Here is a 258105-nt window from a genome sequence, read left to right as displayed (position 1 = left end):
CCAGATACACATCTAGTCTTCTGAGAGTCCGTCAGAATGAATAGGACATTTTCATGTACCTCCTCAGTAAGTAGAATGATTTTAAATGTCTTAACCGATTCCAAAGAAATCTGTGAGAAGTAACTGCAAAATCCTGGCAACATTTCTGCCTTAGACAGAGTTTCTAAAGGAACCAGCCCTCCAGGAGCTTAAGGTTAAACAGGTTATTATGAATTAAATGTTTGCTACAATTTGCATACATATGATATAGTTGAGTGGTAGTTTTCTTTCATTTATGTATATTTGGGGGAACTTTATATAAATAATGCTAATTTCTAGAGCTCAAAGTATAATTTTCAGATTCTGAGTTGTTATATGTGTTTATACATTGACATGTTTTTCTTCTGTCCAGCTGGCATTTAATGCTCAATTGTATTCTAAGGACCAGTGACTGTGCTGTAGTTGTTGTTCAATACATTTAACAACACCCACGATTAATGTATAATGTATTTGCGTTAGAGTTCTTTATCCAGGGCCAATTTCAAACAACAAAATTGTTTCTACGTGAAAATATAATCAACTTTTTATAATGTATTGATCTATGACATGCTATCTGACAAGGCATTGTGGCTAAAGTGGCTATGGCCTGGCACAGTGGCTCACACCTATAATCCCAGCACCCTGGGAGGTTGAGGTAAAAGGATCAGTTACGACCAGGAATTTGAGACTAGCCTGGACAACACAGTCAGACCCCATCTCTACAAAAAAATTAGCCAGATGTAGTTGTGCGTGCCTGTAGTCCCAGCTTCTTCGGAGGCTCAGGTGGGAGGATCACTTGAGCCCAGGAGTTTGAGGCTAAAGTGAGGTGTAATCATACCACTGCATTCCAGACTGGGTGCCAGAGCAAGACCCTAACTCTAAAAGAAAAGAGAAAAAGAAAATATGGATGCGATAATAGTAATCATAGCAACAAGTAATATTATGGAGCATTTATGATACGTTGGATACTGTGTAAATATTTTACACACTGTATTATTTCATCTTCATTCTGAAGTTTGGTTTTTAGCCCCTCATTTTTAGATGTAGAGAATGCATCTTAGAAAAGTTAATTTGGGCCAGGCACGGTGGCTCATGCCTGTAATCCCAGCACTTTGGGAGGCCGAGGTGGGCGGATCATGAGGTCAGATCGAGACCATCCTGGCTAACACGGTGAAACCCTGTCTCTACTAAAAATACAAACAAATTAGCCGGGTGTGGTAGTGGGCACCTGTCGTCCCAGCTACTCGGGAGGCTGAGGCAGGAGAATGGCGTGAACCTGGGAGGCAGAGCTTGCAGTGAGCCGAGATTGTGCCACTGTACTCCAGCCTAGGCGACAGAGCGAGACTCCATCTCCAAAAAAAAACAAAAAGAAATAATTCAACAAATGATATAAGATGTACACTACGATGCTATTATCAATCAAGGAAAATGACTGAGGCAAGTGTCAAATTATTTTAGCAGGTTTATTTGCCCAAGTTAAGGACGTGTGCGCAGGAGACAGGTCTATGCCTTTCTCCAAAGATGATTTTGAGGGCTTCGGTATTTAAAAGGGAAAGAGCAGTGTATTAGTCTGTTTTCACACTGCTATAAAGAACTACCTGAGACTGGGTAATTTATAAAGAAAAGAGGTTTAATTGACTCACAGTTCCACACAGCAGGGGAGGCCTCAGGAAACTTACAATCATGGTGGAAGGCGAAGCGGAATCAAGGCACATCTTACATAGTGGTAGGAGAGAGAGAGAGAGGCAGACAGGAGAGAGAGAGAGGAGAGAGAGAGAGAGACAGACAGGAGAGAGAGAGGAGAGGGGAGGAGAGGGGAGGGGAGGGGAGGGGAGGGGAGGGGAGGGGAGGGGAGGGGAGGGGAGGGGAGGGGAGGGGAGGGGAGGGGAGAGGAGAGAGCAAAAGGGGAAGTGCCATACTTTTAAACCATCAGGTCTTGTGAGAACTCACTCACTATCACAAGAGCAGCAAGGGGGAAATTCGACCCCATGATCCAATCACCTCCCACCAGGCCCCTCCCCTAACATGTGTTACAATTTGACATAAAATTTGGGTGTGGACACAGAGCCAAACCATATCAGGTGGGATATTCAGAAATACACAATTTTCATGTGAGGGGGGACAGCAGAAAATAGTCATTCATGCCTTCGTCTGGCTCAGTGGAACTGTGTTTTTACATAAGATAATGTAGACAACAGGTCAGAGGAGACAACCAGATAGGCATTTGTCTCAGGTAGGCACAGGGATGATTTGAGTTCTGTCCTATGTCTCCCATCTGTGAAGATAAGCTATCAATTTACATTGCCATGGTGAACTTTAACAGAAACGCTTTAGGGTAAAGACCTTGGGAACCATAAGGAATTTCCTTGTGGGCAGAGTGTTAAGGAGGTATGTAGCTGTTCATATTTGTAGCTATCTTATTTAGGAACCAAAATGGGAGGCAGTTCCCAGCTTGACTTTTCCCTTTGGCTTAGTGAGTTTGGGGTCCCAAGATTTATTTTCCTTTCACACCATCAATACTAATTTAAGAAATCTGTGAACAATCTAAGTTCTAATAACTGGGTAACAGTTTGCATAATTATACTAAACCAATATTAGGAAAAACCAACTATGAAAATGATAATTATGAAAACTATGTAGAACTATCAGAAACGTTAATAACATTTTAGAAGAAATCAGTATGCAAAAACTTCTGGGCTGAGCATGGTGGCTTACACCTGTAATTTCAGCAATTTGTGAGACTGAGGCAGGCAAATTCCTTGAGCCCAGGAGTTTAAGACCAGTCTGAGCAACATAGTGAGACCCTGTCTCTAATTTAAAAAAAAAAGAAAGAAAAGAAAAAATGTCTATATACTATAAATACAACTGTGTAAAATATGCATGTATAAGGACAATATCTGGGAGACAATACATAAAAATAAAAATAAATGTGTTAGTATATTGAGGCAATATGCTTAGTGGTATGGGCTCTCAAACTAAGCAGACTACATTCAAATCTTATCTCCAACACTTTCTTCTTTGGGCAAGTTAATTAACTTTTGTTTGTTGACAGGGTCTCACTCTGTCACCCAGGGTGGAGTGTTACAGTGTGATCTCGGCGCACTGCAGCCTCAACCTCCCGGGCTCAGGTGATTCTCCCTCTCAAGTGGCTGAGACTACAGGCACATACCACCACACTCAGCTAGCTAGCTATTTATTTATTTATTTATCTATTGTAGTTTTTAGTAGAGACAGGGTCTTACCATGTTGACCAGCCTGCTCTCAAACTCCTGGGCTCAAGCCGTCCGCCCAAGTCAGCCTCCCAAAGTGCTGGGATTACAGGTGTGAGCCACTGAGCCCGGCCTATTTAACTTCGATTGCCTCAAAAACTTCATATGAAGAATGAAAACAAAAAATAGTATCTTCCTCATGGGATCGCTGTGCTCACTAAATATGATAATGCATGCAAAATCCTTAGTAGAGTATCTGGCACATAAAAGTTACTCATAAATGTTAGCTGTCATAACAATAATAATAATAATGAGAATTGTTATTTTCTCAAACTCCTGAGATCAAATGATCCCAAATTCCAAAGTGCTGGGATTATAGGCGTGAGCCACCACTCCTGGCCTGAAAATTGTTAGATGCGATTGCAGGAGTATTTTTCTTTTTCTCTCTCTCTCTTTTTTTTTTGTTTTTTTGTTTTGTTTTTTTAGAGATGGGGGCTCACTATCTCGGGCAAGCTGGTCTTGAACTCCTGGCCTCATGTGATCCTCCCATCTCAGCCTGCCAAAGTGCTGGTATTCTAGATGTGAGCCATTGTGCCTAGCCCTACCTCCTTTTTTAAAGAGATATAGGCCGGGCGCGGTGGCTCACGCTTGTAATCCCAGCACTTTGGGAGACCGAGGCGGGCAGATCACAAGGTCAGGAGATCGAGACCACGGTGAAACCCCGTCTCTACTAAAAATACAAAAAATTAGCCGGGTGTGGTGGCGGGCGCCTGTAGTCCCAGCTACTCGGAGAGGCTGAGGCAGGAGAATGGCGTGAACCCGGGAGGTGGAGCGTGCAGCGAGCCAAGATTGCGCCACTGCACTCCAGCCGGGTGACAGAGCGAGACTCCGTCTCAAAAAAAAAAAAAAAAAAAAAAAAGAGATATAATCTCACTCTGTCGCCCAGGCTGGAGTGCAGTGGCATAACCGTAGCTTACTGCAACCTTGAGCTCCTGGGCTCAAGCAATCCTCCCACCTTAGCCTCCCGAGTAGCTGGGATACAGGTGCGTGGCACCATACCCAGCTAATTTTTAAAATGTTTTGTAGAGAAAAGGTCTTGCTATGTCACCCAGGCTGGTCTTGAACTCCTGGGGTCAAGCAATCCTCTCATGTCAGCCTCTCAAAGTTCTGAAATTATAGGAGCGAGTCACTGTGCTTGGCCTAAATATTTAAAACAGAGGAAACTCAATCCAGGGAATTGGCATAAAGGAGATGGAAACACTGAGAGGCCACACCAGGGCAGCAAGTCAACCTGGTGATTATTAGCAGCACACAGTGGCTACCACCTCCCAGTGGAGGCACAAAAGGAGGAGTTGGCATCCTTGGAGCTCAGGGGCTGGTTTACCTGACAAGAGCTGGAACCAAAGCCGGTCTGTCCTGAAGGAGCTGGAGCTGCAGGGGACATACAGCCTAGGGGGAGATGCTAGCCCTGGCCTCCTCTCTCCTCCACTCCCCACTCTGTTGCCATTGCCTCCCTTTGGCTGATTCTACCAGAAGACAGCTGTTAAAGAATTGTGGGAAGTCCAGCCTGCAGCAGCCTAAAACTGTTGAATAAATAGGGCCCATGACAGACAGGAGAGAAATGGTTCTCAGGTCAAGCACAGAGAAAAATGGATCATCCCTGAGGGAGAAGGCATTACCCAAGAGGTCAGATTCTCGGGCAGGTGAGATGCTGCAGGACCTAGGGCACAGGTGGAGATTCTCCCAACCAGGAGAAGGTACACTTTTTCAGTTGCAACTAGAGGAAAAAAGGAGAATATGGGTGTAGAGGCAGCTAGACCTATAGATAAAATGTTGAAGAGGAGAGAGTTCCTTGGTGATGCCTCTATTTTTTTTTTTTTGAGACAGAGTCTTGCTCTGTTGCCCAGGTTGGAGTGCAGTGGCACAATCTCGGCTCACTGCAACCTTTGCCTCCCAGGTTCAAGCGATTTTCCTGCCTCAGCCTCCTGAGTAGCTAGGATTACAGGCGTGCGCCACCACACCCAGCCAATTTTTGTATTTTTAGTAGAGACGGGGTTCCACCATGTTGGCTAGGCTGGGCTCGAAATCCTGATATCAGGTGATCCATCCTCCTCGGCCTTCCAAAGTGCTGGGATTACAGGCATGTGCCACTGCACCCGGCCTATTTTTTAAAAATCCTTTATGATTCAATGGCTCTGAGAGTGGAAGTGCATAATGGGGGGTTAGTAGGAGAAATAAGGAGTCTCCGAGAGTAGAAAAGTGAGCAAAATCGAGGAACTAACCGAGCCGATCAAGACACTAGTCAAGGTCTGCAGGTATAAATGTAAAGGGAAGCTGGTCTAATTCTTGTGAGAATTTCTCTAGAAGTGCTCATTTTCTGAGCACAAACACAGAGAAGACAGGTGGTTGAATTCTTCCAGGGTTGGAGTATATGCCAGGCAAATACGATGGAGGGAGAGGGGGACAGTGTGTTTTCCAGGGACTGACTATAATCATGAGCTATGTGAAGGGTGCTTTGCTTTTTGTTTCTTTTTGTTTGTTGTGAGGCATTGTCTTGCTCTGTCTCCCAGGCTGGAGTGCAGTGGCGCCATCAAGACTCGCTGCAGCCTCAGCAGATCCTTTGTCCTGGGCTCAAGGGATCCAAGCAGCTGGGACTACAGGCACTCACCACCACATCCAGCTAATTTTTGTGTGTGTGTGTGGAGACAAGGGCTCATTATGTTGCCCAGGCTGCTCTCAAACTCATGGACTCAAGCTATTCTCCCACCTCGGCCTCCCAAACTGCTGGGATTACAGGCATGAGCCACTGCGCCCAGCCTAGACTACAGCTTTGATACCCTTTGTCCAGCCAATTAAGCCTTTTTGCCCCGTAGGGCAAGTAGGAGAGACGACTCTGCCTGGAATCAGGGGAGCTCCAGCAGTGGCCACTCTTCTTCCCCAGCAAGCACCATGGCAAGCCTCTCAAGGTTGTCCCTGATCGTCCCTGCAGGAGTCTGGTAGTGCGCCCAGAGGAAAGGGCTGCGAGAGGAGATAAGCCTCTTCTGTTTCCTTAGGTTTGCTCGCCCGCCTAGGACTTCACATATTCTTGCCAGCCCTCACTTGGCCATTAGCAATTCATGAAACATTTCTAGTTGAATCACCTTATACTGTGCAAGAGTGCTATATGTCCCAGGCCAGAATGTGTTCCAGCCCTGTGTCACCTGTCTTTCCTAGCTTTCAGGTAACACCTTTCCCTGAACCCTCAGTTCTCTGATGAATTCAAGAAAAGTTAATTTACTGTGGAGGTGTTTTTTTTTTTCTTGTATGGGTAGAGCAATGCTTTTCTAGCGTTTTACTTCTCCAAGCTAAAACTGGAAGTCCTCAAATTATATTTATTGTAATACTCATAAATATTAAAGGTTTTCTGCTTGAGCTGGGTGCAGTGGCTCATGCCTGTAATCCCAACACTCTGTGAGGTTGAGGTGGGAGGATAGCCTGATGCCAGGAGTTTGAGACCAGCCTCAGCAATATAGTGAGACACTATCTCTAGAAATAAAAATAAAAAATTAGCCAGGTGTGGTGGCGCATGCTTATAGTCCCAGCTACTCAGGAGGCTGAGGTGGGAGCATGGCTTGAGGCCAGGAGGTCAGGGCCACAATGAATCATGAATGCACCACTGCAGCAGGGGGCAGCAGAGCAAGACCCCATCCCAAAAGACAAAAGAAAACAAAGTTTTCTGCCCATGGAAAGAATATTTTATCCGAATGTAATAGTAGTTTCAATGAGAAGGTCATTCAGCCATTCCTTGTGCATGGGAGCAGAAGTCTTCCCATTCATTCTTCATCCCACTGCAGCCCAGCTCTGCCCTCGTTCTATTGACATGGCTCCTGCTAAGGATGTGAACACCACCTCCTTGGCCAAATCCACATCTATGGTCCAAGAACCCAACTGACAACTCTTCTTCCTTGGCTTCTGAGTCTCCCCAGTGTCCTTCCCACTGCTGGGGCTGGTCTTTCCTAGGCTGCTCAGAGGGCCCCTTCATCTACCTGGCAGCGATATCCTGTCCCTCCTGCTCTCCTGCGGTGTGGACACCATCTACCCATCAAGAGGAGAGACCTTACTCCTCTCACTGTGAATTTGCGTTGGCTGTTGGGAGTTGCTTGCAATGAATAGACTGTGGCCATTCATTCTGAGGTTTGATAGGCAGAAGCTTTGCAGCCTCTGCCTCGCTCTCTAGATGTCCCCCAGGAGGCTCCCTCCCGGGTTCCAGGCGCCAAGCCATGAGGTGGGCAGGCCATAACGATGCTCCGGTTGATGCTCCCAGCTGACCTCAGCTTTGGGGTCATCTCCGCTCAGAAGCCAGACTTGTAAGTGAAGAAGCCTCAGCGGGATTCCAGCCCTTAGCCATTTGAATCCACGCAGCTGTTCAGGGTGGAAAAAATTGGATGTCTGCCGAGGCCCTAGGCTTAGTGGATCAGGGAAAAGCCATTTTCACTGTACCCCGTTCAGATTCCTGACCCACAGAACTTATAAGGATGAAAAATGCTGGTTGCTTTACATCACAGAGTTTGGGGAGGTTTGTCACATAACAAGAGATACTTGGAAGGCTCTCCCATGTCTCCTCACTCTTTATGGAGAAACTTGTGAATTTATATGTATACATTTAAAATACATTTATTTAGCTTGGTGCAGTGGCTCACGCCTGTAATCCCAGCACTTTGGGAGGCCGAGGCATGCAGACCATTTGAGTCCTGGGGTTCGAGACCAGCCTGGGCAATATGGTGAAACCTTGCCTCTACTAAAAATACAAAAATTTGCTGGGCGTGGTGCCTATAGTCCCAGCTACTCGAGAGTCTGAGGTGGGAGGATCACCTGAGGCATGATGGTGCCACTACACTCCAGCCATGGTGACCCTGTCTCAAAAATAAAATAAAATTTATGTAACATATATTTGTATATCATATATTTATATTATTATAGTTATTAATATATAATACATATGATACATAATTATATTAAATATTATAAATTGTGAATTTATGCTGTAACATATTATGTATTTATGTAAATATATCTATTTTTAAGTATATTTACTTCTCTCTCTCACACCTGCGTCCCTGTAATTCTGGTGCTTTTCAAGGAAGCAATGCCCTCCACACCCCAGTGTGTCAGCGTGAAGTGCGTGGATGGGTTGCATAATTGCATAGTGGGTTGTTCCTATTTATGTAAGCCAGATTCTCCCATAGATCTCTACAATTTATATGTCAATAGATACTACTAGATTCCTTTCCAAAAATGTTATAGTATCTGTGCTCCCTCAGGTAAGGCATGAGGGGCTGTTTATCCATGCCTCTAAGAACACTAAGTTATTTTAAACTTTGCATTTCAGTGAATGAACAATAGCATCTAATATTGGTATGTGGCTCAGATGAATAAAATAAAGTAAGAGTTTGATCTGTTACCATCTGTCAATGAGATAAAAATGTAAAGATTAAGAAATGTGAGGTCGGGCATAGTGGCTCACAGCTGTAATCCCAGTTCTTTGGGAGGCCGTGGTAGGAAGCTTGTTTGAGCCCAGGAGTTCAAGACCAGCCTAGGCAACATAGTGAGACTCAATCTCAACTTAAAAAAAAAAGAAATGAGGCAAAATATCGAGTCAATAGTTACCAGGAAAGGTTTCAACAACTTGATTAGTTAGACATATATTCCAGGAATATGCAGCACTATGTTATAGCTGTTTAAAGATGTCAGAAAGCAGGGCAGGCATGGTGGCTCATGCCTGTAATCCCTGCACTTTGGGAGGCCAAGGCAGCAGGATTGCTTGAGCTCTGGAGTTCAAGAGCAGCCTGGGCAACATAGTAAGACCCCATTTCTACAAAAATTACAAAAATTAGCCAGGTGTGCTGGCACTTGCCTTTAGTCCCAGCTACTCGGGAGGCTGAGGCAGGAGGATTGCTTGAGCCCAAGACTGTGAAACCAGCCTGGTCAATATAGCAAGACCCTGTTTCCTAAATAAATAAATAAATACATAACAAAAAAATAATTAAAGATCTCAGAAAGCTATTTAGTATTTTAGCAGTTATTCCATTTACTAAGGTATTATTTATTGAATTGTTTCCCCCTGAAAAAAATGTTGGCACCCTAACCCCCAATATCTGTGAATGTGAACCTATTTGGAAACAGGATCTTTACAGAGGTCAGGTTGAAATGAGGTCACAGGTGGGCCCTAAGCCAATATGACTGTCCTTATAAAAAGGGGACATTTGGGCACAGAGACAGACATGCACACGGGGAGAATGTCACATTAACATGAAGGCAGAGCTCAGGGTGATGCACCTACAAGCCAAGGAACTCCAAAAATTGCCAGAAAGCCACCAGGAGCTAAGGCAGAGGTACGGAACAGATTCTCCCTCACGGCTCTCAGAAGGAACCAACCCTGCCAACTTCCAGCCTCCCAAGCTGTGAGACAATCAAGTTCTGTTGTTCTGAGCCACTAAATTTTTGTTCCTTGGTTATGGCAGCCCTAGGGAACTAATAGAGAAGGAAAACTAAAATATCAATGAATGTCTCTTTTCTCTGTTATTTTCTAAAATAGAAAGGTTAGTGGAAGGAAGAGCTGAATTATCTGTTCCCATTACAGGCTAGTAAGGAGTGGTAACAAGAATTTTATGGAAAGTTTGGAAACCAATTTTTTCAGTTACCCAAATTGGAAGTTTTAGACCAACAATTTTCCCCCTTTTCAGAGCAATCCAGCCCAGTGGCCTCCATCTCCAGTTTTAAAATTAATGTTAAAGGTCATGCATACCCAATATAATCAACTTGTTTTTCAAAGAGGGAGGTTGTAGAAGGAGAGCTTGGTTACTTCTTCTTTTTTTATTTCTTTTTCTTTTTTTGTAAACTCAGTGGTAAGAATTGGTTGCTTCTTCAGTAAACAAACGTACCTTGATCTTAGGTGAGAGAGACCAAAACTCACTTCTCTTGTAGCACTAAATAGACTGCATTGTATTTAATTAATGATTCATAAATATGCTTTGAAAGAATTTAGTTTCTACTTTTCCAGGACTTGCAATTTTATAATTTTAAGTGGTTTGGAGGAGACTTTCAGACTGTCCTAAATTTTTTTTTATTGTGTGTTACTTGATACATATAAAGGAATATATGTAACACATCTAAATTTTGAAGCATAATAACAAAAGGAATTATTTGTGAGCCTATTATCCAACTGAATAACTAAAACATGGCTGGTACCATTGTAGCTCCCTGTGCGTGACACCCCTGATTTGATCCTCCCTCCTCTCCATCCCCCTAGTGCCCAGGCTGTCATTGAAAGCACAGTGATTTTTGTCTAGTCATTGTCTTCTGTTGTGGCCACGGTGCCACTGCATCCTGTGTGTCATGGGAAACTACACCCCAAGCATGACTGCTCCAGCTCCCTCAACCCTGAGACCTCTGGGTAACGACTCTTATTTCAAAGGTTCTCAGATTGTTTTTATCTCAATTAGATTCACAGCATTAACTTGCAGGATACTCAGGGTCTGTTTCTGATGTTCATCTCAGTGGAGCTACCAGAGCATCTGTTGTCATATAATTAAACAAACAAACAAACAAACAATTATATATGTTTTGTTCATAGTTTGTGGGAGCTTCTAAACCCTTGGAATTTCCTGAGTGTTAGAAGTGCCATTGGTAGGCCGGGTGCAGTGGCTCACATCTGTAATCCCTGCACTTTGAGAGGCCAAGGCAGGTGGATCACTTGAGGCCAGGAGTTTGAGACCAGACTGGCCAACATGGTGAAACCCTGTCTCTACTAAAAATACAAAATTTGCTGGGCATGGTGGCAGATGCCTGTAATCCCAGCTACTTGGGAGGCTGAGGCAGGAGAATCACTTGAACCTGGGAGGTGGAGGTTGCAGTGAGCGAGACTCCATCTCAAAAATAAAAAAGTGTCTTTGGAACACAGCGGATCCCTGGGTTCACACCTGAGTATGCGCCAATGAGATGATTCAGGTGGGCTCTAGGATAGTTTTAAGATGGGGGCCAGCCATGCCAGAAAGACCAGCCATATGTTTAGAGGGTTGGGGCTTTGAGCCAAGTGATATCAGCCTGAACTCTCAACCTCCATGGAGGAGAGGAGGCTGGAGACTGAGTTCATGAGTTCAATGACATGGCCAATGATTCAATCAATCATGCCCATGTTATGAGACCCTAGTAAAAACTCTGGACACTGAGGCTCAGGTGAGCTTCCTGGCTGCTGAACACATTGGTGTGCCAGGGGGGTAACACATTATGTTTGAGAGCCTCCCAGACCTTACCTTATGGGATTCTCTATTTGTATCCTTTATAGGATAAAACTGTAAGTATAGCAACTTCCTGAGTTCTATGAATTGTTCTAGCAAATTATCATACCTGAAAGGGTCATGGGAAACTCTGAATTTTTTTTTAGTCAGTTGATAAGAAATATGGGTGACCTTGGGACCCTTGAATTTGCAGCTGGCATCTGAGGTGAGGGTAGTCTTGTTGGGGACTGTGTCCTTGATCTATGGAGTCTATGCTAACTTTGAGTAGTTAGTATCAGAATTGCATTGCAGTATGGTAGCATCTAGTCAGTTGCTTAGTGTAGAACAGACACTGTTGAATTAGTTAATCAACAATTTTTGCTAAATATTCAGGTGCCAAAGAAAATTAACCTGTATTTTGATTTGAAACATACCATATCTTTCCTGGGCATCGTCAATAATTGGAATATGTCCTCTGCCAAGGGATTTATCACCCTGATCAATCAGAGCTTCCTTCACTGCTTCACATCCATGGACGACCACGGTGGGCCAGGATCAAAAGTACAGGGTGTAAACAGAGCCGTACTCTTTGGCCAACTGGAAAGAAATGCAAGCCCCTGTGTAAGTGCTAGTGTGAAATCTGTTGAAGGTTTGGGGAGAAATTAAGTAATAATTTTACATGTGGCTTAGCCTTTGCTCCATCAATTCCATTTTAGGAATTCAACCTGAGGCATCGACCTGCATTCATTCTTTCCTTCATTTATATATGCAATCACTCAGCAAATATTTACTAAGCATCCATGCTATGTCAGACAGTGTGCACAGCCCAGGATTCCTCATGGAAAACCTGGTGAAAATGACACGAAATAAACAGCCAAACAAACTACATTTGCAATACAAATTGAGCATAGTTCTATAATGTGATAAAGAGTATACTGTGTTGGATGACAAAGGGAGAACTTAATAAAATAGAGAGGTAAGAGAAGGCATTTATGAGGAGGTAGTATTTAAGTTAAAACTAAAGGTGAGGAGGAAGCAGCCAGGATAAGGGCTTCAGGGAGAGCTCACTATGCAGGTATAAACTCTTTTGAGGATGATATCCATATATTGGCCAGGCGCAGTGGCTCACGCCTGTAAACCCAGCACTTTGAGAGGCCAAGGTGGGGGGATAGCTTGAGCCCAGGAGTTCAAGACCAGCCTGGGTAACATGGTGAGATCTCATCTCTTAAAAAAAAAGAAAAAAACCAACATATATTTATGGTGGTGGTGTTCAAGGAGGAAAATGTGGTACTAAAGTATCCAACAACTAGGGGTTGGTTTTCAAACTTATTTTACATTCATGAAATTAAATTCAAAGCAACCACTTGAAATTAGTTACAGGAGGTTATATAATGTTATGGAAACATGCCCTCCAGCCCAGGTGACAGAGTGAGTCTCTGTCTCAAAAATAAAACATAAAAATGGGCAAAAGATCTGAAGAGACATGTCACCAACAAAAGATCTATAGATGGTACTATAGCTTGAATGTCCCCTCCAAAACTCAGGCTGAAATTTCATTGCCATGGTAACAGTGCTGAGAGACAGGACCTTTAAGACTTGTGATTAGGTCATGAAGGCATTGCCCTCCTGAAGGAATTAGTGTTATTGTGGGCTTGGTTAGTTATCACAGGACTGTGCTCCTGATAAAAGGGTGAAGTTCGGTCCTCTTTTGCTGTGTCTCTCATGCGTGCTTCCTGGCTGTGTGTTATGATACAGCAAGAGGCCCTCACCAGATGTGGCCCCTCAGTCTTGGATTTCCCAGCCTCCACAGCCATGAGCCAAAAAAATGCTTCATTTCTTTCTAAATTACCCAGTCTGTGGTATTCTATTACTGCAGCAGAAAATAGAATAAGACAGATGGCAAATGAGCATATGAAAATATGTTCTACATCATATATCATTACGAAATTGCAAATTAAAACAGCAACGAGATACCACTACACATCTATTAGAATGGCCAAAATCCAAAACATGGACAACTCCAAATGGTGATGAGGATGTGGGGCAACAGGAACTTTCCTTCATTGCTAGGAAGGAATACAAAAAATGAAACTGCCATTTTGGAAGACAATTTGGCAGTTTTTTTGTTTGTTTGTTTGTTTTTAAGACAAGGTCTTGCTCTGTTGCCTGTGTTGGAGTGCAGTGACTTGATCATAGCTCACTGCAGCTTCTAACTCCTGGGCACAAGTGATCCTCCTGCCTCAGCCTTCCAAGTAGCTGGGACCACACCTGGCTAATTTTTAGATTTTTTTGTAGTGATGGGGTTTTACTATATTGCCCAGGCTTTTCTTGAACCTACGGCCTCAAGCAATCCTCCCAACCTTGGCCTCCCAAAGTGTTGGGATTACAGGTATAATGGACCACACCTGGCCCAGTTTGGCGTTTCTTACAAAGTAAGCATACTCTCACCATGTGATCTGCAATCACATTCCTTGGTATTTACCCAAAAGAGTTGAAAACTTGTGTCTGCACAAAAACCTGCACGTGGATGTTTGTAGCAGCGTTTTTACAATTGAAGCAACTTAAGATATTCTTCACTAAGTACATGAATAACTAAACTATGGTACATCCAGATAATGGAATATTATTCAGTGCTAAAAAGAAGCGTGCTATCAAATCAAGAAAAGACACGGAGGAAACTTAAATGCACATTATTAGGTGAAAGAAGCCAATCTGAAAGGGTGATAGATGGTATGCTTCCAACTATATGACATTTTGGAAAAGGCCAAAGTATGGAGACAGCAAAAAAGATTGGTGTTTGCCAGGGCTTGGCGGGAGGGAGGGATAAACAGGCAGAGCATAGGGGATTTTCAAGGCAGGAAACTATTCTGTTTGACACTATAATGGTGGGTACCTGGTCATACACATTTGTCCAAACCCACAGAATATACATCATGAGAGAACCTAAGTAAACTATTGTATCTGGATGACAATGACATGTCAATGCAAGTTCATCAATTGTAACAAATGGACCCTCTGGTGTGAGAGGTCAGTAGTGGGGGACATTGTACATGTGTAGGGGCAGGAGGTATATGAGGACTCTCTGTATTTTCCACTCAGTTTGGGTGTGAACCTAAAACTGTTCTAAAAAGTAAAATCTATTTTTTAAAAAATTACCTCTGTTCCCCTTCTCTGCATTATTTTTCTCTACGGCATTTATAATACTACAATGCTACATATATATACATATATTACAGTATTACAGGTTGAGTATCCCTAATCCAAAAATCTGAAATCTGAAAAGCTCCAAAATTCAAAACTTTTTGTGTGCCTACATGACGCCACAAGTGGAAATTTCCACACTTTACCTCACGTAATGGGTTGCAGCCAAAACGCAATCAAAACTTTGTTTTATGCACAAAATTATTAAAAACAGTATATAAAGTTTACCTTCAGGCCCATTAAGATGCATATGAAACATAGATTAATTTCATGTTTAGACCTTGGGCCCATCTCCAAGATATCTTATTATGTATATGCAAATATTCCAAAATCATGGCCAAGTGGGGTGGCTCACACCTGTAAACTCAGCACTTTGGGAGGCTGAGGCAGGTGGATCACCTGAGGTCAGGAGTTCAAGACCAGCCTGGGCAACATGGCGAAACCCCATCTCTACTAAAAATACAAAAATTAGCCAGATGTGGTGGTGCACCTCTGTAATCCCAGCTACTTGAGAGGCTGAGGCAGGAGAATCTCTTCAACCCAGGAGGCAGAGGTTGCAGTGAGCCAAGATTACATCACTGCACTCCAGCCTGGGTGACAGTGAGACTCCGACACACACACACACACACACACACACACACACACGATATATATATATATATCGTGTGTGTGTGTATATATATGTATGTGTATATATATATATACACACTATATATATATGTATGTATATATACACACACACACACACACACATATATATAAATATATATATATATATTTTCCAAAATCTGAAAAAATCTGAACTCTGAAACACTTCTGGTCCCAAACATTTTGATAAAGAATACTTAACATGTGTTGACTTGTTTTGGTTTTGTCTCACTCTCCTTATTAGAATTGTTTAAGTTATACAAGGGCAGGGTTTTTTCCTTCTCTTTTGTTCATGGCAATGCTCCCAGACTCTAAAGGGCACCCTGTCCAAAAGTATGGCTCATGGAATGTTTATCTAAGAAATTAGTGCTAAGGCTTACCATCAGATAAATGTCCTGTACTGCTTCTTCTGTCCTAGAGAATATGTTTTTGCAATGAATTTATGGAGATAATGTCTTTCCCCCAAACAGCATTTCCAAAGGTACGAATATCAGCCAGGGTAGCCAAGCTGGGCTGCATTAGAGCTGGGTGTTGTGGAGAGGAGTGGAGATCACTCTCTAGAAAGAGGATCACAAAGCCTCCCATGGATCACTTAGTGTAAAATAACAGTAATAATATCCAAGGGCATTTATTACTTTTTTTTTTTTTTTAAGCAGAGTCTTGCTCTGTCACCCAGGCTAGAGTGCAGTGGTGCAATCTCGACTCACTACAACCTCCACCTCCCAGGTTCAAGCAATTCTCCTGCCTCAGCCTCCTGAGTAGCTGGGACTACAGGCATGTGCCACCACACCCAGCTGATTTTTGTATTTTTAGTAGAGACTGGGTCTTGCCATGCTGGCCAGGCTGGTCTCGAACTCCTGACCTCAGGTGATCCAATTTATTACATTTTTACATTTCCACGGCTTGCTTTTTGGTGTTATATGATGGGGGCATTGGAAGCCTTCCAATTAAAATATGTTCTGACCCCAGGATTTTCTCATTCACTAGAATTCAACCAATAACTCAAGTTAGGTCAACACCCTCACTACCTGCTCTGCAGTGCTCCAGTCCTAAAGCCAGAGGATATCTGTCTTGTACGACAGTAATAAACAACCAAAAGTAGCTCCGTGATGTGAAGAACTAAGAAAGGCTGAGGTAAGACTGCTGGCCCGCAGTGTTCTGAGACGCAGAACCTGGCCTAGAGATGACCAGCCTCGGAATCAAAGCCCCTTATCTCGGAGAGAGATGCAAGGGCATCCTTGCGGTTTCGTTGCAGCCTATTCCCAATCATGGGAAGGGGAGTTGGGCCGAGAGAAGCCTTCCCCTGTGTGACTTTTCTTCCACACCAAACAGAAAATCAGGCAAGTGACGAACAGCGCAAGAGTCGAGCAGTGGGATCCAGCAACTCTATTTCACCCCTGGGTGTTAGCAGCCATCTGGGTCACTAGTCAGAAAGCAAAAGCTTATAGAGGAGCAGCACAGCTGGCTACCCTGGCTGATATTCATACCTTTGGAAATGCTGCTTGGGGGAAAGATATTATCTCCCTAAATTCATTGCAAAAACATATTCTCTAGGACAGAAGAAGCAGTACAGGACATTTATCTGGAACCAGTCTGTCCCTGCTGGACAAAGGCTGCTCTGGGTTCTTGGACTTGGAAAAAAAATGGAAAGAGGTTTTGAGTTTGTTGACTTTGCTGAAGCTTGAGATTAAGAAGGGTTCATCCTTCCCTACCTCTTATTCAGAAAATCTGCAACTTTTCTCTTTGAATTTCTAAGCATCCCCATTATATGTACTTTTTCTTTTTCAGCATGATTCATTACACATAAAACTTCATTTTATTTTTCATAGCTTTCTGAAACTGTTCAAATAATTAACTTCACAAATTATAAAAAACAGGTCATATATTCTGAGATCTGATTTGGAAAAACACAGCTGTCAAAGTCGTCCTCCTCAAACATCATTTTTCTCATTTCTCTCATCAGTTAGAAGTCTACTGTGTTCTTGACAGTGAATTGAGGTATTCGGAAAAAAAGTCCACGTGTCCATCCACAGATGAATGGATAAATACAATGTAGTTATATGTACAGTGGAATATTATTCAACCTTAAGGAGGGATGACATTCTAACACATGCTATCCGCGGATGAACCTTGAAAACACTATGCTAAGTGAAATACGCCAGACAAAAAAGGACAAATATTGTATGATTTTGCTTATATGAGGTATCTTCAACAGGCAAATTCACAGAGACAGAAAGTAGAATAGAGGTAGGTTACTAGGGGCTGGGAGGAGGAGGAAGGCAGGGAGCTATTTTTTAATAGTCACAAGAGTTTCTGTTTGGGATGTTTAAAAAATTCTGAAAATTGATAATGGTGATGGTATTTATTGCCACTACTTGTACAATTTAAACATGGTTGAAATGGTAAATTTTTTGTTGTTTACATTTTGCCACAATAAAGACAAAGAAAACATCTACTAACTTGGTAGTTGAAAAATGTTATCTCATTATTTGCATTTAAAATAATGCTGTTATTGATTTATTCTTTGATTTTTAATAATAGCAAATTCTCCAAGATCCTGAGATTTATTCTTTGAGATAAATCTTACTATTAATGTCTCATGGTCTATACCTTATTTTATAGGGAATTAAATTGTTATTGTAATACATCTTTTAAAAAATCTAAAAAAAAATCCACTATGGTTTTCCTACTACTTATTTTAGCAAGCATTGAAAATTTCTGCAGCACTAAAATTCTTAAATGGTTTCAAGTCTGATATTTTTCTCTTATTTCAGAGCCATCCCTCTGTATTTCCCACAGCAGACTATTTACATCCATTAAGCAAACTTGCTAATTAGCCTGCATTCACGTACCCACTAGCACAAGGACCAGGAGGATTTTTATGTAAAGGGCTTTAGGGCCCATGAGGTGAGGCCAGGGCTGAGGATGGGCTTGTGCATGGAGAAAAACCGAAGTAGAGAGAATCAGCTGGGGGACCTCACATATATTTGTTTTTCTTTTGGTACTGTCTGTGCAACCAGCATCCACTGGTGTTTTTGCTGTTTCTGCGAGTATACACTTGCAGACATTTCAGGGAAGTAAATTATTGACTTTGAAATACTGTGAAAAGTTAGAACTTTAGTGTTGATTTGGATGTGGAAAGCAAGTGAATAAATAGAGGGAACTGGTAAACACGTTGGGTAAAGGATACTTTGACAATGACAGAATCATGTCTGTCTTCTGCTTAAAACTCTTGAAAGGTTTTTTTTTTTTTTTCCCCACATCTTCTTTCCTTTTATTGAAAAACATCTTAGAAAATGTCAGTTAATAAAAAGTAGCAATGAATCAACAGGGATATACTAGTGGAAAACACAATATAAAACTAAAAATGCCATTGGCTTCTTCAATTGATTAAGAGCACAAAATGTAACAGAAGGTCTGTTTTAAACCAATTTTCTAAAGCTATGTATTTTTAAAATTCTCCCCATCAGCTATGTACACACTCACAAAAACAATGTGTGAAGGAAACCTGTCATACACAAGAAGTTGTATCCTGAATTCTTCAGGGAAACAGATGTTGAAATAGGAATTAAAAAGAGTCAGCAACAGGTTAATTTTATGTATATATATATATACGTATACACATACACACACACATACACACATATATATATATATATTTTTTTTTTTTTGAGATGGAGTCTCGCTCTGTCACCCAGGCTGGAGTGCAGTGGTGTGATCTTGGCTCTGAAACCTCCGCCTCCCGGGTTCAAGCGATTCTCCTGCCTCAGCCTCCCAAGTAGCTTGGATTACAGGCACCTGCCACCACACCCAGCTAATTTTTGTATTTTTAGTAGAGACGGGGTTTCACCATGTTGGCCAGGCTGGTCTCGAACTCCTGACCTTGTGATCTGCCCACCTCGGCCTCCCAAAGTGCTGGGATTACAGGCATGAGCCACCACGCCTGGCCTAATAATATTTTTAAATTGAGTCTTCAAGCGCTGCATGGCACAAAGCTATACTATATAAAGTACTGCTAGGTACAAAGGAAAAAATCTGTACCGCTTTTAGCAAAAGTGTTTTTCCAGAAAAGCAAATCAAAACAATGTAATCAGCAGACCAAGGAGGTTACAGCCAGACATCAGGGCTACACCTTCTCATATCTTGCTAGAAGATCCTATTTATCCAGAATAAAATTTCAGGACAAAACAGGGACATTTTAAACATTTCTTACTTTACCCATTTAAAATTTTCTATATTTTTAGCATGATCCAGCAGAAAGACAGCTGCTGTGAGAACTGCCTATTTTATTTTCTTTCTATGGTGAGACTGTCATGGAGCCTGGATATTTTAGGCTCTTATGCATCCCTGACCAGTGTCCCACCGTGGTCAAAAAACTTAGCAATGAACTTGGTGAACTCGGCTTCCCGCAGCTGCCTTCTTCTCCCATTGATGAAGGCCAGCTGCCAAATATCAGGATCCACTCCTGCAGGATCCTTCCTGTGGGCCACAAGAAAGATGCTCTTCTTATGTGAGCTATATAAATGGTCGTGGCTGGGCGCCTGGCTCACACCTGTAATCCCAGCACTTTGGGAGGCCAAGGAGGGCAGATCACTCGAGGCCAGGAGTTCGAGACCAGCCTGGCCAACATGGCGAAACTCCATCTCTACTAAAAACACAAAAATCAGCCAGGCATGGTGACATGTGCCTATAATCCCAGCTACTGGGGAGGCTGAGGCACAAGAATCACTTGAACCCAGGAGACAGAGGTTGCAATGAACCAAGATTGTGGCACTGTACTCCAGCCTGGGTGGTACAGAGAGACTCTGACTCAAAATATAAAAAAATAAATAAATGGTCAGAATCCCCATCATCATAAAACAGGATAGGATGCACATGGCCAAAACGGGCTTGGACTCTGCAAAGGGGTGCACAGAATCCCAAATCAAAGCTACTATGTAAGGAAACAGGAGTGCAATCAGATGGTGAGGCAAATGTCAATGAGACCAAAACTCTCCCACTACTGGTATTTTTCCAGAAGTACCTTTCTGGCAGAATCATCCAGAGTTTTTCATAGCGGATCCATCCCACTTGTCAGTTTTTTCATGCTTCTCATCCGTCTTCCACTTAGCCAACAAGCCACTAAGGCTACTGCCTGTCGCGCAGCTGAGACCACCGCTGGCCCCAATGCTGCCTCCGCCACCACCACTTCTCCTGCCCTGGGCAGCTGCCGCCATCTTGTCACAAAAAGCTTTGTTTGAAAGGTTTGTTTCCAACCTTTGGGAAAAGCCACCAATGGATAGTAAGACTTAGAAGGCCCACCATGCTCTACCTTGCCCTTCCTCTCTTCTCACACCCACCTCTTCAGCCTCCTGTTTTGGTGCTCCCATTCTCACTAATAATGTTGTGTCTATATTGAATATTTTTTACCATTTCTGGAAGGTTCTTGAACTGAGGTCTTCACACTATTACTCAATCCTTTAAAAAAATAACAGCTTGAGATATAATTCATATGCCATACAATTTATAATTTAAAGTATACAGTTCAGTAGTTTTTATTTTTTGTTTTTTTAATTTTTAATTTTTTTTTTTTTTTTGAGATGGAGTCTCAGTCTGTCCCCCAGGCTGGAGTGCAGTGGCACGATCTTAGCTCACTGCAAGCTCCGCCTCCTGGGTTCAGCCATTCTCCTGCCTCAGCCTCCCGAGTAGCTGGGACTACAGGCACCCACCACCACACCCGGCTAATTTTTTGTATTTTTAGTAGAGACGGGGTTTCACCGTGTTAGCCAGGATGGTCTCGATCTCCTGACCTCGTGATCCACCCATCTCAGCCTCCCAAAGTGCTGGGATTACAGGTGTGAACCACTGTGCCCAGCCTTAATTTTTATTTTTTGGGATGGAGTCTTGCTCTGTCACCCAGGCTGGAGTGCAGTGGCATGATCTTGGCTCACTGCAACCTCCGTCTCCTGGGTTCAAGTGATTCTCCTGCCTCAGCCTCCCCCAGTAGCTGGGATTACAGGCGGACACCACCATGCCCAGCTACTTTTTTTGTATTTTTAGTAGAGACAGGATTTCACCATGTTGGTCGGGCTAGTCTCAAACTCCTGACCTCAAATGATCTGCCCACCTCAGCCTCCCAAAGTGCTGGGATAACAGGTGTGAGCCACCATGCCCAGCCTCAATAGTTTTTAGTATATACAGAATTATGCAACTACCACCAAAATCAAATTTTAAAATCTCTTCATTACCCCAAGAAGAAACGCTGTGCCCATTAGCAGCTACTCAATTCCCTCTCCTCCCAGCCTCAGGCAACCACCAGTCTTTTCGTCCATAGGGATGTGTCTATGATGAACATTTAATATAACTAGAACCTGGCTTCTTCCTCTTAGCCTAATGTTTTCAAGGCTTATTCGTGTTGTAGCATGCATCAGTACTTCATTCATTTTTTATAGAATATTCCATTGTATGGATAGACCACATTTGATTTATCCATTCATCAGGTGATGGACACTCTGGGGTTGTGTCCACCTTCTGGCTACTATGCATAATGCTGCTATGAACATTCTTGTGTAAGTCTTCGTGTGGACATGTTCCCATTCTTTTGGGTAGATACCCAGAAGTGAGATTGCTGGATCGTATGTTAACTGTTTAACATTTTGAGAAACTGTAAAATGTTTTCTAAGAAAGTTCCCTCATTTTACATTCCTACCAGCAAATTATGCAGATTCCAGTTGCTTCACTTCCTTGCCCACACTAGTTACTGCCTTTCTTATTATAGCCATCCTAGTGGATGTGAAGTGGCTATCTTGTTGCATTCGTCTAATGACTAAAGATGTCGACCATCTTTTTCATGTTTTTTTGTTTTTTTTTTTTGTTTTTTTTTTGAGACGGAGTATCGCTCTGTCACCCAGGCTGGAGTGGCACGATCTTGGCTCACTGCAAGCTCTGCCTCCCGGGTTCACACCATTCTCCTGCCTCAGCCTCCCAAGTAGCTGGGACTACAGGCACCCGCCACCATGCCCGGCTAATTTTTTGTATTTTTAGTAGAGACGGGGTTTCACCGTGTTAGCCAGGATGGTCTCGATCTCCTGACCTCGTGATCCGCCCGCCTCGGCCTCCCAAAGTGCTGGGATTACAGGTTTGAGCCACCGCGCCCGGCCCTTTTTCATGTTTTTATTGGCCATTTGTATATCTTGTCGAAGAAATGTCTGTTGAGATCCTTTGCCCATTTTAAAATTGGGTTGTCTTTTTATTGAGTTGTTATTCCCCGATCTTTAACTGGCTGATGCTCTTTTTCATTATCTTCTCGCTCTTTTTTTAGACCCTCCTAGCACTGCATTCCTCCCACTTTGATAAGTCTCTCAAGTGCTTTGGTTATGGTCTACTTTCCCACCAGACTGTTCTTTTTTTTTTTGAGATGGAGTCTCACTGTGTCCCCCAGGCTGGAGTGCAGTGGCGTGATCTCAGCTCACTGCAACCTCTGCCTCCTGGCTTCAAACGATTCTCCTGCCTCAGCCTGCCGAGTAGCTGGGACTACAGGCACATGCCACCACAGCTGGCTAATTTTTGTATTTTTAGTAGAGACGGGGTTTCACCATATTGGCCAGGCTGGTCTCAAACTCCTGACCTTGTGATCTGCCTGCCTCTGCCTCCGAAAGTTCTGGGATTACAGGTATGAGCCACCACGCCCAGCCCGAGACTGTTGATTCTAACAGAGCAGAGACTATGTCTGTCTTACTCACTGTTGTTCATTACTGGCCCATTACTTCATACATTTTAGGTTTCCTGGCACATATCAGGTACTCAACAAACATCTGTAGAATTGTATTTAATGTGATTTTCACAGTTTCTCTTGCGTCAGGAAGGTTGCTGTCTCCATTGAAAAGGTTTTTTTGGGCCACCTCTCTAACCATTTGTGGTCCTGTCTCCTACCAGTTGGAGGTTGTCCCAGAGGCTATTAAGTCTTGTGCCCGAGTTGAGCATATGTTTGGACTGACTGCAGCCTCCATAGTGTTGGAGGATCCCTAGGGTGAAAAGCAGTAAGTGCAGCTCATGTATGAGGTGAGATGCAGTCAGAGGAAAGTGAATTGATGCCTCATGGAACTGTCTGCCATGGCCACAGCTGGAATAAGAGGTGGGGTGGAGCGGAATTGTGATGGGGCGCCAGAAGCATCAGACACACCCAGTTTGTCAGAACCTGCCTTATGTGTCTGAAATCCAGTTATAGTTATTGTGCTTATTAAGATGCACACCCTGACAGACTTGCATATGGAGAAAACCAATGCAATTTTGTTTTGGACAAATTGCCTTTCTACCCCTGCATCAACCACTTATGGAGTGTGCTGTTCCCAGGAAGGGGATGCCATCTTGGCCCCGGGCAGGGGTCTTTAGCTGAGGAAAATTTCTGCAGAGCGACTCTGCTAAAAGCTGTCACCACGAACACTCCCAGCAACTGGGAGAATGAGTGATTCACATCTGCAAACAGGATCTGGGTGTTGTGCCATCAGCCCTGCACTGTTCACCTCCACTTGCTTTGTAACCCAAATAAGGGGAGCTGCTTCCCCAGGCTCCAAAGGGCTGATCTTTCTGGAATCAGCTGTCATACCACTCAGTTTACTGAGAGCACCTCTGCCAAGCTCTGCAGAGGGCAGAGAAGTCACCCGTAAGTCACCACTTCACACATGAACCATCTGATTATCCTTTTTCCTGACCTCGATTGCAGGGCTTACAAATCTCTAAACATCCTCTAAAATCTCCCCTCAATTTAGAGCTTCCATCACCCTCAACCTAATGGCTTCAAAGGCAAATATAAAGGGCTGTGGTAAACTTGGATCTGGAATATGACAGGTTCAAATCCTTACTTTGCCACTCATATTCATGGGATCTTGAGTAATGTAATCTCTCTAAATCTCAGCTATGAAATGAATAGTAGAGCCTCGTAAGGTCTGCAGTGGACGGCCTCTCATGCCTCCTGGCACTGCATTTTGAAATGCAATAGCAAGTGCTTCTCCCACTGCCTGGAACACACTCCACCATCACCACTGCTCTCTTCAGCTGGCTGTCTGCCTCCTGTCCATCCTTACAAATTTGGCTCAGATCAGACATTGCTTCCTAGAAACCACAAGGCTGGGCTGATCTTTACTGGTGCCCCACAGCACCCAGTGAACACCCTGCTTACTTACCACACTATCACACTTGCCTACTTACTGCTGTATTGCCCCATCCTACACACACACACAAGGCTATATGGCTTTTTGTTGCCTCAGCAACTAGCCCACAGTAGATACTCAATAAATATTTATAGGAGGAAAGGAGACTTTTTTTTTTGTATTTTTAGTAGAAACAGGGTTTCACCACGTTAGCCAGGCTGGTCTCAAACTCCTGACCTCAGTTGATCTGCCCTCCTCAGCCTTCCAAAATGCTGGGATTACAGGTGTGAGCCACCGAGCCCCGCCGGAAGAAGACATTTTTTTAAATTAAAAAAAAAAAAGTAGAAAAATTGATTGAAAGAAATAAGAAAAATTGGAAAGACAGGTAATAATTCAGAAGAAATATGGTAAGGGAAACAAGTAAAACGTCATTCTGAATTACGGTCTATGTCAAAATAGACACTAGGAGTGAGCAATGAATTAACAGTAATTTTTTTTTTTTTTTTTTTTTTTGAGACAGAGTCTTGCTCTGTCGCCCAGCCTGGAGTGCAGTGGCTCGATCTCGGCTCACTACAACCTCCACCTCCCAGGTTCAAGTGATTCTCCTGCCTCAGCCTCCTAAGTAGCTGGGATTATAGGCACGTGCCACCACACCCAGCTAATTTTTGTATTTTTAGTAGGATGAGGTTTCACCATGTTGATCAGGCTGGTCTTGAGCTCCTGACCTCATGATCTGCCCACCTCAGCCTCCCAAAGTGCTGGGATTACAGGCATGAGCCACTGTGCCTCGCCTAGTAAATTCGTTTTAAGTGCTTATACCAGGGCAGAGACTAGGAGAAAGATGAGAAGCTGGCCCAGCTTGTAGGGATGCTCCTGGAGGGCTGTGGTTGGGGTTTAACATCCAGCTAGCTTAGCTCATAGCTGCTGAAGACATTAATCAATGTGTTCTAGTATGCAATTGCAGGTAGCAGGCACTGTGCTCACTCTCTCCACTATGGGAACTTATAGCTACTCAGAGACAGACACATACATTGACTCCTGTAGACAACTGACTCCTGCAGACAAGGTGAACTAATGCATCCCAGCAATTACCATGTGCAAATCTCTACGCTAGATGCATCAACATATCCTCCTGAACCCACTGAAGAGTCGCCCTGCAACGATGAGTAAACAGGTTCAGAGATGTTAGGTAACTTCCCATGGTTACACATAAAGTCCTGACATGGACACTGTAGGCTCACTTCTAAGTTCTTTTTTCCATGACTCTCTTGCCTGATATACCTGCATGTCATATTCAACCTTTTGTTCTTTCATACAACAAAGCCATCTTATATGGGCCAGATGCCATCTTAGGCATTAGCAACAGAAACAATCCCCAGGGAACAGCACAGCCACAGCCCCTGCCCTCAGAGAGATTAGCATTTGTGAAAACAGACATTGAGCACATAATGAGAGACATGAAGTGTACATGACGTGTGACGGGGGGAAAATACAGGATGCTAACCCAGGCCAAGCAGTTCAAAGTGAACTGAAGCTTTTACATCTGAACAAGTGATAAAGACTCAGGAGCTGGCTGAGGAAAGTCAGCACTACGAGGGAAGGAAAGTGAACCAGACAGATGGAACAATGTATGAGAAGGGACAGACAGAAGGTGCATTCAGGGACCTTAGAGAAGGGTGGCTGGAGAGGACAGCAGGGGCCAGATCACGAACTTCGTGTGCACACATTTGAGACTTAATCCTAAAGCGATTAGAAGCCACAGCTTCTAATTCACAAATTCTTTTGCCACAGAACAGGCAGAAATCACTTCATTTTAATACCTACCAATAGCCTATAGGATGGTCAAATTATTCTCAGGTCCACAACAACTGACCTAGGATACTATAGAGTTGATCCCATAAGAACAGGAGGAAAGAGCTGCTTTCCCCAAAACTCCCATTACCACTCCCTGCTGACCCAAGATCACCAGGAAATTGACCCCAGGAGGAAATACAGAACGTTTGGGAAGAGCAGGTCCAACTCTGGCTCTTGGGCCGCTAACATCTTAACAGTGAAGTTGGTTATATTGTGCCATTACATTACCAGTTATAATTTACACAAATTGTCCTTCTCTGGCTTGGTCTGTCTCCTCCTCTCCTCAGTGTAGATGTACTTTTGCTCTCAGGGATGGATCCCAGTGGCCTGATGCTCCATCCTCCCTCCTTGCCCCTCTGCTGCAGGCTCTGTCCCACAAAGAATTAGAAGAACACCCCTTGTTAAATTCCAGGAGTCAGCAAAGAGTGGACACCTTGTTTTAAACATTCTTATACCAGGTAGGCAGTATTCTGGCAAGAGTATAACAAAAGCCTCTACAGTTAAGTTAAACCCGCAAATAAACTGGCTCCCTAGTTGAAATGTGCAAGACAGCCTTAGGAGCATGTTAAGATGACAGAAAAATGAAGACGTGGGAAAAAAAACACAAATCACTGATAGTAAAATAATTTTATTTAGTTTCTTATTTTAAAAAAGGTAGCATTTCAACATATAAATTTAGACTCAAGATTACAGTGTATATTTGCAAAAAGGAACACCCCGAAAGACGGCCAGCCTAAGAGCTGAGAGGGCACAGGGAGGCACACTCCTCACACGTGGAGTTTAAGCAGAAGTGCTTTAAGACTTCACAGCGGCATTTCCCTGTTCCTCAGCCCCGCCTCCAGGGCCATCACTTTGGGGCAACAGCTTTTGCTCATGTAACTATAAAACATCTCTAGGAATGAAAGCACAGAGGTCAATGATCCAGATTTTCCACAACAATCATCTGCAGCAACAATTCGACAGGTAAAGATTTTATTTTTATAATTCAAAAGTTCTTTTAAGGAGAACTAAAGAACACAAAATTCATTTATAAAGAGAATTTATAGAATTAAATGAGCAAAAATGAAAAATTATTTTCTCCATATTACAAATGCCTCTATAGGATAAGGCCCAGGGGAAAGACCCATTCAAATCTGGGCTTTCCTTTCCCAAATAAAGTGTTTGGCACAACCAACGAACTGTCATGAGACTGACAGGCCTGACAGCTGAAAGATTTCTAGAAGTGGTCCCATGACTTTTTTATTGAGCTTCAACATAGTGTACACAAGAGGTGTCTTAAAAAGTTGCACAAACTCAGGCCGAACTATGCGGCACACTGCTCCAGAAAAGTTAAACTGAAGGAAAAAAAAGGTCCACATGAAGTAGGTCTCCTATTGCCACAGGTTAACTCTGTTGTTTCTCATGGAAAATTAAATTCACTGGCTGCCCAGGATGTCAGTGGAATCCTGATCTCCCGGGGGAGGTGAGAGCTGGAGAAACAACTTGGATTTAAGCATCTCTGAGCCAGGTGGGAAGGAGACAATGACCACCAAGGATGCTTTCTAGGTGACTTTTTGTTCCACACTATGTGGGCTCCAGATAAACAATCTTAAGGAGCATCAGTGTGCTTGTGACCATGGCAGCCCTAGGACTTGGGCCTTTAGACAGAGGTGATGGGGCAAATAAATATACCCCAGATCCAGTTTTAAAAATAAAATCTTCCTGCAATTATGATACAATACTGTGCAGCAAGTCACTAGGAATTGCATGCTGCTCCTATTTGTGGTTAAAGCCCTGTCCCACTCTTGGCCAGTCAGGGCTGAAAGGTAACATACAAGGAGGTGGCTGTGGCTAAAACCAGGCACCTTAGTCAAGCATGGCCTGCGGCAGTGATGCTGACAGTCATCACCCAATGGAGGGAATGCAGGGCCCCAGAGCTTTGGCTCAGAGCAAAGGTTTCATCTCACCCCAAACTTCAAACCAAGCCCTCTCTATCTCTGAGCTTATGAATACAAGAAACTAGTGATTAGGAATCTCTGAGGAATCTGGTTGGGTAGCAAAGCTCAGGTCCCTGCAGGCCACCACCCTGACTGTAGGAAAACAGAAAGGTGCAAATCATATCAAGTAAAAGGTTGCTCAAGTGGAAGATCATTTCCTGGGGAACTTCAGCGACCTGGATCTTAATCACATGGATGAAGGCTGGGACTGGATCCCAAAGAAAGGGCCTGGGTCCCAGGTGCAACCAGTCTTCTTGATCTTACCATCTTCTCAGTCATCTCTTGAATGGCTGAGCATACATTTCCCCGGGGGACCAATGTAAACATTATTCAACAGATCTCAGCTTAGGAAAACACAGCTTGTTATACATTTAGTGTTTAACATTCCAGTGCAGGCAGTATCTTAGCATCAGACTTTCCTCATTCATGAGTAGTTTAGAAAGGAACACATATAGGATACTTGATAAGACTGTGGCTGAAAAGACCATTTGTGTGTCAGACAGCTGGCTCTATCCTCCAATCAGTGGAGTACCCAGGACTTTCGCAGGACAGGTGGAACAGATGAAGTGTAAGTTCTCTGTAAATCCGAAGAGTCTGTATAACCATTGTTCCCACTTAACCCCTTGGGCCACATCTTGATATGGAGAACATTTCCACCTCTTGCATCAACCTGTGCTCTCTTTGTTTTGGATGAGGTTCTCTCCAGAGGGTTCAAGAGCCTCCTTAGAGGGGAGTGAGCTTTCTCTTCCAGTCCTAATATCTGAATATTTCAAAGCACATGAGGAGTCCACGAACATGTTAGGGATGTTGCTGCCAAAATAGATCTTACTGTTAGAAGCAATGGCCTGGTACTTTTTGAGCTCCAGATATTCCGGGGTCAACTTGTGCTGTGTGGGAGCAAACAAGAGCAAAGGCATCAGGATACTCTGGTGCAACAGTCTTCTCTCTCCCTATATACATTTCACCTATTGCTCTCCTGAGTATCACGAGTCAAGTCCGAATAACTGCCAATGATCCTCTCTCACTTTGGAGAGTGGCTATCACACTAACAGTTGTGTTCCTGACTTAAAATTCCTTCAATAAGCTCCTGACTTAATGCAAGAGAAGCTGTTCACTTTTTAATAAAAGGATGGGAGAATTGGAAAACAATTTGTGATAACTAATGATAATAACTAATATTTCTATAGTGACTTTCATTTCATCTAGTTGAAATCAACTTGGAATTGGTCTGGAGTTTCTGTTGATTCTCTTTTCTAAAAAAATTATTTTTATTTTTGTAGAGATGGGGTCTATGTTGCCAGGCTGGTCTCAAACTCCTGGCCTCAAGCAATCCTCCTACCTTGGCCTCCCAAAGTGTCGGAATCAAAGATGTGAGCCACTGAACCCAGCCTTTTTTTTTTTTTGGAGATGAGATCTCACTCTGTTGCCCAGGCTGGAATGTAGTGGTTCAATTATAGCTCGCTGCTGCAGCCTCAAACTTCTGGGCTCAAGAGATACTCTCATCTTAGCCTCCAGGGAGTCTACAAGAATGAGCCATCACGCCTGGTTCTCTGTTGATTCTCTTGAGAGAGATACACAGGTCAATGGATGAGAGCAGAACTTCAAAAGAAGGGCTGGTGCTCATTATCTTATCATTAGCTGTGATTCTGCTTTTCTTGAACAAATTCTAGAACTAGAATAAAATCTCAAGATGTCACCTGATCTGGCCTTCTGCCTTTCCCCAGAAGCTGGATGTTTAAGCTGTTTGTGACAGACAGATATTTGTCGACCACCAGATCTCCCTATGTCATAGTTTTTGTTTTGTTTAAATCAGGATGCCAAGATGTATCTAACCAGAACCTATCTGGGTTTAATTAAAACTCGTTGACCACCAGATCTCCCTCTGTCATACTGTTTTGTTTTGTCTAAATCAGGATGCCAAGATGTATCTAACCAGAATCTATCTGGATTTGATTAAAACCCATTTCCACTGTTCCCTGGAACATATGCCTTTCAAAGCCCCTCAGACCCTGCTCTGTGATCCTCTCCTTGAGTCCTGGCCTGTCCCCCAGGCAAAAGTCCAGCTTGTCCTTCACAGTCCTACAGCATTTATTTTCTACACTTCGACATCTTTCACTCCTTGGATCTCTATCTTCTCCAGGTGATTCATATCCTCTGTCGAAACACTCCAATCAAATCTGGTCATAGTGCACAACCACATTTCTTCCTCAAGCCTTTTTAATATAGGTTAGTATCTGAGTCACATTTTTCAAAATAGCATAAAACTACTGCCCCTTTCTGAATAAGGTAGACCTCAATGGCAAGGTCTTGAAACTTGTGCCTGACAAGCTTCTCCCATTAGATTTGGACTCCTAGTTTCCTCAACTGGAGTTTCCTGTCATGCCTTTCTCTTGGCCAAATTCCATTCTGTGTCTATAGAAATGTGTCTTTCAATGTTATGTTCATTTTAAAATTTATATTGGTTTTCAAAGTACTGACAACTCTGATTCTATCATATCTTATCATTTCTTCTAAATACGGATTATGTTGTTCTCTTTCTAAATTGAAAGCTCTGTCTATATCTTAAAACTTGACTGTAATCCTTCAAACTGCATCATCTACTTTAGTAATCGCTTTCTCAACCCTTTATCTGTTCCAATCTGCTCCACAATAATCTTATAAATCTTGGACATATCCTTCCCTTCTCAGAATACTATCAGAGTTCTAGCTGCCTCTTAAATAGCCCCTGCTCACTAGCCCTGTACCCTCTAGCCAGCTTACCCCAGTCCTTACACCAAATTATCACCTATATATCACCCAACCTGCCTTCTCAAGTTATCCCACACGAAATTCCTCATGACTGGGATAGTTTTTTAAATCCAATAAACAAGGAGTACTCAACAAGGGGCATATGGAAATAAGTGCATGTGTGTGTGGCAGTTAAAACAATTGGTGACCACTACTGACATTTAGTAGACAAGGGCCAGGGATACAAAATATCCTACAATGCATGAGATGGTCTTCAACAATGAAAAAGTATCTCAACCCCAAATGCCAGGAATGCCTTTGATGAGAAATACTGCTCTAATCAAGCTAAGTATCTACCAAAAAAACTACCTTATTTGGAAAGCAATTCTAAATAGACTTTACCCTTCTGTCACTCTTATTTCAGAAGACTTTCAACTTTATTAATTATTCAGCCTTATATAGCAGTAGAAATGAATGGATTTATGGCTTTTGGCCTGTGTCCCTACCCAATGAATGTGAAATATTTCTTGCTAACTGACTAATTCTGGAGGATGTCTTGGTCACTACACTTTCTTGATAATGGATAAAATCACTTCTGTCATATCAGAGCTCCTGAAAAGAGAAAGCAAAACCCCGAAATGCATCATTAGGAAAGTGGCCGGGGAGTCAGTCACCTTGTTTGAGGTGGCATATTTGTGTGCAGCATAATATTCAGCATCTGCTTTCGCCTTCTCTCGGGCCAGAAATGCAGCATCTAGCAAATAAACAAAGGAAAAGTGTCAATCCATTTCCTCAGCTAGTTAAGAGTCCCTTTCCCCACTGCTTAATATTGTGACTGCTTATTTCACATTGAAAGTTTTAAAAACCTATTAGCAGTTTTCAAGTCCCAGTCCCCAGACAGCAACTTCTCAAAGAGGAATACTCTTTTCACTGTCAAATAACTCTCAGCCCATCTGAGCCCACTTGTTTTCTACTCTAAGTTGTTCCTTCTTTCCTCCACCCACTCTCCCACCTCCTATCACCTTCAAAGCCTTACACTCCACCCAGGCACTAAGCTTCAAGTAAAATAAGTCCACATAAAAACTCTATTTACTGCATCATCTCCAGCCCCTCCAAATTTGATCCAGAATCAGTCAACAGAGACAGACAGGAAGCAGCAATATATAAACAAGTGACTTCAAGACCGAGCTAAGAACATCAACATCTCACTATGTGAAATCAAGTAGTGTGAGGCCCTCCATGAAAACTGTTTTTCCCCCCAATTAATTTTGTTTTTTTTGGACAGGTGGAAAAGAAACTGGTGGTGATGGGGTTTATTATCTTGTATATTCTTTACATTGATTATGGGTAATTTTCATACCTTGTCTGCCTGAAAATAAAGTGGAAGCTAATAAGTCCCAATTTAAGGAAGAAAAGGAAAGCTGAGCTACCCACAGTCACAAACAAACCCAAAAGCTGGATATGTGATAGCAATTAAAAAAAATTTATTTAGACTATCAGGCCATCTACTTCTTCCAGACCAGATTATTCTGTCTATGGCCTTCTCACCCACCACAATCAAAGGCCTGATCCCTGGAGCAGAGAGGAGGCAGTTCAGGACAGTCAGAGCTTCATCCTCTCCCCACAATGTACCTTCGATTTCAGAAATGCGCTTTTCAGTTTCTTTTTCCATCACTTTCTGCTGAAACCGAATTTTTGCCACTTGTGCAATCTTCTCTGCTTCTATAATCATACAACATAAGAAGACACATTCAAAACCATTTCTACAGTACCTGAGGCACTTTGAACCAGCAGCACACAGTCTAACATTTAATTACAGAAAGTTTTATGTGCTAATTGTTTCACTAAGTTTTATCTAGTCAGACTGTAAACTACTCAAAGGAAAAAAGGGAATTTATTTTCTAATTTACTGTTCTATTTTGACAGTGCTAGTTTTGTGGGAAGAAGGAGTAAAAAAGGTTAAAGTGCCAGTCCTTCATGCAACTCTGTAGCAACGGTCCACAAGCTAATGGGAAAAAAAGATACTTTATGAAAGTACCACAGAATAAAAACAGAGCAACATAAATGCATGGCAACACAGGACAATTAATGTGGCAGGACAAAGAAAGAATGAGTGACATAAGTTAAACCAAGGAAGACCTTCTGGAAGTAATCTTAAAGGAAATAATGGATATGACCTAAGAAGACATGCCAGGAAGCACAGAGAAAGACAAGAAGGGCCAGGCATGGTGATTCACGCCTGTAATCCCAGCACTTTGGGAGGCTGAGGCAGGAGGATCTCTTAAGCCCAAGAGTTCAAGACCAGCTTAAGCAACACAGTGAGACCTCCATCTCTACAAAAAACTTAAAAAATCAGCCAAGCATGATAGTGCGTGCCTATAGTCCCAGCTACACAGGAGGCTGAGGCAAGAGGATCTCTTGAGCCTGGGAGGTCAAGGCTACGGTGAGCCATGATCATGCCACTGCACTCCAGCCAGGGTGACAGAGTGAGGCCCTGCCTCAAAAACAAAAACAAAAACAAAAAAAAGAAAGACAAGAAAGCACAAATGAACAAGTCACAATGGAGAGGTGATATGGAACCAGCCAACAAGAGAAGACAACAAAAAATAAGAAGAGAAAGAGGGCTAGGAGACCTCTGTCTTGAGTGACAGGCTAAGGAGCTTAGTTTTACTATACTCAAGATCTACTGTTAAGTTACCATTAGGGAAATGACATGATGAAAATGGTACCAGAAGAGGAGTATTCCAACTGCTGTAGGGAAATAAAGCAGAAAGCAGTGTGATTCATTTGGGAAGGTGAAAACAAGCATTGGGAGTGAACATGTTGGTATGGCAAGCAAGTACACGCAGAGGAAACTAAACACCCTTAATAAACCTCTGGCCTACCCAAATGACCCAGGACAAGGAAGAAAGACTTGAATTACACTTGACATTCAATCACTGCTATTCTTAAAGAACATTCTCAATTCTCCTTTTCAGTCAAAGAAGATGGGTATTTTAAGACATCTTATCTCTGACCCCTAGAGAAAGTACATAATGGAAAGAAAACTTCCAAGTGATTTTTTTCTTTCCATAAAACAGTATGCTTTACGAACTACTCCAGGAGATAATTCTCTCTTTCTCCACCAATGTAAAATCAATCTATATTACACCATCCAAAAACTAAACTACTATGTTCAATGGGGCTAGAAATTGAACTGTAAGCAGAAACTCAAGATAAAGCATGAATAAAAGGTGAGGAATCTGAAGCCTGCAGCTAGAACCCAGAGGATGTTGCCTCAACATAGGGGGACTGTTGTGGTAATCTCATTCAACAAAGCTCTCTGTCATGTGGGAATAAATCAATAAAAAGCACGACCAGACTTCTAGAAAAATGGTGCAAAAGGCCAAAAGGCCAGAGAGAAAACCCTTTAGCTAACAACCTCTTAAAACGCTAGATGAAATTTAGTAATTTGTTTTTTAATGCATGGCTGAGTTGTAAGAAAGAATGAGAGATCCTCAAGTAACTTAAGCCAAGGGAGAGCCGAAAGCCTGTATGGTGGCGTCCCTGGGGTGGTTATTAGACAAGAAGGGAGTGGGACCTGGGTTACTACCCATGCAAGACCAGGAGATGAGGCCTTGTGATATTAGGACTAAGACCCTTGCATAAAACTGAGACCTCTAGAGGGCTGCAACTCTAATGAAAGGGGAAGTAAAACACTCTACCAACCAGCCCAGTTAAGAAGTAACCTCTTCTCTACCTAGCCACATCACAGTGAAACTGAAGAACACCCAAATACAGACTGAAACATGTTAAAAGCAAAAAGAGAAGAAAGGCTGATTACTCAAAAGGAACAACTGGACTAACAGCATACTTGTAAATAGGTGCAAGAAGCCAAACAAAATTGAAATAATACTGCCATATTGATAAGGAAAAATTAGCTTGGTTTAGAATTGTAGGCTAAATTACCATTCAAGAATGAAATAAAAGCATTTTCAGACCAAGGAGGACTGAAGATAACTTTCACTCCTTAGTCTTCACTGAAAAAAAAATTACTAGAAAAAAAAAAATCACCAGAAACAATGGAGACGAAAAAACATTACTCAACACATGTCAATCAAAATAAATGTTTACTGTAAGGATTAATCATAATGATCATAATCGATGGGAGAATAAAGACAACATGAAACTAAAATACTATGCAATAATAAAATGTAAGACTGGAGGACAGTGATAAGAGTTAAAGCATTCTAAGGTACTGTTCAAGAAGAGGATAGAATGATTAACAACTAGTTATACATTCCAGAAATGGAATGTAAAACTTCCAATCAAGTAAAAGGAAGAAAAGAAAAGAAAATTCAATCAATTCAATACCAATCAGAAAAGGGAAAAAGAAGCAGAGAAAAATGCATGGTAAATAGCACATAATCAAATGATACAAATACATCCAAATATAGCAGTAACCACAATAAATATAAAAAGACTAAACTCACCAGTTAAAAGACAGATTCTCACATTGGATAAGATAACAAAATCCAGCTATATGCTGTTTACAAGAGACACACCTAAAACATAACAACATAGAAAAGTTGAAAGTAAAAGAATGGGAAAAGGTACACCAAGAAAATAACCGAGAAAAATCTGGTATAGCTATATTATCAGGCAAAATAGCTCTTAAGTTAAAAACATATCTAGGGATAAAGGTTATTACAAAACAGAAGCAATTCTCCAGGGAGATATAACAATCCTGAACCTGAATGTTCTTAATGATATAGTCCCAAAATATATAAAGAAAAAAATTACTCATGGTCATAGTGGGAAATTTTAACACATCTTTCTCAGTAATTGATAGGTCAAGAAGGCAAAAATTAGAAGAATACAGAAGATGTGAACAACACAATTCATAAGCCTGACCAAATGGGTATATAAAGAAACCTGCATCCAACAACCAGAGAACACAGATTCAATTTTTTCAAGCACACAGACATTTACGAAAAAGGACCATGTACAGGTAGGCCACAAAGCAATTTTCAATAAATATTTAAGAATCCCTATAACAGGTCTTATTTTCTGACTACAATGTAGTAACATTGGAAATCAACAATAAAAAGGTAGCCCCTCAAAACCCACTAAACCAGAAATTGAAACACATACTTTTAATAATTCATGAGCCAAAGAAGAAATTAGAAGGAAAAGGTTTTTAAAAGAATTAAAACTGAACACCAATATACAAAGTACATTTCAAAACCTGTGAAACATAGCTAAAGCAATCCTTAGAAGAAAATTTATAATCTTCCATGTTTCCACTAGAAAAGACTGAAACTTAACTATCCAACTCAAGAAGTTAAAAAAGAACAAATGAATAAACTAAAAAAAAAAAAAAAAAGATGGAAGGAAATAATTTTTAAAAAGTGTAAATAATATAATTAAAACAAAGTAACAAACAACAAAACCAAAACAAAAGCCAATTCTCTGAAAAGATAAATAAAATAAAACAGACCTCTGGCAAAATTGATACAGCAAAAGAAAAGGCACAAGCAAAGAGTATTAGCAATGAAAAGGGGCACAGAGATTTGGTAGAGGTTTTAAAAGTCATGAGAGAATTCTACAAATTTATGCCCCCAAGTTTGAAATATCAGATGAAATGAACAATTTTCTAATTAAATATAATTACCAAAACTGGCTTAAAAAGAAACATGTATCTGAATAGACCTATACTCAATACAGGAATTAAATCAATAGGTTAAATGTTACCACAAAAAGCAAATGAAAAAAAGCAGCAACCCCACAAGACTAAGATGGCTTTTACGAGTTCCACCAGACCTACAAAGATGAAATTATACAGATCTGATACATAATGATGTGATATACAATAGAACACAGAAAAGGAAGCCATGCTCTTCAACTCATCTTGGGGATAGTATAACCATGATACAAAAAAACCTAACACTAAAAGTATAAGAAAATTATAAGCTGATCTCATTTATGAAAATAAAGGTAAAAATTCTAAAGAAATTATCAGCAAACTATATAAAAATGTATATAATGACCTATATGATGACCAAGTGGACTGTTTATCCCAGGAACGCAAAGATAAATCTGTTAATATAATTTACCATATTAACAGCTTTAAAAACATCTCAATATATGTAAAAAAAATTTTCAGACTGGGCACAGTGGCTCACACCTGTAATCCTAGCACTTTGGAAGACTGAGGCAGGTGGATCACTTGGGCTCAGGAATTCAAGACCAGCCTAGGCAACATGGTGAAACCCTGTCTCTACAGAAAATACAAAAATTACCTGGGTGTGGTGGCGTGCACTTGTAGTCTCAGCTACTCAAGAGGCTGAGGTGGGAAGATAACTGAAGCCCAGGAAGCTGAGGCTGCAGTGAACTGTGATTACACCATTGTACTGCAGCCTGGGTGACAAAGCGAGACTCTCTCTCAAAAAAATTCTGAAAGTTTTAACAGCCATTCAAAATAAAAGCTCTCAGCAAGCAAAGTACAGATTGAAACTTCATTAACCAGTGTTAAGTACAGCAAATGTCACTGGGACTATTTAAAGTTAAGGACAAGAATGCTTGTCACTTTCTTTTCTGCACTGTACTAGAAGTCATATCCTAAAGCAGTAAGATAGGAAGAAATAAAAAGTATGTGACTTAGAAGAAAAATAAAATTGTCCTTATGTGAAGATAAGGACCTATTGTCTGAAGACCATATGATTGTTCATGGGAAATCTAAGCGACTATTAGAAATAAGAGCATCTTCAGCAATATTGCTAAATAAAAAAATCAACAGCATACTTATACAAAACCAATTAGAAAATGTGCCTTTAAAAAAGTCAATAAAAAAGGTATATAAGAACAAATCTTTAATAAATGTGCAAGAACTTTAGAAGAAAATTATGACACTTCTTAAAAGACAACTCTCCTAAATGGAGAAATAGATTTATAAGACTCAACATCATAATTTTCTCCAAATTGATGCATACATTCAATGCAATTCCAATCAAAATCCCAACACAATATTTCACAAAACTAAGGAGCTGGTTCTAAAATTCATGTGGATGAATAAAGGGCCTAGAATAGTCCAGGATAATTTTAAATATAGTTAGGAATAGTTAACAGGTAAGAGAAATAGTTACACAACTCACTCTCCACATAGCAAGACTTAACATAAAAGCTACAATAATTAAAAAAAAGTAATATTGGGGAAGGAGAGACCAAAAAATTGGAAAATAAAACAGATTCTGGCATCAGAACAAATTATGTATAGTATCTTATTATATGATGGATATGGCATTAGAAATAAGTAGAGGAAACAATAAACTATTCAATAAACAGTCTGAGACAATTGGCTTGCCACTTGAAAAAATTAAACTGAATCCTTATGTCATACTCAACACCAAAATAAATTCCAGATGGGTTAAAGACTTAAATATGAAAAGCAAAACTTTAAAACTTTTAGAATGAAAGTATTACTTTGGACTAGGGAAAGAATTCTTAAGATAGGAAAAGCACAAAACATAAAGGAAAAGACTAACGAATTTGACTACACAAAAACTACACATTATGTATATTGAAGACACTGTAAAGTTCAAAGACAAGCCACAAATTGAAAGAAGATGTTGGAAATGTATAAATCTGAAAAAGGATCAGAATCCAGGAGATAGAAAGGACTCTTACAAATCAACTCAAAAAAGCAATCAAATAATGGGCTACGGATATTAATAGGCAATTCATATAACAACAACAAAAAAGGAAACTTGAATGACCGATAAGCAATATTCAACTTTACTAACAATCAGGGAAATTCAAATTGAAATTATGTGATACCATGTCTTCCATTAAACTGGCATAAATTTTTAAGTCTGATAACTCCAAGGACCGAGAAGGATGTGTGGAAATGGGAATTCAAATATGGCAGCATAGAAACTGGAAATCAAATATTGTTGAAGAGACGGTAAAATCAAAGAAGTACTTGAGAGAGCAATTTGTCAATATGTTGAATGTGAAGACATGCTACCCTATGACCCATCAATTCTACTTTGAGATAGCTATTCTAGAGCAGTACTTCTCAAACTACCTGTGGAAAAGTACCTTACCTTTTTGTGTGTGTATTTCAATTTATGAGGAACCAATAAATTGTAAACTATAACAAAAATTGTAGTACTAGAAAAAAGAAATTAAAAAACAAAAACATAAATATATAAGCTCTGATTTTTAATTTTTGATTCAACAGACATAAAACTGCTGTATTAAAATGCTATAAAAACTTCTAAACACTCGTTCTCAATTTCTGTATTCATCTCATTGAGGCTCAGAAACAAAAAGCTGGTGATAGGGCACTGGCCCACACCATACACTGAGTAATGCTACTCTATGGAAACCTGCACATGTACACTGTATCCAGGAGGCACTGGATAAGAACGTTATTGTGGCAGTGTTTGTAATAAGGAAAAACTAGAAACTACCTAACTCTTCATTGGTAATTCATTACAATAAAACTAGGCCCGCTCATAGAACGAAAAATATAGCAGCTAAAAATAAACGATCTACCATCTCACAGAGAATAAGGATAAAATGCCAAAAAAAAGAAAAAAACCCTAGATCTACATGTATCAATATGAATAAAACTCAAATAATGTTAGTGAAAATAAGGCAAGTTGTAAAATAAGAGTTTGGTATCATTTTTGTAGTTTCAAACAGGTAAAACAATTTTATAAACTGTTACACACTTACAGTAAAAGTATAAAAATATGGACAGAAAGGATATAAATCAACTTCAGAAGTTAATCTGAGAAGAAAAGTCAAGGAGTAGGACCAGCGAACATACAAAGGAAGCTTCAAACAGATATTTAACTTTTTTCTTAAAAAAAAAAAAAAGATCTGAAGGGAATAAGGCAAAATCTTAAGCTTTCATTATATTGTTCTCTTTACATTCCTGTATAATTGAATTATTTAATTAAAGATGTCTTAAACTTTCAGCATCAACCGAAGGCCAAATAGGGCAATCTAATACACAGTGACCTAGAGTATAAGGGAAGCCACTGTAATCCAAAATGAACTGCAAACAATCCTGCCATGCTTTCATAAACGGCACTATCCAGGTAAAACTAAGTGCATGTCAACAACAAGGATGCATACTACGATCTGAAACTTTGGTCAAAAAACTTACCTATTCTTAATCTGTACAAATGAAAATGCTATCCACAGACTCAAGCTGCCTATAAACCCTTTCCATTCTCCCTGTTCTTGAAAGAGACAACAGTAGCATCTAACAACATGATGGACAGCCACAGCACATCATTAAGTACTGGTCTCACCTACTTTTAAAAGCTTTAGAACATCTGAATGTACAGTAGAGAGTCCAGAATTCCCCACTACCTATGATGCAATCTTACTGAGTCCCACGATACCCAAAATGAGACTGACAAAGAACAGGACAAACAACAAATGTACTTAGAGACAATCATTTCAGAGAGAAATCCAAGTACCTATAACTGCCTTTTTCCTCTCTGTCTCAGCTTCTTTTTCCACAACCTTTTGTTTCTGTGCAGCTATAAGGAGTTTTGTCTTCTCAGCCTCCCTGTGAAGCAAAATGTTATAAAAATTAGAAATGATTCTCTTATGTGCAGTCACAGTCAGTAATTCTGACCCTATAGTAAGTCAGAGAACCGTTTTTTCAACACGAGCTTTTGGACCCATTACGGGAGGTGTTACTTTATTTACTTATAATAAATCTGAGGTTGAAAGATTCAATGATTTGCCCAAAGTCACCCAGAGATAGGAAAAAAATTTAGTACATTTGAATTTTAGTTTGGCTTTCTTCTCCTAGTTGTATTGTGTAAAGCCTGTGATTTGGAAGGGAATATATCAATACTTCCTTTGCTGTTAGACCTCCAGCTAGTCCATACAGCAGCTCTGTGCCAATTAGAAAATGGCACCAGCCTCTGGGCAGATGCAGCCCCACAGGTGCATGGTTTGACATGCAGAATGAAGCTGGGTTTCAGCCTCTGCCCTCCTCAGGTGGGCACCCATGTGCAGTGACCATATTTGTTGCACAGAAGATATAACTAGGTGGTAGTTATTAGGTAGTAAACTGGGGCTTACAGTAAGGAGAATTTTCTAAGGCTTCCAGTGTCTAACACAGGTTGAGCATTTCTGATCTGAAAATTTGAAATCCAAAATGCTCCAAAATCTGAAACTTTTTGAGAGCCCACATTATGATACAAGTGGAAAATTCCACACATAAGCACTTACGGTAAACTTTGTTTCATGCACAAAATTACTTAAAATATTCTATAAAGTTACCTTCGGGCTAAAGGTATACATGGGACATAAATAAATACCTTTAAAAAAAAAAAAAAAACTAACCACTATACCAACAAGGAAGAACATAAATAAATTTTATATTTAGACCTGGGTCCCATCTCCGAGATATCTCATTATGTCTATGCAAATATTCCAAAATCTTTACAAATCCAAAATTTAAAATACTTCTGGTCCCAAGCATTTCGGATAAGGGATACTAAACCTGTAATGGAAATGGCTGGCATATTACTAAGCATGTACAAGTAGCTACTGGGTAACCAAACATGGCAGAAATGGTATAAGAAAACACTACTATCAGGTGCAAGGTTATACTGGATCATCCCAAGGTAGCTTTTAATTCTGGAATTCCAATAGTCTATAAAATTAAGAAAGATCCAGAATTATCTGAAAAGTAACTCCAATAGTTTCCCCAAAACACTTCCCCTCAAAGTTTCCCCTCTTTCCTCTGATAACATTGATAAAGACATCAAATGACAGTCTGAATACTATGATTTATTTGAGAGCAGAAAACATACAATATTTATTTTTCCATCACCAGAAGCAACCTTTTTTTTTTTTTTTTTTGAGATGGAGTCTCACTCTGTTGCCCAGGCTGGAGTGCAGTGGCACTATCTCGACTCACTGCAAGCTCCGCCTCCTGAGTTCACGTCACTCTCCTGCCTCAGCCTCCCGAGTAGCTGGGACTACAGGCGCCTGCCATCATGCCTGGCTAATTTTTTGTATTTTTAGTAGAGACGGGGTTTCATCGTGTTAGCTAGGATGGTCTTGATCTCCTGACCTCGTGATCCGCCCACCTCGGCCTCCCAAAGTGCTGGGATTACAGGCATGAGCCACCGCGCCCAGCCTAAGCAATCATATTTAAAGCCTAAGACATGCTGAGTCTTTAATAAAATTTTTTTTGAGACGGAGTTTCGTTCTTGTTGCCCAGGTTGGAGTGCAATGGCGTGGTCTCGGCTCACTGCAACCTCTACCTCCCTGGTTGAAGCAACTCTCCTGCTTCAGTCTCCCAAGTAGCTGGGATTATACGAGCCTGCCACCATGTCCAGCTAATTTTTCTATTTTTACTAGAGACAGGGTTTCACCATGTTGGCCAGGCTGGTCTCAAACTCTTGACCTCAGGTGATCTGCTGGCCTCAGCCTCCTGAAGTGCTATGATTATAGGCATAAGCCACCACGGCCCGCCTATAAATATTTTTTAAATAAGTGGATCACATCCATAATCTATCCAGCCTGGCACTCTACACTACACTTTTAAAAGAAGAGTTCCTTGTCTACAATGAAAAAGAGAAAACAGGCAGGGTGTGGTGACTCAAGCCTGTAATCCCAGTACTTTGGGAGGCCAAGGCAGGAGGACTGCTTGAGCCCAGGAGTTTGAGACCAGGCTGGGCAACAGGGCAAAACTCCGTCTCTATGAAAAATACAAAATTTAACCAGGTATGGTGGCATGCACTGGTAGTCCCAACTACTCAGAAGGCTGAGGTGGGAGGATCGCTTAATCACTTGAGCCTAGGAGGTTGAGACTGCAGTGAGCCGTGATTGTGCCACTGCACTGCAGCCTGGGCAACAGAGCAAGACCTTGTCTCAAAAAAAAAAAATTAAGAAAAAGAGAAATAAAACTCTGTATGAGCTCAGAGAAGGTATGAGGGAAAAGGAAAATATAAAAGAAGAAAAAACAATAAAATCTGCATGGTAACAAAAAGGACTCAGAAGTAAATAACCTCATAAAGTAGTAGTACTGCTCCTTGGACTTCCAGTATTTATACATCTGTGGTATCCTTGACTTGTGCAAATTTGTTTTTCCAGCGTCTTATACTTTCCCTTTTAACATATCAGCCAAATTTCCTAAAGACTTTTATTTCTTCTTTTCAGTACCAGTCATACGAAAACAATATTGCCATTTCAAACACAGTAAGTATTCCTCTAAAAGGGATCCTCTTAGAAACTAATTTCATGTCTTCTCATTCCCAGCCAGCCCTGGATACATAAAAGAGAAGACCACCAGGAGTCAACAGAAGCAAGGCTTCCCTAGAGGCACATTATAAAGAACCAGGTCTAATTTTACATATACAATCACATACGATGGAAAACCAAACTTTATACCAACAAGGTATCTATTCCTACCATTACAACACAGAAACAAAATATGAGCACTCTCTTCAACCCTAACAGCTTCAGGACTCTTTCCTCTATTAAATATTTAATTCAAGGTACTATTCATATAAAATTATAGCTCCTTACGCTTCCAGCAATAGTTTTACAGCAAACTGTATCTTTAGCCACTGCAACTGCTCCTGAAATGTCCATACATAAAGAGAACACTAATAAGAGTCTAGTGGGAATTAAGACACAAGAATAGGCAATATTACTATAGTAAGAGTAAAGAAGATAGACACATACTCCACCCCAGAGTGTATTATCTCACATGTTTCCTCTAGACTGGAGTATTAATATGCAGACAGCCCTAAACAGAAATATTGGGATCCCATGCATATTACTCACATTAACTCAAAATTTCTTCTTATGGCTTCTGGGATTTTGGGTTTTGTAACACGCACAGCCTAAAAAATAAAAGTGAAAAAGCCAAAGTATATTTGAAAGATAAATCTTCAAATTAAATCTTCTACAGAAAAGCCCCTCAAATGATACTAATCTAATAAACAACAGCTATAATATAGCAGCCTACTAACACGTTTGGGGATCCCACCAGAACATTTACTTTTCATGCCATCACACCAAGAATCAAAGACAAGCTGCTTCTTATTTCCTTACACAATGCCAGATTACAGGAACAACCACTCTACCCACTGAGGAAACAACTGCCTTATGAAAAAGGTTCCCCCTTAAAAGATGTTTTACAAAGGCCGTTAGACACTTTTGCTTTCTTTTTCAACCCTGTAAGCCAAAGAAGCCGGGAAGGCAAAGTTCCAACACTGAAATTGTAAAGTCAGAAACAATTAGTCAAATACAAAATCAAGCAAAAAAACCCAGGTTGGTGTATACAATTTAATACAGTGAGTAGTGAGTAAATTAATCTATCACTTCCAACCCCTGCAATCACTTGGTATTTGCTGTAAGTAAACAGCCCAGTGGCTGAAGGAAAACAAATATCAATTAAAAGCTTATATTCTTTCTTCCTGAACTCTCACTTAGAACAAAGTCTGTCTTTGTAAAGGCTGTTTACTAGACACTTTGTTTCCCTAATCATAGTGTTCTTTGACATAATTAAGATTATCTACCTGGACAGTACTGTTTTTTGAGGGCTGACTTTTCTACATCAAGGACTTGATCTCTCAAAAGCTTTTGATTTTACTAAACATACGATACCCCGCCGCCCCACCTATACTGCAAACACACACAAAAAACACTTTGCTGGTGTGAAGAAGTTTTCCTTCTGAAAACTGGCTAACCTTTTAAGTATTATAACAAAGTCTTCAAGCACTTAGTCTTCTTTAAAGGCTTTTAAAACTTTTAAGCAATATAGCATTCCCTATATGAAATAGATGAGTCAAATTTGTAGGTAATTTTGAGGACTATCATAACTAAATATAAGGATTACAGTGGAATGGAATAAGCAACTGAAGGCTGTGTGGAAAGAACTCACAACACGCTGGCAGTGACACATGTGAGGCCTCATAACTCAGCGGAGACATCCAGAAGACAAATAAAAATTCAGGACTAGATTTTGTGAGATGTCAGATTTCACTATGTGACTAGCAGACATAAGATCACTTCCAATGTGGATTAATATGATTCAAGGGAACCACTGTCATACTGCATTTAATTAAGAGACTGGCTACATATCTTTTTAGCCTTATTAAAAGAAGCATAAAGTAGGACTTTATTTTTTATTTTTTTGAGATGGAGTTTTGCTCTTGTTACCCAGGCTGGAGTGCGGTGGTGCAATCTCAGTTCACTGCAACCTCTGCCTCCCAGGTTCAAGCAATTCTTCTGCCTCAGCCTCCCTAGTTGCTGGGATTACAGACATGCGCCACCAAGCCCGACTAATTTTTGTATTGTTTTTTAGTAGAGACAGGGTTTCACTATGTTGGTCAGGCTGGTCTCGAACTCCTGACCGCAGGTGATCCACCCACTTCGGCCTCCCAAAGTGCTGGGATTACAGGCAATGAGCCATCACACCCAGCCAGGACTGTCTTTTGAAGACTTCTATTTTGCTGAATGAGGCTGAAGAACATATTACATGTTTGCCAATCTTGGGAAATCTCACAGATTTTCAAATATGTGAAAACATAAACACTGTACAGATACCATGAGTAAGTTGCATCATAAGAGATTTTAAAAGTAAAATGACAGGGAAGTCCCACTCAGGCATCCCTCTCCCTCACAGGAGATACAGCTATTCTCCTTTCTGTTTCTTTTGCCTATTAAACCTCTGCTCTTAACCTCAAATAATAAAATAAATAAAATAAAATAATGCCCCCACCCCACTCACATACATAGAGTTAATAGAGGAAAAAAATGGCTAATGAAATGAATATATGTATTGAAACTGGCCCTGGGTTTTAAGCATATATTATAAATCAAAAGCCAGTCTATACTATAGTCACTCCCTTAAATAACATAGGAAAAAAAAAATCAAAGACGACCATTTTCATCATTCTAATTTGCCAGAGTAGTTTTTCAAGAAGAAAAATGGGATATAAATATATGGAAAGGAAAAAAATAAAATAGTGACTGTAAAAATAGTAACCCAAAAATTACTAGAAGGCAGTGAATTCAAGTTGTAGATATATGATAAATCTACCAAGAATCAATCACATTCTTCAATGATTAAAAAAAAAGACTACATATTGAACAGCATTAAAATTCATTAAATCCATCGGTATTAATTTAACTTAGGATATGAGTTTCTCCCCCAAATCAGAAATTCTAAAAACCAAAAAGGCTGATATGATAAAGTAAAGCCATAAACTATGTTTCTATTTTTAACTTACATTGGAGGATTGCGTGAGGCCAGGAGTTTGAGACCAGCCTGGGCAATACAGCGAAGGCCCATCTCTACAAAAAATAAAAAAATTAGCCAGACGTGGTGGTGTGTAACTGTACTCCTAGCTACTTGGGAGGCTAAGGCAGGAGGATCACTTGAGCCCAGGAGTTCAAGGCTGCAGTGACCTATGATCGTGCCACTGCACTCCAGCCTGGGCAACAGAGGGAGGCCCCGTCTCAAAACAAAACAAAACAACATTTTTATGACTACTTAGATGCCTGATATAGCTTGAAAATATTGATAATGAAAACTCATCTGGAAGATTAAGCTGGCAGAAACAGCAAAGGCCATTATTTTTTAAAAGATGATGTCTCTTGCCAGATTTTAAAATAAAAAGTTGAATTATCACAACCATATGGTAATGTGTTAAAAATAACAAAGCTCAAAAACAGACTTGAACTTCTTAAAATGCATTCCAACTATTGTAAAAAAATTTTTATAACAAGACAAAGGCAACCAAAGCAAAGGAGCTCTTCTCTTCTCAGGGTATGCTTAAGTTATTGTAAAATATAAAAATTATTTAAAAATTTTTTTAAACCCTAAAACAATGGAGATCTCTACCACTTTAAGAACGTATAACAAAACTACATTTTTTCATTCAATAACTTTTTATAAAAACAACAAATAAATATAAGTAAATTCAAAAGATCCTCTGGCTGTTGTGCAGAAAATGAAGTAGACAAAGGTAAAAGTGAAAGTGGGGAAAGAAGACAGGTGGCTACTGCTACTGCACATGTCAAGGTTAGAGTTGGTAGCTTGGCTTGAGATGACAGTGAAGATGGAGGTGTGGTCAGTTTTATTAATACATGGATTTTGGTGGTAGAATCTGCAGGACTTAGGGACTGATTAGATGCTGAGGGTGAGGTGATTGTCAAAGATGCCTCCTACACTTCTAGATTGGCTTGAGGGCAAGGAGTTACCATTAACTGACAAGATGAAAAAAAAACAGGAGAAAATTCGATTTGACGAGAAAAGACCAAGGACTCAATAACTAATGAAAGAGTAGGAATGGAAAGATCAATGGAACAGAACTAAGTTCAGAAAAAGACTCTAGTATATAATGGAATGCAGTATGTAACATAAGAACTATTTCAAAGAAGGAGGAAGATGGAAAAATAAACTATTCAGTAATTACTGCTGTTACCCAATTTGGGGTTGAGGGGATGGAGCTGAAGGCCTACCTTGCAACTGAGATCAAAATGGGTTCCAGATGAATTAAAAGATTTAAATCTAAGAATACAACTGTAAAAGCAGATACAATTTTTGTAATTTCTAATTTTAATTCCTATACTTGTAAGGTGTTGAAAAGCTCTTAAAACATGCCAGCTCAGCAACACACCATAAAGACAAAATCACTGAAATTACTACGTAAAACATGAACACTTCAAAGTTACCAGCAAGGAAAAAACAAAGTTAAACAACAAAGAAAAAACTGGAAGAAAATGTTTCCTATAAATATAAAAAAGAACTACAATAACTAACATATGAAAAATAGTTTATTTTTAAAAACAAATTCTACCCCTCTCAAAGGGTAAGGTTCAAAAACAAGTTCTCTATATACAAATGCTATTTATTTATCTATTTATTTATAGACAGGGTTTTGCTCTGTTGCCCAGACAAGAGTACAGCATGAACATAGTTCACTGCAGCCTCAACCTGCTGTGTTCAAGTCATCCTCCCACCTCAGCCTCCCAAGTAGCTGGGACTACAGGCACATGCCACCACACCTACCTAATTTTTTAAAAAAATTTTTTGCGGAGAAGGGGTCTCATTATGTTGCCCAGGCTGACCTCAAACTCCTGGGCTCAAGGGAGCTTCCCACCTCAGCCCCCCAAAGTGGTGGGATTACAGATGTGAGCCACTATGCCCAGCCAAAAATAGCTTATTAAAATCAGTTAGAAAAACCATTAACTAAAAAAATGAACAAAACCAACAATTTATAAATGAAATAAAAACGGCTAACCTAGGGTATTCAACTTCAATAATTAATAGAAAATAACAGACTAATTTTCTCCAAAAGGATTAAGAAAGAAAGGGAAAGTTTGCATCTGCTAATTATTTGGGTACAGTCATGCAATCAAATGTGTAAGAACTACAGCTTACCAACACTGCTAATGAGAGGGAGGGAGCTGCTAAAATTTTTCTAAAAGGTGATTCGGTAGTATGTATCAATAAGCCCCCAAACAGGGCATACACTTTGATCATCAATCCCACTTCAAGAATTTATTGTAAGAGAGGGATTTAAAAAGATGTACAGAATATATAAGCTTGGTCATTCCAACATGTATATAGTAGTAAAAAATATGAAACCACAGAGATTCACTAAACTTAACCATTAAAAGTAATCATTTACCAAACGTATATTTTTGTTTTGGAAAGATGTTCATAGACAATGTTAGTGAAAAAAGCAAGTATGGTACGATTCTGCTTTAGTTGAGCATGTATGCATTTATATCTACAAACATTTGTTCATATACATTAAGAACAGTCAGGAAAGATACAACAAATGATGTTATCCCTGCATAATAAGATTACTGGTGAATTTCATTTTATTCTTCATCATTTTCCTAGTATCTAACTTTTTTCTACAACATAAATAACGTGTGTGTATAAAAATTCCAAATTTATACAGAACGAATCAGTAAGAAAGAAAACAATCCAATAGAAAAATGGGCAAAAGATATGAATAGGCGATCAACAGAAGACAGTATAAATGACCAATAAATATATCAAAAGATGTTCAACCTCATTAATAACCAAAGGAATGCAAATCAAAGGGAGATATAATTGCCTACCCATCCATATGGTAACAATCAGTATGTCTGATTGCTTCCAATGTTGGTGAGTTCATGGGTCACAATTATTTGCACATACTGCTGTTAATAATGTACATTTGTACAGTCAGTTTGAAAGATAATTTGTACATACAAGAACATGTATCATGAATGTTCATTACACTATTGTTTAATAGCAAAAAACTGGGAACAGAAAAATGGCTAAGTAATATAAGGCAAGGAATTCTAAACAACCGTTGAATGAGCTAGATCTCTGAGTAACACCCTGGGCAGAATCTAAGAGCTGACCTTCACATTCACTATCTTTAAAAATAAAAAGCTACTCCAGCTACAACTGATTTGAACAACTCAGAGGATTTTACAAAGTTATCTCTGGACATTTCAAACGACCCCTTAACTCTGGTGGCTCACCCTCAGGCGCCTGTCTGAGATAATGACATTGCATGAATGAGGCCATGAGGAAAACCGCACCTATCTTTCAGTCTTGTTTATGAGAAGCACGAACACATACAATCACAGTGAGCGCACACTCTCAGTAGCAGTGGTGCTGAGTGTAAAGAATTGAGAGACATGTGATAAGTTTTAGTTGCAGTAATGTTCATCACAACAATCAACAATCAACTGGTCTCCTAGAGCTCCTGAGAAAGGACACCAGAGAAGCCTCAATACAACTTCTTAGGTCATCTGGATCCAGAGCAGTGGCTTTCGAATGTTACTGACTGTGGACACAGTAAGAAACACATTTTGCACTGACGCCCAATATAAACACCTACCCCGCCACACTGTGAAACACAAGTGTCACAGAATATTTAAACTTATTACATGCCATTTCTTTTCCTATTCTATTCCATTTTATTTAAAATGCTGTTCGTGACTCACTAAAGTTGATTTTACAACCCACAATCTGGAAAACACAGTGACCCAAAAAAAAGCAGGGGTAAAACCTCTCACCATTCTATTTCCCAACGTCACCATCACCACTACCACTAAATTCATCTGCTACCTTGCTTTTACTAGGGCTCTCTCTCCCACTTGAAATACCTTTCTCATTCTTCCCCCATTTAAATCCAATTAATTTTTCCAAACCTACTTAAAATCTCAACTCAATCACAGCCCTCTCCTAGACATGCTGTCTTCCAATGTTCTCTTACTCTTACAGCAATAATCATTCAATAGATTCATCTGTCAATTAATACTTTGTGATAACTATTTTGTCTAGAATTGTTCAAATCTTACACTTGAACTCCCTTTTCATAATCTTACTGAGGGAAAGGATTATGCTTACACTGATTTGTAACCATTACTGTATCTTAATGCTTCATACATGGCAGAAATATGAATTTTACTTCCTTGTAAGAGCCTCAGCTTATCAGTTCCCTCTAGGAGTTCACAAATACAATACTAGAGTATTTTATTTTGGCAGACATCTAAAGCCAACTTGAGAAAGGTATTCTATAAATCACCATAGCATCTCAAATAATTCCTCAATAAACAATCCAATGAAAGAAGGAACAAACTCAAAGCTCTCAAAATCCCCAGAGAACTTCCCTAGGAAAAGAACTTACCTGTATAGTGAGACCTGGGGCCATGAGGTTTAAGTCTTTCTGCAGAGCTTGCTTCAGGTTTTCATCTATTTGATCTGTTTAAGCCAAGAACAACAGATCTCATGATAGTCAATTTTTTTTTACATTGTATTCATAATGAAACAAAACTAATCATTATTAGACCTAAAGTTTCCACAGTACTATTCTTTTACAGAGCTTAAACTGTCTTTACTTCCCTTTTGTGTGGGAAAAAAATTGTGAGGAATTATCTAATAAAGAAATTAAGGAATGAAGATGACAAGCAGATAGTCTGTTTATCCAATAAGTTCACCCACTAAATGTATTACTTAACTATGGATAAGCTTTTTTACTGGGTAACTTATTAGACTTATTTACTAGATAAACAACTACTGGGTAAAATATGTTGATCTAATAAATGGAGAATCTGGATCTCTAGTATCTTAATTCAGGGCTCTTACTCAATATGTATCCTGTTTCTCAAAGAAAAGCAAATTTCTATCTTCAGTAAATCTTTACTCAAATTCCCAAATAACTAAACTTCATTTCCATGGATCTCAGCCTTACTGTTATTTTGGATTTAAAGAGAGAGAGAGAGAGAGAGAGAAAAGCTCATAGAAAAGTATTTGAAGTACACACAGCATGAACACTTGGGCTTGTAACTATGCACTTTCTATTCACCTCAATGGTACTTTTACTATTTAAATGACTGGTGGTGAGACAAAGCAGGACCCATCAGTTTCCTCATATGCCACTTCAGTGGTTGACAATCACCAAAGAGGACTCAATTCGTAGATTTTAAATTGATTATTCTTGCTTATTCCTTCATCTTAGAAATTCACTAAAAATTTCAGGAGGGAAAAGTGAGCTACCAACAGCAACAACTCATTCCCTGGTCAGAACTTCCACTATCATAAATGAAAAGCAAGTCGTACAGAAGTGAGTTAAGAAAGCAGGGCTGATACTGCGATCCTTAGAAAGGCCTTTTGTAAACTCGTCCTTGGTTGGCACTTAGGAACTTGGATTTGTAGAAGGGTCCCACCATCCCCAGAGCTAATACAATTGACTTGCTGTGAACTGTTTATACAATGTGGTTTATGCCAAACACCTGCATTCCTTCCAGGAGTCTGGAATTTTGATATGTGGTAGGCAGAGGGTGCCTACATAATCAGCCCCCAGTGAAAACCCTGGGCAATGAGTCTCCAATGTGTTTCCCTAGTAGACAACATTTCACATGTGCTGTCACAGCTTGTTGCTGTGGGAATTACGCACATGTTTGACTCTTGGAAGCCTGCACTTGCTTTCCTCTGCACTTTGCTGTTGTGCCTTTTTCTCTCACTGATTTTGCTTTGTACCCTTTGGCTGTAATAAATCTTAGCTGTGAACACAACTATATGCTGAGTCCTGTCAGTCTCCTACCAAATCATCAAAAATGGGAGCCTCAAGACACAGGTTTCTAAGTTTTTCAAATTATCTATTAAAACACCAACAAAGCTAATTTTCAATAAGTTATTACAGTAAAAACAGAATACAGTCTGTGAGTAGTTTTTCCAATCTCTACCGAGTTATATAAAAAATTTTAAACTTAAGATAAAAAATATTTTAAAGACAATTGCTCTATGATAAATTCAGAAGAAATGCTTAAATAGCACCAAGGTTTACCAATATAACCTCAATAAGTAAGTTGAACTAGATTTCCAATTGGCTATTTACATATATAAGAATTAAGACACTTACCAAACAGTTCAATGTAAACTTCCTGAAGTGTGTGGGCACTGCAGAACTGGTTCAGCTCATGGTGGATTTTATTGAAGATTAAGGTCTTATCATAATCTGCAGTATAGTTCCTCACGATATCAAACACTGAAGGAGAGGTACAACCCATGTTTGTTTTACCCAACAATGACATAGGTACCTTCAAATTCAGCCAGGGTAAAAGTCAGGGTGATATATAACACATGAGGAAAAGTGCCAACAAAATAGTGAAACCAAACACCACAACTAACAAATCTTGATGTGTTGCTTGTGCTCAATTTTCCAAATTCCCTTGCATTTGTAATACGAATGCCAAACACCTGCTGTTTAGCCCGTCAAACGGGCTAACTTTAAAGTCCACACTAAAGTATCCATTATTTTGGAGGTAAGAGGGAACTATTAAAGTTTTCAAGCAAAGGCATGACAGTCAGATTTACGCTTTGGCCAGCAGTGTGAAGATGAACTGAGAGGCACAGAGATCAGAGGCAGGGAAAGCATAAGGCAATTACTGTAAACGTTTAGCTAAGAGGTAAACAGAGACTAGGCAAACTGAGGAACAGTAGAAATAGAAGAAGAAAGCAGTTGCAAAAGACCATTTTTAAAAAGGCAATTTTTTAAAGTTGTTAAAACATTAACTGAGCTGGGCTTTGTATCAGGTAATTTACACAAATTAGCACTGAATTCTCCTAAATTTGCATATTAGGAAACTAAGAACCAGAGAATTTTAGACATGCCCAAAAGGTACATACTAGACCATGTCAGAACCTGCTCTTTATCTACAAAAACATGCTGCTTTCTACTTCTGTCTTCAGATCCAAGAATTTGCTCCACTGGCCTTCCCATGTGGGATATTAGATGCAACTGGATTTCAAATCACGACTGGGCGCGGTGGCTCATGCCTGTAATCCCAGCACTTTGGGAGGCTGAGGCGGGTGGATCATTTGAATCAGGAGTTCAAGACCAGCCTGGCCAACATGGTGAAACACTGTCTCTACTAAAAATACAAAAATTAGCCTGGTGTGGAGGCATACACCTGTAGTCCCAGCTACTAGGGAGGCTGAGGCAGGAGAATTGCATGAACCCAAAAGGCAGAGGTTGCACTGAGCTGAGATCGTGCCACTGCACTCCAGCCTGGGTGACAGAGCAAGACTCCACCTCAAAAAAGAAAAAAAATTAATGGACAGGCCATTAATAATACTTAATGACTAAATCATTTGCTTGATTATTTCCCAAATGAATTATATCTAAATAGTTTCCTATTTAATCTCTGGCTGAAGAATCATCAGTCCCTTCCCTTTTTCAATCATAATCCATTCCAATGATTTGTGATCAAGGAAAGGAGATGAAAAAAAGACAAGGAATATGTTTAATCTATGAAAAATATAATCCAAATGCCCTTGACAGTAATACGCCTGCTCTCTACTCTGAAATCTTTTCACTATTTGTGCCTGTACCGGTGATGTGAAATTTATTACGACCTTACATCCCAACATATCCTTTTTTAGGTCTGTATTATGTCTTCTCAAGTAAAATTAAAACTCCTGAAGGCAAAGGCTATAATTTCATCTTTTCAACTTATTCTTGCCAAACACAATATTCTGTACATACTAGACATGCCAGTTTTATTAAGAAGCATGCATATAAAATGGCATATCTTTCTTCAGGGCTTCTAATTAAGTTTTTGATTACAACAGTACCTACCCACCCCATTATCTGTAGGTTTTCATCTTTTATCAAGAAAATGCTTTCCCCACACTGAAGGCTTTCAGACTGCTTTGCAAATTATAGCAAATCTTAACTAGAAAATACTTCTCTTTGATGGCAAATCAGTGTGGGCCAAGGAATTGATCAATTACAGATTTCTAACACCCAAGGAAATTATCTCTCATCCTGACTGGATACAATACTACTTTCCTATTCTAGAAATAACCAATGACCAGTTTGCTCTTGGAAACACTAAGCTCAGAGAAGAGTAACTTGTACAGTTGCAGAAAGTCAACTCTGTCCAGAACTTCTGACCTATTTTTGCCTCTATTCCCCAGAAATTTATTAATCAGTGATCAATGAAGTCATAAAACTTTCAAAGTACCCTTCTATTCCTCAAAGAATCTCTCAGCTATAAATCCTCTGGCTATAACTATAAAAACCACAGGTAGATGGGTAACATACCTGCATAAGGAGCCAACATATTAACCACTTCTATTCGGTCAATATAGATCATGACCCCACCACTAAAAACAAAGAAAAAAAGTGTGAACTACTAAAGGCAATCCATAAAACACAGTTACAGACAGACCTGGGGAGAAGCTGATAATCAAACATACTAATATTCACTTAAAACACAGACAGAGTTCGCTTCCTTTTTCATAGCATTTCTGTCCCTCTATAGATGTCAATGTCTTTTGTACACTTGTAATAGTCATTTAAAATAAGTAATTTAAAAAATACCTTGAACTTTACATTCTTCTTTTGGTACAATTCAATGCAGTGATTATACCCTAGAAATAATTTGGGCCCTGCTTGCCTTTCTTTCCCTAAACCTCTTTAGGACAGCAACTCTCAAAATGAGGTCTTCAGACCAGCAGTATCAGCATCACCCAGGAACTTCTGTTAGAAATACAAATTCTCGGGCCTCACTCCAGACCTATTGAATCAGAAACTCTAAATTAGATGGCATTTAACACTACAGATGAGAAGAAGGTGGGATGATTAATTTTAAACTATGTTTTATTAAGCACCTATTCTAGGCCAAGTACTGGTTAGGCACTTCATATACAGTAATTCTAATCCTTAAAACAACTCTGCAAGGTGGATTTTACTGCCTTTTATAAATGAGAAAACTAAGTTTTAAAGTGTCAATAAAGGAATTTGCTGGGGAAAGAGGTATATAAAAACTGTCTGTACTTTTTGCTCAATTTCACTATGAACCTAAAACTGCTGTAAAAATAAAGTCTTTAAAAAATAGTCAATAAAGCAGATGAAGCAGTGCTAATACACAGTTAGGTCTACTTGCTCTAAAACTCCAGTTTTTTCCAATAATACCATAAGAACAATAATGGTTCTTAAGATGGAAAAGCTCCTATTTGGAGATAGGCCTTTGCTCAAACAATGCTCAGATCAGAAATCCCCTTGGGTTAACTATCATGCCTATCTGAGAGATGTCTAAGTGATGATCATAGCTGTAGGAACAGAAACTCTATCTGAGCTAAAGGGAGGCTGGTAGGCAAAGAGAAAGCTTACCTTGTTCCACAAGGCACATTTTTAACTTCATCAGTTTGTAGTGTTGTCTAGGGAGGAAAAGATATCTCATCAACACTCAAGACACACATTGTCAAAAAACTACTGGTACCAGAGGCAATCTCTGGAGAGCTGCTGACAGTAAGTACAGCAGAGCTCCATCACAATTTCAGTTCCCAAATATTAGCTCTCAGAATAGTCATTTCTTTTTGTATTCTAGTAGAAATTAAAGACTTGAGACAAAAAATATTTTACAGCAATTTTTTTTTTTTTTTGGAGACAGTCTTGCTTTGTCACCCAGGCTGGAATGCAGTGGTGCAATCTTGGCTCACTGCAACCTCTGCCTCCTGGGTTCAGGTGGTTCTTGTGCCCCAGCCTCCCAAGCAGCTGGGATTACAGGTATGCACCACCACGCTCAGCTAATTTTTGTATTTTTAGTAAAGATGAGGTTTCACCATGTTGGCCAGGCTGGTCTTGAACTCCTGGCCTCAAGTGATCCACCCACCTTGGCCTCCCAAAGTGCTGGGATTACAGGCGTGAGCCACTGTGCCTGGCCTACAGCAAATGTTTGAATCAAGATTCACTGGGAAAGGTTCAATGTTCAGTCTGCTAACAAGTAGAAAACTCTTCCAGAGTCCCTTACCTGCCTGGAGCTGGCCAGGGGTTGTAAACAACACAGCTTGCTCACACAGATACTCTGGCTAGGACTTGCACTCTGAACTTTGATTCCACTGCTAATATTACTATTTATGTTGAAGATAAAAGAGATTCTATGCACACAAGTACTCTAGGACTCAAAGCTGCCCTTGAATCCAACAGCAACCTTTCTTCTCTAAAGCTGTGGTCAACATTTTAGTTTAGTACCTAGTGATCTCTCACATGTCCTATTCAGTTTCCTTTTTAATAGAAGTGCTACCACCAGTACTGCTTCCTCCTGGTGAACCAACAATCTGGTACTTAATTGCTTTGCCCTTGTCACACCTTTGTTCAGATCCAGAATGAATGACTTCCTGCTGTACTCTAAGGCCTCAAATAGGTCAGCACCTAATGAGTACATTCTAGACACACTGCATCTTATCAAGCACAAAGCAAAGGAAAAAGGAATCACAGTCCCTGTTTCCAAAGAGTTCACAATCCAGCACAGGAGACAAAACCTTACAATGCAATCCATCAACAGGTACAAACAAAACAAAACAAAACAAAAAAACAAAACCAAAAACACAAATTATAAACTGAACTGTTAAGTGGTAAATTACAGAAAGTGAAAAAAATAGTAGTTTGAAAAGCTCTCTGAGGTGAAGGATTTATAAGCTAGGTCTGCAGTGCGAGAAATAAGAACAGATGAGGCAGAGGAACATCTTAAGCTCAATAAATATCCTACTGAAATACACACAGTTGAAGACAATATGTGTATAGGCGAACGAAAGTAGATAGGCTTGCCTGGAGCAGAAGGGACAATTTGGATGAAAGATGAAATTCTGACAAGAGACCATGGTGATACTAGATAGAGGGCCCGAAATGCTGGCTGGGGAGTTTGGGCTCTCTCTAGTTCACCTTATATACAGTCGCAAAACGAACCACTCAAAAATATGTTTACTTAATTCCTTTTCTCATATGTGGTGTAGTTCTCATTCTCCATCTTATATGGAGGTAAGAAAATCAGCTGGGAGGCTAAATAATTAATTTAGATTAATTCAGTAAAGGCCATGAAAGCTGTCAATCCAGACACAATAGAGGAGGTATCTGATACTTAGTTGATATAAAATTCCAGGAGGGGAAAGAATAAAAAATAACTCTTAGGTTGAGACATTAGAATGATAGTAAACATTGGTGGCAGTTCTAGGTTAAGAGGATTGATGAAGAGACAAATTCTATTTATTTCCTTTAAAACATTAATTCAGTTTCCATATTCCACACCAACTTTAAATACACACTCCTATTTAAACCAAAAGGATATTCTCTAGCCAATTTTCAAACTGAGAAGAACTAGGAAAGAGTTTAAATGTTAAATCTTCCATTTAACACCCTATCTTTATGTACTTTTATATTTTTTTTATGTCCTCTTAAAAATTACTTTCCCAGTATGACAGAAAATTTATTTAAAAAGTGAATCTATGGTTACTTTATGAAGGCTGAAAGTTTTCATATAATTTGTCTATTGCTTTTTCTTTTTACATCATATATGGAATTTCACATTTATATACATTCCTTTCAATTGCCAAGTTTGTTAAACCATTTGTTTATCTGGACTATGTCTTCTAATACGTTCCAAAAATTCCTAAAAGTAAATTTATGTCTTACTCTGCTAAGAACACTTTTTTTTTTTTTGAGACGGAGTCTTGCTCTGTCGCCCAGGCTGGAGTGCAAGGGTACGATCTCGGCTCACTGCAACCTCGGTCTCCCAGGTTCAAGCGATTCTCCTGCCTCAGCCTCCCAAACAGCTGGGATTACAGGCACGCACCACCAGCTAATTTTTGTAGAGAGAGAGTTTGACCAAGTTGGCCAGGCTGGTCTTGAACTCCTGACCTCAAGTGATCTGCCTGCCTCGGCCTCCCAAAGTGCTGAGATTACAGGCGTGAGCTGCCACGCCTGGCCAACAACACTTTTTAAATACGTTTTTATTAATATAATTATTTCCTAGAATGTTACCGTTTTACACATAAAGAACATTCCTATTTAGTCACACTGGCTGGCTCTAGCCCATGTAAAACTTTTTTGTAGATGCAAAGTACTTTAGTTTACACTGAAGTCTCTGCACTAATTTCATTTACATCTCTTATGATAGTTTATTATTAAATATATACACACACTATATTTGTTATATATATATACACAATTAAACTCCAAAATCTGTTTACTATTATCTATATCTCCTTTATTTATATTTTTGCATCAGTATGACTTAACATACTAAGCATGAAGGCAGAGACAGATCTACCTGGCTTTGAACAAGATCTATTTGTTAGAGCCTTGATTTTTTTTTTTTTTTTTTTTAAAGAGACAGAGTTTCCCCATGTTGCCTAGGCTGGTCTCAAACTCCTAGGCTCAAGCGATCCACCTTCTTCAGCCTCCCAAAGTGCTGTCAGGCGTGAGCCACTGCACCCGGCCTTAGAGTCTTGATTTTTAAGGGCCTAATGCTGCCATTGCTAACATTATTATAGATTGTTTCGGCTGTTGATTAGGTCATGTAATTAAAATTCTTCCTTTCACAGAAGACTAACTGAAGTCTATGACAGTTAAACAATTTTTCCAAAGTCATGCCACCAACTGGCGGCAACGCCAGGTCCCCATGTTCATTACACCACATTGCTTCCTGAGAAATCAGCTCAATTTAACAACTTCCACCATAGATAGAAAGCCAGAAATATAAATGTGTTACAACTCCTGTCTTTAAGAAAACTGGAGCCTTTCTGGAAAGAAAACACACAAAAAACTTAGCAGACAATGCAAGACAACAATATTAAAGAAAATAAGACAAGGGCCAAAATTTACAATATAGACTTTAAGAGCTATAGATCAGAAGAGGAAGAATCTGGGACAAGCCTTTAAAAGCCTGGCAAGATTTAGACAGGAGAGAAGGAATGGAGAGTGAGATGGCAGATAAAGAAGTGATGGCATGAACTAAGGAAAGAATGGGTAAAATAAATATGGAACAACATATGGAAATCAGTCTGATTAGGGGAAGAATACATTTCACTTCAGTAGACACAGTTCTTTCCCTAAGCCATCTAAAAGGGGACAGGAAGAAAACCTAGGGGATTTAAGAATTTATAATTAAACTCTCACTTAGCAGGAAGCCTAGACATAAGATTACAAGATTAAGTAACATAGAATTTTCCTGAGTCCTGAAAAATTAGCAGCAGATGGCAAACTTCTGAATCCAAAGATTTATGATCACACTGGGCTTGCAAAAGTGGTCACAGCCTAATCCTGGTTTTGTCATCTTGTTACACTGAAAGATACTTATTTTATTGTCTCCCATGGCCAAGACACTTTTCAACGATTAGACACTTATTTCAAATATCCTGGGATGCCATCAAAATATAACATTCACTAAGGTTCCACATAAAATTGTGCTTAATATACCAGGAAAAAAAACATGAGACAGAAAGGCTGTGTATAAAAATTTTGATCCTCCATGTTAACAGTAGCCCAGGAGCCTGCCTCTATGGAAACCAAACACTGTTCTAAACCACATAATCACTGGTTTGTATGTCTAGTTGTGTTTCTAATTCTTACTTTTATTGTGACAGCAGCAACAGAAAATTTGCTATATACCACGATATAGATGGTAGAAGTCAGTCCTTCCAAGCTTCCTGGTTCATACCTTTAATTCATTTCAAGTAAGTGAGGTGGTTTAACATCGTAACTTGTGTTGTAACAACTGTACTCTGAACGTTAACTCCTGCATTTAAGTAAATACCACCATCTGCTTAAGCAATAAGGAAATCTATCTCCACCCACAAGTGTGGTAACTCCTGTCACACCTGTCTATCTGGTACGGGGGCTTCCCTAGGAATCACTCACCTGCACAGATCTGAACGTAGTAATGAAAGGCAACATGATATGATAGCCTGGTCCACTGGGGCTAGTTAGTAAAGCTCCTCCCCTGCAAAAAGATGTTTCAATTTGACAAAATTATAAAAAGAAAAATTATCTTTCCAAATCTAAAATGCTATAATACTCACTCTTGCTCATGCTGCTGACCTACTAAAGCCTCACTAATATGAATTACTCATAATGAACAACTGCTTAAAATACCTCCACACCTAAAAAGGGAAAAAGATCAAATTAAACTGTCAATGTTCATTACACCTTGTTTCATAAGCTCAACCAACCGTACCTCTGGGTCTCCAGCACTGCTCTCAGGTTCGAAGGATTCTCCTCGGTCTTTAACCTTCTGAGAAATATTTGTTTAAAAAATTCTAATGGCTTTCAGTAGAGGTACATTAATTGTACATAACAAGAGCCAAATCAAAATATATAATACATTTAATCACCAGGTTGAAAAAAGACAACGCAAACTTTGAAGTAAAGAGAAAATTTCTGAGGCTTATAATTCTTTCAATCTATCTGCAAGGTAATTAAAATACTGGGAACATAAAACTTCTATATAAAAACAAAAAATTAGCATGAAAAGATGAAGGGTGACAAGACTATACAAATAAATAGGATAAGGGCTTGTTCACCAAATCCTGGAATGTGAAAACTATGAAAGCAAGCCCTGGAAATTATAAAAAGGAGGCATTTGGGGAGCAAAGAAAATAAAGTCCTATTTTGCACCCTGTAAATTCGTAGAACTTAGCTTCCCGTCTTGAAAATATAAACACGTTTGCAAAGTCAAAATAACAAGAAAAGATGAACTGTTTAAGGTTCATCACTAATTCTTTGAGTCATTCCTTGAAATGTCCTTTCTCTGGTTTTACTGTCAGAAAGACAATGCTAAACTGGAAGGAAATCTGGACTAATCTGTAATTTCTTATGCTAGAGCTCCATCTGCTAAGATATACCATTAAAATTGCTCTTTTTCTAGGATTCAGGATGGATTTGAAAGTAGAAATATCAGTTTTGAGGGATAGTGGAAACAAGCAAAAAGTTGACGCTCTTTTTGAATACACCATTAATTCCAATTTCTCCACAAACTGGCCTCTCTCTTACTAGTCTGTATGTATCAAAAGGAACTTGTGGTAATTAGGCTGAAGGAAAAGCTAAGCGAGCTCAACAAGAGAGCAACAGCTCCCACATCACTCCTGTCCCCAACTTGAACAGAAAACAGTAAGGAGGGAGGAGGATGGCCCATCAGTGTTGTGCTTATGTCCCTGGAAGTCCAGGGACATAAGCACCTTCATAGTCATCACGGTGTTACAAGACGTAACCAGACACTGGAAGCTTTTAAATGAAAAAGTCTAAGAAACAACCATAAACATACAGCATCTATAGCGGCAAACTAAAGCCTGTACAGTTGGACGAACTATAATTTATCCATCTCTTCAGTTAGAGGTAGAGTGACTACTTCCCTTCTTCCTTCATTTTTCTACAAATAATTGAGTTTGCTGTGTATAGGAATAACCGTAGGGAGACTTAATCTCTGCAACAAAACGAACATAGCACTAAAACTGTCCAACATCTGGAGGGCGCTCCGCAAAAGCCCGCTTCGACCCCCGTGCTTTCCCTAGAGATGGGACATGCGCCCCCGAACGTTGCAGAGGGAACAACTTCCCAGACTCCACTATGGAGTACCCTTTTTTATCTGCTCTAGAGCCCTGACTGCACATGCCGCTCACCTGTAGTACACAGCCAGGTGGCCCTCCTCAATCTTGTGGATGGAGGCGTAGAGCAGGACAGCCACCAACCCCACCACTGCAGCCACCAGAACCCGGGCTTGAGTCATATTCATTCTCGTTCCTCCTGGGAGCGGAAGAAAAGGACCCTCAGTCCCGTGAGTGACAGGTCCACCCCCTCCAGTTTCTACCCTCTCCCTCCGGAAACTTGGCGCTCTCTCACAGGCTGAGCCGGGGAGTCCAGTACCCCCGTCCCCTCATTCTTCCCTTCTGGCGGAGCCCGCTGACCCCTTGCCAACTCCTCCGCCCCCGGAGGCCAGTGGGCCGCCCCTGCTCGGTGAGCTTCCTGAAATCCCCTCTCCCAAGGGTCGCTCCCGGGTGGAAGGCACTAACTGAGAAGAAGCCCAGCCGCAGGCTCGCGAGGAAAACCGACCCCTCGGCCGCGCCTCACCGATCAGTGACGCATCGCACCCGCCCGCACGTGCACCCGACTCCCGCGCCGAGCCAACCGCCGCCAACAGCCGGCCCCGCCCACTCGCCCAGCACTGCGGCTGCGCGGGGACGCACACGGCGTAGCCCCGGCCCGAGGCTAGTGAGACGGGGAGCGCATGGGACAAAATTCTTCTAGCCGCGGGCCGCGCAGGCTCCTTTGGAGGCAAGTCGCTCTTTTTCTGTACACTGCTGGTTAACTGCTCCGGAAGAGGACAGCCGGGGGTCTGGAGTGAGCAGCGAAGCACAGAAAAGGAGAGGGCCTTTCGGACAAGGGACTGGTTGGTTTGTTCTTGTGCAGAGAACCCACTTGCTCACTCTCAAACGGTAGCTGTTCGGTTTATTTGTCCTTTTGCAGTGTATGCGGAGCGCCACTGTGTGGCACGCACTTGCTTCCGGCACATATCCTGCACTTCAGGAGCAACTAAACTTGTTGCAAATCAAGTGCTGTGAAAGTTCAGAAGAGGAAGATATTAGATATAACGGCATCGTTCTCTCGTTTTTTAAGTGTTCCTATTATGTGCCAGAATGCTGGTCCAGTGAGGGCTTTATGAAGGCCATCCTGACTACAGGAACAGAATTGCTAAGCACATGGGGCGGGAGGCGGAGGGAATCCTCCAGGGAGACCAAAGTAAGTACTTCAGTTTCCTTGAAGGCTTGTGTGATGGGAAGGAGTGCTATGGTAGGCGTCACTACGTATTCTGTTCGTTTTAAATTCTAAACCATGTGCACATATTGCCAAAAATAAAAAAGGGAAGGAAAAAGGTATAGTTGGGAGGTAGATGAATACAAGAGAAATTAACGGCATTAATGGTTTAAGCCTTGAAAGGCTAGAGGTGGAGCTATAACTGGACAAGGTGGACTAGGGTTGTAAAGTCCTCTAACCCAACGGACGGGGTGGGGGTGTGTGTGGGTTGGGGATGAAACTGTTCCACCTCAGATCATCAGGCATTAGATTCTCACAGGGAGCCGGCAAACCTCACACGTGCAGTTCACAGTAGGGTTCGCGTGCCTATGAGAATCTGATGCCACTCGCTTATTTGACAGCAGGCAGAGCTCAAGGCGATAATGCTCACTCGCCCGCTGCTCACCTGCTATCGGGCTGGGTTCCTAACAGGCCACTGTCTGGTACTGGTCCGCGGCCCAGGGCTTGGGGACCCCTGCCCTCTTGGGTAGGGAAGTATGGGAAAGCAGTGCTTTAGGGCCAATGAATCTATAAAACGGCTGAAAGTGGAGACAGACTGTTGGCAAGGAAGTCAAGTGGTTAGGAAACTGCAGGCCCAGGGTTACTTAGTAGTGGAAGTAAGAAGAGGTAAATAGAATCAATTCGGCTTCATTAAAGGAAGCCTTCCCAGACCACTCTACCGACACCCTTCAATAAATACACTTACCTGTATCATTCATTTGATTTTTATTATCTAGGAATGTCTGGGACGTTATCTGTTCTAAATAAATGATATTTGCAGAGCTTAGCTATTTTAACTTCCAAAAAACAAAAAGAATGGAAAATAACTTGCTCCACACCCTGTTTTCTGTAGACATTCTCTGAAGTTTTTCATAATATTGCTCAAAGAATGAAATGTATACAATTCACAACTGCCATTCCCCTCTGTAAAGTTGTTACCACCAAAAAATAGTGGTCCAACTCATGCATCAAAAGCAAGTTTGGGGGTCCCACTATAATAGTCTGTTCTGACTCACACCATCTGCCCAAATTATATAGATCAGGCTGCCCTGACATAACCCCAGCCACACACCAGCAGCGGCCCCCACTCTATAGCAAATCTTTCACCAATTATTAAAATATTTAGAAAATGCATGACCATTGAAAAATAATCCTTAACAGTAATTGCAATGCTTGGATGGCTTGTAATGTTCAGACTCCCAGATAAGCAGTTTTACTATACTGCCTATGTTGTTTCTGATCTTGCCATCTAGCTTAATATCCTCCAAGTAACAGGTACCCAATAAATGTTTATTATTAAAATCTTCTAAAACTAGGGAAACGAGAGAGACTGCCTATTATAACAGATGACAAACAGTGGTATGTGATGACTAAAAAATTTGGTTGACTAGGAAAATGATACTACTAGCAAAAATGGGGATGGTGGGGCTGTGACATCAGTTTATAGGGCAAGAATTGAGCATGTTTTTTAGATGTAGATAGTGGTGATAGGACATCTCAGAGGAAAACACTCTTAAAGAAGTTGCCCAATACTACCTTTACCATAAGTCCTGTTATTCCTAAGGAAAGTACAGTTATTCTGTGCTGTTAATTCCACTTCATGGAACCTCCATATTTTCCTATGCTATATTCAACTGTTTTATTATAATCTGATTTTTATAATGAATAGAGATCAAAAAAGTAATTTAAAAACCATTTAATACACAAAGTGAAAAACTGTTAGAATATAAAAGCATTTCACATTTTTTAAGACAAATAATATCTTCTAAATTACTTAACAGATGACAGAGGTCCACAGTCCTTTATCTGAAACGCTTGGGGCAAGATGTTTCAGAATTATGAAATTTTAGATTTTAGAAAAGTAATTTTGTGCATATACCATACTACATTAACCAGCCCTCACCAGAGTCTGTGGCAGCAGCCCTCCCTCTCATCATCAAGCAGCAAAATAAAGGAATATTCACACTAAATGGGATAAAAAGATTCAAGGTCAGTTCAGATTAGATTGCAAGCAAATAAGTTTTGTCACCAAGCTTATGGAAACCTTGTTTTCAGAGCTTTTTGGATTTTCGAATTACAATTACAGATAAAGGAGTGCAGACCTTTATAAATTTGTGTGACAAGACACAAAAGATTGTTTAAACAAATGACTCATTTTTACAAATGAAAAAACATGTAATTTTCAAATACAATATAAATTAACAGGCATCTTCTCTTTGATATTATTAAATGTACATCTTAAATACATATACACATAACAACATGATTTATGAAAGCCAACTAATATTAGAAGCACAGATACACAATCCCTTCAGTGAGAAGGGGATACTGTTAAATTTTCAGTCGGATTTAAAAATGATTACACCAACTCCTTATGCCAGGAAGAGCACCTGTTCAGTGCAACACAAGGAGGTAGAATTTATTCTTCAAGAAACAGAACTTGTGAGCAGCCTTTTTAGAAAAAAACACAGGTAGACAACTTTTACTTAAAATACCTGTTAGTTGAGGTTTTCTTCTCTGTATACAAAACTACATTTGGCCTTACACCCAAAAGTTAAAAGTTGAAACTAACACATAGAAGGTATTTTTAATCAGTTAAATAAGTAATGTTTTACCAAGACTGAAGGCAAATGTGTCATGATGATGCTTCTAAATAGTTGTGGTATTAAAACAAATATTCAAACAAGTACGAGGCTTGAATTACTCAAAAATGTTATACTTGTAAAATCATGTTCTTCTGATCGTAGTAGAAATGTAGTTTCTGTTCATAGCCATTTCTTCCATTGACTGATGTCTGAAGAATGGTTTCAGGGGGAAAAACACATTTCCAACATGTATAGCACTTCCATAGGTTTGGGGACAGTGAACAAGTGACAACTCATTCTGTTAACCAACTCCAATCAAGATTCTAAAACCAGGCATGAAAAAGTTACAATTAGATGTTGAATATAAGTGATAAGTATATGGGTGTTCATTTTTTGCAAGTTTTTTGTCTGTTTGGACATTTTATAATCAAAAGTTCAAAAATCATTTCATTTACCTTATTTCCTGATTTAAAAAAAATTTCAGAGTTTTTTTCATAAATATTTGAAGCAAACAATTATTCTTTCCTTTTCTTTTTCTTTTTTTTTTTCTTAAGAGAGCAGGATCTTGCTATGTTGCCAAGCTGGAGTACAGTGGCTATTCGCAAGTCCAATCATAATGCACTGCAGCCTTGAACTCCTGGACTCATGCAATCCTTCTGCCTCAGCCTCCCTAGTAACTCGGACTACAGATACCTGTCACTATGGCTGGCCACCATTATCCTTTTTTTTTTTTTTTTTTTTTGAGACAAGGTCTCACTCTGTCACAGGCTGGAGTGCAATGGCAGGATTACGGCTCACTGCAGCCTGAAACTCTTGAACTCAAGCGATCTTCCTGCCTCAGCCTCCCAAGTAGCTGGGACCACAGCTGTGTGCCACCACGCCCAGCCAATTTTTATATTTTTTATAAAGACAGGGTTTCGCATGTTGGCCAGGCTAGTCTCAAACTCCTGGGCTCAAGCAATCCACCTGCCTTGGTCTCCCAAAGTGCTAGGATTACAGGCGTAAGCCACCATGCCTGGCCGCTGCTATTTTTCTTAATGAAAGAGGAAATATACAGAATTGATATTAAGACTAAATGCAGCAAAAGTTGATTCAGTAAACATTTTATTGTAATTTCCCCAAGTTTTAACAAATCAGTAGTTTATAGTAACCAAATCTTAACACACACTTTTATTATTACAACTATATTAACGTAATTTATTTTCTATTCGGGAGGTACCATATCTGAATTAAAGTACAAGTCCCATCTTAATGGAGAAAACTGATTGCTGAAGCAAAAAGGTACAGAACAAACCATTCAATTTCAATGGTCACATTGTGAAGAAAGCTTACCACTCATTTAATTTGACCAAAAATGCTATTATTGAAGATAATTGATGACATAATCCTAGTATATCCCTGAGTAACAGCAGATAAGGATTTAAGGTTGAGGATATTCCCCAAATGCTCTTTCCTCTTGAGTTCTTCTATTTCCCATAAGCATCCCAAATGCCAGATAAGGCTAGCATGGAAAGTTAAACCTTTTGCACCCAACATAGCCAAAGCAGGCACCCATATCCACACAAAACTTACCATCATACTACTGCCCTGTTCCTCATTTGCCTCATGAATAATAGTGCTTAAATGGCCAAGGCAGTTCAAATTTTCTTCTATCATTTGTGCTGAAGTCTCCCTGTGAGATGAAAGAACAAAGCCTTTTCAAACTCAGCAAAAGGGCATATGAATTTCCTCTACTTTCTAGTCTTCTAGGTTAGCATGATCACTAGCCTTCCTGTAACCCAGTACCCCAGTGCAATTGACTCCTGTAGTCTTTAGTTTCCTCATCCCTCCCTACAGAGGCAGAGTCCTGTTAAGACCAGGCTGCTGCCTCTACCTCTACCTAACTCTAATGATAAGAAGTCCACTATAACTCAGCAATCTGACTTTCCTCTGAAACGTAAGAGGCACTTATGTACAACTTGTTTTTCCCCTGAAAATGTAACTGGGGAGGAAAAAATCCTTGTGGCAAAGACAGATGAAATACCTCTTTTTGTTTCTAAATACTTCTCTTTCCTTAAAAGTAGTAAAAACACCAGCATGCATACTTCACAGACACAAATGTAGGGGAGAAGAGAGAAAAGTAAAATCTGTTCTGTAGAGATCACAGAAAGTGAAAAACTCATTAGAAACTACAGATGATAGCAATGAAACAAAACAAGCAAGCTGATTCCTGAGGACAGCAAAAGAAAACAGTGTGGTGGGGGAGCTACCCAGAACCAAGAAGTATCCCTGGAAGTTCATATTTGAAGGCAGTCCTGATTGTGGTTTCTACCTTCATGCTGTCCTCTTCTATATGGCCTCTATATTCTCCCTTTGCCAATCCTCAGTCCCCTAACAAGAGTCAGTTTTAGGTCATGGATGATAGCCACTATTAGCTTAGAATGACATTCTGATTCAGCTCTTATCCAACAGATGGAAAAATTGTCAAACAGTTCCCAATCCTTGGTAGTTAAGTACCACAGGTACATAATCGAAATCAATTTTCTTATACAATGTATTCTGGCTGGACATGGTGGCTCATGCCTGTAATTCCAGCACTTTTGGAGGCTGAGGCAGGTGGATTACTTGAGATCAGGAGTTCGAGACCAGCCTGGCCAACATGGTGAAACCCCGTCTTTACTAAAATACAAAAATTAGCCAGGTATGGTGGCACGTGCCTGTAATCTCAGCTACTCGGGAAGCTGAGGCAGGAGAACTGCTTGAATCTGGGAGGCGGAGGTTGCAATGAGCCAAGACTGTGCCACTGCACTCCAGCCTGGGTGACAGAGTGAGACTCCGTCTCAAAACAAAATATAATGTGTTCCTTCTAGAAAATACATTGAAAATATCTGTCAGGTATACTTTTGCAAACAACCACACTTCAAATTGGAAATTACCTGTATTGTGGTGACATTTGTAAACATTAACAACCGCTAAAAAACTTAAATGCCTTTAATAAAGGCAAAAAAGTAAGTAAAGTATTAAATTTTACTTCCTTCAACTCTGATTACTGGAGTATTTTGTAAAGTCTATATATTTAATTATAGCCTGTGCTACAGTTGTAGGTGTACTGCATTGGGCCACATGTATAATGACCCCAAGATATATACCCTGGAACTTGCTTTCTTTAAAAAAATAAAATACCTGATATCAGCTTGCCTTCCTGCCATGTGCTTTTCTCTCATAAAAGTGGAGTACAGAATGTGCAACTGCATGACCTCCTGAGCAGTGATGTAACATGGCTGCACTTCTGCAAAACTAATTATGGGCAGAGCTTCCAGGAAATGCTGGTGCTGTAGAGGTCTCCATGAGTTGTGAGAAAAGCGACAATACACAAGCTAGCAAAGAGCCACTGGCTTTGGATACGGCACATCTTAAGCTGAGAAAATAACAGAAATGGATAGTCATTCAGCTTTTAGCAAAGAGCAGGAATTAATAAAATATAGGGCTTGGAATTTGAGTTCTTGCAAAACTGATTTAAAACACTGAAAAAAGTCTAATCTTAGAAATACAAAGTTATAAAATAGATCTCAAAAATTTATTAGAAGGGTAATCAAGGATCCCAAAAATGATAAATGCAAAATGATAGCATAATTTCTCATAAACTGTTAATGAAGGAGTAAGGTTTGAGTAAAATAAAGCAATAAGCCAATAAAAGAAAGGACTTGGAACTTGGACTGAGCTAATAATAGGCAACATTTGCTGAACATTTATTTCCCAAGCACTTTATATACATTGTCTAATCAAATTTCCACAGCAGTTCTATGAGACATTCCTGTTTTACAGGTGAGGAAATATGAACATCAAAAAAGTCAAGTAAGTTGCCTAAGATTATTACAAAGGGATAGTCAGGACTCAACCCTGGTCTGAAGACACAGAAGACTACCTTAACTACTGCCTCATTCCTATACCACTGCTATGAAAACACAGCTATCTATTGTTACAAAGTAAACCCACCCATCTTGAGGAGTTACCACACATGACAGAGAATGATCATGTTCTGCTGAAGTCGGGGGCAGCCATGCTGATGTCTGAGGGGTTACTGCACCTTCTAGACTGGATCCTACAAGGGACCGGGCAGAACTCTGTGTCTGAAGGAAAAGAAAAAAAACATCAAAAGATTACAGGCAAGCATCTCTGTTGATTCACACAATTTCTTACCATATTCCTAAGACTTACATTTCCATTACTACTTATATGCACAACCAGAGTATTTCAGTACAAAACTATTCCCACCTTTATACGCCATTAGTAACCTGTCCTTGGACCCTTTCTTCATTGACTAAAACCAAATATATCCACTCATCTTATACCATTTTAGTTGAAGAAAGAAAAAAAAAAAACAGTTGAATAGATGGTCAATTTCATTATCTAGGCAGGTACATCTATCCCCAAGTTGGGTTGGAATACCACAGTGGTCAAGGGCTAAGAGGAGTATAACAACAGAGAAATTGGAAAGGAGAGATCTCAATTGCTAGTCTGGACACCAAGCAAGGAACATGGATGTCATCCCAATGCAAAATATACATGTCTTCAAGAGGGCCCACCTCATGCTGATAAAAATCCCCTTTGCAAGGAATAACAGCAACTCAATGTCACATTAAATAATTCATTAATAATTACTTACACAGGCAATTTTAAGGAGATGCCATATTTCTTTCTGCCTTTTTCCCTGCATGAACATGACAGTATTGTCAGCTTCTTTGATATTACTGAGGGCCACTTCCACCTTAGGGAGTAGATCAATAATCTTCTGCTTACAGCCCAACAACTTGCTGGAGAGATTAAATCAGTGTCAGACACTTACACATGCCCCAAGACTGTACACCATATTCCCAAAACCCAGCTGAGGAAATGAACCACAATCAGTATCAGATCTAATGACTTATCTCCAAAGTAATGCATACATAAGGACACATAAATGCAGATAGCTATGGCCAAGCTACCCAAGGTATTTTCAGAATTCTTCCTGGGTAAGTATACTTTACCAAAGAGGGCTTTTGTACTTTGAGAGGAATCAGATAAACGTATCCTTGTTTTTCAGTAGGAAATGAAGCAATTTTCCTACCTCAAATGACCAAACAGCTCCTTGAGCACACGGTCCTGACTCTGCACAGTGTGCACAATGATTTTCACCATCTCTGTGCTGTCACTGTAGGAATGATCTATAAAAGACATCAGTTAGTGGATATAACCTTTCTTCTGTAACATATCAGCCTCCAAACAAAAAATTCCTCAAAAATCCCTGAAACTCTAAAACTAATTTTAATTAATAAACATCTCCATTTAAATTAAAAATTGGGTTAAGATAAAAGATACAAAGATTACCTATAAATAAAATCTAGTTATATATAAAAAATAAAGTTTGCATATGTATAATGTATACATAAATTTATCAGTAAGAGACCTTAGTTGCCTGTGCTTAAGAAGAATAGTCTTGGCTATCTTTAACCCATACTAACCCAAGCCCCAGACACAAATGCAGCCTCTGGCCAAGGGAACAATTTTTCTTGGATGATTAACCACATATTTAGAAACAGTAGGACAATTCATCAAACTCTCATTGCCTAAAGGAAGGAGGCCCTTGAACTAGGTTGCTTGGAATTTCATGTTTATCCATCTGTTTACAGCCCAGAAAAACTTTGAAAAAAGCTCACTGAAACCAACTAGTAAAGGGACCTGTAGACATCCTAAAAGTTCCATTTGAGGGCAGTATGACATCTTAAAGCCAACTGGCAGCAGCCAGATACCCTCAAATGGGATAGCCGTTGGTCACAATGAGTTCTACAGTTTAAAATGTGACCTCAATTTCAAAAAAAAAAAAAATTCATTAATTGTTATATTTCAGAAAATGGCTAAAGGAGTTGAAAGTTGTTCATGCATCATGCTGGTATTTTCTTTGGACGATAATTAAGCCTAAATGCAATAATAGTAATATTTGCTACTCTCTGCTTATAATTTTCCCATTTAATCCTCACAGCAGTCCTGTGAGAAGATTACTTTTGTTACCCCCATTTTACCAAAAAGGAAATGATGAAAGGAGCATCAAAGGAGGTTTAAAAAACGTTGTGTCCTTTGTTATCACTGCAAATACTTCCCCCATAGCCCAACTTTATTCCCCACACATCTCTGTTGTCTCCTCCTCACCAACAATCAAATGCAAGGCTCCAAAAAGGTTCTTCTTCAAACAGCATTCCTTCCTAAATACCATGGACCAAGCCAAGAGCTTTCTCATATAACTAGCTCTTTAAGATAGTGAAAGCCCTGAGAACTTTAGCCTTCTCCAGCATAGAGGATGAAGAAAGCTAGTTTTAACTATTTCAGATGAACAAGAGATTCAAGTCAACTCTAAGCTAGAAAAGACAATAGAGGCCACAAATCAAGTGTGATTATATAATAGGCCCCAATGACAGACATAATCTTGTTACAGTTTGTCACTCAAGGTGACACTCAAGCTACCTGGGTAGCAATTTATTTCTGAGCTTCATGATATGTTGACAGGGCTACCTCAAAGTTTTAAAAAATATAACCTAAACAAATGCTATCACTGTGTATCTGTGGTATCTGATTCATTAGCCAGAAGACTGGGAGTCAGAATTTTTTTTTTTTTTTTTTTTTTTTGAGATGGAGTCTAGCTCTGTCACTCAGGCTGGAGTACAGTGGCACAATCTCGGTTCACTGCAACCTCCGCCTCCCTGGTTCAAGCAATTCTCCTGCCTCAGCCTCCAGAGTGGCTGAGATTACAGGCGTGTGCTACCACGCCTGGCCCAGAAATAATTGATTAAAGAAAAAGAATTGGACTTGCCCTATTTGAAATCTTAGATTTTAATATTTTACTCTAGCTACAACTTCTATCACTTAAATCACTATTTTGTTAACATCTTCGACCTTTTTATCCTCTTATTCCATCAGCAAAATCCTAACCTTAGATTAATCCAACCATCTGCTCTATCAGTTCCTGTATCCAAGCTACTAAATTATCAACAAAAAATTAATATTACTGTTCACTACTTGTCACTGCTAATTCATGGGTTTTTCATTTCTGCTCTGGGTACTTTTTTTTTTTTTTTTTTTTTTTAAGAGAAAAAGTCTTGCTCTGTCAACCCAGGTTGAAGTGCAGCAGTGTAATCTTGGCTCACTGCAGCCTCAACCTCCTGGGCCTCAAGCGATCCTGCTACTTCAGCATCCTGAGTAGCTGGGACTACAGGCATACACTGCCATACCCAGCTTTTTAAAAATTTTATTGATTTATTTTTTTGTAGAGACGGGGTCTCACTATGTTGCCCAGATTGGTCTCAAACTGTTGGTCTCAAACGATCCTCCTGCCTCAGCCTCCCAAAGCACTAGTATCACAGGTATGAGCCACCTGGCCTGGATTCTTAATGTATGTTTTGGGTCAGCAACATCTTCCACTGCACACAGTGGCTTTTAGAAGTCTTTAGCACCCTATTCAAATCTATGAGGTCATCACCTCTTCCATTTCAGTTAACCTCACTTACCACTGCAAGGTAAGACGCCATAAGGCAGTAAGACCCTGATCTTCCAACCTCTACTCCCAAAAAAGTATCTGTATCCACACTCATTCTCTTTCCAATATTAGTAGTATCAAGGCTAATCCCTCCTACTGTTCTTTGGAGCCAATCTCTCAACTTGTTCAGGGACCTCCCTCTCCACAGGCTTTTTTGGCCCTGAATATGTTCTGAGAAGTGCATCATTGGGCACTTTCGTCACTGTGTGAATACTTATACAAACCCTGATGGTACAGCCTGCTATACACTTAAGCTGTATGGTATAGCCTTTTGACAATAGGCTACATACCTGTTCAGCAAGTGACTGTACTGAATACTGTAGGCAACTGTAACACAATGGTAAGTATTTGTGCATGTAAACATAAAAAATACATAGTAAAAATACAGTAGTATAATCTTATGGGACTACCATAGTATACACAATTTGTTGTTAACCAAAACGTCATCATGTGGCACCTCATGTTTAAGTCTTCCTTCTGAGAAGTGACCTCCCTTGACTCTACATCTCCTTTTAGCTACTCACCCACCTCTCTTCTTTCCTGAGCAGCCAAGCTTCTGAGAATAGTCTAGATAAGCAGTTCTCAAACTTTTTGGTCTCAGGACACCTTTACACTAGAAAATTCTTGAGAACCCCCAAGGGTTTTTCAGGAATTAAACAGAAATTTAAAAATACTCGTGTCTTAATTCATTTAAAAATAACAAACCTATTGCCCACTAACATGTTTTTATTAAAAACAAACAAACAAAAAAACCTATATTTAGGTTTTCTCTCTCTCCTATATTTAGGTTTTCTCTCTCCTGAAACTCTACACTCCAGTCATACTGCATTTCCTCAGACATGCTAAGTGCTATACATACATGTCTTTACGCAGTATACTCATATCTACGAGAGCCACCTCCTTTCACTGGTTACTGCTACTTGAGATACTTTGAAGCCTGAAGTGGAAGGATCACTTGAACCCAGGGAGTCCAAGGCCAGCCTGGTCAACATAGCGAGAGCCCACCTCTAAAAACAAAAACCAAAAAAATGATATTTTCTAAAACAAAAAAATTTTAGTGAGAACACTTGCACTGTTTTACATTTTTGCAAACCTTTCTAATATCACCACTGATCTCATCAGAAAAGTTTTTAAGTACTGAGAAGCTGTCAAATTCCAGCTGGTAAATACAAGTTTTCTAAAATTCTTTTTGCTTGAAACATGGAATTTTATCATTGACAACAAATATTGTTTTTTTTCCCTTAAAGTAATAAGTGTGCTATACTTTTTATTTTCATTTAATTTCTTAGAAATTATCTCACGTATGCAAATCTGAATAATCATAGTTTGCCTGACAGTTGCTCTTCCAAGTAAAAATGGTGTCTTCCCTGAAAGAGGCCAGACAACTAGCAATGTAAACAATTACTGAAGTGGTTTTCCTTAAGACAACCATCATACTTCACTGTATAGAAGAAACACTTTATGAGTACTTCTCATTTCATCACACAAAATATTAAAAACCCATACTCACGGGTTGCGACTTAAATAAAATAATATTTTTATTGCTTTATCAAGGACATTTGTAAGTGAAACTGTCATTTTTTAAAAACTGTGAATGCATGGTGGTAAAAAATATAACGGCTACTAGCATAGTTTGGCGCTAGTGCCTTGATTCATACTAAAGTGCAAGCCATTTTATGTTGCACCATCAGTGAAAATCTCAACATGGTGAAAAATGCAAATAACATCTTACTATGAAAATGGTTCTAACCTCACAGACTCTCTGACAAAGTTTCAAGGATTCTCACAGGTCCATATGCCACATTTTGAGAACTGCTGGTCAGACTAAACTGAATACATTTCAGTAAAATAAAAGCAGTATAAGAGGAGATAATATTCTTTTTTAAATGTGAAAATAGTATATGAAATACAATTTCACATGTATATTAATTTGCATGTGTTGCTATGTGTCTACAAATTTTAAAGTGTAAAAGTATATTTTTTTTTAACATATGCATTTAAGTATAATGCACATTAGGGCACAGACTTTATTTCTTCTGTTACCCTTCAAAACAGATTTTTAACTAAATGATAATATCTTGCAGGTACATAATAGTTTATAGTTTTCAAAGCATTTTCACAAACATCCTCTTAAATACACTGTCACAATATACTCACTGAGTAGGAAAGCTAGGTTTCAACCCCATTTTGCAGAAGAAGGAAATGGGAAATGGAGATTTGCCTGAGGTAACGGTCAGTAAATTACTCAATCTAGAATTCAAGCCTTCTGATTCCCCATCCAGTACTCTTTCCAGCAGACCTTGCTCAGTATTTAGCACATGTTCAACTGGAATTGTTTTACCAACAAAACAAGTCATCAGTGACCAGTGCAGATGAAGGCATTATTTTCAAAGCAATCTGCTTTGGCCTAGAACAGCACAGGCCTTCCCTCTAACCATTCCATACCTGAACCTACTGCCTCAAATTCTTTCCAACCTCTCTAATATTTTTTTGTTTTGTTTTGAGACAGAATCTCGTCTGTCACCCAGGCTGGAGTGCAGTGGTGCGATCTTGGCTCGCTGCAACCTCTTCTTCCCAGGTTCAAGCGATTCTCCTGCCTCATCCTCCCAAGTAGCTGGGATTACAGGCACGTGCTACCATGCCCAGCTAACTTTTCTATTTTTAGTAGAGATGGGGTTTCACCATGTTGGCCAAGCTGGTTTTGAACTCCTGACCTCAGGTGATCCACCCACCTTGGCCTCTCAAAGTGCTGGGATTACAGGCATGAGCCACCACAATCGGCCCAACCTCTCTAATCTTAAGCAACACTTATTTTTTCCATCTTTCTAAACATTTTCTTGCTGCTTCTTCCTCTCTGAGTTCCTTTTTTCTGTCTTCCATTCTTTCTTTTCTACCTCACTAAAAATTTTTCTACCTCACTCTCTGTTACTTTCTCCTTTTAATCTCCTAAATTTTCACAATCTTAAAGCTTATTATACCATGTCTCAATGGCAATACCAAAACTGGAATTTATTCTGCAGCTTTAAGAAAATTTTTAACTTAAAAATATTAAATCCCCCACATTTGTTAGGCTAGTGATAGTTACCTAAAATGCCTTCAAGCACTGTGATAGAAGTGTCTTACCTGAAGGTCTGTGTTTTAACTGCTTATATAGATCAATGGCACGCTGTTCCCTATAAAAGAGAAAACATGCTCTGATAAGTGAAGGTAATTTAATGACTTCAAAAATCTACAACTTGAAACTATTTTATTTGAATAATGAACCCATTTTAAAGCAAGTTCATATTGCCAACAAGTATTTCACAGAGCACTGTATTGAGTAATAAGAACTATACAAGTTCTTGGTGTGGAGCCAAGATGGCCGAATAGGAACAGCTCCAGTCTACAGCTCCCAGCCTGAGCGACGCAGAAGACCGGTGATTTCTGCATTTCCATCTGAGGTACCAGGTTCATCTCACTAGGGAGTGCCAGACAGTGGGCGCAGGACAGTGGGTGCAGAGCACCATGCGCGAGCCAAAGCAGGGCGAGGCATTGCCTCACTTGGGAAGCGCAAGGGGTCAGTGAGTTCCCTTTCCTAGTCAAAGAAAGGGGTGACAGAAGGCACCTGGAAAATCGGGTCACTCCCACCCTAATACTGCACTTTTCTGACGGGCTTAAAAAACGGCACATCAGGAGATTATATCCCGCATCTGCCTCGGAGGGTCCTATACCCACGGAGTCTCACTGATTGCTAGCACAGCAGTCTGAGATTAAACTGCAAGGTGGCAGTGAGGCTGGGGGAGGGGCGCCCGCCATTGCCCAGGCTTGATTAGGTAAACAAAGCAGCCTGGAAGCTCGAACTGGGTGGAGCCCACCACAGCTCAAGGAGGCCTGCCTGCCTCTGTAGGCTCCACCTCTGGGGGCAGGGCACGGACAAACAAAAAGACAGCAGTAACCTCTGCAGACTTAAATGTCCCTGTCTGACAGCTTTGAAGAGAGAAGTGGTTCTCCCAGCACGCAGCTGGAGATCTGAGAATGGACAGACTGCCTCTTCAAGTGGGTCCCTGACCCCCGAGCAGCCTAACTGGGAGGCACCCCCCAGTAGGGGCAGACTGACACCTCACACGGCCGGGTACTCCTCTGAGACAAAACTTCCAGAGGAATGATCAGGCAGCAGCATTTGCGGTTCACGAAAATCCTCTGTTCTGCAGCCACCACTGCTGACACCCAGGCAAACAGGGTCTGGAGTGGACCTCTAGTAAGCTCCAACAGACCTGCAGCTGAGGGTCCTGTCTGTTAGAAAGAAAACTAACAGAAAGGACATCCACACCAAAAACCCATCTGTACATCACCATCATCAAAGACCAAAAGTAGATAAAACCACAAAGATGGGGAAAAAACAGAGCAGAAAAACTGGAAACTCTAAAAAGCATAGCGCCTCTCCTCCTCCAAAGGAACGCAGTTCCTCACCAGCAACGGAACAAAGCTGGACGGAGAATGACTTTGACGAGTTGAGAGAAGAAGGCTTCAGACGATCAAACTACTCTGAGCTACAGGAGGAAATTCAAGCCAAAGGCAAAGAAGTTAAAAACTTTGAAAAAGAATTAGACGAATGTATAACTAGAATAACCAATACAGAGAAGTGCTTAAAGGAGCTGATGGAGCTGAAAGCCAAGGCTTGAGAACTACGTGAAGAATGGAGAAGCCTCAGGAGCCGATGTGATCAACTGGAAGAAAGGGTATCAGCGATGGAAGATGAAATGAATGAAATGAAGCGAGAAGGGAAGTCTAAAGAAAAAAGAATAAAAAGAAACGAACAAAGCCTCCAAGAAATATGGGACTATGTGAAAAGACATAGTCTGATTGGTGTACCTGAAAGTGACGGGGAGAATGGAACCAAGTTGAAAAACACTCTGCAGGATATTATCCAGGAGAACTTCCCCAATATATCAAGGCAGGCCAACATTCAGATTCAGGACATACAGAGAACGCCACAAAGATACTCCTCGAGAAGAGCAACTCCAAGACACATAATTGTCAGACTCACCAAAGTTGAAATGAAGGAAAAAATGTTAAGAGCAACCAGAGAGAAAGGTCGGGTTACCCACAAAGGGAAGCCCATCAGACTAACAGCGGATCTCTCGGCAGAAACTCTACAAGCCAGAAGAGAGTGGGGGCCAATATTCAACATTCTTAAAGAAAAGAATTTTCAACCCAGAATTTCATATCCAGCCAAACTAAGCTTCATAAGTGAAGGAGAAATAAAATACTTTACAGACAAGCAAATGCTGAGATTTTGTCACCACCAGGCCTGCCCTAAAAGAGCTCCTGAAGGAAGCACTAAACATGGAAAGGAACAACTAGTACCAGCCACTGCAAAATCATGCCAAATTGTAAAGACCATCGAGGCTAGGAAGAAACTGCATCAACTAACGAGCAAAATAACCAGCTAACATCATAATGACAGGATCAAATTCACACATAACAATATTAACTTTAAATGTAAATGGACTAAATGCTCCAATTAAAAGACACAGACTGGCAAATTGGATAAAGAGTCAAGACCCATCAGTGTGCTGTATTCAGGAAACCCATCTCACGTGCAGAGACACACATAGGCTCAAAATAAAAGGATGGAGGAAGATCTACCAAGCAAATGGAAAACAAAAAAAGGCAGGGGTTGCAATCCTAGTCTCTGATAAAACAGACTTTAAACCAACAAAGATCAAAAGAGACAAAGAAGGCCATTACATAATGGTAAAGGGATCAATTCAACAAGAAGAGCTAACTATCCTAAATATATATGCACCCAATACAGGAGCACCCAGATTCATAAAGCAAGTCCTGAGTGACCTACAAAGAGACTTAGACTCCCACACAATAATAATGGGAGACTTTAACACCCCACTGTCAACATTAGACAGATCAATGAGACAGAAAGTTAACAAGGATACCCAGGAATTGAACTCAGCTTTACACCAGCGGACCTAATAGACATCTACAGAACTCTCCACCCCAAATCAACAGAATATACATTTTTTTCAGCACCACACCACACCTATTCCAAAATTGACCACATAGTTGGAAGTAAAGCTCTCCCCAGCAAATGTAAAAGAACAGAAATTATAACTGTCTCTCAGACCACAGTGCAATCAAACTAGAACTCAGGATTAAGAAACTCACTCAAAACCACTCAACTACATGGAAACTGAACAACCTGCTCCTGAATGACTACTGGGTACATAACGAAATGAAGGCGGAAATAAAGATGTTCTTTGAAACCAACGAGAACAAAGACACAACATACCAGAATCTCTGGGACACATTCAAAGCAGTGTGTAGAGGGAAATTTATAGCACTAAATGCCCACAAGAGAAAGCAGGAAAGATTCAAAATTGACACCCTAACATCACAATTAAAAGAACTAGAAAAGCAAGAGCAAACACATTCAAAAGCTAGCAGAAGGCAAGAAATAACTAAAATCAGAGCAGAGCTGAAGGAAATAGAAACACAAAAAACCCTTCAAAAAATTAATGAATCCAGGAGCTGGTTTTTTGAAAAGATCAACAAAATTGATAGACTGCTAGCAAGACTAATAAAGAAGAAAAGAGAGAAGAATCAAATAGATGCAATAAAAAATGATAAAGCGGATATCACCACCGATCCCACAGAAATACAATCTACCATCAGAGAATACTACAAACACCTCTACGCAAATAAACTAGAAAATCTAGAAGAAATGGATAAATTCCTCGACACATACACCCTCCCAAGACTAAACCAGGAAGAAGTTGAATCTCTGAATAGACCAATAACAGGCTCTGAAATTGTGGCAATAATCAATAGCTTACCAACCAAAAACAGTCCAGGACCAGATGGATTCACAGCCAAATTCTACCAGAGGTACAAGGAGGAACTGGTACCATTCCTTCTGAAACTATTCCAATCAATAGAAAAAGAGGGAATCCTCCCTAACTCATTTTAAGAGGCCAGCATCATCCTGATACCAAAGCCGGGCAGAGACACAACCAAAAAAGAGAATTTTAGACCAATATCCTTGATGAACATTGATGGAAAAATCCTCAATAAAATATTGGCAAACCGAATCCAGCAGCACATCAAAAAGCTTATCCACCATGAGCAATTTGGCTTCATCCCTGGGATGCAAGGCTGGTTCAACATACGCAAATCAATAAATGTAATACAGCATATAAACAGAACCAAAGACAAAAACCACATGATTATCTCAATAGATGCAGAAAAGGCCTTTGACAATACTCAACAACCCTTCATGCTAAAAACTCTCAATAAATTAGGTATTGATGGGATGTATCTCAAAATAATAAGAGCTATCTATGACAAACCCACAGCCAATATCATACTGAATGGGCAAAAACTGGAAGCATTCCCTTTGAAAACTGGCACAAGACAGGGATGCCGTCTCTCACCACTCCTATTCAACATAGTGTTGGAAGTTCTGGTCAGGGCAATTTGGCGGGAGAAGGAAACAAAGGGTATTCAATTAGGAAAAGAGGAAGTCAAATTGTCCCTATTTGCAGATGACATGATTGTATATCTAGAAAACCCCATTGTCTCAGCCCAAAATCTCCTTAAGCTGATAAGCAACTTCAGCAAAGTCTCAGGATACAAAATCAATGTACAAAAATCACAAGCATTCTTATACACCAATAACAGACAGAGAGCCAAATCATGAGTGAACTACCATTCACAATTGCTTCAAAGAGAATAAAATACCTAGGAATCCAACTTACAAGGGACGTGAAGGACCTCTTCAAGGAGAACTACAAACCACTGCTCAATGAAATAAAAGAGGATACAAATAAATGGAAGAACATTCCATGCTCATGGGTTGGAAGAATCAATATCGTGAAAATGGCCATACTGCCCAAGGTAATTTATAGATTCAATGCCATCCCCAGCAAGCCACCAATGACTTTCTTCACAGAATTCGAAAAAACTACTTTAAAGTTCATATGGAACCAAAAAAGAGCCCGCATCGCCAAGTCAATCCTAACTCAAAAAGAACAAAGCTGGAGGCATCATGCTACCTGACTTCAAACTATACTACAAGGCTACAGTAACCAAAACAGCATGGTACTGGGACCAAAACAGAGATATAGATCAATGGAACAGAACAGAGCCCTCAGAAATAACGTCGCATATCTACTACTATCTGATCTTTGACAAACCTGACAAAAACAAGCAATGGGGAAAGGATTCCCTATTTAATAAATGGTGCTGGGAAAACTGGCTAGCCATATGTATAAAGGTGAAACTGGATCCCTTCCTTACACCTTATACAAAAATTAAGACAGATTAAAGACTTACATGTTAGACCTAAAACCATAAAAACCCTAGAAGAAAACCTAGGCAATACCATTCAGGACATAGGCATGGGCAAGGACTTCATGTCTAAAACACCAAAAGCAATGGCAACAAAAGCCAAAATTGACAAATGGGATCTAATTAAACTAAAGAGCTTCAGCACGGCAAAAGAAACTGCCATCAGAGTGAACAGGCAACCTACAAAATGGGAGAAAATTTTTGCAACCTACTCATCTGACAAAGGGCTAATATCCAGAATCTACAATGAACTCAAACAAATTTACAAGAAAAAAACAAACAACCCCATCAAAAAGTGGGCGAAGGATATGAACAGACACTTCTCAAAAGAAGACATTTATGCAGCCAAAAAACACATGAAAAAATGCTCATCATCACTAGCCTCAGAGAAAGGCAAATCAAAACCACAATGAGATACCATCTCACACCAGTTAGAATGGCAGTCATTAAAAGATCAGGAAACAACAGGTGCTGGAGAGGATGTGGAGAAATAGGAACACTTTTATACTGTTGGTGGGACTGTAAACTAGTTCAACCATTGTGGAAGTCAGTGTGGCGATTCCTCAGGGATCTAGAACTAGAAATACCATTTGACCCAGCCATCCCATTACTGGGTATATACCCAAAGGACTATAAATCATGCTGCTATAAAGACACATGCACATGTATGTTTATTGCGGCACTATTCACAATAGCAAAGACTTGGAACCAACCCAAATGTCCAACAACGATAGACTGGATTAAGAAAATGTGGCACATATACACCATGGAATACTATGCAGCCATAAAAAATGATGAGTTCATGTCCTTTGTAGGGGCATGGATGAAACTGGAAATCATCATTCTCAGTAAACTATCACAAGGACAAAAAACCCAAACACCGCATGTTCTCACTCATAGGTGGGAATTGAACAATGAGAACTCATGGACACAGGAAGGGGAACATCACACTCCAGGGACTGTTGTGGGGTGGGGGGAGCGGGGAGGGATAGCATTAGGAGATACACCTAGTGCTAAATGACACCAACATGGCACATGGATACATATGTAACAAACCTGCACATTGTGCACATGTACCCTAAAACTTAAAGTACAATAATAATAAAAAAAGAAAAAAAAAAAAGAACTATACAAGTTCTTAAAATGCAAAGTTTAATATAGTTCATATCTATTGTGATCTACCATGAGGACATCTCTGCACCACAGACACTTAAACAGACAAAAATTATGACCTATAATTCAAGAAAATATCTGAAGTTTTTAATCCAGAACTTTAATTCGGAAAAAATTTCAAGTTTTAGGGCATTTAAGAGTCAATACCTTGGACCAGAGGTACAATGAGCAGGGAAATAGTTTGTAACTTAGTTATACTTGGAAAATTCTTAACACTCATATGAAATAAATGCTTTTATTAAAAACCAAAAAAGGCCAACCCAAAGAATTATTTCCGAAGTTTCCTGTGACTAAGGAAAAGCTTCCATTTTAAATATAATGCCAATATATTTGGGGAAAGGAAAACTATAGAAAAGAACAACATAGAGGTTTAATTTGCCAGATGTAAGCAGAAAGAATACAAAATATTACAGATGTCAAGACCCAACACAAGTGCATCCTTACAGAGATTCCATCAAGTCTCCCTGACGTCTTCCATAGGGGCTCTTCTGTAGCTCCATGATTTCGGCATGCAAAGACATAATCTGATCCTCCAGGTATCCAATGACACCAACCTAAAATATGATGAAAATACAAAGGAAATGAAAGGCTTACCACTACATCATGGGAAACAAAATTCAGATCTTAAGGATACAGAATGACTTGCTGCTTCATTAGAGAACTAAATAATATAATATGAAACACTGATTTTGTTAAAGCCTTTCTATTCTTCAGATTCTGACACTTAATCTTTCACATAAGAACATACTTATTCTTAGTCTTCTCTCTTTTCTCTCCTGACAACAGTAAACTACTAGTATTTGCTTTTACTTCCGGAGAAGCAAAAAGCTACAACAGGTATCAACTAACAAGAAAGAAAAAGGACCACCAAAACCATTGGTATTACTTGTATCTCGGCTCTATGATTTTGATTGCCTCCTGGTCCCCACTGCCTTGAATAGGGACACAAAAAGATAAAGAACTTGGATTTCCCACCCCAGGATACCATGAGTATCCCCACCCACATCCTCAGGGTAAGTACTGATATTAAGGAGTGTAATAACTTAGGACCATGGACAAATGTACAGGATAAGGGGAAAAAATCTGCCACCTAGAGAATGATCTATACCTAGGGACACCATATAATTTATTGTCCAAACCAGCATAATTTTGAGAGTGAAAGGGACTACTACTGATAATTATGGCAAGATATTAAGTATAAACTGGGACAGTCCCAGGTAAACCAGAATGTGCAGCCATCCTATCTAAACCAGTCACAAAAGTAATAGTGACAACTACCATTACTGACTCCCATTTAATCTTCATAACCCTACTAGAAAAGCAATTGTCCCCATAATACGGAAACTAGCTGGATGTGGTGGCTCACGCCTATAATCCCAGCTCTATGGGAGGCTGAGATGGGAGGATTGCTTAAGCCCAGGAGTTTGATACAAGCCTGGGCAACATAGTGAGACCCCATCTCTACAAAAAATGTAAAAGTTAGCCAGGCATGGTGGTGCACCTCTTGTCCCAGCTACACAGGAGGCTAAGATGACAGGACTGCTTGAGCCTGGGAAGTCGAGGCTGTGGTGAGCTTTGATCGTACCACTACACTCCAACCTGGGCAAGAAAATGAGACCCTGTTTCAAAAAATAATAAATAAAGGAAACTGAAGCTCAGTGAGGCACTAGGTAATTTTCCCAAAGCCCTTGTTTTTAATCACTATGCTACCTCCCTCTTTATATACAAAGCATCTACTAGAATTTTGTCTCAATTTCAGGAATGACATGAAAAATGCTCTTTATATACCAAAACCAAAGATAGTTTCTAATGGAGACATCAAGAATTAATAAGTATACAGAATGACGTCAATGATTTTACCTCAGCATAGTGGATGGCCTTTTCTTCCATTTCTTTCCATGCTTTTAGCATTTTTTCTGAAGCTAAAAGAAAAGTCTAAATTGGTTATCTCAGAAATAGCCATATCTTTAATTACTGGCTGCCTGCCTCCTTGCCATATCAACATCAAAGATGTGTTATGAGTTGAATTGTGGCCCCCCAAAAGATACGTGGAATTCCTAACCCCTAATACCTCAGAATGTGACCTATTTGGAAATAAGGTCATTATAGAAGTAATTAGATAAATTAATACTCATACTGGAATGGTCTGGGCCCTTAATCCAGTACGACCAGTGTACTTAGAAGAGACACAGGATACAGATACACAGGGGAGAATGCTCTGTGACAATGGAGACAGATTGAGGTGCTGCAACTGTAAGCCAAGGAATGCCAATGATGGCTAGCAGACCATAAGAAGCTAGAGGGAAACAAGGAAAGATTCTTCTCTACAGATTACAGAGAAAACATGGCCCTGCTAACACCTCGATTTTGGACTTTTAGCCTCCAGGGCTGTGAGACAGTAAGTTTCTATTGCTTAAGCCACTCAGTTTATGGGATTTTGTTATGGAACCCTTAGGAAATGACTACAGATGACTGTTTTCTTAAATATATATATATATTTATACCAGTGTGCAGATGGGTGGATAAAGGAAAAAACAAAAAAAAAATTTTTTTTTTTTTGAGGTAGAGTCTCACTCTGTCACCCAGGCTGGAGTGCAGTGGCACGATCTCGGCTCACCGCAACCTCTATCTCTGGGGCTCAAGCGATCCGCTCACCTTAGCCTCCTGAATAGCTGAGGTGTGCACCACCATGCCCAGCTAATTTTTGCATTTTTTGTAGAGATGGGGTTCTACCCCATGTTGCCCAGGTTAGTCTTGAATTCCTGAGCTCAAGGGATCCACCTGCTTTGGCCTCCCAAAGTGTTGGGATTACAGGCGTGAGCCACCACACCTGGCCAGAAAAGAAATTTAATACTTGAATATGATTTTTAAAAATTAAATACTATAAAAGGATATAAAGAGAAAAGACTCTCTCTTCCTCCCCTCTACCATCCACCTCAAGGGACCTTACTATGATTATTTGTTACATAGACACATAGCCTGCTCCCTTACAAGTGAAAACATCTGTATACTCTTTATTTTTTCCCACAATTTAAAACTGTCAACTAAAGACTTAGGTGATCTTTTAATAAAAGCACATATAGATCTATCTCATTTTTAACAATTGTATAATAAGCCTTTGACAAGTCTAAGATATTTTAATGAAATAATTATGTTTTATCACTCACCAGAATGTCAATAATATACAAATAGAAATAAAATATCAATAATATAATAATAGAAATAAAATATCAATAATATTAATAAAACCAGTTCTGGAGAGTAAATTCATTCACCCAACTGGACACTATTATTGTTTACTCTGAGATACACATAGCTTGCTCAGGACAAGTGTACAAACAATATTTGTTTCCTAAAAAGGATTTGTTTTATAAAAGAACAGAAATGCTGGTAGTATGACTCCTTCAATTTACTCATATTTTAACTCCGTTTTTTTACACTTCTTTAGTACATCTGAAGGAGATAAGCTTGGAGTCAAATATTGAAAATTTGGAGACTGTGTGCACTAAAAAATAGTAGGACTCCACAGTAGATGGTTTGAAAAAAACATAGCCTTAGAATATTTGTGTCATTATTTACAGAAAAGTAAGTAGTTTAGGACTCCCCTGATTGTCTTAGTCCATTTGGACTACTATAACAAAATACCATAGACTAAGTGCCATAAAACAACAGAAATTTATTTCTTATAGTTCTAGAGGCTGGGAAGTCCAAGAACAAGGCAGATTTGAGGGCCTGCTTTCTGGTTCCTAGATGACCATCTTCTTGCTGTGTCCTCACATGCAGAAGAGATGAGGGATCTCATTCAGGTCTCTCTTTTGTAAGAGCATTAATCTCAAACACGAAGGCTCCACACTCATGACCTAATCACTTCCCAAAAGCTCCACCTACCAACACCTTCACCTTCAGGGTCAGAATTTCAATATATATATTTTGGGGGGGGCACTGGCTAAGAAGTCCAGATTTTGTATTTATTTTAAAATCAGGTTTGAAATTCAAGATTATTAAATCGCCCCTGTATCTTTTTAGAGCTAAATAATTTTAGCCCAATTGTGAAACTAAATTGCTCAACTAAGCAGATTTAAAAAAAGAGGTAACATTCAAAACAAACATGGTTTATGGTAATTTAAGTTGTCCTGTCTCTTGTTCTAATGTGAAGGTAGGTAAAACAACCGGCTGAAAAAAAAAAAAAAAAAAAAAAAAACTGGCTGAGTTAAGAAGGCAAAATAACAGATGCCTTCAAGAAACCAGATGCTCCTTTCAAATACATTACACAGACACTTACATATCCCATACGTCATCTGCTCACTGTATCTCTCCAAGTCAAGCTGAATGCTTTTGTGAAAAAACTCCAATTTAGCTTTCAGTTGTTGTGATGCTGAGATCAAAGTGTTCTTCATTTTTGTTAAATTAGCATTATATCTAAGAAGACTTAACCTAAACACAGCAAGAAAAAAAAGAAAAAGAAAAAAGATATTATCAGCATTCAGAAACATTGAACAATAATGTAAAAACATAAACTGCCACAAGACCAAAGCCTAAGTTTCTATTACCAATCTATGAGAAATAACTGATCTCTAGAATCTGATATCTAAAGACTTCCTGCCTATAATATTCTGTGATAAACAATCTTTTTATACTAGGACCATATGGGAATTATTACCCTCAAGCCATTACAATAGAATGGTCTCAGTCCATTAGTAAGAATTCTACAAGTTTATCAGAACATTACACTTCAAATTGGCCCAGTATGTTACTATTACATGAAATATTGATTAGTGAAAACTGGTAAGATTAATTCTTGAGTATATGATGCACATTGCATTGTGCTTATAAACAACAGAATCCGCTTACATTGCTGCCCTTTGTCCCTGAAAGAGCCTGCTATAGTCTTCTTTTAGTCCAGACACATAGTGCACTGCTTCAGCCCACACTTTACGCAGCTGTATAATTGGAAGCTGTATTTTGCTGTCCTGTACTATATACAAGAAGATGAGAAAAAGGGCATGGGAGTTAGTTACTTTTGAGGATTTTAGAGTTGATTTATCATTCTCTGTGATTTCCTGTCCACACAAACAGGATTCCCATAGATGCTAGAAACTGATGCTAAAAGAACCACTTGTTTCCATTTAACTCAGTTCAATATACATTTACAGAGCACCTGCAATACTTGAGCCCTGCTCCAGATACAAGAGGGAAAAAAATGAATGACACAATCACTACACTCACAGAGCTTGAGATTATTCCTGTGTCTGTCTTTTTTGCTTGCTTTTCTGCAACCTGGAATACTCTTTTTCTCTCTGCTAATCCAAATTATTTCTTTCAAGTTCTAAATCAAGTCCCATCTCCTCTGAGTATTTCCTACCTCTGAATAATAAATTTCATATCCTGGACCAACAATCCAGGTTTAAGAATACACACAAGAGCCAGGTGTGATGGCTCACACCTGTAATCCCAGCACTTTGGGAGGCCAAGGCGGGCAGATCCCTTGAGGTCAGGAGTTCAAGACCAGCCTGGCCAACACGGCAAAACTCTGCCTCTACTGAAAATGCAAAAATTAGCTGGGCGTGGTGGTGTGCGCCTATAATCCCAGCTACTCGGGAGGCTGAGACAGGAGAATCGCTTGTACCCGGGAGGTGGAGGTTGCAGTGAGCCAAGATTGTGCCATTGCACTCCAGCCTGGGAGACAAGAGTGAAACTCCATCTCAAAAAAAACAGACAAATTTCAGCAGAGGGACATCTTACAAAATACTTGACTAGTATTCCTCAGAACTGTCAAGGTCATCAAAAACAAGGACTATTTGAAGTCTGAGAAAATGTCACAGCAAAGAGGAGCTAAAGAGACATGACAACTAAATGTAATGTGTTCTAAGATGAGATCTTAGAACAGAAAAAGGATATTAGGTAAAAATGAAGGAAATGTGAATAAAGTATGGGCTTCAATTAATAATATATGGGTTCATTAAATGTAACAAATATATCATACTAATGTAAAATAGATTTTTTTAACTTTTTAATATTTTTAAATATTTTATGTTTTTTATTTATTTTTTTGAGAAAGGGTCTCACTCTGTTGCCCAGGCTGAAGTGCAGTGGTGTGACATTGGCTCATTGCAACCTCCACCTCCCAGGTAAAATGTTAACAATAGGAAAAACTACATGCGTGAGTGAGGGGAGTTATATAAGAACTCCGTACTATCTGCCTAATTTTTTGGCAAATCTAAAACCATTCTTAAAAAAAAAAAAAAAGTCCATTAGTAAAATAATAATAATAAAGTCTGGGGCAAGGGGAGTTGACTGAAAAGAGACATGAAGGAACTTTCTGAGGTAAAGGAAATGTTCTATATCATGACTGTGGTGTGGATTACACAAGTATCTAAATTTGTCAAAAGTTATCAAACTATATGATCTGTGAATTTCACTCTATGTAAACTGCCTCAATTTAAAAGAAAAATTCAAAAGAAAACTAATAAAAAAGACTTAAAAAAAAAAGTAAGATAACATATATTTTAGCCGTTCTGCTCAATTTTGTTCTTGATTTTACAATTTTGTGCTTTATTTTATTTGGACAGACATACAGTGATCAAACACTTGTTCAAAAGAAAAGAATAATTTTCACAGGATAAATTAAAACATTTGAACATCAAGCAGTATTCACAGGAAAAATGAAATAAATACTTGAACATGCTTAGACTATGAAGAGACAATTAAAAAGTAGGTTCAACTAATAGTGAAGTTTCATTTTCCTGTGAGAGCCCTATCCTCAAGAAAGTAAATCTTCTCTTAAATGAATGGTCTCATGGAGATTTAATATCTACCTTTTCACTTTCCAAACTATATAAATCCATTTTTCAGAATTCTTATATAACTCCATATAGAAACTTCAAGTATGAGATACAGAACACAACACCAAAAGTCCATTTCTACTAATCATACTGAGAGTCAAAGTTATATTAATTCATGTTTAAAGCTCAGCCACTAAATGGACTGGACTTACCAATATAATTTACACAATCAGATAAACTTCTGGAAGCAAATGGCCCTTCATATACAGTTTTACTTTTGTCAAACAAATAAACCATATAGCTATCACAGCCTCTCTGAAAAAGAAACAAACAATTAAAATCCTGTTCAAGGATCTTTGAAAATCCTAGGTTTTCTAAATACTTGTGCACTAGATTTCCTACTTTGAAATGCAAATGAACAAAATCAATATATATTAGCATATCTCTTACAGATAACAGAGTCCGAACTTTTGCTGAGGAAAAAGACCCAAACTTTTGTATGGGCTAAAGTGAACAATCACCAAAACCCAAAGAACAAACGCAAAAAGATATACACAGTGAAAAAACTAATCAGTAATCAAAACGAATGAAGTACTGATACATGCTACAACATGCACGGACTTCAAAAATATAAGGCAAGTAAAAAAAGTCAGACACAAGACTATATATTACATAATTCCATTTATATGGAACGTTCAGAAAAGGCAAACTTGTGGAGATAAAAAATAGATTCCTGGTTGCCTGGGGTGGACAGCATGGAGATTAACAGTTAATGGACTGTTAATGGAAATGTTTTTAAGCTGATTTATGGTGACAGCTGCAAAATTTGGTAAATTTACTTTTAAAAAAAATCACTGTAATTGAGCATCAAGTCAGTGACGAGTTACTAAAAAAGAAATTAAAAATCACTATATTGTATACCTTAAATGGGAACTAACATGATAATATGCCTCAATAAAGTCATAAAAAGAAAAATGGGGAAAAAAGTCATGACCACAGTCATATTTTACCACCCATTTATCCTTTGGCAGGACCTATGAGACTGCTGTTCTCACAGTAGTTTCAGAGTACTGGGCTTCAAATACAAAAAGAAATTTTTTTCTTGAGACAGGGTCTTGCTCTGTCACCCATGCTGGAGTGCAGCGGCATAATCATGGCTCATTGCAGCCTCAACCTCCCTGGACTCAAGTGATTCTCCCACCTCAGCCTCCCAAGTAGCTAGCACTACAGGGGTGCACCACCAAACTCCGCTAATTTTTGTAGTTTTTGTAGAGACAGGGCTTCAACATGTTGCTCAGGCAGGTCTCGAACTCTTGAACTCAAGCAATCCACCCACCTTGGGTTCCCAAAGTCCTGGGATTACAGGCATGGGCCACTGCACCAAGCCAAGAAGGAATATTAATTGGGAGTGTGGCAGACCAGGTCTCACTAACGCAGGCCTAAATAACAACTGTTTCAGCACTGACTGAGTGGTGAAGTTAAATATTAAAAGCTGAAAGAGTGGCCGGGTGCAGTGGCTCACGCCTGTAATCCCAGCACTTTAGGAAGCCGAGGCAGGCAGATCGCCTGAGGTCAGTCAGGAGTGGCGAAACCTCGTCTCTACTAAAGATACAAAAAATTAGCTAGGCATGGTGGTGGGCACCTATAATCCCAGCTACTTGGAAGGCTGTGGCAGGGAGAATCACTTGAACCCAGGAGATGGAGGTTGCAGTGAGCTGAGATTGTGCCATTGCACTTCAGCCTGGGCAACAGAGCAATACTGTCAAAAAACAAAACAAAAAAAAAAACAAAAAACTGGAAGAACCAGTGCCCTTACACAAAGGCTGAAATGTAGCCAAAGCCTACCAAGAGTTCTGCCCAGGCCTTTCCTGGGCCTAAAAGCAAAATAACGAAGGAATTCTTAACAGGACCTGTTCAGAATTAAGTAAGTTTTATTAGGGGTCTGAAGAAACTCCAGGCCTCCACAAACAAGTTTATTGGGGGTCTGAAGGAACTCCTTAAACCTCTGTGATTTAATAGGAGACAAGATAAGGGTAATCACCCCAGCACCTGGACCCATTTAGAGTAAGTAAATTTACTGAGGTTCCAGAGGAATGTCTTCAAGACTCAGACCTTAGTTACAGATGAAAAGAAGTTAATCACTTATGTCTTTAGATGAATGCAAACTTACACGTAGACATATAGCTTAGAAGATATATAAACTATGGAAAATCTTTGTAATTTTGAGTTGGTCTGGCGATCATTTCCAGGCCTTCTACCTGTAACTGGTTACAGAAATAACTCCCATCTCTCCCAGTTCATCTGCATCTCGTTATTGGACCGCAAGAGTAAGCAGCCTGACCCTCAGTTTGGTCTGGGAACAGGAGCAGAAAACTGGCACCAAAGAAAAAGTCTTGCAAAGTTCAAAACAACAAATATTTCATTTCTATCCTGTTCACCTTGCAAAGCAATGATAAGAGTTGAAAGTAGGACAAAACCAAAACAAAATGTGCGGCCCCCCAAGGAATTCCAAGTATGCACAAAAATTGCAGGGCATGCAATCCCTCTAGATTTCACATACTCTAGAGATATTATAATTAATTTTCTTACAACTCCATCTAGAACACATTGAGAGGCTGGTTTCCGAGGATCCAGAGAAATTCCTGTCTCTGAAAGAAGTTCTTGAGAACCAGTATTTATTCCAGTTTCACGCTCAATACGAGACTGTAGTGAATGAAGACTTTCATCAGGTGGTAACAGAAAAGAAATTATCTTTGCAGAAGTCATATTTAGGATGTGTACTATCTGTATAAATAAGAAAAAAAGGTAGTTATTGATCATTTGTTACATAAAAGATTCGCTGCCAGATACTAAAAGGTGAATATGGACAAAAGGCATTATTTCTACATTAAACAAGGCTCACTCATTCTCCAAAGTGAGATCTCCTTTTATAATTATAAAATGACATTCTGAAACTGAACAATCTCCTTTTCTACAATAGATGTTTGTCCCAACAATAAAATTCCAAAGTTATAGGGATGCACAAAATTAAGAAAAATCCCAATTTGAAAGAATAAGTTATTTATTTTGAAAAAAACATTATCATAGACCGAAAAGGAAACATTCCAATTCATGAAGTGCCTAACACAAGACAACCACAGGCATAAACCACTTTCACATAACATCCCCAATAATTAGATCTTTTAATCTCCATTTTAAACAGAGAAAGAAACCAGAGTTCTATGTTAAATAACTTGTTAGGGATCACACAGCTAATAACTGGTAGAGCTTGAATCTTAACTCTTTTTGTGTCTGGCTACTTCATGCTGCCTTAAGAAATCATCTGACAGAAGAACTAGGTCTTTCTTTAAACAGGAAAAAGCATTGTTATGTGTGGTGAGTTACCTTTTTATAAGACAACCTAATCCCAGAGCAGCAACCTGCCTAAGGGCCCCAAATCAAGTAAAAGAACAATTTTATTACTCTCACCTAAAGCCCCAGTAAAAGTAGCCTGATACAGGCCAAGTGAGTGTGAGGCTGAGTCAGGTGGGGCTCTGTCCCTACCTGTCAGCGCAGGCAGCCACAGAGTTGGACTTCAGTCTTTTGAAAAGAACATGATTTTAAATTCTCTTCCTTCCAGTATCCTTAGAAAAGCCATACGAAATTAATGCCTACATTTCTCCATGCCTTACATTGACTAGTATATGCAAATGATTAAAATTCGCTCTGCTGAAAATCCTTACTACAAAGGTAAAGCATTAATCCAAGGCCACTATTATTTTTTTCCCTTTAAAACACAAATCTGAATTGATGTTTTCAAAGAAACAAAACTACAGACAAGGCCGGGCGCGGTGGCTCACGCTTGTAATCCCAGCACTTTGGGAGGCTGAGGCGGGTGGATCACGAGGTCAGGAGATCGAGACCACGGTGAAACCCCATCTCTACTAAAAATGGGCGTGGTGGCAGGCGCCTGTAGTCCCAGCTACTCGGAGAGGCTGAGGCAGGAGAATGGCGGGAACCCGGGAGGCGGAGCTTGCAGTGAGCCGAGATTGCGCCACTGCACTCCAGCCTGGGCGACAGAGCAAGACTCTGTCTCAAAAAAACAAAACAAAACAAAACAAAAAAAAACTACAGACAACAGTACAATAAGCCCCCCAACCCTGTGAATGCCTCACCTAGTTTCAACCATCATTTACATACAGCCTATCTTGTTTCATCTGTCATAGCCCCCTCTCCTGATTTATTGCTTTATCTTTTACATATTTTATTTTGTGACAATTCTTTTGACATATAAAAATGTTATATATTTGAGTTATACAACTTGATGTTTTGATATACATTGTGAAATTATCACATTTCAGCTAATTAATGTATCTGTCACCTCTTCATAGTTGTCATTTTTGTACCTTTTTTTTCTTTTGCTGCCATAATTTTTGGACCTTTTGATCAACATCTCTACATACACCCCCCCAACCCCGTCCGTGCAGCCCCTGACAACTATGATGCTACTGTCTGCTTCTATTAAGTTTAACTATTATAGATTCCACATGTAAGTGAGATCATGCAGTATTTCTCTTTCTGTGTCTTGCTTATTTTACTTAGCATGTCCTCCAGGTTCATCCACATTGTCCTAAATGGCAGAATTTCCTTCTTTTTCTTAACGTTGAATACTATTCCACTGTGTATATATACCACTTTTTCCCTATCCATTCATCTGTCAAAGGACATTTAGGCTATTTCCAGATCTTGACTATTGTGAATAATGCTGCAATGAACATGGGAGTGCAAATATCTCTTCACAAGCCTGCTTTAAAATCCTTTGGATATATACCGAGAAATGAGATTGTTGAATCTTACAGTTCTATTTTTTTTTTCTTTTGAGACAGAGTCTTGCTGTGTCACGCAGGCTGATGACAGCAGGCTGATGTGCAGTGGCATGATCTCAGCTCACTACAACTTCCACCTCCTGGGTTCAAGCAATTATCCTGCCTCAGCCTACGGAGTAGCTGGGATTACAGATGTGCACCACCATGCCCAGCTAATTTTTGTAATTTTAGTTGAGACGGGGTTTCTGCATGTTGCCCAGTCTGGTCTCGAACTCCTGGCCTCATGTGATCCACCTGTCTCAACCTCCCAAAGTGCTGGGATTACAGGTGTGAGCCACCATGCCCGGCCAGTAGTTTTATTTTTAATTTTGAGGAACTTTTGTACTGTTTCCCACAATAGCTGTAATAATTCACATTCCCACCAACAGTGTACAAGGGATTTCTTTTCTCCCACATCCTCACTAACACTTATCTTTTTTCTTTTGGATAATAGCCATCCCAACAGGTGGGGGGTGATATCTTAGTGTGGTTTTGATTTGCATCGCCCTCATGCTAAGAGTTGTTGAGCACCTTTTCATATGTTTGTTGGCCATCTGAATTTCTTCTTTTGAGAAGCGTCTAATTCAGTTCCTTTGCACATTTTTAAATTGGGTTATTTACATTTTTGGTATTGAGTTGCGTGAGTTTCTTATAAATTTAGGATATTAATTTCTTATTGGATGTATGGTATGCAAATATCTTTTCCCAATCCATGGGTTGCTTTTTCATTTTGTTGATTATTTCCTTTACTGTACACTTTTTAGTTTGAAGGCCCACTATTATTTCTACTTACAAATCCTAACACAGACGCCCAAATAAATGGTGCTACAGAAATACTAAACTGAGGCTGGGCGTGGTGGCTCACGCCTGTAATCCCAGCACTTTGGGATTACGAGACAGGTAGATCACTAAAGGTCAGGACTTCAAGACCAGCCTGGCCAACATGGTGAAACTTTGTCTCTACTAAAAATACAAAAATTAGCTGGGCTTGGTGGCACAATGCCTATAATCCCAGCTACTCGGAAGGCTGAGGCAGGAGAATCGCCTGAACCTGGGAGATCAAGGCTGCAGTGAGCCAAGATTGCGCCACTACACTCCAGAAAGAAAAAAGAAAGGGATACTGAATATTCCCAACACAAAGAAATTATGTTTTAGATGATGGATATGCTAATTACCCTAATCTGATCACTACACAGTATATATATTGAAACATCACTATTTACCCCATTAATATGTACAATTATTTGTCAATTTAAAAAATTAGGCCAGGCGCGGTGGCTCACACCTATAATCCCAGCCCTTTGGGAGGCCAAGACAGGTAGATTACTTGAGGACAGGAGTTCGAGACCATCCTGGCCAACATGGCGAAACTCTGTCTCTACTAAAAACACACAAAAAATTAGTCAGCCATGATGGCGCACACCTGTAATTCCAACTATGTGGGAGGCTGAGGCACGAGAGAATCACTTGAGTCTGGGAGGTGAAAGTTGTAGTGAGCGGAGACTGCACCATGGTACTCTAGCCTGGGTGATAGAACAAGACTCTATCTCAAAAGAAAAAAAAAAACAAACTTAAAAGCATATTAACAATTTTGTTTGTTTGTTTTTGAGACAGAGTCTCTGTCACCCAGGCTGGAGTGCAATGGTGCAATCTCCGCTCAATGCAGCCTCCACCTCCCAGGTTCAAGCAACTCTCCTGTCTCAGCCTCTCGAGTAGTTGGGACTACAGGCATGCACCACCATCCCTGGCTAATTTTTGTATTTTTAGTAGTGATGGGGTTTCACCATGTTGGCCAGGCTGGTCTCGAACTCCAGACCTCAAGTGATCCGCCTGCCTCCACCTCCCAAAGTGCTGGGATTACAGGCATGAGACACTACACCTGTATTAACAAAATTATAAAAAAGAAATACCAAACTGTTTTTATAACCTGAAGCTTATCCTTTTCATGTGAATTCCGAATGTCATAACACGACTGCCAGTATTTCTCTTATTAAGAGACTTTTCTTTAATATAAATCTTTATGTTTAAAAGGGGAGTAGGGAAATCTTCAAAACTGATACGGATTTGCAATACAATTATACTACCTGAGACTTTCCATGCCTTCCCAATTTAGGCAGATTTCACACTATGACAGCTGCCACTTACAGCAGTAGCAGAAAATCCTATAATGGACATCTACTTTTACACAGGATATTAGGGTATGTCATCATGGCAACCCACTACCAAAGCTCCAGGCCAGAAGGAAGCAAAAGAAAGAAGAAGAAATACAACCTAAATTTATCTTTTTGCTCACTATAATATTTAATGAGTACCTACTATTGGTAGGTACATACTATTGGTACATACTATTAAGTGTGTTGTGGTGGTAGTAGTGGGTATACAAACTGAGTACCTTATGATCCTTGCCCTCCATACAGTTATAGTCAAACAGAAGATATTAAGATATACTAAGAGAACTAAAGTACCAGGCAAAATGTGATAGGTGTTATAATCAGCGTAAAGTATCATACACTTGGCAGTAGGAAGCGGGCACTTCATAAAGGAGGCACTACTTGAGCTAAACTTTGAAATGAAAGAAAGACTGAAATGGGAAAAGACTGAAAAAAGAGTTCCTTTAGGCAGAAAACAAGGTGAGCAGAAGCAGAAAAGTAGAAAGGGATGGGTATAATCAGAGAATACAATTAATCCAGTTCAAATGTACCTAAAATGATGGCCTCTCAGGGCATTAGTAAGAGATAAGTCCAGGAGTGTAAGTTGATATGAAACCAAGATAGGTTTTGAGTACCAATGAAAGGGTCTGGACTTTATTCAATAGTGAAAGAGAACTATGCAAGCCTTTCTAAATTGAGAACCTGGCAAGCTCAAAATTGTTAAGATATTCAAAAGATAAATTTGATAAAATAATTGGATATATCGATTGAAGAGAAAGGAAGAGTCAACACAGCCAAAGTTTCCCACCTGGGTAACTGGAGAGGTGACAGTGCAAATAAGAAGTGTAGGAAATCTATAGAGGTAGATTTAATGGGGTCGGGTGCGGTGGCTCACGCCTGTAATCCCAGCACTTTGGAAGGCCGAGGTGGGCAGATCACCTGAGGTCAGGGTGTCAAGACCAGCCTGGCCAATATGGTGAAACCCCATCTCTACTAAAAATATAAAAATTAGCCAGACATGGTGGCAGGCATCTGTAATCCCAGCTACTCGGGAGGCTGAGGCACGAGAATCACTTGAACCCAGGAGGTGTAGGATGCAGTGAGTTGAGATCGTGAGACAGAGTGAGGCTCCATATCAAAAACAAAAAAAAAGAAGTAGATTTAATGGATAGAACAAATATGTTCAGTTTTTAATAAATTAAGTCGTAAGTGCCAGTGGAACAGCCAGGTAGTTATATAATTATACAGCAGTTATAAGTCCTTGGCAGAAAAGTCACAGCTACAGAGATAAATAACTTTAGGAGTTAGCCATATGTAGTTTATAGGTAAAGCTATACAGTTGAAGAGACTGCCTAATAAAAGAAAGGAAATGTAATGGAAAAACAGAGAACCAAGAAGAGACTCAGAATATAGTTACATTTAGGGGCATGAAAGAGGAGGCAAAAAAAAAAATAATTAAATGCTACTGTTTCATCATTATTTTTAATGGTAGGTTCAGTACACTTTTTTCAACTCTTCTACATATCTAAAGATTTTCATAATAAACAGTTGGAAAATATGCATACAATCAGACTTGCTAAGCTGTTTTTTCAAAAGGGAAATATTTCAGTAACTGTTTTGTTGCTTCCTTTTTTAAGTGAAAATCAAACAGACATCATTCCTTTCTTGTACAATATATATAAACATTTTAGGAAAATATCCTACAGTAACACCAAGCTGTTTTGCAGTTCATGCTTCTGTACTTTTGCTCATGACGCTCTGCTGCCTATAAATCTCTCCCACCCTCACCCTTTCTCTAAAAACTCTCATTCTTCAAAATTCAGTCCTATTATCATGTCTAACAAGCATCCTTGAAGCTTCTCGAACTACTATAACTAGTACCTTATACATACCTTATTCTGCATAACCTCATAATAATATTGATGCTTTGAGGAAGATATTATTGTCCTTGAGATAGACATTTGCTCAGGTTCACAGATAGGTAAATAGTGGTGCTGCAAACTGAATTAAAGTCTGTAAACTATAAACTCCATAATGTGGACTATAACAAGAGGCCCCAGGCCCTGTAACAAGAGGCTCACAGATGTCCTTCAAAGCAGAAATGATGCTATGATTCCTATGACAAGTATGAAACAAATGCGAGATGTGGTTCATTCACAACCGAAATGTTTCAGAGGCAACATAGAACTAAAGCCCTGCTTTCCCAACACACTGAGGGATAATTTATTCTTTGGCACAGTAGAAGGAAACCAAATCAAGAAGAAGCCAGGTATCTTTTCAGTGTTAGCCAAGAATGACATCCACATGGCCTCAAGTTTCTATTTAATAAAGTATGCCAAGTTCGGGCACGGTGGCCCACATCTGTAATCTCAGCACTTTGGTGGCCCATATCTGTAATCTCAGATTTATAGGCAGCAGAGCATCATGAGCAAAAGTACAGAAGCATGAACTGCAAAACAGCTTGGTGTTACTGTAGGACATTTTCCTAAAATGTTTATATATATTGTACAAGAAAGGAATGACGTCTGTTTGATTTTCACTTAAAAAAAGGAAGCAACAAAACAGTTACTGGAATATTTCCCTTTTGAAAAAACAGCTTAGCAAGTCTGATTGTATGCATATTTTCCAACTGTTTATTATGAAAATCTTTAGATATGTAGAAGAGTTGAAAAAAGTGTACTGAACCTACCTACGACTTTTGGGAAGTCGAGGTAGGAGGATTACTTGAGGCCAGGAGTTCAAAACCAGCCTGGTCAACACAGTGAGACCCCATTTCTACCAAAAATTTAAAAATTAGGCAGGAGAGGTGGCGCATACCTATAGTTCCATTTACTCTGGAGGCTGAAGCAGGAGAATCACCTGAGCTCAGGAGTTCCAGACTAAAGTGAGCTATCTCGCCATGTACTCCAACATTACATGATTATAATTTCTCATTTCAATTTTAGAAACCTGTACACTACAAACAATCAACACAAATGTAAAGACTATTGATGAGAGTGGTTTCTGGGTACACTGCATAATAGAACTATCTATAGCTCTCATTCATATCAATAAATAATTTACTAAGAACCTGATACATGCCCTGCTCTGTACAGAATGCCATGGTTAGGAAGGGTAGGGTGGGTGACTGTTAATAAAAGAAGTAAAACAATCCCAACATTGAAGAAGATAACAATCTATATGAAGATGCATGAATGGAAGATGAGAAAGAGAATATAGCCTTTAAATGGCAAATTGTGTGGCAGAGACCATTTAAAGAAAAGCTCTTGAAGATATGCCAGTGTAGGTGAGGAGATACACAGAAATGGATATCATACCAGGCAGAAGGATAGCATCTGTCAAAGCACAAAGGTAGATAATGGGTTTGAGCCATAAGGAGCAGTGACAAGCTGGTCTTGTATGAGGTAAAGGTTAAGAGAAGCAGGTACAAGGCAAAACTTGGTTAGGGAAAGCCCCCCAAAAAAGCCAAGCAGATCAGTTTACACTTGACTTGTTTAAAAAAAAAAAAAAAAAAAAAGAACTATGTTAGTTTCTTGGGCAGAAGAATAAAAAAGCATTTTCAGAAGATGAGACAGGTAGTACATATTGAATGAACTATAGGTTAGGGAGTAAGTGCAGAGCCATGAAAGGCAGATAGGAACCTTCCTTACCAAATCAAATCCAGTATGACTAGACATAAATGAATCGAGGATAATGGCAACAACATGGGAAAAGGTAAATAAAAAAGTTGCTTCAAAGGAGTAATTAACAAAGACCACAGAGAAGCAAACTGAGACAGCTTGCTAAATAAATTTTTTAAAAAATCAGCTCTAAGAATGCAATTTTCTTTTTCAAATAAGCATCAGGGATGGACGCAATGGCTTACGTCTGTAAATCCCACTTTGGGAGGTGGAGGCGGGTGGATCACCTGAGGTCAGGAGTTCAAGACCAGCCTGGACAACATAGTGAAACCCTATCTCTACTAAAAATACAAAAATTAGCTGGGCATGATGGTGCGCACCTGTAGTCCCAACTACTCAGGAGAGGCAAGAGAATCGCTTGAACCTAGGAGGCGCAGGTTGCAATGAGCCAAAAATGTGCCACTGCACTCCAGCCTAGGTGACAGAGACAGACCCTGTCTCAAAATAAATAAATAAATAAATAAGCAACAGGAAAAGATTATTAAACTGTATTTATGCTAATTTTCCAAATAAACTTGTTACTTTCAATGCTGGTCTTATGCAGTAGACCCATTAAGACTAACCTTCAAATTCAAAATGTGATCCATTAATACAAAACATCTTGGCTGCTTCAAAGTAAGGTCAACAGGTCCTCCTCTTTGCTGAGGGTCCCAATTTAACATCAACTGTAGCCAGTTTTCCATGGGTTCTACTATTAAACTAGAAAACATACAAAATAGGGTGAAAATCAAATCATTATGTTCCAATTTCCCTTTATACTGTTAGAAAGGTAATTTTGCAGGTTGTCCATTTTCTTTCCCACATCACTTGTCTGTACCATTTCATAACTTACTTTCAAATTCATGAAATGACAGGGGACAAACTTTTCTCCATCATAAACTACTCAAAACTCCACATATGTTAGTTACTGACAACTCTGACGGATGAGTCCAAATCCATTCTGCAATTAACCCATTTACTTCATTATCCTAACAGCCTTCTTAGGACATATGTCAATCAGTTAAATGGCAGTTCTTCTTTCCACTAGACCTGTGCTGTCCAAAATGGTAGCCACTAGTCCCAAGTGGCTATTTATATTTACTATTTATTCAAAATTCAGTTCTCTAGCCAAACTAGCTACCTGTCAAGTAGTCAATAACCTCATGTGGCCAACAGAGATATAGAAGGTTTCTACATCATCACAGAAAGTTCTACTGGATAATGCAACTTGAAACAGACAACTACTCTCCTGTTCCTTTACAACCCTGGAGAAACTGTGGCAAACTTCCTTAACTAAAATATACTTACCTACAAAGGCTATTTGGTTGAGGTAAATGGCTACTAAACCGAACTTCTCCTGACATCTCTTCACATGCAAATATACACTTTGGATCCTTCTTCTTAATCTTCTCATGCCTATAAAATCAAAAGCTACCTCAGCTGACAAAGTGATTCTCACAAATTAAGATTTCTTGCCATTTAATTATATTTAATTGTATATTTCAAAGGCAATTAAACAATTAAAGAAAGAATAAAAGACAAATGAAAAAATTTCCATTCCCATTAAGCATGCCCAAGTTCTCATCCATTTCTTACCAGGTAAATGGCTGCAGATGATGCAAAAAAGGCCTATATCCAGCAATACATTCAAATACCATGGTCCCAAAGCTCCAATAATCAACAGTGGCTGTGTAAGGCTTATTCTCAAAGAGCTCTGGGGCCTTCAAAAGAGAAAATGCTTTAAACACCAACACTGTATGGGAAAAGCTACTTTATTTTTGACCTACTCTATTCATGATCTTCAGAAATAAGAGAATCCTATACACACTTAAATTCAAAGAAACAATACAGGTCTCACCAGATACTGCAGTGTTCCCACAAAAGATGTACACAGACTTCCTTGATCAACATCTTTGGCATATCCCAGATCAATTATTTTATGTATTATCTGCAAAATAATAAGACAAATTAAGTATTAAATGGTAGAGAAATTTAAAAAGGAAAGACAACAATATCCTTATAAGGCTGTAGAGAGGGCAGTGGTGAGGAGCTTGAGCTCTGTAATAACACGAAAATATTTCAAGCCTGAGTGCCACCACTTAACTAGGCGTGTGATCTACCAAGTTATTTAACCTCTCTCAGTAATCTAATTGGATGACTAACAGTCCCTGCTTCACAGAATTGTTATTAGGATCCAATGAAATAACGAAAGTAAAGAAGGTAACACAGTGCTTGGTACATGGTAAAAATTAAATACAGGTGGGCTATTAATTTTTATTTTGCTATATTCAAAATAAGCTCAATCCATTAAACTGGAAAGTAAAGGCAAGGGTGACTTCCAAACTTGAAGAAGCATCATACTCTCTTAGAGTAGATTAAATGTGAATAAATACTTAGATCTAACTTCAAGAATGTCCTGAAGTCTTTGGATAAAAAAAAAAAAAGCAGAGATATTTGGTGCCAAGCATATGTGAAAGGTTCCTAAGAGAAGAAGCATCACCAAAGTTCCAACACCTCCAAGAGGCCAACAACTATCTTCACTAACTAAAGAGACGGCACACACAACTCAACACAAGGTTCAGACTCTTGGCCTTGAAGTCTTTATTGGAATGAAATTTGGATGCTGGAAACAAGAAAACTGCTTAAGTTACTAATGAAATGAACATTTTAAGAGTCAATTCACAATTTCTGGTTCTTCTCCAGATGACTCATTTAAATTGGGGGAAGGAAAATAAGTTTTAAAAATATATATTTTCTTTTTTTTCTTAAAGTGGACCCAGGATGTGTATGTATGTGTTTTGGATGTGCTTCGTAAGAATAAAATAATAAGTGTTAACATATTATGTATTCAAGGCCTGTATCTTTGCTAGATACGATGCTGGAAAAACAGACTTGAATGAGACAGGTGAAGTCTAGGAGCTGGGTTAAGCATGAAAAATGGAAAAAAAAGAAAAAGAAAAAAAAAACAGGTGCTGTTTCTTCTCTGATGGAACCACTGTTTAGCAGAAGGGACAAAAAAACTAAACACAAAACTACAGTTCAGTGTGGTGAGGTCTGAAATGGAAAAAGTAAGAGTGTTATGGGCATATAGCAAAGACACCAAAGCTCAAGGACTAACTATATCAGAGAGACTATATTCAACAGGCATGAAACATTACTTCAGGTTTCACCTACCTTTCCACCAACATCCTGAAGAACTATGTTTTCAGGTTTTAGATCTCGATGTATAATTTTGTTTTCATGCAAATATCGAATCCCAGACCCTAAATAAAGTTTAAAATATACTTTGAAGTAACAGAAAGCATTGAGTTAAAATAAAAATTCACCTCACATTTTGTACAAATCTGCTCTGATGCTCAAGCTTATATGGATCATCATAACTACACAACTAATACTATAGTAGTTCAGGTTTTCTTCACAGAAAAAAAGTAACATTAAACAAATACTACAAAATTATACTATATGTTCATTTAACTCATTAGAATTAACAACAAATAGAAATGCAACAAGCAATTGGGAAAATCCCTGTAACTCTTATAAGCCTCTTTCTCCCACCTAAATCACCCATTTCAATTGGACTTTAGCCCTCATGACCTTGGAAAAGAGGCAAAACCAAAATCTATGGGGAACCAAATTTTTGGTTTTTGAGGTTCCTCCAAAAGGTTAGGTACTGGTTATTTTAGGAATTTTTCTGGAGTCATTCTGATTAAGCAGAGATTTTTCACCCTGAAGAGTTGACTTGCCCGGGCGTGGTGGCTCATGCTTGTAATCCTAGCACTTTGGGAGGCCGAGGCGGGCGGATCACAAGGTCAGGAGTTTGAGACCAGCCTGGTCAACACAGTGAAACCCCGTCTCTATTAAAAATACAAAAATTAGCCAGGTGTGGTGGCGGGCGCCTGTAATCCCAGCTACTCGGGAGGCTGAGGCAAGAGAATCGCTTGAACCTGGGAGGCAGAGGTTGCAGTAAGCTGAGATCGCACCACTGCACTTCAGCCTGGGCGACAGAGCTAGACTCCATCTCAAAACAAACAAACAAACAAAAAAGAGTTGACTTGAGGATCCATCCCTCAAGGAGATGCAATTCCACTGTAAACAAAATTACTATGTCAATGGTGGGGGGGTGTGAAATTGAGTAAGGTCATTTCACATGATTTTTTTGTCAGCTATTGGAACATCTATTAGACAAAAAAAGGCCTCTTAGCCACAAATAAATAATAAAATATCCTAGTTTCTTTTTGTGAGTGTGTGACAAAGTCTCACTCTGTTGCCCAAGCTGGAGTGCAGTGGTGCAATCTTGGCTCACTGCAACCTCTACCTCCTGGGTTCAAGCGATTCTCCTGCCTCAGCCTCCTGAGTAGCTGGGACTACAGGCATGTGGCATTGTGCCCAGCTAATTTTTGTATTTTTAGTAGAGATGGGGTTTCACTATGTTGGCCAGGCTGGTCTTGAACTCCTGACCTCGTGATCTGCCTACCTCGGCCTCCCAAAGTGCTGGGATTACAGGTGTGAGCCACCGCACCTAGCCAAAATATCCTAGTTTTAATTTAGCATCAACAGTAATAGATTTTTATAACTTCTTATAGATGTTGAAATTCTATAGACTTTGTACAGTGTATCAACAATTCTCCTGAATTCCCGAAAAGATAGAGAATCTTTTATGGACCAAAGGGACATTACATTACAATGGTATTTTAATACTGATACATACCTATATCACTTAGTAAAGAAAGTATCTGGCTTTCTTTAAGTCCACAACAATTTTCTGGTTTGTTGAGCAGCTAAAAAAAGAAAGAAATCTAAAAATCTGTTCTGCAAATTGCTGGGCTGCAATAGTGACCACACATTAATTACTATACTCTAAAAGAATATTCAAATGAGAAAAATAAGTCATAATAAAATACAAGGGAATAAAATTACCAAATCCATACTGAGGGCATGTAAATTTCATGATAAGGCTCATAAAAGTAAAAAGAGGCAAAAAGCATTTGAAACTGGAAAAGGCTGACAAATCTCACAGATATATATAAAAATGGTCATATGGGCACATTTAAAATTAGGTAGAAAAAAAGATTGCAATACAGAAAACAACTTTTTATAAGCACCTTAACCACTGAAATTTTCATCTAACACCATTGCTATAGTCCCATCAAACAGCAACAACAAAAATGCACTTTCTAAATCAGGAGTCAACAAACATTTTCTGTAAGGAACCATATGGTAAATACTTTAGGTTTTGCAAGTCACATAGTCTCTGTTAAAACCACTCAATTCTGCAGCCATAAGAAAGCAGCCATAGACAATGTGTAAAGAAATGAATGTGGCTGTGTTCCAGTAAAACTTTATTTACAAAACAAGAAGCAGCCCATAGCTTTTCCGATTCTTATTCTAGTTTATTATATTTAATATGATTCAAACATTGCTAAAGTTTGTGATTTACTATCTCTCATCTCAAAACATCCACACTACCTTTCGGAGATCTCCTCCAGAACAGTATTCCATTGCTAGAAGAGGCACATCATGAATCAAAATATTCAATTCTTCAGGAACATCACAGGCCTTTACAACATTGGCATGGTTCAACCTAATAAGAAAGAAAAACATTACAATAAAATAAATTATTTCCTACAAAAAATTAGCCGGGCGTGGTGGCGGGCGCCTGTAGTCCCAGCTACTCGGAGAGGCTGAGGCAGGAGAATGGCGTGAACCTGGGAGGCGGAGCTTGCAGTGAGCCGAGATCGTGCCACTGCACTCCAGCCTGGGTGACAGAGCGAGACTCCGTCTCAAAAAAAAAAAAAAAATAAATAAATAAATTATTTCCAATAAAAAGGGACTGGATTTGAAATGCTACTTAATTGTGGGTGGATGAACAGAAGGGGAAAGATCAGTATTATTTATAATATTCTAAATTCTGATTTGTATAATTAAAAATTAGTAATTTTTTAAAAGAAAACACACATAAAAATACCATCACTATTACTACTGTTACATTTCTAACTGCCAAGAAGTAAGCATTTTAAATATATTAACTCAGTTACTTGTCACAATAATCCTATTATAGGTAGATTTATTAATACTTTCTCCACACAGGAGAAAATTGAAGCACAAATTGGCTAAGTAACAAGATCACACAGTGAGTAGGTAGTCAAGTAAGGATTCAAATCTGGCGTTCTAGGCTGGGTGCAGTTGCAACTGTAATCCCAACAATTTGGGAGGCTGAGGTGGGAGGATTGCTTGAAGCCAGGAGTTCGAGATCAGCATGGGTAACACAGTGAGACCTCATCTCTACAAAAAATTAAAAATTAGCCGGGTGTGGTGGCGCATGCCTATAGTCCCAGCTACTCCAGAGGCAGAGGTGGGAGGACTGCTTGAGCCCAGGAGTTCAAGTCAAGCCTGGGTAACATAGCAAGACCACATCTCTTTTAAAAAAAAAAAGAAAAAAAGAAAAAGAAGCAAACAGAATTTCCATGTACATGTAGGGCCTGATAATTTACACTGTTAAGCTTTCCTGGTGATTCTGCCACATAACAAAGTTTGAGAATCAAAATGGAATTAAGCACAGATATTAGAGTCAGAAAGTATTTATTTCAAATCCACACTTTACCAACCACCAGCTATGTGACTCTATAAGCTTCAACTTCCTCATTTACAAAATAATACCTAAATATAAGATTGCTGTGATAACTGGAAGAATGATCTGTAAAGTACTCAGCATATTACCTGTGGAAGTTTTAAAATATGTCTACTTCTCTTTTTAAGAGCTTAACTCTCCTCCCCTTGAATGTAGGCTGTACTTAGTGATTCACTGTAACAAACACAATGTGGTAGAAAAGGATAGAGTCTCACTTCCGAGGAAAGATCATCAAAGATATGTCAGTTTTCATCTTGCTCGCTCGTTCGCTCTCTCTCTCTCTCTCTCTCTCAGATCACTCACTCTTTCTAGGGAAAAGATCTTTCTGGGGAAAGCTAGCTTCCATGTCATGAAGACATTCAAGCTTCCCCATGAAGAGGCCCACAGGGCGAAGAATGCTTTTGGCCAACAGTCATATACGTGAGCATAGAAGCAGATACTTCAGCCCTAGTCAAGCCTTTGGATTACTGCAGCTCCAACCAATATCTTGAGATGTCTCAGGAAAGACTCTAAGCTAGAATTACCCAGCTAAGCCACTCCCAAATTCCTAAGTCACAGAAACTATAAGATACTAAATGTTTGCTATTTTAAGCCACTAAATGTTGGGGTAATTTATTTTTTTAATTATTTATTTATTTATTTATTTATTTATTTATTTATTTATTTATCTAGAGATGGAGTCGCCCAGGCTGGAGTGCAGTGGTGTGATCTCAGCTCACCGCAACCTCTGCCTCCCGGGTTCAAGCAATTCTCCTCCCTCGGCCTCCCAAGTAGCTGGGATTACAGGCACCCGCCACCACACCCAGCTAGTTTTTGTATTTTTAGTAGAGATGGGGTTTTGCCATGTTGACCAGGCTGGTCTCAAACTCCTGACCTCAGGTGATCCATCCGCCTTAGCCTCCCAAAGTGCTGGGATTATAGGTGTGAGCCACCATGCCCGGCCCTAGCTGACTTTTGTTAACTGAAATGAAATACTTTTTTGATTGTGGTAAAATACACATAGCATAAAATTTACCACCTTAACCATTTTTAAGTGTACAGTTTAGTGGCATCAGATGCTTTCCTTTTTTTCAGACAGGGTCTTGCTCTTGTCACCCAGGCTGGCGTACAGTGGTATGATCTCAGCTCACTGTAGCCTTGACCTCCTGGGCTCAAGCAATCTTCCCACCTCCACCTCCCAAGTAACTGGGAATACAGGCATGCACCACCACACCTGGCTAGTTTTTATATTTTTTGTAGAGATGGGGTTTTGCCATGTTGCCCAGGCTGGTCTCGAACTCCTGAGCTCAAGCAATCCACCCACCTCAGCCTCCCAAAGTGTTGGAATTACAGTGTGAGCCAACGTGCCCAGCCTGGCATCAAATACTTTCACAATGTTTTGCTACTATCACTATACTGCACAAAACTGTTTAATTCCGCAAAGCTGAAACTCTGCATCTATTAAAAATTATTCTCTATTTGCTGGTCCCTTCACCCTCTGGCAAACACCATTCTACTTTCTTTCACTGTGAGTTTGACTACTCTAGGTACCACATATAAGTGGAATGACACAGTATTTATCGTTTTGTGACTGGCTTATTTCATTTAGCATAATGTCCACAAGATTCATCCATGCTGTGGCATGTGTCAGAGTTTCCTTCCTTTTTAAGGCTGCATAATATTCCATTTCATGAATATATCACATTTTGTTTATACATGTCTCTGTTGGTAGATACTGGGTTGCTTTTACCTTTCAGCTATTGTGAATAATAATGTTATGAATATGAGTGTACAAATTACTCTTTAAGTCCCTGCTTTCAATTCTTTTTTGTATATACCCAGAAATGGAATTGCTGGATCATATGGTAATTCTATTTTTAATTTTTTAGGAATCACCATACTGTTTTCCATAACAGCTGCACAATTTTACATTCCCACCAACAGTGTGTAAGTGTCCTAGCTGATTTGAACTAAACCTTCTTAATCCTAATGTGATATTATTATTTGAAATAGAATATATTTAATGAGAGAAAAAAATATATGTTCCCAAAAAGATTCTGAGAAGAGTGGATTCCTGGCCTCTTTCCCCATGATGACATCTGGTTGGGCTGTAGAACCAGGGAAATGTAAGTCAAGGAGTACACTTACTTCTTCATAATCTGGATTTCATGGCACCATCGTTCTCTGTTTTTGGTACTTAGCTCTAGGCGACAAGACTTAATTGCTATTTTGAGATCAAGTTCCTGCCAAAATAGAAAATCAACAGAAAAAAAAAATTAGGTTCTTGTGCAGATTTATTTGCTACCAAAGAAATAACCTAAGAAAACAAAACTTTTTAGCTTTACTAATTAAATATATTTATCCACAGCTTTCTTGAGGCAATGCTTTTTTAAAAGATAAACCATGAGACTATTACACCAATGCTTTAAAACTGACCTTCAAACACACAACAGCATACAAGGGAAAAGTGACTGAAACTGATTTTATAACAGGTCTTTTCGGAACTCTCTGTCATATATAATGTTAGAAAAAAAAAGATCCTGTCTCCTCAGCAAACCCCTTTCAGAGCTTAATCAAGACAACTAATATGGGCCCCAGCTTCTAGCATAACTAAAATGAAGAAGGTAATTCAGGGCTTCCTGGACTCCAAACAGCAAGAGAAAGTTTTAATATAACCAAGCCTAAAGCAAAAAACTCCAATCCTAATGTTTGCATTTCAAATGACATGAAGGAAAAAAATCCTACCAATGAGTGTACTTCTGCTTCCATAGCTACATAATGAACCTAACATCTCTTGCCTGTGACTAGTAATTTAGTCAATTCTGACTGAAATTAAACCCATTCTGATGCACATTACAGGAAATAGCCAGACCCCATCATATTCTGGCAACATTAACAATGCAGCTCAGAAACAGCAGTCAGGGCTAAACAGGTTACACTATGTTTCTGATATCATGAGGAGAGTTCAAAAGAATTTCCAACATATGTAATCTCTGACATAAACCAGAGTTATAATAAAGGCTGTGTATGAATACAGAGAGAAGAGCCCAGGGGCCAGGACAGAAAAAATATAGGTGGGGAAGCAAGACATAGCTTGGATAGGGTAGTGTGAATTGGAAGGTGAGCGGAAAAAAGAAGCTAGAGATAAGATGATACTTGGTGCACAGAGAAGAAGGAAACTAGGATAGACTACATGCTAGCCTACCCACAGTTCTCACTCCCTTCAATCTTCCTTTTGTTATGAGCAGGTGACCAGTTATATCTATGTCCCATGCAGGCCTTTACCACCATGGAGATGAGAATCAGGCACAACCATGAACAACATGAGCCCTGAATGCTCATGTTAATGGAGCAGTAAGTTATCTATTTCAAAAATCCCACTCTGTAAGATCCTTCAACTCCTTAATTTATATTTCATCCATTCTATGAAATTCTACCTTTTCACAAAGAATGTTCTATAGGAAGTTTATAGATGTACAACAACAACAAAAAAGTTATGTGTTTAAAAAGTCGGAATATTCTGGAGATAGGGTGATGGCTGTACAACGACGTCAATGTACTTAATGCCACCTAACTGTACACTTAAAAATAAAGTGATAAATGTTGTGTTATGTATACTTTACCATAATAAAACAAAAAGTGATTAATTCATCCATCTCCACCCAGGGACCAAGAAAAGAAGTCACAAAAGCTGCCAGCATGCATCCTTTTTCCTTATGACCAGGCTGACAGGCAGGCTTAGGTAACACAGGCAACATGCCACTAGAAGCACTTGGTTCCCACTTTTTTTTTTTTTTTTTTTTTTAGTGTGTTATGTTCCCTCTGACGGTGAGAATTACTAAATTTACTACTTATCCTGCTATCACAGGACTTAATGCCTTAGTCCTTCACCTTCCATTCTCTTTCTCCAAGATTTTCTCCCATGCCCTATCTAGAAACCTGGTTCACAAAACTTCCTCAGTTCTATCAGTTTCAGTTGTCATTCTAATTACCCTAAACATGCCTATTTCCCCAAGGTAGACTCCTATCTCCCCTTTCTCCCACCCCAAATTATGAGCTTTCTCACTACACCCATGTTCCTTTAGATAACAAATTATTACTTTTCCTCTTGAATTCACTCCTCTATTCACAAGCCAAGCCCAGGCATTTTAGTAAAATCTTAACTGTTCATCTTGTCCCATATGTTGTTCCGCTCAAATTTATCCTTTACAAAACCATTTTCCTAGAACAACACTTTTGATCTTGACACTTCCTTAAGGCCAATTAATGAGGAGCATTATGATCATAGCAGATTATGATCATAGCAGCAACAACAAAGTAGCAGCAGGTGCTAACAGTTGAGGGCTTTCATGGGTCAGGTACTGTATTTAGCTTTACATACATTATTATTTTATTTAACTCTCAAACCCATGATGCATGTAATTATTATACTATACTTACTTTACAGGCCTTATAAAACAAAGCCTATATTACAGGAATTATTAGTCCGGGGTCTATTTACCTAAAATGTCCTTTAGGAAAGCACGAACCTCTCAAATGGCAATGCATGGTTGTGTGGATGTGCACCTGTGCATTTTTTCTGGGGAAAGGGTTCGTAGCTTTTGTTGGTATATCAAAAAATATATGTCCCAGGCCTGGTGCGGTGGCTCACGCCTATAATCTCTGCACTTTGGGAGCCTGAGACAGGTGGATCACCTGAGGTCAGGAGTTCGAGACCAGCCTGGCCAACATGGCGAAACCCCATCTCTACTAAAAATACAAAAAAATTAGCCGGGCACGGTGGCGGGCGCCTGTAATCCCAGCTACTCAGGAGACTGAGGCAGGAGAATCGCTTGAACCCGGGAGGAGGAGGCTGCAGTGAGCCGACATCGCGCCCTGCATTTCAGCCTGGGCGACAGAGTCAGACTCCGTCACAAAAACAAAAACAAACAAACAAGACCCAAATATGTTTTTTTAACTGCTGCTACAATGGTTAAACATTCTCTATTAAATCAAAGTAAAATTCTTGAGTCTGATGTTAACTGTCCTCTACCTACTAGAGCACCCCCTATCTCCATCTACTAATATCGCCTTCCGTTTGAAGCCATGATCTGCATCAACTTACCCTCATACTGTCTCGACCTGGAATACATCCCCAATTCCAAAGCCCATCCATGCTTCCAAAGGCTTAACTCTGGACCCATCATTCCTTGTCTACTCCAGTCCCCACTGATATCACACGGTCTCCAAGCGCGCGCGCGCGCACACACACACACACACACACACACACGGACGCACACATTCCAACAGGCAGTCCCCTTCAGCCTTCTCACACATTCGTACTCCTACATACACACTGTGACGTGCATCTGCCTCACACACCCTGACACTCTACATTCACAGAGACACACACGCACTGTCACACTCACTAAACACCTGGTCACAGCCTGACAGTCATACCCAAGTTCCCCGCAACAGCTCTATCTATATGCCCAGTACCTCAGATACAACTTTGGACACACGGGCATAGTATCTTTCTCTCTAACACACACACACAAGCCCACTGGCCCACAAATACTGCCCAAGGTCCCACCAACCATCTATCCCACACTGTCAGCCCTGTGTTCCACAGACGCTCAATCCCACCGCCGCTCCCTCTCACGCCCCGCCTCACCCGATGCTGGTACAGACAGACGTTCCCGAAGCCGCCGGTGCCCAACCGCTCCCGCATCTCCCAGGGCCCGCCCGCGCCCGGCCGCAGCCCCGGGGGCCGCTCCATGGGGCGGGAGGGGAAGCGGCCTCAGGCTCCACCGTTGTTCCAAGGCCGGTTCCGGGCCGCCGATGCTCGCGCGTCTTTGTTCTCGCGAGAATGAATGCGTCACTTCCGGTAACTGCTGCGAGAAGGGCCTTTCCCTAAGTTCTCCCAGGGCGCTGCCGGAGCCCTGCCGGCTAAGGGATGGGGAAACAAACAGGTACTCGGTCCGCTCTTTAAGTCCCCTACGTATTTTCCGGGAGGGCTGAACGGAATCACAATGTTTTTCTAGTCTTGGAAAACATAAGATCTCTCCAAACCCCACATTCCCGTCAAATCCACTTTTCAAAGCAGTCCAGTCTCTCCTGTATTAACTTTTTTTTTTTTTTTTAATTAAGATGGGGTCTCGCTGCGTTGCCCAGGCTGGAGTGCAGTGGCACGATCACGGCTCACTGCAGCCTCGACCTCCCGGAATTAAGCGATCTTCTCACCTCCCGAGTAGTTGGGATTGCAGGCGCGCACCACCTCGCTTGGCTAATTTTTTATTTGTATTTTCTGTAGAGACATGGTCTTGCTACGTTGCCCAGGCTGTTCCCGAACTCCTGGCCTCAAGTAGTCCTCCCACCTCGGCATCCCAAAGTGCTGGGATTATAGACGTGAGCCACCGCGCCCGGCAATTAGTCTTTTCTAAACTTCATATTGTCTCCACTCCTGTCTACACTTCATCTTTCTTCAGACTCCTACCATCTATCCTCCAACTCCACCACCCGCTGATCCGGCACGCTAAAGACCACCAATGATTTAAAGGCTGCGAAATCGGAAAAATACTACGCTAGCAGGCCCACTAATGAATTCGCCTTCTTGTTCACTGACTTCCCAATACACCTGCTCCAGGATATCCCCCGTCATCCCAAATGACTCAAGGATGTGACGCTATTCCGGAGTGAAGAGTGTTTCTCGGGATTTCGCGAGCTTTTTTCCTAGATGCCTCACAGAGCTTGCTGTCCGGCAGTCCAGTTACAGGTTTGCCAGCACAGTAGTTCATTGTGAGAAGTGTTTCTAATGGGTGCTGCAAGGCTGCAGGGGCAAGCTTTGGGAATGCTGTTGGTGCAGCAAGTGCTTCCGGGTGGCGGACTGCCATAGCATAGGGGAAACAGCTCCTGGTCTTCCATTTAAAGAGGGTCATACCTTCACTGTACCTGGGGGATCTCAATACTCCAAGTAAAGGAATCAGCATGGAAACAAATTCTTGAGAAATGTGATGCTGCAACCAGAATGTTGAGCACTGCATGATACAGACGAAGTCGATGTTGTAGGTCATTAGTAACGTGGTATGGGAGGTTCTGGTTTCTGTTAAATGCATGGTTTCCATGGACTTGGAGATGATGGTGCCTCTGAGGACGTCATTTAGAGCTGGGCAGACCACACAGAGAATTGTGGTACAGATTGTTCTAACAGTATGAAGCCCTCTCATTTGCTGTATGTACAGCATGGCCAGTGCTAATGTGCTCAATTTCCATAGGTGGGGCTGTAATCTCATAATTCCCAGTCAAAAGAGGTAGGAAGGGATGCTGTGGACCGAAAGGGATACTGATGATTGGGCTGACCCAGAAGTGGCCATCTTTGTGGAAACCAGGTTGGTTCCCTTGGTTAACTTTTTAAATGCCCCCATTCCCAGGGCCATGAGTAATTTGAGTTGTTTTTTTGTTGTTGTTGTTATTGTTTGAGATGGAGTTTCACTCTTGTCACCCAGGCTGGAGTGCAATGGTGTGATCTCAGCTCACTGCAACCTCCACCTCCAGGGTTCAAGCAATTCTACTGCCTCAGCCTCCCGAGTAGCTGGCATTACAGGCGCGTGCCACCACGCCCAGCTAATTTTTTGTATTTTTAGTAGAGACGGGGTTTCACCGTGTTGGCTAGGCTGGTCTCAAACTCTTGATCTCAGGTCATCTGCCCACTTCAGCCTCCCAAAGTGCTGCAATCACAGGCGTGAGCCACCTCACCTGTTTTTTAAAAAGCCTAAGCCTGTTGACCCCAGGCTCCACAATCTTCAATTTTCCGAGTCTCAGGTTTTTTTTTTTTATGAGTAAAATAGAGGTAATACCTACCTCACAGAGATTTTGTTAAGATTAAATGAAACAGTGTCTGGACCACAAGTGCCCAATATAAAGGTAAAAATATTTTTCTGTTTGCACCTAGTATGTAGCATTCTCTTTGCTCCTTCTCTATGTAAATGTTAGATCACTATTTTCAAGCACTCCTTAAATACTGGTATTTCTCAGGTAATCATCTTCGGCTCAGGACTGTATTTACCCTATTTTAATTTCACCTATGGCCTATACCCTGATGATCCCCAAAGCCCTGTAACCAACCCAGGTACTGATGAGTTTAGAACTGCCCAGCAGTACAACAGACACACATTAGATATATCAAGCACCTAAAACAATATCCAAAGGAGAATTATCCTTCTTTTCTTAAATCTGTCCCTTCTATTCCCCATTAAACTGTAATCTCTGGGACAACAGGGACCATATTGGGACATGACTATGGTCCTGGAGCTTAGAAAAATGCCTGGCACATAGGAGTTAAATATCTGAAGGACTAAATGGGCTCTTATCTATGAATAAGATGAATGCTTTAAGAGAAAAATAGCAAAAGCCTTGGATCCCTTTTCCACTTTGGGTTGCTCAGGGAGAAACCGCCCTGTGTGATTTTGGAATAACAGCTGGGCCTAAAGCTCTAGCCCCTCCTATTACACATACTACTTCATTTCAACAGTCATAGGCAACATGAACACCAGACACTTCTCAACCATGGAAAAACATCTGGATTTCATTTGGTAGTTTAAAGGTTTTTGAAAATGTTGATATACACAAGCTGTACTTGGAGCTGGATGACAGACATACTTTTATTCTTTTATTTTTGAGATGGAGTTTCACTGTCACCCAGGCTGGAGTGCAATGGAGCGATCTTGGCTCACTGCAACCTCCACCTCCCAGGTTCAAGCGATTCTCCTGCCTCAGCCTCCCGAGTAGCTGGGATTACAAGTGCCTGGCACCACGCCCAGCTAATTTTTGTAGCTTTAGTAAAGATGGGGTTTCACCATGTTGGCCAGGCTGGTCTCAAACTCCTGACCTCAGGTGATCCACCTGCCTTGGCCTCCCAAAGTGCTGGGATTACAGGCGTGAGCCACTGCGCCCGGCCTCAACATAGGATTTTCATCCTAGAATGACTTTCCCCCAAAAAGATTCAATCTTAGGCCTCTTGCTGCAGGCAAGTTCCATGGCACTGCACAAAAGAGGCAGGGAAACAGTCCACATGGGAGATTGTAGTTTCTTTAAAAATAGGCTTCTAGGCCAGGAATAGTGGCTCATGCTTGTAATCCCAGCAGGTTAAGAAGCCAAGGCAGAGGATCCCTTGAGCCTAGGTGTTATAGACCAGCCTGGGCAACACAGGGAGACCCCTCCCACCCCCCCGCCGTCTCTACAAAAAATAAAAAAAGTTTGCCAGGCATGGTAGCATGCGCCTGTGGTCCCAGCTGCTCATGAGGCTGAGGTGGCAGGAACTCTAGAGCCCAGGAGGTTGAGGCTACAGTGAGCCATAATTGTGCCACTGCAATCCTGCTTGGGTGACAGAGCGAGACCTTGTCCCAAAAAAAATTCTTTTAATTAAAAAAAAAAAGAAGGCTTTACTACTTCCTATGGAGTTCAAAAAAAGTTCTTCCCTTTGTTTAGTCATCCAGAGTAAAGTCATAGGGCTCAAAGTCTTTCCGGAAGCGGCGAGCCAGGGTCTCCTCGTCTTCCTTGCTGATCTGACACTGCCTCCAGTCAGACTTATCAGGAACATTAAGGATGGCTTCACTGGCCAGGACCTCCCTGCAGAAATAGCACAAAGAAGTCAAAATGGAAACTATCAGCCTCAGCTCTCCTCAACATCACCTAAAGAAGGTATACAAATTTCTCTGACTTTGCTCTCCTGCCCTGAGTGCCATCTCTGCCATACTATTGATCAAAATCATACCCGTTTTAAATGACCAGCTCAGGTACTATATATTTCCTGATCCTTCAAACCCCACTGGCTTCTCCCTCTCTTAAAAAACTTGGAACTATATTATTGGTACTTAGAGAAGCAACACCACATAGAAAAAGGGCAGGCCCTGGTGTGAGAAAGATCAGAGACTGGATTCCATTTCCAGCCTTGCCACTTGTTATCTATGATTTAGACAGATGATTTCATCTCTGAGTCTTGATTTCCTCACCTATGAAATGCAAATAAGAACACCCACCATATAGAGATAACACAGTCAAAGTGCCATACTAGCTGTGATTACAACCTGCCTCAAACTGTAGTTTTGTCACCTCAACTAGACATGAGTTTGCAGAGTCAGGAGCCTGGTCATACCCACTCTGATTTAAAATTCCTCTGCCTCTCCTTCTAGGGGACTCAGGCCCACATAACACCAGCACAAGCCCAATGTCAACAAAACAACTTATCTTGGCTCTTAGGACTAAAGAATAACTACATACAGACACACACACAAGCTGCCTTCTAATTGCCATTGCTTTATATTTTTATTTTTACTTATTTTGATATATTAGAAATAATTCTATTACACATTTACATGGTTCATTTTCCACTTTGAAGTTGCAGTAAATAGAAGAGTTAGAAACAAATCACGAATTCTCTAAAAATCAAAGAACCTAAGCTCCCTGGGCAAACTTTGAGCCTATTTCAAATATAAAAGGAAAATAGAACTACCTTTCTTGTACAGCTGGAAAAAAAATGCCATTTCAAATATTTTGTTAACTATAAAATGCTATATAACTATAAATTAGTATCTGATAATTACTCAATATTGAAAATACATAAGCACAAAACCATTCAGAGAATCTTCTTTTTGTGTGCTTTATACGCCTATGTGTATCTGCAATTGTGTGCTTATGTTGTCAATGTTCATAACCCCATCTGTTGCTGAGGCAACAATGAAAAGATCATGTCAGATGTCTGAAGCTCGTAACACACTTGTTCCCATTTATCTTTTTGAAAAATGTAGACAACTACATTTACTGGACTTATCTAAGGGGGCAATCTCTTGGAGGCTTTCTGAATGAGTCCAAGACAGGTTCAAGGCTCACTCAAAGCCCATTTTTAACTAGGGGAGAAAAAACAGCTGCAAATCACAGACACCAGCATCAGATACTCTGTTCTACACATTTTCCACTCGCCTTCAAACTATATCTTCTTGCCAGCAACTTCCCATCTTTAATCTTTGCTTAAGTTATGTTACTCCCTCTCTGGTTTTGCAGTCATGTTTTGCCCGACACGAGGAACAGAACTGAAGCCTCCTCCAGGCCTTTACCATACTGTAGAATACTGAGGTTAAGACCTCAAGTTTTGAGGTCCAACAGGCCTGGGTTTGAACCTACCACTGTGTGACTAGGACAAGCTACCTAACCTCTCTACAGCCTGCTATCCAGTAGGGTAACCATTAGCCAGGTATGGCTATTTAAATTTAAATTCTAATTAATTAAATAAAATCAAAAATTTAGTTCCTCAGTCACATTAGCCACATTTCAGCACTCAGTGGCCACAAGTGGCTAGTCACTACTGTATTGGACAGTGCAGATATTTGAGCATTTCCATCATTGTGAAAAGTCTACCGGGCACTGCTCTAGAGCCCCATTTTCCACCCTGGTAAATCGGGATGACAGTACCTACCTTACAGAGTTATGAAGATTAAATGAGTCATGTATGTGTAAAGTTCTTGGTACAGTTCTTGGCACAGAGTACGTGCTCAATTAAAGTTCCCTAGCACTTCTGGCTGGAATGCCCTCACCCCAATCTTTGCCCTCTAAATATGCCTCTCAGGTTCAACTTTGCCATTTTCATGAAGGCTTTCACCAAGTAGAAATGAGCTGTCCCTTTTATGAATTTCTACAGCACATTGTTCTCCAAAACTCTGTCATGGTACTCTTCACATTCTACATTACATTACTGTCATATATGTAAACATCTGCCCTAAGACCATGGGTCCTTTGGGGCAAGGACTGTTTACAATTTAGCTTTTTATCAATTGTCCCATGTAGCCCACCACTTTGTTCATAGCAGGTCTAGTGAAAATACATTGAAAAGAAGAAAAACATACCTTCCAAACTGCAAAGGAAAATTCTTTTTAATTCTGTGGAAAAGCTTTTCTCCTGTGTCAAGTTCAACATAAAAATATGCTGCTCCTGGCTGTGCAATCTAAAGTAAACAGAGCTGTATGAGGATGTCCAATAATGCTTTAAAAATCTATAATCCGAGTTCATCTGTAGGCAAATAATTCAGTCTAAATGCACAAGAAAAAAAGATGTGTATGTTGCTATAGATCCCAAGCCACTTAGTGGAACTAGGGCTTAAAAAGCCTAACTGGAAGATACTACCAATATCCTCCCAGTGGCATCTATCCTTCTAAGTTCCTACCTTAGGAAATTCTAATTTCTTGCTCTTCCCAGGAAAGCACTAAACTTTGGAGTAATGCCCTATTCATCTCCAGTCTAGTCAATACCCAGTGCTCTAGTTCCAAATTGTCCACTGCCTCTTTTTTTTTTTTAGAGACAGGGTCTTGCTATGTTGCCAGGCTGAAGTACAGTGGTGCAATCATACCTCACTGCATCCTCAAACACCTAGGCTTAAGTGATCCTCCTCTCAGCCTCCCGAGTAGCTAAGACTACAGGCACATGCCACCATGCCAAGCTTATTTTTTTATTTTTTGTAGAGACAAGGTGTCTCACTTTGTTGCCCAGGCTGGTATCAAACTCCTGGCTTCAAGGGCTCCTCCCGCCTCAGCCTCCCAAAGTGTTGGATTACAGGTGTGAGCCACCATGCCCGACCCATTGCCTATTTAATAACATTTTTGGAATGCCTTGATAGCTCAACATGTCAAAAACCTTAGGCTCAACATGTCAAAAACCAGATCTTGCCAGGCGCAGGTGGCTCATGCCTGTAATACCTTTGGGAGGCCGAGGTGGGCAGATCACAAGGTCAGGAGTTTGAGACCAGCCTGGCCAATATGGTGAAACCCCGTCTCGACTAAAAATACAAAAAGTAGCCAGGTATGGTGGTGCATGCCTGTAGTCCCAGCTACTGGGGAGGCTGAGGCAGGAGAATCACTTGAACCCGGAAGGCGGAGGTTGCAGTGCGCCAAGATCATGTCACTGCACTCCAACCTGGGCAACAGAACGAGACTCTGTCTCAAACAAACAAACAAACAACAAACAACAACAACAAAAAACAGATCTTTACTCTTCCCTGAATATCACCATCCCCTGTTTCACCTGCTTGATGTCAGAGTGCTCTGGGATTTCCAGCAGCTCTATCTGCTGCTCCTGTGCCTGGGTAATGAAGGCATCTTTAATGTCATCAGTAGCACAGCAGCTGACTGGGACAGGAATGACCTAGGGGTTGGGGAGACAGGAGAAATTCTTTGTGCAGGTCCCAGAGAAGTTGTGCCTGCACGGTCTCTGAGAAGTAGCAAATCCATCACAGGGGTGGAGAAACACCCCTCAGCACAGAATATCCTCAGGCCAGACAAGCCTGTGTCAGCCTGTCTGTAAGGACTTAAACTTATGAGATAGCCTGCCACATGTGGGAGCCATTCTCTGATGCAGGAAAGGCTTAAGAGAGATATCTCTGTCACAAGCCTTTGCCATCTCCAATATTATATATGTGGCAGAGTTAGGCCCATTTGAAAACTTAACAAATGTGCCAAAAAGAAAACCACCACAACTACAAATGATTTACAATCTGATTTTCTGAGCTGCTAGCCCCATGCAGGCTTTGAGACTATTTCCTACCACTAAGCTTTCCCTCACGCTGGGCCTCCATACAAAATACTCACTTTCTTCCAAATTCTTATCCAGCAAGCCCCACATCTTCCTTGGAACTTCCTCAACTACCCATTCGTTTTCTAAACAAGGAACTTACTATCTATGCTGTTTACATGTACTGACCACACACTTCCCTGTGAAGTCTCTGGGGTTACCACCAGATACTCTTTAAAAACTTTTTAAATGAACGTTATTTAAATATTAATATAAAATATTAAATATTTTACATATTAAAGCTAAACTTTATACAATTTTTTTTTTTCAAAGATGGAGTCTCACTCTGTTGCCCAGGCTGGAGTGCAGTGGCACAATCTCGGCTCACTGCAACCTCTCCCTCCCAGGTTCAAGCTGTTCTCCTGTCTCAGCCTCCCGAGTAGCTGGGATTACAGGCATGCACCACCACGCCCAGCTAATTTTTTTGTATTTTTAATAGAGACGGGGTTTCATCGTGTTGCCCAGGCTGGTCTTGAACTCCTGAGCTCAGGCAATCCAACCGCCTCGGCCTCCCAAAGTGCTAGGATTACAGGCATGAGCCACCTCACCCAGCCTATTTAAATACTTATTTACCAATATCAAGGTCCCCATAGCGCCCTTCCAAGTTTCTATGAACAGACCACCTACCTGTAGCTGGAGGTGATGGCTCTTATAATTTCTCTCAAATACAACACACCGTTTCCCTCGACTCTTAAAGAACCGTCTCAGTGTGGCCTTATACTTCTCCACCTCTTCTACCACCTCTGCTGAAAGCTCCACCACTGACTGGTAGTGTCCAATGGGCAGGATGAGGACATGGTCATCAGACAAGCCTCCTTTGGCCAGGGCAAGATAGCACTGAAGAAGCAGCACACAGAATTGAGACATCAATACAGCACATAGGATTCTCCAGGGAGAAAAGCCTGTCCAAAGAGTGAGCATGAGGGTGTAGGCGAAAGTACTTGAGGTTGTTAATAAAAATTCTTTCTTTAAAAAATCTGATTTTAGAGATTGTAGCAACAATGTTCTCAGGTATCCGCTGAAGAATGAGATTAGGCATAAAAAATTTCTATGCAAGTAGCAAATGAACTAGGAGCAAATGAATTGGGAGAGGCACACAAGCAGGCTTTTGACTTCAAACACACTGAGCTGAGGGAGACCAGAACAAATCGCTGGGTTTTCCCTCCTATGCTCCAAACTTGAAAACAGTTTTTCAGTTTTTATCACCCTCAACCACAAAAAGATATAACTTCTGATTTCAAAATGACCACTTTCGGCTGGGGTAGTGGCTCACGCCTGTAATCCCAACACTTTGAGAGGCCGAGGCAGGTGGACCGCCTGAGGTCAGAAGTTCCAGACCAGGCTCACCAATATGGTGAAACCCCATTTCTACTAAAAATACAAAAATTAGCCAGGCCCATGATGGCATGTGCCTGTAGTCCCAGCTACTCGGGAGGCTGAGACAGGAGAACTGCTTGAACCCGGGAGGCAGAGGTTGCAGTGAACCGAGATCGTGCCACTACACTCCAGCCTGGGTGACAGAGCAAGACTCCGTCTCAAAAAAAAAAAAAAAAAAAAAAAAAGACCCCTTTCTGCCTCCCCAGTAACTGTCATTCCCACCCCCACCCCCAAATATACTACTTGGGCTCACAAAAAAAGCTAAGATGGCATGATTAGCATCTAATGTTCCTAAGCCTTAAGCTGCTGACTAAATTCTACAAAACAAAAGCAAACATACCATCTAATGGGGTAGAAGGAAAGTAAAACCTCAAACTCAGATGCATCCAAAGAGGCAGAAAAGAATGATTTCCAACAATGGATGTCAGCCTTTAATGGCAACTAAAAATATTTCTGTAAAAACCAAAACATGCAAGAATGGTCTACCACTCAGATATTCTCTGATGGGAAGATGCCATGAGTGAGCACAGAAGGGCCCAATGAGTACCAGTACAGGCAAATATAGATACGTTAGAAAACAATTATCCAGACCGGGCGCATTGGCTCATGAGTGTAATCCCAGCACTTTGGGAGGCCAAGGGGAGTAGATCGCGAGGTCAGGAGTTCAAGACCAGCCTGGCCAACAAGGTGAAACCCCATCTCTACTAAAAATACAAAAATTAGCTGGGCATGGTGGCACGTGCCTATAATCCCAGCTACTTGGGAGGCTGAAGCAGGTGAATTGCTTGAACCTGGAAGGCGGAGGTTACAGTGAGCCGAGATCGTGCCATTGCACTCCAGCCTGGGTGACAGAACAAGACTGTCTCGGGAAAAAAAATAAAAAATTATTCCAACTATACTCTTAGTGTGGTGGGCTCAAAGTTAAGGCTGAAGGAAGGAATCACTTCTCATCTATAATAAGAAAGTCCGCCGGGCGCGGTGGCTCACGCTTGTAATCCCAGCACTTTGGGAGGCCGAGGCGGGCGGATCACGAGGTCAGGAGATCGAGACCACGGTGAAACCCCGTCTCTACTAAAAATACAAAAAAATTAGCCGGGCGTGGTGGCGGGCGCCTGCAGTCCCAGCTACTCAGAGAGGCTGAGGCAGGAGAATGGCGTGAACCCAGGAGGCGGAGCTTGCAGTGAGCCGAGATTGTGCCACTGCACTCCAGCCTGGGTGACAGAGCGAGACTCCGTCTCAAAAAAAAAAAAAAAAAAAAAAAAAAAAGAAAGTCCAATCGAATGACAGGATATGTATTGGAAAGATACTAAAGCATGATTGTCCTTGATTTGTTTGGCAGAGAGGACTGAGCATATTGACAAAGTTAATTTTCCAGATGACTAAAGTTGATGAAAACCTCACAGGCACTAAAACTTTTTTTTATTTGTATAATAACCACTTTATATTGTATTTGTTTAAAAGGTTACTCTAGAAGCCTGAGTCTTCTAGCTATTTTTGTCAGAAGGTCACTGCCATAAACATCAGCTTTTCTATTATGATGCACATTCTTTAGGTAATTATGTCTAAACTAAAGAGCTCCTCCGCACCATCTCTAATCCTGTACTTGCAATTTCTGTGAATAGTTTCACACTTGCCTAATCTCCTCTCTTTCAAACTCTCACCTTCTAATCTGTTCTATATTAGAATTATCTCTAACCATGTATAAATAGGACCTGAATAAATGGTTCTCCCCATAAGTAAAATGCATTGATTTTGCAATAATTATTTTAGACTCTCAGCAGCCCTTCCCCCTTTTTACTAATCTGTGGCTATTGACCATCTGCACAATTCTATGTACTACCTTTGAGGAAGGCACGGCAAAGAGAAAGCCAGGGAAAAAATTATATATAAAAAAAAAAAAAAAAAGGCAATCAAAAAGAATAGCTGCAGGGAGGAGATCCCAAACCCTTCCACAGACACCCAAAGGTCATTACAGGTTTGTAAGAGGTTTCTACCTAAGGACAGTGTAGACTCTATGCTGAAATACTCATGTGGCCTACTTGGGATGTTGGGTTGGGCCACAAACAAGACCTTTTTCCCCTCTAGTTTCAGGCCTAGATGAGAAGAAAACAGGTTTCCTTGATTGTTGCCCAGGCCCACACCCTGAGTTAGAGTAACCTGGACAATAGAAAGATGAATGGAAAAGAAAAGTCACTTCTCACTGAGGCCTAGAGCAGCACTGAGCTATGTCACACTTTCCAAATCTCTTCTCTCCTGCATGTGATCTTGAACCTATTGAAGCTTCCCAAACAGAAGGCAATTCAAAGCCTAACTTACTATACAAATTGTGTGGGAGAGAAAAATGGCATAAACTAATCCAAAGAGGAAAAAAGATGCAAAAGAGATCATCCAAAAAGGGCACTGCTATAAAAGCTAGAGCTTCTCAAGATTGCTCTTATTCCACTGAAGACTTCATCCACAGGTTCTATGGCTCAGTTGTGTCACCGGCCTTGACTCCATTAGTGCTCCCCCTAGAGATAGGAGTGTGCAACTAATTAAGACTTTTTTTTTTTTTTTTTTGTGACAGAGTCTCGCCCTGTCCCCCAGGCTGGAGTGTGGTGGCGCGATCTTGGCCTGCAACCTCTGCTTCCCAGGTTCAAACAATTCTCTGCCTCAGCCTCCTGAGTAGCTGGGATTACAGGCGCCCACCATCACGCCCAGCTAATTTTTGAATTTTCAGTAGAGACGGGGTTTCACCTTCTTGGCCAGGCTGGTCTTGAACTCCTGACCTCGTGATCCACCTGCCTCAGCTTCCCAAAGTGCTGGCATTACAGGCGTGAGCAGGCGTGAGCCACTGCACCCGGCCAAGACATTTTTTTAAACGTAAAAGACAGACTCTTCAGGTGGAAACAACACAGGCAGAAGTGTAACTCCTTAAAGTGTAAGATGAAATTGAGACTCTAGTCAGTCTACAGGAAGGAAGACACAAAAAAGCGTCCTCAGATTGTTAAGATAAGTTGAAAGGATCAACCCCAGAAACCAAAAGTAGAACAAATCAATGAGAAATGGATGAAGGTACCTGTCTTCAGAAGCACTACGCACTTAAGAAAGTGTCTTAGTCCATCTTGTGTTGCTGTAATAGAATACCACAGACTATAATTTATATGAATAGAAATCTATTTGGCTTGTGATTCTGTAGACTGGGAAGTCGAAGTGCACAGCACTGGCACCTGGTAATGGCCTTCGTGCTGCGTCATCCCATGGCAGAAGGGCAAGTGAGGGTGAGAGTAAAGGAGCAAAAGGGGACCTGAACTCGCTTTAACAAAGCCACTCTCATGATAACCCACTACTGTGATAACAATCCATTCATGAGGGCAGAGTCTTTATGACCAAATCACCTCTTATTAGGCCCCACCTCCCAAAACTGTCACAAAACAAAAATGACTTATAAATATTTTCCTCAGGAATCTTGGGGAACATCCAATTCTAGTCACTGGTGACTATCGTGTTAAAAATTAAGTTTTCTTCATTCTAAATGAATGAAAAAGAACAATGGTCTATAGAAAACCCAGGGAAATCAGAGTCAAAGACTGGTATTATTTAATGTCTAATCCAGCCCTACCCAAGCAAAGGTATCTGGGGAAATGTGAAATAGAATGACTTTCCCATGAGACACACACATTCAAGCTTTCCACCACCTGAATAAAATCATACTCAGGACCATCCCGTTCTCATAGTCTGATTCAATGCTTACCAAACAACCTTATCATCATTATCTTGGGTTCCCAGATACTCACACCAGGAGTGTGAATATGGGTATTCCTGTCATTAGTAAGCTACACCCTCCACTACTAAGCAAAACTGAAATTTTATCTTTGATGTGATCAGTTAGTGTGAATCAGCTTCCAGCATTACATAATTCCAGATAAAAATTCATAGGCTGGGCGTGGTGGCTCACGCCTGTAATCCCAGCACTTTGGGAGGCTGAGGCAGGCGGATCACCTGAGGTCGGGAGTTCGAGACCAGCCTGGCCAGCAGGGTGAAACCCTGTCTCTACTAAAAATACAAAAATTAGCCGGATGTGATGGCAGGTGCCTATAATCCCAGCTACTTGGGAAGCTGAGGCAGGAGAATCACTTGAACCCAGGAGGCAGAGGTTGCAGTGAACTGAGATCATGCCATTGCATTCCAACCTGGGCAACAGAGCAAGACTCCATCTAAAAAAAAAAAAATTCATAAGGCTCTAGTTTCTGAATCTGAAGCTATAAAAAGAGTATCAACATTTTTAACCCAATATGGGTATATAAGCAACAGAAGACTGCCTTTTTAGGACAAAGAAAATAACTTTAAATGGTAATTAGCAAAAGGAACTCATCACTCTCAACTAGATGGGCTAAAAAATACAGAGTCCAAGAAGTATATAAAAGCATTACCCCTAGAGAACCATACCTATTTATGAGAGAGGAAAAGAGAGAGCTATCTTGTAAAACTGGCTATTGCTATAACAAATGTTGACAGGGATGTGGAAAAGCAGAAACCTTCATACATTGCTGGTGGGAATATAAGATGGTGCAGTCATTTTGGAAAACAGTTTAGCAGTTTCTTAAAAAGTTAAACATAAATTTACCATATAACCTAGCAAATCCATTCCTAGGTCTATCCAAAATAAAAACATATCCACACAAAGACTTGCATGCAGATATTTTATGGGAGCATTATTTCTAATAGCCATAAAGTAGAAACAACCCAAATGTCCATCAACTGATGAACAGATATAGACGAAATGTGGTACATCTATACACTGGAATATGATTTGGCAATAAAAAGGAATGAAATACTTATACATGCTGCAACATAGATGGACCTCAAGAATATTATGCTAAGTAAAAGAAGCTAGACACAAAAGACCACATGTTGTATGATTCCATTTATAAGAAATGTCCAAAAAAGGCAAACTATGGAGATAGTAAGTAGACTAGTTGCTGCCTGAGGCTAAAGTTGGGAACAGGGATTAACTGTAAATGGGCATAAGAGATCTTACTGCAATGATAAAAATGTTCTAAAACTATACCATGTGATGGTGGCATAACTCAGTAACCTGACAAAAATCACTGAATCATACACTTAAACATGGGTAAATGTTATATGTAGATTATACCTCAATAAAGTTAATAAAAAAACAAATAGGTATCTCCTTCTCTATAAAGTCCGAGGAAGTAACTCACATGTGTGCCGATGTTGACCACCAAATGCTTTTCCACTTCAGGGCTAGCAAGGCAAAACCAGCAGGGTCCTGGAGGCTGAGCTTCATGTAAAAGAAAGCCAGGTGTTACTATGGTCCAAGCACTACAGCATATAATCACCCCACAGAACTCAGCTTCGTCTGATTTTTATATCCTGAAAAGACTAGTATACAACACTGCCACAATGGGCTGAGCCTGTGCTCCTCACTATGACCCCCTATGAACATTTTCAATGAAATTAAACTTCCATTAGAATTTGTAACCAATCCACAGGTAGGCAATCCACAAGTGCAAAATCACACACTGACTAAAGTAGCACATAACTGGCAATAGGCTACAACAAAAGAACACTGAACTGGGTGTCAAGAGCCCCAATTAAAGCCCCAGCTATGCCATTAGCGATGACACTGGAAAATTTACCCTCCCAAGGTCAGCTTCTTCTGTGAAACAAAAAGATGAAGAAAGAGAATCTCAATGAAACACCCTTAAAGTCCTTCCTTCGAGTTTGATCATTCTATTATTTTATGAACCTATATTGGTTTTGGAAACTCTTTACCTCATTATGTTTTACAGACACAAAGGAAAGGTGCTTTTTCCGTAGTTCTTACAGGAAGCGCCTCAGAACAGCCTCAAAGTCAGGCCATTCTTATTTTATTTTATTTTTTGAGACGGAGTCTCGCTCTGTCGCCCAGGCTGGAGTACAGTGGTGCGATCTCGGCTCACTGCAAGCTCCGCCTCCCAGGTTCATGCCATTCTCCTGCCTCAGCCTCCTAAGTAGCTGGGACTACAGGCACCTGCCACCACGTCTGGTTAATTTTTTGTATTTTTAGTAGAGACGGGGTTTCACCATGTTAGCCAGGATGGTCTCAATCTCCTGACCTCATGATCCACCCACCTCTGCCTCCCAAAGTGCTGGGATTACAGGCGTGAGCCACCGCGCCCGGCCCATTATTTTATTTTTTTGAGACAGGGCCTTGCTCTGTCACCCAGGTTGGAGTGCAGTGGCACGATCCTGGCTCACTGCAATCTCTGCCTCCTGGGTTCAAGCGATTCTCATGCCTCAGCCTCCCGAGGAGCTGGGACTACAGGTGGGTGCCACCATGCCTTGCTAATTTTTTGTATTTTTAGTAGAGACAGGGTTTCACCATGTTGGCCAGGCTGGTCTCGAACTCCTGGCCTCAAGTGATCCACCTGCTTCGGCCACCCAAAGTGCTGGGATTACAGTTAGTGTGAATCAGTTTCCAGCATTACATAATTCTAGATAAAAATTCATAAAGCTCTAGTTTCTGAATCTGAAGCTATAAAAAGAATATCAACTTTCTTTTTTTTTTTGAGATGCAGTCTCACTCTGTCACCCAGGCTGGAGTGCAATGGCATCATCTCGACTCACTGCAACCTCCGCCTCCTGGGTTCAAGCAATTCTCCCACCTCAGCCTCCTGAGTAGCTGGGACTACAGGTACGTGCCACCACACCTGGCTAATTTTTGTATTTTTAGTAGAGAAGGGGTTTCACTATGTTGGCCAGGTTGGTCTCAAAATTCTGAACTCATGATCTGCCTGGCTCAGCCTCCCAAAGTGCTGGATTACAGGCATGAGCCCCTGCACCAGACCAAGAATATCAACACTTTTATCCCAATATAAGTATATAAGCAACAGAAGACTGCCTTTTTAGGACAAAGAAAATCGCTTTAAATGGAATTAGCAAAAGGAACTCATCACTCTCAAGTAGATGGGCTAAAAATACAGACAGTCCAAGAAGTATATAAAAGCATCACCCCTGGAGAACCATACCTATTTATGAGACAGGAAAAGAGGGAGCTATCTTATAAAACTGGCTATTGCTATAACAAATGTTGACAGGGATGTGGAAAAGCAGAAACCTTCATACATTGCCGGTGGGAATATAAGATGGTGCAGTCACCCTCACCTGGCCAAGGCCATGTTTATATTTTATTTTTACTGTTGGTCCTAATGACTCATTGCACAATTCTCCCCTGCCAGAAGAGGCTCTCTTAGCAATGCTGCTTTCCAAAGAAAAGCCAAAATAACAGTTACTGTTCATAGAGGAGACCTCTGGAATAAAGGTACTTACGAGGTTTGCGAGGCAGCTTTGGATGAGGAGAAGATTTGCTATCTCTACCTGTGGATGAACGCTTCCTTCCCTGCTTTTCATTTAAATCAAAGAAAAACTGACAGGCTGATTCTTCCTGGAATGGCCAAAAGCAGAAGATTAAATGTTATTCAACTAACCTTTAGATAAGTAGCCGACCATTCACATACAAGGGAACATTCCTTCCATGCCATATCTATCTTTCTTCTCAGTCCTTTCTGCACACTCTAGGGAAGCAAAATATCTTCCCAATTCTGATGCCTGAACTCTTCAGTCATACATCAACACTTATCCAAACTACTGCCAAATTCATCTCTTTGGAAAAACAAGTTAAAATGCAAGTTATAAAGTAATTCTTGCCTAAAGCAGAACAACATGAACCCACCTAAATTCTCTTTTCCTCTCAACAAGGACATAGTGTAGTCATACAATTTCACAGGTCAAACAAGCCTAATTCAGCCTTAATTAAGAGATAAGAAGGCTGCTCGGAAAGAAAGGTCTGAGAAAGCAGACCGTGCATGCTAGTAAGGGAACCTGACATTCCTTGCTTTAGTGGGGAAAAAATTAATTTGAGAAAACTCTGCTATTAAGAAAATTTCTTCAGAGTGAATCTTATTTTCCTAATAGCAGTCATCATAAAATCACAAATTACATTGCTATGAAGCTGCTAGAGCCTTGCCTAAAGAGCTAAGAACAGATAATCAACTTTAGACAAAGACTTTACAAATAAAACTGTAACCCCAAATGTCTGAATCCAGTTTGGACAAAGAAAGACCTAATGTATGAAACTGTTAACCCCAAACTACAATAAAAAACCCTAAGCTTAGTTGAAATCTACTAAGATTTTCTAAACACCATCATGATTTCCCAAGGGGAAAAAAAAGATTTAGATTCTAACGATTAAACTTGTCTTATGTACTAAACTATATAACTAGGAAAAGAACACATATAATGGGCAACCCTGCCCAGAAAATGCCAACGCTCAATCAGAACATACCACAGGGGCAAGAATTTGCTTTCCTATGGATGCTTCCTGCCCAGATTTTCTGTAAGGGTTTTCAGTGACATCCGGAGGCTGTTTTACCAGTTCTGCTGCATCCATTAGCTTCATGGGAACAATACTGAATGCGTAAAGATACTTTAGAGAAAAAGAACATAATGACGTTAGGGGAAATACTATTGACCCAACTGTAATCAACCTATTTTACTGTGAAGATTTCACAGAAAACATGTGAAACTCAGTAAAATTAAAAGAACAGCAACCAGCCCCTCCATAGCTCAGAGAATAAACAGTAAAGCAAATGCCAATTCAGTGGCCTCTGCAGGGGCTCACCAAGGGCTGACAAAGAAATGAACAAGAAATCAAAGCCCCCACCCTCACAAACCAGGAGTTCTCACTTGGATAATAGAATAGTGACAACTGTGACTACAAGGCCCAGAGGGACTTGCTGTATAACCCTTGAAGACAAACTGCTTCTGTCTCTGAGTCCCTTATCTTTGTGTACTTTGTCCACAGAATTGTGGCACTGCCATTCATTTTTCCTAATGAAAATTACAAACGAACTTAGTGTTTCTCTCTCTGATATTATACAAATTCTGCTATATATGCTAATAAAATTTTCATAAGAGACTAGCAGCAAAGAAATAAATATTCATATAAATATTTGGAATCTTGCACTAATGCCACAGATATCGAAAACTTTAGATAAGATATAAATAGATGTTTAAACTTACTACTGATTAGGGAAATGCAACTAAGTAACAATTATATATGATTTATCACATTGGCAAAAACTTTAATAAAACTTTGAAGTGGGCCGGGGGTGGTGGCTCATGCCTGCAATCCCAGCACTTTGGGAGGCTGAGGCGGGCAGATCACCTGAGGTCAGGAGATAGAGACCAGCCCGACCAACATGGAGAAATCCCGTCTCTACTAAAAATACAAAAGATTAGCCAGGTGTGGTGGCACACACCTATAGTCCCAGCTACTCAGGAGGCTGAGGCAGGAGAATTGCTTGAACACGGGAGGTGGAGGTTGCAGTAAGCCGAGATCGCGCCACTACACTCCAGCCTGGGCAATAGACAGAGACTCTATCTTAAAACAAACAAACAAACAAACAAAAACTCTGACTTGATCCAGTGAGAAATATGGAGAGGGAAAAAAAAAAACACTGCTGGGGCAGGGGTATAAATTGGAACAAAGTTTTTAGATCAATAATGCTTGCCAAATTTTATAATGTGCACACCTTTTGACGAAAGTGTAAGTTGCTTATGGCTGAGGCTAACATGTCCCTGAGAATAAAACAGACTGAAAATACTAAGTGTTATTCAGTTTGAAAGGGCAATTAAAAGAAAAATTACAAATCTAAACTTGCTAAGAATTGGGGAAAAAAGCTGAAAACAGGCTGGGGAATTTATGTGGAGGTCAGAGTGGAAGCAGGTATGAAAGGGTCCAGCAGAAGAAAATATGGCTGCCAAAGTGTTTTGAGTCTGTTGGCAAGTTTGGCCTGGCCTCGGCTGTTGCAGGAGACGTGGTGAACTCTGCCCTATATAATGTGGATGCTGGGCAAAGAGCTGTCATCTTTGACCGATTCCATGGAGTACAGAACACTGTGGTAGGGAAAGGGACTCACTTTCTCATTCCATGGGTACAGAAACCTATTATCTTTGACTGCCGTTCTTGACCATGTAATGTGCCAGTCATCACTGATAGCAAAGATTTACAGGATGTCAACATTACAGTGCACATGGGGGCCTGTCGCTAGCCAGCTTCCTCGCATCTTGACCAGCATTGAAGAGGATTATGATAAGCGTGTGCTGTTGTCCATCACTGCCGAGATCCTCAAGTCAGTGGTGGCTCACTTTGATGCTGGAGAACTAATCACCTAAAGAGAAGTGGTCTCCAGGCAGATGAGCAACGACCTTACGGAGCGAGCAGCCACCTTTGGGCTCATCCTGGATGACGTGTCCTTGACGCATCTGACCTTCGGGAAGGAGTTCACAGAAGCAGTGGAAGCCAAACAGGTGGCTCAGCGGGAAGCAGAGAGCACCAGATTTGTGGCAGAAAAGGCTGAGCAGCAGAAAAAGGTAGCCATCATCTCTGCTGAGGGCGATTCCAAGGCAGCTGAGCTGATTGCCAACTCACTGGCCACCGCAGGGAACGGCCTGATGGAGCTGCGCAAGCTGGAAGCTGCAGAGGACATCACATACCAGCTCTCATACTCTGGGAACATCAGCTCTCTGCCAGCGGGGCAGCCCATGCTCCTCCAGCTGCCCCTGAGAGGCCACCCTGCCTGCACCTCCACAGGCCAACTGGGCCTCAGCCCTGATGATTCTTAACACTGTCTTCCTTCTGCCCCAACCCTAGAAATCACTGTGAAATTTCATGGTTGGCTTAAAGTGAAGGAAATAAAGGTAAAATCACTTCAGATCCGCCCCCCCAAAAAAAACGGTTAAAATATTATGGAAAAAAAACAAAATATCAATGTGCTTATCTTTTGTATGCATTGTCTATGGGATGTGACAGTGGAATAATCTTCAGAATCTTTATCTGCCTATTTTCCCACTTCACTAACTGTTCTTATTTTAGCTGTCTCAATCCATAATAGGTTAGTTTTGGCCCTGGGAAATCAGAAATGCTCTCAGAGAAGTGAGAAAAACAACCTATTTTTCTGGTATATTCTCTTTCATCAACTTCACTGTTTTCCAATACAAAGATAGATTCCAGGTATCACTAAGATTTCCCTCAGGAAATCTTAGCCCTAAGGAGGGCTTAGGTAAGTCCTCTGGGTTTTTTTTGTTTGTTTGTTTCCCGAGACAGAGTCTCACTTTGTCACCCAGGCTGGAGTGCAGTGGCCCAATCTCAGCTCACTACAGTCTCCACCTCCCACATTCAAGCAATTCTCCTGCCTCAGCCTCCTGAGTAGCTGGGATTACAGGTGCCCCCCACCACACCTGGCTAATTTTTTTTTATTTTTTATAGAGATGGGGTTTCACCATGTTGGCCAGGCTGGTCTCAAACTCCTGGCCTCAAGTGATCTGCCCACCTCAGGCTCCCAAAGTGCTGGGATTACAGGCGTGGGCCACCATGCCCAACTCTTTGGGGTTTTCTTATTTCAGCTAAATGAAGTTGCTAAAGAAGTAAGCAAGCATCTGAGGGCAAATTCACAAATACCCATAGAGACAACCACATAGATGTGGAAGTAAAGGAACACTGTTCATTTGGTATTTTGCCTTTATTCCTCTGGGCCTATTTTCCCAAACCCTTCTTTAAACTCTCCTACAAAAAGACCCAAAAAGACTTGACCTTTCATTACCATATCTTTACAAAGGAGTCTCCGAAACTGCTGGGACCTTGCAGTCAGGGAGAAGAGAAGATCTGAATGCTAAACTGGACAAGAGATACATTTATCAGGCAGACCATGAATATCAACCTTCCACCAAATAGATAAATCTTTACCTTTTTCTTTTCTGGATTTCCAACATTTGCCAGAGCTATAAACCGGGTGACATGCTGTGCATTTTCCTGTAGAACGATATGGTTTCTACAACATATTTGAGAGACAAAAAATTACAAACAATTTTACTTTTGGTTTGCAATGACAAAATATGTGGACTCTATGGGGCCATAAAAAGAGCAGAGGTCCTCAGTTCATCATCACAAGTCAAATGATTTCAGATAAGTTACTATCTATCCGTCTAATAGGGCAACAATCCCTACCTCGCAAGGCTGTTTTAGGAAGAGATGAGATTAGGTCTTCAGAAACCATCAAAACTCCAACTTTTGGCTTTAAAAGAGTTGTAAAATTGGCAAAATGTTGACAATAGTTCAAGCTAAGTGATGGACACATGAGGGTTCACTTTACTATTGCCTCTTCTTTTGTGTAATAAAAAGCTAAAATAGGCCAGGCATTTTGGGAGGCTGAGACAGGAGGATTGCTTGAGCCCAGGAGTTTGAGACCACCCTGGGCAACACAGTGAGACTCTGTCTCCACAAAAAAATTTTTAAATTAACTGGGCATGGTGGTGCATACCTATAGTCCCAGCTACTCAGGAGGCTAAGGTAGGAGAATCACTTGAGCCCACAAGGTTGAGGCTGCAGTGAGCCTTCATAGTACCTCAGCACTCCAGCCTGGGAGACAGAATGAGATCTTGTCTCAAAAAAAAATTAAAAAAAAAAAATGTAGTCCTTTGTGTCTGGCTTCATTCACTTAACATAAAGTTTTCAAGGTTCAACCATGTTGTAGCATATATCAGTACTTCATTGCTTTTCCTTGCCAAATAACATTTCATCATGTATTTACCACTTTTAGTTTACCCATTCATCAGGTGATGGACATTTGGGTTGTTTGCACTTGTGAGCTATTATGAATAACGCTATTATCATAATTTGTGTACAAGTTTTTGTGTGGACATATGTTTTCCCTTATCTTGGGACAGGAATAAAATTGCCATTACCATGCTGCTGACTCTTATGTTTAACCTTTCAAGAACTGCTAAACAGTTTTCCAAAGTGGCTGCACCATTTTACACTCTCACCAACAATGTGTGAGGGTTCCAATTCCTCCACATCCTTGCCAACACTTGTTATTATGTATTTGCCTTTTTGACTACTGCCATCCTAGTGGGTATGAAGTGGTATATCATTGTGCTTTTGATTTGCATTACCATAATGGCTAATGATACAAGCATCTTTTTATATGTCTATTGGCCATTTTTTTTTTTTTTTTTTTTTTTTTTTGAGATGGAGTCTCACTCTGTTGCCCAGGCTGGAGTGCAGTGGCACGATCTCTGCTCACTGCAAGCTCCGCCTCCCAGGTTCATGCCATTCTCCTGCCTCAGCCTTCCAAGTAGCAGGGACTACAGGCGCCTGCCACCATGCCCAGCTAATTTTTAGTATTTTTAGTAGAGACAGGGTTTCACCATGTTAGCCAGGATGGTCTCGATCTCCTGACCTCATGATCCGCCTGCCTCGGCCTCCCAAAGTGCTGGGATTACAGGTGTGAGCCACCGTGCCCAGCCCTATTGGCCATTTTTATATGTTCTATGAAAAACTGTGTTCAGATTCTTAAGAACTGTGTAAGTTTTGAGTGGCTTGTTCCCAAAACTTCTGTTTTCGCAGTATATTTTTAGAGAACAAGACATTTTTCTGGAATGAATATATGGAGATTTAACAGAAAAACCTGTATTACCTATGATTCTGCATTACACTGTGGGATTATGGTAAGGGGGGTATTCTCTTCTTGCTCACTTACATTTTTTTAACTAGCAACAAGTATATATTACTTTTGTAAAAAAGAAGGGAAAGAAGTTATTTTAGGGATAATCCATGCCCTTTATCAGTGAAGATAATTCTGAGCTTTTACTTAACTCTCTCACTTGTAAAACAATGGTTTTCTTGGCAATATATCCTTTAAGAACTTGACCTCTATATCGGGAGATCGAGACCATCCTGGCTAACACGGTGAAACCCTGTCTCCGCTAAAAATACAAAGAATTAGCCAGGTGTGGTGGCGGTCGCCTGTAGTCCCAGCTACTCAGGAGGCTGAGGCAGGAGAATGGCATGAACCCGGGAGGCGCAGGTTGCAGTGAGCCGAGATCATGCCACTGCACTCCAGCCTGGGCGACAGAGCAAGATTCCGTCTCAAAAAAAAGAATATATATACCTACTATATACCTACTATGCTACTATGTACCCATAAAAATTAAAAAAATAAAAACTCCACCTCTGAGTGCAAAAGAAAAAAAAAATATTTTCTTGGCTGGGCACGGTGGCTCATGCCTGTAATCCCAGCACTTTGGGAGGCTGAGGCGGGCAGATCATGAGATCAAGAGTTCAAGACCAGCCTGACTGACATGGTGAAACCCCGTCTCTATTAAAAATACAAAAAAACTTAGCCGGACATGGTGGCACGCACCTGTAATCCTAGCTACTCAGGAGGTTGAGGTAGGAGAATCGCTTGAACCCAGGAGGCGGAGGTTGCAGTGAGCCGAGATCATGCCATTGCACTCTAGCCAGGCGACAGAGCGAGACTCCATCTCAAAAAAAAAAAAAAAAAAAAAAGACAAAAAAAAAATTTTTTTATTTTTCCCTCTCATTTAATTGACAACTAAAAATTCTATTTTTTATTGTATACACATGCTGTTTTGAAATGTGTATATATTGTGGGATGGCTAAATCAAGCTAATTAACATATGCATTATCTCATATTTATTTGTGGTAAAAAATTTTTTAAAGAAATGGGGCTCCCTATGTTGCCCAGGCTAAAGTGCAGTGGCTATTCACAGGTGTAGTCATTGCACACTATAGCCTTGAACTCCTGGGCTCGAGCGAGCCTCCTGCCTCAGCCTTCCAAGTAGCTGGAACCACAGGCACACACCATCATGCCTGGCCCTGAAAAGGAAAAAACTGATACAAGTTCTTGATTCTGAAACTGAAGGATTTCCAAAGTGATTTCAAATTAGGGAACAAACTCAGAGAAGATGCATGACTTGAGAGTCACTTATTTCAGTGTCTGAGTAACCAAATGGAACCAAGATGTTATATGGTTAAAAACGAACAAGAGAAGTTTATACAGAAGATCCATGACAAATTCTTCAAAAAGCCAAAAAGAATGAAATGCAACTTACCGATATGGAAGCCTCTCATAATAGGTCTTTTCCAAAGCAGCAAAATGATATCTTGGTTTCAAGCCCGTGGCAAGACTGGAAACCAAAGCAGAACCACATTTTTTGGTATCCACTTCTCCCTAGTAAACAAAAACTTAGTCATCCATACAGACCAAAAGTTATCAAGAAATGCAAATAAATAATAAGATGTTTTGAAATGCCTTTAAAATTTATACATGAATACAAATGTGGGCAGAAGGAACTGCACATTGAATTTCATACATATGGCAATCAGAGAAAAAATCTTAACAAATAAGGGAGCTAAACTATTATGAATGTAGAAATAGGAACAACTGTTGGAAGCCAGAGATTAAAATGTAACTCCTCCATATGAATACCCAAAACATAAATTATTAAAACCTTTTTTGGAAAGTAAGCTCTCCCTCTGGAGCCCACAGACTGGGCTTCTAGTTTTGGTTTGTTTTTTGTTTTTTTTTTTTGAGATGGAGTCTTGCTTTGTCACCCAGGCTGCTGGAGTACAGTGGCACAATCTCGGCTCACTGAAACCTCTGCATCCTGGGTTCAAGAAGTGATTCTCCTGCCTCAGCCTCCCTAGTAGCTGGGATTACAGGCACGTGCCACCACGCCTGGCTAATTTTCGTATTTTTAGTAGAGATGGGGTTTCACCATGTTGGCCAGGCTGGTCTCAAACTCCTGATCTCGTGATCCACCCACCTCAGCCTCCCAAAGTGCTGGGATTACAGGCGTGAGCCACTGCGCCCAGCCTCTAGTTTGTTAATGTAGTGCATCTGTAGTTCACAGGTCCAAACAGTCATAGTCAATTCAGAAAATCAAAGCGAAAAGCTAGGCTTCAGGGCTCCTAGGATCCACAGACTATCTGGTATAGAGTATTCAAGTACTTCATCACGAGCATATAATCCTTTATTTTGCTTCAGTCAAGGAAGTGGCAGTTTGAGGAAGGGCATAACCACACCCTTCTTAAGTAACATGAAGTTTGCCCAAAGTTATTCTTGCTCCCAGAACATCCCCAGATTCTGTTAACAACCAATTAAGTGATCTCTCACCCACAGTGTTATTTATGAACTCTATTCTAAGAGAAGGTATTACTTGGAAATAAGCTAACAAAGTTTGTTTTCCACTACGTAAAGCAGGAATTTCCTTTTGTCTTATGCTTGTTTCCTTCAGGTTTCTGCTGAAGGGCAGGGAATTAGCTTTAAGTTCAGTCCTAGCATCTTAGGGATTGGTGAACTGTACTTTTCTCCTCCATAAATACACTGTATGGTTATTTATAAGTCTTGATCAAAATCAATTTTTAGCTCCCCGCAAAACAAAGGGGTCTCGTTTTCTCATCCTTCCTTACAGAGCATCACATGTGTCTTTCTCTCTTCCTTCATCACTTTAGCAGCCCTTCTTTGGATCTTTCCTAGCTTTGCTATATCCTTGTGCTCCAACCAGCTCTACGCCTTGTATTCTAGGTAATGAGTAACCACGGGTTTGTCAAAAAGGAAGAGAGCATCCTCCTTGATAATGCCTGGTATCCTGTTGGCCTTTTTGGTCATAGACACATGGTGCTGAAACTGGCAAGGGGTGGTATACAGGCTCCACTTCTGGATCATCACTGATAATCCTGAATCCATCCATGGAGATTTGTTCCCAAATGCGTTCTTACATTTCCCTTCAATGAAGCTCAGCCAGTGTTTTCTGCCCTCACACATAACCTTTTCAAAATCTTCCTTAGGCTTACCTCCACCAGTGTAGTATTTCACTCCCCATGATAGTTATCACTCCTGGTGTACCATCCTTTTCAAGATTACTCATAAAATATTAAAATCTGGCCAGGCATGGTGGCTCATGCCTGTAATCCCAGCACTTTGGGAGGCCAAAGCGGGTGGATCACCAGAGCCCAGGAGTTCAAGACCAACCTAGGCAACCCCATCTCTACTAAAAATACAAAAATTAGGCTGGGCGCAGTGGCTCATGCCTGTAATCTCAGCATTTTGGGAGGCTGAGGTGGGCAAATTACTTGAGGTCAGGAGTTTGAGACCAGCCTGGCCAACATGGTGAAACCCCATCTCTACTAAAAATACAAAAAAATCCGCCTGTAATCCCAGCACTTTGGGAGGCCAAGGCAGGCAGATTGCCTGAGCTCAGGAGTTCACGACTAGCCTGGGCAACACGGTGAAACCCCATCTCTACTAAAATACAAAAAATTAGCCAGGCATGGCAGTGCGTGCTTGTAGTCCCAGCTACTTGGGAGGCTGAGGCAGGAGAATTGCTTGAACCCAGGAGGCGGAGGTTGCGGTGAGCAGAGATGGCACCACTGCACTCCAGCCTGGGTGACAGAGCAAAACTCCATCTCAAAAAAAAAAAGAAAAAAAAATTAGCCAGGCGTGGTGGCGCATGCCTATAATCTTAGCTACTCAGGAGGCTGAGGCAGGAGAATCATTTGAACCCGGGAGGAGGAGGTTGCAGTGAGCCAAGATCGCACCACTGTGCTCCAGCCTGGGTGACAAGAGTGAGACTCCATCTCAAAAAAAAAAAAAAAAAAAAAAAATCAGCGAAGCCTCAAAACATTAAGAGGCTTAGGAAAGGGCACTTGAAGCAGAGAATATAAAAAACCATTCCTTTATAATTAAGATTTCAGCAGTCTCATCTATGAATCACACTTTCATGAAATTAACTTTTGCTTTGATCAGTTGATACAGCTTTTAGAATCCTGAAAATTTTCACAGAAGACTTCTAATAAAAGGTACCCAAGAGTTAAAATACTCAATATAAACAGGAAAAGAAAAAAGTCCCAACTCAAGCCAGTGCAATTTGCTTTTAGAAATTCCAACTAAACAAGTACTACTCACAGAAGAATTCCCAAAGTTCCCCACATACTTGGGCCATGGGGATGTGAGCAAGATATCAACACCCTTAAACTGGGAGGTTGTACACAGCATCGTTCTCAGAGAAGACACATCCTTGGGACTAAAACTATAACCTGGTACTGGCTCATTTAAAGACTCTGTCCCACTGAGGTACACAATCTGCAGCCCCGAGCTTCCAGTGAAGATACCTTTACGACCTGGGTTCAAAGAAAAATGAACAAATTTTAGTCAAAATTGCAGAATGAAAAGCCATCAATAGGGGGATGAATCTCCCATGACTCTCCTATGTCCCTGCCATTTTACACGTCTGAAGTGTAAACTCTCCAGCAGCTCCCTTCTGGCTGCTAGGCATCAATGGTGAATGGCTACAACAGTATTCCTGCTCAGTAAACATCAACAGCCCTATGTGGAGGCTGCTGGAGCCCACGGGCCAGTATGTTTATGCTAGGTGCCTTACAAATATTACTGGAAAAAGTTGGGAAGAGAAGATCAGGTAAAAGGCTTTCTGCCTTCTAGAGAAGATTCTACATGGACTTAAATGCAGACATCTGGACACAGGAAAAGGCAATGCGAAGAAAAACACAGTTCTAAGGAAGCTACAGTCTAGAAAAGATGCACACGGTGAAACCCCGTCTCTACTAAAATACAAAAAATTAGCCAGGCATAGCAGCATGTGCCTGTAGTAGTCCCAGCTACTTGGAGGCAGGCAGCAACTTCCAAGTGAACGAAAACATTTGGAAAGAGCAAGTGTTTAGGAAAAATTAAAGATGCTACTCTCTTCTAGGGTTATTCCTGGCTTGTGGCCTTGTTTCCATTCCCTCCTGTTGCCTTCAAGACCTTGCTCCACCAATTTTCACTTCCCTTTCATCTACTGAGTCTACTCAGCTGGCGCTTTTTGTTCAGAAAAAAACATGCTCAATCATCGCCATCCAAAATGAACACACATACTAAGAAACTTCCTCCTCTTCAGTTTTGAATTTCTGAAGAGTAGTCCATGCTTTACCTTTTTTTTTTTTTTTTTTTGAGATGGAGTCTCGCTCTGTTGCCAGGCTGGAGTGCAGTGGCGTGATCTTCGCTCATTGCAACCTCCACCTCCGCCTCCCGGGTTCAAGTGATTCTCCTGCCTCAGCCTCCCGAGTAGCTGGGACTACAGGCGCCCGCCACCATGCCCAGTTAATTTTTCTGTTTTTAGTAGAGATGGGGTTTCATCATGTTGGCCAGGATGGTCTCAACCTCTTGACCTCGTGATCTGCCCACCTCGACCTCCCAAAGTGCTAGGATTACAGGTGTGAGCCACCGCGCCCGGCCTACTTTATTAGTTCCTTAACCCCCTGCAATCAGTTTCCTTCTCCCATCACTCTCTTAAAGGTCACCCTATATTTGCCAATGTTCTCCTGAAACTATGTTATCTTCACTTAGATTCCATGAAGTTGACAATATCTTTACCTCTCGAACAGTCCTCTAAGCACTTTTATGTCTTTGTTCCTACCCTCTAGATGAAGATATACCATCCCCACCCACCAAGGTACTATCATCAACCTGCTTCCCTTCTGATTGTATTTCTTCCTTAATAATTTGACCCTCAGCTCTATTTTTCATCATTATGGAACCAACTCTCCAAAGCCTATACTCTTCAACATTGATACTCTAGAAAGAACTCTCGGGCCAGCAAAGTGGCTAATGCCTGTAATCCCAGAACTTTGGGAGGCTGAGGCGGTTGGATCACCTGAGGTCAGGATTTCGAGACCAGCCTGACCAACATGGTGAAACCCTGTCTCTACTAAAAAATACAAAATTAGCCGGGCATGGTGGCACACACCTGTAACCCCAGCTACCCAGGAGGCTGAGGCAGAAGAATCGCTTGAATCCAGGAGGCAGAGGCTGCAGTGAGCCAAGACTATGCCATTACAATTCAGTCTGGGCAACAAGAGCAAAACTCCATCTCAAAAAATAATAATAATAACTCTCACTTCCAACTATATGTTGGATGTCCTACCAGTACTTCAAGCTCACTATCACATGTTCACTACCAAGTTCATTGCTTGATCCTCCTACTGGATCCAAAAAATCTATTTCACAGAAATAACCCAAGTACCTTAGCTGCTCTTTCCTTTCCTGGCATTAAATTCATATAGTAAAATGGCTGCCAAATATCTACAGTAATGACCTTAATCCAAATCTACAAACTATACCAAGAACTGCATAAGTCAGGCTCATGTTAAAATCTACAACAGAATTTCAAAATGCGTATCTGATATGTGTAGTTAAAAATAAACAATGCTCACTTCAGCAGCACATATACTAAAACTGGAAAGATAAAGAGAATATTAGCACAGCACCTGCACAAGGATGACATGCAAATTCATGAAGAGTTCCATATTAAAACAACAAAATAAATAAAGTCCTTCCTTCAATTTTTGCTTAAAGAAGTCCCATAGGATTAGAGCAAAATAAGACTGGTAACGGGAGGGCCATAGCCAAATAAAGACTAAAGGCCAAGATGAACTATGATGGGGAAGGAGAGAGAGGACATTTACAGCAAAGGAAATGAAGAAGCTTTCTAGAGAAATAAGACCAACAAAGAGGAAATGTGAAGAATAGTAAATTCAATTAAAAAAAAAAAAAAAGCCGGGCACAGTGGCTCACGCCTGTAATCCCAGCACTTTGGGAGGCTGAGGCGGGCAGACCACCAGGTCAGGAGATCGAGACCATCCTAGCCAACATGGTGAAATCCCGTCTCTACTAAAAATACAAAAATTTGCTGGGTATGGTGGCGCGTGCCTGTAATCCCAGCTACTCGGGAGGCTGAGGCAGGAGAATCACTTGAACGAGGGAGTCGGAGGTTGCAGTGAGCCGAGATCACGCCACTGCACTCCAGCCTGAGCAACAGAGCAAGACACTGTCTTAAAAATAAAAAAAATTAAAAAAAAAAAGAGTTGAATGATTTAAGAGGCAGCAGACTGCCAGCAGGTGGGGGGAAAACAAAAGCAAAATTTGACAGTGCTTTTGAAAATGGCCAGACATTGAAAGAGCCACTAAAACCAATACAGAGGGCTGTGGAGGAAACAACTTTAAGCTGGAACTGAAGAGGGTACCTAGAACCAGAAAAAGGAGAGTAAAAGAAGTGTAAAAACCCCCCAAAGAACAGCACTAAAAACTTGAGTTGCCAAAACCTTAGAGTGAAACCTAGAGCTATAAATAGTTAGGAGGCTAATTAACAAGTAAGCTGTATATATCTAGCAAGATTGTATGGTAAGGCCACATACATGAAATTTCCTTTGTGTGAACATAATTTATACCTTAAGTATCCCATATACTACAGACAAGGAGTTTATCCCTCTAGTTGGCTAAACAAGTGTGTACTGGGTTGTGGGAACACAACGAGATTGGGGCTAAGTGGTAGAAATAACAAAGGAAAAATGCCACTGTCCTAAAGGCTTTGTCCTAAGGGCACAGCAGCACATATACAGACTCTGGGAAAAAACCCTCCAAACCCCATTATCTCAGGCTGCAATCACTGAAAAATCTAGCCAAAAATTTCCTGGGAGACTAATTCCTGAGAACACTATATTATGTTCATTACAAATACAACAAATATCGGCCAGGTGCGGTGGCTCACGCCTGTAATCCCAGCACTTTGGGAGGCCGAGGTGGGTGGATCACAAGGTAAGGAGATCGAGATGATCCTGACTAACACGGTGAAACCCCGTCTCTACTAAAAATATTTTAAAAATTAGCCGGTATGGTCGCACACGCCTGTAATCCAAGCTACTCAGGAGGCTGAGGGAGGAGAATCACTTGAACCCGGGAGGTGGAGGTTACAGTGAGCCAAGATTGCACCACTGCACTCCAGCCTGGTGACAGAGCAAGACTCCGTCTCAAAAAAAAAAAAAAAAAAAAAACCAAAAAAACCAAATACAACAAGTATCAGCTTACCCAGATAAGTAATGTTTTCAGCTAATTCACATCCATCAGCATCCTGGAAATATTTTACTGTTTCCTGGTTATTTGCACCAAGCACGTATGTCTGAATAGGAGCTAGTGAGGCAAACAGACATGATACCATATAGTTACCAGATCTGCCTTAGAACTTGAGATGTGCCTCTCTACAGAAAAAATACTTATATTAAAAGTAAATAGTCCATGCATTCACATTCCCCATATTTAGCAATCCTAAATGTGGAACAGCTATCCACTAAGGATATACTACACCCAACCTTGTAGCTTGACTATTTTATTTTATTTTTTTATTTTTTATTTTTGAGACAGAGCCTTGCTCTGTCGCCCAGGCTGAAGTGCAGTGGCGCGATCTCGGCTCACTGCAATCTCCGCCTCCCAGGTTCAAGCAATTCTCCTGCCTCAGTCTCCCGAGGAGCTGGGATTACAGGCATGCGCCACCATGCCCTGCTAATTTTTTGTATTTTTAGTAGACACACGGTTTTACCATGTTGGCCAGGCTGGTCTCGAACCCCTGACCTCAGGTGATCCACATGCCTCGGCCTCCCAAAGTGCGGGGATTACAGGCGTGAGCCACTGCACCGGGATAGTCTTAATAATGAAAAGCAACTTAAATTCTTAAATACTGAAAATAATTATTAAATTCTTAAATAATGAAAAACAACTCTGCAAGAACTGTGGCCCTTGAAATTTTATTAGAAATCATACATTAAATAAAAATAATTTCTATACCTTTCTTGATGCCAGTCTTATACTCCTCCCATTCAGCATCTGGGGTGGAGCCAAAGAAATTTCCTACACACAACAGCAGCTAAAATGAGTTTTTTAAACAGATATATGAGATTTTAAAATATCAAACAGTACATAATTGATAGTAATATTTGACTAGTTATTTAATAGTTTCAAATCAGTTTTTAATTCTTAATCAATTTGCAGATTTCAATACACAATTCTTTAGCAGCAACTGTTAACAGTTACTGATTCTATGAATTATTAAGTTTTGGCTCTTTGGCTGTCAAATTCAAGTTAGAGATGGGTAAGAGAGAGTCAAGGAACTAAACTTTTAAAATAAGTTAGAATTCAAGTGCTCCTCAAATTCCCAGTCCCACTCTGCCACTCATGGCTCTCTCCAGATATCCTTCCCTGGAATATACAGTCACATAGTAATAGATCTTCAAAGAATCCCCGTGTGAAACAAAAAAACTTAAAATATTAGAAACTGAGAAACACAGGGCATAAACAACACATTTCCTGCCTGTTGTCTTTACTCAACCTTTAACCCAATGAACAATTATCCTCAGACCTGGAATACTCTCTTCTGTACTCTTAGGAGTTTACAGTCTAGTTGGCAACTATACACAACATTCATATAGAGCTTTTAAGCTTGTGATGGGTTGGCATATATGTTACCTGACTTAATCCTCACCACATTCATGAAATAGATCTGTGCTTCCCAAACCCAGTGGTCAGAATCACTTAGGGAAGTGTTGCTAGTCTGTTTTCAGCTTTTTGTACAGTGATAAAGTAACAAGATTCAAATTCAAAAAATATAAAGATCAGCAGTAAATAGTAAATAGGTCTCCCTCCCCCAACCACTCAGCAGCTACTAAGTTCCTATGCTCATGAAGGGAACTCAATTTAACAAAAACGGTATGTGTTCAGTCAAGACTTAAAGGAGTGCAAACTTTATTTTTATTTGTGACTACAAAGGTAAAATTAAATTCAGTAAAAACAAACATCTTACATCAAAGTTTCCACTTTTCTTCTGAATTGCTTGAACTCTATTGAATAAAATATCAAACTTTCCTTCAACATCTCCACAAGCCAAGCTGCAAACAAAGAGATAAACATTATAGCAATTCAGGAAACAAATGGGCCTGCCAGGTTTGGTATATACTAGTCTTTTGGATTAGATAGATACATGATCTAGTCTCTCTGCAGTTACCTTGCAAGGTTCAGTGCACGTAAACCACTAGGCAGATCCACTGAGGGTCTCACCAACACCTCCCACTCGCCATATCTAAAATTTAGCTTATCATTTACTCCACAATTGAGCCAGCTTCTTCTCCTCATTCCTAAGTTTTGTGGACATGTCTATGGCTGACATGGTCAACAAGAGTCAAAAATCCCCCATCCAGTCACCAAGTCCCATCAATCCCTTTTTCCAAACATCTTTCGCATTCATTCTATCCTTCTTATTTTGACTCCTCCTATCTTAGTACAGGGCTTCAGTTATTCATTTGATAAACAGGTACTGGACACCTACCATACGCTAAGTACAATATGCCAAGTATACTATGCTAAGAACATGTTAGCAGTACAAGGTGGAGAAAGACTCAGTTTATGCCTCAAAGAGTTTATAATCAGGGAAAGGAAGGCACTCTAATCATTATAAATTTATAAGAAAAGGGCTACAACAGGAGGTATGTGTGAAGTGTTATGAGGCAGGAAGTAGAAAATGGCAAGAGCTGACATTGGTAAGGTAAACTGGCCCTACGTTGTGAAGTGACTTTTACTATCATCTCATTTCTGAGATTTTCTAATTCTGATTTATGTGGTTTTTCCACGGCTTATATCATTTTCTTAATGTCTTTTAACTCATCTTGAAATATTAAAATTTTACTGTTTTGTGAGTATTTCTTTCTGGCGTGCTTTTATTGTACACCTCGCCAAACTTTTTTTTTTTCTTTTTTTGAGACAGGGTCTCACTCTGTCACCCAGGCTAAAGTGCAGTGGCATGACCTTGGCTCACTGCAACCTCCACTCCACTCCACTCCACCCCACCCTCTTCCTATGGCAGAGGAAGAATCAGAAAAAAATACAATGCATCTAGTGTTAGATTCAAAGTACAGAATACACTTATGTTTCCTCTAATGCCTTCTCTTCTTCCTATCCATCCTACAGAAAGTAGTCGGTTTAATGTTCTTTCCTCAAAACATTAGGAGGTTCCCCACTGCCTACATAACCACAGCTTTCCACAGGCCCTGACCTGTCATCTTTCTAGTGCTTTCTCCAAGTTTTCTTAACTGAAACCTTACTTACCGGCAATTTGATTACTCTCTGCCTCTGTCATTCCCTAGGGTAGTTCCACCCTACCCATCCTGAATCTAAGCTTTTCCCATCCTTCAAGATTTAGCACATTTCTGAAGCCTTCCTGGCTGGCTCAGAAATCATCCCCTTCTCAAAAACTCAGAAAACCATATTACAGCATTTCAGAGCAAGCTTTGTCATAAACTAATGACATTTATTTATATTTTGAGCACCACCTCCTCTAGGAAGCCTTCTAGTACCTATCAGTTACCAATTTCTAGTGTTCCCATAGGATCCTACATTTCTTCCATCACAGCAGTTGTCACATGGAATTACCATTGTCTCTGGGAGATCCACTGTCCAGTTTATACATCACCAGGTGCCTCATGTCCTCATCTGGGCCCTTTTCCAGTGTTCTCTTTCCCACTGAATAAAGATAGAAATCTATGATCCAACAGGGCCAACTCCTTTTCACTCACAATTAAACCATCACAAGCCTTGCTGATTTTACTTCCTTAATAAACTCTGAATCCCTAAACTATTCCTCTGTCATCACTCTACCTAATCCCAGCTGTTCTCTACTTTGGCTCTGATTTGTTCTCCACATTGCAGACAGAACTGCTTTCCAAAATGAAAGCTTGATCATGCCAAAGCGTTCTTAAGCATTTCAATAACCTTTTTAGGTTAAAGACAAGAATACAGTTATGTGCCACATAACAATGTTTCGGTCAACAAGGGGCCACATATATAATGGCGGTCCCATAAGATTATAATGGAACTGAAAAATTCCTATCGCCTAGTGATGTCTAGCCATTTGTAACATCATAGTGCAATATATTACTCATTTGTTTGTGGTAATGCTGGTATAAACCTACTGGGCTGATGGTTATAAAAAGTGTAGCACATACAGTTATGTACAGTATACAATATTTGACAATGATAATAAACAACTATGTTACTGGTTTATGTATAATATTTAGCGTGCTATGGCCGGGTGCGGTGTAACCCCAGCACTTTGGGAGGCCAAGGCGGGCAGATCCCAAGGTCAGGAGCTCGAGACCATCCTGGTTAACACAGTGAAACCTCGTCTCTACTAAAATTACAAAAAATTAGCCGGGCGCGGTGGCAGGCGCCTGTAGTCCCAGCTACTCGGGAGGCTGAGGCGGGAGAATAGCATGAACCCACGAGGCAGAGCTTGCAGTGAGCCGAGATCACGGCACTGCACTCCAGCCTGGGCAACAGAGCAAGACTCCATCTCAAAAAATATATGTATATATTTAGTATGATATGCTCTTTACTGTTATTTTAGAGTATACTCCTACGTATTTAAAAAAAAAAGTTAACTGTAAAAAAGCCTCAGGCAGGTCCTTCAGGAAGTATTCCAGAGGGCACTGTTATCATAGGAGATGACAGCTTCATGCATGTTATTACTACTGAAGCCCTTCCAGTGGGACAAGATATGGAGGTGAACAGCAGTGATACTGATGATCCTGACCCTGTGTAGGCCTAGACTCATGTGTGTGTGTCTTAGTTTGCAACAAAACAAGTTTAAAGCCAGGCACAGTGGCTCACGTCTGTAATCCCAGCACTTTGGGAGGCTGAGGCAGGAGGGTAACTTGAGCCCAGGAGTTCAAGACCAGCCTGGGTAACATAGCAAAACCCCTCTCTACAAAAAATACAGAAATTAGCCAGGTGTGGTAGCTTGCGCCTGTAGTCCCAGCTACTCAGGAGGCTGAAGTGGGAGAATCACTTGAGCCCACGAGGTTGAGGTTGCAGTGAGCCGTGATTGCACAACTGCACTCCAACCTGGGCGACAGTGAGACCCTGTCTCCAAAAAAAAACAGTTTAAAGGGTAAAAAGAAAAAAAAAAAAAAAATAGAAGGCCGGGCGCGGTGGCTCACGCTTGTAATCCCAGCACTTTGGGAGGCCGAGGCGGGCGAATCACGAGGTCAGGAGATCGAGACCACGGTGAAACTCCGTCTCTACTAAAAAAATACAAAAAATTAGCCGGGCGTGGTGGTGGGCGCCTGTAGTCCCAGCTACTCGGAGAGGCTGAGGCAGGAGAATGGTGTGAACCCAGGAGGCGGAGCTTACAGTGAGCCGAGATCGCGCCACTGCACTCCAGCCTGGGCAGCAGAGCGAGACTCCGTCTCAAAAAAAAAAAAAAAAAAAAAAAATAGAAAAAAAGCCTGTAGAACAAGGATATAAAGAAAATATTTTTGTACAGCTGTAGAATGTGTTTTGTGTCTTAGCTGTGTTATAACAAGAGTCAAAAAGTTTAAAAAAACTTAAAGTTTATAAAGTAAAAGTTACAGTAAACTAAGATTTTTGAAAATATTTTAATAAATTTAATATCGGTGAAGTGTACAGTATTCATAAAGTCTACAATAGTGCAAAGTAATACATTCACGCACTTCTTACTAACTCACTCAGAGAAACTTTCAGTTCTGCAAACTCCATTCATGGTAAGTGTCCTACACAGGTGTGCCCTTTTTTTTCCTGTATACAGTATTTTCTTTTTTTCTTTTTCTTTTTTTTTTTTGAGACAGTCTCGCTCTGTCGCCCAGGCTGGAGTGCAGTGGTGTGATCTCGGCTCACTGCAACCTCCGCCTCCCAGGCTCAAGCCATTCTCCTGCCTCAACCTCTCCAGTAGCTGGGATTATAGGTGCCTGCCACCACACCTGGCTAATTTTTATATGTTTAGTAGATACAGGGTTTCACCATGTTGGCCAGGCTGGTCTTGAACTTCTGACCTCAGGTGATCCACCGACCTCAGCTTCCCAAAGTGTTGGGATTACAGGCATAAGCCACCACACCCGGCCAGGTATTTTCACTGTACCCTTTCTATATTTAAATACAAAAATACTTACCGTTGTGTTACAATTGCCTACAGTATTCAGCACAGTAACATGATGTACAGCTTTGTAGCCTAGGAGCAACAGGCTATACCATTTAGCCTAGGTGTACAGGAAGCCATACCATCTAGGTCTCTGTAAGTACACTCAAAGATGTTCGCACAATGACGAAATCGCCTAACAACTCATTTCTCAGAACATAACCCTGCTGTTAAGCAATGGATTACTCTTATTTCCCAAGGCTCAATCCTAACATTCTCGGGAAGCCTTCTTGACTCCTACCATTAAGCCAAATAACCCTCTTATGCACTCTCCCAGAACCACGAATATTTTCTTCCCAAAAGTTACCACTATCGCAATTTTTTTTTTTTGAGACAGGGTTTCAATCTGTCACCCAGCCTGGAGAGCAGTGGCACGATCACAGCTCACTGCAGCCTCGACCTCCCCAGGCTCAGGTGGTCCTCCTGCTTCAGCCTCCCAAATAGCTGGGACCACCACGCCCGGCTAATTTTTTTTTTTCTGTATTTTTTGTAGAGACGGGGCCTTGCTATATTGCCCAGGCTGGTCTTGAATTCCTGGACTCAAGTGATCCTCCTGCCTTGGCCTCCCGAGTCGCTGGGATTATAGGCGTGAGCCACTGCGCCTGGCCCTATCACTATGGTAACTTTACATTTATCTGAATTCCTTTTTTTTTTTAGACGGAGTCTCACTCTGTTACCTAGGCTGGAGTGCAGAGGTGCAGTGTTGGCTCACTGTGCAACCTCCGCCTCCGGGTTCAAGCGATTCTCCTGCCTCAGCCTCCAAAGTAGCTGGGATTACAGGCACGCGCCACCACGCCTGGCTAATTTTTTTTTGTATTAGTAGAGACGGGGTGTCACCACGTTGGCCCGGCTGGTCTCGAACTCCTGACCTCAAGTGATCCGCTCGCCTCAGCCTCCCAAAGTGCTAGGATTACAGGCGTGAGCCACCGCGCCCGGCCATTATTTGTTTCGTTTTTTGTTTGTTTGTTTTGTTTTGTTTTGAGAGTCTCGTTCTGTCGCTCAGGCTGGAGTGCAGTGGCGCGATCTCGGCTCACAGCAACCTCCGCTTCCCGGGTTCAAGCGATTCTCCTGCCTCAGCCACCGCGCCCGGCCCGTTATCTGGATTCTTTAGTACCTGTCCCTCTAGACTATACGCTCCATTAAAGCAGGAACTCCATCTGTTGCAACACCTAGCACAGCGTCCGGCACACCGCAGTTCTTCAGTAAATACCTGCTGCATGAAGCCCTCTCTTCACCACCACCACCACCCCTCCTCCACGCAAAAAAAAAAAATGCCCCAGAGAAGGGTCCCTATCTACTCTGTCCACCACTGCCCAGGGCCCATCAGTGGGCCCAATGGCTATTTGAAGAATAAATAAATGTGGTCAGGAGAAACGAAGGGGAAAGGATGTGTCAGAGGGCAGGACTGCCCCGTAAGATGGAGGAGGCCTAACTCTGGGAGCTTCCGCCTCTCCCAACGAGCGTCGCCAAGAGAAACCCACTCAAAAGCGAAAACGGCCAGGAAAAGAGGTCAGCCCCGGCCAGGCAAAGACATCACCTAAGCTCCCCAGCAGCCCCGTGTCACTCCGCCTCTTCCTTCTCCCTTCCCGTCATGTGAAAGACTCCTGCCCGTGTCGTCACCTACACACACGAAAGAGACACAGAGAGAGAGGCTTCCATTCACAGTCACTCACAGGCGCAGCGGTTTCTGTGCCATCTGTCCGAATAGTATGGGTTGTGACTGCCACCTAAAATTGGGATGCGAATCCGCGCTCCCCGGAAACATGCGACCGCGCAACAATCAGACGTCAGCGCCCTCCAGCCAATAACGGTTCACTTACTTACGGAGACCGCCGAGGGACAGAGGCCTCTCTCAGGTGTTTGCGCCTCAAGGAAGAATCAAGAGGGAAAGAGAGGAACGAAGGGAGAAAGAGGAAGTGACCGAAAGGATTCCAACTATGATTTTTTAAATTAAATTTCAGAGCACTTGAAGCGAATGAATGGCTAGGAAGTACAGAGCACAATGTCGGGTTCTAACCTAACCTAACCTAACCATATCGGTCTAGTGGGCAAGACAGACCCCCTCTATCCACGTTTTTTGTAAGTTTTTAATCTATCAAAAAGTTAAGAGGCCAGGCGCGGCGGCTCACGCCGATAATCCCAGCACTTTCGGAGGCTGAGGCGGGCGGATCACTTGAGGTCGGGCTTTCAAGACCAGCCTGGGCAACATGGTGAAACCCCGTTTCTACTAAAAATACAAAAATTAGCCGGGCATGGTGGAGAATTGCTTGAACCAGGGAGGCGGGGGTTGCAGTGAGTCAAGATCGCGCCATTGCACTCCAGCCTGGACGACAAGATTGAAACTCCGTCTCAAATTAAAAAAAAAAAAAGTTAAAAGAATAATGGCTATTACCTTGGTTCAGTAAGTCTCAGCATGTTGCCAAATTTGCTTGTGTTCTCTTTCTCTCAAAGTGCCCAAGCCCTTCCATTCTCACTGAATCTTTTGAAAGTAAAGTGCAGGCCAGGCGCAGTGGCTCACGCCTGTAATCCCAGCACTTTGGGAGATCGAGACCATCCTGGCTAACACGGTGAAACCCCGTCTCTACTAAAAATACAAAAAATTAGCCAGGCGTGGTGGCACGCACCTGCGGTCCCAGCTACTCGGGAGGCTGAGGCAGGAGAATCGCTTGAACCCAGGAGGCGGAAGTTGCAGTGAGCCGAGATCGCGCCACCTCACTCCAGCCTGGGCGACAGAGTGAGACTCCGTCTCAGAAAAAAAATAAAGTGCAGACAACAGGAATACATCTGCATTCATCTCCTAAGATTAGGACATCCTCCTACATAACTGTAATACTATTAACACAGCTAAGAAAATTAACATTAATTATTCAATAATATTACCTAATATACATCCATATTTAAAGTTCTCCATTTGTTCCCCCAAATTGATTTTATATTTGGGGCTTGTTTTGATTCAGATCCAATCAAGTTTCACACTTGCATTTGGTTCTGTCTCTAGTTTATTTTAATCTACAAAAGCCCTCCTACCTATTTGGTTTTAGTTTTTGTAATATTGACTTTTTTGAAGGGTTCAGGCCAAGTGGTAGGAAACAAGTATGTAAGGAAATGCAAACAAGAGAGAGTTCCTGACGACTGAGGGGAAGGGAAGACTCATCAAGGGCATCTAAATGATTCAAAATTAATAAAACATAAGATTAAAGAAGAACTACAGGCCAGGCACAGTGGCTCATGCCTGTAATCCCAGCACTTTGGGAGGCTGAGGCGGGAGGTTCACTTGAGAATAGGAGATCAAGGCCAACCTGGGCAACATAGCCAGACCTCGTCTCTACTACAAATTTAAAAAGAAAAAAAAAAAGTTAGCTGGGCATGGTGGCTGTATGCCTATACTCCCAGCTACTCCAGAGGCTGAGGTGGGGGGATCACTTGAGCCCAGGAGATGGAGGCTTCAGCAAGCTATTACCTTGCCACTGCACTCCAGCCTGGGTGACACAGCAAGCCCTGTCTCAAAAACCAAACAAAACTACAAAGTTCTGGCTTTTCCCACAGCCTACAAGCCTTCTTTTTTGTTTGTTTCTTGCCTCATAAACACTGATGGCTCTGCTTTGCTGGCACGTAAGCATACATTTTTTCCTACTCTTTGGATAATAAATACAGCACTGCCCAGGAGTGGCACTCAAGACTGAATCTTGAAGAAGAGTAGAAGTTTGCCAAACATGAGCAGGTAATAATTCCCAGAAGAGGATACAAAAGTAAGACATAAAAACTCATCCGTATTGAAAAATCAAAAGACTGCGCGAAAAAGACTGTTAGAAATAATAAACAAATTCAGTAAAAGTTGCAGGATACCAAATCAACATACAAAACTCAGTAGCATTTATATGCACCAACAGCAAACAATCTGAAAAAGAAATCAAAAAAGCAATCTCATTTACAACAGAATATAAACTACGTAGGAATCAATTTAACTAAAGAAGTAAACGATCTATACAAGGAAAACTATACAATACTGATGAAAGAGGACACACACACAAAAAGGAAAGATATTCCACGCTTATGGATTAGAAGAATTAGGCGGGCAGATCACGAGGTCAGGAGATCGAGACCATCCTGGCTAACACAGTGAAACCCCGTCTCTCCTAAAAATACAAAAAAATTAGCCAGGCGTGGTAGTGGGCGCCTGTAGTCCCAGCTACTCGGAAGGCTGAGGCAGGAGAATGGCATGAACCCGGGAGGCAGAGCTTGCAGTGAGCGGAGATCCAGCCACTGCACTCCAGCCTCCAGCCTGGGCGACAGAGCGAGACTCCATCTCAAAGAAAAAAAAAAAAGACAACACTACCTAAAGCAATTTACAGATTCAGTCCAATCCCTATCAAAATACAAATGGCATTCTCTACAGCAAGGATCCCCAATCCCCAGGCTATGGACCAGTACCCGTCAGGAACCAGGACGCACAGCAGGAGGTGAGCGGTGGCCAAGTGAGAATAACCGCCTGAGCTCACTTCCTATCAGATTAGTGGTGGCATCAGATTCTTACAGAGCCTGGAACCCTACTGTGAACTGCACATGCGAGGGTTCTAGGGCGCTGCGCACCTTACAAGAATCTGATGCCTGATGATGTGAGGTGGAACAGTTTCATCCCCAAACCATCCCCCCATCCCTACATTCAGCTCACTTTTTCTAATGTAAATGTCATGTACGAGCGTTTTTTTGTTTTGTTTTGTTTTTGTTTTTGTTTAAGACGGAGTGTCGCTCTGTCGCCGAGGCTGGAGTGCAGTGGCGCAATCTAGGCTCATTGCAAGCTCTGCCTCCCGGGTTCACGCCATTCTCCTGTCTCAGCCTCCAGAGTAGCTGGGACCGCAGGCGCCCGCCACCACACCTGGCTAATTTTGTTTTTGTATTTTTAGTAGAGACGGGGTTTCACTGTGTTAGCCAGGATGGTCTCGATTTCCTTGACCTCGTGATCCACCCGCCTCGGCCTCCCAAAGTGCTGGGATTACAGGCGTGAGCCACCGCGTCCGGCCACGATAGTTTTGTTTGACATCAGGACTGTTTTGTAGAGCGAGGTGGGATAGATGTGGCACGCACCAGCCACAGTTTCCACCGTCCCCAGAGCGTGGAGAGGCAGCGCCACTGCTCTCAAGGTTAATGACAACTCAATAAAGCACTGCTTTTATTTTTTGCAGTCTTCAATTTGAGAAAGGCGAGAAATGTTTTCAATAAATACGGTTCAAAGCATTAAAAAAAAAATTCCTCTGAGTCCATGGAAAAATTGTCTTCCACAAAAGCGGTCGCTGGTGCCAAAAAGGTTAGGGACTGCTGCTCTACAGAAATAGAAATAGAAAAAACAATCCTAAAATCTATATGGAACCACAAAAGACCCCAAAGAGCCAAAGCAATCCTGAGCAAAAAGCACAAAGCTGAAGGCATCATACTACCCAACCTCAAAATCTACTACAAAGCTATAGTAACCCAATCAGTATGGTACTGACATAAAAATAGACACATAGACCAATGGAACACTTATAAATCCATGCATTTACAGCCAACTCATTTTATGTCAATACCGAAAGTACAAAGGTGCCAAGAACATACAATAAGGAAAGGACAGTCTCTTCAATAAATGATTCTTGGAGAACTGGATAGCCCTATACTGAAGAATGAAACTCAACTCTATCTCTCACCATATATAAAAATCACATCGAAATGGATAAAGACTTAAATCTAAGACCTGAAACTATGAAGCTACCAGAAGAAAACACTGGGGAAATGTTCCAAGATATTGATCTGGGCAAAAATTTCTTGTATAAGACTTCAAAAGCACAGGCAACAAAAGCAAAAATAGACTAATAGGATTGTATCAAACTAAAAAGCTCTGCACAGCAAAGGAAACAATCAACAAAATGAAGAGACAACCCACAGAATGGAAGAAAATATTTGCAAACTATCCAACTGACAAGAGATTAATAACCAGAATAAATATAACAAGGAGTTCAAACAACTCAATAGCGAAAAAAACCCACAAATAATCCTATCTAAAAATGGGCAAAGCCATATGTGGTGGTGCTTGCCTGTAGTCCCAGCTACTCAGGAGGCTGAAGCAGAAGGGTTTTTTTTTGGGGGGGTGGAGGGGGTGGGGAGATGGAGTCTCACTCTGTTACCCAGGTTGGAGTGCAGTGGCACAGTCTCAGCTCACTGCAACTTCCACCTCCGGGGTCCAAGTGATTCTCCTGCCTCAGCCTCCCAAGTAGCTGGGATTACAGGTGCTCACCACCATGCCTGGCTAATTTTTTGTAGTTTTAGTAGAGATAGGGTTTCACTATGTTGGCCAGGCTGGCCTTGAACTCCTGACCTCAGATGGTCCACCTACTCAGCCTCCCAAAGTGCTGGGATTACAGGCCTCAGCCACTATGCCCAGTCCCAGGAGGACTGTTTGAATCCAGTTTGATTCCAGCATGGGCAACATAATGAGAACTCATCTCTTAAAAAAAAAAGACGGGGGGAGCAAAAGATCAAAATAGACATTTCTCAAGACATACAAATGGCCAACAGCTATAAGAAAAAATGCTCAACATCACCAATCATCAGAGAAATGCAAATCAAAGCCACAACAAGATATCACCTCATCCCACTTGAAATTTCCTATCAAGAAGACAGGAATTAACAGATGCTGGCAAGGATGCAGAGAAAGAGGAACTCTTGTACACAGTTGGTGGGAATGTAAATTAGTACAGCCACTACGGAAGATTGTATGGAGTTTCCTCCAAAAACTAAAAATAGAACTACAATATGATCCAGCAAATTCCACTACTGGGTATGTATCCAAAAGAAAGGAAATCAATATATCAAAGAGATATATGCACTCTCATGTTTATTGCAGCACTATTCACAATAGCTAAAATATGGAATCAACCTAAGTGCCCATCAGTGGATGAATGGGTAAAGAAAATGTGGTATATATACACAATGGAATATTGTTCAGCCATAAAGGAATGAAATTCTGTCATTCTCAGCAACATGGATGAAACTGGAGGTCATTGTGTTAACTGAACTAAGCCAAGCAGAGAAAAGACAAATATTACATGTTCTCACTCACATGTGGGAGCTAAAAAAGTGGATCTCATGGAGATGGAGGTAGATTGGTGGTTACCAGAGGCCAGGAAAGGTAGTGGGGATGTGAGGATGAAGAGTTTGATTAGTGGACACAAATACAGAAGAAATAAGACCTATGATAGATCAGTAGAGTAACTATAGCTAATGTTAATCTATTGTACATTTCAAAACAGGTAGAAGAGAATAATTCAAATAATGTTCCTAGCATAAAGACAAGATAAATATTAAGGTGAAGGACATCCCAATAACTCTTGATTTAATATTTACACATTATATACATGTATTAAATTATCACATGTACTCTGAAAATATATACATCTATTACACATCAATAAAAAAAACTCATCCATTAAATTCTGTATTATCTTTGCAACTTTCCTGTAAATCTAAATCTATTTTTAAAAAGTTTATGAAAACTCATCCATGGGAATTTAAGGTGGCTGAAGATAGCTGAACACAGTGTAACAGGAAATAAAAACTTTTTAAAAATAGATCAACATGGCTGGGTGCGGTGGCTCACACCTGTAATCCCAGCACTTTGGGAGGCCGAGGTGGGTGGATCATTTGGGGTCAGGAGTTCAAGACCAGCCAGGCCAACATGGTGAAACCCCGTCTCTACTAAAGATACGAAAATTAGCCTGGCGTGGTGGTGGACACCTGTAAATCTCAGCTACTCGGGAGGCTGAGGCAAGAGAATCACTTGAACCCGGGAAACAGAGGTTGCAGTGAGCTAAGATTGCACCACTGTACTCCAGCCCGGGCAACAGAGCGAGACTTCATCTCAAAAAAAAAAAAAAAAAAATAGATCAATACATGCACGGAAAAGGAAAAGGGTTGGAAGAAGGGGTAAGACTGATTCTATGTTGAGATAGTAGAGTTACAGTTTAATTCTTCTTTTGTTTTTTATTTAAGAAAAATGTTTAAATAGGGGCCTTATGTTAGGCACAGTGGTTCATGCCTACAATCCCAGCACTCTGGCAGGCTGTGGTAAGAGAATCACTTGAGGCCAGTTCAAGACTAGCCTGGACAACATAGTGAGACTCCATCTGTATAAAAATAATTAGCAAGGCATGGTGGAGTGTGCTGGTAGTCCTAGCTATTCAGGAGGCTGAGGTGGGAGGATCAGTTGAGCCTAGGAGGTCAAGGTGAGCTATTATCACACCACCGCACTCCAGCCTGGGTGACAATAGAGACCCTGTCTATAAACAAACAAAAAAACACAAGGGACTTGTATGCGTAATGAAAGTCTAGATTTTTCAAAGAGGCCATGATAAGTCACTATAGGGTTCTAAGCAGGAGTAATAGGGCCAGTTTACATTTTTAAGATTGCTCTGGCAGCAGTGTGGAGGGTGGTTTGGAGGGACAGTTAAGATGAGAAAAGACCACAGCAACAGTCCAGGAAGAACAGAGGATAAATGATGACTGTCTGGAACAGACGAGAAATGACAGAAACAGAAGTAAGAAACTCTTCGGGACATGTAATTGGGGACCTCAGACACCTTCCCAGCTGCTAATGTTGTGTTCTGGGTAAGGCTGCCTATCTTTCAACCTAGACTGGTCAGTCAGTATGTCCCATTGTCTGATGTTTTTAGTGTGAAAAGAAGTTGATTAGGTCCCTAAGATCCCTCCAAACCCTACATACACAGTAGGAAGGTATTTTATAAAATCCTTTATTTTATGAGTGGCAATCGTCACCTCCCTACCCAACACATAAACACACATACCCATCTAGTCTTTGTTGTCATCACATTTCCCAAACTGACCGCATGTTAATGTGACTCATGTAGAAAATAAACAAGAGGGGCCCATCACATACACCAAGTTATCAATACTCCTTTCACTATTTCTGCTCAATCTAGAAGACTCAGCTTAGAATTATTTTAAGATTTTATGTTATTTGCAATATTATGGAAAAGTAAGTTACCGACATTCACAAGGTAATAAGCTGCAGAGAACAAGTTTGTTTTGTTTTCCTTTTTAAATTTAGAATCTTGTTTATAACACATTAGCATCATTAACAGAAAAAAAAAAGACCATTTACATAGTAACTAAAAAACCAGCCACTTAAGAAAATAATGTAGTAATCAACCACTACCAGAGAACATAGGTCCTCTCTTTTGATTTTACTGGTAAGTCCAGCTGTTTTCTGAACTTTGTGAGAGTCTCTGTCCGGAATATGGCAAAGCATTCAAGTAAAAGGTAGGAAGTTATAAGTGTGAGATTCTGAGGGATTCTGCCTCAAAGAAGGTTCAGGAATAGCCACAGTCCTCCAGTTTACTCGAACGTTGAGATGTTCCTGGGATGACCAGCATAATTTCCTTTTGAGGAATTTTCACAATTCATCAGCCTCAGGATTCAGGTTTTATAAGACATTCTTCCACATTAAAAAAAAAGACTCTGTCCCATAGAAATAAGTTTCTCATCGCTTCTCCAGCTTCTTGTACTTGGCTTCTGTGAGGGATGAGGGAGAGTTACATATTTTAAAACTGGGTCTTACAAAGACAGTTTTTAGTTAGCATTTCCAGTCAAGTTAAAAAAAATATGTATAATATTGCTAAAAATCTATTAGCTTCAATCTCATCATCTGTCCAAATATACAGATCACTGATCTGTAAAACTTGGAGTAAGAATTCAAGCACAGGCTGGGCGCGGTGGCTCACGCTTGTAATCCCAGCACTTTGGGAGGCCGAGGCGGGCGGATCACGAGGTCAGGAGATCGAGACCACGGTGAAACCCCATCTCTACTAAAAACACAAAAAATTAGCCGGGCGTGGTGGCGGGCGCCTGTAGTCCCAGCTACTCGGAGAGGCTGAGGCAGGAGAATGGCGTGAACCCAGGAGGCGGAGGTTGCAGTGAGCCAAGATCGCGCCACTGCATCCAGCCTGGGTGACAAAGCGAGACTCTGTCTCAAAAAAAAAGAAAAAAAAAAAAGAATTCAAGCACAGACACTCAGAATTGAGAGCCTAACACAGGTTCATGAAGTCCCCACCCTGTCAACAGCACCTACTTAGACAGCTCCACCAGGATGGGGCAGATCTGTCACTTGACCTATCAAGAGCCTTACTAAAAAACTGCCTCTCTCAGTACTGTCCCAGGTGCCCTCTGGAACCAGACTGGAACCCTCAGGAAGTATAAATGTATGTTTCCTCCTTTATGTTCTTATCCTTACACCTTACTCCAGGAAAGCAATTTTGAAAGATACAGAGATTTAAAAGGCCATCAAATAAGCCTCTTACTGCGACATTCCGTTTTTCTATTAAAACCATGAAAGCACCTGGTTTCACAATTTTAACAGAAAAAGGGACTCTGTCACAAATGGTTACTGTGAACCAGGATACCTTCTACGTGGTAAGGTTACCCCTGCCTTCTACGCAGTAAGGTTCACGGTAATCACTGGCTAAATGTAACTGTAGAAAATAAAACTGATTGTTAATCACTACCCATATCGAATCCCAGCCTACTACAAACTACTTTCTTGAAGTAGTCAGCCCTTGTTAAATGATGAAAATAAAATAATCTGTAAATGTTATAAGGACAAAAACAAACTCAGGCCAGATGTGATGGCTCAGGCCTGTGATTCCAGCTACTTGAGAGGCTGAGGTGGGAGGATTGCTTAAGGCCATGAGTTCGAGACCAGCCTGGGCAACACAGCAAGTCCTTGTTTCAAAAACAAATTTTTTAAAGTAGCTGGATGTGATGGTGCACACCTGTAGTCCCAGGTACTCAGGAGGCTGAGGCAGGAGGATCACTAGAGCCCAGGAGTTCAAGGCTACAGTGAGCTATGATCACGTCATTGCACCCTAGCCTGGGTGACACAGCAAGACCTCATCTCTTATAGAAAACAACAACAACAACAACAAAAAACCCACTAAATTCTTTACTTTTAACCATGTACGTAAGAGCCAGAGCCAGTTAGCAAACCACTAGTACTAAAAATACTAGTTTCTTCCTCAAAGGAAAAGTGATCTTTCAAGAAAATCCTCAACTGACTATTCATTTAAGACATATTTATCTACATTATTAAAGGTGCTTCTGCCTTCTCAACTATAAATAAGAACTTGAGCTTTGTAAGCAAACAGACCTGCTTAGAAATATGGCTCTTCCCTGTACTGGCTTTGTGTCCTTAAGCAACTTACTTATCCCCTTAAACCACAGTTTCCTTGCCTACAAAATGCGGATAAAAATCATGTACTTGAACCAGACGTGGTGGCTCACGCCTATAATCCCAGCACTTTGGGAGGCTGAGGCGGGCAGATCACGAGGTCAGGAGTTCAAGACCAGCCTGGCCAACATGGTGAAACCTCATCTCTACTAAAAGTACAAAAAAAAAATCATGTACTTACCTCACAGATTATTGGGAAGAAAAAAAACATAATACAGGCCAGGCCAAAGTGGGCAGATCACTTGAGGTTGGGAGATCGAGATCAGCCTGACCAACATGGAGAAACCCCGTCTCTACTAAAAATACAAAATCAGCCAGGCGTGGTGGCATGCCTGTAATCCCAACTACTCAGGGGGCTGAGGCAGGAGAATCGCTTGAACCCAGACCCAGGAGGCGGAGGTTGCGGTGAGCCGAGATCGCACCATTGCACTCCAGCTTGGGCAACAAGAGTGAAACTTGTCTCAAAAAAAACAAACCAAAAACAAAAACCAAACATAATATATGTAAAGCACTAAGAACAGTGCCTGATATGTCATTAAGTAATCAGGAAATGTTATTTTTATTAATATAATAATAAATTAATAAGATTTTGTGAAGATTAATAGATCACTGTAGGCACACCATAAATGTTAATTATTATGTTTACTAAGAGTATGCTGGCAAGAAGCACTCTTTATTACATCAAAACAGAAGTAAAAACGGTTACCCAGTTTTTTTGAATATGCATCCAACTTGTAAGCTGCCTGCTCAAGAGCTGCTACCTGCTCTTCAATGACATTGATCTGATCCAGATAAGGCTGCAGTCCAGCATCTTTAAAAACAAACAAAAACCTCATGTTTATATGGTTTTATCAACAAGGAATATAGGAAAAGAGTGGAAAAGTAATAATGCTAGTGTCTCTCCAGCTATGCTAAGACAGATTAGGTGGCGTGACATGATTCTGAGCACTAGCAGGGCAGGTGTTTAGAAGACAGTAGCTAGTTGATCAGGCACGACTGTGGCCCAGGACTTAGTGTCTCTCATCTACTAATTTTCCATTCTTTTTAATTTCTTGCTCCTTGAGCAATCTTTCCATTACTGATTCTGTTTCTTGGGTATTCCCATACCAAGAAAGAGCACCCTAGAGACAAGGAACACAAAAATAATAAGTCAATGGAAAAAATATATTCGACTACTCTAAATTAGTGTTTTCCATTATAGAGTTTTTGGTTTTCTGCTTATAGAGTAATCCTTTATGGATTTGTAAATCAATTCATTAGAATCTGGCCACCCTTCCTTTGCCCCCTCCCATTCCAGGAATAAACTGATAAAATCAAGATTTAGAAGCAAAAATAACCATACAAACAAAACATGCTAATCCTCAGAATGGAAGAAATTAATCTTAAATTTGGAATTCATTTTTAGAAAACAAGCTCCCAAAAGACAAGGATGTCATGTTCCCTCCTCTTCTCCATGGCCCCAAGCACAAAAGAACATTAAATACAAACATGTTTAATTACAAATATTATTACTTACATTTCTGATTTAAGTCCTTTAAGTTCCTACTAATGTTTATAGCAATATCTTTCATTTCAAGATACTTCAAGCTGGTGAGTTTATTCATATTTTCCAGGAGCTTATAGTCTTCACTGGTGGCTTGAAAATTAAACAGAAGATGTAATGTCTTTAAGATTTGTCTTAGATCATTAGAATGTGGGAGTATAAGCTAAGTGGTAGTTCAAGGCAGGACCAAGGAAGTGTCAAAAGAGTGGGCCACTTTTGATCTATGACATTTTTAACTCAGCCTATGTACTCTGAAAGTCTAAGTAGAAATTCAGGCAACAATCAGAAAACTATCTAAACCAAACAAGATCCAGAAGGTTCAGGATCATGGTTACAAAGGGAAATGATAAACTCATGTCCTAAGAAAAGGGAGGTAAAATAGTCTTGGTACTTCTACAGCATGAAAACATTTAACTTATATACATATAATACATATACTATCAGGCTGGGCGCGGTGGCTCATGCCTGTAATCCCAGCGCTCTGGGAGGCCGAGGCAGGTGATCACGAGGTCAGGAGTTCAAGACCAACCTGGCCAAGATAGTGAAACCCCATCTCTGCTAAAAATACAAAACAATTAGCCGGGTGTGGTGGCAGGCACCTGTAATCTCACCTACTCGGGAGGCTGAGGCAGAGAATTGCTTGAATCCAGGAGGTGGAGGTTGCAGTGAGCCGAGATTGCGCCACTGCACTCCAGCCTGGGTGATAGAGTGAGACTCCATCTCAAAAAACAAAAAACAAACAAACAAACAAAAAATATATATATATACACACACACACATACTATCAGCTAGGACCTCACTACTTCTTAGTAACTCGTTTATTACCATGTATAATTCTATATTGCATTTTATGCAGTGACATTTCCAAACCATCTGTCTGCTTCTCATATCCTCAGTTCTTTCCCTATCCCCATTCAAAGCAAATGGTCTCTACTCCAATTTTCTTAAACGCCAAGTCCATTAATATAAGCTGCTTCAACCTGTCTGCCTTACTTCTTTTGTTTTTTGTTTTCTCTCTGCCTTACTTCTAAACTTCTCTGGATCTTAATATCTTCCCAAGAGGCAGAAGTGTTCCTATTCTTGCCAAGACAACCCCCTCCTCTTGCGGCCTTGATCCCAAACACTTCTAATTCTTCAGGGCCTCTCTTCAATCATCTCCTTTCACTTGCATTTCCCAATTCTCCCTCTCTCCTGGCACCTTCCTCTCTATATAGCAATATATTCAGATTTCTTCCAGCTCAAAAGCACTCTCTCTATTCTGCTACACCTATATCATTTGCTCAGTAAAGCAAAGGAGCTTCACTGCTAACAATTTGAAAAAGTAGCTGACACTCACTACATCCTCTTCCTTACCATTTACTTGCATATACCTTGTAGTCTGGTTTTTGGCCCTATCATCCAGAGATTACATGCTCCAAGGTCATCCGTGCCCTGCTAACCGTGGCATTTGCTCAGTTCTTATCCTCCTAAACCTCTCCATGGTCTTGGACACTACTGATCTCTTTCTCTTTGGGAAATGCTCATTTCCTTTGGCCGCTATGGCATTGTACTACACCGATTTTCTAATCTCTAACTGCTCTTCTTAGATGTCTATGCCAGATCCTTTCTTATCAGACCCCCTTAACTATCAGTTCTCAACTTTTTCTCAGCTGTAACACATAACTGATATTTACATAGGTAGCACATACCTATGGGCATTCCCAGGCTTATGCTAGAAACTAGCATAGTTTAAGAGGAAATATCAATTTACTCTTAAATTCAATAAAGCATTTGTGCAAGTAAGAATAACAATCATAGGAAAATAACAATTTGCTTAAAATTAATTATATAATAAATCATTTGGAAACCTAGGTACTTTAAGTGTTATTAAAAACAAATTAAGTCCACCACACAGCCATTCCCTGACATTTTAGCCTAGGCTCTCTTACCTACTTCTAAGCTCTTCCTTGGCAATCTCATCCTGCACAGCCTCCAATCACACCACTATGAAAGTGACTCCGAAATCTGTTTCTTGTGCCCTGATCAGTCTCTGAGCTCTGGAAACCAATGTACAAGTCACCTGAGTTCCCCAGTTACATCAACAAGCAGCCAACCCAAAACTGAAAACATTTTCACACTAAACACAGTTCCTCTTTCCAGCTATTTTGGCTGATGGCACCACCCAGGCTTAAAACCTCAGATACATCTTGGCCTGCTTCCATCCCTCAATATCTACTTAAACAAGTCCTATAAAGTCCACTTCTATAATGTTCTTGCACCCATGTTCTCCTTTCCATTCCTTTTACCACCACTCTGCCTCAGATCTTCATTACTTTTCTTTTCTTTCATTATTATTAGATTACTTGGAGCATGTAACCTCTGGATGGTAGGGGAAAAGACAAGATTACAAGGATGGAGTTGTGCTATGTTGCCCAGGCTGGTCTTGAACTACTGGCCTCAAGCAATCCTCCTGCCTCCCAAAGTGCTAGGATTACAGGCATGAGCCATGGTGCCTGGTCCTCTATTACTTTTCATCTGAATTATTGCTCATCTCTCTCTGTTCTCTCTCCCCCATATCTACGCTCTCATATTTATACTGCTATCAAATTAGTCTCTCTAAAACAAAGGTCACAGCTAGGCATTGCCCCTCATGCCTGTAATCCCAGCACTTTGGGAGGCCAAGGTGGGCAGATCACTTGAGGTCAGGAGTTCAAGTCTAGCCTGGCCAACATGGCAAAACCTCATCTCTACCAAAAATTAAAAAAAAAATTAGCCAGGCGTGGTGGCGTGTGCTTGTAATCCCAGCTACTTGGGAGGCTGGGGCAGGAAAGTTGCTTGAACCTGGGAGACGGAGTTTGCAGTGAGCCGAGACTGCACCACTGCATTCCAGCCTGGGCAACAAGAGCGAAAACTCCGTCTAAATAAAATAAAATAAAATAAAATAAAACAAGGGTGACATATTCAAACACCTAGAAGCCAGCAAGATAATGTAAATGAGTAAAGTAAGCCAAGTGTTTGCACATTAAATGCATAAAAAAATTATTCACTTCCATGAAGAAATGTGCTTCCCCTTCTTGGAATATGCGATCCTCTTAGCCCACCATTTACTTTACCAGTTTTGACAGAGCCATTGGTATAGAAAACCATTTCTGTACTGCTACTAATAAAAATAACAGTAGAGAACAGTGATCAATGGCACTTAACACTAGTTCCCAGTAAAGGGGAGAAAACAGGAAGTGGTAAGGACAAGTTAGATAGCACTAGTCCTTTTAAGAGGCAGCTGCTCAGCTCTAGCCAATTATAGCCTTGAAAGAATGCAGGGGCTAGTAGCGCCAAATCTTTGGAATTGTTAAAGAGAAGCCAAAAACCTACATTTTGTTACTTGGTTTCTCTTGCTCAAAAATAAACAAACAAATAAATAATCAGGCTGATAACTTACAGTCACAGTTGGGTGCAGTGGCTCACACCTGTAATCCCAGCATTTTGGGAAGCTGAGGTGTTAGGATCACTTGAGGCCAGCTTGGGCAATGCAGCAGACCTCATCTCTATTATTTATTTATTTAGGACAGCGTCTCCCTCCATCAACCAGGCTGGAGTGCAATGGCACGATCATAGCTCACTATAACCTCCACCTCTCAGGTCAAGCAATTCTCCCGTGTCAGCCTCCTGAGTAGCTGGGATTACAGGCGTGTGCCACCACACCTGGCTAATTTTTGTATTTTTAGTAGAGGCAGGGTTTCGCCATGCTGAGCAGGCTGGTCTGGAACTCCTGACCTCAGGTGATCCGCCCGCCTAGGCCTCCCGAAGTGCTGGGATTACAGGCGTGAGCCACCGTGCCTGGCCATATTTTTTTAAATAATAATAATAATAAAAGAAAAGTAATGAAGATCTCAGGCAGAGTGGTGGTAAAAGGAATGGAAAGGAGAGCATGGGTGGAAGAACATTACAGAAGTGGAATTTATAGGACTTGTTCAAGTAGATATTGAGGGATGGAAGCAGACTAAGATGTATCTGGGGTTTTAAGCCTGGGTGGTGCCATCAACCAAAATAGATGGAAAGAGGATCACTTGAGCTCAGGAGTTCAAGACCAGCCCAGGCAACATAGTGAGACCCTGTCTCTTAAAAACAGAAAAAGAAAAAAAAAAATTACAGATTCACAACCCCTACTATTCTGTATCAAGCCTTTTCTCATAGATTCTGGTTCACAAATTTAGCTTACAGTAATTTCCTGGGGAAGTGAAACAATTTAATAAATGTTTTTGAGATGCTGTACTGGACCAGACTTCACTTTCTTTCTTTTTTTTTTTTTTTGAGATGGAGTCACACTCTGTCGCCCAGGCTGGAGTGCAAGTGGCGTGATCTCAGTCCACTGCAACCTGCAACCTCCACCTCCTGGGTTCAAGCGATTCTCCTGCCCTAGTCTCCCCAATAGCTGGGATTACAGGCGCCTGCCACCACGGCCGGCTAATTTTTGTATTTTTAGTGGAGACAGGATTTTGCCATTTTGCCCAGGCTAGTCTCAAACTCCTGACCTCAAGTGATCCACCAGCCTTGGCCTCTGGGATTAAAGGCATGAGCCACTGCGCCCGGCCCATACTTCACTTTCTGATCCTCCTCCACACATAGGTCATGTGTCCACTTGGAAACAATCAAACACTAGTCATGTCCCAAAGGATGGGTTATCAAATCCTCAGACCAAACTAATAGGTCCCTAAATCTGCAGGTCACTCCCCGTTCCTCAATTTCATTTCTCTTTATCCCAGTAAACACATCTTCTGCTTTAGCCAAACACACTGCTTGCACATACCACCTCATTCACTAGTTGTATCATCTCCCCCTTTTCCACCAATAATTCCCTTCACAACCCTGCTCAAAATACACTTTCCCCAAGGAAGCACTTCTTGATTACTGTTGCTGGATATGAATTCTTTTTTGTTATTGTCTTCTCATTAGTCTATGTTACAGAGCCCTGCAGAGTTGTATTCTCTTTCTCTCCCATTCATGACCTCCCCAAACTTCCAACAGGCCTGTCTCAGGGCATGCAGGGTAGGAAGGGAGCTGCAGACTGATGCTGCTAACCATCTCCCAGGCCTCCTGGGCCAAACCGCACCCGAATCAACCCAGACCCCGCCTCACCCGTCAGTTCCCCAGTCAGGTAAGTGGCCATTTTGGAGAACATGTCCCGGCAGAGCTCAGTGATGTCAGCTTCAGCAGGCTCCTTTGCTTCCTCAGCTGTCTCCACGGCGGCATCGTCTGGGCCAAGGGAGAATGACTAAGTGTCCCGCCTACACCCGGTGCTAATCCAGCCAAAGCAGCCTGTTCCGACATCCCTCCACTTGCCTTCATTCCACCAAGTCGGCTCCATTCTCCATCTGCCATAATTTCAAGTCCTTCACTGCGTGCCTGCCCATCTGACACACCAACTCGCCTCCCTCGCATCGCCCCTCGCCCACACCCGGCACCCCCGCTAAACCATCCCAGTCACCCTGACAAGAAAAACACTCGCGCGCAGAGACAAGTGCACTCCTCTCACCAGCCCGTTCCTGCCAGGTGAGCCACCACACACTCAACCTCGCCCTCCCAAGACGGAGCCCCAGGCGCCCCACCGAACGCTTCCTCCCAATCCATTCCGGGTACCTCGGGCGGGCTCATCACGCCGGGTAGCCAGGACGCCCTCGGCTGCCGCCGCCATAGCGGACCCTGCGCTGTTTCCGGGCCGGGGTGCTGCGCATGCGCACTGGGTGTGCCCCGCCCACCCGGCGGGCCCTGCAGTCCGGCGCCTAGCGGTCCAGTACAGCCTCAGGTCTATGACACAGCAAAGGGCGATTCCGGAGCCGAAATTGAAGCTACGCCAGGCTATTGTGAATTGATCCACTGCCAACAGTCGCGACGTCTAGGACTGAGGGCGAGCTCATCCCTACAGTCACACCCTGGAGGGATCACTTATCTTGTACCACTCACGACCCGTCTGGGATAATCAACCCTGTTTGTGGCCTGCTGACCAAAACCACTGAAGACGGGTTGCCCCCTCTCCTGACACTCCGCACTGGAGTTAGTCATCAAAAGATTGCTCAGGGAATCCAAAGTTTTACAGGTTGTCTCGTCCACACTTTGGGAAACCTTCAGGCATTGATCCCTGGTCCTAAATACTCTCCCTCCCAATGTCCTGGGTTAACTAACACCAACTCACTGGCCCCTATTGCTTAAACTGCAGGCAGGCATCTACTTCTCTTCAGTTGATACAGCCTTTCTTGAAGAAAGCTTGGACTGTAACTTTTTTAGGGCTGAGGATACACTCTGGTTATCTTAATTGCATTTAAGCTGTTTCACAAGCCTCCTAGGTGTACAGAGTACTTAATGGGATGGGAGAACAGGAGTGAGTGAAAGAGATGGATGAGAAGAAGTGACTGGGGAGCAATCGAAGGTGCAAAATGAGGAGGGATAAAGGCCACAGGAGAAGGGATAGGAGATATTCAGCAGGCCTCAGGCAGGCTCCTGGACACCCCAAATCTTGGTAGTTTCTTATCTTATCCCTGGTTATCCTCCCTCTGCACCCTCTCACCCCACCCCGATGCCAGTACATACACACACACACCAGCTACCCCTTATTCCCAGCCCTCCTGCCCTGACTGTCTCCACCCTGAGGACTGAGCCTCACTTGTCACCTGTCCCCACTTTTCCTATGGTGCAACTATAGTAGCCACTATTTCAAGCCATTCCTGCGAGCCAGAAGTTCTTTTTTTTGAAATAGAGTCTCGCTCTGCCACCCAGGCTGGAGTACAGTAGCGTGATCTCAGCTCAGCTCACTGCAACCTCCACCTCCTGAGTTCAAACGATTCTCATGCCTCAGCCTCCCAAGTAGCTGGGATAACAGGCACGTGCCACCACACCCGGCTAATTTGTTTGTATTTTTATTAAAGACAGGATTTCAGCATTTTGCCCAGGCTTGTCTGGAACTTCTGGCCTCAAGTGATCCACCCAACTCAGCCTCCCAAAGTGCTGAGATTCCAAGCGTGAGTCACTGTGCTGGGCCTAGAAGTTCTTATAGCCCAGCTCCTTCACATCACTGCACCTAATCTATACCTCCTAGAGAGCATGAACCTTTTCTAGCCCAGGCACATGGATGGCCCACAATTTCAGCCTTTCTTTCCTCTATAATACCAGAAGCAAATGCAAAGTCCAAGTTTTCCTAAGGAGTTTTATTGATAGCCACCATGGAAACCCACATGGTCTTATGGAAGAATAATGTCAGAACCCACCACATATTAATTCAAAGATCTCTGAATCCTGAGGTCATTTCCTTGCCTGATTCCCTTCAGGCTCCATTTTTATCTCCCGGTTAAAGCCCACTCAGTTTCCAGGTTCAGTGGACCAAGAGACAGCCTCTTGCAGAAGATCCTTCATAGACTTTGCTCCAGGAGTGCCTCACACTTAACTCCTCTGCAACATTGGAATCTCACCACGTGAGAGTCTCCTCTCCTCTAAGGCTTCCTCTTCTTTTTTATAGGGAACCTCTATGGGGGAAAACGAGAAACCCATTGGTGCTAGCAACAAATATTGGGATGCACAAAGGATAAGAATAAGATTCACCTGGGCAGTAGGAAGACCTCTAGATACTGCCTACTCTCTTGGTTTCTACCTTTTTCACAGACCATGGCTATCCAGGTGCTTAGGAAGAGCCATTACCCTCCCTCTCTTTATCCTGTTTGTTAACATTTTTTTTAAATTAACACACAGAACTAAGTACACAGGGAGTAAAAGGCCCAGCGGAAGATGTTATTTCACAGAGCTATGTGGCAACACACAGAAACACTGAGTCACAAGCCTAAGCATGATGCCCACCACACACAGAAACATTGGCTCAAAAGGCCAGATGCAGGGTGGGGCTCAGCAGCAGCCATGATGGGACCTGTTGTCCTAGAAGCGCAGGGGATGTGGCGAGGGGGCCTGTGCGGAGGCAGAGTGAGGGAAGCCTGCTGTCTGATGCTTTAGGCCCCCTTCCTCACCACTTTCCTGCCCACCCTGGACTCCCCAGGGTTCTGGGGTCACAGCTGGGGCTGGCTGCGGGTGCTTCCAAATAGCTTTTTCCTTCTGTTGGAAGAAGAAAGGGACAAATCATTTGAAGAAATAGTTTGTGTACCACTTTTCTTTTCTCTGTATCTGATTCCAGAGAACTCAGACTGCTATAGACTGTGTCCCTCCCAAATTCATCTGTTAAAATTGTAACCCCCAATGTGATAGTATTAGCAGGTGGGGCCTTTGGGAGGGGATTAGATAGTGAGTATGTAGCCCTTATGAATGGGCTCACGCCTGTAATCCCAGCACTTTGGGAGGCTGAGGCGGGTGGATCACCTGAGGTCAGGAGTTCGAGACCAACCCGACCAACATGGAGAAACCCCATCTGTACTAAAAATACAAAATTAGCTGGGTGTGGTGGCACATGCCTGTAATCCCAGCTACCTGGGAGGCTGAGGCAGGAGAATCACTTGAACCCGGGAGGCAGAGGTTGCAGTGAGCCGAGATCGCGCCATTGCACTCCAGCCTGGCCAACAAGAGTGAAATTCCATCTCAAAAAATAATAATAATAAATAAAATTTAAAAATAAAATAAAGGAGACTTCCCTTACCCCTTCCACCGTGAAAGGGCACAGCAAGAAGACAGCTCTCTGTGAATCAGGAAGTGGGCCCTCAACAGATACTGAATCTACTGGCATCTTGATCTTAGACTTCCCAGCCTCCCAAACTGTGAGGAACAAACTTGTGTTGCTTATAAGCCACCCAGTCTATGATAATTTATTACATCAGCCCAAACAGACTGATACAGACCATCTCATAGTGGCCAAGGCAGCCCTTAGGCCAGGGCAAGCAACTTCCAGGCCTTATCTCCATGACCCATCTCTGCTGATACACTAACCGCTGTGAACATGTTTCCCCAGGAGCCTGAAAACATACGTCTTTCAAAAATGTTCTTGCCCCACCCACTGAGTGGAAAAGATGGCAGAGTTCAGCCGTGAGGAACTAGGAGGACCCGGTGAAGGGCCACTCACCACGCCTGGGGAGGGAGCCAGCCACCTGTTCCTCTCCAGCATTTTCAGCTTTGAGCCTACAGCATCAATCTGGGACACTACTCCTTCCAGGACAGTCTCCAGCTGCAGAACTCTCCTTGTGAGCCTGTGTGGGATTTGAGAGAGACGAATGGAGCAGAAATCTGTGTCTGGGGGCTGGATGTCTAAAGAGGCAGCGTTCGCAGAAGGGCATGTGTCTGGATTGGAACAAGGAAGGGAAGACCCAGCCTTGTAGGCAGAATTAAAGGGGAGCAGAGGTTCTCCCTGGGGTAGGACAAAGAATTGGAAAGTTGTGGGGAAAAGTACAAGATAGGGTATCATAATAGAAGTGTTGCCAGCCCTGAACCAGCCCTTCTTCGCTGCACGTACATATAGAATTCATCTCCTGAAACCCAGCCTCCTGCTCTGGCAGCCTCTGGACCCGATTCACCTTGTGGGCTGCTCACAATGGATCGACCTAGTTTCTCAATCTCAGTGTTGAGGGCCACCTGCTAAGGAAGTCAGAGGTTAGAAGGGAGGAGATAACTCTGAGAAGCCATCAGCTCCTGTTCTATCACCCACTCTACTGGGATCTCAGGACCAAGGCTCAGGTTCTAGTTCTTGCTATTCCCCTTCCCTCCCAGACTCTGGAGACAATAGGGTCAGGGTGGTGGTGCTGGACCAACCTCTGGAGGAGTCACCTCTCAAAGTAAACACAAGATCCTAGAAGCCTTGATGGATGAGGTGTTTACTAGAGGCCAACTCATTTTAGCAGAGGAGGGACACTACCAGTGTTCTTGGCACTTTCTAGGCTGCTGTCACCCTGCTTTTGACTTTTTTTGGTCTACACTGGATAGGGATGGAGCAGGCACAGCAGGGACAGCCAAGAATCCAAGTTTGAAAATTCCCAAGAGAAGGCAAGTCCTCGAGGGAATTATCAGTGATTCTGGGCAATTGGTCATTTTTCCCTAAGCCTATGTTTTAGAGCATGATTCTCAACCTTGGCTATGTATTGGAATCACCTAGGGAGTTTTAAAAAGTACTGATGTCTAGGCTCCACACCCAGAGATTCTGGTTTAATCGGTCTAGAGTGTGTGTCCTGAGTATGAAGATTTTTAAAGGCCCCCCAGGGTATTCTAATGTGCAGCAGTTTGGGAACTACTATTCTAGAGAGTTCTTTACTGTCTATCTGTGGGAGAGTTTTCAGGGTGGGTTTGTGTTCTAGGTGTGTTGGGGGAAGGGGAGGGTGAGCTATTTCCTTCCACTGCCTCTCCACCCATCACCCCGGCTCACCCTCTCTTCCTCCAGGTCCTGTCGCATTTTTTCCTGTTCCTTCTCACCCAGAATACGATTCCCATCTCTGTCAAACTTGGTGAAGGTGGCCGTGAGCTCAGTGATTTCATGCTCTGCGTGTCCCAGTCTGAGAAGAGGATGATGAAATGATTTCTGCCCAGCTGTGGCTGTGACCTCAGTTATGGACCTCCTCACTCTTTTGCTTGACTCTGGCAAAAGTTTTGCTTTCTGGAAAAGAGGTTCTCCAAAGTCTAGCAATCTTACCCCCAGGAAAACACTTTGTTCTATTTCTTCTTCCTCCCCTGACTCCTGCTCACTAGGTTCAGGGCCTCATGACCTCCTACAGGGATTATTGCAAAATCTGTTTGCCTCTAAATAAACTGCTATCCCCCAGCTTCCCCTTTACTCCCTACCCCCGAAATCCATCCTCCATAATACAACTAGAGTAATTAACCTTTCTAATATTCAGATCTAAAAATGTCCCTTCTTAAAATCCCTTCTGGCACCCTATTCTTTTGGCAGAGTGGTAGTGTGGCCTTTCTCAGTGTGGTTCTTGCCTGTTTCTCTGGTCTCATCTCCTGCTATGACCACCCCCTCATCCCCGCCCCTTTATTTAATACCTTAGCAATGCTCAACTACTTATTCCTCCTGTGTATGTTGCTTGGTTTCAGACCTCTAAGCTTTTGTATGTGCTTTCATCTCTTCTTGGAAGAGCCTTCCTCTGCTTGTCCACTTGTGAGCTATTCATCCTCCAATACCCTATTTAGACATTACCTCTTCCAGGAAGCATTCCCTTAAGCTCAGAGATAGAATTGATCACCCTCTACTCCTAGTCACTTCTGTTGAACTTATTCTGTGATTCAGTTTATTTGCAAGTCTATAAGCTCTTAGAAAACAAAGACTTTGTCCCATTTAATTATGTCGTCTCCTAATCCCAGCACTTTGGGAGGCTGAGGTGAGTGGATCACTTGAGGCCAGGAGTTTGAGACCAGCCTGGCCAACATGGCAAAATCCCATCTCTACTAAAAATACAAAAATTAGCTGGGTGTGGTGGCACATGACTGTAGTCCCAGCTACTCAGGAGGCTGAGGCATGAGAGTTGCTTGACCCAGGGGAAGCTGAGGTTGCAGTGAGCCAAGATTGTGCAACTGCACTCCAGCCTGGGCAACAGAGCAAGACTCTGTCTCAAAAAAAAAAAAATTATGTTGTCTGTTACTCAGTGCCTGATCTGCAGCTGGTGCTCACAATGTATTTGTTCAATGTGTATTAATATGTTTGACTGGGAATCAGGGAGTGAATGGCTAAAGGAATAGATGAGTGTTTGTGGGGAAGCATAGAACAAAAATCAGAGTTTTGTGGGAGTGGGGTGTGTATTCAATGATTAGGGAATTATTACATTGGTTCCTAAGAGTTGTTCAACAAGATCCAGGTGTTATAAACCACGGTCAGAGATCTTTAAACCAAGGGCACAGTTCTGAAGGTCAGGAGCGGAGACCTACGGACAAAGATCTGAAGCCTGCAAGTCAAGATCAGAGGCCCCTAAACTAAAACCAAAGGCTTATAAGCAAATGAAGTATGGTTGAGGGTTGAGGACTTAAGAGACTGGTATTAGAGAAGGCTGGGTCTCTGGTTGCTCACTCCCTTAAGGTGTTGGTGAAATCCTCAAACTGGATCTCCTGCTCCCCACCCTGCAGGACTTTCTGCACATCCGAAACCCTCTCCTTCCTCAGACGCAGTCTTAGTAGGGTCTTGTTGTAGCCCTGAAAGGGAAAGGAAATAGGCACAAGTTCTCACAGGCTGCTCACTCATCCCTGGTCCCCAGCCCCACCCATAGTATGCCAGGCTTCCAAGATAAATTAAAGGCACACAAGGGCACAGGCACCTCAATCAGTCAGGAACAGACCAGGACACAGAGCCTTAGACTGGGGCACTGATGGAAATGTGTAGCTCAAGGAGACTGAGCAGTCACCTGTTTCAGGAGGTCAGAAAGTTGCAGCTCATCCTTCTGTCCAGCCAGCTCCTCCTTGACCTCTGAATATGTGTCATTGATGATGGCCAGGAACATGTTCTGGAAAATAAAGCGGGGACCTGGGTCCTCACCCCCAGACCCACTGAAAGGATTGAGCCCACTGACCCCATTAATGTCCAAGACACGTGTTCCAAAGGGGTCAGTGCTCTCAACCCCTGTTCGGTAGCCCACCAATCCCTGGTCTCAAGGTCCCCAGAGCCCAGCCTTTCAGCATAGTTCTCTTAGAGATGGATCATGCTTCTTGACCAACCTGGTGTCCTCACTCTCAGTTGCTGTGGTAACCTTTCTGACCACAGAGATACAATAACATATGCCACAGACCTCCTTCGTATAAGGGCCCATCAATCATTGGAACTAGAAGCTTTTCAGGGTGAGAGTACAATTGTGATCTCTTTACTATCTACCCCCCAATCCATATCTGTATCCCCATCCATTGATCAAATAAAGAAAATTGCTGGCCTTGTTAGTAAGAATAAAATCCAAGAGCTGGGCACAGTGGCCTACACCTGTAATCCAGCACTTTGGGAGGCCAAGGCAGGCAGATTGCTTGAGTCCAGGAGTTAGAGACCAGCCTGGGCAACATAGCAAAACCCTGTCTCTACAAAAAGAAAACAAAAATTAGCTTGATGTGGTGGCTCCTGACCATACCAGTGGTCCTATCTACTTAGGAAGCTAGAGTGGGAGGATAGTTTGAGCTTGGGAGGTGGAGGTTGCAGTGAGCTGAGATTGCACCACTGCACTCCAGCCTGGGTGACAGAGTGAGACCCTGTCTAAAATAAATAAATAAAAATCCAGATTTTTCACGGTTGGCAGGGAGAGAGAACTACCAAGTAGTGGCAGTAGAAATCAGCATGAGATCCCCAGTGGAAGGGGAGTCTTGGACAGTCGTAGAAGCTTCCAGGTGCAGCTACTGCTCCTCATGAGGCACTTTTCTCCCCATTTCTATCCTTGGAGAGTGAGGGTTTGATTTTACTGAGGAAGTCTGCAGGTTCCCTTATACTCTGCAAACCTGCAAACTGACCATGCTGGCTATACTACATTAACCATCTCTCAGAAGATCGACATCTGCCCACCCCACTCACTCTCCATCCTTGATTTGAGAAACTTATCAATCCTGAGTGAGGGACATACTGGGACCAAAACTCCACGCTGCAGGCTCTCTGTCCCCACCCCCTCAGAGAGACCCTCACCAGGAGCACGAAGAAGACGAAGAAGACATAGGTGACAAAGTAGGCAGGGCCCAGGATGCGGTTGGCATTGTCGATAGCGTTGTAGTCAAAGTCTCCGAGGATTATCCGGAACTGAGTGAAACTGAGAGACCAGGTCTGGGCTTTACCTAGAGCCTAACAAACACCCCCCATCCCACTTTCCTAATCAGAGACAGACCCCTCACCATACGTCCACCCCAATCTGATAGACACAGGGCAGGGTGCTTAGATTATTTGAGCACACACACCAGGGCTTCTGGAGACCCTCACGCAGATGCTTTAAATGCAGACATGCCCACACGCACGTACGCATCTTCCCCAAGGATATATACACCCATGGAGCTGGAAGGTGAGGGGCCAGGGAGGAGTGAAGGGGGCAGGACACACACATGCACTTGATGAAAGTGCTAAAGTTTTCCACTTGGGTCCCGAAAAGCAGGTAGCCGAGTTGGGCATAGGCGAAGAAAACAATGAAGAACATGACGGCGAAGCCCAGGATGTCCTTGGCACAGCGGGCCAGCGTGGAGGAGAGCTGGGTCATGGTTTTGTTGAAGCTGATGTACTTGAATATCTGGAAGGACCATGTTGAACCAAGGGATGAAGAAGGAAAAGGGAAAAGCATTGAAAAGTCCATGCCAAGGGCTTATGGAGGCCACAGGAGTTGCCAAGCCAGACAAAGAAAATGAGACACATATTGAAGAAGGGAGAATGATACAAAAATTAGCTGGGCGTGGTGGCACACACCTGTAATTCCAGCTACTTGGGAGGCTGAGGCAGAGAATCACTTGAACCTGGGAGGCGGAAGTTGCAGTGAGCTGAGATTGCACCACTGCACTCCAGTCTGGGCAACTGATTGAGGGACATACTGGGACCATTAAAAAAAAAAAAAAAAAAGCCGGGCATGGTACCTCACTCCTGCAATCCCAGCTCTTTGGGAGGCTGAGGCAGGTGGATCGCTCAAGTCAGGAATTCGAGACCAGACTGGCCAACATGGTGATACCTCATCTCTACTAAAAATACAAAAAGTTAGCTGGGTGTGGCACATGCCTGTAATCCCAGCTACTCAGGAGGCTGAGGCAGGAGAATTGCTTCAACCCAGCAGGGAGAGGTTGCAGTGAGCTGAGATCGTGCCATTGTACTCCAGCCAGACAACAGAGTGAGACTTCGTCTCATTAAAAAAAAAAAAAAAAAAAAAAAAAAAGTCGGGGGTGGTGCCTCATGCATGTAATCCTAGCACTTTGAGAGGCTGAGGTAGGCAGATCACCTGAGGTCGGGAGTTCGAGACCAGCCTGGCCAACATGGTGAAACCCCGTCTCCACAGAAAATACAAAAATTAGCCAGGCATGGTGGTGGGTGCCTGTAGTCCCAGCTACTCAGGAGGCTGAGGCAGGAGAATCACTTGAACTCAGGAGGTGGAGGTTGCAGTGAGCCGAGATCGCACCACTTCACTCCAGCCTGGGCAAGAGCAAGACTCCATCTCAAAAAAAAAAAAAAAAAAAAAGGAGAAAAGGAGGGAGAATGAGTGCACCTTGAAGCAAAGCTGAGTGTGGGAATCCCAGGTACCTTTATCCAGGCGAAGAAGAGGTTGACAGCATTCATGTTGTTGTACTGTGTCTGCCAGAAGGCGAGGAACTCAAAGTCTGCATACGTGTTTGGCTGCTGCAGGAGCTTCCCCATGAGCCGATTCACCTCAAGAGTTCGGAATATGTGGAAGCCCACAGCCGCAATGGAGAGCTGTCACACAGGGGTCATCGGGGTGTCAGAGAAGGCAAGGGGATCTCAAGGGAAGTTCCAAGATGAGGCCCCAAGGGAGAGCCAGGGTAGGTAAGACAGGTGGGAAAAAAGCCTTCCTTGCTGACTTGTTCACTCTCTCAGTTTCAAATGGAACTGGGTAGGATGACTGGGGAGCATCTTAAGTGTTCCAAAGCCCAAGAGAAGGCTTTGGGGACAGTGGTAAATATTAATGTATAGACTGTAAAGGGCCATAGGGAACTGGAACCAGTCATTTCCTTCCGCTCCCACCACTTCCAAGCTTTGGTCAGGAATTGAATGTGTCTTGTTAATAGGAGGGAGATGAAGATGAAGGGGCAGAATATTTGAATAGAAGACAAAAGGCATGGGTTTCCACAGAACAGGTCATAAAGACAAAAGGCAAGAGAGGAGCAGAATATAGTACATTTAAAAAAAAAAAGCAGGGCTCAGATGACAGGTGAGGAGGAGAGGAGATGTGAGAGACAGGGTTTCCCAAGGGCTGAGAGAGGGGAACATCTCCCTCTCACTTAGGGAGCTGTTAAACGATGATTTGACCAAAAGTCAGAAGGAGGGCTTAGGGCTCCAAAAGGAAGAACCTGGAGCCCCTATTAGGGTGGAACCCCCTCCTCACCCCAGAATGTCCCAAGTCCTAGATATCTGTCCCTCACCAAGATGACCACCAGGTCCAGTATGTTCCAGATGCTGCTGAGGTAGCGAAGCCGGTGAATGTGGAGCTCCAGGATCTCTTCCACCACATAGTAGAAGATGAAGACGCAGAAGACCACCTCACAGCCAACAATAAAGAAGTCCCAGTTGCTGACATAGCGGATCAGCTTGACTGTGCGGATTTGCCAGGATGGGATGGCACCTCCTGTAGCTGGAAACTCCACCACCAGCCTATAGGGGGAGGGGGAGCTGTCTAGTGGAGCCTGGGCTAGGACAGCTCCTCCCACTTCCTCTCCTCTCCACCCCCACCACAGGGTATGAGTTTAGGGAAGGGTCTCATGCACAAGAGACGGGAACCAGGAGCCACGGACAGAGGGATAAAGTAGGGAAAGGGGGCTCACCTCAGGACACAGAAAAGATTGATATTGGCATTGTAGACTGAGAAGTCGATGAACACCACCCGAGTGCCCCTGTCCAGCCACAGCCCCTCCTGAAGGTCCCGGAGAGCCTCTGCACTACCCTGTCGGGATCCTGGAAGGTCCAGGTAGTAGCCACCTCCGCTGTAGCTTGTGAGCCTGCCCCAGTGGGAGGAGCCCCCCAACTCATCCTGCGAGTGGTATGTCCACCTGCCACAGAAAATGCCAGCTGAGCCAGCCCAAAAGTTCATCTCCCAAGGCAATGACAATGCTTTATCATTGTCTGGGCTTTACGGGTTTACATATTGTGTGTGTGTGTGTGTGTGTGTGTGTATATGAGATATGTGATATATACATATATAGTGTATCATTTATTATTCTGTTTGATACTAACAACCATTTGAGAAGGGAGAGTGAATATTATCCACATTTTGCAGAAGAGGAAACAATGAAAGAGGTTACTGAGATAATCCAGCTATAAATGACAGAACTGAAACTCAAATGTAAATCTGATTTTTCACTATGTCACTCAAAGATTTGGATGACAAAGCCAAGCCCCACTTTTGGCCCACCTTGAATAGTCCCCCTAAGGGAAGCACCTGGACCAGGAGGAAAAGATCGTCCCGCTCTGTGATTTGCACATCAGGCTCCTTCACCCCATGTTTCTCTATTCTATCCACCAAACTTTCTACCCTGGGTGCTTACTTCCTCCCTCTTCTGTCCTGTCCACCCTTTCCCCCTTCTTCCCTAATTAGTCATCCATCCTTGACCCCTTGCTGCTCCACGTATCAATCTCAAGGGTTGGGCTCTTCAATTTCACCCATTCTGTATACCCCTAACCAACCTCTAGGCAAGAAAGGAAGCTTTCCCTGAAAGGACTACGTGTAAGGTAGGACAAGTGTGATTGTGACCTGTGTGTGGGAACAAGTCTGGAGGCTATGGCTGTGTTTGCTAACGTACCTCCTCTGTTCCTGAGTGACTCAGACCAAGGTCCCCAAACAGTCACAGCTGGGATTCAGGGAGATGCCCCCTGAAGTCCCCTGAAGTGTTCTCGAGGCTCTTTAAGCCTCAGTGGAAGTAGTTCCCAGACCTTGGGATGGTGTCAGGTTTAGAGGGGCAAGCCCTGTGAAATTGGTAGGACAGGCTCACTCACGCTGTGCCATTGAGGGGCCCAAAGGGGAGTTGTTCTTCTTTGTCTGGAGAGTAGACATCATAGCAGCTCAGAATGTCCTCCCGGAAGTCTTCATGCACCACACAGGAGTCATTGCGGACCTTTAGCTGCCGCAGCCTCGGAACCCCCAGCAGCATGTTCTCATAGTAGATGAAGGAGTGGGAGCCATGGCCCAGGCTCTGGTTGTTGTACCATTTGGTCCAATACAAACTGTCCAGTAGTGGGCCCTGGGCAAACTGAACCATAAGCTGGCTTGAACCTTACCCAGCCTCCTCCTGACCCCCTACCCTTAGGATGACTTTGCCCTCATCCTCCGACTCCCTAGCTTGTCTCCAGTCTGCTTTTTTTTTTTTTTGAGACGGAGTCTCGCTCTGTCGCCCAGGCTGGAGTGCAGTGGCACAATCTCGGCTCACTGCAACCTCTGCCTCCCAGGTTCAAGCAATTCTCTTGCCTCAGTCTCCCGAGGAGCTGGGATTTCAGGCATGCATCACTACGCCCAGCTAATTTTTGTATTTTTAGTAGAGACAGCGTTTCACCATGTTGTCCAGGCTGGTCTTGAACAACTGACCTCAGGTGATTTGCCTGCCTCAGCCTCCTAAAGTGCTGGGATTACAAGTGTGAGCCACCATGCCTGGCCTGCTTTTTAAAACTCCTCCATTGACTAATGAACCTTGACCAGAGTCTGACCTGAAGTGGCCCTACTCTTTATTTAAAATTCGTTTTGAAGTTCAGCCTTACCTGTGACTCCTGATACTAATCTAACTTCTGGTTTAATTCCCTGATCGCTGTATTAATCCCTTACCCACCTCCATCTGAACTCTAGCCTAACCCATTAATTCAGCCTGGCCCTTTGACTCAGTCTGATCCCTGACTGACCTGATTTCCGAGCATAAGGTCTGATCCATTGTCTGACCTGTGGCCTCAGGCCATTGAGAAAGAGAGGGGAGGGGTAGAAAAGATCTTATACTCACATCCCAGAAGTCTGCCATGCTGCTGATGGCCTGAAAGGAGACTCCAGTGTCTGATGGAGTATGTAAGAAGAGCTCAGACATCACTTTGGTGTAGTAATAAGCACTGGAGCTTGTCATTCCATAGGTCACTAGAAAACAACCCAAGAGGCTGTGTCCTTCTCACCGTTCCCCCAGGGGAGACAGGAAAGCCCATTGCCCTGGAGCCAGAGATGCTTCCAAGATGGAAGCCCATCCCCCATCTGGACCCATCCCCTAGACTTGGTTAGGAGCCTAATGGTGGCATGCGGAAGCCAGGAAATGCATTAGGGAAGGGTTGTAGCTACAATGTCTCCTCCTCTTCTTCCAACCCACCTCAGAAAGACTGAACTCCACTCAGTAGTTGTCTCTTACATTGTCATTATGAAAATACACTTTTCTTTTCCTGAACCAGCTTAACTTCCCAGTTCTTACTCCCCAGAGCGAAGATATTTCTGCCTTCTGCATTGTGTAGTGATTCCTTTTGTCCGCTTCCAAAAGGTAGTGATGCCTTTTGGAAAGTGCCCCCAAAGTCTAGAGTACTCCCTCTAGAGTTCAAGGCCTTGGTCGAACACCTTACAATAGAGATGTGGTCTCATGGCCCCTGGTGTCAGTGGCTGTAGCCATGGGAGTGGCAGGTAGGCACAGCACCTCTGTCCCTGGCATGACCAGTGTGATCAGATGGGCACAGTCATCTCCTGAGAGAGTGACTCAGTGTTCCCAGACCAAAAAAGACCTAGGAGCAATCACCCTGCGATTCTCCCTGTGCACACATTGTGTGCAAATTAAATTAAAAAAAAAAAAAAAAAAGACCTGGCCTTTACCCTGAAGAACTTGATCTCCCTCACACACCCTAACATATCCATCCAGTCCCATGTGCTGGTAGGGCTGTAGGGAGCTCTAAGTTTTGTTTACAAAGCAGGATTCTAAAAGTATAAGCCATTTATTTAATAGATTGTCCCTCAATTTAAGTTAGCCTAATGTTTTCTTATTTTTAAATTCAGGTTATGCATTTTTGGGAGGAATACTATAGAAGTGATACTGTGTCTTTCTCAGTGCATGATATCAGGAACTACATATTGCCTGTTCATCTCATTACTAGTGAGATTAACTTTGTTTTTATTTATTTATTTATTTATTTTTTTTTTATTATACTTTAGGGTTTTAGGGTACATGTGCACAATGTGCAGGTTTGTTACATATGTATCCATGTGCCATGTTGATTTCCTGCACCCATTAACTCGTCATTTAGCATTAGGTGTATCTCCTAATGCTGTCCCTCCCCCCTCCCCCCACCCCACAACAGTCCCCAGAGCGTGATGTTCCCCTTCCTGTGTCCATGAGTTCTCATTGTTCAATTCCCACCTATGAGTGAGAACGTGCGGTGTTTGGTTTTTTGTCCTTGCGATAGTTTACTGAGAATGATGTTTTCCAGTTTCATCCATGTCCCGAAGTGATACTGTGTCTTTCTCAGTGCATGATATCAGGAACTACATATTGCCTGTTCATCTCATTACTAGTGAGATTAACTTTGATCTTTTGTTAAGGTGGTGTCTGCCAGTTTCTTCAACATAAAATTACTGTTTTTCTTTTTGTAATTAATATGTGTTTTTGTGGGGAGACTGTTTCAAACTGTGTAAATATTCTGTTACTCCTCAATCATTCACTTTCACTTAGCATCAATGAATGCTAGTTTTAGCATCCCTTGATGATTTTTGCCTGGTTATTACTAATATTGTCAAATGGTGATTTTTTTTTTCACTCTTGTTGTCCAGGCTGGAGTGCAATGGCACGATCTCAGCTCACAGCAACCTCTGCTATCGGGGGAACCTGCCCCTGATAATTTAATGTAGGTTCTTTTCTATTTCCCTAACTGTCAGCCAGTCTGAGAAATAAAGGGAAAGAGTACGAAAGGAGAAATTTTAAAACTGGGTGTCCAGGGGAGACGTCACATGTCGGCAGGTTCCGTGATGCCTCCTGAGCTGTAAAACCAGCAAGTTTTTATTAGCAATTTTCAAAGGGGAGGGAGTGTACAAATAGGGTGTGGGTCACAGAGATCACATGCTTCAAGGGCGACAAAAGATCACAAGGCAGAAGGTCAAGGTGAGATCACAAGGTCAGGGCGAAACTAGAATCACTGATGAACTTCCATGTCCCGCTGTGCATGCATTGTCATTGATAAATATCTTAACAGGGTTCAAGAGCAGAGAACCAGTCTGACTAGAATTCGCCAGGCTGGAATTTCCTAATCCTAGCAAGCCTGGGGGCACTGCAGGTGGCCAGGGCATGTTTCATCCATTATCTGCAGCTGCATAAGGCAGACATCACCAGAGCGGCCATTTTAGAGGCCCCCTGGGAATGCATTCTTTTCCCAGGGCTGTTAATTATTAATATTCCTTACTGGGGAAAGAATTCAGCAATATTTATCTTACCCGTTTTCGGTAATAAGAGAAATATGGCTCTGTCCTGCCCGGCCCACAGGCAGCCAGACTTTAAGGTTATCTCCCTTGTTCCCTGAAAATCACTGTTATCCTGTTCTCAAGGTGCCCAGATTTCATATTGTTCAAACACACATGCTTTACGAACAATTTGTGCAGTTAACGCAATCATCACAGGGTCCTGAGGCAACATACATCCTCAGTTTATGAAGATGACGGGATTAAGAGATTAAAGTAAAGACAGGCATAGGAAATTATAAGGGTATTGATTGGGGAAGTGATAAATGTCCATGAAATCTTCACAATTTATATTCTTCTGTCATGGCTTCAGCAGGTCCCTCCGTTCGGGGTCCCTGACCTCCTGCAACACTCCACCTCCTGGGTTCAAGTGATTCTCCTGCCTCAGCCTCCCAAGTAGCTGGGATTACAGGCATGTGCCACCACGCTCAGCTAATTTTGTATTTTTAGTAGAGACGGGGTTTCTCCATGTTGGTCAGGCTGGTCTTCAACTCCTGACCTCAGGTGATCCGCCCACTTTGGCCTCCCAAAGTGCTGGGATTATAGGCATGAACCAATGCACCAGCCTCAAATGGCGATTTTTTTAAATTCCACAATTCCTTCTCCATTTATTAGTTGACATTCTCTTCAGAAGAGCTTTCCCTTATTCCTAATTCATGTATTCATGCAGATAGATAGATAAATAGACAGACAGATAGATAGATAGATACATAGATAGATAGATAGATAGATAGATAGATACATAGATACATAGATACATAGATAGATAGATGATAGATAGATAGATAGATAGATAGATAGATAGATAGATGATAGATACACACACACACACATATATCAATTCGAACCTATGGATTCTTGGCAGCTTTTTTTCCCTATGGGTTATAATTTATTATTTATTTTGTTACTCAGGTTTTTTTGGCCAGGTAATAAAAGGCAAAGAAAAACTAAAGAATTGTTCCAGGTTTGGCCAGGTGCTGTAGCTCACACATGTAATCCTAGCACTATGGGTGGTGGAGGTGGGTGGATCACTTGAGCTCAGGAGTTCGAGACTAGCCTGGGCAATATAGCCAAACCCCATCTCTACAAAAAAAAAAAAAAAAAAAAAAATACAAAAATTACCCGGGCATGGTGTTGCATGCCTGTAGTCCCAGCTACTTGGGACGCTGAGGCAGGAGGATCACTTAAGCCCAGGAGGCAGAGGTTGCAATGAACCAAGATCACAGTACTGGGTGACAAAGTGAGACTCTGTCTCAAAAAAAAAAAATTGTTCCAGGTTAAGTGAGACTAAAGAAATTTGACTTGATGTAAATGTTCTAAAGTAAAAAAAGAAAAAATTGAAAACTAATCCTGGACCATAATTTTTTTTCCTTTTGCTATAAAGGCTGTTAGTGGAATAATTGGTGAAATTGTAATAAGGTCTGTTCATTAGATGATAGTACTGGATTGCTGACAAATTTCTGACTTTGATAATATCCTTGTTTTTAAAAAATACACATTGAAGTACTTAGGAACAAAAGGGCATTATGTCTATAATTTACTCTCAAACTTGTGTGTGTGTGTTTGTGTGTGTGCGCACGCACATGTGTGTGGAGGATGGGGAAAAGAGAGAGAATGAGAAAGGAGAAGCAAGCATGGTAACATGTTCATATATGGGAAAACTGAGTGAAATATATGCAGTGTATCAAGAATTCTTTGTCTTTTTCTTGCAAATTTTCTGTAAGTCCGTAATTACATCAAACTTTTTTTTTTTTTTTTTGAGATGGAGTTTCACTCTTGTTGTCCAGGCTGCAGTGCAATGGCACGATCTCAGCTCACTGCAACCTCCACCTCCTGGGTTCAAGCAATTCTCCTGGCTCAGCCTCCCGAGTAGCTGGGATTACAGGCATGCAGCACGACGCCTGGCCAATTTTATATTTTTAGTAGAGACGGGGTTTCTCCATGTTGGTCTCGAACCACCGACCTCAGGTGATCTGCCCACCTTGGCCTCCCAAAGTGCTGGGATTACAGGCATGAGCCACCGTGCCCAGCCCACATCAAACATTTTAGAAGTAGAATTTGTCAGCCTCTTATGAGCAATTCCCTTTAAGAATTTTCCTTTTCAGATCTTGGGCCATATTTTCTCCCACTTCCTCATCTGGAAGGGGAATGATCACAGATCGGGCACTAACATTATACTTTTTCAGGGGGGAAAAACAGCAAAGAAGGAAACATTATTATTCACATTTCCCAATTCCACACTGTTAAGTCCAAGATATGGCTTTACTTCTAACTCGAATCTGTGATTACTTGTCATTAGTTATTTGGACTCAATTCTTCTGGATCTGGAAAATGGGGTCCCGCTGGAAATCAAACTTCTGTGTGCGGAAAGCCCATCACAGTTAAAACTGATAGCAAGCTGAACCTTTCCTAATGAACTAGGTTGGCTAAATTGTCACATCTTCTGAGTAGCCACTAGGTGGTACTCATTGCTACAGCTTTTCCTCTTTTCCAATTCGGAGAATTAACATTGCTCTGAATGGCCTGTCAACTATATATGGATGCATAATATCTCTGATTATTATACGAGGCAGCAAATACTACATCCTCTGAGAAAAATGGCTTCACCTGGTAAAATGCCTATTGACAGGAAGAAATTCAGTATTCACTATTTGTAACTTTTTAAATTGAAGGGCTTAGGTACAGAAAAGACCAAGAAGCAACCTTAACAATTTTCTGAATTAGAATCTAAATTTGGTTTAGTACCTATTCAACATTCTCTCCCCATACAAACACTGTTTCTCCCTCATTAATTCTTACATCTGTGAATTTTGTACTCCATCCCATGAGATGAGGGGTACTTTCCCACCATTTTATGAAACCCAAACTGAGTATTTCTAATACCTCTGATGTTCATAGTTAGTAGCCCATATTATCAGCCTATCAACCTGAATTATTCAAAAACACATTTTATATTCATTAAACGAACATTATTCAAATTCTACAATGTATAAAATACCTTGCTAGGTGTCATGGTTTCTTTTATCTTTATCTTTTCTTTTCCTTTTTTTGAGACAGGGTCTTGCTGTGTTGCCCAGGCTGGAGTGGGGTGGCACTATCATAGCTCACTGCAGCCTCAACCTCCTGGGGTCAAGTGATCCTCCCATCTCAGCCTCCTGAGTAGCTGGGATCACAAGTGCGTGCCACCCCTTTTTTTATTTTTTGTAGAGACAAGATCTCACTATGTTGCCCAGGCTGGTCCTGAACTCCTAGGCTCAAGCTGTCCTCTGCTGTTAGCCTCCCAAAGTGTTGGAACCATAGGCGTGAGCCACCATGACCAGCAGTGTCATGGTTTCTATCCTTAAAAAGTTCTATTGAGGAAGACATTTGCCAGAATGAACTTGATGTAGCAGCATGAGCATGAGCACTGGAGCCAGACAGATCTAGGTTCAAATCCAAGCTCTGCCACTTACAGTATAGACTTGGGCTCTGAGTCTGAGCTTTCTCATCTGTAAAACTGGGAATATAATACTTTTTAGGCAACTCACCAAGTAGTTGAGTGGGTTCCCAATAAGTGTTTGCTGGCTGAACCAACAGTGGAAAAATTAAAAATAACTATAATACTATAATAAAGGGTAGAAATGAAATAAGTGAATCATTTTCTTTTCTTTTCTTTTCTTTTTTTCTTTTTTTTTTTTTGAGATGGTGTCTTGCACTGTCACCCAGGCTGGAGTGCAGTGGTGTGATCTCAGCTCACTGCAACCTCTGCCTCCCGGGTTCAAGCTATTCTCCTGCCTCAGGCTCCCGAGTAGCTGGGATTATGGGTGCCCGGCACCACGCCTGGCTAATTTTTTGTATTTTCAGTAGAGCAGGGGTTTCACCATGTTGACCAGGCTGGTCTCAAACTCCTGACCTCAAATGATCCACCTGCCTTGGCCTCCCAAAGTGCTGGGATTACAGGCATGCGCCACCACACCCGGCCAAGTGAATGAATTTCAAACTGAGTAAAGCATTATTACTCCATATTTGACCCATCACAGCAATGTCATCAAAATAGTGAAGGACAACTTATATTTAGTAAATGTTGGAAAGAGGCTGGAATATTCCTTAGTCCAAAGAGAGCAATACATTCATACAAGTCTTGGGTAACAGAAATAAAGCCAGTCCTTGACTGACCTAGCAAGCAAGCACAGTTTACCAGGAACCCCTCCTTACACAGCATGAGGGTAGAAATGGTGCTAGCAGAACTCAGTCTCTCTAATAAGTCATCCATTGAGAGCATCAGATGGGCATCAGGCATGGAGGCTGCGGGAATCTGAATCTAAAAGCAGGGCAGAGGAAGCCCAGGGTTGTTCATGGGGTGATGATTTGGCTCCTGTGCCTCTCCCCTTTTCTTAATCCACCAATGATAAGCAAACTTTAGCATGCATCAGAATCACCTGGAAGGCTTGTTAAAACACAAACTGCTGGCCAAGTACAGGGCTCACTCTTGTAATCCCCGCACTTTGAGAGGCTGACGCAGGTGGATCACTTGAGTCCAGGGGTTCAATACCAGCCTGGGCAACATGGCAAGATCCTGTTTCTACAAAAAAAATACATAAATTAGCCGGGTATGGTGGTGTGCACCTGGGGTCCCACCTGCTCGGTGAGAGGTGAGAGGTCAAGGCTGCAGTGAGCCAAGATCATCTCAAAAAACAAAACCAAAAACAAACCAACCCCTAAAAAACATGGATTGCTGTAGGTTTAGGTGGGGCCCAACTTGCATTTCTCATAAGTTCCAAAGTGATACTCGTGGTAATGGGACCACACTTTGAGAACTGCTGCCTTGACCTATTGCAATCAGACAAGCAATCAGTCCTACTTGTCTTCAATAGAATGACCCATGACATTGCTGTGATGGGTCAAATATGGAGTAATAATGCTTTACTCAGTTTGAAATTGATTCACTTGGCTGGGTGTGGTGGTGCACACCTGTAATCCCAGCACTTTGGGAGGCCAAGGCAGGTGGATCATTTGAGGTCAGCAGTTCAAGACCAGCCTGGTCAACATGGTGAAACCCCTGTCTCTACTGAAAATACAAAAACTTCTATTGAAATGTTCTATTGACATTTCAGTAGAAATGTCAAGAAGGTAGTGGGTTTCCCAGTATCTATTTTGGTGATTCTCAAGATAGAGAGTAGAAAAGAGAAAAAAGCTTCCAGAGGGCTCTCAGAACTCCCCAGGGATTGCAAGATGCTTTTACAAACTACACAGACCACTTAGGACACCTGCTTCCCACTCCAGGGGAAAATCATTGAGTTCACATGAACCACTGGTAGTCATGTAAGGGGATCACATCCCTCAGGTGCATTATTGCAGAAGAAAACTGAAAACAACTTGATGGGTCAGGCTCGATGCCTCACGCCTGTAATCCCAGCACTTTGAGAAGCCAAGGTGAGTGGACTACTTGAGACAGGAGTTCGACACTAGCCCAGGTAACATGGCGAAACTCTTTCTCTACTGAAAATACAAAAATTGGGTGTATTGGCACACACCTGTAGTCCCAGCTACTCGGGGGACTGAGGCAGGAAGATCACCTGAGCCTTAGGAGATCAAGGATGCAGTGAGTCATGATCGTGCCACTGCCCTCCAGCCTGGGCGAGAGAGTGAGACCCTGTCAACAAAAAAAAAAAAAGAAAGAGAAAGAAAGAAAGAAAGAAAGAAGAAAGAGAAAGAAAGAAAAAAGAAAAGAAGAAAGAAAGAAAGAGAGAAACAAAACAAAAAACTTGATGATCTTTCCTGGTGTTTCCCTCCCCCTACATCCCCACTAGTTTCTATTCTCTTCAGGTGATAAGTATAGTAGTTTGACTCTACAGTCAAGAACCAGCCTGTTTAACTGGAACACCTGGTTCAAAGATTTCCGAATCTGACAGAGGCTCAACATGTCTATTTCATCATCACCCTTCTCCAAATCAGGAGAAAGAAAGGACAAGACTAGACACCTATTGCCTCAAAACACCTATTACGTGTCCTGTGTTAAGTGCTTGACATGCTTATTTCATTTAATCCTACTATAGCCTTGTGCGGTGGGTGCCAATATTATCCATGCTTTCCAGTTTTGGAGAGTTTAAGTAACTTGCCCAAGAAAAACAACTAATGGAGCCAGGATTAAAATGCAAATCTGTCTGCCTCCATAGTAGACTGATTGTGTATCACTCCCAGAATTAATAGACGTTACAGAGGGTGGCCAGGTCCAGTGGCTCATCCCAACACTTTAGGAGGCCAAGGCTTGAGGATCACTTGAGCTCAGGAATTCATAGAGCAGCATGGGCAAAACTGGGAGACCTTGTCTCTACACAAAATTTTTAAAATTAGCCAGGCATGGTGGTGGGCACCTGTGATCCCAGCTACTTGGGAGGCTAAGGTGGGAGGATCGCTTGAGACCTGGAGGTTGAGGTTGCAGTAAGCAGTGATCGTGACACTGCACTCCAGCCTGGGCAACAGAGTGAGACCCTGTCTCAAAAAATAAAAATAAAAAGTTATAGGGGAGAAACTTTAGCTACATAAAAGGCAGTCCTTCTTCACCACTAGTGCTTTCAATTATGAAATGGGCCACTTCACAAACATCCTTTTCACCACTGGGAGTGTCAGCAAAGGATTGTCAGCTGAGGATCATCTGAGGCTCACATGGAGGGGGTTCTAGGGCTGGCCTTCCCAGCTCCTTCCTGTAAGATACAGTGAAAGAGTGGAATTGCCCTTTGTATTTCATAAGGTGACACTAGACCAGAGGGTGGAATGAGTCAGGATTTGACTCAGTATGTCAAATGCCAGTACGTCACTACCATTTTGAGGCAGAAATGGGCTCATTCCAGGAACTCTTTGGAGACTGGATGATAGCTACATGAGAATGTGCGAAGGGGTTTCAGAGACTAGGTGATGGTTTCATGTCAAATATAGAGAGTATCTGATTTTTTTTTCTTGGACAGAAATTCTTCTGCACACACTATATCATGCTTCTTAATCTTGTCCTCAGATCAAATTCACAATTGCTCAATAGTAACAACAGCCACCATTATTGATACATTATTCACCAGGCTTTATATACATTTTCTCCCAGGATCCCGAAAAATACCAATAAAATAGGAATACCATCTCCATTTTATACAGATAACTCAGATTTAGAATGTTGCTTTTTTTTTTTTTTTTTTTTTTTTTGAGATGGAGTCTCTCTCTTGTTGCCCAGGCTGGAATGCAATGACACCATCTTGGCTCACTGCAACCTCTGCCTCCTGGGTTTAAGCAATTCTGCCTCAGCCTCCCAAGTAGCTAGGATTACAGGCATGCGCCACTACACCCAGCTAATTTTTGTATTTTTAGTAGAGATGGGGCTTCACCCTGTTGACCAGGCTAGTCTTGAACTCCTGACCTCAGGTGATCCACCCGCCTTGGCCTCCCAAAGTGCTGGGATTACAGGCATGAGCCACTGCGCCAGGCCCCAGAATGGTATTAAATAACTTGTCAAAAGATAATATAGCAAGCAAGTATTAATATAACTTGGATTCAAACTCAAGTCTGCCTTACTCCAAAAGCCGTAATTTAACCACTGTTCCACACTACACTAATATATCATGCTATCACCCTAACACCCTAAATCCTTCTGATTAAGGATTCTGACTCTCCTTTCAAAATTCTTTCCAAATAGTTAGGATTGTGCAAGTCTATAAGATGTCCTTATAAGCAAACTCTGTTTTAAGAGTTTAATATCTGAGTCTGAAGGTGAATTGCAAAAGCACTTGTTAAACTCAAAAGATCACCATCTTGAAAGAAGCTCCATTCTGGTGTAAAATGAGTAACAGTATCTAAATCTGTATCAGGAACCATATTCTGACACAGATAAGTCCCAAGGAAGGAAAAAGTCACATGCACAAAAATGATACCTGGGTTATTTATAACATCAAAAAAATTGCAAACAACCTAAAAATCTTAGAGACAATTATTAAGTAAATTATGAGATCACTGAGTCACTTAATGGAATATGATACAGTCATCGCAATAGTAACAAAAAATGCAAAACTGTATCCATACAATGATTGTATCCATACAATGAAAATTATTTTAAAAACACTAAGTGTAAAAACTTGAAGGAAAAACTGACTTTTTAAAAACCAGTGGTTTAATAGCTGGATTTTCTTTCTTTTCATTCTCATGGATATTCTTATACTACAATAATAGTAAAACAATATAAAAATTATAAAATCATTAAAAATTTTTTCGTCTGTATGTTTCCAAGCTACAGGCTGAAGTTTGCAGGTGCTGGATGCTGTACTGACTTTGCTATTGCTTCATTAAGACCTGTTGCCTCCTCTCTTGGCTAATGCCATGATTTTATTTGAGGTATCACACCTCTCCGGATCATCTCACATACGTTGGCAGAAGCTAAATCCAACCCTGGCTATAGGACTTGTGCAAGCAGTTCAGGCCAGAGCAAATCTGCAAAGACTCTTCCCTTAGCACAATTACAGGTTCAGGAATGACCTTGTAACCCATTTCAGGCCAAGGAGTCATAAAGAGAGATTTCGGGAACTTTGGGGATCTTCTCTTTTCTACTAGATGTGAATGAGAAAGCCCCAGAAGAATCAGCCTTAGGATGAAACTGATTGTGCCCCTGGCAAAACGGAGTAATAGAAACAGACAGATCCTTGACAATGTCATTAAGCCACTAGCTTGATCAGTACTGAACCCTGCAATAAATCCCATTACCCAAACAATAAATCCCATTATGGTTTAAGCCAGTTTTCTTTGGGTTGTCCTTCATTGTAACATGGTCCTTATTTATATGGCAACCATAACATTTCCAAAAAGGTTGCACTATTTCTGAGGAAAAGAGAGCTAGAAAAGAGGGCAGCGAGCCTAGCGCAGTGGCTCACACCTGTAATCTCAGAAATTTAGGAGGCCAAGGCGGGAGGATTGCTTGAGTACAGGAGTTCAAGACCACCCTGGGCAACATTACTACAAAAAGATAAAAAATTAGCTGGATGTGGTGGCACACATCTGTAGCCCCAGCTACTCGGGTAGGCTGAGGCAGGAGGGTGCTTGAGCCCAGGAGGCTGAGGCTGCAATGAGCTGTGTATGCACCACCACACTCCAGTGTGGGTGACAGAACAGGACTCTGTCTCAAACAACAAACAAACAACAACAACAACAACAAAAGCAAAAAGAGGGCAATGGATGCCAAAACCTACATTAATTAAAATACCTTTTTATCCTATATTAAAAGGGGCTTGCTGAGCAAGTCAACTGATGATGATATTCTAAAAACATGCCTATCATTAAGTCCTCAGGCTCTTCAAGGTTTATTTCTGGGTAAAGCAAGATCTCTAAAATACCATGAAAAATGTATATTATATACACACACATACATTTATATATGTGTGTGCAGGCACACATGCACACACACACTTCTCACTCCTAAAATTGCCCTTATAAAATGAATATTTAATATGAATTTTAAGGAAGACAGCTATTAAAAAGAGTCAAATGAAAAGTAGCTCCAATTTTTATTTTTTATTTTTTTGGAGACAGAGTCTCACTCTGTTGCCCAGGCTGGAGTGCAGTGGCGCAATCTCGGCTCACTGCAGCCTCTACCTCCCAGGTTCAAGCAATTCTCCTGCCTCAGCCTCTCAAGGAGCTGGGACTACAGGCATGGGCCATTCCTCCCAACTAATTTTTTGTATTTTTAGTAGAGACAGGGTTTCACGTTTCCTGTTGCCCAGGTTTCATGTTGCCCAGGCTGGTCTCGAACTCCTGAGTTCAGGTAATCTGCCCTCCTTGGCCTCCCAAAGTGCTAGGATTACAGGCGTGAGCCACCGTGCCCTGCCAGAAGCTGCAATTTTTAACATTGCTTTTATCCTTTATGATATTCCATGCTCCTTATATAAAAACCAACAAGGCCATTTGTTCCCAGAGTTAGCACCTCCTTATTAACTGGTGTGCTTTTTTCTTACTCAGCAATGAGAACTATGAAACCTATTTGTGTTTTCTTCTTTGCTTTGGTCACTAGGAACCTCAGGCTTTGTTATCATTTTCAGTACTCTTGTTTAATCTTGAGTGTTCTGGTACACGTTTTTTTCCTCTTCTAACCTTTTCCCACTTGTTTTGCTAAGTCGTTTTTAACTGTAGTTCTAACAGGCGATACTTTACTGTATCTGCACTTTTTAACATAAGCTCTGATCCCTTTTAGATATAGGTGGGGCATAAATGTATTGTTATTGAAGAAGTATGACTAATAATTATTATTAATCATTAACATCATGAGCTTGGGTAATAACCAAGTTTTATCCACTCCTATGTTTACAGTAGAGACTGAATATTCTTGTGCTTTCTTTTGAACTGCTGGAAGACCTGCCCAGCTCAGGGCAGTAAGAAGTCACCAGTGCTGACTTCAGTCGGAAACTTTGTACATCTCCTTTCCCAGGTGATTGCCATATAGGCCATCGTATGCTACTGAGCTTCTTCCCTGCCCCTAATATGTGATATGTGATGGAACACAGTTGTCCTTTTCCAACAGCACTCTCCCTGGGAAGGAATGGGATCCCTTCCCTCAACTTGTTGACAAAGAATATCGGAGGGCTGGGGTGTGTCTGCCAGCAAGTGTACATAGTTCCTTTATGTGTCTATACTAGTTGAACACATAAAGGAACTATTATATATACACTTTTTTTGACACTCAAAAGTCAACCGCTCCTTCCTAAGCTGGATAGCTCTGAAGAGAAGCATTAAGGATGCTTCTCTAGAAATCTGGGGATGTCTTCCACCCCCAATCCCTCCCCTGACAGTCCCTCCTCTTTGGGCAATTCCTCCTTCCATTATCTTTGCTGCTATCCCACCACATATTCTGGTGAATGTTACTGGGTCATTCCAAGTTGGATGCCAAACAGTTCATGTGTCTTAAGACAGACAGTAGGCAGAGGAAAGTAGGAACCTGGAAATGAGGGAAGGGTTAGATCCTCAGAGTATGCGCTGAAGGTTGTTGAAACCATGCATTTCATATCAGTGTGTGTACAGAGACTACAACTGAGAGAACTAGATTCACTCACATCTGCTTCAGTAATGAAGTCTATGAGCATTATTAAGCTTTTTAGGGCTTAGGTTCAGAAGATTCTGGTTCTAGAGAACCTATAACACATGGCCAGTTTCTTTTTGGGAAATTAGATTCAGAGCCAAAAGGTTTTATGAGTTGATGTTGAAGGAAAAACAATCAGACTGAGGATGATTATTCTGGAAAAACGGAAATGAATTCAAGATCCTGTTAGTGATCCCCCTGAAGTTTCTGGTAGCTCTGAGATCTTAGCCCAGCTGGAAGAATAGACCTATAGATACTTGTCCATGCTGAATCAATATAATAGATTCTCTCTGGGGATGGCATACTGAAATCAGATACCTAGAAGACTGGAGATAGGAGTAGAGGACAGGGCATCAGGCAATCAAACAAGGAGGCTGCTGGAACTTCCCTGTTCTATTCCGTTCTGAATGCAGAATCAAGGGAGAGCAAAGCAATTGATTCTTACAGATTCAGTATGGCTTTAGCTGTTGGCTTGTAAATTCTCATGTGGTTTCAGAACTGCGTAAAGAGTTTACGAAGACAGCAATCAAACCAGGAAGTCAACAGTCCTGAGGAAGATGAAGAGTCTTCTTCTCTAGAGTCATCCTGGAAAAATATGGCCCCCTAGATAGCATTGCTTCTGTGTGGCTCAGAAACCTCGAGACATAGCATGGACTTCAGTTAATGTCATAAGAGATAAGGTAACATTTCGGTAGCTATGGTCTCTGCGAAGGAGGGCACACTGTTTCAAAAGAGCTGAAGACACCAACTGCAGTAAAACATAAAAGGCCTGTCTTTGTACAGGGATTTTTCTGGCTGATGAGGCAGCAGTGATTCCACACGCTCCTGTAGAAGGTTACAGAGGAAGAGTTGCACTTGCTCATACTGTCCTTCTTTGAGCTATTTTGCTCAAGATCTCCCAGAGACTGGTCATTTTGGAAAAACTAAAGCTACAGAGAGTATACTAGTGCTGAGACCCGGAGATTTTTTGCTGCCTAAATCTAGCTGAACCAAAAAAAAATGTATTTAGTGCTAGAAACCAAGGAAGCCTGAGAAGAATGGCCCTTGTTAAAAGGTGCCCAAGCTGGAGTCTTTGAACATACGGACTCAGAAAATACGGGAAACCAGGCAGGAAAAACCTAGTGATTACATATATAAGGGGTTACCCCGATTGGATTGCCAGTTTCATGCACTGTCTTAACAAATGATAAGAGAGTGGTAACTAAGTTAATAGAGTTGGTAATGAGTGATTTCACTATAGAGAACTCCTGGCTTTTACCTGTAATTGTGCAGTATAAGCTACCTGGATCAATAAGATTCTGTGAGGATTACAGGATAATCAACACCATAACCGAACCGTATGTTCCTCCAATGCCAATAGTCAATTCTCTCTGGAGTTACTGGGTCTACTCTCAACATTTTGAGGAGTGCAAACAGTTTTCATTTATTTGAGTTATATCTATCTACCCTCAATAGACCCTTTAACTCCCGAGAGAATTGATTGTTGGCACTGGTTCAATAACCAATCAATAACTCATCATTGTTTCATGAAGTGTTGCAAAATAAAGGCCATCCAAGAAGACTTTATGCAGACAGATTTGGTCACCCCAGAGAGATACATCACCTTCTTTACCAAGGGCTTTCTCACTCAGTACACAACAGGAGGCTCTCAAATGGTTCCATATAAAGGGAAATCATATTTAAGTAATTAATAGTTGATTTATAAACAATTTATTTGGCCTGGCGCGGTGGCTCACGCTTGTAATCCCAGCACTTTGGGAGGCCGAGGCGGGCAGATCACGAGGTCAGGAGATCGAGACCACGGTGAAACCCCGTCTCTACTAAAAATACAAAAAATTAGCTGGGCGTTGTGGCGGGCGCCTGTAGTCCCAACTACTCGGAGAGGCTGAGGCAGGAGAATGGCATGAACCCGGGAGGCGGAGCTTGCAGTGAGCCGAGATTGCGCCACTGCACTCCAGCCTGGGCGACAGAGTAAGACTCCGTCTCAAATAAATAAATAAATAAATAAATAAATAAATAAATAAATAAAAAACAATGTATTTATGTGTAACTTTTTCATTTTAGTAATAGAGATGGGGTTTTGCTATGTTGCCCAGGCTGGTCTTAAACTCCTGGACACAAGCAATCCTCCCACAGACTGCTGGGATTACAGGCGTGAACCACCATGCCTTGCCTGCAAATAATTTAAACAGAAACTATGTTATCACCACTTGAGGGGATGAACTTCCTGAAACACCTTTATCAAACTTTTCCTGGGGTTCAAGAACCAAAAGTGGAAAATGTGATTCCCTGGAGTTCCCAGCAGGGAGAGCCCTTCAAAAAAAAATCTCAAGAAGCCATAGGCTTGTATCCGGAACAGGAAGACATGGAAAAGCCTGTGAGACAGAGGACCAGGGAGAAAAGAAGAGGAGTCAAAAGCTGTGGGCAGAGGTAGGCGAGAAGAAAGCAAAACGGACCAGTGCCTGGGGAGAGAGAAGAGAGAGAAGGAAGCAGGCACGGGGAGAGCCAGTCCAGGACCGAGAAGTATCCAGCAAGAAGCACTGTTTCTGATCCTGGGCTTCTCTGCAGTGTGATTTGTCTTTCACAAAGCGCATCCAGAGAGCCTCCTTCACTGACTTTATTGCCATTAGCCACCAGCACTTTAGGGGAGCCTCCTACACTACGTTTATCACAATCAGCGGACGTTCCACCTTGCAGACGGCATTGCTGTTGACTTTACACATCCTTCTAGTGTAAACCAACAGAAGCTCCTTTATCTAAAATTCATGTATATTTAAATGTGTCTAGAAAACAATTGAAATGGGCCGGGTGCTCTGGCTCACCTGTAATCCCAGCACTTTGGGAGGCTGAGGTGGGCGGATCACCTGAGATCAGTTCGAGACCAGCCTGGCCAACCTGGTGAAATCCCATCTCTACTAAAAAAAAAAACAAAAATTAGCCGGGCGTGGTGGTGCGCACCTGTAATCCCAGCTACTCTGGAGGCCGAGGCAGGAGAACCACTTGAACCCAGGAGGTGGAGGTTGCAGTGAGGCAAGATTACACCACTGCACTCCAGCCTGGGCGACAGAGCAAGACTCTGTCTCAAAAAAAAAAAGAAAAGAAAAGATTGCCCTCATTCCTTATTTTTGTGAGTAGAACCTCTGCCCAGTCTGGAGGTTCTGTCTGAACTTAAAATCTCAGCAATCCTGCTGCCACCACCCAATAACATAATTGTCAATATCCTTATAATCCCCTGCCTGTGTACCTTATTTCATAGTTTTCAAAGAGTTTTCCTATGTAATGTCTCCCAGTTGCCTATCAGACCTGTCTGCTGATTCCATCTTACCCATGAACAAAACTTCCTATGAATCATGAAGTTCAGAGTGTACGTGATTTGCTCAGGGCAAGAGGGCAGAGCTAGTGCTCAAACTCACGCCTTGTAATACGAGTTATATGCTCTTCTGCTAGCCACTTACATCAGCAGTACTCCAGCCTGGCCTCATCTACAACAATCCAGAGTACTGAGATGTTTTTCTTTTTTTTTTTTTTTTTTTTTAGGCGGAGTCTTGCTCTGTCACCCAGGTTGGAGTGCAGTGGCGTGATCTCGGCTCACTGCATGCTCCACCTCCTGGGTTCATACCATTCTCCTGCCTCAGCCTCCGAAGTAGCTGGAACTACAGGCATCTGCCACCACGCCCAGCTAATTTTTTTGTATTTTTAGTAGAGACGGGGTTTCACCGTGTTAGCCAGGATGGTCTTGATCTACTGACCTCTTGATCCACCCGCCTTGGCCTCCCAAAGTGCTGGGATTACAGGCGTGAGCCACCGCACCCAGCCTGTTTTTTTTTTTCTCTCTCTATTTTTTTTTTTTTTTTTTTTTTAGATGATGGAATCTCACTCTGTCGCCCAGGCTGAGTACAGTGGTGCGATCTCGGCTCACTGCAACCTCCACCTCTGGGGTTCAAGCGATTCTCCTGCCTCAGCTTCCCGAGTAGCCGGGATTACAGGCACACACCGCTGTGCCCAGCTGATTTTTGTATTTTTAGTAGAGATGGGGTTTTGCCATGTGGCCCAGGCTGGTCTTGAATTCCTGACCTCGTGATCCACCTGCCTCAGCCTCCCAAAGTTTTGGGATTACAGGCGTGAGCCACTGAGCCTGGCTGAGATGTATTTCAATATTTTCCTAATTTATATCTTGACACGGAATGGCAATTAATATTTATTGAAAGCCTATTTTATTCCAAGCACTGTACTACTAAATACCTAATTTGTTTTCCACCAACCTCACAAAAGCAGGTGTTATTCTCACTTGAGGAATCAAAGTTTAGAAAGATTTAAGTATCTTGACCTATTTGCCAAAGATGCGTGGCTAATAACTGGTAGCACCATCATTTGGATCAGGCCACTTTATTCCAGGTCACACGCTCTTTCCATTATACAACTGTGCCTTCACTAAAATCGTGGTTCTATATGACAAAGTATCTTCTGACATCATTACAGCCACACAGGAACTCAGCCACGGACACTTTCTGAACCTCCAATATATTTCTGCTCCTTTCTTTGTTGATTCTAGAAATTCTGTCAAGCTTTCTTGACAAGCTCACTTCAACCTCTCCTATTAGTGCAATTCCACCAATCTATGGATAGAACCTTGAAATCCACTAAAAGAAAGCAGAGTAAAGAGAGGCATGCGTTTCTTTACAACTGGTGATGGATTAAGAGCATCCAATTGATATTAATTGGCATGTAGCCATTAGGCATTAAAGATTGAGGGTCTCTGCCCTCCTCCCCAGCTCCATGGTGACCAGACCCAACCATTTCCTGGCTTAGAGCCTCTCCTATACAGGGCCAATCCCAGGTGCACCTTTGAGATAACAATAATGTCTCCTAAAACAAACAGCCATTATTTCTACACAAAGACCTTCAATGTTTCCTCCATCAACAAAAGGCTACAGCCATCCCTCCAAGAAGACAAAGGGCTGGAAGCCCTTTCATAAATATCATGATGATGGTGTGGGCCCAGTGGGAAGGGAGAGCCAGGAAGATAATTCTCCAGCACTTTCTCTGCTGAGGAATAGCTGGGACAGGACTGACTCCATCCCTCAGAAAAAGCTCTGAGTGATTAATCATTCCTGAACTATTCATAATGACAATAATAACATTTCCCTAACCTGCAGAAAGGAAGTAAAAGTATTGAACCATTATAGGATTGCCGTCAGGATGGAATGAGATGATACGTGTGAAATCTCTGTGTAAAGTTTAAAGGATTGCACAATTGACATTATTATTATCAGACAATTGATGGGTCACCCATATTGCCTGCATGAAAAAGATAGCTCTATTTTAGCCAGATGAGATTCCAAATAGTCTTGGATTATAGGTCCACCACCAGTTCCTAGAATAAAGCATAAGGGAGAAGAAACATGGTCAGTATGGCTGACCATGATAGTCTACTAGGGCTTGTCCCCCACCAAATTGCTGTGCAGGTGATGGCTAACTTTGTTGGCTATTCTTTCCACTCCCAAGAGCCCAGATCTTGGAAATGAGGTCGCTGGTGGTTGATTCCTCATCTAGGGTCTAATGGTCCAAGTTCCCCACTTTCCCTTCCCTCCTTTGTCCCCCTGAAAACATCTCATGCAATTTACACAAAAATAAATACACATTATAAATTAAAGCATGAGAAAAGTGTTCAACCTCATTGGTAATAAAAGGCAAGTAAATTAATGTGAGTTGTACCATCTTATACCTATTTAATAATAAAAATTATAAGTGATAACATCCAATTTTGATGAGGTTGTGACAAAATTGATGTGATCGTATAGCACTAGTGGCACAATAAATTTGTATAATCCCTTACAGAGGCAAAATGACAACACATAGCAAATACTAAAGAGATATTTCTATCTTTTGCCCTCATGGTAATCTCTCTCCTTAGCAATTCCCAAGGAAATAATTTAACAGAAGTGAAAAAAAAAAAAGCTGCAGCTATAGATACATTTACGATGATAGACAAATACTGAAACAACCAGAGAAATGTTTTAGCTAATTGCGGTGTGACTGTAGTCCTTAAAATAAAAATATAAAAACTGGCTGGGCACGGTGGCTCATGCCTGTAATTCCAGCACTTTGGGAAACCGAGGCAGGGGGATGACTTGAGCTCAGGAGTTGAAGATCAGCCTAGAAAATATAGCAACACCCGGCCGGGCACGGTGGCTCATGCCTGTAATCCCAGCACTTTGGGAGGTCGAGGTGGGTGGATCACAGTGTCAGGAGTTCGAGACCAGCCCGGCCAATATGGTGAAACCTCCTCTCTACTAAAAATACAAAAAAATTAGCCGGGCGTGGTGGCACATGCCTGTAATCCCAGCTACTTGAGAGGCTGAGGCAGGAGAACTGCTTGAATCCAGGAGGCAGAGGTTGCAGTGAGCCGAGATCGCACCACTGCACACCAGCCTGGGTGACAGAGCGAGATTCTGTCTCAAAAAAAAAAAAAAAAAAAAAGAAAAGAAAAGAAAAGAAAAGAAAATATAGCAACACGCCATTTCTACAAAAAATATAGGGTGTGGTGGTGTGTACCTGTAGTCCCAGCTACTTGAGAGGTTGAAGTGGGAGGATTGCTTGAGCCTAGGAGGTTGAGGCTGTAGTGAGCTGAAATCGTGCCACTGCACTCCAGCCTGGGCGCCTGGGCAAGAGTGAGAGCAGAAAAGAAAGAAAGAAGAAGAAAGAAAGAAAGAAAGAAAGAAAGAAAGAAAGAAAGAAAGAAAGAAAGAAAGAAGAAAAAAAAGGAAAGGAAAGGAAAGGAAAGGAAAGGAAAGGAAAGGAAGAAAGAAAGAAAGAAAATATGAAAACTACTGAGAGGCCAGGCACAGTGGCTCACACCTGTAATCCTAGCACTTTGGAAGGCTTGAGCCCAGGAGTTCGAGACCAGACTGGGCAACATGGGGAAACCCCGTCTCTATGAAAAATACAAAAATTAACCAAGTGTGGTGGTGCATGCCTGTAGACCCAGTTACTTTTAGGGCTGAGGTGGGAGGCTCACCTGAGAGTTTGAGGCTGGAGTGAGCTGAGATTACACCACTGCATACCAGCCTGAGCAACAGAGCGAGGCCCTGTCTCAAAACAACAACAACAACAAAAACAAAAACTACGGTGGCTCATGCTTGTAATCCCAACATTTTGGGAGGCCAAGGTGGGCCGATCACTTGAGGTCAGGAGTTCCAGACCAGCCTGGGCAACATGGTGAAACCCCGTCTTTACTAAAAATACAAAAATTAGCTGGGCATGGTGGTGGGCGCCTGTAATCCCAGCTACTCAGGAGGCTGAGGCAGGACACTGCACTCCAGCCTGGGTGAAAGAACCAGACTCTGTCTCAAAAAAAAAAAAAAAAAACTACTTAGAAATATGATGAAATGTTATAAATGATGAAAGTATACAATATAATACAACTAGGTAAGAATGTATGCATTAACACTGGTAATAAGAAAAATGAAAAATTCTTTAATGTAGTGGTAGCCAACTATATTTTAAAATATTCTTTAATGTTTCTATATCATTTTTTAAATACAGTATTAAAAAGAAAGAATAGTAGTTAGCTAGTAGAATTTCTCAATACTCTGCTTCTATTAGGGTAGGGCACGGAGTGGTCCTTGCTAAGATGTTGATGGGTATTAGTAAATTTATGAGCAATACATTTCCAGATAGAGAGGCCATAGTAGACTCCAGTGGTTAAAAGCCTCGGAATTCAAGTCAGGAAACCAATTGCTGAGTTGGATTCCTCTTTCTTCACTTGCTTGCATGTGTGGCCTTGAACAAGCTGTTTGACTTTTCTAAATCTTTCTGATTTGTAAAATGGGAGTGTTAGGCAGAACCAATTTCATAGAGTCATTGGAAGTAGTCAGTGAGTTAAAGTACATAATATAGTGCTAGGTGCATTGAAAAATTATTCAATAGAGGTTTGTTGTTTGTGCTGTTAATAATGATGATGATGGTGGTGGTGGTTGTGATAAACTGAGGGCCTCCAGGGAAAGTACTTTAACTTAAAGGTCTGATGTCACTTAAAGGATGCTACTCAAATAATACTGTCCCTATATGTGGAGCCAACTACAGACTTTGAAAGGTAATTTTATGTTATTTATTAATTTACTTTTAATTGACAAATAATTACTGCTTTTATTTTGTTTTATTTTATTTTTGAGATGGAGTCTTGCTCTGTCACCCAGGCTGGAGTACAGTGACACGATCTCGGCTCACTGCAAACTCCATCTCCCAGATTCAAGCGATTCTCCTGCCTCAGCCTCCTGAGTAACTGGGACTACAGGAGCGTGCCACCACACCTGGCTAATTTTTGTATTTTTAGTAGAGTCAGGGTTTTGCCATGTTGGCCAGGCTGGTCTCGAACTCCTGATCTCAGGTGATCCACCCGCCTCGGCCTCCCGAAGTGCTGGGATTACAGATGTGAGTCACCGCGCCTGGCCCACTCTGTATCTTTATGGGGTGCAATGGAATGTTTTTTCAGATGTATACATCACGGAATGATCAAATCAGGCTAATTAACATATCCATCACCTCAAATGTTTCTTTGTGTTGAGAATATTTAAAATCCTCTCTTTTAGCTATTTTGAAAGATATAATACATTATTATTAACTGTAATCATGAAAGTTGTTTTTTCCAAGTTTCCACAAGCAACACTGAAAAGTTGTTTTTAATACACTTCACTTTTTAAGATAAACTTTATTTATTTATTTATTTATTTATTTATTTATTTATTGAGACAGAGTCTTTCTCTGTCACCCAGGTTGGAGTGCAGTGGCATTATCTCGGCTCACTGCAACCTCCACCTCCCAGGTTCAAACAATTCTCCTGTCTCAGCCTCCTGAGTAGCTGGGATTACAGGTGCCCACCATCATGCCTTGCTAATTTTTGTATTTTTAATAGAGATGGGGTTTCACCATGTTGGCCAGGCTGGTCTCGAACTCCTGGCCTCAGGCAATCCGCCCGGTTTGGTCTCCCAAAGTGCTGGAATTACAGGCATGAGCCACCATGCCCAGCCCACTTTATTTTTTTAGAGTAATTTTAGGTTCATAGCAAAATTGAAGGAAAGGTGCAGAGATTTCCCATAGATCCCCTGTCCTCAAATAAGCACAGCCTCCCCTGCTATCAACATCCAACACCAGGGTGGTGCTTTTGTTACACAATGGACCTACATTGTAGGTCCACAGTGTACCTTAGGTTTTACTCTTGGTATTGTACATTGTATGGGTTTTACGTAAAATGACAGGTATTCACCATACAGAGTAGTTTCACTGCCCTAAAAATCCTCTGTGGTTTACCTATTCTTCCTTCTCTTTCCCCAACCCCTGGAAACCACTGACAACTTTTAGTATCTCCATAGTTCTGTCTTTTCCACCACGACATATGGTTGGAATCACACAGTATGTAGCCTTTTCAGATTGGCTTCTCTCTTGAAAGGTATTTTTTTAATGAACAGTCTAGAGGACCAGGTGAGGGTTTTGATTTTCTCCTAGATAATACAAAAATAACTACTACCAGTGATTGTGTTTGGTTCTTTATGCATGTTATCTCCAGAAGATAAATTTATCATCCTTATTGGTAGAACAAGTGTTCAACGTCACAAAGCCAGGAAGTAGAGGAGCTAGTATTTGAATCCAGTGTGTCTGACTCCAGTGTTTTTATGTTTTCATCATGCACTGTGTTTACCTAATAATAAACACGGGTCCTGGAGCATTTGAACCCAGTCACGGGAACTGACATGGAAAAGCACACTGCACAGCTGCATATCCAACTGCACGTCACTCCAGTTCTTAGAAAACAGCATCCTGATAGAGCAACACAACAGCCACCCCGCTTGGTGCCAGCTTTCAGGCTTATAATGTGTATTCCCAATCCTTAGGCAGGAGAGCTCAGTCAGCATACTGACTAGCCAAATTAAGTGGATCTGGTTCACTGTTTCTTAACCTTTTTTGCATTATCCATCTCCCCAGAAGTCTCTTTAGACATTTTCTTCCTAATCACTCCCAATTCCGATACCGCAGACAGACTCTACATTTGTTTATGTACCGTGGCTTTTCAGTGGCCCAAAAGCCATTGTAATACCTAAAGTATTCTTTTTGCCCTTGGAAAAACTATTTTTACACTCTTGGGGGCTACATCATCCCCACTGAGAACCTATGGTCTAGATGCAGTTGGCCAGAGCTCAGGGAGCCTAACGGAGAGCTGAGACACCAGGGAGGTGAGGCCAGGACCTTGGAGAGCGCCGAAGTGGCCCTCCTGAGGCCATTCCAAGGCTCCACGTTGCCTGAAAATATGTCTGAAAGGAAGAGGCAGGTAGAGGCAGGGGCTAGGAAACTAGTATTAGTATTATCTTACTAGATGTTGTAGGAATCATCAGAATGTGAAGGCCTCCTAATTCTGTTTCATAAAAAGTTCTCGTGGGGCCGGCACTTTGTGGGTGCGGACTTTAATTCTCAAGGCCCAACGCAGTTAAATGGCACATTTTCAGGTAGTCTAACGATTTCAGGGTCTTTATTAAGAGCCCAATTCCATAGGACTTGGAGGTTTTCTGAGGTTTAAAGGTATCAGATTAATTCTCCCTTCCTCACCCTCCACTGCTGGCTGGGTTATGATGCCACATTTATAGTTTTACAGTGCCTGCTGTGACTTGAAGACAATAGACACTATTTACCATGTGCCAGACAGACACTGTGTTAAGCATATTCGTGAGCTATTTTATTTAACCTGCATAAGAATCTTCTCAGGTTGGTATGATCATTATCCAAGGAAAAGAGAGGTTAGCAAACTTGCTCACGATCACACAGCTGATAATTGGGGAAGCGCCAGACCTTGAGCCCACATAGTCGACTTCAGAGCCTCACTGCTTAACCAGCATGCTATACTGCCACCAGACTGACTCAGTGGCCCTGGTAAGATTTTTGTTTTTAAAAATCCCATTAATATCCTTAGCACAGGACTATTATCTCCCCTACTCAACTTTCCCAGAGATACTTCTGTGATCCAAGGTTTATACTTCTGCCCTCTCCTCAGGAGAACTTAAAATTTGTCATGTCACTCCTATGCTTAAAACTTTTCAATAGCTCTCCCTGTACCCCTCAGAATAAAGTCCAAATTCTTTCTCATGCCTTATAAGGCCCCTCATGATCGGCCCCTTCTTGTAAGGCCAGCCTTGTCGTCTTTTACCGCTTTGCTTCTCAAACTCTCTGCTCCAGGCACGTTGATGCACTTTAACTAAACTGTGCCCTCTGTCCCTTTTGGGTCTTGGCACATGCTGTCCCCTCTTCCCAGAGACTTCCTTTCTATTCACCTCCCTTTCAAGGGGATAAATCCTCCATATCTCTCAGGTTTTAGCTCAGATATCACTTCCTCTGCATTTCCTCACAGATCCCCAAAATCTGGGTACAACGGAAATAATGGCATCACAGTACTCTGTGCTGGTCAGATTGTCCGTGGCATATTTTGTCCAGTGCCAGGCATCACATAGATGAAGTCTGCAGGCAGGCAACCAGTATGGAGAGCATTCTGAAATTGCTTTTAATATATGCCAGGCACTGAGTTAATGATTTCATGGCTATTATCTCACATAATCCTATTGGATTGGGTAAGTACAATGAGGAAACTGAAATTCAAAGAAGTTAAGCAAATTGCTCGAGGGCCCTCAAATGGTGAATGGTAGTGCATGGTGTTTGACCCAAACCTGTGCAAATTTGGAGCCCATGCCTTCAATCCCTGCATAATACCACCTCTGAAAACCATAGTATCATGACTAGTTTAGTGACAAAATAGAAGTTATTTAACCTAGAGAACAGATGACCAAGGGCAAGCTATATTCAAATAGAAGTTATTTAACCTAGAGAACAGATGACCAAGGGCAAGCTATATTCATTCAAACAGTTGAAAAGTTGTCACTTCAGAGAGTAGCGGGGACACGTCAGTAGTTGGCTTAATAGAAGAAAGTTCTGAAAAGGAAGTGAGCCTCTGAGGGGAAAGGCCCAAGTATCTGTCATCTATGTGTTTCTCAGTCCAACATCTGGCTCAGAGGAGGTGGCTCCATAAGGGGAAGGAAACAGAGCTGCCAAATAGTAGAATGGGTTGCCTCATGAAACAGTGACAGCCCTGTTGACACTCCCCAGGTTGGGCTGGTTGGCCACCTGACAGAGCACTATGGAAAGGATCACAGAGAAAGGATTCCACATATTCTGCATCCTAAAATTAGATGAGCTCTAAAGTCCCCGTCCACTCAAGGATTCTGTAATTATTGTACTAAGTCTATGACTCAGATTTTGGCAAGTCACAGACCATCCGGCAACGCATTAGCGCACTGAGATCACAGAAAGCAGAGAACATGAGTTGATTGGACTCCTGGACTTCCAGAACCCAAGCTTCCACCCTTTCCAGCTCCATACAATGGAGTTGGAAATGGTTCACTGTAACTCTGGGGAGCTAGAAACAGTCCTGTTCCAGAGGCTAATCTGGAAAGAGACACGTTTAAGTCATTTATAGAGAAAGGCTCTGCCTGTGGGTTTCAGCTGCTGTCACGGGATCTGAAAAAGGAGATGACTTCTTGCTAGCAGATGGTTAGGACAAAAAAAATCAATATGTCACAAATGAATTTCTGACAGCCATTCACTGAAAGGAATTGAAAGGGCCCCACAAAGTGTACATTGGGCCGGGCGTTGTTCCTCACACGCACTGTGTCCTTTCACTCCCTGCCGAGTGGCCAGTGGCAAACACAGAGGACTGTCCCCTCTGTCCAGCATGGAATGAGTTCTGATAGAGCACAGCCAGAACCAAGTGCTTTCTGCCAGCTTTCCTGGAGGGCTCGCACAAATGTGGGTGGCTCAAAAAATAAGAAAACATTCCATCAACATTAATGTTATGAGACTCTTTGACTCCACTTTCAAAAGATTTATGCACCCTGACAAGAACAGAGTATTGTGGAGCCTAGAACACCTAGTAATGAGGGAATCTTAGTTGTATGGTCCAACCTACAGCTTTAATCAAAACACAACCCCACACATAGCTATATTAAACTAGGCAAACATCACTTGTGCAATTTTTGAAAGAAGTAATAAACCAAATACAAAGTTGCTGTCATTACCTACAGTTCTAATAGTATCTGTTTGGTCCAATTTTATTATTATTTACAGTTCTTTGGCTCTATCTTTCTACAGTCGCCCTCCTATCTTTTCACTTGCTTCTCTCAACTTAGAGATCAAAACTTCTCAGTTTGTGTCTATAGCTAGAGCCTCAATAAGCTTCCTCCAATGGCATGTGGCATGGTGGTCTCTCACATGGGACCATCACCACACCATGTGTGTCCCTCCCTGTCTTAACAGGGATCTGAGATCTAAGGTCACCTGGATCTTTTACTTCCTCTCTTTTTTCTTCCATTTTTTTTCTGCCTCTAAAGAAACATGAATCAGATATAGTGTAATAACTATGTGAAGCCCACCAAACTATTTATCCAAACAGAAGGGAGTGGTTTTCCCCTCTTTTTTGTTTTTTTGGAGACAGAGAGACAGAGTCTTGCTCTGTCCCCCGAGGCTGGAGTGTAGTGGCGCGATCTTGGCTCACTGCAACCTCTGCTCCTGGGTTCAAGCGATTCTCCTGCCTCAGCCTCCTGAGTAGCTGGGATTACAGGCACCTGCCACCCAGCTAATTTTTGTATTTTTAGCAGAGACAGAGTTTTGCCATGTTGGCCAAGCTGGTCTCAAAACTCCTGACCTCAGGTGATGTGCCCACTTTGGCCTCCCAAAGTGCAGGGATTACAGGCATGAGCCACTGTGCCGGCCCACTCTCTACAGAAGGGTAAAATATTTTCACCTTTCACCTTTTCAGACAATAGAAAACAATGGCTGCCAAAAACTGGTTTCCCCTTGTAATTCTTGACCAAACTGCCTTCCTCTGCTGACAAATTCCTTTTAAACAAAATATCTTAAGCTGCAAAGGTAAATAGATGGGATTGGAATATTGTTATCTAAAGTTCCTGGATATAGCCTGCTTACACAGATAGATGCTGGCTCCACAGATGGTGCCCACAGGAATGTTTATACAGATAGTGCACACATAGATGTTTCTCACAGACAGATGTACACAAACACAGATGCTACTCACATAGACAGATGTCCACCAGGAACACAATATATACCAACAGCTCCCTCAGGGTGGTCTTGACATAAAGTTCCCGGTTGTCAGCTGTGTTCTCAGTCAGGGTTGTTCCCCAAAGTCCTAAGGGGCACGGGAGAGATGCCTGGGATGCTCAGTGGCAGTGTTCCTCCCATTCATCCCCACCCATCTGTCCCTGGACGTTAGCCCCTTTCCATCCCTGCCCTTCCTTGCCCATCACCTTCATCCTTGGCTGAATCTGGCTACTCTACCCACACCCATGCTTGCCCTTCCCATCAACTCCCTGAGGTCGACAGGGGTGAAGGCCCTGGCTTGTAGAGAATGAAGGCATGGAAAGGAGGCACCTGTTCCAGGTGGGGTAGTCTAGGGCATCATCACATCCATGTTCTCCCTCAAACCAGCTCCCACATATCCCTCTGGGTCCCTAGGTGATGACCATGCCAGGCTCCCCACAACTGGTAGACCGCTCAGCTGGCCTCTGTGTTCTGGATCGTGCAGCACTACCACGGGCAATTCACACACCCCAAAGTGACACTGAAAGGTCACCTCTTCTTCAGATCACATTCCACCCCCACCCCCTGCCCAAAAGCTTTTGGTGACTCCTTCTCCTGACTCTAATATCCCAGGAGAACCCTCCCCCTATCTGGTACCTCTGATGCCTTGACAGATATGGAGGCAGCAGCTGGACACTCGGGTCCTGTGTGCCGTCTCCTGGGGTTCATCTTCAGGCTTCTTGGGTTGGGGCTGCAGGGGCCCCGTGCTGGAGATGGTGCAGACTCTCAGCGTCCCGTGTGGGGAAGGGGGACCACTGTAGGCCGGGTTGTCCCAGGCTCCACTCCCCAGCTTTTGCAGCTCCTGCCCCTCAGGACTTTCCACAGCATTCATGGGGAATGAGGTGGGGGGGCCCGGTACCCCAGGTGCCCACTGTCAGCTAGAGGAAGAGGGAGCAGAGGCGCAGCCCAGCCTAGCCAGCAGACAGCAAAGGGAAGGGCGTCTGAGAGCAGCTGTTTCCACACAGCCTGGGCTCCTGCCTTTTGTAGGGGGATGTCTGTGCCTGCTGGGGAGGGAGCGGATGAGAGGATAGGGTGGGGAAAGACCATCAATCCTGTCAGGAGCTCTCTCTCCCTCTTGCTGCAAGCCCCAGGGGGCGAGCAGAAAGGGGAGGTGAGGGAACTGGAAGGTGGGGGTCTGAAGAGGGGAGAGGGGAGAATAGGAGGAGGATGTGGAGCTGGGAGTGGAAGGAGAAACGGGAGGAAGAGGCGATGCTGGGGATGAAGACGGCTGCTCGCAGATGTGCCTGGTGGAGAGATGGCCCAGAGGTCGGACAGAAGAGACGATCAAAGAGCAATGGGAGGAGCTGAGACAGGAGGGGAGCCGGGGGGCCTGTTCTGCGGGTCTGAGCTCATTCCCACTAAAAGCTCCTGAAAGGGCCGACATGGATTGGGGTGGGGACCAAGGCCAGGAGGAAAGCTGAAGAGTGCTGTCCCCCTCCCAGGCTCTGCCCACCTCCCAGGCTCAGCCAATGGGTCTGAGGCTCCTGTCCCGTCTCACCTTGAGCTGTTCCCTGGTGGAGTAGAGACGGGCAGCTCCCCTCCCTCACTTCACCCTCTCAGCTGTGGGGAAAGGACAGTGGCAGGAGGAACCCCAGTCTCACATACTTCAGGGCACTGAGGGGGCAGGGGAGAGGACCACAGAGTCCTAGGTTGTCTATATTCCTTGTTCTGAGGCTTGCCTTTCCATGGCTTTCAGGTGAGATACACCAAGAGAGGGGGTTCCTTAAGGGTGTGGGGCTCAGTATGGGAAAAAGGCTAAGACCTGGTTGGGGGGCTGGATCAGAGAACAAAGGGCAAGGACAGTATGATATGGGACTAAAGGGGAGTGGGGCTAAAGCTGAGCTGGGAACCTTTTCCCATGGCTCTGCTTAGTCCTGGGCCTAGAATTGTAAGCTTGAGCACAAAGTGGAACTATGCATGATATCAGGATTAATCTGTTTTCTTTATAACTGCAGGTCTCTGAATTAAAACTGTGGCATGGGCCCCCAAGCACATCCCTGCCTATGCCCTGCTCCAGCCTCTGATCACCTGCCCCAGCTCCCCTATAGGCATGCATGATGCCCCAGAATGGGGCTGGTCCCACAGGTGGTGGTGGTCACCCTGCAGTTTCTCCTCCTTGAGGCTAGAGGAGAGACTTTCCTCTCCCAACTCCTGGCTCCCCACCTAGGGCTACGCACTGGCCTGAAGCCCACCTTCACATTCAGCAAAACATCAGCCTTGTCAAAATAATCAGTCTTGAGTGTCCCTATAAAGAGCTCTTGGCTGGGTGTGGTTGCCCACACCTGTAATTCCAGCACTTTGGGAGGCCAGGGCAGGAGGATCACTTGAGCTCAGGAGTTCAAGACCAGCCTGGGCAACATGGTGAAACAACGCCTCTACAACAAACAAACAAACAAACAAAAAAATTAGCCAGGCATGGGGTGCGTGCATGTAGTCCCAGCTACTCAGGTGGCTGGGGTGGTAGAACCACTTGAGCTGGGGAGGCTGAGGCGGTGAGGCTGCAGTGAGCTGAAATCACACCACTGCACTCCAGCCTGAGCAACAGAGCAAGACCCTGTCTCAAGAAAAAAGAAAGAAAGAAAGATAACAAGTGTTGGCGAGGCCGTGGAGAAAAGGGGGCCCTTGTATGCTTGGCTATATTGTAAATTAGTACAGACATCTTGGAAAACAGTATGGAGGTTCCTCAAAAAACTAAAAATAGAATTACCATATGTTCCAGGAATCTCAAAGGAATTGAAATCATTGTGTTGAATAGATGTCTCCTCTCCCATGTCCATTGCAGGATTATTAACAATAGCCAAGATATGGAAACAATCTAAGTATCCATCAGCAGACGAACGGATTTAAAAGATGTGGTATATATGCACAATATAATATATTCAGCCTTGAAAAAATACACAGAAAATTCTGTCATTTACGACAACATAGATAAACCTAGAGAACATTATGTTAAGTGAAATAAGCCAGGCATAATGAGACAGATGCCCTATGCTCTCACTTATATGTGGAATCTAAAAAAATTGAACTCGTAGAAGTAGAGAGCAGAATGGTGGTTACCAGAGGCTGGGGGCGAGGGGTGGGTGAGAGGGGAAGAGAGTGGTTGATGGATAAAAGCTTTCAGTCAGGCAAGAGGAATACGTTCTGTTGTTCTGTTGCACAGTGTGGTGACTACAGTTAATAATGAGGTACTGTGTACTTCAAAATAGCTAACAGAGAGGATTTAAAATGTTCTTACTATAAAGAAATGATAAATATTTGGAGTGATGAATATGCTAATTCACCTGATTTGATCACTCCACAATGTATACATGTATCAAAATGTCACATTGTACCTCATAAGTATATAGAATTATTATTTATCAATTAAAAATAAAATAAAACTTTAAAAAATGGAGCAAATGGGCCAGGCACAGTGGCTAACACCAGCACTTTGGGAGGCCGAGCTTGAGACTAGGAGTTCTAGACCAGCCTGGGCAACAAAGTGAGACCCAGTCTCTGCAAAAAAAAATCAAAAAATTAACTGGGCATGGTAATGCATGTCTATGATCCCAAATACACAGGAGGCTGAGGCAGGAGGATTGCTTGAGCCCAGGAGGTCAGGGCTGCAGTGAGCCGCGTTCATGCCGTTGCACTCCAGCCTTGGTGACAGAGCAAGAGCTTGTTTCAAAAAAAAAAAAAGCAGCAGCAGCAAATGGTGGCATGAACAATGTGAGGTAGCATATTTTAATGGTATAGACACTAAACATTATGAAGATTAGAGGAAAAGGCAGCTTCCTCTGGAGGAAATGAAACAGAAGCTAGATCTTGATGGATGGGTGAGGTTTGGGAAGGAAGAGCCCCATCAGGTTTGGATGGGAAGGTTTGGAAAAGAAGAGGTTCCTTCTAAGCATAGGAATGATAGGCGAGGTCTTGGGGCTCTGAAGATGTCTGTGATGCCCCTAGGGTTGTAGAAGACTGGCCCTTAGTGCAGTTGGGAGAAAACAGAGGAGAGGGAAGGCCTGAGGTTGCATAACGAGGGTGAGGACCTCCTGGTGGTCCCTATTGCCACCGAGGACTGTGGTGTGCATGAATCCCTTCAGAGACCATGGAAACTACCAGCTATTCAGAGTGGTTGAAGAACAAAAGGAGGTGGCTTCTGACCAAGTCAGTGGGAAGAAATAACAAAATAAGAAGAAAAGGAAGGGTTCTTTTTCATTTGGGGCACTCATCCATGCTAATTTTTCATCCATAAACAAATGAGTAGTCAATCCTTTCATGCTTCCATTACCAAAAGGTGATTGAATTTATTTTATTAATTCATAGCCTATGTTTAAGGGAAATATATTATTTTGAGATTTTTGTTTGTAGTTTAAAAGTTTCTTGGTGGTTGGAGATTTAAGGTAGTCCCAGACTTCTTTTAGATTTTTCCTCCTTATTATAGTTTGTATAAATATTGATCCAACCTAGATATGAGCTATGGGTAGGAGGAATCTTTTTTTTTTTAACTATAGAACACAGCATTCCAGAAAAACCTCATTTCCATTGGTGAACGGCTATTGGCATACACAAACCTGACATGTGGTTGAGGAGAAGGGATGCAGCTGACGTGAGAAAATCTTGAGAAGAGAGCCATAATCCCCTTTCCAATTCACTTGAGGTTTTGATGTATGAGGAAAGATGAAAAGAATTGCATGTGGGTAGGCCTGGCTGAAGAGCTAAGGAGTGCAGGTGCATGTGTGTGGGATGGGGTCCTGACAGCCATGTGCAGATAGTTGAAGGCATAAGCCCCAAAGAAGGAGAGGGATTGTGAAGGTGCTCTTTAGGGGATTATCTAAGGGTAATGAATGAACCAAAGGGGAAAAAAATGTTTCATCAGAACTTTCATAATGGGTAAGATGTAAGAGGCTATAAAACAACCTCCCATGAGAGGTGGTGAAATTCCCATCCCTTGAGTCACTTGGAGGAGACCTAGAAAGTTTTGGAAGTATACAACACTGCCCTGGTGGGGGAACAGATTTGAAGACCATCCTCTATCCTGGTGTTTTACAGCTCAATTTCCAAGATGAGTCAATTGATAAACAATAAATTTGGAAACTCCCCAGAAATAAAAAGAAAAAGGAGGAGGAACTGTGCCAGAATTAACCACCTTATGTTAGATAAGCTGATGACAAAGGAAAAGGGAGCCACTACCTCTCACCTACAAGCCTTTTAAATAATTGCGTAAAGACCCTTGCCTTGCATAACTGGACCTTAAGATAGGGTTGATGAACAGGAAGCTAACAGTATGGTCCAGAGAAGCAGGAAAAGCAACAGGAGATGGTATATGATTCCCATTGGGTAATTTTGAATTCTGGAGGAGGCTTGTACCAGCAGGAGTTTGACTGTGCTAAAGGAGGGTCATCATGTGACAAGTCTCACATCTCTGATAGTTCAAGGCCACCAGTGGACTGCTTTATTCACCTTTGGTCACCTACCTGGGCAAAATCCGATTGCTTTCTCCTGCTTAGTGTTAAGCATTCCCCATGTGTGTGGATCAACCCGTATTGGCCCCAGGAGCACAGCTTATGCAACACGGCTTGAGAAATTTTCTCAAAAAGTTCTCTGCATTCTTACGATGTTTAAACTTGCTCAAGAAATTGCAAATGTGGTAATCAAGTAGCATCTCCTGATTTTCTTGTGTCCAGTACCTTTCTCCATGTCCTCAAGCTCCTACTGGCACTTGACTTTCCCTTTTGTCGATGCCATCGACAAACCAGTGTCAGCCAGGCGCGGTGGCTCATGCCTGTAATCCCAACACTTTGGGAGACTGAGGCGGGCGGATCACCTGAAGTCAGGAGTTCGAGACCAGCCTGGCCAATATGGTGAAACAGTGTCTCTACTAAAAATACAAAAATTAGCCAGGCATGGTGGCATGTGCCTGTAATTCCAGCTACTCGGGAGGCTGAGGCAGGAGAATCACTTGTACCTGGGAGGCAGAGGTTGCAGTGAGCCGAGATCATGCCACTGCACTCCAGCCTGGGCAACAGAGCAAGACTCTGTCTCAAACAAACAAAAAATGTGAATAAAGTCCCTGGGTTTAGCAGTTGGCTCAGCAACTTACTAGTATATGGTTCTGAACAAGTCGCTTCTGAGACTCAGTTTACCTATCTGCAAATCTCCAAAGTGTTGATAGCAATGCCTGCCCTGCTGACTTTAAGGACTGTTTTAGGATTTAGATAATAGAATATAGAAGTCTTTATAAACTGTGTACTTTGAAGCACAAAACAAATTTAGTTCTCTTGCTATTGCGTCCGTGCTTGTACATTCCATTCATATACAGCAACTCGTGGGTAATGTAGATACCTTCAGCCAGGACTTTGACATTGTTTCTGAGCAACATGGGTCCCAGAACTCTCTGTGTCTACACTATTTCAAGCAGCTGACACCAGTAGAATGGAGTGATACCATTTGGCCTGGAGAGAATTCCAAAGGTAATCTTTGAGTGACAGCACCTATTAGATGAGTTTTATAACCACATGACAAGCCTTGTGGCCCATCAAAGCCAGAAGAACCTCTTCATCAGGAAGCTTTTTTTTTTTTTTTTTTTTGAGACGGACTCTTGCTCTGTCGCCCAGGCTGGAGTGCAGTGGCATGATCTCGGCTCACTGAAACCTCTGCCTCCTGGGTTCATGCCATTCTCCTGCCTCAGCCTCCCGAGTAGCTGGGACTACAGGCACCCGCCACCACAACCGGCTAATTTTTTTGTATTTTTAGTAGAGATGGGGTTTCACCGTGTTAGCCAGGATGGTCTTGATCGCCTGAGCTTGTGATCCGCCGGCCTCGGCCTCCCAGAGTGCTGGGATTACAGGCGTGAGCCACCGCGCCCAGCTTCATCAGGAAGCTTTTTAACCCACTTGGCGAATTGGTCCCATGGCTTCACTGGGATGTGGTTTTTGGTAATATGCCATCCAAGTATAGACACTGGGGTGAGGATCACCCCATTTCTGCCACCAGTGAGCTCCCTTTTCACAGCATGCCCATCCCAACAAGCTTCTTCAGTGACCCCCAGATCTACTGCACTCCAATAAAGAGCCAGAAATAGCAAAGTCTATAGGAAGGAAACTTGGGGCCCATGACCTTGTAAGTTCTCCTGAAGGAACCCCTGGGGAAAGTCGCCTTCCATATTCCACACAAAAGAATCTTGGGGTGATTCACATTCCAAGTTCTACAGGGAGAGGCAAGCTTCAAACCACCCTTCTGTAGACTACATACTGATTCTTAACCGTTTCCACATCAGTAAGTGTAAACCATAGGACACAGTCCATTAATAACCATGTCTCACTATGACAATGATTCTTAATGGAAAACATTGGGAATCACGTACCTATAAGAAAGCAGCCTGGGCATGAGACCTTAAGCTTCATCAATATGCCACTAGTCATCTGTGTGGGAAAAATAGTAAAATTTGTTATTTGTTTGTTTTTTGAGACAGAGTCTCACTCTGTTGCCCAGGCTGGAGTGTAGAGGTGCAATCGCAGCTCACTGCAACCTCTACATCCCAGGCTTAAGCAATCCTCCCATCTCAGCCTCCCAGATAGCTATGACTACAGGGCATACCACCACACCTGGCTAATTTTTGTATTTTTTGTAGAGACATGTTGCCCAGGCTGGTCTCAAACTCCTGGCCTCAAGTGATCCTCCCGTCTCAGTCTCCCAAAGTGCTTGGATTACAGGCATGAGCCACCGCACCCAGCCCCATGTCTTTAAAGAGATCCTTTTTGGGGACAGGCGAGGTGGCTCACACCTGTAATCCCAGCACTTTGGGAGGCCAAGGTGGGCCAGATCACCTTTGGGAGTTTGAGACCAACCTGACGAACATGGAGTAATCCCGTCTCTACTAAAAATACAAAATTAGGCCAGGCGCGGTGGCTCAAGCCTGTAATCCCAGCACTTTGGGAGGCCGAGGCGGGTGGATCACGAGGTCAGGAGATCGAGACCACCCTGGCTAACACGGTGAAACCCGGTCTCTACTAAAAGTACAAAAAAAAATTAGCCGGGCGTGTTGGCAGGCGCCTGTTGTCCCAGCTGCTTGGGAGGCTGAGGCAGGAGAATGGCGTGAACCCGGGAGGCGGAGCTTGCAGTGAGCCGAGATCGCGCCACTGCACTCCAGCCTGGGGGACAGAGCAAGACTCCGTCTCAAAAAAAAAAAAAAAAAAAAAAAAAAAAAAAAAAAATTAGCCAGGTGTGATGGTGCACGCCTGTAATCCCAGCTAGTCAGGAGGCTGAGGCAGGAGAATAGCTTGAACCCGGGAGGTGGAGTTTGTGGTGAGCCGAGATCGCACCATTGTACTCCAGCCTGGGCAAAAAGAGTAAAACTCAGTCTCAAAAAAATAAAAAAGTTCAAGGAGGGTTCTGATCAATGAAAAGCTTTTGGATGTTTAGACTAGAAGATCTCAGGTGACCTTGGAAAGTAAGAAGGCTTTTGATGCCTACAGATTTGAGGGAATGAAGGTGTACAGCTTCAAGGGTAAGTGGTGAGGCAATGAAAAAAGTGGCTAAAAAAAAAAAAAAGAAATTACAAAAAAAAAAAAGAAAAAAAACTGGCTCCATTTAACAACACTAGTAATTTATTAAAGATTTGTTGAGTACCTACTGTGTGACCTTCTTTCATATCAGTTTGGGGATATCCTAAGAAACGGAAACAACCATCCTCATCTTCACGTACTGAAAGCCTCACCCACTTCTTCTTATGGTGCTGATTTTAAAACAGCTTTACTGAGACAGAATCACGTGCCGTAAAATTCACCTACTTAAAACAGACAATTCAATGGTTGTAGTACATTCACAGATGTGTGTGACTATGGTGCTAATTTTTTTTTTTTTTTTTTTAGACAGAGTTTTGCTCTTTTGCCCAGGCTGGGGTGAAGTGGCACAATCTCGGCTCACTTCAACCTCCGCCTCCCAGGTTCAAGCGATTCTCCTGCCTCAGCCTCCCGAGTAGCTGGGATTATAGGCGCTCGCCACCATGCCTGGCTAATTTTTGTATTTTTAGTAGAGACGGGGTTTCGCCATGTTGGCCAGGCTGGTCTCGAACTCCTGACCTCAGGTGATCCACCCACCTCGGCCTCCCAAAGTGCTAGGATTACAGGCGTGAGCCACTGTGCTCAGCAGACTATGGTGCTAATTTTAAAGGAGGAAAGTTTGGGAATTAAGTTTGGAAGCCAGGATTTTTGTGATTTATGCTGTAAATGAGAGACGGAGAGGACTCCAACCAGCAGAACAAATTCTCCATTCCTACCCTCACCAGCGCAATCACAGGACCCAGTGGGAGGCCACAAAGGTGCTTTACCTACCAGGGCCACTGGGTGGCAGCAGGACCCTGGCTCCATGTATGTCAATATGGAGAGCCTGCTCTTTTCTGGATGTAAAAGAGCAGATAATCCAGTTTGGATGGGCTGAGTCCTTAGAGGGGCCGAGCCCTCAGAGGGGCCTCAATCTAGAGACCACTTCTCTCCACAGCTTCTTCCTATACCTTACCTTTTTTTTTTTTCCCTCTGGATAACTCTGCAGGTTCAGATCTGGGCCTGCTAACAGGTCCTAAACCTATAGGGCTTTATCATTCTAGAGGTCTAGTAATGGCCCCTATTAAACTGGCTCCTCTGAGAAGCAGTCACCAAGGCTGGACAACTATGTGTGGTTTTTCGTGGGGGAAACATCTGTGAGAGAAAACAGGGAGCTGAGTGAGGCTGACAGCGCTGTCAGAGAGTGAGGAAAGTCCTGCCTGAGTGAAGGAGATAGGGTAGGAAGATTGGGAGGGCAGCTGTGGCGTAGTCGAAGAGAGGTTCAGTGAAACCTTCTGGGAGCCACAGTAGGCCATCAGGAGTTCTGTGTCCCCCAGGAATGGGCTTTCCTTCGCATCCCTGCCACACTCAACTATTGGCGAGGCTGCTCTAGGTGGGAGCAGGCCTGGGGCAGTGTGGCCCAGGTGAACGTCTTGGTCAGCTACCCTACCTGTAGTCTGCGGTCTCTGAGGCCCATTCGCACTGCCTCCACGCCTTCCTTTGGAGAAGTGACAGCCTCAGCCCTCTGGGGTTTCTACCAAGTGCCACACCTGCTCTCCACCTCTCAGGGAGACAACTGAACCCTCACCTCTCACCTCATGTGCTGATTTCACTCCCCAATTTCATTTCCTTCTCCCCATGCCCCCACCCTCCATCATGGCTCCTCCCATGCCCTGGATGAGACTCTGTGCCTGCTCCTGGATGCGTTCAGGCACACTCACCCTCCCAAGCAAGCCCTACATTTCCAGGCCTCTGCCTTTGGCTGCTTCTTGCTTAGAAGCCCTAAAACATGAAGGAGGTAATGGGATTACCTGAGTGTTGGCTTCAGCCCGGATCCCAGGTGTCAGCCTGCCCTGGCTGGAAGCTAGCTGGCCAGCACCAGGCCCCATCCCTTTCCTGGGGTCCCTGTTTCTCAAGTGGCCATCTATCCTCTGGTGCCAGAGTTGGTGGTGAGGTCCCACACTCAGCTGAGCCTCATAGACCTCCCTGAACTATGCGATAGGCAGCCATAGCTTTGCCAGGTGGCTCAGAGAGCCAAGTAGCTCTTGGGGATCAGAAAAATGACATTGACACTTATCTGGGGAAAGCAGTGGTTTGGTAAAGTGAATATTAGGGGGAAAGAATGATGGGTTCTTGGCGTGTCCTGGGGAACGACAGGGTCCACAGCCCCCTTTGGGGTTCCGTGAGTGCTGTTGAGGCTGCAGGAACTGAGGTGGGGCTGAGGGGCCTGCGGTGCATGGGGCTCCAGGCTTGGCTCCTCTATCTCCCTGGCTGGTCCTCAACTGCAGGCTTAGGAAGGATGGGATAAAGGTAGTTGGCTTTCTGGGCTGCTGCCTGAAAGGAGGACGTGGGGACACCAAATATTCTGCAAGAACATATCTGGGCCAGATGACATTGCAAATCCAGAGTCCCTCAGGACATGAGAAGGGAATAACTCTGGCCTTTAAAAGGGAATCCAGCCAAGCCCGGGTGTGGGAGGAGCAGAAAAACAGCATGGAGATTCACCTTGATGACATTAATTTACACCTTAGATGCTGAAGGTAAAGCTGAGGGCTAGCATGGGATTTTCCCTTTCTCTCTTGGGTAGGGAGAGATGGGGAAGAAAGGTGGAGTTGGGGGCTGGAGTAGAAAGATGAAGTTTTAGCTGACCTGGGGAGCCTTCCAGAATGTAACTTGCCCAGGGGCCAGGCCTCCTAGGTACTAGGGCTTTGCAGCAGGGAATGTGATCACGGGGGAAGTGGTAAGTGGTGGCAGGGCAGGGGAGAAGCAGCGCTCAGCAAGTGTCCTTCTGATTTTCTGCTCAGCATGTTCTGTGGCTGGAAAGAACGAGTTACTAGACAAAATATATGAAGTACCTAGTACGCACCTAGCAGATGTTAGGTACAGACAAATCCCCATCACATCTGCCACCTCAGTGCTCCCAGGCTGGTACAACTTTTCTGAGCCTTGCAAAATACAGGTAAATATGTGGGCAAATATTAGTAGATTGTCAAAGCACAGTGCACGTAAATAGACGCTTAAAAAAATAAAAATAAATTAAAAAAAAAACCACTAAATGACTCTGTCATCAGCCCATTCTCTTCCCCTACCCAATTCTAGGGGCACCTCTTAGGAAGGGCGCCCCTCTCTCTTCCCTGAACTCCGACCCTGTTTAATATAGTATGTTTACACTCTGCCTTCATCAGATGCTAGCCTGCCCAGTTTGCTATTGTGCTTTGTCCTGTTTCTCTTAGAAATCTGTGAGCTCCCCAGGGGCGGGAGCAGAACTTTGGCTCCATTCTCCCCCACACAGAGCAGAGAATTGACTTTCCGCTGGGCACAGGGGAGGCTCAGTCAACACTCTAACCCCATGTGGCTACGTTGGCTTAGAGGCACAGAATGGGAGAGAAGCAGGCTCTTGGCTGAGGAAAAGCCCTGGGCGAGCACTGAGGGAAGCTTGGCCACAGACATAGCCAGCTGCCCTCTGGACCTCGCAGCCCTGCTGTGCCCAGCTCAGCTGCTGTGTCAGTGCAAAGCCAGGGTGACATCAGCTGTGGGAGAGGTTACTGTCAGGCAAAGGGAAGGCCAGGGAGAGATGGCTGGCTGGGGCACGAGGCTAGATGGACTCAGGAAACAGTTCCCTTGTAGGGGAAGCAGCAGCTTGGGAGGGGCAGTTGGGAGGAGAGAAGCAAAAGGGGTGAAGGGCCAGGAATGGCCAGAGCCTGTCTGTTCCTTTCACCTACAGCAGGGAGAGAGGCGTGGGTTCAGAACTCTGGAAGAGAGTATGACTTTCCTCGGAGCACTCTTAGCAACTGCAGGAAGCAAATGGGAGTTTACCTCTCTACAACCAGGAAGGCAACACGGGAGCTGGGCACGGTGGCTCATGCCTGTAATCCCAACACTTTGGGAGGCTGAGGCGGGTAGATCACGAGGTCAGGAGTTTGAGACCAGCCTGGCCAACATGGTGAAACCCTATCTCTACTAAAAATACAAAAATTAGCCAGGTGTGGTGGCGGGTGCCTGTAATCCCAGCTACTTGGGAGGCTGAGGCAGGAGAATTGCTTGAACCTGGGAGGAGGAAGTTGTAGTGAGCCAAGACTGTGCCACTGCACTCCAACCTGGACAACAGAGCAAGACTCCATCTCAAAAAAAAAAAAAAAGAAAGAAAGAAAGAAAAAAGGCAACGCAGGGGCAAGCTCCTCTTCTCTCTTTACTTTGGCTCAGAAGCTGAGTCAGGGGAAGAGAGACTTTCCCTTCAGCTTGTTTATTTGTTGTTGGAGGCCCCGGACCTGTGTTTGCTTTTCCTCTCCATGTGTTCATCCTAGATGGCTTGCTCAGAATGGGGTAGCCTTCCAGGCTGGGGAAAGATCCCCTATGGGCCTCCAGAGGAGGGAGGGAGTAGTCTGTGGCCTGGGAAAAGGCATCTTTGTAAGGTCAGACCACTGCAGAAATCTCTGGTCCTGGTCCTGGTCCTAAGACATTTGTCCCCAGGCCTCATCTGCCGGCACTGTCAGTACCCATCTCACACATTCTGCCCCTGAGACATAAACTGCTTCCAGTCACACGCACTATCTGATCTGTGGACCTACCCCAGGGCCCCAGGGATAGGTAATAATAAGTTGGTGGAGGACTGTCCCCCAGTACGCATACCTGTGTGTGCAGACATTCCAGTGTGTGAGCACACACAGAAAGGGCTGGAGTGAGAGGAAGACCATGGCTCTGTGGACAGTGTGGAGAGACAGATGTCTGCCAACAGAGGGAGGGGTGGGGCTAGTGCACTGGCCTCTTCTCTACCGGGGAAAGACTTGCTGCACCATCTATCTAGCCTGGGGCCCAGGAGGAGCCATATTCGAGGGTCCTCGTTCATAGAATATCAGCTCAGTCTTTTTCTCCTCTAGGTCTCTGAACTTGCCAACTGCCCTTCTCCACACTCACCCTTAATGGTCCCTTCGGATTTAGCACCACCATCTCCTCCAGGAAGTCTTCTCTCGTTCTCCGGAGCTGGTCTGGAGTGTACCTTTCCTCTGGAGCCTATAGCTCAATCATCTAGAGTTATAAGATCTCCAGCCAGGCGCAGTGGCTGACGCCTGTAATCGCAGCACTTTGGGAGGACAAGGCAGGTGGATCACTTGAGGTCAGGAGTTTGAGACCAGCCTGGCCAACGTGGCAAAATCTCATCTCTACTAAAAATACAAAAATTAGCCGGGTGTGGTGGTGCACACCTGTAATCCCAGCTACTTGGGAGGCTGAGGTAGGAGAATTGCTTGAACCCCAGAGGTGGAGGTTGCAGTGAGCTGAGATCATGCCACTGCACTCCAGCTTGGGCAACAGAGCAAGACTCCACCCCCACCCCCCGGGTTCAAGCGATTGTCCTGCCTCAGCCTGCCTCAGCCTCCCGAGCACCTAGGATTATAGGTGCCTGCCACCACCCCTGGCTAATTTTTTGTATTTTTAGTAGAGATGGGGTTTCGCCATGTTGCCCAGGCTGATCTGGAACTCCTGACCTCAGGCGATCCACCCACCTCGGCCTCCCAAAAGTGCTAGCATTACAGGTGTGAGCCACCATGCCCAGCCTTTAGTTTTTGTCTTTTTTTTTTAATACTTTTCTTATTGAGATATAATTTATATACCATAGAATTCATCCATTTAAATCATACAATTTAACGGCTTTTAGTATATTCACAGGTTGTGCATCCATCACCACAATCCATTTTAGAACAGTTTTATTACTCCAAAAATAAACCCTGCATTCCTTAGCCATCACCCCCCAACATCCTCCATCCTCCTTGCAAGCCCTGGGCAACCACCAATCTACTTTCTGTCTCTATAAATTTGCCAATTCTGGACATTTCATATAAATGGAAGCAAACAACACGTGAGACTTTGTGACTGGCTGCTTTCACTTAGCATTCTATTTTTAAGGTTCATTATGTTATAGTACTTAGCAGTAGTTTATTCTTTTTTATTCTCAAATGGTATTCCACTGTGTGGGTATCCCACATCTTATTATTAGAGACATGTTCTCACTCTGTCACCCAGGCTGGAGTGCAGTGGCACAATCATAGCTCACTGTAACCTCAAACTCCTGGGCTCAAGTGATCTTCCTACCTCAGCCTCCAGAGTAGCTAAGACTACAGGCACACACAGCCATGCCTGGCTAATTTTTATATTTTCATTTTATGTATTTATTTTCTTTCTTTTTTGTTGTTGTTGTTTTGAGATAGGGTCTCACTTTGTTACCCAGGCTGGAGGGCAGTGGCGTGGTGACAGCTGAGCAGCCTTGACTTCCTGGGCTCAAGTGATCCTCCTGCCTCAGCCTCCCAAGTAGCTGGGACTACAAACACATGTCACCATGCCTGGCTGATATTTTTTTTCTTGAAACAGGGTATCACTCTGTTGCCCAGGCTGGAGTACAGTGGCATAATAATAGCTCACTGCAGCCTCCCCTCCTGGGCTCAAGCAATCCTCTGGCCTCAGCATCCTGAGTAGCTGGGACTACAGGCTTGTGCCACCAGGCCCAGCTAAGTTTTAAAAAATGATTTTTAGTATAGACGAGGTCTCGCTATGTTGCTCAGGCTGTATTTTTATTGTTGAGACAAGGTCCCACTATGTTGCCATGATCCCCCCACCTCCACTTCCCAAAGTGCTCATCTGATCTGTTCATTAGTCAGTTGACAGACATTTAGGTTGTTTCCACTTTTTGATGATTATGAATAATACTCCAGTGAATATTCATATATACATTTGTGTGGGCATATGTTTTCATTTCTGTTGGGTTTATATCTACGAGTGGAATTGCTGGAACATGGGTAATATTTTGACAGGCAGAGTTCAGGAGAAGAAAAACTTGGGAAAATGAAGCATCTTTAGAAATCAGCAAGAATGCAGGGGTTTTTTGGAGTTTTATTTTATATTCTGTTGACAAACGTGCAGTTTGACGAAGGTACAAGTTATATTAAGTGGGAAGTGAGAATTAAGGCTGGAATAGGGTGTTCAGAGTAAAATCATGAAGCACTTTGAATACTAAAATTAAGGAGCTTGGCTGTAAACAAAATAATAAAAATCACAATTTTATTTTATTTTATTTTATTTTGAGAAGGAGTCTTGCTTTGTCACCCTGGAGGTGACACTGGAGGGCAGTGGCGTGATCTCAGCTCACTGCAACCTTCGCCTCCCGGGTTCAAGCGATTCTCCTGCTTCAGCCTCCCAAGTAGCGGGGACTACAGGCACCTCCCACCATGCCCAGCTGATTTTTGTATTTCTACTAGAGATGGGGTTTCACTATGTTGGCCAAGCTGGTCTCAAACTTTTTGCTGTCATAATTGTTCAAACTATTGTTCCTTTTGCTGAGGTAGGGCCCCCAGACCGAAAAAATAAATCTTAGAATCCAAATCAGTGTGTTGGTTTGACCACTGTCACTTGAGAACCACAGTGTGACCAGGGCCTCAGGACTAGAGGTGATCTCTGCTCGAAAGAGAAATAGAATGAAAATATTCTCCGGGACAGGCGTGGTGGCTCACGCCTATAATCCCAGCACTTTGGGAGGCCAAGGCGTGTGGATCACCTGAGGTCAGGAGTTCAAGACCAGCCTGGCCAACATGGTGAAACCCCGTCTCTACTAAAAATACAAAAAATTAGCTGAGTGTGGTGGCGCATGCCTGTAATCCCAGCTACTTGGGAGGCCAAGGCAAGAGAATTGCTTGAACCCGAGAGGCAAAGGTTGCAGTGAAGCGAGATCACACCACTGCACTCCAGCCTGGGGGAGAGAGCGAGACTTCCTCTCAAAAAAACAAAAAACAAAAGAATTAAGCAAATTAGACATTGCAGAGAGACCCTGAAGGGGGTCAGACCACGTACAGATTTCTGTGCCACATGCCAAGTACTTCTGAGGCAAGAGCTGTCCACATCTGAAATCATCCAATCTTGTTCAGAACTTTCACACCGGACAGGGAGCCAGGATTGGAATGCAGTCTCCTGGTCACTGGCCAGAGAGCTGGCCTGACCCTGAGACCAGTGGCCAGCAAGGGAGCTGCTTAGTCTTCCTCCCAGGAAATCCCAGGTGCTTCTCTTCCTGGGAAGTGAATCATTGGCGCGGCACTCCGTATTTTCTCCTCTTCCCAGAGGAAGGATCCTGGGGCAGTATTTGGGGGAGACATGGGCATGGAAGGAGACCGGGTGAATGCATAGCCTGCCTGGTTCTGAGCTCTCATGGTAAGGCTCCCACAGACCCGGAAAAGATGGCGGCACAGGGACAGATCAGTAGGGTCAGAGCATCTCAGGGACCAAGAGCAATATGGTCCTGAGCAGGGATTAAGAGCTTGGGCTCTCATATGGCCTTTCTGGGCTCAACTGCCAGCTCCATCACTTATAGGTTGCTGTGACCATGGGCAAGTTATTCCATCTCTCCATATCTCTTTCCTCACTTTTAAAATGGAATAATGGGGTACCCACATCCCAGGGTCACAGAGAGGCTTACAGAAAACGATTCTTGTGAATTGGCTTGCAATAATAATTCAATACCTGCCAGCTATTCTTATTCCACATCCAAGTCCTTTCGCCTGCTGCTGGGTGAAAACACATGTCAGTGTTTCCTGACTGTTTCCACAAAGAAGATTCCAAAATTACAACCTGCCAGTCTGAAGAATCTCCAAAACCTCCCGCACGCATCTTGGAGGCGCGGGCTTGGGGATGGGACTGCCCGCCCGGGTCCTGAACAGGATGCGTGCGCGCAGGCACACACACACCAGCCAGCCTGTGTGTGCGGCCAGAGTCCGGTGCGGTCCCGGGTGAGCAGCGCGTGGCTGGTGGGCGGGGCAGAGCCATTGTTCGCAGGCGGACCGAGCCCCCAGCGCTCGTCCGGGAGGGAGGCGGGGCTTCCCGCGTCCCCCGAGCTCCCGATCCCGGGGTGGCGGCCACGTCTCCCTGCCACGCGCCTGGGGCGACGGGAAGACGGGACGGAGTTGTTAGTGGTGGGCGCCCCCCGAGCGTTCCCCACTGTTTCCTGAGAAACTTCCCCAGTGCCCACCCACCCGTTCTCCGTGTGCCCGAGGGCCGGTCCTGGACTAGGCTCCGCGCCCCAGCCCCAAACCGGGTCCCCAGCCCCTTCCTGAGAGAAAGCTCCCGACTCGGGATGCCGGGCAGAGGCCCAGCGGCGGGTGGAAGAGAAGCTGAGAAGGAGAAAGGGAAGGGAGGGGGAGCGAGGAGCTGGCGGCAGAGGGAACAGCAGATTGCGCCGAGCCAATGGCAACGGCAGGACGAGGTGGCACCAAATTCCCTTCGGCCAATGACGAGCCGGAGTTTACAGAAGCCTCATTAGCATTTCCCCAGGGGCAGGGGCAGGGGCAGGGGCCGGGTGGTGTGGTGTCGGTGTCGGCAGCATCCCCAGCGCCCTGCTGCGGTCGCCGCGAGCCTCGGCCTCTGTCTCCTCCCCCTCCCGCCCTCACCTCCACGCGGGACTGCCCGCGCCATCAACTCCGCGCACTTTGCCCCTGCTTGGCAGCGGATAAAAGGGGGCTGAGGAAATACCGGACACGGTCACCCGTTGCCAGCTCTAGCCTTTAAATTCCCGGCTCGGGAACCTCCACGCACCGCGGCTGGCGCCGACAACCAGCTAGCGTGCAAGGCGCCGCGGCTCAGCGCGCACCGGCGGGCTTCCAAACCGCAGTCCTCCGGCGACCCCAAACTACGCTCCGGAGCCTCAGCCCCTGGAAAGTGATCCCGGCATCCGAGAGCCAAGATGCCGGCCCACTTGCTGCAGGACGATGTGAGTGTCCCAGCCTGGCCCCGTACCGCGGGGTCGCCGGCGCGGGCTGGGCTTCCAGGGGTCGGGTTGGTGTCAGAAGAGAGGGGAGAGCTCCGCGGAGGACTTGGTCATCTTTTTCGAGTTGTGCTGCCTTCAGTGAATTGGGAATGTGGATTGTAATTTGGGGACTTGAGTCTCCAACTTTTGTTTCTTAAGCTTTAAGGAAAAATCCGGTCGTGCTGGTGCTTTTATGAATTATGCGGGGTTTCCTTTGTGTTCGTGGGGATGTGAGTGCTTTACTTCTCCTTCCTACTGCCTCCTCCCGATAGGTTTCACGCCCCTCGCCCCCCTCGCCCTCCGCCCCTAATGTATCTGTACAGTTTCTGGGAACTTCTCTCCGTTGCATCTCGGATACACCCTACCTTCAGTGAACTACGGCGCTGGGGAAGGGTCTGTGCTGTCCACCCTTCCCCCAGCGCGATTAGAGAGCGGAGTGGCCCCAGCTGCCTCCACGTGTCTCTTCTCCTGACTCTCCTGTTCCTCCCCCTTCCAGATCTCTAGCTCCTATACCACCACCACCACCATTACAGCGCCTCCCTCCAGGGTCCTGCAGAATGGAGGAGATAAGTTAGAGACGAAGCCCCTCTACTTGGAAGAAGACATTCGCCCCGATATAAAAGATGATATATATGACCCCACCTACAAGGATAAGGAAGGCCCAAGCCCCAAGGTTGAATATGTCTGGAGAAACATCATCCTTATGTCTCTGCTACACTTGGGCGCCCTGTATGGGATCACTTTGATTCCTACCTGCAAGTTCTACACCTGGCTTTGGGGTAAGCAGCCTCTCTGTCCTCCTGACCTAGTCCTCCAGGTACTCACTGCTCTTTTAATAAGGTAGGATCTTACACAGGACACCAGCCTCCCGGTTGGGGTTTTTCTCAGGCATTTCTCTTTGGTTGCTTCAGGCCTAGTGGGCTGGGAAGAGCCTGGGGGTACTGAGATGCAGGAACGTCAGTGCTGGGGATTGAGAGCTCCGGGACCTTGTGCTTGTGGGCTTTGAAGTGTAGACCTGTGCTGGAGAGTCAGCTTTCCCTGAAAGAGCTTTTCTGTTTGAGTCATTTGTTTGGCTGCCTGTCCCACCCCTGCTAGCCAGAAAAGAATCAAACCCCTCTACCTGGGAGGCATGGGAACATGGTACTAAACAATTGGCTTTCTAGGGTCTGTGTTGAGCAGTCATGGGCTAGCACAAGGGGGAAACTACTCAGGGAGAGAGTTTACTGGAAAGGGAGGAGAGAGCTCATTGGAAAGGGAGGAACAGAGAGGTCGTTATCCACAAAACTATTTTGACCTGACCCCTTGGCCAGACCAGGCTTCTTCGTTACGGAGGAAGATGAAGCTCCAGTGCAACCCAAGTCACACAGATATGTGTTGCTCTGTTACTCTGCATTCCAGGGTGCTGCACATACCAGTCAACAAAATGCTCTTAGAATGAAATCAGGTTGAAGATATGTTTCATGTTCCATCCCCCATCCAGCCTGCTTCAGGCCCCTCTCCTGATGCCATGAAGTGCCAAGAATTCTGCACCTTCCAACACCAGTCCTACCCATCCCTCCTTGCCAGGGACATCGAGGCCAGGCCAGAAAAGAGAGCCCGGTCTTGAGGCTGCTGTAATGAGGGAGACAGTTCCCAGTTTGTCCCTGACCTGCCCTTAGCTCAGCTCTCCCAGGGACCTGTTGGTGTGGCCTGATGACATGGCCCTGCCCCCTGGATACACACATGTGCTTTGCAGGCTTTTTCACCTCTGCCACTATGAGCCTAAGTTGGGAAGGGAAAGCAGGGAGCTCTGCAGATCCAGGGGCCCTGCATTGCTACTCTCTAAGGGGTGGTGAGCCAGGGCTTCTCCTCCAGAAAACAACTTGAGGTTTTTCAGAGCAGCCTCAGGTGTGGGATACTTTCTGACACCTCGCTCTTGAAGGGTAGTTATGCAGAAGGGCTGGTAGGCCAAGTTTTAGGTGTTTCCGTCAGGACCTCTTAGGTCTTCTGAAGATGGTGAGATCTGGTTCATTGAGCTTTTGTTTCCAGAATCCTCCAGGTGCTACAGTGAAATGCAACTGAGAAGAGCCCCTTTGTCAGGATCTGTTTTTCTAGGTACCACCTGTGGGCAACAGTACTTTTTTAGGATGGGGAAGGTAGCATTCCTTGGGTTACATATGTGTCACAGCTGTGGCAGAGACAGAACAGGCCAGGTGCAGATCAGTTCATCTGCATACCAGGAAGAGCTCTTGTATTTGTGAGGGGAGGGCGACATCTGTTGTCTAGCCCCTCTGAGGATCCAGCAGAACTTAAGTTGCAGCATGAGGGAGGAGGGATGAGGAGCAGGGATAGCATTCCCCAGGGAGTCTGTGGATGCCTCTCTCCACCCTTTCTCCCCAAGAGGATAGTCTTCACAAGTAGTTTTCTCTCCTGCAAGCTCCTTCCAGCCTCAGCACCCCCTGTAGGTTTCCTGAAGCCCAGAGTTTGACCCAATTGCCTCTGCTTGGTACCCTCAGTTGCTAGTGCAGGGAGCAGAATTCCAACCCAAAGTCAAGGCTGTGCCTGCTACATTTTTTGGTGACCTGCCCATGGGTGTGTGCTGTGCCCTTGGGCAGATAAATGTGGCTCACAGAGGCTGGATGGTAACTTATTTTACTGGGCCTTTTGGTGGATGGCGTAGCAGAAAGAATGACCATGTTGATATGGGGATATCAGAACTCCTCTGTCTTGAGAAACAAGGAGGATGAGGGGAGGAGGGTCAGAGGTCTCAACTTGGACATCTTCTCTTCCCACCTTCAGAATTTAGGAGCTTCACCTTTCTTGTTTTAATCCCTACGGACAATGTTAAATTAGCAACTGGTCGTGATTCCAGCATTTCTTATGACTGAGCACTTTTGAGAGCCTTAAATCTCTTTCATTTTGGAGTCTCCCAAAGGAGCCCTTAGGGTAGGTTTAAGGAGAATGCCTCTGGCAACACTGAGAACCAGAGGCAAAACCATTCAAGTCTCTTTCTTAAGGCCAGAGCAATGAGATGTTGCTTAACCATCAATCTGGACATCTTCTTCCCCCGGGGAGGAGAGAGGAAATAAATCTCCAACTGATTTAAGCCCTTCTATTTGATAGGCTTAGAGGTGTTTCTAGAAAAGTCACCAGAGTGCCTGAGTTCTTTCCCCAATTTCCCGGTCAATGTAGGATCTTATATACGTTCTGAGTCAACACTGCCCTAGGGTCTTGCGGCAAATAACAACCCTAGAAGCTCCCTTGCTCATTAGAGAGGGCTCTGGCTCAACTGATGGTTTCCTGAGTAAGATGCAGGTTAAATACTGTATCTGGGGAGATGTCAGTCACCACTTGGCTTGAGGGCAGATCACCTGAGGCCTCAATCCCCACTCTGAGGGAATGTGGAGAGAGCTCTTCTTGGGGCTGACTGGCTCTATGGCTCTCCTGGAGATCTTATAGGAGGAATAGGAGAGAAGAAAGGAGGTAGGGCTGGGGGGAAAAGGAGGTTGTTTAGGAAATGGCTATCAATGGCTGCAAAAGAACACAGGACAATTTGTTACAATGTGTGGTGTCTCCAACTGCAACTAAGTTCTGTGGCCACTGAGGATCTATTGTTTCTAGCTGTTTCCCTAGGAATGAAACATTGTTAACATTCATTCCTAGGAATGAAACATTGTTAACAGTTTCTACCAAGGCCACAGCTTCTGCCTGCTAGAGCTACTGAACAGAGGAAGAGATGGGTACGCCCAGCAGCCCACTTCCCAGTTAGAGATTATATCTGGCACCTCCTGAGCCTGTAGGCCTCCAGGAAGGTGAGGGAAGACAATGGTGGGGTGCTCCACTGCCAGCTTGAAGAATATCCCACCATTGTCTAGAGTGAGCGTTGCCCGATGAGAGTATGGGCTGACAGGGATGTGGCAAAGGCGAGACGGAGCTGTGCGTGTATCTTGGGGGAGGTGGATGGTATAGCTGGAACGTGAAATCTTTGGTAAAGCGTAAGACACTGTGCAAATTGGATTTATGCACAGGGCTAATTTTTCCCTGATATGGCCACACTGCCTGCTAGAATATTTAAATGCTTTTTTATACCAATTGATAAATGGCCATAGTCTGAATCCCCTAAGAGTCCCCTACAACTAAGGGCTTCTCAAATTGGTCAGTGCCCAGATTGTACTGGCCGTTATTTTATTTTTTGAGATAAGGTCTTGCTCTGTCGATCAGGCTTGAGCGCAGTGGCGCGATCATGGCTCACCGCAGTCTCGACCTCCTAGGCTCAAGAGATCCTCCCACCTCAATCTCTCGAGTAGCTGAGACCACAGGCAGGTGCCACCAGGCCCGGCTAATTTTTAAAATTATCTGTAGAGGCGAGGTCTCCCTATGTTATCCAGGCTGGTCTCAAACTGGATCTTCCTGCCTTGGCCTCCCAAAAATGCTGGGATGACAAAGTGGTTCACACTACACCTTGCCCTCTGCTGTTATTTTCATAACACCCTTGCTTATGGGTCCTGAGCTCTGCAGGAGTAGTTTGTGGCCTAGACAGAGGTGAAAGGAGATAGCTAGTCCCTGGGAGAATGCCTTTAAGATGAAGAATGAGTGGTAAGGGCACTATTCTCTCTCCTGCCTTTCTGACTCCTTAGTTCCTGGGATTCCTTAGCTTATCTTTTTTTCCTGGGTTGAGAGGTTGGGGGGTGATGATATTTTTCAAGTGGTAAAATCTAAGGGATGTGGTTATCCCTAGAGTTCATGGTAAAGCCAGTTCTCACCCAAAGCCTGAAGAAGACAGTTTCTAGCATCCAGAGAGTGTCTCTGGCATCCCTTCTCAGATGGAACTCACACTGATTGGTGACTCCCCCACTGTCTTCTCCTGGCAGGGGTATTCTACTATTTTGTCAGTGCCCTGGGCATAACAGCAGGAGCTCATCGTCTGTGGAGCCACCGATCTTACAAAGCTCGGCTGCCCCTGCGGCTCTTTCTGATCATTGCCAACACAATGGCATTCCAGGTAAGAAGTTGTCTCTGCTCAGCTGTTTGTCCTCCACACTATCAATGATCCGGGGACAGAAAGGAGGGATCAGCGCCAGAGAGGAGCCACACCTGGACAGCCATTTCACTTTCCTCTCTCCTGTGGTCACCTCAAGTTCCAGTTCAGTCCTTAAGTCCATAAAGCATGAAGAGACTTCTGAGTCTTGGAAAAGGGAACTGGAAGATAATTGGAAAATACTCTTGATGTGTAGGAATATTTTTGATCCTAAGGTCCCTGTGTTGTCACACAATCTGGCTGTTGTGGCTCTTCATCATAAGGGGCTTTGGCACATAAGCCAGAGACTGACCTTAGATTCCTGGGCAGACATTGGACAATAAATTCACTATTTAAGGTAAATATCTTAGGGAGGCAGAGCTGGGAGGATCACTGGAGCCCAGGATTTTGAAGCTGCGGTGAGCCATGATATCACCACTGCACTCCAGCCTGGGTGACAAGACCCCAACTTTTTAAAAAAAATTTAAAAAGTGAATAACTTAGGACTCCACCACAGTGGGATTGAAGTTGATGTTCCCAGACTCATGAACTCTTATTTTCAGATAATGAGAGCAAACACTTTGATTGCACTGACTATGAGCCTGGCACTATTCTAAGCATTTGATATAAAGTCCTCACAAAAATCTTAGGAAATAGGTACTATTATCCCCATTTTACAGATGAGGAAAACAAGTTACACAGAGATTAGATAGACCAACCTAACACTGTGGCCCTTTCTTGGGCTGCCATGGTGGCTAAGTAAAACATTGAGGTTTGTTGAGGCAAAAAGTTTACAGCAGGCTGGGCACGGTGGCTCATGCCTATAATCCCAGCACTTTGGGAGGCTGAGGTGGGCGGATCACGAGGTCAGGAGATCAGGATCATCCTGGCTAACACAGTGAAACCCCGTCTCTACTAAAAATACAAAAAATTAGCTGGGCGTGGTGGCGGGCGCCTGTAGTCCCAGCTACTTGGGAGGCTGAGGCAGGAGAATGGCGTGAACCTGGGAGGCAGAGCTTGTAGTGAGCTGAGATCGTGCCACTGCACTCCAGCCTGGGCAACAGAGTGAGACTCCATCTCAAAAAAAGATACAGCAAAGACAGAATGAAGGGAAATGGGGAAAGGGAATGCGTCACAGTCATTAAGCTGTAGCAATGGGCAAATGATAGCATATGGCATGGGGCTTAGCTTGGAGCAAAAGGAAGAAAGGAAACCAACTTAGTGGTGGCAATATCCCAAGAACTTGCCACATTTGCATAACCATCTCTGCCATAGCAGCTTATACCTTGAAGGCTTCCTAGGTTGTCCTGTGGAGCAAAGGGAAGGAAGAGAGATATTGGTACATTCTTTAAGGGATGGAAAAAGTCATGAAGAAACCCAGAGGTCATTTGAAAATGCAGTCATGATCATGAGTTGCATGCCTGGCCTTGTTATTGGGTTGCATGAGCTCTTTTGCAAGGCACCAGAATGGTGCACCCTGCAGCTGCAGCTTATCTACTGATTGAGACCCTGGGACACAAGGCTGCCTGCCTCATGTTCTCCATGCCCAGGGATTAGGTACCCCATGAGGATCTTTTCCAACATTCCTTGCTTAAAGAATTGCAATGTTCTCACTTCTTGAAACTCTCTGAGCTCTGTATGACTTACCTCTGTTCCACCCACCATATAACTTTCAAGAAACAGCAGTCCTATTGCTACGGTCCTGGGACTTTAAGTTGCTTTTTCCACTTAAGCTTCAGTGGCAAGCTGGGAGAAGAAGGGAGGCAACTCCATGATTCCTTTGGAGCCCAGATTCCTGGGTATTTTGTGAGGTTGGGCTGAGCGCCGTGGGCTCTTGATACCTGTCCATTGGGATTCTCCTAATAGGGTGTCTATCCTCAAGCCTTACTTTCCTCTTCTCTCTCTCCCCAGAATGATGTCTATGAATGGGCTCGTGACCACCGTGCCCACCACAAGTTTTCAGAAACACATGCTGATCCTCATAATTCCCGACGTGGCTTTTTCTTCTCTCACGTGGGTTGGCTGCTTGTGCGCAAACACCCAGCTGTCAAAGAGAAGGGCAGTACGCTAGACTTGTCTGACCTAGAAGCCGAGAAACTGGTGATGTTCCAGAGGAGGTGAGTGAAGCCCTGATGGAGGCGGGGATATGGCCCTGGCACCTGGGCGTTAGGGACCCCATTTTTTCTCCTAAGACTTTCAAAATATAAGCTGAGAAATTTGCTGGGTTTGCATGTTCTCAATCACAATTTAAAATCCCAATTTTTAACATCCCACAGGCCCGCAGCCATAGACTATTGCTCCATTTCTTTCTCTCTGAGCTATCTAAATAAACCCATCACATTCAACAGATGTTTATTGTCCTAGGACAGTCATAGATTCAAAGATGATTATAGCCTAGTTGCCTAGGTTTGTTTGTTTGTTTTTATTTTTGTGTTTCAACAGAGTCTTTCTCTCTTGCCCAGGCTGGAGTGCAGTGGCACAATCTTGGCTCACTGCAGCCTTAACTTCCCAGGCTCAAGCAATCCTTCTACCTCAGCCTCCTGAGTATCTGGGACTACAGGCACACACCACCATGCCTGGCTAATTTTTTGTGGAGACGAGATCTCTCTCACTATATTGCCCAGGCCGGTAGCTTAGTTCTTACCTTCAAAAAGTTTGTAGCCTATCGGGGGGTGGAGAGATAAGCTAAGTATCCAGATAACCATGGCATAAGGTAGAATATTTTCTGTACTATGAGAAGTACAAAGGGGAGGGAGATTGCTCAATGGGCAACACCAAGGAAGTGTTATGAAATAAATAGTGTTGGAATCCACCAACGGATAGAAATTTTTACAACTATGTGTGGGGACAGACAGTGCAAACAGAAGAAACAGAATGAGCTAAAGCATGAAACATGTTCCAGCAATAGAGTCCTTTTGCTTGAAGTATAGGGTGTGGGAAGAAGTAAGACTGGAGAGACTAATGCCATTCTTGTCGTCCTAAAAGCAGACTTAGGATTTAATTCAATAAGCAATAGGAAGCCATTACATCTTTCGAACTGCAATGTGGCATAGTTAGAGACGTGCTTTAGGAAGGCCGCTTTTAGAACAAGTGTAAGAAACCATTGAGCCAAAGTGAGAGGTAGGGAGATAAGTTAGGTAATGAGGACCCCTGCTAGCGAAACAGTGGCAGAAATGGAAAAAAGAGTTGGGTGCAGGGAATGTCAGTGATGTAAAAGTCAAAGACTTGACTGCTGAAGGAACGTAGGGGATCAGTGCCCTTGGAATGTCAATAGCCTGGTCTACATTGAGAATGAAGATTGAGAAAGGGCTTCCTGAGGGACAGAGAGCTTCAGGTGATCAAGGACACTCAATGGGTCCCTGACGGAAAAGAAGACCAAAGAATTAGGGGGTAGCTAGCAGAAAATGGAGGCATGACACTAAACACAGACTGGAAAAGAGTGCTGATGAGAAAGAGAAAGTTGCCCAAAGGCAGATGGGAAATCCAGCCAGAGAGACGTCTGTTCATTAGTTTGTAATTTGGACCTCACCTATTTTACCAATGTGGTATTATGCTCTAGTAAAAATCAGCGATGGCCGGGAGTGGTGGCTCATGCCTGTAATCCCAGCACTTTGGGAGGCCGAGGTGGGAGGATTGCTTGAAAGTTCAGGCATTCGAGACCAGCCTGGGCAACACAATGAGACCTCATCTCTACAAAAAATTAAAAACTAAATGGGCATGATGGTTCATGCCTGTGGTCCCAGCTACTCAGGAGGCTGGGGTGGGAGGATCTCTTTGCCCAGGAGTTCAAGGCTGCGGTGAACTATGGTCACACCACTGCACTCCAGCCTTGGCAACAGAGTGAGACCCTGTCAAAAAAACCAAACAAACAAAAATAAATCAAACAATGAACTTAGAGTCAGACAAGCAATTGAACATGGAAGAAAGAGACAGCCCATCCCAATTAGTGTGGAAGATCCATGTAGGTGTGGAGTCCCCCTCCATTGACCTGGTGGTATCTGGTCTGTCAATGTAGGTACTACAAACCCGGCTTGCTGCTGATGTGCTTCATCCTGCCCACGCTTGTGCCCTGGTGTTTCTGGGGTGAAACTTTTCAAAACAGCGTGTTTGTTGCCACCCTCTTGCGATATGCTGTGGTGCTTAATGCCACCTGGCTGGTGAACAGTGCTGCCCACCTCTTCGGATATCGTCCTTATGACAAGAACATTAGCCCCCGAGAGAATATCCTGGTTTCACTTGGAGCTGTGGGTAAGTCAGCTGTCCAAGCAAGACTACATCCAGTGGTCTGCTGATGAGGGGATTAGGCTAGGAGGCAGAAAAACTAGATAAATCTGTTTTTTATGGCTACTTTGTATCTGTTTTTCCACTATAAAACTAGGGGGCAGTATACTGGAAAACCCTTTTGAGAGTCAGGCAACATGTTTTATGTAAAAATGAAAGGATAAGAAACAAAACACAAAAGAACACTGATTTTGATTCCAGGTTCTAAAACAATTTCCAAATGCCATGTATGCTCCGGGTCCAGCGGCTCATGCCTGTAATCCCAGCACTTTGGGAGGCCGAGGTGGGCAGGTCACCTGAGGTCGGGAGTTTGAGACCAGTCTGGCCAACACGGTGAAACCCTGTTTCTATTAAAAAGCAAAACAAGCAAACAAAAAAAAAAAACCCAGAAAACCAAATGCCATACATGATGAGCACCTTGGAGTTTTCCTTTCTTTCATCAGCTCTGGGCTGGTCTGCAGTCTTGCTTGAGGCAAGGAATGCATAAATAGAACAATGGGATCATCTGAGTGGCCAGTAAGCCTGGTGTTTTATGAACTTCAAGTATGCCACACAAAGTATTTTTTATCTTTCCACTCTACTCAGATATGCCTTGCTTTAAGAGTGTGCCATGCCTTACTGTTTGGTGATGCCATTATGCAGGGCATCAAAATAACTGCTGGTGGCCCTTTACTACCACCTACCCTCTTGTCTCCTCTTGTCCTCTAGTTTTCTCTCTTCTACTTCTATTCTGGGCTAGGAACATCCCTTCCCTCAACATGCCTTCAGGAAACTCCCAGTAAAGCAGTGTGATCACAAGTTCCTGCTCAATTCTCTAATGTTGATCTTATCTTTTCTCTTTTCTTTTCTTTCCTTTCCTTTTCTTTCTTTTCTTTTCCTTTCTTTTCTAATGAGACGGGGTCTCACCATGTGGTGCCCAGGCTGGTCTTTAACCCTGGGCTCAAGTGATCCTCCTGCCTCAGCCTCCCAAAGTACCTACATTTTTTTTCTCTGTCCCTCTTTCCAACTGAATACAGACTTTCATGAAGGCCCTGAATGAGTTTTCCTTAAATAGATCTGGTGACCTCTTCTCTCCAGTAATTGGTGCTATTGGTCATTCAATAATATCTAGACAACCACACTACTCCACACATTTATTCAGGTCATTGCCTAACACTCATTTTCTTTTTCTCTTTAAAATCTTTCTTTATATTCTCAACCTTAACCATCTTTATTATCTTTTAAATTGTTGTTGAGACAGTCTCACTCTGTTGCCCAGGTTTCGGTGCAGTGGTGTGATCACAGCTCACTGCAGCTATGACCCTCCTGGGCTCAAGCGATCCTCTGGGCTCAGCCTCCCAAGTAACTGGGATTACAGGTGCATGCCACCATGCTTGGCTAATTTTTCTATTTTTTGTAGAGACGGGGTTTTGCCATGTTGCACAGGCTGTTCTCGAACTCCTGAGTTCAAGTGATCTTCCTGCCTTGGCATCCCAAAGTGCTGGAATTATAATAGGTGTGAGCCACTGTGCCTGGGCCTGCTATGTTTATTAAAAGGATTTATTTGTCTAGGCGTGGTGGCTCACACTTGTAATCCCAGCACTTTGGGAAGCCGAAGTGGGTGGATTACTTGAGGTCAGGAATTAGAGATCAGCCAGGCCAATATGGTGAACCTCTGTCTCTACCTAAAAAAAAAAAAAAAAGTACAAAAAACTTAGCCAGGCATGGTGGCACGCGCCTGTAGTCCCAGCTACTCAGGAGGCTGAGGCAAAGAATTGCTTGAACTCGTGAGGCAGAGGTTGCAATGAGCTGAGATTGTGCCACCGCACTCCAGCCTGGGTGACAGACACTCCATCTCAAAAATATCTAATAAAAATAAAAGCATTTTTTTCTCTCTTTTTAACTTTCACGTATCTCCTCTCAGACACCTTCTTGCCATTGTGCCTATTCTTACTTTAACCCATGATTAAAATAAATCACATACACTGTATAAATCAGAGATTATCATAGGAATGGAGTTTCTGGTGTGAGATGTGTCCTGTATCACAAATGGATTTATAATGACCTTCCCCACCTCCAGCCTCTGGGTGGCTATCAGTTCAAAGTGGCTGCCAATATCTGACCTGTCGTTGTTATCATTCACTCCTCCTTGCCTGCTGCTTGCGTCCCTTATCACCTCACCCTTTGTTCTCCTCCAGCTCTGTTTCCTGCCACCCTAATCTTTTTGTTTCTTGAATTACCTCCCTTACTGTCACAAGCTCATCTTCTCTGCCAAATTAACCTTCTCCCTTGAGCCTTTCTTGGGCTATCTCTTGCTGCTCCAGTTGCAAAGTCCTATCTTCTTTCTACCCGTTAACCCTCTTCCTCTTTTTTTTTCTCCCTTGTCTCTGTGTGCATCTGATTCCATTTTAAATCTGGTAACTAAAGGCCTGGCTAGTGCTTACACAGAGCCCAGCTGCAAAACCATTAATGGACGTTAGTAATCCTCAGTACCTTTATTCCTGGCATTCTACCCCCCTCCTCCCCAGTTCACACTGCAGATCATCAGATGTCACAGAGGGAGGACATACCTTGAAATGCCCTAGATGATGTCATTTACTTTGCAGGACTTCCTTGCCTTGCTTCTGATTAATGTCATGACTGGTCTGTCTGAGGGTATTGTTATCTACAAAGAACCAAATATTAGCTCTTAGTAGCTATTCTTTATCCATGCCTGATTAGGGTCAGTATTATTTTTGGCTGTGATTCAGAAAGAAGAATCCTGCCAAGAGTTGGCAAACTCTCTATCTGTCGAGTTTCCAAAGCTTTACACGTTAGAGAAATTGCTGTGAATCCAGAATTTGTTTGTTTTCCTCCCTCCAGCAAAGTGAAATGCTTATCCCAAGAGTCCTCAAAATCTCAGAGGTTAGAGGGTATCTAAGCATTTCCATTTTTCTTTCTCAGACAGCTTCTGTTTTATCAGCACCTCCCCCACAACAGGGTCAAAGCTCAAAAAAGTTGAAGCAGCCCCTGGGAACTGCAGTGGCTGAGGATATTCCAACCCCTGGGCTGGCCTTTCTTCTGATCTTTGGCTGCAGGGCCCACTCTTTTGGAACCTCCCACCCCTAGAGGTGGTTCCAGTGTGGTGGGGAAAGGTGTGCTTCTTTACACATTTTTTTAAGAGTCATAGCCAGAGTGCTTCATTCTGCAAGCACGTGCACATACACACAGAGCCTTGAGGGCAAGGCCAAGAGTGAATTTGGAATTTTCCGATCTGATATCCATTCCCAAAAGTAGGAGCTTCTCTCTAGTCATTTTATCCTCTGAGAAACTGTCAATTCTCCTCCCACAAGGCTCCCAGACAGCCATGGGTGACCGGTGTCTCCAATCACTCCTTAAGATGCCTTTGGCCGGGCGCAGTGACTCATGACTGTAATCCTAGCACTTTGGGTGGTCAAGGTGGGAGGGTTGCTTGCAACATGGCAAGACCCCGTCTCTACAAAAAAAGTAAAATAATAAAAGTAAAGATGCCTCTGAGGGGATCTATTTGGTTCATATTAAAAGAGACTGAATTCATCCATTCAACAATAGCGAGTTTCTCCCAGGTGTGAGGTACCCTGCTAGCTAGCTAACTGGTGTGCACAAATCAAAAAAACCTCAATGCACCGTCACTCCATAACTTCTCTTCTTGCTTTTGTTTCAGGTGAGGGCTTCCACAACTACCACCACTCCTTTCCCTATGACTACTCTGCCAGTGAGTACCGCTGGCACATCAACTTCACCACATTCTTCATTGATTGCATGGCCGCCCTCGGTCTGGCCTATGACCGGAAGAAAGTCTCCAAGGCCGCCATCTTGGCCAGGATTAAAAGAACCGGAGACGGAAGCTACAAGAGTGGCTGAGTTTGGGGTCCCTCAGGTTCCTTTTTCAAAAGCCAGCCAGGCAGAGGTTTTAATGTCTGTTTATTAACTACTGAATAATGCTACCAGGATGCTAAAGATGATGTTAACCCATTCCAGTACAGTATTCTTTTAAAATTCAAAAGTATTGAAAGCCAACAACTCTGCCTTTATGATGCTAAGCTGATATTATTTCTTCTCTTATCCTCTCTCTCTTCTAGGCCCATTGTCCTCCTTTTCACTTTGTTGCTATCGCCCTCCTTTCTCTTATTGCCTCCCAGGCAAGCAGCTGGTCAGTCTTTGTTCAGTGTCCAGCTTCCAAAGCCTAGACAACCTTTCTGTAGCCTAAAACGAATGGTCTTTGCTCCAGATAACTCTCTTTCCTTGAGCTGTTGTGAGCTTTGAAGTAGGTGGCTTGAGCTAGAGATAAAACAGAATCTTCTGGGTAGTCCCCTGTTAATTATCTTCAGCCCAGGCTTTTGCTAGATGGAATGGAAAATCAACTTCATTTGACACAAAGCTTCTAAAGCAGGTAAATTGTCGGGGGAGAGAGTTAGCATGTATGAATGTAAGGATGAGGGAAGCTAAGCAAGAGGAACCTCTTGCCATGATCAGACATGCAGCTGCCTACCTAGTGAGGACTTCAAGCCCCACCACATAGCATGCTTCCTTTCTCTCCTGGCTCGGGGTAAGAAGTGGCTGTGGTGTTTGGCAATGCTAATTCAACGCCGCAACATATAGTTGAGGCCGAGGATAACGAAGAGACATTTTAAGTTTGTAGTAAAAGTGGTCTCTGCTGGGGAAGGGTTTTCTTTTCTTTTTTTCTATAATAACAAGGAGATTTCTTAGTTCATATATCAAGAAGTCTTGAAGTTGGGTGTTTCCAGATTTGGTAACAACAGCAGCTCATAGAATTTTGAGTATTCCAGGAGCTGCTCATTACCGTTCTTTCTCTTTCTGCTCTGCCATCTTCAGGATATTGGTTGTTCCCCTCATAGTAATAAGATGGCTGTGGCATTTCCAAACATCCAAAAAAAGGGAAGGATTTTAGGAGGTGGAGTCGGGTCAAACGTAAAATATATATACATATATAGATTGCTTAGAACGTTGAACTATTAGAGTATTTCCCTCCCAAAGAGGGATGTTTGGAAAAAACTCTGAAGGAGAGGAGGAATTAGTTGGGATGCCAATTTCCTCTCCACTGCTGGGCATAAGATGGAGAGGTTGAGGGACAGGATCTATAGGCAGCTTCTAAGAGCGAACTTCACATAGGAAGGGATCTGAGAACACGTTGCCAGGGGCTTGAGAAGGTTGCTGAGTGAGTTATTGGGAGTCTTAATAAAATAAACTAGATATTAGGTCCATTCATTAATTAGTTCCAGTTTCTCCTTGAAATGAGTAAAAACTAGAAGGCTTCTCTCCACAGTGTTGTGCCCCTTCACTCATTTTTTTTGGAGGGGGTCTCTGTTAACATCTAGCCTAAAGTATAGAACTGCCTGGGGGGCAGGGTTAGGAATCTCTTCACTACCCTGATTCTTGATTCCTGGCTCTACCCTGTCTGTCCCTTTTCTTTGACCAGATCTTTTTCTTCCCTGAACGTTTTCTTCTTTCCCTGGACAGGCAGCCTCCTTTGTGTGTATTCAGAGGCAGTGATGACTTGCTGTCCAGGCAGCTCCCTCCTGCAGACAGAATGCTCAGGGTCACTGAACCACTGCTTCTCTTTTGAAAGTAGAGCTAGCTGCCACTTTCACGTGGCCTCTGGAGTGTCTCCACCTACACCCCTGTGCTCCCCTGCCACACTGATGGCTCAAGACAAGGCTGGCAAACCCTCCCAGAAACATCTCTGGCCCAGAAAGCCTCTCTCTCCCGCCCTCTCTCATGAGGCACAGCCAAGCCAAGCACTCACGTTGAGCCAGTGGGCCAGCCACAGAGCAAAAGAGGGTTTATTTTCAGTCCCCTCTCTCTGGGTCAGAACCAGAGAGCATGCTGAATGCCCCCTGCTTGCTCGGTAAGGGTGCCCCGCCTGAGTCAGTGCTCTCAGCTGGCAGTGCAATGCTTGTAGAAGTAGAAGGAAACAGTTCTCACTGGGAAGAAGCAATGGCAAGAGCCCAAGTGCCTCACCTCGAAAGGAGGCCCTGTTCCCTGGAGTCAGGGTGAACTGCAAAGCTTTGGCTGAGACCTGGGATTTGAGATACCACAAACCCTGCTGAACACAGTGTCTGTTCAGCAAACTAAGCAGCATTCCTACAGCCTAGGGCAGACAATAGTATAGAAGTGTGGAAAAAAACAAAAACAGAATTTGAGAACCTTGGACCACTCCTGTCCCTGTAGCTCAGTCATCAAAGCAGAAGCCTGGCTCTGCTCTACTAAGATTGGAAATGTACACTACCAAACACTCAGTCCACTGTTGAGCCCCAGTGCTAGAAGGGAGGAGGGCCTTCCTGTGTTAATGGCATAGAGGCTGCAGGGGTTAGCCTGGACTACAGGCATCGTTGTCTTTTGAGCTATTCACCTCAGTAGAAAAGAATCTAAGGGAAGATCACTGTAGTTTAGTTCTGTTGACCTGTGCACCTACCCCTTGGAAATGTCCTGGTATTTCTAATTCCACAGGTCATCAGATGCCTGCTTGATAATATATGAACAATAAAAACAACTTTCACTTCTTCCTATTGTAATCGTGTGCCATGGATCTGATCTGTACCATGACCCTACATAAGGCTGGATGGCACCTCAGGCTGAGGGCCCCAATGTATGTGTGGCTGTGGGTGTGGGTGGGGGTGTGTCTGCTGAGTAAGGAACACTATTTTCAAGATTCTAAAGCTCAATTCAAGTGACACATTAATGATAAACTCAGATCTGATCAAGAGTCCGGATTTCTAACAGTCCTTGCTTTGGGGGTGTGCTGACAACTTAACTCGGGTGCCTTACATCTTTTCTAATCACAGTGTTGCATATGAGCCTGCCCTCACTCTCTCTGCAGAATCCCTTTGCACCTGAAAGCCTACTGAAGTGGCTGGTAGAAAAAGGGGCCTGAGTGGAGGATTATCAGTATCACGATTTGCAGGATTCCCTTCTGGGCTTCATTCTGGAAACTTTTGTTTGGGCTGCTTTTCTTAAGTGCCCACATTTGATGGAGGGTGGAAGTAATTTGAATGTATTTGATTTATAATTTTTTTTTTTTTTTAGGTTAAAAGATGGTTGTAGCATTTAAAATGGAAAATTTTCTCCTTGGTTTGCTAGTATCTTGGGTGTATTCTCTGTAAGTGTAGCTCAAATAGGTCATCATGAAAGGTTAAAAAAGCGAGGTGGCCATGTTATGCTGGTGGTTAAGGCCAGGGCCTCTCCTACCACTGTGCCACTGACTTGCTATGTGACTCTGGGCAAGTCACTTAACTATAAGGTGCCTCAGTTTTCCTTCTGTTAAAATGGGGATAATAATACTGACCTACCTCAAAGGGCAGTTTTGAGGCGTGACTAATGCTTTTTAGAAAGCATTTTGGGATCCTTCAGCACAGGAATTCTTAAGACCTGAGTATTTTTTGTAATAGCAGTGTCCACCATGAACTTGATATGTCCATGTGTCCCAGATGCTGTCATTAGTCTATATGGTTCTTCAAGAAACTGAGTGAATCCATTGGAGAAGCGGTGGATAACTAGCCAGACAAAATTTGAGAATGCATAAACAACGCATTGCCACGGAAACATACAGAGGATGCCTTTTCTGTGATTGGGCGGGATTTTTTCCCTTTTTATGTGGGATATAGTAGTTACTTGTGACAAGAATAATTTTGGAATAAATTCTATTAATATCAACTCTGAAGCTAATTGTACTAATCTGAGATTGTGTTTGTTCATAATAAAAGTGAAGTGAATCTGATTGCACTGGGTCTGGGAGTTTCTTTTGGCTGTGATTCAAAGTCTTGGGATTTATCTCTGGCTCATATCTGTGTCTGTACCTTTAAGAGTATAAAAGAAGTAGAAGTTACAATGGTTGACTCATACCCCAGTAACCTGCCCTGCTGTCCTAAAGGTAACTTTAGGTTAAACTCTGGGAAGCAGGAAGCCAGGAGTCTGCTGCCATTAAATCAAACACATTAACACCAGCTGGCAACTTGGCCCTGGGGAAGTGCCAGGGTTCTCGGCTGTGTCACGTGGCCGGTCACATAGCCCTAAGATAAAGACACTGGGAGAGGAAGAGACCAGCAGGAGAAGCACTCCCTGGGAAAGCAGTTTTTTGCTCTTGCCCAGGCTGGAGTGCAATGGCGTGATCTGGGCTCACTGCAAACTCTACCTCTTGGATTCAAGCATTCTCCTGACTCAGCCTCCCAAGTAGCTGGGATTACAGGCACATGTCACCATGTCTGGCTAATTTTGTATTTTTAGTAGAGATGGGGTTTCACCATGTTGGTCAGGCTGGTCTCGAACTCCTGACCTCAGGTGATCCACCTGCCTCAGCCTCCCAAAGTGCTGGGATTACAGGTGTGAGCCACTGCGCCCAGCCAAAAGCAGTTCTTTACCTTGCAACCCAGGCTGGGCAGTCCATCTTTTTCCTGTTTCTGAAATGTAGTCACCTCTAGGGAGTAAAATGGCTTCTTGAGAATGCTGATATGCACAGCAGCAGGAAGAAAGGAAAACCAATCCAAGGAAAGGCTTGTATGTTCCTGGAGCAGAGGGCTTCATGCTCACAGGTGCACAAAGTGGAAACGGTTTTGGTTTTTGGTTTTTCCTTTTAGCTTTTAATACTTTTAAAATTATTTTTCTTGAGACAGAGTCTTGCTCTGTTGCCCAGGCTGGAGTGCAGTGGTGTGATTGTAGCTCACTGTAGCCTCAAACTCCTGGGCAAAAGTGATTCTTCTGCCTCAGCCTCGCAAGTAGCTGAGACTACAGGCATGCACCATGATGTCTGGCTGATTTTTTTTTTAGTTTTATTTTTGAAGAGGTGGGTCTCACTATGTTGGTCAGGGTGTTCTCAAACTCCTGGGCTCAAGCGATCCTCCCAAAGTGCTCGGATTACAGGCGTGAGCCACCACACCCAGCCTAGCTTTTACTATATTTTATCTGATAATCCTCTTATGGAAAAAAGAAGGGCAGACTCTTACAGTTTGAAGAAGCTCCATATTCCATCAGGAGCCACCTCGAGCAATACCTGGGTTTCTGAGAGCTCGCCAGAGCCAGTTCTCCAGCTCACTTTGCTTTCTCATCTAAGGTTGCCCTCACCCTGGACAAGAAGCACGAGTCTCTCAGAGTAATTCAGAGTATCCAAACTCAAAAGTCTATGTACATGGAGGCCTTGCTAGAGCTTAATGGTGACATTTTCCTCAATATCTGGTTTTCTACCATGAGTCCCTTTCTCTCTTTATTTTTCTTAACGTGTTCAAGCCAGAATATTTTTTCAGCCATTCTGTAACTGCACAGTTTCTTCCAAGTCTCTACTTTGTTTCCCATTAACTGGGATCCAATATATTTATTTATTTATTTATTTTAATTTTTGAGATGGAGTCTCCCTCTGTCACCCAGCCTGGAGTGCAGTGGTGTGATCTCACCTCACTGCAACCTCTGCCTCCTGTGTTCAAGCGAGTCTTGTGCCTCAGCCTCCCGAGTAGCTGGAATTACGGGTGCCTGCCACCACACCCAGCTAACTTTTGTATTTTTAGTAGAGACGGGTTTTCGCCATGTTGGCCAGGCTGGTCTCGAACTCCTGACCTCGGGTGATCCACCCACCTCAGCCTCCCAAACTGCTGGGATTATAGGTGTGAGCCACCACACCCGGCCTCAATTTATACAATTTATCCTCACTGTTCTCTTTGCTGCTTTCTGTTTAGTTTTTGTCTTTTGTTTCAGATAGGGTCCTGTTCTGTCACCCAGGCTGGAGTGCAGTGGTGCAATCATGGCTCACTGCAGCATTGAACTACTGGGATCAAGCGATCCTCCTGCCTCAACCTCCCAAGTAACTGGGACTACAGGTACACACCACCACACGTGGCCTTTGCTACTTTCTTATTTCCTCTTATTTCACAATTGGCTGAGCGCCCTCTGATTAAACACACCTCTATGCTTCCTCCAGGAATCTGTATTTTGCATCTCTGTTATTCATCCTGGGGCTATTTTCTTATTATTAGCTGCAAAAGTTCCAAAGAGGAAGAAGAAAAAAGATATATCAGAGAGGTGGAAAAGAGTTGATCAACATGGTCAACTGAATTAAAGACAGAGAAGGAACATGTGATGAGCTTACCTGAAAGGGTGATTTGTAGAGTAAGAGCTCTTAGGGGGACAAAGTCATGAACCCTGATTTTGATATGTTTCATATGGGAAGGTATAAGGAAGTTAAGCTTCTGTTTAGGAATCAAGATTAAGCATGGGGCCAAAGGGCAAAAAATAGATTAAGATAATAATGGGGAAGAGCATAGAAATGAGATTCCCAATGCCCAAATGGCCACCAGTTTTTTCACGTTTCCCTAGAAGAACCAAGATAGTTCCTAAAGATGTCTGCCAGGATAGAAAAGGAAGAGGCGTCTAGATTGGAAAGGAAGAACTATCTCTATTTGCAGATGACGTGACTTTGTATACAGAAAATCCTAAGGAATACACACACATACACGTATTAAAGCTAATAATTGAGCTCAGCAAGGTTGCAGGATATAATAATATCAATATGCAAAAAATCAAGTGTATTTCTAAACTAGCAATCAATAATTTGAAAATGAAATTAAAGAATTCCACTTATAACAACACCAAAAAGAATAAAACAAATAGGAATACATTTAACAAAAAAAGTACATAAGTTTGGTACATTGAAAACTACAAAATGCTGTTGAAAGAAATTAAAGAAGGCCTGCTAAATAAATAAAAAGAAATCCCATGTTCATGGATAAAAAACAGTATTGTTAAGGAGGTCATACTCCCCAAATTGACCTACAGATTCAAGGCAATCCTTATCAAATTCCAGCTCCTTTTTTTTTAGAGAAATTGACAAGCTGATGGGAAATTTCATTCTAAATCGAGGGACCCAGAATAGCCAAAAACAAATGACAAAAAAAAAGCACAAAGTTGAAGGACTCACATTTCCCGATTTCAAAATTACTTCAAAGGGTCAGTAATGCAGACAGTGTGGTACTGGCATAAAGATAGACATATAGATCAATGAAATGAAATTGGAAGTATAGAAATAAACCTGTACATCTATGGCCAATTGATTTTTGACAAAGATGCTTAGACAATTCTATGAGGAAAGAATAGTTTTTTTCAACAAATGTTGCTGGGACAATTGGATATCCACATGCAAAAGAATGTTGGTCCACTACCTCACACCATGTACAAGTATTAACTCAAAACGGATCAACAAAAACTATAAAACTCTTAGGAGAAAACATAGGTGTAAATCTTCACCACCTTGGATTAGACAATAGTTTCTTAGATACAACGGCAAAGGCACAGGCAACAAAACTTTTAAAAATAGGCCGGGCATGGTGGCTCACACCTGTAATCCCAGCACTTTGGGAGGCAAAGGCGGGTAGATCACCTAAGGTCAGGAGTTCAAGACCAGCCTGACCAACACAGAGAAATCTGTCTCTACTAAATATACAAAATTAGCAGGGCGTGGTGGTACATGCCTGTAATCCCAGCTGCTCGGGAGGCTGAGGCAGGAGAATTGCTTGAACCCGGGAGGTGGAGGTTGCAGTGAACTGAGATCACACCATTGCACTACAGCCTGGGCAACAAGAATGAAATTCAAAAAAAAAAAAAAAAAAAAGATAAGTTGAACTTTATCAAAATTAAAAACTTTTTTTTGAGACAGGGTCTCACCCAGGCTGGAGTGCAGTGGCATAATTATAGCTCACTGCAGCCTTGATCTCCCGGGCTCAAGTGATCCTCCTGCCTCAGCCTCCTAAGTAGTTGATATATGAACGGACATTTTTCAAAAAAATATACACAAATGACCAGAAGCACATGAAAAATGCTCAACATTATTAGTCATCAAGAAACTGCTTTAGGACCACAATAATCTGGTACAGATAAGAGCTGAACATTTAAAAAACTTTTTTTAAAAAAAACACAATGAGATACTACTTCATACCTACTAGGATGCCTATAATTTTTTTTTTTTTAAGAGATAGGGTCTCGCTATGTTGCCCAGGCTGGTCTTTCCTGGCTCAAGCAATTCTCCCGCCTTGGCCTCCCAAAGTGCTGGGATTACAGGTATGAGCCACCACACCCTAGCCCTATAATTTTTAAAAAGTTAATAAGTGTTGGTGAGGCTGTGGTGAAATTTGAACCCTCATGCATTGCTGATGGGAATCTAAAATTGTGCATTTCCTTTGGAAAATAGTATAGCAGTTCCTCAAAAGGTTAAAAACATAGTTACCACATGACCCAGCAATTCTACTCCTAGGTATATAGGCAAGAGAATTGAAAACATATGTCCACAGAAAAACGTGCACATGAATGTTCATAGCTGCATTATATAATAGCCAAAAAGTGGAAACAACACAAACTCCCAACAACAGATGAATAAACACAATGTGGGATATTCATATAATGGAGTATTATTTAGCCATAGAAAAGAATGAAGTACTGATACATGATACAATAGGGATGGACCTTGAAAACATTATTCAAAGTCAAAGAAGGCAAAGAAGTCAGACACAAAAAACTATATAACATACGATTTCATTTACTATGAAATGTCCAGAATGGGACATCTAGAGACAGAACGTTGATCTGTGGTTGCTAGAGACTGGGGGAAGGGTTGCCAATGTGCATGGATTCTGTGGGGAGTGATGAAAATGTTCTAAAGTTAGATTTTGGTAAGGGTTGCATGTCTCTGTGAATATACTAAAAATGTCTGCATCATACACTAAAAGAGTAATTTTGTGGTATATAAATTATATCTTGATAAAAAATTATATAAGAAAAAAGCCCTTTATTTTAATGTTTTACCACTAGTTGTAGCTGAGATGCAAACCCAAATATATTAAGGAAGTACTGATGAAAATAAATTTTTTGATTAAAGGAAGTGCTCCATATTCTCTCTCTCTCTTTTTTTTTTTTTTTTTTTTTTTTTGGAGATAGAGTCTCACTCTGTTGCCCAGGCTGGAGTGCAGTGGCACGTTCTCTGCTCACTGCAACCTCTGCCTCCTGGGTTCAAGCAAGTCTTCTGCCTCAGCCTCCCAAGTAGCTGAGATTATAGGCACCTGCCACCATGCCTGGCTAATTTTTGTATTTTTAGTAGAGATGGGGTTTCACCATGTTGGCCAGGGTGGTCTCGAGCTCCTGACCTCAAGTGATCTGCCCACCTCAGCCTCCCAAAGTGCTGGGATTACAGGCATGAGATACCACGCCCAGTCCATGTTCTCTTAATTATGCAGTGATGTAGTCTCTAGTCTCAAACTTCAAAGGGACAAAGACTAGCCACATGAGAAAAGGCAAGCTGCTATAAACTGGAGTATAATATGACAACTTGGCTGTACCAAGTTACTTGGAAAAATCCAGATACCATGTTCTACATTTAAAGAGGTTTAGGCAACTGCATAGACACAGACTTAACTTCCTTTTGAGTGGGAAATTAAAGTTCTGAGTCCATCAGACTTGTGGATACAATCATAATAACAATAACAATATTTACTAGAGCTGGGCACTGTACTGAATGCTTGGCAGTGTGTTATTGCACCGCATCAGAAGCAGGTGTTATTATTACCTAGATTTTACTGATGAGGTAACTGAGCGCACTTGGAGAAAAAGCTGTGAGAAAATGTGTAATGTTGCTATGATCTGGTTCCAGAGCTATGGTCTTAACTACTGGCTCTACTGGGTGTGGAGTAGATGACAAACTAAATATGTCGTAATCTGTCATATGTCCAACTGTATGCCTGGCAATATTCAGTTATACTCAGAGGCAAAGCCTGGTGATGTGGCCCTCCTCCCTGGGTGGCAGTGGCAGGGAGCTTAACTTTTGCACAAACAGCAGATGCACCCACTGTTCCAGAAGAACCCAGCTCACTCCACCTCCTGACCCGTCTTAACATTCAGTCACACCTGGGTTTTAAGCTTTCCTCTTAAGCCATAGATACATACCCAACATTTCCTGTCTACTTTTCCTAAACCACACTTCACCCTCCTATAAGGTTTTGAGCTCCTCAAAAGCATCTTCCTCTTTCAGAAATGTCTCCCTGCCCCTAAACAGTCAGCACTGGAAACGACAGAATGAGCTCATGTCTTGCTCTAAATTCTGTCACTGCTACAAACTGTGTGAAATGTCACAGGGAGTAGGAGTCATATTTTGTGACCTGTAGTTAACTCTCCGTGCCGCAGGCAAAGAGCTGATTCTTGTACACTGACTTTGGAACAAATGCCACAGGCCCTAATTGCAGGCTCCAAGGAGTTGAGATTCCATACTGGGGTTGCTGGAGGCAGAAGCCTTCCCACTTTCAGGACCAGGACCTGCCCTTCCCCCAACCAGTCCCGCCCAGCCAGCTACACCCTGGCCGCAGAGCGCTCACAAAGGCTCAGTGTGTGTATGCTGGGCTGACTCACAGTGGTTCTGGGCCCAGGCGAGGACCTTCTCAGAGGGGCGGAAGGGGCCCTCTCCCTCCTGGCCATTTTCCATGGGGAGCAGTCAGTAACCAGGACCATGCCAGACTTCAAAAAACAGAGAGGAAAGTGGAAGTGAAAGGCAGCAGAGGACTCAGAATTGCTGTTTCTTATTTCTTAGAGAATTATGGACAGCAGGAAGGACTCACCTTTTAGTCTGTCAGTTTGTTTGTGAGAGAGAGAGAGAGAGATACATTTTAATCGAGAGACAATTCACACAATATAAAACTAACCACTTTATTTACTGAGACAGAGGTCTCCCTATATTGCCCAGGCTGGTCTCAAACTCCTGGGCTCAAGTGATCCTCCTCCCTTGGCCTCCCAAAGTGCTGGGATGACAGGCATGAGCCACTGCGCCCGGCTAAACTAACCATTTTATTTTATTTATTTTTAGACAGTTTTGCTCTTGTCGCCCAGGCTGGAGTGCAATGGGATGATCTCAGATCACTGCAACCTTCGCCTCCCGGGTTCAAACGATTCTCCTGCTTCAGCCTCCTGAGTTGCTGGGATTACAGGCACCTGCCACCATGCCCATCTTTTTTTTTTTTTCTTTCTTTCTTTCTTTTTTTTTTAGTAGAGACGGGGTTTCACCATGTTGGCCAGGCTAGTCTCAAACTCCTGACCTCAGATGATCCGCCTGCCCCAACCTCTCAAAGTACTGGGATTACAGGTGTGAGCCACTGTACCAGGCCGAACTAACCATTTTAAATTGACCAGTTCTGTGGCACTTAGTGCATTCACAATATTGTGCAAACACTACCTTCAGTTCTAAAACATTTTCACCCCAAAAGAAAACTTGAACCCATTCAACAGTGATTCCCCATCTTCCCACCCACACTCTGCCCCTGGTGACCATCAGTCTGCTTTCTGTCTCTATAGATTTACCACTTCAGGATATTTCATTTACATGGAATCGTACAATATGTGACCTTCTGTGTCTGGCTTCCTTCTCTTGGCATAATCTTTCAACGTTCATCCCCGTTGGAGCATATTATCAGTACTTCATTCCTGTTTATTACCTATTCATATTCCATTGTATGAATATACCACAGTTGGTTTACTGATTTATCAATTGATGAACACTGGAGTTGCTTCCACCTTTTGGTTATTGTGAATAGCACTGCCATGAACATTTGAGTGCAAATATGAGTACCCGTTTATAATTTATTAGGGTTTATATCTAGGAGTGGAGTTGCTGGGTCAGATGCTAATTTGATATTTAACTTTTTGTGGCACCATCAAACTGTTTCTCCAGTGGCTGCACCACTTTACATTTTCTCCAGCAATGTATGAGAGTCACCCTCTTCTTAACGTGTACCCATTTGTCCGTTTCCTCTTCCCTACTTTTTAGAAAGCCAGTTCCCCAAGGACTTCTCTCTCCCCTGGAGTAGAGGGTGGGAGAAGTTGCATCTCTAATAGAAAGACTATCCTAAGCCTCCATTCTTACCTTTTCCGCAAATAGAATACGGTGACCAGAAGGAGGCGAGGACAGGCTGCCACCTCCCTGTGGTCACTAAGGTACACCCACTACAGCCATTAACGCGGCTCCGCAAAACTACCCTCCTAGCGACCTCCAACGCCTCGGTCCTCACCCAGAACATCACATTAAACTTTTAAACAGTCAAAGCTGAGCGCAGATAGGAAGGGGCTCGGTGTGGGAGGTGCCAGCTCTGGCTCAGCCCTGCGGGTGAGTGTTTAACTTTCAGCCCAAGCTTAAGATCTCCGAAGACACCCATCGCCTTGTCCTGCCCAGTCCCCTCCGCTAAAGGGCCGGCCTGCCCGGGCCTGGCTGGCAGCTGACATGAATGGAGAGGAAGGGCCTCGCTCTCCACCCACTCTCGCCGGGGTTACTGCCGGTCACAGACCCGGGCCTTCAAGAGCTATTTACACCTACAACAGCCCACCAGCGCCTGACCACGCCGGAGCCAATCAGCGGCCCCCAAGCTTGTCTGATTCTGTCTGCTCCAATCAGGAGGCGCGGTCCTTCCAGCCTCTTGCTCCTGTGAATCACAGGTCGGCGGGAGCCTTTTTTCGTTGTTTTTTTTTTTTTTTTTTTTTTTTTTTTTTTTTTCCGGGGAGTCGGCCTCGGGGCTCTGCTCTCCTACCTCAGTCTGCCCTACCCTGGAATGGGGAAAATGCGGACATGCCACTCACTCCGGCCGCGAACAGTGCTCCAGAACTCAGAGAGTTTTCCAGACGGGTGGAGATCGCGTTCCCTGCCCGCCGAGGTCCCATTGCTTCCCTGCTGGGAAGACAAATGAGGCGCTTTAGCTGTCTCCAAGACCAGCCCCTCCCTCATAACCCGAGATTCCTTGTGGGCTCTTAGTCCATAGCTGCCTTTGAGGTGGTGTAGACCTTGCTAACCAGGACGGCCCAGTAGGCAGAGCTCATTTTTATTCCTGTCTGCAATCGTGCAAAAACCCCTCTTATAGAAGAGGCAGAGCGCCAGGAGTCAGCAAAACACACTAAAGATTGGGCAGTCACTGGGGAGAACGTGAGTAAAAGCACAGGAACAGCAAAGCGTTCAGGAACGTTTGAGGCTGACGCAACCGGCGCAGGAAGGTGGTGTGTGGTGGGAGAGTGGGAGGAGACAGTGGAAAGTTTAGACTTGCTTCTGTAAGTGATAAGCAGTCATCAGATATTTTCAAGCAGGAGAGGAAAATAATCTCTCTGTTTCGCAAAGTTAACTCTCATGGCAACAGAGCAGAGTAGCAGGGGGATGGGGGCTGGGAGATGTTGGGAGGCTATTGTTACCACTCCGGTGAAGAGTCCTGGGACCCCAAAAGCTGGGATAGTCACGGTGGGAATGGAAAGGAAGGGCACAAGCTGAAAGGCATTTGGGAGGAGAATCAATAGCACTTTATTGACTGGATGTGTGAGATGAGTGAGGACAGCAATCAGAAGAGGACTTTGAGGTTTCTAGCCTGAGTGGCTGGAAGGGCAGCACTTCCCCTACCTGAAATAGGCAGCGAAAAGGAGAGAGAAAGAGAGAAGCAGAGAGATTTTGCAAAGGGAATAGGAGTTCAGTTTTTGACATGTGGCGTTTGAATTGCAAGAAGTACATCCCTGTGGATATAATACCCAGTAGACAGTTGGGAATTAGGATCTGGTGTCGAGAAGAAAAGGAGAGATGAGATCCAAAAGGTTTATAGTGGAGCTGGAGAGAAATTGATGACCTAAAGAGAAATTATAGAATAAGAAGATTCGGGCAGGGCACGGTGGCTCATGCCTGTAATCCCAGCATTTTGGGAGACCAAGGTAGGAGGATTGCTTGAGTCCAGGGGTTCGAGACTAGCCTGGGCAACATGGTGAGACCCCGACTCTACAAAAAATGCAAAAATTAGCCAGGTGTGGTGACACGTGCCTGTAATCCCAGCTACTTGGGAGGCTGAGGTGGGGGGATCACCTGAGCCTGGGGAGGTCTAGGCTGCAGTGAGCTGACATAGCACCACTGCACTCCAACCTGGGCAACAGAACAAGAGCAAGACCCTGTCTCAAAAGAAAGAAAAAAAAAAGAAGATTCAAGTACAGAATCTTGGGAAGGTAGAAAGAGGACACAGAGGCCAGGTGTGGTGGCTCATGCCTGTAATCCCAGCACTTTGGAGGCTGAGGTGGGTGGATCACCTGAGGTCAGGAGTTCAAGACCAGCCTAGCCAACATGGTGAAACCCTGTCTCTATTAAAAATTATCCAGGTGTGGTGGCGGGCGCCTGTAATCCCAGCTTCTCGAGAGGCTGAGGTAGGAGAATGGCTTGAACATGGGAGGCAGAGGTTGCAGTGAGCTGAGATTGTGCCACTACATTCCAGCCAGGGGAACAGAGTGAGACTCCCTCTCAAAAAAAAAGAGGACACAGAGCTAGCAAAACAGACAAAGAAGTATCAGAAAGATATGAAAAATTTAAAAAAAAGCAAACTAAGAGGAAGCAGGACATTGTTTATATATGTACAAAACAGTAGGACATTGGTTAAATAAATTATAAAGCATTCATTTGATAGAATACAGCCATTAAAATTATGTTGTAAAACTATATAATTGCCATAAAGAGATGTTCAATGCATCTTTTTCCCCCCAATGCATCTTAGAAACACTCAGGTTAAAAAATAGTATATATGCTGGGCACAGTGGCTCACGTCTGTAATCCCAGCACTTTGGGAGACCAAGGCAGGTGGATCACGAGGTCAGGAGTTTGAGACCACCCTGGCCAACGTAGTGAAACCCTGTCTCTACCAAAAATACAAAATTAGCCCGGCATGGAGGCAAGTGCCTGTAATCCCAGCTACTCCGGAGGCTGAGGCAGGCGAATCACTTGAACCTGGGAGGCAGAGGTTGCAGTGAGCAGAGATTGTGCCACTGCACTCCAGCCCAAGTGACAATGCGAGACTCTATCTCAAAAAAAAATAGTGTATATATATATAATTGTACCATTTTTTTAAAATTACATATGTGACTGCAAAAAGGCAGAGGGCTGGGTGGCTCATGCCTGTAATCCCAGCACTTTGGGAGGCCAAGGCAGGCGGATCACCTGAGGTCAGGAGTTTGAGACCAGCCTAGCCAATAATTGTTGTACAAAATAGAACAATTTTTGTATTTTGTAAAAATACAAAAATTAGCCAGGTGTGGTAGTGCATGTCTGTAGTCCCACCTACTCAGGAGGCTGAGGCAGGAGAATCCCTTGAACCCAGGAGGCGGAGGTTGCAGTGAGCTGAGATTGTGCCACTGTACTACAGCCTGGGTGACAGAGTGAGACGCCGTCTCAAAAAAAAAAAAAAAGGCATGAGGAAACTTTTAGGATGAGGGAACTGTTCTATATGTTCATTGAGGTAATGTTTACACAGCTCTGTACAATTATCCAAACTCCTCATAAGGGAGGAGACCACCCCTCATATTGTCTTATGCCCAATTTCTGCCTCCAAAGAAAGAAGAAGTAAAAACTAAAAGACAGAAATGAAATCCACAGGCAGACAGCCTGGCACCACACCCTGGGCCTGGTAGTAAAAGATCGACCCCTGACCTAATCGGTTATGTTATCTATAAATTACAGACATTGTATGGAAAAGCACTGTGAAAACCCCTGTCCTGTTCTGTTCCATTCTAATTACCAGTGCATGCAGCCCCCAGTCACGTACCCCTTGCCTGCTCAATCCATCACGACCCTTTCACGCAGGCCCCCTTAGAGTGGTAAGCCCTTAATAGGGACAGGAATTGCTCACTCAGGGTGCTCGGTTTTTGAGACATGATGCTCCCGGCCAAATAAAGCCCTTCCTTCTTTAACTCGGTGTCTAAGGGGTTTTGTCTGTGGCTTGTCCTGCTACACTCAAACTAGAATTCCTTAATTTTTTATTTTTTATTTTATTTATTTATTTTAGAGACTGAGTCTCACTCTGTCATCCAGGCTGGAGTGCAATGGCATGATCTCGGCTCACTGCAACCTCCACCTCCCAGGTTCAAGTGATTCTCCTGCCTCAGCCCCCGGAGTAGCTGGGACTACAGGTGTTCAGCATCATGCCCAGCTAATTTTTGTATTTTTAGTAGATGTGGGGTTTCACCATGTTGGCCAGGCTGGTCTCGAACTCCTGACCTCAGGTGATCTGCCCTCCTCGGCCTCCCACAAGTGCTGGGATTACAGGCATGAGCCACCATGCCCAGCTGAATGCCTTAATTTTAACAAGAGGGGGACTGTTGATGGTACCCACTTCACAGGGTTGCCCTGGGGATTAAATGGCAGACCAGAGCATACTGCCTGGAATATAAGAAGGGCTCAATCAGTAGAGAAGGGAAGGATGACCCAGGACCACAGCACGGAGGAGGCGAGACTGGGAGCAAGGCCCAGAGTATGGGTAAAGACCACACCTGGGCCTCTAAAACAAAACCACCAACAAATAAAAGACCCTAGAATGGGTCCAGACAAAAAGGAAAGTTGAGAAACTGAAAACTTTAAGACTGGAAAAGAGCGCTGGGCATGGTGACTCATGCCTATAATCCCAACACTTTGAGAGGCCAACATAAGAGAATTGCTTGAGCCCAGGAGTTCAAGACCAGCCTGGACAACATAGGGAGACCCCGTCTCTACACAAAATAAAAAATAATTAGTGGGATGTGGTACACGTCTGTGGTCCCAGCTACTTGGGAGGCTGAGGAGGGAGGATTGCTTGAGCCTGAGAGGTTGCGGCTTTGGTGAGCCACAATCATACCACTGCAGTCCAGACTCTGTCTCCAAAAAAAAAAAAAAAAAAAAGGGTCGGGGGGAAGGTTTATGAGGGGCCTTGGTAGCTGACTTAGAATATAACACAGATGAGGAAATAGACCTATTCCTCATTGTCCAGAGGGTTGAATAAAGGAATAAAACTATGTGGGAATGAGAGCAAGCGTGGCTATGGACGGGAAGGCAGCTCAAATAACTTGCGCTGTTCTACAGTGTCTTGGGAGGAATAAGCTGCTTCTCTCACTATATTTGTTCAACTCGTTCAAGATTCTGTAAGCAGGTTCCTGAAAGGGATGAGATACTGGATTAGATACCTCTTAGGTTCCACCTAGTTTTAAGGCTATGATACAAAGCACATCAAAACTCTTCAACCAAACATAAGGTAATAGGAGTTATGTTATTTTCAGTCTATGGAATGGATGTCAATCTCATCTCTTTTGATTGTCAAGCTAGTTCCCATTTCTTCATGGTTTTGATCAAATCTGTTTAAACTGTCTTTATGATCTGTACTAGGTGAGCTTAAAGTGATCATACCTGGCTGATAAATACTAATTGCATTTCTAAGTAGGCCTCTGGTAGAAATTTAATTATTTGGTTTTAATGTGAGCTTTTTTGTTTTGTTTTGTTTTGCTTTTTGAGACAGAGTCTCGCTCTGTCGCCAGGCTGGAGTGCAGTGGTGTGATCTTGGCTAACTACAACCTCCGCCTCCCGGGTTCAAGCAATTCTCCTGCCTCAGCCTCCCGAGTAGCTGGGACTACATGTGTGCCCACCACACCCAACTAATTTTTTACTTTTAGTAGAGATAGGATTTCACAATGTTGGCCAGGATGGTCTTGAGCTCCTGACCTTGTGATCTGCCCACCTTGGCCTCCCAAAGTGCTGGGATTATAGGCGTGAACCACCATGCCCAGCCCTTAATGTTAGTTCTTATTATACTTCATATCTATACCATTCATTTTGCATACTATGGTGCAATAGAAAAACCATTAGGCTAGGAGTCAATATGACCCAGTTTCAAGTACTGGTTCTATTACTTAATAGATGTGTGGCTTTGGGGAAAGGCATGTATGCAGAGGTTTTCAATGTGTGGTCCATGGTATCCATAAGGCCAAAATGATGTTCATGGTGATATTAAGCCATTATTTGCCTTTTTTCACCATCATGTTGACATTTCTTCTGATGGTGGGAAATTCTTTGCACCTTGATAGGAATCACGGTAGTAGCACCAAACTGTACCAGTGGGCATTACATTCCTTACTGCCCTGCACTTGGGGAGGACTTC

The 258105-nt window shown here is 42.6% G+C and overlaps 7 protein-coding genes, 1 long non-coding RNA gene, 2 other non-coding genes and 1 pseudogene across 33 annotated transcripts; 4 read left to right on the top strand and 7 right to left on the bottom strand.

Annotated features, from left to right (window-relative positions):
* Positions 1-19617: 19617 nt before the first annotated feature.
* On the bottom strand, positions 19618-20782 carry LOC129467676 (signal peptidase complex subunit 2-like; annotated as a pseudogene).
* A 6143-nt stretch (positions 20783-26925) lies between these two features.
* Positions 26926-63189, bottom strand: ERLIN1 (ER lipid raft associated 1). Of its 4 annotated transcripts, none has more exons than XM_055252254.2 (12): positions 62417-63189; positions 61969-62092; positions 60212-60293; positions 55688-55734; positions 54617-54678; positions 52430-52555; positions 50696-50769; positions 43830-43888; positions 40493-40584; positions 32649-32738; positions 31691-31770; positions 26926-29176 (listed from the first exon to the last, which is right to left on the bottom strand). In XM_055252254.2, the coding sequence occupies exons 2-12, from the start codon at positions 62079-62081 to the stop codon at positions 28955-28957; spliced, it is 1047 nt and encodes a 348-aa protein (XP_055108229.1). In that variant the 5' UTR covers positions 62082-62092; positions 62417-63189; the 3' UTR covers positions 26926-28954. The 4 variants fall into 4 exon arrangements, with proteins under 4 accessions (XP_055108229.1, XP_055108235.1, XP_055108242.1 ...); XM_055252260.2 differs by having other exon boundaries at positions 62359-62510; XM_055252267.2 differs by having other exon boundaries at positions 62189-62421.
* Positions 63190-64820: 1631 nt separating this feature from the next.
* Positions 64821-112684, bottom strand: CHUK (component of inhibitor of nuclear factor kappa B kinase complex). Of its 4 annotated transcripts, none has more exons than XM_055252132.2 (21): positions 112482-112684; positions 108977-109071; positions 105688-105802; positions 104930-104999; positions 103396-103484; positions 102080-102169; positions 101818-101942; positions 101530-101637; positions 100806-100941; positions 92158-92352; positions 89781-89883; positions 87638-87761; positions 87069-87220; positions 84647-84708; positions 83231-83340; positions 76394-76443; positions 70811-70907; positions 70370-70517; positions 69700-69833; positions 67297-67396; positions 64821-66047 (listed from the first exon to the last, which is right to left on the bottom strand). In XM_055252132.2, exons 1-21 carry the CDS (start codon positions 112584-112586, stop codon positions 66018-66020), a joined length of 2238 nt encoding a protein of 745 aa, XP_055108107.1. In that variant the 5' UTR covers positions 112587-112684; the 3' UTR covers positions 64821-66017. The 4 variants fall into 4 exon arrangements, 3 of the variants coding, with proteins under 3 accessions (XP_055108107.1, XP_055108115.1, XP_063483610.1); XM_055252140.2 differs by having other exon boundaries at positions 65994-66047; positions 69717-69833; positions 112482-112667; XR_008652399.2 differs by lacking the exon at positions 64821-66047 and adding an exon at positions 68887-69121 and having other exon boundaries at positions 67296-67396; positions 112482-112667.
* Positions 112685-112698: 14 nt separating this feature from the next.
* LOC134735173 (uncharacterized) lies at positions 112699-113805 on the top strand. Its single transcript, XR_010117964.1, has 2 exons — positions 112699-112779; positions 113121-113805. It is a non-coding gene; the product is annotated as an uncharacterized lncRNA (long non-coding RNA).
* A 1558-nt stretch (positions 113806-115363) lies between these two features.
* CWF19L1 (CWF19 like cell cycle control factor 1) lies at positions 115364-151321 on the bottom strand. 14 transcript variants are annotated; one of them, XM_055252152.2, is made up of 14 exons: positions 151189-151320; positions 145334-145418; positions 144322-144400; positions 143569-143670; positions 139615-139829; positions 136760-136878; positions 133590-133674; positions 130128-130268; positions 129113-129227; positions 127003-127082; positions 121049-121258; positions 119876-119995; positions 118705-118802; positions 115364-116434 (listed from the first exon to the last, which is right to left on the bottom strand). In XM_055252152.2, exons 1-14 carry the CDS (start codon positions 151278-151280, stop codon positions 116290-116292), a joined length of 1686 nt encoding a protein of 561 aa, XP_055108127.1. In that variant the 5' UTR covers positions 151281-151320; the 3' UTR covers positions 115364-116289. The 14 variants fall into 14 exon arrangements, with proteins under 14 accessions (XP_055108127.1, XP_063483986.1, XP_055108147.1 ...); XM_063627916.1 differs by having other exon boundaries at positions 151140-151288; XM_055252172.2 differs by lacking the exon at positions 151189-151320 and adding an exon at positions 151053-151071.
* Positions 120182-120328, bottom strand: LOC129478176 (small nucleolar RNA SNORA12). Its single transcript, XR_008656330.1, has one exon. It is a non-coding gene; the product is annotated as a small nucleolar RNA SNORA12 (small nucleolar RNA).
* Positions 131306-132558, top strand: LOC129467672 (prohibitin 1-like). Its single transcript, XM_063628321.1, has one exon. The coding sequence runs from the start codon at positions 132041-132043 to the stop codon at positions 132467-132469; it is 429 nt and encodes a 142-aa protein (XP_063484391.1). The 5' UTR covers positions 131306-132040; the 3' UTR covers positions 132470-132558.
* On the top strand, positions 141910-142016 carry LOC129477734 (U6 spliceosomal RNA). Its single transcript, XR_008655925.1, has one exon. It is a non-coding gene; the product is annotated as a U6 spliceosomal RNA (small nuclear RNA).
* A 6958-nt stretch (positions 151322-158279) lies between the features above and the next one.
* Positions 158280-168084, bottom strand: BLOC1S2 (biogenesis of lysosomal organelles complex 1 subunit 2). Of its 4 annotated transcripts, XM_063628313.1 has the most exons (6): positions 167843-167891; positions 167650-167681; positions 167446-167562; positions 162304-162423; positions 161494-161598; positions 158280-159076 (listed from the first exon to the last, which is right to left on the bottom strand). In XM_063628313.1, exons 2-6 carry the CDS (start codon positions 167672-167674, stop codon positions 159045-159047), a joined length of 399 nt encoding a protein of 132 aa, XP_063484383.1. In that variant the 5' UTR covers positions 167675-167681; positions 167843-167891; the 3' UTR covers positions 158280-159044. The 4 variants fall into 4 exon arrangements, with proteins under 4 accessions (XP_063484383.1, XP_055108331.1, XP_055108343.1 ...); XM_055252356.2 differs by lacking the exons at positions 167650-167681; positions 167843-167891 and adding an exon at positions 167947-168084; XM_055252368.2 differs by lacking the exons at positions 167650-167681; positions 167843-167891 and adding an exon at positions 167947-168069 and having other exon boundaries at positions 158280-159073.
* Positions 168085-169488: 1404 nt separating this feature from the next.
* PKD2L1 (polycystin 2 like 1, transient receptor potential cation channel) lies at positions 169489-209559 on the bottom strand. Of its 2 annotated transcripts, none has more exons than XM_055252121.2 (16): positions 209200-209559; positions 208538-208673; positions 180859-180986; positions 179870-180123; positions 178702-178926; positions 178303-178531; positions 177446-177616; positions 176272-176453; positions 175865-175985; positions 174615-174713; positions 174284-174405; positions 172646-172772; positions 171743-171861; positions 171356-171479; positions 170316-170400; positions 169489-169823 (listed from the first exon to the last, which is right to left on the bottom strand). In XM_055252121.2, the coding sequence occupies exons 1-16, from the start codon at positions 209269-209271 to the stop codon at positions 169741-169743; spliced, it is 2277 nt and encodes a 758-aa protein (XP_055108096.2). In that variant the 5' UTR covers positions 209272-209559; the 3' UTR covers positions 169489-169740. The 2 variants fall into 2 exon arrangements, with proteins under 2 accessions (XP_055108096.2, XP_055108086.2); XM_055252111.2 differs by having other exon boundaries at positions 208538-208651.
* Positions 209560-225854: 16295 nt separating this feature from the next.
* SCD (stearoyl-CoA desaturase) lies at positions 225855-243911 on the top strand. Its single transcript, XM_055252244.2, has 6 exons — positions 225855-226863; positions 227396-227678; positions 231750-231880; positions 233807-234012; positions 235911-236143; positions 239838-243911. The coding sequence occupies exons 1-6, from the start codon at positions 226837-226839 to the stop codon at positions 240035-240037; spliced, it is 1080 nt and encodes a 359-aa protein (XP_055108219.1). The 5' UTR covers positions 225855-226836; the 3' UTR covers positions 240038-243911.
* The last annotated feature ends 14194 nt before the right edge of the window (positions 243912-258105 follow it).

The sequence above is a fragment of the Symphalangus syndactylus genome, chromosome 2, assembly GCF_028878055.3.
Source record: "Symphalangus syndactylus isolate Jambi chromosome 2, NHGRI_mSymSyn1-v2.1_pri, whole genome shotgun sequence".
Classification (NCBI taxonomy): domain Eukaryota; kingdom Metazoa; phylum Chordata; class Mammalia; order Primates; family Hylobatidae; genus Symphalangus; species Symphalangus syndactylus.
This window is presented reverse-complemented; position numbering and strand designations above follow the sequence as displayed.

What these genes read in the sequence shown, in the direction of transcription:
- ERLIN1 (XM_055252254.2), bottom strand. Translation starts at nt 62,081, where the DNA reads ATGAATATGACTCAAGCCCGGGTTCTGGTGGCTGCAGTGGTGGGGTTG. An exon ending in TATGTTGGCTCCTTATGCAG is followed by an intron (nt 52,556 to 54,616) that starts GTATGTTACCCA and finishes CCTCTCCTTCAG; the next exon opens with TGTTTGATATCGTGAGGAAC. An exon ending in CCCCAGGTCTCACTATACAG is followed by an intron (nt 43,889 to 50,695) that starts GTAAGTTCTTTT and finishes TTTATTTTTTAG; the next exon opens with GCTGTGCGTGTTACAAAACC.
- CHUK (XM_063627540.1), bottom strand. Translation starts at nt 112,586, where the DNA reads ATGGAGCGGCCCCCGGGGCTGCGGCCGGGCGCGGGCGGGCCCTGGGAG. An exon ending in GGAGACTTGATGGAATCTCT is followed by an intron (nt 76,444 to 83,230) that starts GTAAGGATGCAC and finishes TCTCTTTTATAG; the next exon opens with GGAACAGCGTGCCATTGATC. An exon ending in GTTAAAACACAGACCTTCAG is followed by an intron (nt 70,908 to 76,393) that starts GTAAGACACTTC and finishes TGTCTTTTATAG; the next exon opens with ATCATTCCTACAGTGACAGC.
- LOC129467672 (XM_063628321.1), top strand. Translation starts at nt 132,041, where the DNA reads ATGAGCAACGACCTTACGGAGCGAGCAGCCACCTTTGGGCTCATCCTG.
- CWF19L1 (XM_055252152.2), bottom strand. Translation starts at nt 151,280, where the DNA reads ATGTTTCCGGGGAGCGCGGATTCGCATCCCAATTTTAGGTGGCAGTCA. An exon ending in GAAATCCAGAAAAGAAAAAG is followed by an intron (nt 130,269 to 133,589) that starts GTAAAGATTTAT and finishes TTTTCTCTAAAG; the next exon opens with TATCTTTACGCATTCAGTAT. An exon ending in AGCACTCTGACATCAAGCAG is followed by an intron (nt 118,803 to 119,875) that starts GTGAAACAGGGG and finishes TGTTTACTTTAG; the next exon opens with ATTGCACAGCCAGGAGCAGC.
- BLOC1S2 (XM_055252356.2), bottom strand. Translation starts at nt 168,001, where the DNA reads ATGGCGGCGGCAGCCGAGGGCGTCCTGGCTACCCGGCGTGATGAGCCC. An exon ending in GCGTGATGAGCCCGCCCGAG is followed by an intron (nt 167,563 to 167,946) that starts GTACCCGGAATG and finishes CCCTTGGCCCAG; the next exon opens with ACGATGCCGCCGTGGAGACA. An exon ending in AAAGGACTTAAATCAGAAAT is followed by an intron (nt 161,599 to 162,303) that starts GTAAGTAATAAT and finishes TTGTTTTTAAAG; the next exon opens with ATGCTGGACTGCAGCCTTAT.
- PKD2L1 (XM_055252111.2), bottom strand. Translation starts at nt 209,434, where the DNA reads ATGAATGCTGTGGAAAGTCCTGAGGGGCAGGAGCTGCAAAAGCTGGGG. An exon ending in GGGCCCCTCAATGGCACAGC is followed by an intron (nt 178,927 to 179,869) that starts GTGAGTGAGCCT and finishes TTTCTGTGGCAG; the next exon opens with GTGGACATACCACTCGCAGG. An exon ending in AGCACTTTCATCAAGTGCAT is followed by an intron (nt 175,986 to 176,271) that starts GTGTGTGTCCTG and finishes CTGGTCTCTCAG; the next exon opens with TTTCACTCAGTTCCGGATAA.
- SCD (XM_055252244.2), top strand. Translation starts at nt 226,837, where the DNA reads ATGCCGGCCCACTTGCTGCAGGACGAT. An exon ending in GTTCTACACCTGGCTTTGGG is followed by an intron (nt 227,679 to 231,749) that starts GTAAGCAGCCTC and finishes TTCTCCTGGCAG; the next exon opens with GGGTATTCTACTATTTTGTC. An exon ending in GGTTTCACTTGGAGCTGTGG is followed by an intron (nt 236,144 to 239,837) that starts GTAAGTCAGCTG and finishes CTTTTGTTTCAG; the next exon opens with GTGAGGGCTTCCACAACTAC.